This window comes from Dunckerocampus dactyliophorus, chromosome 17 (genome assembly GCF_027744805.1).
Source record: "Dunckerocampus dactyliophorus isolate RoL2022-P2 chromosome 17, RoL_Ddac_1.1, whole genome shotgun sequence".
Classification (NCBI taxonomy): Eukaryota; Metazoa; Chordata; class Actinopteri; order Syngnathiformes; family Syngnathidae; genus Dunckerocampus; species Dunckerocampus dactyliophorus.
This window is the reverse complement of record NC_072835.1, coordinates 12,433,876-12,722,233: the sequence shown is the minus strand read 5'-3', so window position 1 is coordinate 12,722,233 and position 288,358 is coordinate 12,433,876. Positions and strand designations below refer to the sequence as shown.

The 288,358-nt window shown below is 40.8% G+C and overlaps 11 protein-coding genes across 32 annotated transcripts; 6 read left to right on the top strand and 5 right to left on the bottom strand.

Moving 5' to 3' along the window:
* Window positions 1-13,352: 13,352 nt before the first annotated feature.
* On the bottom strand, window positions 13,353-18,376 carry barhl1b (BarH-like homeobox 1b). Its single transcript, XM_054758319.1, has 3 exons — window positions 17,582-18,376; window positions 15,145-15,367; window positions 13,353-14,140 (listed from the first exon to the last, which is right to left on the bottom strand). The coding sequence occupies exons 1-3, from the start codon at window positions 18,027-18,029 to the stop codon at window positions 13,840-13,842; spliced, it is 972 nt and encodes a 323-aa protein (XP_054614294.1). The 5' UTR covers window positions 18,030-18,376; the 3' UTR covers window positions 13,353-13,839.
* Window positions 18,377-63,011: 44,635 nt separating this feature from the next.
* stom (stomatin) lies at window positions 63,012-82,270 on the top strand. 2 transcript variants are annotated; one of them, XM_054756782.1, is made up of 8 exons: window positions 63,012-63,300; window positions 67,188-67,217; window positions 67,450-67,559; window positions 67,841-67,913; window positions 74,604-74,686; window positions 76,901-77,104; window positions 78,920-79,054; window positions 79,932-82,270. In XM_054756782.1, exons 1-8 carry the CDS (start codon window positions 63,246-63,248, stop codon window positions 80,118-80,120), a joined length of 879 nt encoding a protein of 292 aa, XP_054612757.1. In that variant the 5' UTR covers window positions 63,012-63,245; the 3' UTR covers window positions 80,121-82,270. The 2 variants fall into 2 exon arrangements, with proteins under 2 accessions (XP_054612757.1, XP_054612758.1); XM_054756783.1 differs by lacking the exon at window positions 67,188-67,217 and having other exon boundaries at window positions 63,020-63,300.
* Window positions 82,271-82,332: 62 nt separating this feature from the next.
* On the bottom strand, window positions 82,333-102,689 carry gsna (gelsolin a). Of its 2 annotated transcripts, XM_054756779.1 has the most exons (17): window positions 102,504-102,689; window positions 94,307-94,504; window positions 91,875-92,029; window positions 91,319-91,480; window positions 91,041-91,190; window positions 90,790-90,879; window positions 89,338-89,470; window positions 88,893-89,197; window positions 88,182-88,315; window positions 87,976-88,066; window positions 87,752-87,778; window positions 85,366-85,536; window positions 85,048-85,222; window positions 84,810-84,931; window positions 84,140-84,217; window positions 83,998-84,058; window positions 82,333-82,874 (listed from the first exon to the last, which is right to left on the bottom strand). In XM_054756779.1, the coding sequence occupies exons 2-17, from the start codon at window positions 94,497-94,499 to the stop codon at window positions 82,705-82,707; spliced, it is 2,217 nt and encodes a 738-aa protein (XP_054612754.1). In that variant the 5' UTR covers window positions 94,500-94,504; window positions 102,504-102,689; the 3' UTR covers window positions 82,333-82,704. The 2 variants fall into 2 exon arrangements, with proteins under 2 accessions (XP_054612754.1, XP_054612756.1); XM_054756781.1 differs by lacking the exon at window positions 87,752-87,778 and having other exon boundaries at window positions 102,504-102,682.
* Window positions 102,690-105,032: 2,343 nt separating this feature from the next.
* Window positions 105,033-114,313, top strand: ppp2r2ab (protein phosphatase 2, regulatory subunit B, alpha b). Its single transcript, XM_054757303.1, has 10 exons — window positions 105,033-105,330; window positions 106,243-106,311; window positions 109,452-109,549; window positions 110,453-110,618; window positions 111,462-111,574; window positions 112,051-112,228; window positions 112,445-112,609; window positions 112,797-112,966; window positions 113,405-113,496; window positions 113,725-114,313. The coding sequence occupies exons 1-10, from the start codon at window positions 105,312-105,314 to the stop codon at window positions 114,002-114,004; spliced, it is 1,350 nt and encodes a 449-aa protein (XP_054613278.1). The 5' UTR covers window positions 105,033-105,311; the 3' UTR covers window positions 114,005-114,313.
* A 1,678-nt stretch (window positions 114,314-115,991) lies between these two features.
* Window positions 115,992-128,386, top strand: bnip3lb (BCL2 interacting protein 3 like b). 2 transcript variants are annotated; one of them, XM_054757304.1, is made up of 6 exons: window positions 115,992-116,258; window positions 121,180-121,411; window positions 123,426-123,504; window positions 123,804-123,907; window positions 124,556-124,705; window positions 126,032-128,385. In XM_054757304.1, exons 1-6 carry the CDS (start codon window positions 116,204-116,206, stop codon window positions 126,078-126,080), a joined length of 669 nt encoding a protein of 222 aa, XP_054613279.1. In that variant the 5' UTR covers window positions 115,992-116,203; the 3' UTR covers window positions 126,081-128,385. The 2 variants fall into 2 exon arrangements, with proteins under 2 accessions (XP_054613279.1, XP_054613280.1); XM_054757305.1 differs by lacking the exon at window positions 115,992-116,258 and adding an exon at window positions 117,172-117,374 and having other exon boundaries at window positions 126,032-128,386.
* Window positions 128,387-132,941: 4,555 nt separating this feature from the next.
* dpysl2b (dihydropyrimidinase like 2b) lies at window positions 132,942-159,946 on the top strand. Of its 2 annotated transcripts, none has more exons than XM_054756697.1 (14): window positions 132,942-133,435; window positions 146,275-146,363; window positions 147,511-147,695; window positions 148,122-148,286; window positions 148,559-148,620; window positions 148,858-148,938; window positions 149,734-149,802; window positions 151,317-151,437; window positions 151,558-151,714; window positions 151,787-151,928; window positions 152,085-152,255; window positions 154,657-154,836; window positions 154,910-155,075; window positions 156,710-159,946. In XM_054756697.1, the coding sequence occupies exons 1-14, from the start codon at window positions 133,175-133,177 to the stop codon at window positions 156,799-156,801; spliced, it is 1,941 nt and encodes a 646-aa protein (XP_054612672.1). In that variant the 5' UTR covers window positions 132,942-133,174; the 3' UTR covers window positions 156,802-159,946. The 2 variants fall into 2 exon arrangements, with proteins under 2 accessions (XP_054612672.1, XP_054612673.1); XM_054756698.1 differs by lacking the exon at window positions 132,942-133,435 and adding an exon at window positions 135,563-135,822 and having other exon boundaries at window positions 156,710-159,945.
* Window positions 158,929-168,854, bottom strand: LOC129169845 (glutamine synthetase-like). 2 transcript variants are annotated; one of them, XM_054756701.1, is made up of 7 exons: window positions 168,765-168,854; window positions 166,954-167,139; window positions 166,421-166,627; window positions 166,202-166,348; window positions 164,145-164,272; window positions 163,719-163,918; window positions 158,929-162,718 (listed from the first exon to the last, which is right to left on the bottom strand). In XM_054756701.1, exons 2-7 carry the CDS (start codon window positions 167,120-167,122, stop codon window positions 162,409-162,411), a joined length of 1,161 nt encoding a protein of 386 aa, XP_054612676.1. In that variant the 5' UTR covers window positions 167,123-167,139; window positions 168,765-168,854; the 3' UTR covers window positions 158,929-162,408. The 2 variants fall into 2 exon arrangements, with proteins under 2 accessions (XP_054612676.1, XP_054612677.1); XM_054756702.1 differs by having other exon boundaries at window positions 166,421-166,585.
* Window positions 168,855-170,730: 1,876 nt separating this feature from the next.
* LOC129169840 (protein unc-13 homolog B-like) lies at window positions 170,731-239,490 on the bottom strand. Of its 15 annotated transcripts, none has more exons than XM_054756678.1 (47): window positions 239,233-239,490; window positions 227,711-227,740; window positions 218,701-218,800; window positions 216,571-216,688; window positions 215,342-215,465; window positions 213,337-213,410; window positions 213,149-213,206; window positions 212,749-212,778; window positions 211,999-212,209; window positions 201,076-210,696; window positions 199,333-199,608; window positions 199,154-199,244; window positions 193,370-193,416; window positions 193,113-193,191; window positions 191,504-191,578; window positions 191,191-191,410; window positions 190,853-191,080; window positions 190,608-190,749; window positions 190,342-190,511; window positions 187,925-188,040; window positions 185,924-186,087; window positions 185,425-185,575; window positions 185,207-185,275; window positions 184,935-185,024; window positions 184,123-184,260; window positions 183,863-183,993; window positions 183,575-183,660; window positions 181,676-181,802; window positions 181,491-181,587; window positions 181,233-181,376; window positions 180,597-180,674; window positions 180,443-180,520; window positions 180,253-180,273; window positions 179,967-180,011; window positions 179,358-179,393; window positions 177,969-177,983; window positions 177,848-177,868; window positions 177,303-177,391; window positions 177,050-177,196; window positions 176,514-176,637; window positions 176,378-176,431; window positions 176,219-176,296; window positions 174,410-174,557; window positions 174,228-174,284; window positions 173,953-174,045; window positions 173,692-173,851; window positions 170,731-172,485 (listed from the first exon to the last, which is right to left on the bottom strand). In XM_054756678.1, the coding sequence occupies exons 1-47, from the start codon at window positions 239,252-239,254 to the stop codon at window positions 172,200-172,202; spliced, it is 14,559 nt and encodes a 4,852-aa protein (XP_054612653.1). In that variant the 5' UTR covers window positions 239,255-239,490; the 3' UTR covers window positions 170,731-172,199. The 15 variants fall into 15 exon arrangements, 14 of the variants coding, with proteins under 14 accessions (XP_054612653.1, XP_054612654.1, XP_054612658.1 ...); XM_054756679.1 differs by having other exon boundaries at window positions 179,358-179,390; XM_054756683.1 differs by lacking the exon at window positions 174,228-174,284.
* Window positions 193,471-197,740, bottom strand: LOC129169842 (uncharacterized). 2 transcript variants are annotated; one of them, XM_054756695.1, is made up of 3 exons: window positions 197,527-197,740; window positions 194,661-196,892; window positions 193,471-193,885 (listed from the first exon to the last, which is right to left on the bottom strand). In XM_054756695.1, the coding sequence occupies exons 2-3, from the start codon at window positions 196,774-196,776 to the stop codon at window positions 193,791-193,793; spliced, it is 2,211 nt and encodes a 736-aa protein (XP_054612670.1). In that variant the 5' UTR covers window positions 196,777-196,892; window positions 197,527-197,740; the 3' UTR covers window positions 193,471-193,790. The 2 variants fall into 2 exon arrangements, with proteins under 2 accessions (XP_054612670.1, XP_054612671.1); XM_054756696.1 differs by having other exon boundaries at window positions 197,546-197,740.
* Window positions 239,491-240,153: 663 nt separating the features above from the next.
* Window positions 240,154-244,714, top strand: stoml2 (stomatin (EPB72)-like 2). Its single transcript, XM_054756703.1, has 11 exons — window positions 240,154-240,184; window positions 240,279-240,328; window positions 240,681-240,833; window positions 241,389-241,488; window positions 241,554-241,612; window positions 241,704-241,805; window positions 241,887-242,021; window positions 243,352-243,496; window positions 243,642-243,721; window positions 243,816-243,944; window positions 244,018-244,714. The coding sequence occupies exons 2-11, from the start codon at window positions 240,284-240,286 to the stop codon at window positions 244,129-244,131; spliced, it is 1,062 nt and encodes a 353-aa protein (XP_054612678.1). The 5' UTR covers window positions 240,154-240,184; window positions 240,279-240,283; the 3' UTR covers window positions 244,132-244,714.
* Window positions 244,715-245,360: 646 nt separating this feature from the next.
* Window positions 245,361-256,442, top strand: pigo (phosphatidylinositol glycan anchor biosynthesis, class O). 2 transcript variants are annotated; one of them, XM_054756693.1, is made up of 11 exons: window positions 245,361-245,546; window positions 246,372-246,850; window positions 246,974-247,117; window positions 247,237-247,360; window positions 247,709-247,868; window positions 249,237-249,419; window positions 249,525-251,121; window positions 251,227-251,430; window positions 252,471-252,655; window positions 252,910-252,980; window positions 253,251-256,442. In XM_054756693.1, exons 2-11 carry the CDS (start codon window positions 246,373-246,375, stop codon window positions 253,378-253,380), a joined length of 3,276 nt encoding a protein of 1,091 aa, XP_054612668.1. In that variant the 5' UTR covers window positions 245,361-245,546; window position 246,372; the 3' UTR covers window positions 253,381-256,442. The 2 variants fall into 2 exon arrangements, with proteins under 2 accessions (XP_054612668.1, XP_054612669.1); XM_054756694.1 differs by lacking the exons at window positions 252,910-252,980; window positions 253,251-256,442 and adding an exon at window positions 251,522-251,588 and having other exon boundaries at window positions 252,471-252,570.
* Window positions 256,443-288,358: the final 31,916 nt, after the last annotated feature.

Genomic DNA, 288,358 nt, shown 5'->3' with positions numbered 1-288,358 from the left:
GGTGAGTCGTGTAAAGCGGTAAACAAGACTTACGTGCATGCTTTCTTTCTTCTTCGATAGTTTGGTATGTCACGTGGTTCTGTCTGTATGTCTGTATGTTTACAGCGCCACACGTTGGTTGTGTATTACATCATTTTCACCAAGTGATTTACTAATCCGGCACAGTCTGGATGCACATTTTTTTTCAACCCGCCAAAAAAACAAATCCTTCCGTTTCCGTGTGGACAGGACCTGAATCACGAGTCACATGCTTGCTCTCTCTGTTACTTTCTTGTCTGTAGGCTATAAGCAACATCAATCACCTTCTTCTAATTTGAACACGTGCAATAATTCACACTTAAAATCAACTGTCAACTTTTTGATAAAATGATCAATTAAGAAAAAAAAACAATCACAAAGTAGCAGCAACAACTCCGTGGATAATAAGGCGATATTGCCCTTGCTATTTAGTGCCATCACCATGGTAACAGGGTAAGCAAAGTGCATTTGTATTTACACAATGATTAAATATGCATGTGGATCAGTGTGCTTAATGTTTTTAATTTGCTGCATTTAATCCCTTTTAATTTCAAGTTCCTGCGGACAAACAACCACTGGTGAGAACTTGTTGCTTCACCGACATGACGGATTCTTATTCTTTTAGCCAAACTCCCTCAACAATCCCGCCTCAGCAGGGCGGAGGGAGTCCGATTCAAAAATGTGAGGTCCTGCTCCGCTCCCTGCCCTCCACCAGGAGATGAGTATGAGAGAGCTGCCAGACATCACACAAAAGTGCTGTTAAAAATACATGTATACCACCCCTCATCATTTATTGATGGCCTCTCCAGCCTTTATGAGGTGAGAGGCCTCCCCGTGGCCTCACTCAGTGACCCCTGAGGTTGTGCAAGAAACCGCCTCTTCCCTTTTAATTTAGCGCATTTAAAAATAGATTTAGGGCTGACCAGTTGGATGCTTTCAACCTATTCACTGAATGTGCATCAATTAAGATGCAAGAGTGGTTCCCATTGTTTTTTATCATCAGTAAAATCCTCCAGTGATGTCTTCTGTGCCTTCCTCTCTTCTTTTTGGTTTTGGAATTTTCATTCCCCTTTCTGACAGAAGAGCAATCATAGAATCCCACTGATGATGAAGAATCCCTGTTTGGATCACCGCCAAATCATATATAGTCATAAATAACTATACCTTCTGCATATGCCTGAATTAAGATCTGTGCATTATTCAATGACAAGTTCATGAAAATTCCAAATAATCTTTTATAAGGATCATCTGTGTTGGATATTTAATCACAGTCATTGCCATTTGTTCTCATACCTGTCAACCCTCCCGTTTTCCAAAGGAAACTCGCATATTTTGTCCTTCTTTTCCGTCGCCCTCCCACATACAGTGGTGTGAAAAAGTGTTTGCCCCCTTCCTGATTTTTTTTAAATGTCTCAGATCGTCAAACAAATTGAAATATTAGTCAATGACAACACAACTGAACACAAAATGCACTTTTCAAATGAAACTGTTTATTATTAAGGGAGAAAACAATCCAAACCTACATGGCCATGTGTGAAAAAGTGATTGCCCCCCCCCCCCCCCCCGTTAAAACATAAATTAACTGAGATTAATTGAGATCAATCAGGAAAAGTTTACATTGTTAAAGCTTTGGGACTCCAGCAAACCACAGTGAGAGCCATTATCCACAATTGGTGAAAAGACTGAACAGTGGTGAGCCTTCCCAAGAGTGGCTGGCCAACCAAAATAACCCCAAGAGCGAGCACAGCGAAACCCCACAACAACATCCAAAGAACTGCAGGCCTCAGTTAAGGTCAATGTTCATGACTCTACCATAAGAGTTCCAAGACCAAAACCACTGCTGAACAAAAAGAACATTAAGGCTCATCTGAATTTTGCCAGAAAACATCTTGATGATCCCCAAGACTCTGGCGAGACAAAAGTTGAACTTTTTGGAAGATGTGTGTCTCATTACATCTGGTGTAAAAGTAACATCATACCAACAGTAAAATATGGTGGTGGTAGTGTGATGGTCTGGGGCTGTTTTGCTGCTTCAGGAACTGGACGACTCGCTGTGATAAATGGAACCATGAATTCTGCTATCTACCAAAAAATCCTGACGGAGACTGTACGGCCATCTGTTTGTGACTTCAAAATGAAGCCAACTTGGGTTCTGCAGCAGGACAATGATCCAAAACACACCAGCAAGTCCACCTCTGAACGGCTGGAGAAAAACAAAATGAAGACTTTGGAGTGGCCTAGTCAAAGTCCTGACCTGAATCCTATTGAGATGCTGTGGCATGACTTTAAAAGGCACTTCATGCTGGGAAACCCTCCATTGTGGCTGAATTACAACAATTCTGCAAAGATGAGTGGGCCAAAATTCCTCCACAGCGCTGTAAGAGACTCTTTGCAAGTTATTCCAAATGCTTGATTGCAGTTGTTGCTGCCAAGGGTGGCCCAACCAGTTATTAGGTTCAGGGGGCAATCACTTTTCCACACGGGACCATGTAGGTTTGGAATTGTTTTCTCCCTTAATAATACAAAGTTTCATTTAAAAACTGCATTTGTGTTCAGTTGTGTTGTCATTGACTAATATTCAAATGTGTTTGATGATCTGAAAGATGTAAGTGTGACAAACATGCAAAAAAAAAAGAAATCAGGAAGGGGGGCAAACACTTTTTCACACCACCATATACAGTAATAGCTTACCGTAAATTTATTTTGTGTTTTAACTTTTTTTTTTTTTAAGTCCTTTACTGGTACTGCAGTCTGATTAGTGCCCATCCGATCATTGCACAGGCGGTCCTCGGTCGTTTTGTGTTTGTGGTTACCGTATATTTTCTGTTACGGAGTTTTGTGTTATGATGTTCTTGTGTTACGACGTTTTCATGTTTCACCGTTTTGTCTTACAACATTTACGTGTGATGACATGTTTGTGTTACAACATTTCATCTTATGATGTTTCGTGGTTACGATGCACGCCCATAAATGACTTAAAAACATAGTGTTAACCTCAGTGGTTTGGTTCTTAAATCCGAAACTCGCACATAGTATCTACCCCTGAGGAAGGACAACATGCTCCCCCCCACCCCTGCTATACTTCATCAGTCTCCCGCCCGCCCCGGCAGACTCCCCTGGTGGCAGTGCTTTGAAGAAAAGGAAAGCCACCACCATAGAAGTGAAAGCAGACATCACAAAAATGCTCAGAAAGGGGAGAAACAGCGACCAACAATGGCTTCATGCCTGGTCCACGCCACTGCGACCCTCATAAAAAATACAGATGCTTTCCTAGAGCATGTGAAAGGATCTGCTCCTATGAAATCGACAGTGATAACAAGCATCTTTGCTATTACTGTTTCATTCATTTTCTATGTATTATTTTGATTGCTGTATTTTGTATGTCCTTCCTGTGTTCTGTGTACAGTGTGAGTGACTTTGATGTGAATTCTGACTGACACTAAAAATTGATTTACAGCGTTTCCTAGGAACGGAAACCTAGGAACCTCCTGTGTAGTCTATTGGCACAAACCTGCAGAGGGCACAAGTAACTCTGGTGCAATTAGTTTTGTCTAGCAAAAGATGAAGTACGGTAAAATTAGATGTTCTGAAGTGGTTCAAACTAAAGCATGTACAGTAAATTCCCTTCCGGGACCAGCAAAGAATTGCAGAAATTGGTAAGTAATTGAGACACACATAAAAATGTCTATTTTTGTCAGTATTATCACACCTGGGCTACGTCTAAGGCACCACTGTACATAACATCAATTTTCTGGTGCTGTCTATTTGCAGTGAAGTAGCTTGACATGTACACCCGTACTCACACAACCAACAGGAGGTCACCAAACCAAATGCCTTCCTCACTCACAGTGCGACCAAAAATAACACAACTTGTAATACATGTCGACTACACAATGTAACGGTGCCACACGACTGTGCCAGTAATGAAATAAACACTAAATACTAATATACACACAAAACAATACTTTTTTAATACTAATTTGGAACCCGCAAGGCATGCTGGGCAACCTGTTGGGGAAGTGTGCTCATGGGCTTCCCCAAGGGTGTAAATATCAAGCTGATTCACTGTATATAAAGAACACCTCCTCAAGCAATTGGGAACTTGCAACTCAAGCAATTATGAAGTGCAAAATAGCACATTTCCACAAATAATAATAAAAAAAATTGATTTTGATAAAACAAAATATGCTAGTATGCGGGGATACACTGTATAGTATTATTTAGTATACATAATATAGTATTTACTGCCATCTGAAATGTATTCATTCATGCAAATAATGCTATTTTATCTTACATTGAAGGAGAATTCTCTTAAATTAGCTTCTTGGATGGTTTGTTTGGAGGTCACAGACAGATCAGTGCAGATGTATTCGTAGCTGCAGCTTGTCTTCTGGTCCCAGAGGTGTTTCCATGGCTGGTTGCTTGCTGGAGGTCAGGGCCTCAGGGGTGTTTGGTTGTTTTTTTTAATGCCATGTCATCTGGCTCAAGAGGCTGTTCACGCTGCAGTGTGAGCAAGCAGCGAGGCCTGTGGTAACAACAACTTATTGATTGAATAATCTCTGTCATCTGATGCGGTTGTAGCTTACACCGGCCCCCTGCTGCGAGCGACACAGCTTTCATTACCCACCACTGGTAACATCCTGTCAATCAATTTCTTTACAGCTTCCTCTTACTTTCTTTTGTTAGGTCATTTCATAGGAGTTTGCAAATAGTGGTGTGAATATAATGCCAGCTTGGAGGCTCTTTTGACCTGTTGCAATTGCCACTATATTAGTCTTCCAGTGCTTTTCGTGCGGCTGTCACTTATTTATTCTTTAAGGCACAATGACCCATCTCCAAGCGTAGTGGAGCAGGAATCATGCTTCCTCCACTTATTTGTGTGTTATTTGTTCCTGCGCTTCATCATCAACTGTAACAAATGTTTGGCGTTATTGTGTGCTTGCTTGGAATTTAAAATAGGCTTCTATTACATATAAAGTATGCGTCTATGTCGAAAGATATCGATGCACAGATATCCATCCGTCCATCTTCTATGCCGCTTAACCTCACTCGGGTATGGCGCGTGGCTAATGGTTATTAATAAATAAACATTAGCTAGAAGCATTAGCCATACAAATGCTAATAAAGAATTATGGCGCAGCATGTTACATTTAATTCAAGACTCAGTTTATGTGCTCAAATTCTAAAATTTGAGTCACGGGGTATAAATCCTATTCTTTTTATTCCAATTTTGCTCAAATTCACCAATGTTACGGAAAGCTAACGCTATCCACAAACTGATAATGCTAAGTTCAAAGAAAGAAACACTGCAATGATTTGAAATTGCTAACTGGGGTAGGTATGGTCATTTTTTTTAGCATATTTGAACAATTGTAAAAAAAAACATCATTTTCTACTTGTTATGATGCATTTTTTGGATGATACTAAATTGTTGTTGGTGTTGAGGGTCAGAGATCGACATTGACATTGGTCGTCACCACATCGCAGTTTGGATTTCACGGCTTCACGCACGTTGTTTCAGAAATAATCAATAAATCATGCTGTTTCGTTCTATTAGTAAAGAACAATATGCATATTCAAGCTAATTTTATGGGGGTTTGTTGCCTAAATTAAGCATTTTCAAGCATAAAAATAGCTAAATTGACTAAAATACAAATACAAGGCATTCAGATGACGCATTCAAATGGTGAATGTAGTGTTCTACACTCGTCACTAAGTGTCAGTAATATTACTTTAATGTTCAGTGAGACAAGCTCCAGACTTGATCGCCGAAACAACAGGCTTTTATTGCAGGTTTGAATTATCTCACAACAGGCACAATAATGACAACATAACAGTAAGAAAAAGAATCATAATTCTAACATGGGCCGTAACCTATGCAAAGCTAAAACTGAACTCTGAACCCCCAACTTCACTTCCTGTCCTCCACACATCTGAAATACATTTACTGCGACACACACGAGCAGTTTTAGTCATGTCTTAAACGGCTTATTTTCTCGTATTATATCTGTTACGAGTGTAAAGGTGACAACTGGGGTGTTATTTAATGTCTAGAGGCCTCTTTGAAGGTTGTAAACAGGCTTTCTATGCTCTAACTACGAAAATACTCCATTTGTAAAGAAGAATTCGCTTATCACGATTGGGTCTGGAACCAAATAATTGCGATAAAAGAGGGATTATTGTAAATGGCAAACAATTTGTGTTTTGTGGTATTTTTCCTCTGATTCTCTCTTAGTACAACTGGAAGAAGAGTGGTTTCAGCTGTGAAACAGCAGGTCTTTTCGTGTCTCTCTTTCCTCACCCCATCTCCGACCCTCCCTCTGATCCGAGCGGAAAGCTTTCATTATTTGCTGAGATTGGGATGTCAATCCCCGCACCTCTGACCCAAGTTGTAGTTCCACGCCGTCATATTGGGTGAATGATTAGTGGGGTTATCTCGCTTGCAGTCTGAGAGGCTCGCCTTCCTCCTCACGGCCTATGTGTACCTCCAGGCAAAGACGGGCTTCTCTCGCTTCTCCCATCACTTCCACTTGATGCTTCATCGTGTTCTTCCTCTCCTTGAAGGTCTGTTCACTGCTGAGTCACATCCTCACTTTATTTAACCTTCTAAATCCAAAGGAATTTAAATACATTCAGCAAATATATGACTTTATTGATGTGGTGTGGTTCATTTTCCCGCTTTGGAATTTATCGTATTGGGAGCAGCATTGGCTCAGGCTGTATGGATGAAGAAACGCGGTGCTTGGGAATGGTTGCGGGATTCTTCCTTGTCTGTCAAAGTGCCCGTGAGCGACACTAGTGCACCGCCCCATCAGTCTGACACTTCTTGCCTGCATGTGTGTGGTCTCCTTTGTGTGGTGTAAAGCAGTGATTCCCAACCCCTGTTCCACGGCACATTATGACAGATCATCAGCTTTGCCGATCCAACTTCACTTTATTGGTTTTAAAATGATGATTCATTTACTACAAATTATATATCTTTGTTTATCGACCTATGCTAGTGACGGGCAGAACAAAGCATACTCCTCCACTAGATGGCAGAAAAGAAACCTACATGTATCCACTTGTTGCCATTCAACAGATAAGTCATGGATGGCAGTGAGACTGTAAAATACATGACTTGGGGCACTGGTGTAACATCCATCCATCCATCCATCCGTTTTCGATGCCGCTTATTCTCATTAGGGTCGCGGGGGTATGCTGGAGCCTATCCTAGTTGACATCGTGCGATAGGCGGGGTCTGGTGTAACATATGCGACAAAAAATAGTAATAATGAGTTTCCACTCGAGAAAAGTAAGTAAATTGGTAAGGCAAGTATAAACATTGAAGTATGTTAATTTTCTATTTAAAAATGCTCATTTTTCATTTTTTTGGAAATAGAACCATAAGGTTGTCGGCCTATTTTAGATACTCACTGACCACAAAGTTATCTACACCAGCTGTCAGTGAGGTATTAACGTAACAACGTGTTTATTATTATTTTGTGGTGTCAAATTGTACTGCATAGCGAGAGAAAGCTGTTCCTAATATTTTTTAAAGATTAGAATGATGATGTGCAATTTTCCACAAGGAAAGCTACAGCCACAATAATAAACAATGTTATATTAACAGCAGGTGTACCTAATTTCTCGTACCGTGACTTTTTGGTACTATTTCTAACCAAAACAAAATATTACTGGAGGACGCAACAAAAATGGACTACACATTAACGTACAGAGTTTATGTTGGACTGTGCAAGTTCTTATTGTGAGCATAAATGCCTAAATAGGTCAGTTTGTTGTCTTATTATTTAATGTTATTTTTTATCTTCCCTGTGGATTTTTTTTACAACTGCAGTGTCATTAAATAAAAAAAAAATGTGACTTTATCCCATTGGCCCGATGATGTAAAGCTTGATGCACATTTTTTATTTTTTGTATTTTTTTATCATTATGATTAGGAATCCTCGGGATTAAGAAAAGTCACTGATCCTTTGGCTCTTTTCTTCTCTCTTTTTATTTCTCATGTCGGCAGCTCAACGAGACTCCATCCGCACTTCATTAACCCTGAGCCGGGGACAATCCGCGGTAAGAGCCGGGGGATTTAGGACCAGCCTTTTCACATGCAAAAAAAAAAAAAAAAAAAATCACCCAACAAGACACAAGGGGCTTTTTTTCCTTCCATAATCAGTTGTGCACTTTGCGAGAATAACCTTTTTTTTGTTCATTATGTGAATCAGACACGGATCCCTATGATGGGACTATAATGATCTTTGTGCAAGTTGGGAGGTGCTCCATCCCCCTCCTGTTCACTCAATCCACGCCACTCTATTTTTAATGCAATTTTCCGCTTCATAAACGCGCCAGTCTGATATTTCGACCAGTAAGTACAGATCCCCTCCCGCCTCCGCCGCCACCCTCCTGCATAACAGGTGCCATGCGTATCAAAGCCATTATCGACTTTCAATTAAAACCTATTAAAGTCTTTTGTTCTAATCGTTAACAGCCTGAACTGATTTAACCCCAAATAAGTTAGGTGCACACACACACACACACACACACACACACACACACACACAAACTTGGTGTACATGTGCATTGGATGGATGGATGGAGGGAGTGCATGAGGGAGGGGTTGTGATGCCGCTGACCAGCTGTCCCCACGCTGATCCCCGGCCTGCAGGCAGCTCCAAGGCCGGTCACCAGCTGTTGGGGCCCCGCTTGCAACAGGAGCGAGCATCCAGAACCCTCCAGGAAGGCAAGGATGGAAACAATCCATTTCCAAATGGGATCATTTAGGGCACTTAAACAATTGCGCACATGGCATTAATATTTTATCTCTTGCATTGTTTGTGCAAAACCAAGTGGCGCTGCTGCTGTTCATGTAGGAAAGTGGGGATACTGTATTAAAGGAAGGTATTAGTATCTTTTATTGCACTTTTGGGCTCAATATCAAACTGAAAATATGGTTACAATATGATTACTTACGAAGTGCTCTTATTTTGAAAGAATCTGTTAATATGCTCATGTTCACAGAAAAAAAAATAGAAGACGTGAAATCAAACTACAAATAATACACTGCCTCAACGGAAAAAAACAGCGATTTGCATCAATATTTTTAAGTAACGACAACATCTTCCAAAATGTTGTTCACCTAAAACGAGTTGGAAGAATTTGCTTTTTCTGTTCCGTCAAGAGGAATTTTAACTTGCATGGACTTAATATTTGGGCTTTTTAAAAAAGGATATTGCTCTTAAAAATTAAGTTGATCCATTATAGTACTTTTGGATGTTATTGAAAGTTATTTTTTAAAATAAATGTACTTATTTGGCATAGCTATTAGCATTTGCTTTGAAATGGACATGAGTTTAAAAATGAAGTCAATCAAATTTTAATCAAAATTCATCCACAACAAAACAGCAAATCAAGATTTCTAAAGAGTTTTTCTATTTGAATAAACAATATTCAGTATCAGCGTGCAACTATACAGCACAGCTGGCACCATTATCCGTTTGTGAAGTTAAACTTGTGGCAGATGTAAGAAACATCCGCGTCGACCCAAACACAATTTAAGCTTCAAAAATGTACATGAAAATCCGCCATGTCATGCTTAACATTACACTAAAAAAGCCTTTTAAACAATGATATTCTTGAAAGTCATTATTTTTGCACTGATTTTCAGTCCATGAAGTTCAAGCAACAACTTTTCCAAAACTTGGAAGGTATATTTAGGTTCCCTACAGTAGTCCGGATTCGGAGCATCAGCAAAGCACAGCATGTTGGGATATCCTTGCCCAGTAGGACTTTTTTGTCCTCAATTATGATGGTTGCCATCCTGGGGTCTGGTTCTTTGGCGGACCGGTACCGATGATGGCAAGTTTCATCACTTGCCTTTGCACTGCTGCTTCTAGCTCTTCTTTGTCCTTGTGAAGCAACAAAGAGATAACAATGTTTAGAATACGCTGACTTGTAATGTTTTGTCCCTCTTGAATTCGGTTTGGAATGTAATGGGCTTTTTTGCGATTGTTTGCGGGGTGTGTCTTTATCAACTCACTTTTCAATCTAATGATGCAGTACCTCGCAAAAGGCAGTACACCCCTCACATTCCTGCAAATATTTTATCATATCTTTTCATGGGACAACAGTAAAGAAACAACACTTTGATACAACGTAAAGTAGTCAGTCCACAACTTGTATAAGAGTGTAAAATTACGATCTCCTTAAAATATGTCAACCGCAAGGAGGACTGTTCTGAGTGGAAGCTGCCCTGTTAAAGTGCTGTTGCTGGTGGCAATCTTCTTATAGCCTAGATCAGGGGTCACCAACGTGGTGCCCGCGGGCACCAGGTAGCCCCCCACGACCACATGAGGTGCCCGCAAGCCTGCTTTTCATTCAGGTGTTCAGTTAATAATGAAAGAACAGTAGAAAGAAATGCATTCTGAAATACAAAATGTGAGTTGTGGACACCAGCATTTTGTTCATGTTCTGGTAAAACAAGCATATTCGCTTTGTTTGGGTTTAAAATAAGATCTGAAAATAAATGTTACAAAAATGAGTAGCTCTTGGCCAGTTTCATTTTGTAAAAGTAGCTCTCACAAGGAAAAACGTTGGCGACCCCTGGCCTAGAACATCGTTAAGTAGAGCAACAATTCTTTGTTTCACATCTTCAGAGAGTTCTTTGCCATGAGGTGCCATGTTGAACTTTCTGTGACGAGCATGATCAAGTATGACAGCGATGACATTACATTTAACAAACCTGCTCGCCTTCTGAGTGGCTAGCCACACGGAAACGTGTTCAGGTCAAAACGGCAAACTATTTGATTGTTTCAGCCTCTCATCCACACGGGAACGGTGTTCTGGGTGACTGTTGGTAAAACGGTATTTTTTGAAAACGGCTTCCAGAGTGGGAAAATCTGAAAACGCCGGCTTGTCGTTGCCGTGCAGACAGGAAATACGAGAACGATGACATCACCGACCAACCGCCTCGTCGCCGTCACGTGACCAGAAGTGAGCTTTGACGACGAACCAACATAATATCTGAACATTTCGACGGGAATGACTCACATCAGTCGACGCACTCCTGATATTTTGTTGTCTTATACTCCATAATGACTCGCAGAAGTAATTCCACTTCTCATAAGTCTTGATGTAAGTCTTGGAAAGCGGAAGATGACGGACCGACGCGCTTGCCTCCTTTCTTCCTCTATGGTTTGGAGTGTCGCGTAGTTCCGTCTGCGTGGCTGCTCACAGCGCCACACGTACTGTAGGTGCGCCTTGTGTATTACATTGTTTTCACTCAGTGAGGCGTTCCCATCTGGATGATACTGTAGTAATCCGGCACAGTGTGGCCATGACTTTTTGTCAACCCTCCAAAAAAAAAAAAAAAATCCCAAGAACTAACTTGACCCCAGGGAGGAAAAAATGCCTAACTGGGCTCAATTTGTGCCGTTGAACATACAGTACGTGTACAAACTTTTACTTTTACTGCTATTTTGACAATAATGAATGTGTGTTGACTCATTTTGAAGGGACAGCAAATTGACGCTGTCATACTACTTAATATTCTATAAAAGTGTCATTTCAAGTGCAGCATGACTGCTTGAACACCAAACTGTAATGCTCGTGTACAAACAGATACTTTGTATGCACTCATTTCTTGTAGCTATACAGTACTTCCAATGAAGAGCATAAATATGTCCTAAGGTCCCCAAGGCGGACAACCAGACAGCAGATAGCTACTTCTCGGTGGAGAGAAAAAATATCTAACAAAAGTTGCCAAAGGAACGCAACAAGTGCCATAAAGTTAACATAAGTGTTTAAGTTATGACACCTGAAGAAGTGTCCTTAATCTGTGTGATTGTGACTCTCACATTTCCTCTCCTTGGTGATACTAGATTCATCATTTTGGCGGTACAATGATGACTACAACACAATGAAAGCCCTTGATATTAGTTGTGAAAAGAAATGTTGTTTTTGTGTTAGTACTGTGACAAACGAGCTGGACATAATGCTAAACCCTCCAGATTAGCATTAGCTTTCTGGTCTCGTAGAGAATGTACAGTCTCATAGATCTATACGTACCAGTAGTCTATTTGTATGTTCTGACATCAATCCACCAAAAGGTGCTAAGTGCATGCACCCGTACACTGCAAAATGTATTTCTAAATGAAAAAATATCCATTTGCTTTCAGCTTCAAACCTGCCCAGGCGTGTTTGGTGGGTGGGGGCGTGGGGGTGGACCTCAGAAATGGGGTCAAGGTGGAAAATGAAGTTTTTCAAGTCATTTTTTATCAAGTTTCTTCAACTTGTTTTTTTTTCGTGAACTAATAACAGTAGAAAATGTATTTACATGAATTGAAAATATTACATTCGTGCCGTTACTAGCGTTATTATGTGAATACAACTCACAATAATACGGTTCTCGTTATATTAGTTTCATTTAAATCGATATGTTACAATTTCTATTTAGTAAAGATGTATTTAAATTACTACAATAGATACGCTGCCTTAGTTTTTACAGTGCACTTGCCATTCATCAATCTAAAATTGTTATTTTTAGCGTTTATTACAAAGTTTGATTATTATTGACATTTAATATTGTGATTACAAATCCCCTAAATGTGATCTAGAAATTGCATATTTCTATTGAACATTGACATTTTATTTTTTATTCAATCCAAGTATTTAATTTACTGTAACCAATTGTCGACTGTTGACAATTAAATGCTATTATTTTGCATAGTTATTTAATATATTTAATATATTCAAACTTTTGTGTTAATAATCTTAATAATAATAACACAACAATAAACATTATTGATGATATTTTTGGGGTAAAGTGTAGATTGTATAAATCCCTAGTATGTAGTTAAATAAGTATACTCACACGTTAAATCAAAGAGTTTTATTTCCACATTTAGAAAAGTATTTTGTACATCAAATCACCCCCTTTCTGTCCTACTGTATACCGTAAATATTTTTCACCAAAAAAAAAGAAAAATGAACTTGAGGAACGGATAAAGGAACGAGAACCACTCCACAAGTTTGATATCTGCAATATTACATATTTTTTCACCAAAGGAGAGAACAGATAAAAGTCATCACGGCTTCATAATATGAAAGAACTTGTTTTTTTTTTTCAAAAAAAAATGCACAACGTTTGTTTTTAAATACATCCAGAGCAACTCAACGGGCTGTTTATAAAAAAAGATGTAATTTTGATCATTTCGGAAATAAAAAAATAAAAAAATGATGGGCTGAAATAAATTATTTGGCATTTTATGTAAGTCGACAACTAAAAATAGTTTGATTTCATTCCGTAACACCCCCCCCCCCCCCCCATCCCACCCCCACCTTCCATTGAACACTTGCAAAGTATTTTTGAATGGCTAATCTAGCCTAGAATGTTCAAGTGCATCGAGACACTAGGAATTAAAAAGAAATGCTGCAATGTAAAATATTCTTATTTACACGTTTGGACATTTTTAACATGGGTCAAAGTTCACAAGAGAAATCGATTCACCTGAAATTTAAATCATAACTATGGAAGGATGCACTTTTATAACTAATAATATTGATTTAAAAAACAAATAACAGAGGTGGCATTGATGGGCAGACAGCACCAGCATGTGTGATGGGTTTAAATAAATACATAACTTAGACACTTTGATTTATACAGAAATATAAATAAGACATAAATAAGTCCAAAAAAAGGTAAAGCATCTTCCAGGAGTTCAGTTGAAAAAAGTTGCATCCTCAGTGTCTTTCTTCGTAAAGGCTCCTTAAGTTGCTTGTTTGTATTTTTGTCTTTTATTTTGCTTCTATTGCTTCCGGTTTTCTGGCTCACCGCTGCTGGGCCGGCCGGGGGAGCACACCGGACATGGGGGGCAGAGGAGGCGGGGGCGGTGGCTCGCTTCCCCCCTGCAAGCCGTGCAGCAGGATCCGAGGGACGAGGGGCCTCTGTAGGCTGGGTGGGGGTGCTGAAGGCCCCCTGTACAGATAGAGGGCCGCTCCTGGGTCTAGGTTGGACACCAGGCTCTGTGGGTAGAAGTAGGGCGACGGGAACATCCTCTGCAGGGCTGAGTAGTTCCCAGCCTCCGCCAACAGTTCCAGTCCCACTGCGGTCTGCCGCTTCCATTTGGTCCTTCAACACACACCAAGAAACACTTTTAGCATTTGCATTACTTCACAATACTTTGGAACTTTCTTGATCCCTTGGGCGTGTTCCCTCGGGGAAATGAAGGCTCCAATAGCAGCGGCACAGTAAGCAGTGTACAAGATGAAAGTTTTTAAAAAGGATAAATCAAACAGAAGAATAAAAAACAGACACGAAAATACAATTAAAAAGGTAAAAACCAATTAGGCCTACTGCGCATGATCAGGTTTAAAAAATGCACATATGTATATACAAATATTAACTATTATTATTATTTATATTATTGTATTGTAATGTCAAAAAAACAACGACATTTAAAGTGCAGTTGACTCAGCACCCTATAACAACTGAATATGCCATACATTTTTATTTCCATAATTATTATTAGATAGATAAATGTCATATAGTTCATAATTATTGATTTTATTTTTATTAATGCTGCTTTAAAAAAGGAAGCAACGACGAAATTGAAAGTGCAGTTGACCGTATACAAACATTCAAAGTTATATTTCAAAATAAATAGGACACACACGTTCGTGAATGCATCGATATATTTATCCCTCAACGTGCGCTTTTGACTTGGAACACTGAAATCCCCTAACCGTCCAATTAGAAGGCAGTTATTCTTATTTATTGAATTTGAATGCTCCAAACTGCCTCTTGTATTCACACCCAAACATGTCAGCGTGCACTCCACTCAGGTGAATAATTCATATTAAAGATAATTGAGGAGATATAGTGGTTTCTCTGAATTATTAATGCACACACATGCAAGCATGCATTATTCACGCGTCAAAGTGTTGTTTTTTTATATTTATTTATGTTATTTACATGCCCGAGAGTCAGAGCTGCAAACAAAATGAATCACCGAAGCACAAAACCACAAATAATATCCAGCTAAATTATGATATCGTTTACTGTCAATTAATAATTGCTTATTAAGAGTTATGATTAGTAGACACCGATCAGATGATTGTAAAATGGGTCTTTACCTCCGGTTCTGGTACCAGGTTTTGACCTGGGTGTCGGTGAGGTTGAGGGATGCCGCCAGCTCCATGCGGTCCTGGACGCTCAGGTACTTTTGCCGCTCGAAGCTGCGCTCAAGTTGCGCCAGTTGGTGGTCCGTGAAGGCCGTCCGGGCCTTCCGGGGCTTCTTGAGCCGGACCTGAGGACTGTCTCTGCTGCTGGAGATCTCCCGGTCCCCCTCCTCTTTCACTGTGGACAAAGGAAAGGGACACCACGTTGGGGGTGAATGGGCATGCTTCACCTTCACATTGAAACGACGTTTGATCTGCTATTAAAAAATATAATTGATGACTTCTAGCTTTTAATTCATGGGGAAATATGTCAACTTTGATTAAATATATATATATATATGTATATTTAAAAATAGGCCTTATTTATTACACAAGTACTGGTAATACATTCTGTACATACAGGCTTTATTCATTTTGTATTCACATTTTTTTCTTTCTTTACTTATTTTTTTTAATGTCTCATTATTTTATTCTCCGTCGTACTCTACTGTGTGAAAACGTGGCTCGTGTTAATACAGTATTTAATTGTATGTGTGTGTGTGTGTGTTATAAATGAAGTCTAGTGACATAATTCCACTCTCATTCCTAATCTAACAGTACGCCACTGTACTCCCCTGAAGGACACTCATCGATAAATGTAATATTGTTTTAAATAGATATTACATGATGTCCAGTGCACTATTATAATGCGCAGGAAGGTCTGTGACAATCGACAGTCTATGCACCTTTTTGTGCTGCAAAACGTGAGCTTTTATATTCTACAGATTCACCACACACAGCGTGAAATAGTTCCACAATGCATGTTTTCATTTCTTGGTAACTTTGACAATTATATCTTAACAGATCATTAACAAAACAACAATTTCGTATCTCGTAAAATGTGAAAATTTGTCAAAAAGTTCAGTAGTAAAAGCTCCTGATGCACCTGCATAAATAAGTGGAACAAATATCTAAATATACGGTGTGTTTGAAGTATCTCATTGTAATATTCTGCTAAATTGCTCTTAATTGTGCTGGAAAAAAATGCCAAATAAATTGTAGAATATAACGTGATGAAATAATTCGCCATCATGTGCGACAAAATGAGCAATATTTCCTATGTAAAGTTATTTTGCGCTCGTAAACCACTTAAAATTGCTAAATAAATGGAAATGGGAGGACGTATGCGTTAAATCACAACCGCAACTGCCCGCAAACATTTGATTTGAATGTAAACGCAATGGGAATCTTTTCTCCCGCACATGCTCGCCGCAGTGTGGTTATCCCCGCCACCCCCACCCCCACCCTCCCCCCGCATGCGTGGAGCACTCTTGATTTTTAACACGCAAAAAGACAGGAAAAAGAAGAAGGAGAGACTCCAGCAAAGCAGCACAATAATCCAGCCTTAATTGAGCCACCAGGGAAAGAAGAGGAACTTCACAGGCGCGAGCAAATCAAGAGCCGCTCGGCCTTGCGCGGGAACAAATGTGATTAGCGCCGTGGACAAATTGCATCAAATTCCCTGATATATTATATAGCGAGAGGCTTGCTGGGGAATCAAAGCATGTGCGCGTGAGGAGGACACACACCCACTCTCACATTCACACTGAAGACATATCAATAGTGTGCCGGAAATATCAGTAATAGTAGACATAGACGACTGTTCTGATTCACGCTTACTTATTCCTTTCTGATACAATCACTGTGCATGCATTTCTCCCATTACTGCATGCAGGGTTGTCCCGTGTGTATTTTTGTGTCCATGTCCAGCAGTGGACCGAAGGTGAACGTGTCAATGGTGACGTGTGTGTTATGGCTGACATAATTGCAGACATATTTGAAGCCTTCATGGATTTTTTAAATCCTTCTTCCGCCCCCAACCTTGTTCACTTGACTTCAACACATTTTTTAAATACTGCACATTGCTGTAAATAAGAGGGAAATATTATTTGTATTCCATCCATCCATCCATTTTCTATTCTATTTTATTGTTAACATTGAATAGAATGTTATTACTGTTATTTAAAAAGAACAGAGTATTTTTGTTGGTATTTAGGATTACCATAACAGGCGGTTGTCTTGCGATTAAAATGTTACCTTACGGAGATGAATAAAGAAATGTGCAAAATATTTGATACTCAACCACTTATTTCTGTAAATTGTGCAAAATTACAGGGTCAACTAAAATTGTATTTACTCAGCCGTTTTGTGTCTCTTTTTCTGCCTGTTATTAAAAGTACATATATATTTTATTTGCCTCGTTTATCGTATGTGGAGTGTGCAGTTTGGGTACTTCAACGCTAAATATTGTTCAACAAAAATACAATTAAGATGAATAATTATTTAAAAGTGAAATAACAGAGGGATGCAAAAATGTATCGTTGAAAGAAATGACATAACTATGTATTCTTACCTTTATATTCGCTGTCTGAGGAAGAGTTGCTGTGTATTTTCTCCATAAAGTCATCTGCTATCTTGGCGGCCAGCCTGCCGGCCTCCTGCGTAGGTTGTCCATTATTGGAGTAAGGCGCGCAGGCAGCCAGAGGCTTACAGTCCGCCAGAATGTCTCTGATGAGGAAGGACGAGGTCATGGTCCTCTGCTGCGACCCCGCCGAGATAGCCGGGCCGTGCTGGAGGTGAGGCGGCAGGCCGTGGCCGTGCCTCTGGGCCACCTCGTCCGAACACTCCCTCCCGGGCGAGGGCGGCGACGAGCAGCGGCTCTCCGCGTCAGATCTCGGACTGAACTCCAGCGGCGAGCGGCACTCCCCCGCCAGGCTGCCCGCCTTAGAGAGCGGACTGCCGGGTCTGTGGGACAGCAGCGAGTCGATGCCGAAACTGGACCCGTTGGCGGACGCCTCCATTTTCTTCAAACGACCATTTGGTGTTCAGAACGAGTTTCGATGTCTTCAAGCAGGAAATGTCAAATCAACTTCTAAATACTCCCAGGCGTCCATCCACTGAGTCCAAGCGAGGTCAAGTGTCTCACCGCTACCGAAAAAGACGAATCCGCTTCAGCACCATGGACAGGTACCAGAATTCTCACCTGGTCAGCACATGTTGTCATTCTTTGGACTTCCGGCGACAGGTGAGAACATGCGGCTAGGACGCGACGATCGTGGGGACTGAAAGTATCTTCAACGAGTCTCGACTCAGGACGAGATGGGAGGAGATGGTCCAAAAAAAGGAAGTTGAGGAAAAGTCAGGAGCTATAGGTTTTAAGAGCGTCTCGGCCACGTGAGTCCCCTGTGACACGTCTTGATTGGCTAAGAGTGGACTCCCCCCCCCCCGCCGCACCTCCCGGCCCCCGCCTCCTCAACCTACGCTGCCCCTCCTTCTGCCATCCCCATCGTCTCTTTGATAGAAGACAATTCATCACATCACAGTGTTTACTGGCAATTTTCACACTGTTTGCTTCCATTACATCATTGATGAGGCTTCTAATGCTCTTATTTTTATTACGAGGAGATGTTTTTCCTCTACACTTCTTTTTTTCTTGGTGACCGGATTGTTTTTCCCCCCCACTCGTTCTTATCATCATCTTTTTAGTATTATTTATTTATAGACAAATTTCGGGTTTCATAGTGTTTACCACAAATATGAAAAAATATTCATTTTTATATTTTATTCATGCAAAGTGGGAATTGTTTTCGCTGCATTTTTGTCTTGAGTATTTTTCCTCTCCACTGTTTTTTTTTTTTTTTTGGTTTGTGGAGAACTGTTGGATTTAATAGTGTTTACCAAGAACGAAAAAAAAAAACATTTTTATATTTTCATGCTTGGTAGGAAATATTTTTGATCCATTTTTCATCTCCACTGGATTTGTTCACTGCTCCACGCCTCAGCTTCAGCATTTTATCATCCTTTTTTTAATATAATTTATGGATTCAATAGTGTGATTCAATAGCATGACCAAAAATTTAAAAAGGAAAAAAAATTAATCATTTTTATATTGTATTCATACCAAGTAGGAATTGGTTTTGGTGCATTTTTGTCTTAAATTGTTTTGCTCTCTCCACTGTTTGTTTTTTGTTGTTGTTTGTTTGTTTGTTTTTGTCCACTCCTCCTTAACAACGTCGTTATTTTTTTAGAAAGATGTATTTGTTTATTTGAAGAGAAATGTGGGATTTAATAGTGTTTACAGAAAAACGAAAACAAGACAAAAACTTCATTAATTGTTATATCTTATTCATGCTAAGTGGGAATTGTCTTTGATGCATTTTCGTCTTAAATATTTTATTACTGCTGTTGGAATTTTGACAGAAAACTAATATGCAATTTTTTTCATGGTTAAAAAACTAAAAATGAATACTCTTTTTTTGTTCATATAGGCACGACTAAGGTCTGTCACCATTTAAAGCACAATAACAGCCTAATAGTCCTTGGTAATTGTGCTCAATATGCAGCATGGAGCCAAACTTCAAGGCGAGGGACTTGCCATTGTGTGCACTTTTCACCTTAACAAGCACTCAAAAGCCATTGTGCACACTTTTAAATGCACAACAGTTTGCCCCTCGACAGCCCCTAATAATCGAACACACACACACACACACCGCATGTGACCACCAGATTGGAGGCGCGCGCCCGTCCCAGACACCGGCAGGTTAGTGAATCCGCTCCCCGCTCCCATGGGGTCCCATCACGGCTGCAAGCTGTCACAAGTGAGGCGGGGACCATGCAGGCAGATATCAGGCAACACACCCACTCTGACTTGGCTGCTTCTTTCTCCTGAAAAAAAGGAGGGAGTTTTCTTTCTTCCTTCCCTTTTTGTTTTTTGAAGCCCCGTGACCGGTTTAGTTATACATAAATTATAACAAGGTTCAACTATGACTTCCTCAAACAAACTGTTCAAATTTGAATGGCGACTTGTGTGCTACTTATTTATTTCCGTGTTACTGTAATGTTAACCTAACAGCAAATTTAACGTGTGTAATATAAAGTTAAAAATCAATATTTGTCTAGAAATGTGGGACTACACACTATAAAACCATCAACACCTCAGTTTAATCATGAAATCAGCTGAAAGTGGGTGAAATACTCCAACATGGAAGTTGCAGCCAACAAATGTTTGGCCACTTCTTGAATGACTTCAATGTTAAGACGTGTCTTTTTGGAAACAGATCAATGAACAATGAACAATTGCAGCTCTTTGGCAGTGTTTGTCAGCCACTCAGATTGTTTCAATAATGTCTTTGGCACTCCTCCCATTGAGCAGAGTGTTGTTTTTCCAGTGTAACCATCTAGTAAGTATTAACAACCAGGGTTGAAATATCAGCAGCAGTAAAATGAGGCGGGCTTCTGTCAGTTTTGCTAGTATATCCGCATACGTGCTAACCTTCCAATAAGGCCTACTGGGCCTCCTCTGCTTGGTGCTTTTGTGGGAAAACAAGCCGGATGTTGTGCGTTTTTATTCTCTTGTTCTTGTTAAAACTACATCTAGATAGGTTTTGTTATATTGTTTGTCGCCTTTGAATAAACTTTGGCACTTCTCCGGTTTAGGAACATCCAGTAACGCATGTCTTTTGAGGGGGGATGTGTGTAAAAGATGACGCCCCTCGACAAACAAACAAGATTGAGGATGGATACTTGGAGCAGTCAGGGATGCAAATGGTGCACCTTAACGCCATCAGGTAGTGGAGTTGACAGAAAATAATGAGAACCCGCTGAATCTTTTATAAGGTTAACACTCACATTTCCCAGTCAGCTGTCACACAAGAAAGAATTTAGCACATGCATGCGGACCAAATAAACCTTCATCGTCTCATTAATGCTGACGGGGGCCCTGGACCGGCAGCGCCTGCGCCGCCACCACCTTCGTTTTGTGTCGGTAATTTGCGGCAGAGACGACGCCCCCTTCTCCTGGAGAGGGAGACGAAAGGAGGTGGAGAGGAGAGAGTGAGTGGAAGACGAAGAAGGGAGGGGAGGTGGGCCAGCGGGAAGGGGGTAGGGCTGGCGGAAAGATGGCGAGCGCAGCAGGAGTCTGATTCCCCTCTAATTGGAAGCATTGGGCATTGTCAACAGAGGATTTTCAGCTGCTCGCTGACAGGTAGAGCCGTCAGAATGATAGCCCACTTGTCAGCGCAAAAGACCAATAAAAACAAACCACTTTTGATTTAATTGGAGGCCTAACCATGCTGTGAGTGTGTGACTGTGTGTGTGGTAGGCAGTGTGTGTTGCCTGCAGGGGCCAAGGCCATAGGGAGGTGGGAGGAAGCCTTGAGGATGCGTGGGGGTATTTGGGAAGGAAATCATCACTCTTACCATCAATGCAACGTGGACCTGCCTCTGTCTTTGCATTTCTTGTCCTCACCGTCTTCTCGTGCGGGTGTGGTCACAGGGGTTCCAGCCAGGACGATCTGGGTTTTGTTCCAAAAGGGAGGCCATCCAACCTCAGAGTTTCTTTCGTCTCCTTCAACAAACTTGAGGAGAGTCAAATGTAAACATATCTCTCTAAGATACTCATTACGTTTGAATTTGGGTGAAAGAGGAAGGGAGGAGGACCGTGTTTACACCAGGAAGTAGACAAATTACAGCTGTAATAAGTCAGTATTTTGAAAGTTTAAGGAACACGATCAAATCCTACCTGTTTAATAAATGACGGAACATTTTGGAGAAGTCAGTTCTCATACGTACTGTACGTCCCCCATGTGTAGAAACGCATCAAACGGTCGTAATTTAACAGAGATATAGGGTACAGTAGTAGTCTCATAGGTACCTTCTCCGTCCGAAAAGGGGTCTTGTGTAGGCTTTTATTAAATTGCCAGGCTTCCACACATTCTGTTGGCAAATTGATTTTTGATCAATTTTTATTTTCTCACATCTACTATGTTAAAGTCTTAGTTCATGCTAACACCCAGCATGATAGCGCAATGTACTGGGAAGGCTAAATGTCCCGAATGAGTTGACAATTTTGAGTTTGGAACGGTCAAAGGCATTTTGCATTCCGAAAAATGTCACGAAAAGTGGGAATTCTTGGTATGTGGAAAATGGCATGAATGTCCAAAGTTGAATGCTTTGATGTTGGAAAGGTCTGAACCGGTTGAGAAATGTGGAAGTCGCTAGAACTCTTTAGATCAAAGGCATTTTGCGTTCCCGAAGGAAAAAAATGCATGAATGTCCTGACTTTGTTGAATGAGTTGATGTTGGAATGAGGTGAATCAGTTGAGAAATGTGGAAGTAGTATTAGGTAATAGCAGTTTGATGGAAAAGTGTGAGTTTTGGGAACATTTTGAATTATTTTTCAGGATAAATTATAGTTCAACAGTTTGATGTTGGAACGGCTTGAATCGGTTGACAAATGTGGCAGCAGTAGAAGGTAATAAGAATAATTACTTGTAGGGAAAAGGATGACTTTTGGGAACATTTTCTATTTTGGATCATCCCCAATATTTAATCAGTTCTTCCATATCCCATTTCTGATCATTCCCGAACATTTCATCCAAATTCATTCCGAACTTTTCAAGTTAATTTTGAACACAAACAGAGATAAACGCCAGCAAAAACATAACCTCGGCGCTGCGCTTGCACTTTGCGCTGCGCTTGGCGGAGGTAAAAACGTACTATTGTGCCGACATCATTTTAAAAGCCCCTGAAATGAGCGAGACAGGGCCCCTTTAAAAATGTTCTCAGTAGCGCTTCACAGTGCAAAACACAAAAAACGGTCTGAAAACATTTTCAGCAGCAAGTTTGTTGAAAACCGCCTTCAAACACCAACATGCTTTTGTCGGCTGATCAAAAGTTTAAGACCAAAATCTGTGCCGACGTGTGTGTTACACTGAATTTTCGCCATCGCTGCAAGAAAGCCACTTACGATACATCTTGATATCACCTTAATCAGCTTCATTTTACCCACATTGTTACACTTTCTTCTTTATTTCATGCCTTCCATTTGACGAGTGCCAACCAGAGGATAAAAGATCAATATGTAATACTCCGAAACTAGTCTATTGATTATGAATCACAAGCAATAACGATACATTGCGGTATTGATATTATGTCCAACCTTTAGCGTCTACTCCCTTAGAAAAAGAACATCATTGCACCCTTGGGATGCAATGGCTTCATGTATCATCAGCGCCACAATGAAGATGTTCGATAGAATAACAGCTCGCCTGCCTGTTATTATGTCAAACATTACTCTTTTAGTTTCTATGACAACAAAATATTTTAGAATGACTGAAAATACTCTACTTTGACCTATTTTGAGATATTTACACTTTATGAGCAAGAACACTGGGGCATACAGCCCCTCTCAATCAATAATCCATCAATGAATGTTTTGCTATACCCCAATTTACCACCGGTGCCATATGTTGCTTTGTCATAATTGTGTATCATTTTGCATTATTGTTTATCTTTTCCTCTATTTTCACTTCATGTCAGGTGTCCGAATACTTCTGTCCTGACTGTATTTGGTCTTTTTTAATTTACTGTGTTCTTTTACAGTGTTTGTCCCTCTTTATTGTGCCAAGGCATACTGTATATTTTACATGTGCCAAAATGTTACAGAACACCAAAGAAAAACGCCACAAAAAGTGACTTGCTCCGTTGTATGAATGGCAACAGGTGAATACGCAGGTTAATTATGCACCTTCTGCCATCTAGTGGAAGAACATTTAATAGTTCTGCCTCTTATTGAACATCGATGGCACAGAAAGATGAACAAACTTACTTTACTTGATTAACGATATACCGATATTGTCCAGCACATCATTCAACCGATACCGATATTGGCAGCAGCTTCTCCCTCAAACCAGGGTTGTATCATAAACGCCAAAGGTTATTTTCGTCTGCTTAGATCTGAGAGTCTATCCTGAATGTCTCACATCTTGATCTGCTTTTAGGGACACTACAAGGGCTTGTGGAGGTGCCTGGCAAAGCCAAATGTACACTTCCTCTACCTCACTTGTGGGAAATCGGTACGCCGCTGTACCGGACTGAAAGCTCCGTACCAAAATATGTAAATACGAACACATGTATTTATACGCCCCCTTGGAGAAACGTAGTAGGAACAGCCATATTTGAAGAGAAATAGGGGTACAAGAGGAGACAATGTCTGTCCCAAAGGTACCCGCTCCATCGTCTAATGCTTCACGTGATTGCACTTAAATAAGAACGACCAGTACCTCTTCCTTCTCTCCGCAGACGTAGGTGTGTTTACTTCCTAACTGCAGGATGACTGGAGTGTGTGTGCACACCTGACCATTCCGCACGGCTCACATGGCCTTTGTAAGCAGTGTTTTATTATTCTTGACAGAGTTCAGTGAACACATCTGGTCAGGATAAGGTGGGACGAAAGGTCTGTGCCAAGAGGCGCCGAGGTGAGCGAGGAGCCAGTGGAGAAGGGTGTGGCCACGCGGAGGACGAAGACCTGCTACATCCATCATGGTCAGGCCTCATGAGGAATGCCAGCTTCTTCAAACTGGGGCCAACCTTGCTTTCGCGCACCTTTGACCTGAGGACTGAGGAGTCCATCAAGAATGAGGTGTGACCATACAGCAAATGTCTATTATTTCTATCTTGTCATTTACATTGCTTGAAGGAATTATAGCAACTCATACAAGACTTTTAAATTAAAAAAATACGGCAACGTCTCACTGTTTGACTGAAGACAGGCCCAAATTCCAAAAACTACATTTGAGTTTCATCATCAAATCAGAGAGTACACATGCACACAGTTGGCTCTTGAACTAGCAAATGTTTATACACTATAAAGTATAGATTTCACAATCTGTTCCATACTTATGGAAATAGTCAAACTACTGAGGCACCACTACCTTTTTCCTTTTAATGATTTTTTTAACAGCAGTCCTTTTGACATGTGTACCTGGAACTAGTAGGACAGATACCGTTAGCAGGATTACTGCAATAATACAACATTTGCAAGGGGGTGACAAGAACCTGAAAGTACCCTGCTAGATAAGCAAACACAGATACAGTATAGTTCTGCACTCTACTGAATGACATTTCTGGCAGTATATCATAATACCGTAATCTCTTGTTTATGGCAGTTAATTGGTTCCAGACCCGACCGTGATAAGTGAATTTTTGAGAAGTAAGATTCCTTATTTCTAAGTGGAATATTTTCGTAGATCATAGAAAACCTGTTTACGACCTTCTGAAGACGATTCATAACATTCGAGACCTCGAGACATGAACTAACACCCCATAGTCACCTTTACACTCATGCTAACAAAAATACAAACGTGTTCCCTAGGGGAGCTGAGTGTGCGGCGGACGGGAAGTGATGTCGGAGGTTTAGAGTTGAGTTGCATCTTGGCAAGGGTCACGGCCAAAACAGTAGCCTGCGTCTTCAGTATGGCTTTTTATTGTGATTTGTTGTGCCTGTTGTGAGATAATTCAAACCTGCAAGAAAAGCCCGATGTTTAGGCAATCAAGTCTGGTGTGTGTATGTCTCACCAAACATTGCAGTGACATTATTGACACCTAGTGGCCGGTGTAGAATACTACATATCATCAGCGTGTTTAAATGCATCTTCTAAAAGTCTTGTATTTGTATTTTCGTTCATTTAACAATTTTTATGCTTGAAAAACACATTTGCTTAAATATGCATTTTTTTTAATAGTAATAGGTCATATTTAACCATGAAACAGCATGATTTATTCATTTATTTATGAAAAACCGAGTGAAGCCATGATATTAAAACAGTGAAGTGGCGAGGGCAGACGGTATATATTTGTAGGGATGGGATACAAGTTAGCAAATGACGTTTCGGAAGTCAGAATAGTCATATTAGTCATTTAGCAATTTGAAAAATAGTCACTCCCATCAGTAATGTCTGCTATTGACCAACCAGTTATTTCATTGACGCTAAAGTACAATCTTAACATAATTTCCATCATGCTGGATGTCATAGTTCAATGTTAACCTGTCATGAGGACCGCCTCCCTCGCTGAGTAATGGTGTACGAGTGGGCTCACGTTAGCTGAAGGGGCTCCCTTGCAGCTGCCAATGGGAGATGCACACAAGCCGGTAGACACTGTGGACGTTGTTCTTCCTTTGTCGAGGGATGGGGGTGGAGTGGAGGGTCTAGGTTCGCTCTCATACCCTCAGATCGGGGCAGGTCTGGCCCCCGGCCTTGTCTCCCCAGGTGGGGAGGTGAGGGCACACGAATCACATTCCGGGACACCCACACACACACACAAGCAAGACATTGCACTATTTATTATTCTCACATACAGGAATCCCTTTGTATTATATATGATTATCTTGTTGTCTTTTGGGGTCATTCATCTCCACTTTCAAATAATGCGTCTCAATTTTGATTATGTTTTGCTTTTTTTATCAGTTTTATGAGAAACTGTAGAATTTGATCATGTTTCGCATGACAGGTTGGACAGTTTATCTCAGTTTCTGCCATTAGTTGCAGTTCTGTGGTTTTATTTTGTTACATACATTTTCTGTTTGGGGTCGCACGGTGGCCTAGAAGTTAGCATGTTGGCCACACAATCAGGAGATCGGGAAGACCCGGGTTCGAATCTCCGTTGGGCATTTCTGTGTGGAGTTTGCGTGTTCTCCCCGTGTTTGTGTGGGATTTCTCCGGGTACTCTGGTTTCCTCTCACATTCCAAAAACATGCATGTTAGGTTAAAGGAGGGAACAATGTACCTCAGAACTATACAAACACGTACCAATATGAGTTTGAAATGAAAAAAAGCAACTCTTTTAAAGTTTTCCCATAATGCATTGCGTCTGAGCAACGCATTCATTGGAGCGCTGCAATGACGTCAGCCTCGCTCTTTGATTTTTGAGTTGGCCAATGAAGACTTCAGTTTACTTGTTAGCATAGTTAGCTTGTTAGCTCTTTCTTTGGCAGGAGCCAATTTTCTGAATTCCTTTGTGACTTACCTTGCTGATATTGTGGTTCCCGAAACTTTAATACAGACATGGAAGAAGGATGATGAGGATGGGGCTGGAAAAATGTGGCCACGATGGCGGTCCGAATGAACCCGACTGAACCCCGAGCTCTTTAGCACTACGCACGCACGACTCGCTCACAGTGGAAATCAAGTTGCGTTACCCGTCTACGATGTCTTCATGACTCCCAAAAATGTTAACACACAACAGGTTTTCATAGTTTTACAATTCTATGCATAATTAAATGCGTAAAACAATTCTAAATGCATAGAAATGATGAATGAAAGGTATAAATCAACATTTAAGGTTACTTTTACCTTCACTGAAGATGTGACTGTTCCCAAAGACACAATGTAGCAGCGAGATCAGCCTACACTGTAATAATATACAAAGTGGTATGTTGACAGTTCATTAACATGCACTGTCCTGATCAAACAGAAGAAATTCATTCATTTTATACACTCACACACACACACACACACACACACACACACACACACACAAACACACACGCACACACACACACACACGACAGTAGGGGAGTCCCAGCATTGTGGCCTTTAACTCCCTGTGTCCTAATTTGGCCAATATGCAGGTAATATGTGGGGTCGCAACATCTTAATTATCACACCTCCTGTCAGTGGATCCCGCACCTCCGCCCCCCTGCACACACCCCTCCCGCCGTGACTTTTATTGCTTCATTATTATGCTACACATGCTCCGGTGCACACCCACACTCCACAAGCCTTCAAACCTTAACAACTTTTGGCAGATTGTTTCGTTATGAGGGGACGATGAGGGACTACTTAACGCCCGTCTAGGTACAACTGGCGAGTGTGTCACCAAACTCAGCCGCTTTGTGATGATGTAAAACTGATATCCTGCCTGATAGAAAGATACCGACCAGTCGTATCATTGACTTATTTAACAGAAATATTGTATTTTCAGATTTTGGTCTGGCTACTTTTTGTCATCCTCAGGTTCCAGTTATACCTGGAAAGGATCATGTGACACTACCTGTATGCGAGCATCTTAGATTCTCTGTCATAAGCATCCATCATACAGCTGAGCAGGTATGTCCAAAGTGCACCTGTGTGTGTGTGTGTGCGTGCGTGTGTGTGTGCGTGTGTGCGTGTGTGTGTCTAGCACAGAGAATAAGACCCCAGAAAATGCTCATTAGAGTTGACCTTGGCACTTGGAGCGGGCGTTTGATGGATCGGGTACAGGGCCAAACAAGCCCCTGGGGAGCCATGATCTTATCTCTTATTGTACACACATACACACACACCTCCCTCCCCACCGCTGACCCTGCACCCTCCACCACCGCCACCATCATCCAGCCTGCACTTGCTCACACTCCTGTGCTCTACATGCATCACAGGCAGAATAAATCTGTGTCTGGCAGACAAGGAAAAACTGAGGGGAGGTGGCGGTGAAGGGGGCCGGCGGGGAGGCCTAAGGGAGTCAGCATAGAGAAGGTAGTGCTTTAAGGGAGATGGGTGTGTGTGTATGGGGGGTGACAGGAGAAGAGGAAAAACACACAGAGGGCCAAGAAAAACCAACAGCTCACTGAGGTGTTATGATCCACATAAATTGAGATGGGTGGGGTTTACCTCTGCCAATAAAGCACAGGGGAGGTGTTGTTCTGATTGCAATTTGTTGTTTTAGTCAGCAGTGGCATGCAAAAACTACAAAACCCGGCAAGCAAGAACCCAAGTTGCTCCAAATGAGGATAAAAATGGCTAATTTCTGGTTGGTTCTGGTTAGGCGTACAGATGTGTAATATTTGCCTTCTGGAAAAGGGAGACTTAAACTGAAACAATGAGAAATTATGTTACTTTAGCTCCGTAGTGTTACTCAATAACCATAAAGCTTATGTCATTTACATTCAAGCTAGGTTCGGAGAGTTGGATACCCTTGTTCATCCGAACGACTCAAGTTGGAGACGGTTGGAGAAAGTCAGTGTTTTGCAAATCTTGATTCAGTCTCAGGGCCGCACGGTGGTCTAGTGGTTAGCATGTTGGCCACACAGTAACAGCCTGGAGATGGGGAAGACCTGGGTTCCATTCTCCCTTGGGCATTTCTGTGTGGAGTTTGCATGTTCTCCCTGTGCGTGCGTCGGTTTTCTCCGGGTACTCCGGTTTCCTCCCACATTTAGGTTAACTGGTGACTCTAAATTGTCCATAGGTATGAATGTGAGTGTGGTTGTTTGTCTATATGTGCCCTGCGATTGGCTGGCGACCAGTCCAGGGTGTACCCCGCCTGTCGCCCGAGGTCAGCTGTGGTAGGCATGCCCCCTGCGACCCTAATGAGGGGAAGCAGTATCGAACATGGATGGATGGATTAATGAAGTCTCAGGTCTTTAATCTCAAGTCAAGTATCAAGTAAAGACGTGCAAGTCCAAGTCAATCCCAAACAAGACCGGTCGAGTCAATTCTCAAGTCACAGGCTTAAAATTTTCGAGTCCTCTCGTGTCATAAGCACTGTTTCGTGTTTACCAATGTAACACATTATTAGATTGGACAAATACAATGAATGTATTTTGAATGCTTTCATTTTTGATATTAAATAAGACCAGCGTGACAAGAGTTAGTCTGCTGACACAGCATTCTGAATTCAGTCAGTGCACCGAAATGCAGTCCACACCCTTGTTGTTTGTGCTTAATCCTGACTGGATGTTAATAGATGCATTCAACGAGGCAGATTTTCAGGGGAAAATATGCTTTCTTGCTGGAAATTACATAATAATGATAATAAGGAGTACTTTGAATGGGGGACACATTTTACTCAACACACCGGGGCTGTGGCGATACACTAATCTCACGATACGATTACGATATTTAGTTGACAATATGACATAAATGTCTTTCGGCCGACGATGCGATACGATTCTATATGCTTACATCACTTCCTGAAAAATCTGAAAGGGACATTGTGATTTTGTTGGCTTCTTCTGAGAGTTCCATTGACCTAATCCAAGGGGATTTGATGAAACGACAAGTGAAAGCATCAGTTACACAATATTTGGCTCTGACTGGAGTCAACAGCTTCATGTTGGACAAAATGAATCCACGATGTGAGGACATCTTTAGTTACATTTATTGAAACGGTGCAAATAGTGGCTTACAAGCTTTTGAAAAGAGTCAAAATAAAGTGCAAGTGTCGCAAAAATGTATCAAGTGGCCTGTTAAGAACAGATTATTTGAGATCTTCTTTAGCTTGGCATTGAATGTATGAGCTAGCCAGTCTAGCCATCAGGGAAGTCAGTGTGAACAAACACCCTTATTTTGTTACAAGTAAACAAGATGTAGAACACAGTGCTCTTATTTTGAAGACGGGAAGTGTGTTGTGTGCTTGTGGGCAAGTGGGCTTCACTAGAAAGACATTTTTTTTCCACTTGACCTGTGCTTACGAGCTTACAGCCTCTAAGGAGCATAGTGGTTGTTATGTTTTTGTCACGCTAGTAGATGAATATTGATGTGTTCAAAGATTAAGGGTTAATTGTGTGACACACTTTCATAATTATGGTATTCGTCCCCAATACAGTAATCCCTCACCACTTCGCACTTCCAATTTTGCGGCTTTACTCTATCACGTTTTTTAAAATATACCTTAATTACTAAATGATGCTGTTTTTTAGTTTAATGCGGCATATTATTAGTCAAAAAAATATGCATATTTGAGCAAATTGTATGTACCTTTTGCCAAAACTAAGCATTTTCAAGCATAAAAATGGCTAAATGAACTACAGTAATAGATAATACAAATATAAGGCATTCAGAAGAGGTTGTGATAATATGCGGTGTTCAGTAGGTGTCAGTAATGTTATGGTCATGTTCTGTGAGCCACACAAGCACCGGACTGGATCGCTGGAAGAGCAGTTCTTTTATTGCTAAGACCGGAACACATTTACAGCAACACACACGAGCACGAGTCTTATTTCTGTTTTAAATGGCTTATTTACTCTGATTATTTCTACTATATTGGGTATTACATGTGTAAAGGTGACCATAGGGGTATTATGTCATGTATAGAGCTTTAATAATGTTAAAAACCGTATTTCCAAAACTGTTTTCTATGCTCTAAATACAAAAATATTCCATTTATAAATCAGGAATCCGACTATGATTATGTCGCATCTGGAACCAATTACCCACGATAAATGAGGGATTACTGTAATACCTTTATCTGTAATACCACGCCTTGTAATACTACTTTTTATATATCATTGATGGTTTGTATAATTGTGACATGATAGTGCTGGTATTAAGACTTGGATTAAGTCCCCACTGATGGCCAAGATAGCAAATGCAGCGGCCGCCACTGATGTTATCTTTATGTGCGTGTCAGTGAGTGTTAATAGGACACTGACAAAGTAAGGCAGGAAAAAGGAGGAGGATCAGTGGTAGATGAAAACTAAAACTCTCAATTGCGTCTGTAGTGCTTTCACAGCGTCTTTTCTTCTTTTTTTTTATCTGCCCTTCTTGTCAGTGACGCACACATATAAGGAGACTAACACACACTAATGCCACCGGCACCCTCACGTCTCCCCATCACCTCAACCAAAGGGGGCACGCACACACACACAAAGAGACATGAGGCAACAGGGTGGCAAAGTTTCTCCCGCAGCAGCCAGCCTCCTTCCACTCACAGGTGTGCCATCACAGGCTTGTGCGGTCTTTGTGTTCTCTTCTGCTGCAGCACTAAGGGGGAAAAAAGTGACACTCTGAAGTCTTAATTGAGCTTTACCTGCTGTTCCACCGCCACCCTTCTTTGTGTTGTTGTGTGCTAAAGTGAGCTTAAACTTTATAATCAAGCCTACAGGGTCTGGAGTGTGTGGCACACACAGCGACGAGTGTGTGATGTCACTACAAACATGGTTGTTTGCAGATGTAGCAGCAGCTAGCTCGCCAGCGACTGAACAACAAAACTGTGTCACATTCGCACGTCAGTCAACAGAAACAAACAAAACCCCCATGAAAAATAATTTGAGTAGAACGCAAGTAATATTTTGGCATGCTTGAATGGTTTTCTGTATTTTGTTCCTTTGCAATCTTCCCCCCCAAAACACACACGCGCCTAACTTTTCTGACTGTCAGTGTGTCTATATGTACAAACCTTGGGAGGGATTGGGAGACTGATGTCTCAGCTCCTCCACGATCCCACCAGGAACGCCTTTTGACAGTTGCAGGAGCAGCAGGATACGGCGCAAAGATGTTGCTGTAATTGCACCTGGTTGCGTCATGAAAAAGTAATAATTTGCTGTCAAGGACGTCAAGGTGTCAGCGTTCGGCAGGAGTTGATAAGGTATTGACTGCCTCCAGAGTGCTCACTCACTCGCTCTCACTCATGCTCCTTTATAAAGTTGAGTCCCAGAGAAAGAAGAGCAGACATTGGGGTATAAGAAAGAAGAGGGGTGATTAAAAACTGAGCGAAACTGAAAAAATGGGCTTATTCTGCATGCTAGGAGCTCAGTGACATTAATTGCCCTCACTTCGCCACTTGGCAAACCTTGTTCATTCATAATACATGCACACATTGTGTTCAATTATGCATCAGTCATCAACAGGCTGCATTGTCTGCCTTGAATGATACACAATGACTTCTCCTATTCACTTTGATTACTGACGCACAGGTTAGAACTTGCTGCTGATTTCTTGTTGGGGGGGGGCTCAACCTTGCTGATGTCAGCTCTTGAGAGTGAATGCAAAGCCTCGCGGGAGAGGTTGACACACTCAGGTGACGATGCACATGCATGTTTTGGGGCCTTGAAGCCACAGAGTGGAGCATGTGATCATGAATATGCAAAGCAGGTTGAGTCGCTCATTTAGAAATTCTCAATGTATCTGATTTTTTTTCTGTAATTTGACATTTTTTTTAAGTTTTATAATCAAGTAGCCAAACTTGGAAAGTGGTTTAATTTCTATTCTGGAACTATATGACAGGTTTTGCCAGCCAGGCTTTAGTTGAGTTTGGTATCTAAAAATCACATCGAGTCCAATCATTTCCTGTTCGACTGTTATCACAGACAGGAATGTTTTTTGAGTGCAAGGTTTTATTTGCCACAGTTTTTCATGAATTTAAGATTGTACAGTTACTTTTTTACATTTCTATGTGGCGGTGATTGAACACTACAACAAATAAGGCAGTTTTGAGCACACCTCAACTTTAGATTTTAATTCCCTTGTCAGGTTTTAGTCAGCTGATTCAGAGAACTTGTCATATACACACAGTATGGTCGGGGCACCTTGTGTCACCTTGAAAACCCCAAATAAATTCCATTATTCAATGATTATTATTCAGAAATGTAATACAAAAATGATTAAAATTAAAACACATTTAAAAATAGCAAACACTTTTACAAAGTCCAACACTGTAAATTGCAAACTGAAAAAATAAAAAGGTTTACAAAATTGAAAACACCGAGTCCAAGTCCAATCTAACCGAAACAGGATTTTCATGAATCTCAAAGAACCACTAAAACGCTACGCTTAAAACACACACCTGGAGTTTGGTACGGCAATGGCCTTCTGTGTTCGACCACACCGCCATCATTCAGGTTGTACTGAAGACGAGAAGGAAAGTGGAAATGCTTTCCCTGTGCAAAGTGGCAACCCTGGGTTATGACCTTTAATGTTTTGATAAGATGACTTAGATCTGACTTTAGATCCTGATGAAAATTGTAAGATCAGTTGAAAAATTGCAAGAACCGCACAGCTGGATCTCAAGGAGGTTCTAAGCAATGTTCCCTCTAAGCTGCGGACCTGCGCAATCGTGCACTGCTTCAGCAGCACACAAAATAATCCAAAACAATCCAACGTGAACTGTAAATCAAATAAACACGTAGCAATTTATTCTGTACCATTTTGCAATGCAACTCCATGAGCAACGAGACAACAAGCGGTAAGAACCAGGGCTGTCAAAGTTAATGGAAATTTCCTTTAACTATTTTATGACATGCGATTAACGCGCGTGTCCTGTTTGACCATTGGTCCACACCAATGTTTGAGGAAACACAGCGGTGGGTGTGGAGCCACAAGCGGCAAAAAATACTGAGCAGAAATGGACAAAGAAATGGGTATTTTGAATGGTATGTTTAGCTTCAAAGCCCTGGCTCTCGCAACAAGACCAAAGTTATTTGTACCTACTGTCGCTGTGAGTTAAGTTGTCATGGAGTACGTCCACTGCCAGAGAGAAGTGAGAAGGCACTGCCGGTATTTTTTATTGTCATTTATACAGTGGTACCTTGCCATACGAGTGTATCAACGAGTGCTTTTTAGATGCAAGGCGGCTATCGGCTGATTTTTTGCTTGGAACTGCGAGCTTAAATTTGGGTTACGATCTGCTAGTTACCGCCAGGCAACGTCGAGGACACCTATTTGCTAGCATTAGCAGTGCGCTAGCTAGTCACCGGGAAAGATTTTCAACACATCAGCAAAACATACGTGCATTATAGCGATCTAATTTAACTTATTATCATCTATTGTGTTAAACTAACTACTACTAAATGAATACAGATCCACCATCAGTACAAGCCTAGAGTTTTTTTTCCAGAGAGATGCACTGCATAAATATGCACATTAGCACTCAGTATGGTCATCAAATCTAACCTTTATGCATTCCCACATCATTATCTCGGGTGCTTTTTCCTCCAATAGAACAATGGAGCTTCAGGTTGTGCAGGGGCGTCAAAAGGCAGATAGCTATTTGGAGATGTTGCAGGAGGCATCCCGCATGAATAAAAGCCCTCGTCTGTGGCTTTTTGAACAGGACGCTGCGGTTCACAATACCCGCCTGACAAAGGACTTCTTTAAGAGGAACAACCTCACTCTTTTGGACCAAACTTTGTGTTCCCTTAATCTAAATCCAACTGAGAACATTTGGGGATGGATGGCAAGAGAAGTTTGCAAAAATAAACATCAGTTCCAGACAGTGGATGCCCTCCGTGAAGCCATATTCACCACCCGGAGCAACATTTCCACTAGCCTCCTAGAAACACTAGCGTCACTACTCATTCCTGAAGTCTCTTTCTATTTTAGGTTTCTGTTTTTTTGAGCTTTGTTCTTAAACTTCTGATCAGCTGATTAACAGCCTATTTCAGTTGAATGGTAGTTTGCAATGAATTGCTTACTCAAAACATTTTTCATCTCACGCCCATTTCTTCTCTTTGCATTTTGAAGCTGTACTTCGATCCTATTTAAGATCCAACAGTACAAAATGTAAAGTCGTGCATTTTTTCAACTGGTCTCTGCCGGTGTGTTTTCTTTTTTGTAATTTTAATTACAGTTCTTGCCCACGGTACCTTAATGATTATACTTTATACAAACATCTGACCACAACTGTAAAGGATGGAGGAATGTAGGACACACAACAAGACCCAGTGTACAGTTATCGCCGTAGCGTAACATTCACTGTGTAACTACTGGCCAGGGACGTTCGGGAGCTCTCGTTTACAGATGCCAGCACACAGGTCGCCACAGGGTCCAGTCCAGCAGCTTTCATACTGCACAATCTCTCTCGTGGGGGGCCTCTGCTCTGTTTGGGAACACCAAGGGCTCAAGCATCCATGTGGTCCGAGCATTTCTTTGTCATAGAATGATAAAAACGGATAATGGCACCTTCGATAGCTGTTATGTGCAACACAACCACCTGCTTGAATCTGTGTTTCTTGTCCCCCCCAAATAATTGCTTCAAAGCTGAGGCGACGTAAGCTAAGCACTCTTACTTAGCGTAAAGTGAAAACCACCAACACAGCAACGTGGTGGTAATCTGTGCTCATTGTTGCTTAATGAACCGTCAATGGAGCAGCTTGGCCAAGCTTATAGACTTCTCATTGTTGCCCACAGGCTCCCGGGGTTGATAGATTCAGCGTTAAGGGTCAGGATTTGTGCAGCTAGAGGCGCAATCCTTTGGATGTTTCCCAGAGATCTAAAAGCCAGTTAATCAGCTCTCGCTTCATGATCTCCCTGGCTGTTCATCTTCCCATGGATGAGTTCTATCAGTCCTTTTTACCACCAGCCTCCTTGGGCTTTTCTGGGCCTTTCTTCTGCCGTGTTTGTGTTTAGGATTTGCCCAAGTGGCCCCCCAGATCAGTTGACCTGACCCTGGCTTGGCAGAGAAAAGGTTTGTTTCTTAGCTGCAGCCTCTCTTACATTTTAATCACAGATGATGCCACACACGGAATACACATTGTGAACGTTCAGCATGCACACAATTAACAACTTGGTCGACATCAAGATGGACCTGGGGACCAGTGATGCTGGAAATATTCAACTTCAAGCTTACAAGGTCCGGACTTAACCTTAAAATGTTCCAGTTAGGGCGGGCTTTGCTGCAAATTTCGGTATCATTTCGGTACCAAGTATATACAGTAGATCCCCTGCTTTCCTCGGGGGTTACAATCTGGGACCAATGAATGAAAAAAGTCCTCTTGCTAGCTTGACGTTGATGTTCTCCTCCGATTTCAGATCAACATTTGCAATGAGAGATTAAGATTCAGCTCCAGAACTCTCCCCTGTCTCTCTTTAATATGCCTCACACATTTATTAAATGCATTTTAATTATAAAATGCGTAGGTAAATGCACAAGTGAATGATACTGTAAGAGGATGGATGAGCAGATGGAATCGGAGTCACGGTGTTATGTTCTGTGAGTTTGTGATGGTTTGGACTTTGTGTTGTTGCAGTTTTCTGTGCATTCATTGTGCATTTCTGTATGCCTAGACTCGAGACCACCTGAGTGCTGGGTAGGGGTGTGGCAAGGAGACACACCTGTGGCAGATTGGAAATTAGGCCTACTTAAGCCAGCTGTTACAGATGGAGGATGCAGAGTTGTTTTTCCCTCCCTCAGTACATGTTAGTACCTCCTCACTTACTCTCTAGTAGTGTTCCTGTACCTTTTCTGGCAAGAAACCACTGTTTCTATTTTGCTCTGGCGTCCTCCGTGTCTCCTTTGGCCTATTGCCTTTTTTTGTTGTGCTAGCATCCTGCTTTGTCGGACTCTCAAGCCTTTTTTCCTTCGCCCTCAGTTTTGGTAAACCTTTTTACTAGCATTGTGCTATGCTTTGGGGTTTAACCTTTTTCCTTTCAGCACACAGTGTAGAAGTAACATAATTTCACTTCTGCGTCTTACAGCGTTCAAGGATGACCGAACAAAGGGCAAAATCTCAGCGCTTGACAAAAAAACTCTCTGAAGCATGTAAAAATTGTGCTACAGCTGTGTCATAAAAAGTTCCAGCGAAGCAAAACGCACTTTTAAATCAGGGGTGTTCAAAGTGTGGCTCGGTGGCTCATTTTTCAAGATTCAAGAGATTCAAGAGAGTTTTATTGTCATGTGCATAGTACAACAGCAGTTATACCATGCAATGAAAATCTTATTCTGTTCATTCTCCCAAGAAAAGAAAGAAAACAAATGAAAGAATAAGAACATAAGAAACATAAACACATAAACATATATACCAATAAATTAAGCAACAACAACAGAAGAGACATTAATACAAGTAAATAATACAAATAAATAAATAAATAAAGTGCTATGAGTGTGTGCGTGTGTTGCGTGCGGCGTGTGCGAGTGCTTCGTTGAGGAGCCTGATGGCCTGTGGGTAAAAGCTGTTTGCCAGCCTTGTGGTCCTGGACTTCAAACTCCTGTAGCGTCTGCCTGACGGTAGGAGTGTGAATAATGAGTGTTGTGGATGTGTGCTGTCCTTGATGAGGTTGTGTGTTCTGCGTAGGACTCTAGATTTATAAATGTCTTGCAGTGAGGGGAGGGCTGCCCCAACAATGTTCTGTGAGGTCTTGATCACCCGCTGGAGTGCCTTCCTATCACGTGTTGTACAGTTACCGTACCAAACAGTGATGGAGGCGGTAAGGCACACATCTTGTTTTTATTGGCCCTCTGTATAGTCAAAAAATGTAATAAATTCATGATGAATGAGATATACAGTGCGCTAATTTACGCTGACACCTGTCACGTGGATGTTTTGATAGCTTAGCATTACCCTACATTGCATTGCTTTTAGCATCTTTAATGTTCAAAATGTATCAGAGTGGCCCTTCAATTTTTTTCGGTATGAGGCCTTCGAGTGAAACGTTTTGGGCACCACTGCCTTAGATATTCATGGCGGACTGAAGATTTGTGCAAAACGTTGGTCAAATTTCGAATGATTTGACTGTGACCTGTGCCAGCTCCTATTTCAAGTGTGACATTCCCTCGAGCTTTTAGGGGTGAAGCCTTTCCAATTTCCCAGTTTTCCTAAATGTAGCGTCCATCTGCGATCTTTACCTCGCTTATAATTACACCTGCTGTCTTTTATGCGTCTCTGCTTGCATTAGGAACACCTCTCCACTGTATATGATGTTTCCCCCTCTCCTTCCTCTTTCCCGCTCCATCCTTTCGATTGAATTTATCATCTGAAGCCTCCCTCTCCCACCCCCTCAGTGGCATTTAGCTATTCTCATTTGCATGTACATGCGCTTGCTGTGAGGCCCATGGGCTGGCCAGATTGATCAACAATGCTTTATTACATGTCAGTCAAAGGCCTGCCACCACATGCATTGTGTGTATTTGTGCGTAATGTTTGTAATTGATGGCTGACATACATACTGTATGCATGCGTGCACACTTGAGACCTGGTTAAAAAAGGTACTTAAGGCATGTACGTCATACTCCGTACTCAGGACAGTGCACCCCACGGGAGTCCGTGTATGTTCCTGCTCGATGAAGCCTGCGTTTTGCGGCGGTATTTAAGCCTTCATCTTTTCATATTACCTCGTGAGTTGACAGATATTGATATGCAAAGGAGGAGGATGCAGAACAAAATGCAGATAATTAAGTGAAGATGTTGTGGGTGGAATGGCGCTTTAGAGCGTGCACGGGGGACCCAGCACATGGTAAGCCATATGCCTCGTTGCAGTCGCTGCTATCCTTTGGGGTAGAGGAAGTCGGGAGTGCTGGCGGGGGGGGGGGGCCGGCGGGCTCAGTGTGCAAATGGAGCCACTGAGACATGAAGTGTATCCTTATTGCACCTTTTTTTTATAGAGCCATCACAGGTGAGTCACGTGCCTCTCGCTCTCGTTGCCTCGAAACGGCACCTTAGGTGATGTCATGGCAGAGGTCAAAGGTTACAAAGGCGCATCACTCATCACGGGTAGGATTTGATCAACGTCAGGTGCTGCGTTACGTCTCACAAAGGCTCCTCCTTTCCGTCTCCTGATCTCCCCCTCCATCCCCAAGAGGGGCTTGCGGGAAGCGGGGAGGATTTTGCTGCTGCCGGGGGCGACAGGCTCTCTGTGCCATCCACTTACACAAACGGCAGGATCAGCGCTCCACACAAGAATAATTAGAAGATAATGGGTAGTAATGCTGCCCGATCTGTCCCGATTATCTCCTGGCAGCGACCGGCACAGCGCCATCTGGTGCCAGATCTTGGGGCAGCGGCTGCTCTGCCACATGAAAAGGAGGTGGGCTTAGGCTTAATCTCACACCCCATTCTGTTATTGACTGTCTGCATGGTGCTGCATGGAAAAGGGAGCGTGTGTGCGTGGCCCTCTGAGATGGTTGACTTTATATGGCAGGGAAATGGTGAAATTGCGTTTATATTACATGTATAGCTGACAGCTGGCATGCCGAGTGTCTTGGTGAGCGACAATCAAGCAGAGTGTTTTTGAGATTCTCCGAGAGCCGTTATATGGACAAGTGTCTGTCATGCCGAGCTCGAGCGCAGCTTAACTCCCACCCTGCGTCTTCTTAAACAGGCTCTCTCCCGCAGCTCGGGGCCAATTCATGATGACAGTCCATTGTACGGCCGCCGTGGCCTGAGCTTTAGTGCCTTCTAGGGCTCTTTGTGCTTTGTGTTTACAGACGCTTTATGTTCCCAGCAGGATTCAAAAGCCCCTCAAACCGCTCGACACCTTTGCTGAAACGGCGCATCGCATCTCCTAATACCACAGCTTTTTCCCCCTTTGGGGAGAGACTTATCAAATTCTCCCATTCGCGGTTTCAAACAGTTGGTGCCACGAAGGGGAGGGGTTGACATGGCATCACTAGCTGTTTTGCATCAAGTATGAAGTAGAGATTATTACTTTAATTAGGGCAGTTAAGTCATTAGGAAGGTTGGCTCGATCCTGAATCATCTGACCAACAATCAATAAAAACTATTTGATTAAAAAATAGACATATCATACCTCTCTTTTGCTTAAACCTCTTTTACCGTAAAATGTAATATTGCAGTTGTAGACAACTGAATTTGTTCCAATATAAAAGCTGTAGTGAAAACTGCGTATTGGTACTCTAATATGTCACTCGACACTGTCATAAGATATTCATTGACAGCACGTTTGTTATTTTAGTTGTCTGCGGTGAAGCGCCCTGCGTCATACCGATAAGGATTTCTTTTGTCCAAAATCTGTAGAGGTATGTGTCGAAATAGTAGCCCCGGTTTACTACCCGACACGACTCCTTCGAAGCAAAATAGTGAAACTGGTGGTAGGCTACAGGGGCAAATGTAGTAAGAAGTAAATATGGTCCGGTTTCCAGTGAGTCTTGGAGGTCCATGTTCTAGACCACCAAAATATCAAATTTTTTGCTTGTCCTGACAAATCTGTAAATTTAGTTCTTGTGCATGTTTAGTACCCGAAATGTGCGACGATAGGCTGAGAGAAACAATAATAATAATAATAATAATAATAATAATAATAATAATGTATAAATGCATAGGGCCTCCACGTACTTTGTGCTCGGGTCTTAATTAATACGTTTTTTAATTCATTTTAATAGTTTTTTTTATTTTGTGTAATTTTATAAAGCGGTAATTGTAATTTTATTTCTCATTTTAAATTTCATTGTATTTTTATTTAATTTTCCATCCATTTTCTATGCCGCTTCTCCTCTATTTAATTTTAACTATCGTAAATTTTAATTTTTTAAGTGTTAGAGTTGAGTGTATTTTTATTCTATTTATCTTTAAATTTTAGTGTATTTAATTTTAATCTTGATTTGTAAAAAAAAAAATGTAAAAATTTCATTTTTTTAAATTTTATTTTGGTAATTGTAATTAGTAACTGGAATTTGTAATTTTTAGATGTTTAATTCATTTAATAAAAAAAATATTTCAAATAAAACATTTCATTGTATTTCACTATATTTTTTGTTTTTTATATTTTTGCTTATCGTTTTTTTATTTTATTTTAAATGTATTTATTTATTTATTGACATTTGTATTTTAGTAACTATAACTAGTAACACTAATAACGTAATGCTAATGGGCCTGCTACCTGCTAATCTCTGACGCGGCTTTTCAGATCGACTTGGCTTTTGGGCTTTTCCTTTTAGAAACGCAAACGCTAGCAACCTGGCTAGCATAGCGATAACATGGGAACATCTCTTGCTTCAACAGATGGCTGCTAAAGTACTAAATCTCAGTGTAATATACAAAAGAATCTCATGCTAAATCTAGATAGTTACCACTAGATAGTTATGTAAAGTCTTAACTGCCACCTATTTTAATTTTGAGAGAATCCCCCAAAAATATTAGTGCTGATCATGTTAATACTGTAGCTAGCATGCTAACAGTTAGCAAGAAGTATCGGCTGCATTGCTCTGCACGCGAGACCTATAATGACGGTTGTGGTGCTACAACACTAATAAACTTTGATAAACAAAATGATTGCATGAAACAGTGAAGTATTCAAACCGGTTTAGGATGAACCAAAATAGGGAAGAGCTTGGGTCACCTGGCGTGGCCCAGCAGAGCACCCTCTTAAGTTACTGCTTGTATTTCATTGTAATGTAGCACACGACAGTCTATCAATACATTGTGAAGGTTCGACAGACTTTCCACATTTTCGGTTCTATTTTCTTTACATTGTGGAAAACTACCATCACTACCACTACTAATGACTGGAAAAGGCCTTCTTTTAAACCCTAGGCCCCTCTCACCAGAGCACAAAGAACCCAAAACATAAATTAACAAATGTATCTATCCTATTCTGCTGCGTCCATGTTGTTGGCATCAAAAATAAAGGTTATGGCCGGCACAAATGCCATATAGACACTGGGCACCTTATCATCCTTTTATTGCGCTAATCAATATTTCATTTCCTGCATTGTTCCATAATGGCAGCCTAATTTTGCCCTTCTTTCTCAGCATTTTCCCTGTCCCGTATTTTTAACTTACATAAAATAGAAATCCTGGGATGCTTATTATCCTTACTTGAAGAGCAGGGTGGGAAATACCCGTGCTTTTTTTTGTTGTTTTTTTTTGTATAGAGTTGTTTTGTGAGTTGGTGTGTGTTGTTGGCATGTTGCTGACATGCCGCTCTTGCTGCTCTTCCCAGACTCTGCCGTCGCTCTGAAACACTCCGCAGGAAAACGGCAAATCACTAGCGGTAAGTTGTTGAACGTTTGCTCCAAGTCCAGATACGGTTAGCTGACATTAACATTAGCTAGCATGTGTTAAGCGTGTGAAATACATATACAGTCATCCCTCATTTATTGCGCTTGATTGGTTTCAGATTTTTCCGCATATAAATCAGGAAATTACCTTTTTAAGGACGCGGGCTTCCAAATGAGGCATTGTTTTGGGGTCACTTGCTGTCGCCACCAGGAGGCTCTGTTACTAATTGAGGAAGTGCCACAGCCCGCATTCTACAGTGTAGGATCAATTCAATCAATCAATATTTGGCCTCATTTGGTGAAAGTCCCTATGACAACTTTGTCGGAGTACGACCCCTCGTTGGCCGCTTTAAATCCAAATGACCGAGTTGCTGTTGGTTTTCGAATATGGCTTCCTCCAATCCAATCCAATCCACTTTATTTATATCGCACATTTTATAAACACTGTTTCCAAAGTGCTGCACAGACCAGCAAAACCACAAATAATAAGTAAATAAGGGAATGTAAAAGTAAATGTAAATAATAAATCAAAATCACTACAGTAAAAACTAAAAAAATCCAATCAATAAAAACAAAGAAACGTACAACAGTAAAATATTGAAACAGGAAGTAGAAACAATAAAAGCAAAAAATTCCAAGAAGTAGGTTAAAAATAAATAGGTAAATTAAATTTAAAAACTGAAATAAATAAAAGAATTAAAACTAAAAAATAATAAATGAGACCTTTTTGTGAGCCCTGTCATGATTGATGATTGATCTCCATCAAATGTCGTGACGATCCGTGAAACTGGCGGCAGGGGCATTTTTGACTACTGAGTGACTTTGGTGGGGGGGTTGTGTTTGGGACCCCTGAAATGTCAAATTTTTTTGCCAGACCACCAAATTTTGGAGAGGATTTTGTGCATGTTAAGACCCTAAAAAAATGAAAGGAAAGTGTGGCTTCGCCCACAGGCATCTATGGTGAGGTCTCCCGATGGTCTTTTACAGGATTTGTCCTCCATTAGAGGGTGATATTTGTCCCTTGTGGACGTTGCTTAAAGCTGACAGCAGCGCTGGATGGGCCCCTGCACAAAGTGTTACACAACCTTATTGTCAAACCAAATGAACCACTAATGTAATGAAATATATCATAATAATTCAAGTGCACCTTTTTCAAATGCAACAAACTTTCTAGTGAGTATTTTCTTTAACCAGTGTTTGGAATGTCAATCTGTGGATCACGTGACACGATCATTTGGCAGACTGCAACATCGCTGCCACAACGGTGCCATCTTTTGGTGGAAAGTATGAACTGCACATGCTATCAATACAATTTGCAAGTTCCCTTCTGACGCAACGAGGAAGTGTCCCACTCGAGCCTTCGTCACTGCCAACCCCGCCCGAATAGCTTCTTCTTCTATCCCTTCTCCACCCACACTCACAGACTAGCTTATAAACATTACTGCCCTCTGCAGGATGTACCCTGAATAACAACTCTGAACTCTCACATGAGCCATTCAACAAAGGTATCTTTCATTTCCATCCTTCTCTGCCATGCTTCTATGCACTGCTGGAAGGATTCTTCTGGAATGCTCCTTAGCGCCGTCGTTACAGCCCTCTTGGTGGCCTCCATGTCTTCCAAACGGGTCCCCTTGAAGACCCCCTGGAGCTTAGGGAAAATAAAAAAAAGTCACACAGCGCAAGGTCAGGTGAATAGGGAGGTTGTCGCAGCACGGTGATGTTGTTCTCGGCCAGGTGCGTTGTCGTGGTGAAGCAGCCACAAGTTGTCCTGCCACAACTCTCGTCTCTTCTCGCGAACCGAGCGAAGCAAACCGCTGCAGGACCTCATCTGTAGACATGCTGATCTCCCTAGATATCGTGTCAGATGATAACACAATTTGCTCATCGCTCTTTTGCCCATAGCTCATACAGCACACCCCGTCCCGTTACTTTTCACACACACCTCGTACATCAGTACTCTCAAGCAGTGGTTCTCGACCGGTTTGGCTGCGGAACCCACCATCACCCTTCACTGACAAGCGGGGACCTAAATTGCGGGAATTTTTTTAATATAAACTTCTCAAATATTTTATTTATTTAATAACACATTTATTTATTTACATTTGAAATGTAAAAAGACTGTTTCCAATGGCTGCCTAGAGGGCGCAACTTTCTGTTGCGAGAATTATATCTAGCCCTCCTCCTGCTCCGAGCATGGAAGCTCAGCCCCACGTAACACACATGCACAGGAGCCTTAGCTAAGCGCTGGTGGTGTATTTTGGAGCCAGTTGCAAACAGTCCCTTTTGATGAAAAGGCATTAAAGTGCAGTTGGAATTTGAGGTGGTGCAAAATAACACCGTGTACCAGCACAAAACATGTTTAAAGATCAGTTCAGCTACAATACAATTTTATCCACAAATTCAAGAATGTTTTTTTTTAAACGTGTGTGTAAAGGTACCTGTTATAGCTGGGGCGTTGAATCAGAGCGTTTGCACATGGACCTGCATGAGAAGTGAAAGGAGAAGTTGAAAATCAAGCTAGTCCAGTAGGTCTGATTCAACACTAGTTAGGTTTAATAATAAGATGAGCGCCGTTTCTTCTGTAGACCACGCCTCTCCCTGGGTCAGTACATCAAATTGGGCATTAAACGGTACCATCAGTCGTCATTGTGGCCGGAATTTCACCACGCAGCAGAACGTGAGCTTTTGCTTCATGCGGTGCTCGTCTTCTCCCGTGGCTATCTAGCTGTGTGTCAGACGGACGGCATGTTAGGTCCACACCGCAGGTCCTTCCCCTCCCACTCAAGCTTGACCAAGTCACCCATAAACACGCACCTTGTGGAGGCGTAGGAAGCAAACAGCACACACCTAAGATGCGTTCACGGACATAAGAGGTCATTACACATTTTTTCTTGGCAAAGACCCAGGGATCTACTGAAAACGGCTCCCTGAGCCAATTTTGGGTCGCAACTGGAAGTGTCATGAGATCAGGCGTGGTTTTCTTCTTGTTCAGAAGAAGTCTCGCTTGGACTTACAGCGCACATACTATACGTACATGTCAACCCTCCCATTCTCATGGGAAAGTATATCGTCGAAGAGGCATTGCTGGTGGAAATTCTGTTATTTTTCCAGAACATTTCCCTTATTTTATAATGCAAATGTTTACAGTACGCTTTAGCAGTCATAAACACATTATCATACATCGTAAGGAACGCATAAGTCAGAAAACATGACATTAATTGCAATATTGTGACGTGATGGAAAGAAAAGGTGTTTAACCTTGAACAAAACACACTCTACTCCCTCTAAAAAGTTCCGTCACTGTTTTTTTGCCCAGGGAGAGCACAGTTTCCTGCAGTGTTACATTAATATTGTGCTATGTGCACCAGCAGTAACACCCACTGCCAGCTGTGTCACCGACCCTTCCTCCCACCTCAGTCATTACCCCCACCCACTGTCCTTTTAATTTCCATGCACAACCTTTGCTGACTGTGGCGACGCTAACTCTCCTAATCCCGAGGTAGGGAGGATAATTTATGAAGCATTTACATGAAGAAGCCCAACTAATTGGAAGCATGTGTCTTGATAAGCCTCACCAACGCAGACACGCTGCAGATGAGCAGGCTGAGATCCTCGGTGCCTCTAGTTTAACGTCATAATTATCATTTCATCTCACAAAAAACAGATATATATTTTTCTTTTTTCTCCAGTCTGCAAGCTGTCAGGTTGCGAAGGCAAGCAATATCGCGTCGCCATATGTCAAAGAGGCCAAGCCATCGGCACAGAGAGTGTGGAAATCTGTCTTTTGTTTGCCTGGACACGTACAGACGCAGCCTTTTTCCCAGTCTAACTGCCCCATCAGCAGAGAAATGAGATGTCGAAGAGGCACTCTCAAGTCTTGACCCCGCGTCTGCTGTGTCCAGTGGGAGGTCAGGGGTTAGGTAGGCAGGTCTCTGCCAGCCCGATAAGTGGGTACTAGCCTTTTGGATGTCACATGACAATGAAAATCCTTATTTTTCTACTTCACCTCAAGAACCTAACTCTCTCTTTCACCGCGCTCCCATCCTCATTTACATCAGGTCGTTTGTTATGACTTTATGATTATATATGAGCCTTTGTCTGGCTGAGCATGTACCTGCACCACTCCCAGCTGGTCCCCATTAATAACAGGGCCCCGCTGTAGACAGCGCAAAAGATACGGAGGAGCTTGTTAGCGTCATTGGTGAGTACAGGGGCTCAGCGTGTGAGAGTGCAAGGGCCGACAGGACAGGAGGGAGATGTACAGTACACACGCAAACTTCCACACATCTGGACTATCCGCGGAAAACAAATTTGAAGTACATGACATGATGTCCCGCATTTGTCCCGGCAATTGCACAAAGCCATGATGGCACATTTGTAGAAAAAGTACATGTGTAAATGTGTCATTCTTGTGAGAGCATAATGAGGCTGACTGGACGGAGCAGGCCGACATACAGACTGGCTCCATTGTGGGTCCCAAATGGTGGCAGAAGCCTGTAAAATCTGCGTCCCCTGATCTCCGCTCCAGGAGTCGGCTGGGAATAAAGGCGTGGAAATAGGATTTATTTTGCACGCCTCATCAAAAGGGAATTAGCAGGGTTTGGGGAGGGAAATGCGGGCTCTGTTTTGAGCTAGTATGAATGGCAGGATCATCCCTGTAATCCCTGGCCTCCCTCCTCTCTGCCTGCACCCCAGAAAATGAAGACAATTGCCCACATTAGCTCTAAAGATGCCTTTTGTAGCCTCATCTTCACCCTCAAACCAAAGATCCTACAAGGAGAAATACGCTGCGGAGGTAAGGTTCAACCACCTGCTTCCCTTCTTCTTCCCTGCAATTCCATGTCTTATCTTTTAATTCCTCCTCTTCCTTCAAAACATGGCCGCGGAGCTGTCAGACTCGCTGATACGAGGGCTGACAGCAGAGAGCTGGCGCGCCAACACGCCACAAACAACAAGCGAGCATGTAAACTAAAGCAAACAAAGCCCCTCTTCGTTACTCTAAAGGCAGGATCCCTCCCACCTGCCATCCTGACGCTGATGAAACATACAGTAACACAGAGCAGCCATTAAATGGGGGAACAAGTAAAACAGAGTTGTACAATATGAGTGCAAGGGGTGGGGGTGTTGGCGCTTGCGGCATATCCTTCTCTCAGTCACACACATGAAGCGTGTTCATTATCATCCCTGTGCATGTTTGTGGTTTCTGACTTCTCAGCTGAAGATTTGGCAGCTGGGTGCGTTTTGGAGGATTTGTTACCTGAGGGAAGGTGTCATGCCAGTGGGGGCTCCACTGGCAAATCTCTGCCAATGAGGCATTAAGGTCAAGTTGCAGACAAATGGACATCCTGCTCTGTATGCACTCTATCTAATCAAATTTGAAGGGTGGATCAATAATTGACAGGAAGAACAATTTCCTAAACAATCACGTCTGTGAATTTATTCCAGCCAAGCTGAAAATGCATGCAATTTATGAGTCATTTTTCTCAGTACCCTTCCACCAAGGCTTAAATGAGGCTAAAGTCCACATATTTAAACAAATGAAGTTTTAATTGCATTACAATATGCAACAACATGAATAAATACTTTCTCCTCCCATGGGTTCCCCTCTGCTCCTCCCTCCTCGTCTTCCTCTCAGGAGCAGCGCTGATATAATGGCCCAGAATAAGCAATGCTGTGCTAATATATTTAGATTTCTCAGCAGCTGGGTAATTCCTGCTCACTTTATGTGTCCTCCAGGCCGCGTCGGGCCTCAGCAGAGCCATAGCTCCTTTATGTAACACCCAAGAGAATGTGCCCCCCGTGCAGGTACATGTATGGGAGAAACAAACACCATCAGTAACCTGTCTACTGTGCACCAAGCTGCTGGGCCCACTTTCACCCCTCCTCCAATACGTCCCCTCTTTTCTCTTCTCCCTCTCTTGCTGCACCCGTAACCTAATCATCGACGGTCCCCATTCCCGTGATTTATAGCTCCTTGTGCTGCTGAAAACCAATAGATCAGGTTTTGGAGGGGGGTGAGAGAAAAACCCACCTATGATGAAGTACTTCGTGATGCACGGGGAAAGCAATAGCATCATCAGGTGCTCACAGTCGGCATCCCACAATCATCCTGTGCACATCCCTCTTTTTTTCCTTCCTAGGAGCTCTCTGCAAAGTCCTCATCTTATCCTTTATAGCTCCTTCTTGGTTAAAGCAAAGCAAAACACAGAGGAACTGAATTCTAACATACCCCCCTTGACACTGTTTCCGTGTTCAACTACTGCTGAAGTATCATCAGGAGAAACTGGGGTTAGCTTGCTCAAGGATACTTCATCAGGGTCACGGATCAAACCCACAACCCTCACTCTACCATCTGAATCATGCCATGACTTGTTCAACTTCCCTCGGTATCGGCCCATAAACAAGAACATAGTGTACAATCATTCGGATTTCATCCGTAATTCATGTTTTTGGTCTTCTCTGTCCACTTCCTCCTTGTTTCTGTATGTGCATTCTGTCTGTATGTCCGCTGTAGATGGAGGCACATGTGCCAGCTGTGTGCACTCTGTATTGACACTGATATGGGAGGTGGGGGGAAATTGACTTTTCCATTTTCTATGCCGCTTGTCCTCAATAAAATGAGACTCCGCCATTTGAAAATCGACCTCTCAGAAACGGGCCTTTTCCGGACCAGAAAGGTGGTGTTGAAGCCAGTTGAAACAATTGGAAATCATGACAAATCATGAAAAATGTTGTTTTCTGCCATTTTTGATTTGTGCTGGATCCCCCGATGAAGGTGTAGCACGTTTTCCTCACCTCCCGTACCAGAAAAGTGCAATTGAAGTGACCTGTAAAAAAATGAGAATTCACGACAGGTCCGAACCTGAAAAAATCAGAAAATAGACCTCTCAGAAAAGTGGCTTTTTCTCCCATTTTTGGTTCCTGCTGGGACTCGCGATGATAGCATGACTGGTTTCATCCACTTCCCAGACCAGAAAAGTGCCGCTGAAGTGACCTGTAAAAAAAAAAACCTGAAAAAAATCAGAATCAACCTCCTAGAAAAGTATCCTTTTCTGTCATTTTTGGTTCCTGCTGGGACCCTTAATGACAGTGTGGGTGTTTTTCTTCCACCTCCTGGAGCAGAAAAGTGCAGTTGAACCTTCTAAAAAAATAAAAAATAACCAGGAAAAAAAAAAATCTAAATCACATCTTTACAAAAAAGTATGTTCAGTTGGAGGTGTGTTGACAGTTCGCTGCCAGCATTTACGATGTGTTGTGTTTAGTGAATGTGGATGTGTTTTAAGGAAGCTTGGAGAAAAAGGAGTGGGTGACTTTTGCAAATTGTCTTAAAGCACCTGAACAATGCTTAATGTTTGGCCTAATAAGTGTGTGACTTGAAAAATGAGGTCAGGCCATTGAGAATTTGGTTCAGAGAATGAGGTTTGTGGTTTTAGCAATTCAGAAAAAAGTGTAATAATAATAATAACTAGGATTTAGCTACCACCTTTCAAAGTACACGTAACAATACAGTATTTCAGTTATGTGGAACTGATGCTGGTAAACCTCATTCCCGGATGCATTAAGAGTCACGCTGGGCAACAAGTTGAGCAACAGCTCAGGCTTTTAGCTCGTCAGCTAGCTTTGTTATGCATTGGTGGACAGGTGAAATCTTAGCATCACGTAATTCAGTGGGGAGGGAGCCCTGTCCGTGAGAGTCCGTTGTTTTGGTGTGTGGAATTGAGAGCAGGCCAATGTCAGTATCAACATGTAGGAAGAAGGATGGATGATTATGTGGGAGGACGGCTGCATGGGTTAATATGGTAGCAAGACAGACGCAGACAATGATGCTACCACCACCATGGTCCACAGTCACGACAGTGTTCTTAGGTTTGAACGCCTCACCTTAACTCAGCGGTCTCAAACTCGTGGCCCGTGGGCCATTTGCAGCCGCCAAGTCATATTTTCCGGCCCGCGACTCATCTTGTCTCAAATAATTACTGCAATACCGCCTGCGGCAAGCCAATTTTACTCATAGGAAACACGCATAAACCTACACTGAACTAAGAGTGAGTCAAAAATTCCACCCGTTTTCTAAACCGCTTGTCTTCATTAGTGTCACAGGTAAGCTGGAGCCTATCCCAGCTGAATGCAGCAAAATATATACTGTGAAATTATTTATTCATTTGATTCACACTATTACAGTATCAAGATATTGTTATTGTGAGCCATGTATCGCGTGTCGTATCGTGAGGTACCCCAACTCTACTCATACTCCCAGTACTTGATGCGGCCCAGCCTCACTCAGACTCTACCTCCAGCGGCCCCCAGGTAAATTGTGTTTGAGACCCCTGCCTTAACTCCTCCAAACTCATTGTGGCCAAATAACTACAGCATCTTTCTCACGTCTGATCGTAACATTTTTGTTCAGAAGGTATTTGGCATGGTCATGTACAAAGCCGCAAATTTCAGCTTTTTTGATCGGCACCTTCTTCAGACTTCCCCATTGTTCCAAGTATACTAATACTCAATTTATTTTAAAGAGAGCCTGCCAGCTTCATTCAATCATGAAAAGTTTATAGAGCTTGGCCTTGTTAAAATACATTCTGGAACCTTCAGCATCGCTTCTTATGGGATTTAAGTGACCTTATGTATATTTGAGCCATTATCTGTAATTCGGATCCCATGTAAGTTAGAGAAACTCAATAATGAAAACAAATATTGCACACCATTTTTTTAATTTTTTTAATCATTGAAGTACTTTGCACAATAATGGAATGATGCATGGCTAGCTGGATAGATGCATAGCTTGATAAATGGTAAAGATGGATGTATGAACAAGCACAGTATGGAGGTGCAGATCCATGGATGGATGGATGGATCCTGGCAGCCAAAAGCACTTCCCCTCCTGGCCACCTGGCCTTTGCATTTTCCAGCGGACACATGGTGTACATCCTTGGAGAGTAGATTTCATTAAAATCATAGACTGGATTATGTCTTCCAAAACAGACTGACCGTGTCCAATCACTCTGCAGCTGCTTTGAAAGAAAAATATTCACCTTACGTCTGGACGGGTGGGTTTGCAAGGTTTACACACACACACACACACACACACACACGCTGGACCTCCTGGGGACTGGTACATGGGCCTGACAGGGAACTAAGGGGGGAGAAAAAGAAAGAGAAATGTCTTTTAAATGACATCCCCATTGTGAGCAGGAGCAGGACGATGGTACTTTGCAAAACTGCTAACAATGAGCGCAGAAGAAATCCTTTATCCTACAGGGGCCCGGCAGCATGCTCTCGATTACCATAGTCATTTAAATACAGTAATCTCATTTTCTGCCTCAGCCGAGGGGCCATGCTAAATTTTCCAAGTGAAAGGAGCAGGGAGACGTATATGCATGGTGTTCAAGGCATACAAAATTAGTGACCTTTCTGAGCGTATGCATGTGTGCATGTGCGTGTCCAACCTGTATGTGCAGCAAATTGCATGTAACGCCATTAAAACTGATTATTATCTCTAGAAATCACATTCTAAGATGCATCATGTCGCTAACTGTTGCTACATTGTTGTTTGTTAAAGTATAGTATTTTTGACCACAAAGACATTACTAAATTGTGTCAAACTAAATACTGTAGTACAAACTTCCTAAAGTACAAACATTGCTTTATAACAGGGGTGTCCAAAGTCAGGCCGAGGGGCTATTTGTGGCGCAAAGCTAATTTTTATTGGCACACGGCATATTTTTCAAGTAAAATGAACATGGCCTGTGGGAAAAAAGGTAGATTGAAGTTGTAACACTGTGAGGAAAAAGTTGAAATGTTGAATGTTCCAAGGGCATACGCTAAGTTCCTTGGTCATTTTTCGGGGCTGACAGAAGTCCGTGTTCGGGGGGCAGTACTTTCCAAGAACCCTTTTGCTGTGGTTTTAGTTTGCACGTGTACGACTGTACTGCACTGAGAAACAATTGTTCCCAGTATTATGCAGCAATGTATACAATATAGTACAACCGCAAGAAGAAACACATTGTTAAATAAAGGCCTCTTTGACACTGTCAATCAAAAGTGTGCATTATCATCTCTATGATGACTGAATGAATTTTTGAAAGATTTAATGGATCTTATTTGATTGTGTACCCACTGTGGCCATCACTTGTACATAATAGTAACTGCAGCCTGATAGATGGAATGAGTTATGCTATAGCTTATTAGTTATTCGCAGTGTTGGGCAAATTACTTTAAAAAGTAATTCGTTCTAGTTATGGGTTAGCCGACTTCCCCCGAAAAGTAATTAAATTAGCAGTAAAATTACTCCTTCATACATGTAATTAGCTACCAGGCAAAGTCGTGATTGCGTTACTTTTTTGAAAAACGTTCAAATATGGAAAAGAAATCAAATGTAGTTGTGTAGTGTTAGCTTAAGCTCATGAAACATCTCTAAGGGCTGAAACTGTGACTTGCAAATCTCTACCAAAATGCCAGGGCCCTGTGTTTTCCTGAGTGAGCAACCACAATTCTCTTTGACTAGCTATTTAGCTTCCTGTGTTGTAGGAGGGTAGGAGTGAACAATGGCGACTGAAGAGATATATAGGATATATAGATATAAGATATATAGCTACACATCACTGTTGGAACATCACTCCCTCACTCTCACGTTTATTCAAAAATGTATTCATTAATAACTGATCACTCTTTTGTTGTTGACTAAGGCCCATTATTAGTAAAAAGTATCAAAAGGCAAGTGGTATGTAGTATTCTGGTCACGAGGCATCAGTAATATGACTATATTATGATATTATAATATTTCGTTGATGAAACATTACCTTACGTTACATTACCTTAACTTTGTGTGGAAGTGGTAAGTTTTTGGCTTCTTACTTTATCCTGCTAAATAGTTAGCTTGTTAGCTTGCTACGCATCAAGCGGCGTCAGTCTCATATGTCCTTGCAGTGATCCCGTAGCCAGCATGTACTGTAAATGTTGGGCAATGTGGTACAAACAAAGCCAGCTACTGCTACAACAACAAGCTAAAGTGTGAGTTATTATGTCTTATTATTGCTTATCATGTCTATTATACAGTATTAGCTAATACGAGTATAACAATGATTATAGGGGTGTTATTTCATGTCTACGGGGCTCTAATAATTTTAAAAACCATTTCTGGAAGGTCAAACCGGTTTTCTGTGCTGCAACTAAGAAAATATTCCATTTATTAATATTGAATCCTACTGTTAATAAAATACAGTAAAAATGAGCATATTTTACTCAGTTGCAAATTGTGATTAATTAGGGGGGGAAATTAATCTGATTAAACATTTTAATCACTTGACAGCCGTAACTCTTAGATTTCCTTGAATTTTCTTGCTATTACAAAACCATGACTTGAACCATCATCATTATTTTCAATGTAGTTGCCTGTGCTGCAGAAGCGCGTGTGCGCGCGCGTGTGTGTGTGTGTGTGTGTGTGTGTGTGTGTGTGTGTGTGCGTGTGTGTGTGGTGATGGGCTCCGTAACTCCAGCTGCTTTTGGGTATCATATCAGATCACACACAACAAAAGAGGAGCAAGGGAGAAAAAGCTGTTTCCAGCCAAGCTGTTCTCATTCTTCTCCGCTTCCGGTCCAGTGGAAGAGTTGATGAAGTTTAAATGAAGCAGAATTAGGAGATCAAGCGTACACAGGAGCTGGTGTTGATGCTATCCGGCCGGACCCCCACCCTCCTCCCTCCTTGCACCCGAGGGATCGAACCAGGGAGGGACAAGTGACCTGTATGAAATCGAGGGAAAGAAAACCACAGAGGGAAAAAAGGAGCACATAGGCGAGCAGGAGAACAGGGGGGGTGTGCAGAATGAGATGAAGTATCTCCTAAATGTGATAATCTCCAATCACCTCTAACATCAGTTCAGTCAAGGCCCGGGTTAATGAGCTCACAGCCCGATCAAGCGTTATGCGCCGACACCCCCGCTGTTCCTCCCTTTCTTTGGCTCACACTCCGCTCTCATCATCATTGTTGTTCTTTTGATTTAATCCCTCTTACTTCAGCTGATTTGAGCAGGAGGGGAAAGAAGGGACGGATGGGAGGGAAAAGCCTATTACCCAAGCTCCTCTGCTCTGAACTATCTAAATGCTAACGATGTGAGCCGGCGAGCCGAGGGAGGTGGGTGAGGAAAACGATGATGCGGAAGACACAGAAGGGGGAAATGGAATGGATGGGAGGACGTGATGCAGCAGAGTTCGGTTATTTTTGAAAGCTTCTCGCATGCAGCATTCTTAGTGCTGGCCCCCGGTCATCAAGGTCAAAACACCTGGTCTCGGCGCTTTATTTCCACCTGGGCAGCTTGAACTAGCTATTGATTAAAAAAAGAATGGGGCACGTCGGCCTGTTACACAAAATTACATGTTGTCTGGGGTGATTCGCTTTGACTAGTGTACTTGCTCGGAAAAGCTGCGGGTCACCTTGAAAGCTTTTGTTGTGGAGTTGTCACTTCTACCTAGAGGCCCCAACAACAACAACTGACAGCGGAGATGATGAGCTAGGGTTTTAGTGTCATTGTTTTTTGCAGTACCGACCCTCAACCACAACCCCGGTGTTTAATTTCGCTTTTTGTGAACTTAGTCAATTGGGGCGGCAGGTAGCGAGGCACCTGCTCGTCTCAAATTAATTGCCTCGCAAGTTCACGGGGGCGCTGGGCTAATTTACATGACGCGGCGTGGGGCGACGTGCCACTCTTTCAACTGTGACAATCATCTGGATTTGTTTTGGCTGCCTGGTATTGAGCATTTTGCTTCATCTCGGATGCACAAGAACAATGGAGGCATTTGCTCTCTCTCACACACACACACACACACACGTACACACACAATCTGCTTGTTCACATCTGCCTGAGAGGCAAAGTCGCTTATTCTGTGCATAACAAGTCTATCCCCCCCTTTTTTTTGAAGAATCCCATTTGATTTCATATTGGCCAATGAAACAGTGGAGGGTGAGAGGCAAGTGAACAATCAATCTTTGTAATGTGATCCACGGATTGAGCGCGGTGAGTAAATGTTTGCACAGGCAGCCATCCAAGCCTGCAGTCAAACGAATTCTGCAGAAAAGGGAATCTATCCAGGGCAGGTCTCTCTCTTTATCTCCCTCCTGCCCGGCTGCAGCGTGGTATCAAGCACATTATATTCCAGCGCTCTGTGCATTTTTCATATAGGCTTACCTTTTATGTTTTATGTACGCCAGCTCAGGGGAGAACAGCTGTGTGGGCGCCGCATCCACTGTAAGTTTAGAGGGAGAAGGAGAACTCATTTCAGTGGGAGAAGTGGAGCAGAATGCCAAATGCGGCGAGCGCGGTACCTGTGAACAAACAGGCCTGCCTGGGCTATTACATTACCATAATACACGGAAACAACACCTTGCGCGCTGTTACTGCCGTAATTTGAAAACAGATTGACGGGATTTACAAGTTTGCAGCTTATCTTCGCCGTGACCTCTGTGGCCTCCATCTTGGCTGTGAACTTTTGGAGTAAAATGAAAATGTTGGAGGCTTATTCGTTGATGCAGAGTCCTCTTGATGTAATCTGGTGTTGTATATAATCATGCAAATAGATAATGCTCTTAGATGTTTCACTTGATTCTGTGGAACTGTACACCAACTAAAATAGATAAAATCCTCAAGTGTGATTTTATAATTGACCCTACTTGCTCTCCCATCCAAAGCTGATAACTCCCTAAAGCTGTGACTCTTGGAATACGATAGCACTTGTATACTGAAATAAAAAGGATTTAAAATGGTGAGGCGCAACCTTCTTCAGGAATAATCATTCTGAAAAGGACCGTCGCAGAATGAAAAGAAGCGTTTTTCTCTTGTTCAGCTCAGAAAATATGCTTTAAGGCATTTTTTAAAAATAAATTGTAACAAGCAGACTGGTTGTACGTGCAAATACAAAGAATAAATCATTTTACCAAATAATTTATGTTTTACTTGGACACGGTTGAGTCTATAGCGCGTTAAATCCACATACTCTAATATCATTTATAATATATAATTCATTTTAATCAAAATAATAGCAGTGAACAGAAGAAAATGGTTATGTCTATTCATTTAGCCGCATTGATGATTCATAGAAAGGAACTGACTGAAAGAGAATAGTGATTCAAATATGGCAAAGATCCCCTTCAAAGACATTTGAAATGACATTCATGATAAAATTCATAATATGAAAGTGTCTCTGTTGACTGAATCATTTTCAGAGTTTGTGCACTGGAAGTTTCAAATTTCCACACTCTCTGTTTGAGCAGAATTAGAATTTAGCAGAATATTGCTGAACATTTTGTCAAGTGTCTGACTAAAAGTACTGTATTGACCCAAATATAAGACGACCCTGCCTTTTCAAGACCCGTTTTGGAAAAAATATTTTTAAGACAAAATGTTTTCAATATCAGTGGTACAATAAAGGTCAAATATATCATATTTTTTGGATGCCCGACAGTTTTTGGAAATATTCTGAAAAATTATATGCCCTTATTCTCATTTTATTTGCTCATTTTCAAGTGCAGTCGTCGACAGGCATGGTTCTGACGCTTTTAAGCGTAATTTGAAGGTATATGTTTGATGATCAGTGAAGCAAAGTCATGAAACAGGGCCTAGGGGAGGAATTTCCATCATTTTCTGGAAAATTTCCCTTATTTTAGGTCAAGCGTGGATACAGTCACCATTGTCTCCTGCCGAATGAGAGATGATTTTCTTTTCTTTTTTTATAATGAAAGTTAAAATATGGGAAATGTACACTAAAATATATAAACGGAATGGCAAAATAGGAGTTTCCCTGGAAAATGGGAGAGTTGACAAGTATGATCAGAATTCCTTCTCTGCTGTTTGATTTTTTTTTTTGCGCCATAGCTGGGTCAAAAGTGTGTGTGTGTGTGTGTGTCTGTGTTTGTGAATGACAGGAAGAAAAGCTTGCTTTGTTTTGGCGCCACCTGCTGGTTTGCATGCATTTGCATTTCTCGAGTATAAGATCACCTCCTCTTCTCTTTTTTTTCTTGGCAAAATGTCTTCTATTCAGGCCAATGCGCTATAATTCCACACTTGACAACACATAAAAAACATCGGTTGTGTTGCAGCCAGTTATCCAAACCTCAGCCCAAATAATACACAACCACTGATTTCTTTAAAAAATATATTTCTCATTTTCTGGAGAAACAGTAAAATCTTTCGACAACTATGCTGCCATCCCTTGAGTGTGCCCCCCAGTCCGACAAAAGCAGCATCTTAAGGAGAAATAAAGGGCTGAACATGAACATCACTCTGCTAACATAGCACCTCTTTCTCTTTTATTATAAAAAGGTCATCATTGTCAAACCAGAGTTATGGATTTTGGTTTTTCAAATGATGAGCACACAAAAATCAAGAGGTGCTAATGAACCAAACTGTTAGTAAAATAAACAGTGGCGGTGTTTCATTGGGGTGGCCCAGATGAGACCATTACTCACAGAGGGGTTGGCAATAAGTTGATATCTGAAATGTCCAGCAGGTCAGCGGGGTGGCTGGAGTATGATCGAGTATGATCACGTACTGTAGCTCCGCCCCTGGCTATACTGTATAGTACACCATGAAAAAACTGACATCTTTTTTCCTGTTAGTCTTTTGGGAGGAAATTTAAAATGCACAGAATAGACATATGTACTATGCGGACATCACACTGTGCTGCTCAAGGGTATGGAACCAGTCCCAGCCTTGTGGACTGTTGCGGGCCTGGAACCAGTCACTCCTGTGTTGTAAAACAGCCTTTCACTTTCTAATTGACTGAACTCACATCCGGATTCTTATTTATTTACTTATGATACCACAATTGTTTCACGGAACATGTTGCGTGGTAATGTTTCAAATACAATGAACCTCTAATCCGTCGTATTGCTTTTAGATATGCAAAGAAAGGCCAGTCTGACTCTGCAGACTCTACAATGAAACCAACTGTTTATATATATCAAACTGCGTTGTTGTTTTTTTACACAGATGGTGCTACTGCACTTAAATTGCTTTAGATCGCACTGTGATGCCTGTTGATCTGTGCAGTTCTGTATGCAGGGAACTTACTGGCACCACCTCAATGACCTCTAGTGGCCACCACATAGAATTTCTTCTAACCTGTAAAGTCACTGGTACATTTCACATATTATGGTTATTGAGGTATGGTTGTGGTTTTATGGTGTAATGTATTTCGAACATGCATACAGTTTACATTGAATGCTTCATGTTACAATTCACAATTTCACAAATTTCACAAAGCCACCCCCCTCTCAGTATCACATCAATTGCTAATACATTTTTTTAATCAAGAAAAAACTGAACAATTTCTTCCTCTGTTTTTTTCTCCACCCCCACCCATACCCCTACCCCCACCCCTGTGTAGATTTGCACGAGTTCCTAATTTTAGTGCTTTGTTGAGCAGGCCCTTGCAACGATGATATCAAAATGAATGCTATTGAATGCAATCCTTCTAACTGCATGGTTCCTTCTTTGTGGGTTGTATCCTCCATTTTCCTTGTTGTCTTGTTAATGTGATCTTTAATATGTATCCAGATCGTTGATATCTTTGACAACGAGCACTCTTGCGTCTCCTGGACCTCCATTTAGCCTGATGTAGATTTTACCATTGGTGGTCCAAGTGCTTTGTAGCTTTCTCTGCTTCCTCAAGTCTCCTGCTTTCTTGGCGATGTCAGCTTTTGCATTTTGTCAGATGCTCATTCATATAGATGTTTGTGCCTCTTAGCTTCTTTCCCTGTTTCAGCAGTGCAGTTTGGAATTCCTTGTGGGTGAACTTAACGATGACGACGGGTGTGGTGTTGTTTCTGCCGTACAGTGGGATCGATGGTGTTATCAACATTCACCTCTTTTGATTGTAGGAAGCTGGCAATCTTTTGCGTTGTTGAAGGAATATCCATTCCATCTGGTTCTTTTCTGTTTTGGGTTGCCCTATCTTTTCAACTGGGTGTAATTCGGAGCCCTGTGAGGATCACTTCATTCACTGTTAAATGTGCATTTACACGCTCAGCATCAACTCATGAACTCGTAACTCTTCACAATAATTACTTAGTCCTCTTGTGTAAAATACACCAGCCAGGATCGCTCCATTTTTGTGCGGCAGTAGAATAACATGACGACTTTTTTATGTGAACGCTCACTTAGCACAAGGCTGAGAACTGAACTTGACAAAGCAAGCTGATAACCACCATTGCAGTACTCTGTTTGAGGAACTTAGGATTTGTTGAGCTGCATCACGAGAACAAAGCCTGTGGAGGTTGAGCCACTTTTGCAGTATAAACCTTAGGTTATGAGCTAAACCTAAATTACCACGGTGATCTATCTGCTTGAGAGCCACCTTTGTAGTATAGTTAAGTCTGGCTTTAGACTCAACAGACCTCGGCAAACCACTAAACTGCACTTGGGTCCACCACACCTTGCCCCCACATCCCGACTTTGACAAATTCCTGTATCAGCATCAGATCCAGATAGGACTGATTCATCCTTGGCCTGTTTGCCAGCCTTCTACAAAGCATTTGTACCTTACTCTAAACCTAACCCTTAACCCTAACAATTCTTTTTAGGATGTGATGAATCGGAACTTTCAGTTTTCTGGCATTTTTGAATTTGATCTCATGTCATATGAATTGAATTGTGAATTGTTTTCCCATATAAATCACTTATCATTGAAATAATCTGTTCCAACATCAAGCTAGTGACTTTGTACGTTTATTAAATGTGCAGACAATGTTTTAACATTCTTAAAGTTATGGTCAGTCTTGGGCTCAAAACTACACCTTTTTCAACCAAAAATATAAGGACAGCACCACCGAATAGCAGCTGTTACCCATAGTGGTCTAAAACAACAGATTGCATATAGATGAATGTCCATTTCTCACTATTTGAAATTAAATTGCGTATACCGAATAAGGAGAGGCATTCAGTTTTCACTCACCACTGTCTGGTATTTGTGTAAATGTCCGTGGCGGAGGCGCATATACTGTACATGTATGTGCATATACGTATATGTATAGAAGCGACTGGCAATTTGAAGTAATTGTGTGATTATGATACGTTATGCATTCAAAGATAGCTAATGTTCGTTGCCAAATCGCTATTGTTAGCTAACATCAAACATGGCTAATGTGCATGTATGTGTTACATGGGGCATGGCTTGCAGAAAGTGGGCGGAATATACAGTTTTTGAGGGTTTTCGCCCCCATGCAGTACCTAACCATGACAGACAGCACCTTTTAACTGTCATATAAGAGTCAAATGTAGCAACCACTTTTAATAGTAAGATGCTGCAACAATAACACTTGTTGTCACACATATATATCTGATCACAAGCAATAAACAGTGGCGAGCACGCAGGGGGAGGATGCAGAGGTTGCCTTGAGTACGCCATTTATCTTCTATTATTAATTTTGTCAATTTATTCCTCTTTTGCACTGCACAGTAGTCGCTCAGCCATGCTTATCCTGGTCCCGGGCAGCCAAAACTGTACTGCAGGAATGAAGTACAATGTGAATTTACAATTGAGGGCAACAAAAAATGTACTGCAGCAAAGTGGAGACTAAGGAGCTGAGGCACAAGAGGTTCCACAAATGTTTGCATATGTGTTTGTTTTTGTGATTTCTACCCTTGTATCTATAAACAATTATTGTTAATTCTAAATAATATGTTATAAATAAAGAGTTACCTCAAAGATTAATTGCAGCTCACTTTCCATTTGTCTTTCATTAATCGCAATGCTGTACTGAGCAGCCACAGACATGTAGGCTGTAAAAAAAACAGATTTAACTTTGCTAGTTTTTTCAAATTTTTTAGCTATGTCATGGAAATTTGGTGTGCGTGCATTTGCAAATATCTAAAGTGATTTGATTGGTCACATCAGTGGGCCAACAGAATGAGACAGATGAGAGAAAGGGATTGACAAGGGGAGATGATAAGCAGGGCAAAGTACTCTTTAGGATAGAAATGGGATTTATGGCTCTTTGAGGGGAGCCACATCTTGGTGAGTCATTCCTTTCAAAGAACCGTTCAAAACTGGCTCGTTTTTTTATTTAAGTTTTAAGAAGCCAGCCTGGCCTTAACTCGTTTTATCTTAAAAATAATCCCTGGGAGAAATTAATTTAGATATCCCACCAATATGACTTTTAGTTATTGTAAAATATTGACTATAACCTTATGTGTCGATTAAATAAACGTCTGATCTGGATTCGTTGTAAATATTCCACAGGGTGGCGCCATATCACTCTGCTTAGACAGTGACGTACTATTTTTTATTGCCCTTTGTACAAATTCTGTGTAAACCATGACTGGAACACAAAACAAAGCAAGCTACAATTAATTTCCGTGCAAAACAGCTTTTGGTGCAAAGATTTCCACACAAGAATATTGTTAATACTAAGAACAACAAAACTACTCTCTGACTTGACTCTCCTCGTTTAGACAGCTCGCTGCTGCTGCTCTCCGAGGCAGAGGGCATTCATGTGTTTCTGTTGTTGTTTTTTACTGGCGCACTCACGTGAAGGCAGCGTGCACAACGTGATGCTCTTTGCTTATCTAATAAGCACCGCTCAGCTGTGCTGCGCTCCTCCCCATATAACTGGGGGGGGGGGAAAGAACGGTTCCCAGCTGCGACTCGGTGCGCATCGTTCATGTTAACGAGCCGTTCAAAAGAACCGGTTCGTTCGTGAACGTCACAACACTACTTTCGGATTAAAAAAAGACTGCAAATAGACAGCAAGCAAGCGTGGCTGCATATACAGTACTTGAACCTATCATATGATTCACTCGTTAGGACTCAGTCCTGCACACAGATCCCAGTTTAGGGCTTTGTGGGTGTTTAGCAATTAATCTACAAGTCCCCCCACCCCACCCCTCACCCTCATCATCATAATTGAAAGGATTACAATGGGATGGAGGTCTGAACCACCAAACAATGCAGGACTCCGCCAGGAAAACAAACTACATGCCCTTATACCAGGGGTCACCAACGTGGTGTCCGCGGGCACCAGGTAGCCCCCCACAACCACATGAGGTGCCGGCAAGCCTGCTTTTCATTCCGGTTTTCACTTAATAATGTGAGAACACTATAAAGAAAAGTATTCTGAAACATAAAATGTGAGTTGTTGATACCAGCATTTTGTGAATGTTTTGGTAAAACAAGCATATTTGATCTGTTTGGGTTGAAATACAGTATGAAAATCATTTCTACAAAAATGAGTAGCTCGTGGCCATTTTCATTTTCTAAAAGTAGCTCTCGCAAAAAAAAACATTGGTGACCCCTGCCTTATGCAGTGCATGGTCAATCTAACGTTGAACTGGGATTTTTATAAACTTGTGCAGATATGAATGTTACCTTTCTTCATTTATCAAATAATGCATGGGAGATGAACCAGGGGCGATTACAGATCTGTACAAGGGAAACATCTAACTAAAAGGCTGCAAGCAAAAAGGCGTGACTGGTTCTTTGAGAATATTTTATTCTGAACAATGACTTTCAGGCAGATTTTGGACCCCGCCCACCTAAATCAGGCTACAGATGATGATCAATGCTGCATTACATGTGGATTTTATTTACAAGTTTAACACGTTTCAGAACTCTCTTAAGTACGGAATTTGTTTGTCTAGTGAACAAGTGAGTTGGGAGAGAGAACTTCGTTACACGCTTACGTCACAGCACCTGCAAGTCCTCGCGTAGGGTAAAGACGTAATGGTGTGAGGGACGAACCCATAGTTCTTACTGAAATAAACAGGGTTCGTCGTTTTACGTTGAGTTATTCAGCATTGCCTTTAAACGTTTAAACTCTTCACTATGGACAGCGAAGAAGTTGCAATGAAAGCTGCGAAGAGACGAGAACGCCAATCAGGTGACACTCTATACAATATGCACTCAGTATAGACTGCAATTATGTCGCGTGCGCTTAGTGTCGTAAAGTTTAAATCTCCGAGCGCCTAAAAGCCAAATATCCTTAATCATAGATAACATGTTACAGTTGGGTACATATGGAAGTAGTGGGATTATCATAAATGTGTTGAAACGCTAAAGGAAATGGTACCCATAACCTAGCTAAAGCTAAGCTAACGAGTGGTGGCTAGCTAATGCTGTAGTAGTGAAAGTTAACTACGCTGAATTAATTGCGCCAGACAGCTGCTTTAAAAAAATGTTTTTAAAAACACTCTCATACAGTTGTTTTATTTCCAAAAAATCCTTGTGGGACAAATACTTTATACAAACTTATACTTTTTAATTCTATTCATTTAGTATTGTTATTATTCAGTACCGCGGCTCAAATAAATACAGTGGCTTGAAAACCCATGTGATCCTTTTCGTTTTTTGAATAAATATGTCATCTTGATCGAAGTCAAGGGTTTTGACACAGTATTTCTTGGATTTTTCATGTCTTTATTGAAGGCGCTTCCTGTGGATGTAGCTGAACTGCTTTAGCTCTGTCATATTCGTTGGATGTCTCACGTATAAGTGCCTTCTTGAAATCAGTCCATAACAGCTCTTTTGGGTTGAGGTCTGTCCTCTGACTTGGTTACTCCCAAAAGGTGGATTTTTTTTTACGCATTCTCATATTATCCTAAAGAATTGTCTGATACACTTGGGGATTCATCTTCCCTCACTGATTACAAGCAGGCTAGGCCCTGATCAGGCTCAAATCATGATAGTTCTCTCACTATACTTTACGGTTGGGATGATGTTTTCATGATATGCCGTGTCCTGTGGGGTTTTTTCCCCAAATAGTTCAATCTTAGTTTCATCAGTCCAGAAAACAATAGAATTTTTAGTAAGCAGTGGTCTCCTTTGTGGTGTTCTACCGTAGATGGTGTTTGTTCAATGTTTTACGTATTGACTCATGAACAGTGATGACTAGCCAGTTCGAATGATGACTTCAAATCTTTGGCTGTCATAGGGGGTTGTTTCTTTACCACATTGAGGAATTTTTGTCATTTTGACTGGGCTCTCACTTATTGCTAAAGTGGCAACAGTCCCAAAGTGTCTCCTTCTGTACAGTCATGGACAAAAATCTTGTCATAGGTAGACAGCATGAAGTAAAAACCTCATAACTCCCTAACTAATCCTCCTATTGTTGAGAACTATGGTTCATATCAGGGGTCACCAACACAGTGCCCGTGGGCACCAGGTAGCCCCCCACGACCACATGAGGTGCCCGCAAGCCTGCTTTTCATTCAGGTTTGCAGTTAATAATTTTAGAAAGAAAGAAATGCATTCCGAAATACAAAATGTGAGTTGTGGACACCAGCATTTTGTTAATGTTCTGGTAAAACAAGCATATTCACTTTGTTTACAAAAATGAGTAGCTCTTGGCCATTTTCAATTTGTAAAAGTAGCTCTCACAAGGAAAAACGTTGGTGATCCCTGGTTCAGATGAATCATTTTAGTCTTGGCATTCTCTGGTAAAAATGACACGACGTGTCTTCGAACCATCTTGAATCAGTTACGTAATAGTCACAAATAGACAGGTCACCCACACTCTGTAACTGGGTGTTTAACTTTCTAACAGGCAGGCCCCAGTCACACAATCCACACAGTCCACAATCGCACATCCAGCTCAAGAATTGTGAGCACTGGGACCCCACAGGGGTGTGTGCTGAGTCCGCTCCTCTGCACGCTCTTCACCTATGATTGCGTGGCCTCCCAGAACAACACCAGCATCATTAAATTTGCGGATGACACTACAGTCATCGGCCTGATCACTGGTGGTGTTGAAACATCATACAGAAGAGAGGTGGCGAACCTCATAGCTTGGTGTCGTGATAACAATCTCCTTCTCAATACAGATAAGACTAAAGAGATGATCATCGACCCAAAACAAGGGAAAAGGAGCCGCATAGACCCCTGTTTATTGATGAGACTGAGGTGGAGAGGGTGAAAACCTTCAAGCTCCTTGGCACACACATCAGCGAGGACCTCACCTGGGCCACCAAAATGTGGGGAAAAGTTGACTTTTCAGATGAATCTTCAGTAGAATTGCACCCTAAGCATCGCCAGTACTAAACTACAGGAACCCGCCTAAATCCAAGGTACACCCAGAAAACGGTCAAATTCGGAGGCAGGAAGATAATGGTGTGGGGGTTCATCCGACATGGAAGAGAAAGGAAGATCTGCAAAGTAGATGGAAACATCGACAGCATCAAATATAAACAGATTCTTGCTTCCCACTACATTCCAGAACACAAGAGGGGTCAGATCTTCCAGCAGGATGGCGCTCCATGCCATACATCGGTCTCTACCAACAAATTTCTGCAGCTGAAGAAGATCAAAGTTCTCGAAAAGTGGCCCGCACAGTCCCCAGACATGAACATTATTGAGCACGTTTGGGCAAAAATGAAGGAAGACACCTGGAAGCCAAAGCCAAAGAATCTAAATGACCTGTGGAAGGCATGTGAGGCCGTGTTTTATGCCATCCCAGATGCCTTCATCAACCACTTGTACGAGTCCCGGCGCAGCCGAATGTCAACCGTCATCCAAGCAAAGGGAAGCCACAGCCGATACTGAAATGATCAAAGCTCTCATGGTAAAAATGTTCCACATGCTTGTTGCTATGATGCTTTGATGTTGTTCTGAAACAAAGAAATGTTTGTTATGAGGTCTTTACTTCATACTGTTTACCTATGGCAAGACTTTTGTCCATGACTGTAGATACAGTATTTCCCTAAACGCTAGACTGGTGCATTTTAAAAGTCTTTAAGATAACTATGTAACCATTGCCTGTAGGGATACGTACCGAAACTCTGTATCATAATGGCAGAGGTTCCGAAGAACTAAATCGTTGCCTCATTTCTGTGCTAAATGAATGCAGACTCGCCTGCAACAAGTGCTTGAAGGTGACGTCGTGCAAGTAACGTCTTGTAAGTAATGCAGCGTTCCGACAGAGGAAGACACTGAAGTCTGTGTTTAAACTTTATTGCCGACCTTGACACGCCGACAGCAGTGCTCAGTTCCACAACAACAACAACACAACACTCCCTCATTGTCCACCATTAACACTCATGGCAAAAAGTGCACTGACACAAGCATTTTTTGCGCATTCCCTGTTCTGTATATAAGTACTTGTTCGGGCACAGCTTCAAAAGTACCGACTTGGCACCGGTATTGGATAATATGTTAACGATAGCCAAACCTACTTGCCAGCTTTATGTATATCAACAATTCTTAATCATAGAGCCTCTGAAATCTCTCTTTGGCGAGGCATGGCTCACATAAGCCTGTTCTGCTTCTTCTGGTGCAGAGCAAACACTAAAAGTTTTTATCAGTCGTAAGTCGCTGTTACCCACACCTCCAAACTCTTGACTCCAAACTCACTTCTTAATTTAAGAATTCATTCTTTTTCCACAAGAACAATGCTTTTTTTTTTTTTTTTGGTTGTTCTCAATAAAGACATGAAAAAATGCAGGTTTCATTACAAGCATATACTGTATATATATATATATATATATATATATATATACACACTATATTTGCTTAGATGAAGATCAGATCACATTTTATGACATATTTATTCAGAAAACTATGACATTTCAAAAGGTTTACATATATTTTGTTGCCTCTCTACATTGTAGGCCTGTTTAATTTATCGGATTACAGCAATCGTTGATAAAATGATTATAATTTATCCAAAGGATGCTCCTGTTGCCATGGTTTGTGGGATTATTGGTCTTTTTTTAAATATACAGCATATTGCTTGAACAAAACAATGGTGTTTTGACTTTTTAACTTTGTCTGTAGGTCCATGCAGCACTTTACATGATACGGAAGGTACTGCATCCGATCACCTTTGAACTATATTCCTGCATGTCATCAATTTGTTGAAGTGAAGCTCAATCTGCTTGGAAGGGCAGCGGCTCTTACCGCTAGGCTTTAGCTGTGCAATATATGTGATAAATGAACACACCGGAGGTGATATTTAATAAGCTGCCCTGATGCATGACTGCAAAAAACATGAAAACAATATTCACATCATTTAAGTGTGTGTTTTGTTTGTTTCCAGCCTTAGAGAGTGGAGACTCCGATATTGGCTTCTGTGGTTGGCTGTTGGTGGGACTGTCGCTTCTTCTCATGGTGGTCACACTGCCCCTCTCCATTTGGATGTGCATTAAGGTCAGCTGCTCTCACACTTGTTGTTTTTATTGCATGTTGTTTTATTGGAATACATCTCAGTGGTACACTAGTATAAATCATCTATAGCTTGTTTGTGTTTGTGTTTTTTGTTGTTTTTCAGTGTTTGATTTTGTGTGTGTTCAGAGGCTGGTAAGCCTTTGTTCCATTGAACAGATTGTTTTTTTTGAATGGCAGATATATCCAATTACAGGGTGTAGGCTGAATGTCAAATAAGACAAAGCAGGATATAAAAGCTCTTTGTGTGTTGCCTCTGTACACAGATTGTGAAGGAGTATGAGAGAGCCATTATTTTCCGCCTGGGACGCCTTCTGCGAGGAGGAGCCAAAGGACCAGGTTGGACTACTACCAGATTCTTTACAGTAACAACAATAATTTGTTTAATATGTTCAGCCAAGTCCGGACACAAGACCTCAGACAGACTTTGCACTGCATTCTCAAACATCCTCACATAGACTTTGCACTGCATTCTCAAACATCCTCACTTTCTGACAATGAGCAGATACCAAACATAGTCATTGTTGGAAATGTGTTGTGTGTTTCCCTATTATTAAGCAATTTTTAATCATGCTTTATTTCAGATTCAAGCTCAGTTGAAGAACAAAATGTAAAGCTCATTAGGTACAGGTGAGCTGTGTCAAACACTGATGAGTTCTGAAGTACAGTACTCCCTCCTTTATTGCGGTTAATTGGTTCCAGACCCTACCATGATAAGTAAATTTCTGCAAAGTAGGATTTCTTATTTATAAGTGGAATTTTTCTGTAGTTACAACATATCAAACCTGTTTACGACGTTCTAAATATGCATTTGAACATTATTAGGGCCCTCTAGACATGACATAACACCCCTACAGTCACCTTTACACTCATATTGCCCAACATGGTAGTCATAACCGAAAATCAAATCAAACTTTATTTATAAAGCACTTTCCCGTACAGAGTGCAATACAGAGTTGAAAAAAATTCCCCTGAAAACCCCCTCTCCGACACCCCAACCACACACACACACCAATGCATGCACACTTACCGATAGAATGAAAGTATTAAAATATAAAAATATAGCTGAGTACCCAGGTCAGGAAACACTATCAGGGAGGCATTTGCACCAGGAGCCCAATCGGACCACATTCACCAGGACACTGACATATGCGACTTCCCGCAGCCGTAGCCGACATAACCTTGATGCAGAGGGCTACCTCTGAGGAACACTGGAAGTTAAAAAAAAATAAATTAAAATGCATAAATATAAAAAAAAGTCAGCACTAATAATAAAAATAAGAATTAAAATTGGATAAAGATCTTGAATGAACAGGATAAAACAAGATAAAATAAATAAGGAGGATGCCATTAGAATATAAATCAAATAAGGGAAATAAAAAGCTAAAATGAAATTGATAATTAATAAATGCTAAGTAAAAGCCAGATCAAAGAGGTGGGTTTTGAGCCTGGCCTTAAAAACCTGAAGATTCTTTGCAGCCCTGAGGTCCTCCGGCAGACTGTTCCACAAATGGGGGGCCATAATACTGAAAAGACACCTCCCCGTGTGTGTGTGTGTGTGTGTCTTGACTTTTGGGATGATGAGGAGATCACTGCTGGAGGATCTCAGGGTCAGCGAGGGTACATCATTCATTTTAAAAAAAAAAAGGTGTAATGTATGTCCACCCTCTGGTCTATGTCAGCACATGTGCAGCTGAAATTTGGAGTAAATATAATGTGAAAATTAAGCCCTTGTCTCCTGATGACACTGCCAAGGGGGAGCATGTCAAGATTAAAAAGAACAGGACCTAAAATTGATCCTTCGGGGACACCACATGTCATTTCATGGCTCTCCAAGGAGCTTGTATCCATACTTGGCATGAACCTGGCTCTGAGGTGGACTGCAAACTCCTCACAAAGAGAGTTTGTTGGAGTAACATGTATTTTATTAATATCCGGATTAAACAAATAATCAATTGTGGAGAAAAGGACTTGTTTTTGTTTTTTGTGTAATTGTAGAGAAAAAAAAGGTGTCTCTTGCATTTTTGACTGCATTGTTGTATAGTGTTTTATATTTTCTGTTCACAAAATATTTAATAATTGACCACTGTTTTTCCTCTATTTCCTCTCTGCCACCCTGCAATTTCTTAAGTTCTTTTTATTTCCACGTCGTTTTTTCACAAGGGCAAAGGTTTTAGCCGTACCTTTTTTGTTTGTGGTGGAGCAACAGTGTCGAGGCAGGATGTAAGTTTCCTGTTAAAATTTTCAACAGTAAAAGGACAGGGTGTAGATAAAACAATGGGAGGATATTCACTAAAAACTTTAATAAAATTTGCAGTCACTTCAGAGGTTAGATGGCGCTTCCTCACAGTCCACACTGAGGACTCCCGCTGGATAAGACCGGTGATATTAAAAAACAAACAGTAATCGTCAGAGACAACCAAGTCGACAACAGAGGGCGTACGGGTGGACAGGCCATAACTAATGTCCCCAGAGTTTGTCCCCTGTTGTTAGTTGGCTGCGTGACGTGTTGGGTACAATCCATAAAATGTAGCTTATTTAAAATTTTCCCTTTTAAAGAGGGTCTTAAAGATGATCTATGTGTAGGTTAAAATCACCGGTTAAAGCACATCTCTCCGGTGGTCGATAAGACAGTGACACACAGGACTGGAGTACGGCTAAAAACAATCGGACGGGGGGGTGGATCAGCCTGTGCGGGTGTGCTGAATGCTATATTCCAGGTTGGCGGATAATATGTGGCACTGCGGCAGCCTGGTGCATTGAGCTAGAGTCCATCAAGTCAGAAGAAAATAAGCCATTTAAAACATAAATAAGACTCGTGCTCCTGTGTTGCTGTAAATGTGTTCCGGTACTGAGTGGGGGAGGATAAGAAGTGACGTTGGGGGTTCAGAGTTGAGTTTTAGCTTGGCATGGCTAACAGCCACAACTAGGGTCTTTTCTTTGTCTTTTTACTCGTGAGGAGAACGAATGAACGTACCAGAGTTACCTTCCCACACCACTGTGAATATGCTCTCCGAAAACCTTTCTCTTTATTTTCTGTTGGGCGCTCCCTAGTTTCAGGAGAGTCCAGCTTTCTCAAGGAAGAGGCTCTGTGTCTCTGGCTATGTGCATGCGTCAGTGTAGTGATATATCATCCATGTGTGGTTTAATTAATTTTCTAACATCACAGGATGTGAACCGAAGCAGAAGGCCTTGTGCAACCCAACCTCCTCCACGTCTCTGAGTCACACAAGACTGGTCCCTTTGTTCTCCTTCACGGGACCTGCTTGCTCCTTTCTATGCACAATAATATTTGTTCAAAATGGGTGATAACGTATATAGATTTCTCTAACAAGGCTCTTTTTTGAACTGGTGCTGCAAATTGCAGCTGCTCGCGTTCATGGTCACAGCACATTCTCTCACACGGGAAAATGTGTGGGTGTTTAGTACATTTTCATAACAAAACCTTCACAACGATAGCTCTTAATTAAAACAAATTCTTTCACATTGCCGTATAACGTTTGTAACTCTGAGCCACACTCCAACATGGTAGGGGCAGTAATCAGCCTCAAAGCTGGTTGCCACTCGACTCCTGCCACCCGCAAGAAGAAAACGCAACACCACAGTACAGACATGTCCGTGGTGTACCAGGGTGAAGGTAGTTGCACTTTGGACGTTGGATATTCGGCTCTGTTGCTCCTCTGTGACAGAACGTGAATGGAAGCTCCCGGTGTTAGCTTAGTTTAGCAGTGTGTGTGTTTTTGTTTGCGCGACTCAGGCTGGATGACTATATTTTCATCGTGTTGTGTTTTACCGCTTTAATCTAACGACCATTTTATAATGGAAGGACCGTTTTACAATGCCTACTGATGATGTGCAAGTTGGAGTGGAAAAAAGACGAGGCACATTCATTCTTGCACCCAGCTCGTGTCAACGTCTGGCCTTCAAAATAAGAGGTCTCTTTGTCACATTTGTCTAATTGTGTAAACAAAATAAGGGTGTCATAAAAATATCTTAGAATAATAACTCCATTGGAATTAGATCTGCGACTACATTTTCCTTAATCACAAGCACTACAGGCATTACAGTTTGTTGAAGATTTTGTAGCAATATGCGCTGAGGCTGACATCCCATTAGAAAAGTTAGCCAGGCTCCATCCATTTCTCAATTACTGGACAAAATGGGCCAATGATGTATTGCATCAATAAATGTAAGGATTTTTGCATTTTATTCATGGACATTTTATTCACTAACCCAAATAGCACACACACTATGCTGGTAAAATAAGTGGAAAAGGTAAAAAACAGAAAAAATGGAACTTGGGGGGGAAAAAATAAAACTGATTTCATAATGCCCTAAGGGGAGTTTGTTAAAAGTCAATGAAGCTGCTTTTTCATGGGTGATTAAGGAAATAAAAACATTTGAAAGGATGAAATCCGAGGATATTTAAATTTACCAAAATATTTGTAGATTAATTGGATAATTAATTAATCCCAGATTGAGGGGAGAATGTCTACGGTATTTCTAATTCCTCCGATGTTATTTCTGTTCATGGTCTATACAGGGCATATTTGCATTGTATCAAGGGAGTGATATGATATTGTGTGGTGTATTCAATTTATTTGGCATTTCAGCTCAAAGTTGGCATCCCTGAAAAACATCGGCACCAGAACCATTTAATTTCGGACATAAATAGGGTCATGCATCAACGGTTGCCTGGTTACTCGCAGACATTTGCAGACAGTACCATCGTGAAGACCTTGACTTCGGACAGATGGCCCGGAGCCCTTACGTCAAGCACAGAATCCTCTCTGGTCGTGTTTTAGTATCAACATCTTCATTTTGCGCAGTATTACAGTGAAGTTAAATTTATTAGCATTAGAGTGGGGAAAGAGCAAGTATTGTCAAAATAGTAAAATATCAAGTAAGAGCTGCAGTAATATAGCATTAACAAGATGTATGGAGTCTGGTAAGACAAGTCATTGGCATTAATCAGAAATGAAAACAATATGAGGGTCTTAGAACATGATGTCCCCACTCAAAGTGCATCCTGCAATAAAGCACATTCACCAGGGCCTCATTTATGTGACGCCATATGTCTGACAGTGCTATTTGAGTTATAGATGTGTTAATAAATCTGAAAATAGTGATGGCAATGTCTATTTTTTTTTTCTTTTTTGTAACACGGGGTATTTGTTGAGAAAAACACATGCTCCCACGAGGAAGAATTTGCATATATCTCATAGCTCACTGTCTCTTTGTCTTTGATTTGTTGTTTTACTGCATCTAATAAAAACAGGGAGTGTCCTCTTAAAAAATGGTGAAATTGGACTCCCCGGAGCGTCAGGGGACGCCATTTGTGACAGCGTGGGGTAATAATAGCTCTCTGCCAGCAAATCTCACATTCCTGGGGGCCTTGTGGTGCCGATGCCCCAACTAAATTCAGCATTTGGTTTCCTGTAATGTCCCCTTAACCTCAGCCACACAATCTGGCTATGGGACAACATGCATGTTTTTAATTTGAGGCAGTCTATGAATGCAGTAGTTTTCTTTATGGAATAGAGCTGCACAATTTTGTTAAAAAAAATAAAAAAAAAAGTGATCCACGCTCAGAATTGAAATCGCAATTCTGGGGGGGCGAAAGAAATCACACTTAAAAAATATATATATACATATATATATTTTATATAGCTCGTAAGAGTTTAATTTAAGAGCTGATATCTATTATTATATATATATATATCTTCTTATAATAATAATAATAATAATAATAAAGACAACTTCTTAATTAATGTGATTGCTCCTCCCTTGAGCTGGTGAATGATAGCCAGTGGGCCATCACAACCAGGCCAGCAGAGCCAACTCGCCCTGGTCAGCGAGGCTCGCAAATGTCTTTGGAAACGGCCATAATTAACGTTGTTCAACTTGCCTCTTACAATGGCGCCAGTCAGTCTACCATTCTTGGAGCCCCCTTAGGCTGCATTCGAAACTCTGAAACATCGTAAGAAGGAACGCCATAAAACGAGAAACATCTGTATGTGTGTGTGTGTGTGTGTGTGTGTGTGTGGTGCTTTAACGGAAAACTGCACTTTTTGAGAATTTTGCCCATCAACAATCCTTATGTGAGATATGAACACACGTCTTTCCCTTTTCTGTGCGTTTTAAAGATATAAACACGGATAAAAAGACAGCTCATTACTGCATGTAGTGCGACACACTTATGCCCCCTACAAAGGCCGCTATTAAAACACCTCCAACAAGGTTTTATGGGTTTATGTACATGCTGTGACCATGTAATAACGGGTACATTCATGACAACTTGTAATACAATATTTTGCCGTATTTGGTCCTTTTTAAGCATTACTGGAACATCCTTCCTGGGCCCATTGATTTCACATAGCAACAAAGAAACAAACGCCTACACCTAGCATTAACTTTTCCAATCTCAAAAATAAAAACACAGCAGCAGTGGCGGCAGCTCCAATATGTAGCGTTACCGTTTCTGACGCATTGTGACCGCGACGCTGACTGCTATATAGGCAGAATAAGTGTTTCCCATCACATGCAGTAATGAGCTGTCTCTTTTTATCTTTGGAATTTTCCTTAATGTAACAACCTTGGATTGCGTAACAAGGGCCAAGGCCTTTTTTGTCTCAACTGGCAAGAGGAAGACTGCTGTTGCTATTTGCGTGAGGGTGTGATCTTACCAGTCAAACAGACAGTTTACTGACTGGAAAGACGCTTGATGTGGCATGAAATGCTAAATGCTGGCACACCTCGCATTTGCCTTCACTCAGCAGAGCCGTGTATTGTTTCATACACCCGCTGGATGGTTGTGACTTGAAACGGGCTTCTGAAAGCTGCAAACATTCACAGCTTTGCCCGACTGTCAGCACAGCTGCAGTCTTATCAAGCGGGCTTGACTTGGCCCGCTTCCAAGATTTCATTCATCCCACCGGCTTCAAACATTTGTGAAGACGCTCGCTCATTATTGCGTTTACCGTGGATTTAGTCCTCGCTAAGACTATTTGCATTCTTGTGATTCCACAGGTTTGTTCTTCATCTTGCCGTGCACTGACAGCTTTATTAACGTGGACATGCGCACCATCACCTTCGACATCCCACCACAAGAGGTACGACACGCATGGTTCTGTTGACGTTGAACAAATACATGCGCGCACACACAAAAGGCTGTCACAATAAATGTGATAAGTCTAGATTTAGTCCAATTTAGAACGCCTCATTGTACACAACCACAACGTATCCCACTATACTGTACATGGTCCTGGATCCTCTAATGCAGGTGTCTCCAGACTTTTGCGGAAACCTGAAAACATGCAGCAATCACTGTGTTTTTTTTCCCCTTTTGGTTTAGTAAATACACAGCTTTATATTATAAGTGACAAAGACAATAATCAAATAAATGAGTATTGGCATTCCTGGGCTGCGCTTGTAATGCAATACACAAGCGGATGGAAGCACAAATATGATGTATTTGCTCAACCTAGACGGCAGAATTAAATTAGTTTCATTCAGCCTTCAACCATTTGACCAAAATTGAGACACAAATTTCCGGACAATTGAGCGCACCTGAATATAATCTGCACCTACTAAATTTAAAGGGGAGAAGAAAAAAAAAGAGTTACACAGCAAGTTTTTTCAATCTTTAATTAAATACATTTTATAATGATTTTACAAACAGTGCGTGCAATACAGCTGGGTAAACAGTAGTCTACCAGAAAAATCGCCGTTGAGCTTCATCCTCCTCCTTCGCACTAAAACCACGAGTTGTCTTCTTCAGTGTCGGAGCCGAACAGCCTCGTAATTCCCTCGCCACGCAACCCGCCAGTGTCTCTCCCTCTTTCGTTGTCGCTCCCAGTGCCACCCCGGCCTCCGAGCCTGTGCTGTCCTCTCCACCACGCAGCAGTCCAGCCCCCCGAAGCCCGCCGGCGCTGCCAAGATCACCGGCAGGCCCAAGCAAAAGCCGTTCGATCGATCACCGTCAACCTGCAAGCCGCATCACTTGCGCTTCTCCATGTGTTCTCCATGATGAAGGAACGTGCACGAAGAGCAAGATTACTGCTCCAAAGCACACGAGATGTCGCGACGCCAGAACGTGACCACAAATTATGCGCATCACTATATAAATCACAGGGTTCAATGCGTGAGAAAAAGATGCAGCTTATACATCAGAAATTACAGTAAATTTTTCATAAAAGATCAATTATTTCAAATTCATGAATGTTTGAAATTCTAAGTAGACTTATAGACAAAATTTGATGACAAAAAATGTCAGTGCATGTGATAGACACTAATGAATTTCATTAATTTGGGGCTCTTAATGATTTATTTGAACCATTGCTTTGCAGGGTGAAATGATTATTGAGCGTACATCTTCAATGACTTTTAAAAACAATAATTGGCTGCGCAATTATGAATTTATTTTGGGTTTTCAAGAAGTGGTATGGAATGTAAAAAATGATTAGACCACCCTTGTTTCCTCAGTTTCTTTTAAATGCCAGATACAACTAAAGGTACCTTTTTGTTTGGACAAATGTAACAATGACAATAAAAATAACTCAGTACAATGCTATAGCTATTCATGTAAGAACTTAAGTGATTCTGATTATTATCAAGAAAACCATGGAAGTTGCTAGATATCAGCTCGTAAATTAAACTCTTACGAGCTATATTTGTTATCATCATTCTATTTGTCCACACAAATTAAAATTGATCAATAAACAGAGGGTGAGAAACAAGGGTGGTCTAATCATTATTTGGATGACTGTAGCTGTAGGTTTCGCTCAATTGAGTGTTCCAACAATGGCAATGATCTCAAACACAAAACTGTCTTTTGTAATAGATGAAGCAGGAGTTTCCGGAATGATTTTCCCAAATCCCTGATCTCAACCCTGTAGAACTTGTGAACTCTACTTAAAAGTCGGGTCCGTGCCAGGAAACCAACCAATTTAAAGGATCTCTCCCAATTGCGATATCCAGCTTGAAGTATGCCAGAAGCTTGTTTATGACAACAAAAGCATGTTCTCAAAGTGAAACTTGCTAAAGGACATTTACCGGTAACCTAATATTGTATGTGTCTTTTTGACCTTGTGTACATTTTAGAAAAGCCTAAAATTAACTGAAGGTATACACTGTAAGAGCACTTCACCCTGGAAAACTAATGGTCCAAATAAATCTTTAAGAGTCCAAAATTGACATTCTGACTGCATGTCATGTATCCCAGAAGGTTACAATAATTGGAGCACTTTCAGAAGGCATTTTCCTCCACACATGTAACAATCCCATATGTCTGTTTTATCTACCTTGGTGGATTCAAACCCTCTCAGGTTTTGACCAAAGACTCGGTGACAGTGAGCGTGGATGGCGTAGTGTACTACCGAGTCCAGAATGCAACTCTGGCTGTGGCCAACATCACTAACGCAGATGCTGCCACTCGCCTGTTGGCCCAGACCACGTTGAGGAATGTTCTTGGTACCAAGAACCTGGCGGAGATCCTGTCTGACCGTGAAGAAATTGCACACAGCATGCAGGTACGACTCATTTTCCTGCACAGATGCCTTGCATATTGTGTATTCCACAACATAACTGCACTAATTATAGCATGTCTGGACTTGCTGGCTATGGTCAGCTGCTATTTGACTTGCAAGTGGAATTGCCCAGAGCCTTTTCACAGTGTCGACTTAACCGACAATGCCTGGCCAAAAGATTGCCACCACCTGAATTTAGCCAAGCAAATAGGCAAGAGACTTCCCTGTGTTTCCCACAGCAACTGCAATATATCTCTGGTGTTGGGTTGCTGACCAACTCTTTTCTTCCCGTCTTCTTTTTTTGAAACACTGTAAGTCAACCAATTGTTTTAATGGGCGCCCTAACTAAGCAACAGCACTCAATATTGCTTTTGAATTGTGACTGTCAATCACCTTCAATAGTCAATTAATGCAAAAGTGCTTGGATGCCACTGCTTCCAGTGCATATTCTTTTCTATGATTACAGTCATTTCTAAACAACAAAATGTCTTTGATTAAAAGCCATGAAACAGAAAATGTAGACAATTTAGATGTAAAATGTATTTCCTTGCTTCAGAATAGCTTTCTTTTGCAAAGTTAATGATATGGCTTGGGAGCTGAAGTCATGACAGATGCACATTTTAATTTCTGGCAAATCTTTACAGTGAGTGCAATGAGTCTCCTGCAGCGACTGAATAAATAGCCTATTTTATTGCTGCGGTCATATTGATGATCAAAATGCTAGTGTTAGCTGCAGCCATCTCCTTTTAGGGGCCATGCAAGTGGTGTTTTGTTATTTGAATTATGCTAAAAACATGGACTGGAAGGTCATTCATAACAAGAAAGCTTTCAAAGATTGATGATCAGACTTTACATCTGCGGCCCTGTGAGTCTGCGTAAGAGGAGCAGAGAAGTCGGAGAAAAAAAGACAAATGTAAACACGTAATGTTTGGCAGTGGGCCCTCTCCTAATACTGAACTGAACTGAACTACCAGTTGTTATTTTATCCTGTGGGAGGTTGGGGGCCAAGTGGTGAAGGAGTCTGTTAAGCAGGTGTAGAACAGATAGACAAGCAATAGACAGGCAAGCAATAGAAAACAGAGCGGATGATTAAAGTGGCCACTTAGCTGTAGAGCCAGGCTCTGTAGTGGCGTCATTCAGCTGTAAGTATCAATTTTAAAGTAACAAACTGCTGTGAAGTGAATAAACAGCATGTGATACTGCATGTAGAGCACATCTGTTACTTTGCAACCGATTGCTATCATTTATTCATCCATTAATGCTGTAAATAATTGAATGTTTGTTTTCATAGGCAGATGATCAGTCGGTTGAGGATTTATGTGAACCATAAATATATCTTGGAGTTGTGCTGATTGTATTGCTCCAACATTTATTTCTTATTACCTCAACATCTAGGCCTCCTATGGTCTACCAGGGCTTTCAACACATTGCCCTCTGCTGCCATCGCGTGGCAGAAAGTAGAATTGATGCACGATTTAGAAGTATTATCTGCGCCATGTTAATGTTTTTAGTTAAAGCGAATTTTAATTTGTTGAGTGGTTGTCCAGTGTTTTGGGTGTGCATGCTAGACTTGTGGTTGCATTAACTTTAAACCAGGGCTAATTTTAAGAACACACCAACCGAATGATGGCACTTTCACATCACTTAGAACAAGGATGCTACATTTAAACATATACATACAGTATGTATAAAAAGTTGGAAATGGAGGATAAGGCTTGTATTAAGAAGTCTGGATTAAAAGGTCAAAGGACTTGTCCACACAAGGTTATAATATCAAGTGTTTTCTGTGCCTGTGTCTGCGTTGTTGTTTTTTTTCAGTCTACTCTTGACGATGCAACTGATGATTGGGGCATCAAGGTGGAGCGGGTGGAGATCAAGGATGTCAAGCTGCCCCTGCAGCTCCAGAGAGCCATGGCAGCCGAGGCTGAGGCCACACGGGAGGCCAGGGCCAAGGTACTACAATGTAACACTGTCCTAACATATACTGACATATGGGAAATGACATGACTGTCAAGACCTAAAACCTACACTACTCATACATCAAGGAAAACCAACTGAACCCGGCGGCTGTCTGTCTCGACTGGTTGGGTTGGGATAGAGAGACAGATAGAGGGCCAGATGGTAGATACAGTAGCGAAAGGGACCAGGGGAGGGCAATTTTTTTTTGCGTGTTTGTGGCACTTAAATGTTTCAGATCATCAAACAAATGTAAATATTGAATAACAACACAACTGAACACAAAATGCAGTTTCTAAATGAAACTTTTTATTTTGAAAGGGAGGAAAAAAACATACCTTTATGTTTAAAGGTTAAAACATACCTTCACTGAGCTTCATTGAGATCCATCAGTCTGGAAAAGGTTCGAAAGCCATTTCTAAAGCTTTGGGACTCCAGCGACCACGGTGAGAGCCATTATCCACAAATGACAAAAACAAGGAACAGTGGTGAACCTTCCAACCAAATTTACCAAGAGCATAGCGACAACTCATCCAAGAGATCACAAAAAGACTCCACAACAACATCCAAAGAGCCTGCAGGCCTCACTTGCCAAAGTTATTGTCAGTGTTCATGACTCCACCGTAAGAAAGACAAAATGGCCTGCATGGCAGCGTTCCAAGACAAAATCCATTCAACCAGGAAATAGCGATGATTTATTAATATATTTTTGAAAAACCGTGACAGAGTGAAGCCGTCAAATTCCAAAGCGTGAAGTGGTGAGGGATTACCGTTTTTGTGGTTGCATTGGGTTCAATGTGTGAGTGTGCAACCTCCCCATTGATTTTCATTGGAATGGAGGGAAAAAAACTATCCGCTGTGTGCCCGCTTTCAGGTTATTGCCGCAGAGGGAGAGATGAATGCCTCGAGGGCGCTAAAGGAGGCGTCACTGGTGATCGCCGAGTCTCCGTCCGCCTTGCAGCTGCGCTACCTGCAGACCCTCAACACCATTGCGGCCGAGAAGAACTCCACCATCATTTTCCCTCTGCCTCTGGAGATGATGCAGGGTTTCGTCAAACACTGAATAGCAAAGCGTCGTCCGCAAGTAAAACGCACATACACACACTATATTTTCCCCTACTTGTGTTGTTCTCCAAACACATACAAGTGCCTGCTAGACACACACACCCACATTCTCTCGCTGCGTAGTTCATCTATATCGCCTGACGCTGCCGTACCGCTGAAACCACTGCCAGCATATGCTTTATTTTATTCACATTTTAAAAAATAGATTTTTAATATTGTTTTGCTTGCTTGTTCCCCACATTCTCACATTTGACAAAAATCAATTAAGTAGAAAACTATACCAAATTCCTCCTATTACAGCAAATTATTATTCAACGTAGACGAATACTCCATGTAAGTCATATCAAACTTAGCAACACGTTGCTAGGCGGAATTGGTTGAGCACATCAAAACCACTCACATCCCTCCCCTTTGCATATTTGTTACGTACTGTATGTTGTTTAGAGCCATGTCGTGAATCCACATAGTATGTGTGTTCTAACTAGAGGACTTAGAGTATAATTGTACTAACCTGCATGAGGGCTGTACAGCTGCATTAGAAAAGACGTGTAGAGGTTGTGGACTGGAGGAGTGGCATGCAATTAACAGTTCAAATACCCTGAATGGTGCCATATTTTTTGATCTAAGCTCCTATAATACAGCTCTACTGTATTGTGGAATACTATAAAGCTGTGATTTATTTTTTTTAAGAAACAGTTTATTCCCTGTGACTGGCTCAAGCCATGCAGCTTATTTCAGAAAACAAACTGATCTTGTACTAACCTGCATGAGGGCTGTACAGCTGCATTAGAAAAGATGTGTAGAGGTTGTGGACTGGAAGAGTGACTTCCTCAAGCCACGCAGTTTATTGCAGAAATCAAACTAATCTTTGAGCAAAAAGCCTTAACTTACATCCACTTTTCTATGCATTTGCAAACATAGCCTGAGAAGTTTTTATTAATTTAGCCAAGCAAGCAGGCAAAAAACAAACCAAATAGTCCATAGTCTTTTAACTATTGACTTTTTTTTTTTATGAGAGCATACGCTGTTACAGTGAATTTCTAGCTTAGTAGTACTAAACCACATAGAATATATCTCAATATGTGTTTCACTCGATTCTATCAAATGTATTCACATCCATCTAATGGTAGATGGTTCAGCTTTGAGAAGTTAAATATGCATTATAACTGTAATCATTTTCTTACTTAATAGTGATGTTACATTTGTTTTGTAAAGGGTAAGATTGCACCAGATGTTTATCAGTGTTTTAACACTTGATTATTTGTACCAAGGAAATCCAGTAGAAAAAATTTTTAAAAAATATAGTTTATATTGACTCACACCCAAATACTTTAACTGCATAGAAATGTAGTATTGTCTATAAAGTCATGTACACTCCTGATCAAAATCTTAAGACCAGTTGAAAATTTGCTCGAATTTTCATTTTGCGCAGTTGGATCTTAATGAGGTTTTAAGTAGAGCTACAACATGCAAAAACAAGAAGGGGGAGTGAGACAAAAAGCATTTTGAAAAAGTCATTTATTGAAAACAACAATTCAACTGAAACAGGCTGTTTATCAGCTGATCAAAAGTTTAAGACCATCGCTCAAAAAATAACAAAAAACTCTCCAAACCAGAACAAAAAATGTTCTCAGTAGGACTCAGTAATGAGTAGCGCCACCGTTCTTGTTAATCACTTTAAAAATTGCTTTGGGCATCTTGATGCGAGTGTTTCCAGGAGGCTAGTGGGCACATTGCTCCAAGTGGTGAAGATGGCTTCATGAAGGGCATCAACTGACTGGAACTGATGGCCATTTTTATGAACTACCCTTGCCATTCATCCCCAAATGGATGGCAAATCTATGGGATTTAAATGATCAGCTGATAAACAGCCAATTGTTGTTTTCAATAAAATGCTTTTTGTCTCACTCCCCCTTCTTGTTTTTGCATATTGTAGCTCTACTTAAAAAAGATCCAAATGTTCAAAATGCAAATTCTAGCAATTTTTCAACCGGTCTTAAGATTTTGATCAGGAGTGTATTACTAAAATTTCAAATGAAATGTATTTGTTTTTGCTTTGTTTTTCTGTATTTGACAGAAGATTGTTCAGATCCCAAAGCTGTAAGTGCATTTTTGTTCGGACACAATATTAAAGATGCTGTCAAATGACTTTTGTCATTCCAGTGATATAAATATGTTGTAAGTTAATATAGGAACACATGCACACACACTTCATTTTTATTAGGTTTTATTGTTGTGATGGCAATTAATCCAATAATAAATATGCCATGCGTGCATTGCAGATATAAACATGTACTATCCTAAAGAGGCACAGTGCCATTAAAATGACAACTAAAAAGGAGAATATTAAGGCATCTTTCTATTGCTTCTTTGCTGGCTGTGTTTACTAGTGATGGGGCATGTGTCCGAATATAAAATCTATTTAAAAAAAAATAATACGCTGTCGGAGATTGGATCAAAAACCTGTTAAAAGCTTGACTATTATTTGGCGTTAAAAGCAACATGAAGGCAGCACTGTGGGCCAGCGCCTCTTTTCAACAAAACTATGAAATCAACTCAAGGCAAGGGTTCCAGGTGAGAGCTCACAGGGCCAGCTCGGCCATGGCTCGCTCCAGGGGGTCGCTGGTCCAGTAATCGTGGTCCCAGCCCAGGAACCAGCCAGTGAAAGTAGGAGGCTCAAAGCTTTGCTTGATCTTCACGATGGGGGTCCTGCGGTCTCTGTTGGCTGGGTCTGTCTCGATATAACGCACCGCTGAAAGAGAAGAGAATGTGTACAGTTTTTTAAAGTGAATTTAAAAAATTACATTTTTGTTAGCATTACGGCCTAGTGGTGAGCGAGCATGTTGGCCACAGTCAGGAGATCCGGAAGATCTGGGTTTGAATCTCCGTTTGAGCATCTCTGTGTGGCGTTTACATGTTCTCCCCATGCGTGAGTTTTCTCCGGGTACTCCGGTTTCCTCCCACATTCCAAAAATATGCATGCTAGGTTAATTGGAGACTCTAAAATTGTCCATAGGTATGAATGTGAATGGTTGTTTGTCGATATGAGAAAATGAATGGATGGATGTTAGCAGTACAACTAAATGGGAACATCCACCTCATATCTCATACCTTTCTACATAGCGTAAATACAAGTTAACAAATAAGCTACAATACTGTAATGTGCCAATTAGCTCCTTTTCAAGTGATGTCCCAACTGTGCTTACTTACTTAAGGCAAATGAGATGTATTTTCAGCAGGAAAAAAAACAACCTATTTTATAACCTTTTTTTTTTTTTTTTTTTTTACAAAAATCCACAGATATAAGGGTCTTATGAAAGTATTTACAAACAGTCTTTGTTCATCTATCAATGCCAGCTACGCATATTCCTAGGTGGAGAGGGGGTCCATCATTAACAGAGGATGTAGGCAAAAAAGCTAAAATAAAAATGCATTCAACCTGTCCAATAGGGCTGACTCACTGGGGGGGACACAATATCCATTCACGCTACCATGCAATGTCATTTCCAAATGTCATTTCTCAAATTTTACTTCACAAGTTGCGTCACAAACAAATGCTGCCATTGTACTCAAGGATAATGGCGGTTGGCCTGATGGCTGACACCACTTCCTCGCCAGCCAGCGAGATTTGGCCCTGCTGCCCTGGTTTCTACCCACCACCAAGGCTCACTGGCTGCCAATCATCAGTTCACGGGAGGCGTGATCACATTAATTGACTTTTCTTTCGACTTGTCTTCATAACTTGTATGAATGGACTGTGGAGTGAGTGAATGAGTGTGAGGAGGATTGCAATGCCTGGTTTTCTTCAATTTATTATTGTGTGAATGCGCAAATGCTATTTCTTTAAAATCCCGCGGCACAGTAGTTGGGCTTACCTGATGTCATGGCCTCTGTCTTCTCTTCCTCTTGGGCCTCGTTTCCGATCCAGACAAACACCTGCAAAAAGGTAACTGTCTTATTTACGGCACATATGAATGCTTTTCGAACAGCTCAGACGGATTGTTCTGGTTTCTCTACCTGCTCCCAGGTGTCCAGGATCATGACATCATCAGTGGCGAGGTCGTCTTGGGTCATCTCACCAGGTACCTCTTCAATCTGGAAGAAAAAATCTGTACATAGTCGCTCCGCCTGATAACTTGTTGGTGGTCAAAATGAAAACAAACCGCCTTGAGTTGCACTTCAAATTAAAGGCCTCGATTGGGGCGTATAAGTTCTGTCATTTTATCAATTTTCCCTAATCAGATGATGTAATCGTCAAAAAATGTTTTTCTTTGCTGGAAAAAATGCACTTACTAACTCCCAAATCAACAGCAGTCAGTTGCTATCAACGTATGTTCGTCTGTGGCTTTACGGTTGAAGTCATTAACACGAGTTTGCGCTCATTTTTATCCGACTGCCTCCGAATTCGGGCAACTCTTAATAATGTTTGGTGTTGACTGCTTTGTCAAGCGACCGTAGTCATTTCCGAGTTTGTCCGTGTAGTGTACTGTGGCCACAATATTAGGTACGCCTCAACCATAAGAGCTACAATGCATGATTTCCTATGATATCGTCACACGGAGGGGCGTCCATCTGCTACATGGGTTCATCATAATTTAGAAAGTTGTCCGTATGATGCAGTGCACCGTAATGTCATATCATGTTCATCTTTTTTCTCATTTTTATACAGCTTGTTGCATTAACTTACGATGAAGTTTCCAGTCTTGTTGGAGCAGGCGAAGAGCCTAGGTGGGTGAGCGTCCATCTTGTCCTTCAGCCTGGTAGACGTGCGGTACGCGGTCTTTCCTCCCAGAGCGTCCCAGAACTCCCCTGTACACACGACACATAAAATCCGTTATTCTTGTGCTTCATGTGTTGGTGTAGCTAATAATGTAGGCAACCTATTCAGGAGTATTTCCACTTTAAAACCAAAACAGTCCCATTACCGGTCTCCCCTCCCTCAGTCAGCTCAGAGGGCGTCACTCCCAGGATGTCACAGAGCTGCTGAGACCCCGTCTTCTCCGTGTCACTGGCACCCACTCCCACCCACAGGAAGGAAGCTCCAGGGGTCACCAGAATAAAAGCATCATTGGAGTTGAGGTTGGCTGCCACCGCATCAACCTAAACATCCAAAGATAATGCTTCTAGTCCACATAGAATCATGTATGACTGGTGTGTGGCGCACGGTGGCCTCATGGTTAGCATGTGATCCACACATGGGAAAAAAAATCATGGGAGACACCGCGCTGGTTTTGATGGCTTACCTCCACAGCTCTGGTGTGGCCCGCCGAGTTGGAGCGCACCTGGAAGAGGCGAGTCTCTGCAGGAGCGGACTGACCCCCTTCCCTGGATGTGCCACCCTTGTAGACCACCATAGGCTTGTCGCCGAACAGACTCATGAGATGGGCCGGCTCCTTACCCTGCACCACCCTCACCTGGTACGTACACAGCACCAGTACAGAACTCATTAGCATGCGCAAGAAGCCTCATGCTTTCATTTTGTGCAATGACGTCTCGTGTCCTGCTATGCCAAAATGTGGCCGCAAGAGGGAAGCATAGCGCTAACACTTGCTGGGCGACTGGTTGAATTATTTCGGACGCTAAAGTTGTGTCTCAAGTTGGACACTTCCGTACTTAGACCCGGATTTTGCACACAAAGTGGTGCGAGTGCAGTGAATTCACACTTAACCACCCTCAGTAGCCGCCATCTTGGCTACGTAGCAAAAGCGGAGGGAGTAGCTTGTAAATATAAGTACCAACAACAGTAATAGATTTGGGACAGTACTTCAATATCAAAATTTGCGCACTCAAGAACTAAGTACGCGGTTTTGAAGTGTACTGATTTAAGTAATCCATTTGAGACACAGCCTCAAAGTGATACATTGTTGTGATGTGATTAGTGAAACATTTTCAACACAAAGTGAACATTCTCTGCTTAGCAGCCAATCACAGTCCTCCACAGAACCTCAAGTTAGGCATGCAAGGTAGTCCAAAATGACATTCTTTCACATAGAATTCATGAATATGTGCTGTTTATGGACATCAAATAAAGATAACAATGGTACAAGCAGCAAACCTTTCATGCATTTTTCTTACACGTTCCTTTTTTGTGCACCAAAAATAGGTCTCAAATCTCAAGCCTCGGAAACATGTACGATTCATAATTAAGAGCTGACCAACATTAATGCTGAAGCCGTTTGATGAATCCTATTCAAAGAACATTGCACAAACACCAAAACTATACGGCTGTTTCCTTCCTTAAAGTATCCCAATGGTGAGTCATGATTACGAGGAAAAAAGTCCAAATTCTGAGATACAAACTGCGCATGTGCCATGTGACGAAGGCTCCGTTCACAGTTGGCATCTCATAATTAGGACGTTCTTATAATTATGACTTATCTGATAATTTAGACTTTTTATCTCATAATTATGGCTTACAATTGGGATTTTTTTCTTCTTTCAGTGGCGAAAACTGAATGTTGATGTTTTTTAAAGATTGATTTCTACCAAACAATCATGGAGGGTAATAATTAATGCATTATGATTAAAAATAAAATAAAATAAAAAAGAAAAATATTAGTAAAATTTAAAAAAACATACATTTATACTCCTGATCCAAATTTTAAGACCAGTTAATAAATTGCAATCATTTACATTTTGCCCTGTTGGATCTTAAGGATCAATACAAAAAGAAGAAATGGGAGTGAGACAAAAAAAAGTAAGTAATTTATTGCAAACAACAATTAAAGTAAAATAGGCTGATCATCAGCTGATCAAAAGTTTAAGAGCAAATCCTTTAAAAAAACAAAATCTTGGCAAAACGGTCATGATCTCTTGATGGCAAAGGCAAAAAAAAAGGCTTTCTCTGTTTGAATGCGGTCAGATTGTTGAGCTCCACAAGCAATTTTCTGGGCTTAACTTTTTATGAGAGACCTATCAAAGGTTAAACGTGAAAGTGGAGGGGATGGGGGGGGGGATGCATCTTGGAAAAATGTTTTGGAGTTTCACACACACAAAACTGTACATGCAGAGTCACGACACGAGTACACAGTGAGGTGAGAATGCACAACTCGCAGCAAATTCCCAAAGTTGTGTTGTACATTTAAACTACTGATGCCCTATTGACCGATATTGCATATAAAATTTGATATCGGTAAATACAGTTTTTTTCCTACCTATTATGATATCGCTGTGAGTGATGATGTGTTCCACATGGCAATGCGGAATTATTTAGATTTTAATTATGCAGTTTGCAATGAAAGCGCTGATTATGTTTAGGGTACAAGGTAGTAACAGCTACCCTTTAGTGCTTCTAATCTATTGTTTAGGCGTGACGTGCTGTTTATAATTTCACTGATTGTATTCGTCCAGAGTTTCATACGTCGCACTTTACTTTGTTCTTATATGGACGCTTGTATGTGCGGCTTTCCAAATTGTATCATTGCCAGCATTACTGAAGTGGTTTCTTAGTTGTGAATGAAGTGTTGGACAATATCAGATACTGGTAAGAAAGCCAATATCGAGCATCTCTCATTTCAACTTTTTAGAGTTCCTGTTAAAATAAGTATAATATAGGTAGGAGACGGATCTTTTTGTCACTCTTTGGCTGTTGGACAAAAAAGGAGGGAGTTAATTAGAGAGGGAGAATACCTGAGTGGTTATAGGAGCACCAACAACCTGAGGAGAAAGCAGCGGTGTGAAATATAGGAGGAATGACAAGGGATACGGTAGAGAGAAAGGATTCAAAGGTCAGGGAAGAAGACTAGAGTAGTTACATGGAAGCGGAACGAAGCACAGACTCTGGCAACATGAATGATTGAATGGGTTTAAAGATCATGATGAAATAAAAAAGCAGTTCATTAAAAGCTCTCTACCTGCACAGGACCGCCTCCGAGCTCTTCATCCAGCTGGGCGCTGAGGATAGCACAGGCCCCAATTTCATCTTGGCTGGAGTCCACGCCCTGCCTGGGAGGGAAAAAGACTTATCACCACATGAGACCTTCCTCCTGTAGCTACAGGGGTCTCCTCTTTCTTAATAATAATATTATTTTGACATAATTCCCTACATCATCATTCTCACCACATGTAGATGATGTGCCCCCGTCGTCCTCCGTGATGGTAGTTATACAGGATGATGTAACTGTCTCCTCCAAAGAACTCTCCATATGTAGACGGATCCACTGCCACCTTGTCAGACCCCTCAATACGCCAGATCTGTCAGGACAAAGACGAAAACATTCACTCAGCACGCCACTAGGTACGCCTGCACAATCTTATGACATCCAATACGAGAGCTGTATTAATATTCACTTTTTAGAGGTTTATTATTGTCGGTGGAGGCTGCAGTTGTGTTGCATCATCCAAATATGTCATGTATTTAAATATAGCAGCCAAAATAGTCAACATCCCACTTCTATATGACTACAACCATAATAAAGAAATTGTTATAAAACTGTCCAATCATTTTCTAACCTATCTTAAATAACTGTTATAACATATGCAGTAACTAAACACGATGACTAATTTAATATTAGACATTCTTTGCTTGCAATTTGTCCCAAACAGAATTTCTACACTGCAAAAAAAAGGAACCAAACGCCCCCCATAAGCCAGTATTTAACATTTATGTTTAATCTGCTTCTTTCACATTCCGCTTTATCAGTTTTCCTGTGGATTTATTTTTTTCTCAATTAAAATTAAACCTCACACCTGTGGAGGGAGCCCATCCGTTGTTCTTAACTGCTATTTTGGTCACATTTAAATACGAGAATTTTATAAAGGGGGGGCCCACCTGTTTCTCTCCACTGCCGTCGTCCACCATGCCGTGCTGGGCGGCCATGGCTGAGGAATCGTGCAGGGAGGCGGCGTCGAAGGGCACCTTCTCGATCTTGGCGATGCTGTTGGCAATGTAGGCTACGCCCAGGCCGACTGTCTGGTCTTTGTCCCTCCAGTTCTTAAAGAACTGCTTGAAGAGCGGCGTCTCGCCCATCTCGGGCAGGATTTGCACTTGTGTGTGTTTGGGGTAGCCCATCTTCTTTATGAATTCATCAGCGGCCCTGATGGCTGCCTTTCGCTCATCCATGTTGGCGTCTTGACCTTTAAAGTTGAGAGAGAAGACGGTTATGGTTAAAATATGCAAGGTTTTGTGGAATTAGATCAACATCACTTGAGAGGAGTGTAACACTATCCTCATATGCTTTACGACGTTGCAACTGGGAAGTTGCGTGTGTACTAACCTTTCCACACATAAATCTTTCCATCGGAACCATGATCAAGAATGAAACAGTCACCGGACTCCAGGGCAGTTTGGAGGAACGGGTTCTCTTCAGCCACTAGCGCGATGGTCATACCTCCACTGGCGTTGGACACCTGCCGCAGAAGGTGCCATAAAGACAAAAGGCTGTTTGTTACACATCCTTCATAAAGGTTTGCTGTTATGCCTCCTAATTTATATTTATACCCACAAGATCTCCATCAAGGCCAAACAATTCTAACCTAGTTTAGTGCCAGATTGCTCACCTTTGTAAGATACTCTATCTTTTGGGTAAATCTAGCATGTAGTTTTTGCAGAATCTGGCTAACTAACATACAAGGGAGCCGTGCACTGAGGCTATCTATCTGGTGTTACAATGGATCGCCGCATATTCAGCATTCGCATGTTCAAAAGTGAATTGTTTTCTCAGAAGAACGGCCGTTTTTTCCACAGAAAACACATCTCATTCCCCCTGAGTCGGTAATAATTCATGAATACATGATAATACAGGTCAAATGTAAAGCATGCATGTACCACTGTTTAAACAAAGCAAAAGTGAAACTTAGAACTTTAAATAATCCACCAAATAGTAGACAAACTGGAACACACACATCTATATCTTTTTGAAGCGGATCAATCCTAGCACTAGCCTGACAACCGGGCTCAAGGCTACGCCGTGACTCTGATTCCATGTGTTCACCAATCATCTTACACTCTCATTCATTTGTTGCAAGTGCCTATACTGTACATTTGATCTTTTAAAATGTGTTCAATAAGCGTGTGACGCACATTGAAGAGAGATGGGGGAGGGTTCTGGAGCTGAATCTAACATCTAATAATCATAACTGTCACTTTTATTGCAAATTTTGATCTGAAGGAGAAGGAGCATGACAATGTCAAGCTAGCAGGAGGGTTTGGAAGGGAAATACTTTTTTTTTTTTTTTATTACTCGCCATTCACTGGGGGCCTTGAACTGTATTTCTATAACGGCTACATTTCATCATTACTGTACTTTGCTTTGATGTGGACCCAAAAAGCAGTTCACCCCTGCTGTATGGTTTTATTTTGCAAAACAGGGTTTAATTTTGACCCAAAAAGTGTAAAAACCTGAAGGAAGGTGGATCTTCTTTTGCAAAACTGGAGTAGTCCCGATAGTGCATGACATGCACGATGCCACAAAGGGGCAATGTGTCTTTCTATCTCCCTTCCTTTCTCAATGACTATTTACAGAAGATGTTCTCATACTAGGAAAGTAATAATACATTTGATGGTGGATATCACTCTATTACTATGACATATTTGCAGCTACAACCTGGATCACACTGGTCTCACGACTCCCATCTATATGGGTAATTGCCAGTACCGTATATACAAATAAACTATTTGGCACAATGTTAAAAAAGGAACAAAATCAGCCCACTAGAAGCAATGATACCTTATAGAGTTTGGCCCTCTTCCTGTTGGAAGCATCGGCCTTGATGTCATCAGAGGCTCCGACAGGCAGATCTGGTTTTTCTCCTAAAACCTGAGAGCAAAAATGAGTCGATACATGTTTTCTGTTTCTGTGTTACATTTTATGGTTTGTGAGCAATCCCAGGTCACATCATTAAGTACACCTTCGTTATGTCAAGTTCTACATCACTGCACACCAAAGGAGAAAGTGCACGTGAGGTAACCGTGTCTTACCTCAATCATCTTCTCTCGCTCCATCCCCTCATCACAGACATAGACTCGAGCCCTCCCGCTGCGCTCGTTGTCACGGATACCCTTGGCGACCTGTGTAGCCTTCAGCTTCTCAAATCGGTTACTCTGGGAGCCGCACCACTGATAAATCTCCTGTGCGGCAGGAACAAGAGAAAGAATGAAGGTAAGCGCAACCTTTTCTGATAAGCTTCAGCATCTTGTCAGTAATAAAACAATGTTGCTGGGAGGGGGAAAAAAAAAGGGGGCTCAGTGTGACTCACATCTCCCAAGTCCACGATGAAGCAGTCTCCTTGGTTGAAGCTGTCCCAGCTGACCGGCACCTCCGTTGCACGGACAACACGACGACCTTTGACCTGGAGAACTCGCTGCACAACCACCTCATTGGTGACAACATGCTTGAACCCTGATGCCACGCCTCCTTTCTGGTGGGTAAGACATACGTTTCTTTATTGACATCATTTGCAGTTTGCTTCATGCCAGCAGTTTTATTTAACACCTACTGCTAACTACAGCCGTGTGTCAAAAATAGACATTTTTATGGGCGCATTAATGACTCGCGGTGTTGTGCTATTCGCTGGTGGCCCTTGAACGTAACCTCCACAAAAAGCAGGGATCCGGTGTACACCGTTGCAGCATCGGTATCAGACATGAAAAAGTGGTATCGGGGCATCCCTACCATCCCTAGTCACTATGATAGAAATCACACAAAAATGCAAATAAAAACAATACCTCATCCTGTGAACTGAAGTGTTTCCAACTGAAACCACAGCAAACGACAACTAAATATGTTTGACAGAAAAATACACAACATCTCACCATATACTTGATCCCAGACTTGAAGTATCCGAGAAAGGTTTTGGACTCATGCCCCTGGACTTCCCTATACTGGATGGGTTTTCCTCCCAGGAAGTCGTCCATCTGGACGGTAAAGATAGCCGCCGAGCCGCTCTCATCCTGGGTGCAAAAATCACCTGCACCAGCAGAAACAAACACACACTCCATGTTAAACCTGCTCAGTGGCGTCAAGCTGCACTACATCAGACAGATATGACGTCAAATGGTGTGAGGAACACCTTTTTTAACCACATGACAGAGCAAAACGGCAAACAGGGGTTTTTTTTGGGGCTATGGTCTTAAACTTTTGATCAGCTGATGAGCATCTTATTTCACTTTAATGGTTGTTTGCAATAAATTGCTTACTGAAAACATTTTTTTTGTCTCACTCCCATTTCTTCTTTTTGCATTTTGAAACTCTACTTAAAACTTCCTTAAGATCCAACAGTGTAAAATATAAATTCAGGAGAATATATAATCATGTTGTATACTATGTATTATATATAAACAATACACTATACTATTAACTCATTCAATACCAAAAACATATTTATAAGTTTTTATAATCCGGATTTATAGATCTGTTTTTTGCGCGGGAGGCCAAAAGAGGTGATGGCGCAACTCTCCGCTAATGCATTTCACTTCAGAGCAATTTTAAGTCATAAAAACAGCCACAAGATGGCAGAAGTGCACTTGATAAGAGCTCGGCAAAGGTCATGTGGACGGAAAAATCACGCATGACAGGAAGGGGGAAGTGAGAGACTGTGGAGGAGTGTAGTGTGCAGGAGGCTACACATTTTAGGGAAATGTTAACGCATGCACATGCGCACACGCGTGCACACACCTAGTTCAGTTCCAAATGTGAAAATTGTAAATAGTTCATGGTGTTATATTTGTAAATAAATTGTTATTTGGATGTAAAACAACCCCCTTTTTGTGTTGTTTTTTGTTGTTTTAGATATTTGAGCTGTCCCAAAAGCAACCAATATTTGTGTCAACGTGAAACTTACGCTTGAGATGTATCTTTTCACAAAAAAGCTGGTTTTCCCCCTTTTTTAGTCAGGAACTGATATTTTCCTGGAACTTAGCTATGTTCTACTGCTGATTACTAAAGAACGGAAAAAGATAAACAAATTTTTTTTGTTTCTGATGAAAGACGGGACCCTAATCTTTCTTTTAGTAGGTTTCATGTTTACTGTATATAGCCATAGAACACAATATTCTGTGTGCCTTGAAAGATCGGTAGTCTATAGTCTAATAGTCTACAATGGCTGATACTGAAGGGTTTGTGATGAAAGAACCACTCAACAATCTAAAATACTTTTGTTAAATCTGAGCCAATAAACTCCTTGTGATAACCTTAACTTGGAATATTTCATAATTTGATTGAATTTAAAATGATTCAATAAGCTCTGTTCTGTTTTTGTTTTTTTAAATAATGGCAGACACATGTCCATGGAAACAGGAAATGAAATACTTCACCGCTGGACTAAAATTGGTTCATAATCAGTGTGTGTCAGACTTCTTGTCGTATTAGTAGTGGCTGCAGCCAAAAGGAAGACTCATAATGTATGTTGGATGAAACCATTTTGTGGTTATGGCAGCTTTTTTTAAAGTCTTAAGGGGACATAATGTGAAAAAAAGCAGTCATGAAAATGAAATCATTATAAAACATACATAATTGGTCGTTATTTTCAATTCATTATATGATAACTACATTATATTCTAACTGATCACAGGATGGGGCCTCTACAACTGCTCATCCCCTAAAATCAGGGGTGTCCAAATTGCGGCCCGAGGGCCATTTACAGCCCGTGGCTATTATTTTTTTTTTTAGTGGTCCTCGGCACTTTCTAAAAATACAATTAAACAAGAAAACTAAGAAAAACAACATCAAAACTGGAAAAAACTGCAATAATTTTACAAGAGTACTGTATAGGCAATATATTAAGAGAGTAAAGTCATAACATTAAGAGGTAAAGATAGCATGAAACGTAAAAATTACAGGAAAAAAAGTCACAATGTGAGGAACATACTGAGCAAAGAAAAAGTTGCTATATTTAGAAAATTAAATCAATGGAAAAAGTTTCAGTATTATGATAATAAAGTCAAAATGTGATGAGAATAAAGCCATAACATTAGGAGGAAAAATGTAATGTAAGGAGAAGACGTTCATACAAATATAATATGCTTTGTCACTGACAAAAAGCTTTTCTCTTTAAATATAAAAAATGTCCGCATATATACATGGCTTGGTTTAAAAAATGTAAAAGCGGACAACGCATCTTTTGATTTTTCAGTATGCGGCCCTCGGTGGAAAAAGTTTGGACACCCCTGCCTTAAATAGACCAAATGTTTTGTGAGAGTGAACGTCCCCGTATAGACGTTCAGCATATCGGGCTCCATGTACATACCCAACCAAAAATGGAGGTCATACTGCAAGTTTCCTGAGCGTTGTTTGATGGTGTTGAGGATGATGTATGCATCTCCAGTGTAGAATCCTCCGTACAGGTTCTCAGGAACGGGCACCAGGTTGAAGTTCTCCACCCTCCACACCTGGAGGCCTGGCTTCTTTCCTGCCCGCTCAAACTCGGGGTGCTGTGCCATTTTACCTGGAAGTAGATTAGACACCTTTTTAAACTTGAGGTCTGTGCTCCCCTGCAGACTTCACAGCACACGTGTGAATCTGTGGACCAACACGACAGAGATAACACTCGCCACCCTGCTATTCTCCTGCTTTTATATGAGCCACTTGCTCTTGGCCAGCCACTCCCTTTAAGGCTGACCTGTTGTCATGGATAGAAACTACAGTTAGATATTAGTAGTGAGTCACACGTGCCCTGTGCTGAGGGTGTTTCCTATTGTGGAAGGACGTTCTGGATATTATGACTCAGACAGAGAAGCTTCAACACTACAGTACTGCATATGGAGTTGTAACATGCGCACCACATATGTATTTGTCTTTCAGCTTCTGCCATCAAGCAAGTCACTCGCATGATCTGTTTTGGTTTAGTTTTGTTGTTAGGGTGTACTCGCACGAGGTCTTACGAGCGATTCCACGTCCCCCCGGCCCCTACTCACACTGAGCATTCGTGCTTCGGCCCGTTTTGTCATACCATCACTTCTACACCGCTCTATTACTGCAATTTCTCCGATTTTTGTGGATTATTTCCAGTCATGTTCACATATAGCAAGTCTTTATGGTTTTTGTGTAAAGCATAAGTTGTCGTTAATTATTTGCGAGGGGAGCGACCACATTAATTTATCTCACACGCGGATGGCGTCGCGGGTGAGCAGGCGTGCTGTGGGTTGGACTTTTGGATGATTTCAAGTATTTTATCATACCTGTCAACATTTGGGTTTGAAAATAAGGGACATTTTCCAGGTAATTAGATTACCCACATATTCACAGATTTCTTTTTCCTGCTTTAAAGTGTAAATAAGTTGTTTTGGTAACTTAAATAAAAAAATGGTATCTTCTATCTGCAGGGTAAAAGGAGTGCTGCAGCTGTGAATCCAGACCAGGGCACTGTCTCAGTCAACATTTTCCAGCAGGAAGATGCTTTGACAAGACATGATGTGCATGTTTTGTTCAGTACAATGTATGCATGTAATTATTTCTTAATATGTAAAATAGAATGTAATAACTAGAGAGGCATATTATAAGGTTTAGATTACAAATATAGATATATTTTAGGGCTTTTTATGGGTGTGTCCATTAGTCACGTTTATCTACTGTATTTACTAAGCTTATTTTCACACATCAACACACACACTCACACCCACTCCAACCTTACCATATCAGAAATCATATAAAGTCTCATGGCGCCAGTGGAGTGAAGGGTTTCAAGTAGATGGCCTCTCAGTGGCATGTGACGTTATGGGGCATGAGCTTTGTTTAATGATGGTTACGACTGCAACAAATTGTGTAAATGGAAAGAAGAGCGAGGACATTGCCTGCTCTGCAAAGAGCAAGAGGGGATACCTGAGGCAGCATTGCAATGCTTAAAAAAACACATTACAGATGCTCAGCTCCGACAAAAGAAGTACAATGTTTGAATTGTAGAAGGCAAATAAGTACACTACAAAAATCTAAGTAAGATAAACTATCTGGGCCGCACGGTAGCCGAGTGGTTAGCATGTCGGCCACACAGTCCGGAGATCTGGACGATCTGGGTTAGAATCTTCGTTGGACATCTCTGTGTGGAGTTTGCATGCTCTGCCCATGCGTGGGTTCTATCCGGGTGCTCCGGTGTGCTCCCATATTCCAAAAACATGCATGTTAGGTTAACTGGAGACTCTAAATTGTCCATAGGTTGTCCATGAATGGTTGTTTGTCTATATGTGTGCTGGCGACCCGTCCGGGGTGTACCCCGCCTCTCGGCCGAAGTCCAGCATATCCGCGACCCTAATGTGGATAAGCGGCACAGAAAATGGATGGACGGAAGTTCAAAAGTGATCATTTCTGTGACCAGGTGCTTTCTGTTGGACCACAAATACAATTCTACTAGTTCAGTTGGGAGATCATATCGCTTATCTTAAGAAACATATCTTAGATTTGAGTGTACACATTACTTCAAATAAGCAAACTAGTCTAACATGACTTCACATATTTGACTTTTTGTAGTGTAGAGAGGCTTCAGAAAATTAGAACGTTGGAGATAAACAACAAAAGCTATTTCCTTCGTGGCTTGAGCTCCACCCTTCCTCCAGAAACACAAAAAACAGGCTCTTTCATTTTTGTATAAACCAAAAAACAACCTCATTGGGCAAAAAGGCACATTTCTCTTGTTGAATGGTCATCATAAGTGATAAATCATACAGTATGGTCAAAGTCATTGAACCAAATCATGTCTATATTTTCTACCTCAAGGCCTGTCTGTTTTCACTAAAACATGAACAGGAATATTTAACAACCTCTGGCTGGAACAACAATTATTTCTTACATCACAAGATAAAGTATAAACAATAAAGTGGTCACAGCAGACGGTCACAACTTGACTCCCTCACTAGTACAGTAAACACCGCAGAGTGTAAACAAGTCCTCTGAATTGAAGCAGTGTTGGCAAATTAGATTTAGAAAGAGCTTCTACGCCCTCTCCTACCCACTTTCAGAAACATGCTTCACTGAGCTCATTTATTTAGCTAATGCTGTCATTAGAAGAGCTCAGCCGCTCAGTGCTCGTCAACTATTTTGGGGACTTAATGTTCCCAACCTTTCATAAACTGAGGGTCCTAAATGTGGTACTTCACAGGCATGCATGCATGCATGCATACTGGACTGTGTGCATGAGTCACCATTTGCACTAGAGCAAGAATCTGCCGTTCTTCGAGATTGCCGTCTGACCACAAGCATGGCAGGCATCTCTTGCTGACTCTAGAGGCAGAGGGGAGGCAGTCGTGCACCCAGGCCAAAAACATGTCGGGTTCCTTTTTCCACTATTTCGGCTCTCCCCTTACGTAACAGCCGAGACTCACTGCACAGCATTTTGGAATCGTGGAATGTTCAAACATGGAAAAGAAGTTAGCAGCCTAGTCTTTTTACACTCGATTTTAAGTTCCTCACATTGGTGACAAGACGTTTCTATTTGATTTGCCATCATTGTATATTGTGTACGACCTTTGGTGGTCCTTTGACGGAGTTTAAGTGGAAGTAGAAACTTATACCAAAATTAACATCCAAGTCACTCAAACTGTACCATGACACAGGCTTATTGGGAGTCTGAAGTCTCACTAATGAGACCACTACACTGCTTGGTTAACACTGCTGATTTCGTGGGAACAGATCCTTTCACACGTTCAAGCACACCATCTTTATCCTTGATGACGATCGCGACAGTCGAACAGGTTAAACCAAGCATGTGACCAATGCTGGTCGGTATTAGTCCACTTTACGTTCACTTCACTTTCCTTTTCTTTGATGCATGCTTGGGAGGTTAAAGTTTAAAAGTTAATGAAAAATATCAAATGTGACGTTGCCCTTCCTTTGTGTAGCAACACGCACTTACTGTCATTTCCGATGTACAAGCCTGCGGCTTATACGGTGATGTGGCGAAATTTATGGCTAAAACTACATTTCCCATGATGCTCACAATGCAGATTCAGGAAGTAGTGGAGTGAAGTGGATGCTAATATCATAGTTTGAAGTCTAATCAAGTGATTGCTGACACATCTTAAGTAAGTTTTATCAAGTGTAGAATCACCACAGCTTCTGATTGGACTGCTCGGAACGGGTTCCAAAAAGGCTGGACTGCTGCGCGATGAAGAGTTGTGATGAGAGGTGTATTGAAGAGACTGACAAAGTGTGTGACGAAGTAATTATGAGGCTGTTCAATTATGATGCTGAAGAAGACAACTTTAGTGGTTTTAGTTCCCAGGAGGAGGAGGAGGATGGCAATGAATGACTTTCCTGGTGGCTATTGTTACACGCACTGTTCAGCACTGTTTGGAAAATAGCATTATTTAATGAAAAGTTTAAAAAACTTTAAAAAATCATTTAGTGTAACATTTTTCTGTGTACTTTTTATCCCATGTTATGAGGATCTGGTATCCATGCGATCTACCGTAGTAAATACAGAGCCAGTATTGCTGATATCATTACTTTGGACTTGAAATGTTTGAAGATTATTGGGTGATTGCCTTTAACTGAACAATGTATAAATAAGACAAAGTAACAATATCAACAAAATAATATAACTATTCCCTTTTATTGTATACAATTGTTTAAGCAAAATAAAGCCAATAGTGCCAACTAACTAAACAAAAGCAAAAACTACTATTGGCTCTCATTCAAATCCTTTGGATTTTTGCCCCCAAAGCCCTCCTGTGTCTGACTTACTCCCTGGGGTGATTTTTTTCTTTTCAAACAATATAACAATACAGTATATAAATACAACAATATCAAGAATGGAACAATATGAACAACACAGCAACATAACACAAATAAAAATACCAATCTCATCACACGAATGATACCCTTGGTATCGATACCCGCCACCAATTGCCCAAAGTCAGCTGGGTTAGCCTCTAGCTTCCAGGACATGATAAGCAATATAAAAAAAATATGTTGTCCATGGTTGACCAGCAAATTGTAGGAATCTGTGCTTGCCGCACCCTTCAAGCTGCTGCTTCCTGAACATATGAGGAACAACTCTAAACTGCCACAGTCAAAGGATACGCTGACAATACTTTCATGTTCCAAACAAATAGCAAGCTATAAATCAGCAACTTCTCCTGCATGAGAGGCTCTACGTCCACTCACTAAATAGCCGGCACACCCAACAATCTGATAACCGCTTGCATGCAGACATCGAAGCAGAACCAGAGGATGCTTGTCAACAAGGAGTAGAACGTTTGGCAGAGAAGTTTACTCTAACATGAAACCCTCAGGATGACGTCAGGCATAGAAAGACAACAACGATCCAAACAAAACAAAAAGGTTCGGAAAGAACAATGGAAAGACATACAGTAGATAGACACAGGACTGATATGTATTTTTTTTTTTATGACACTAGCAAGACGGAACTGCCTCTTAGTGCTTTTTGTCCAGTCCACACTGGTGTATGTATGTTTGGTGGTGTTCGCAGAGGTCGTAGGTGAGAATTGGCAGCAGCATTTCCGCCAGTCTACACTTTGGTTACCTTGGAAGTCTCTATATATATCTAATCCATTATTATAATGAGAATTCATTCACGTTCATACAGGAGGCAAGGTGGGTGAAATGGCACACAAGCTGACTGGGATGGAGGAAGCAGGGATCAAACCACCAACCTTCAGGTTTCTGGATGACCTGCTCTACCTCCTGAGCCACCCGATTTAGGTGGGGTTTGAGAAGAGTGATACGTGCGTTCACGTCCAATAAGACCAGAAAAGGTCACTCGATTTTTCACTAGTCGCAAAACAGAATCTCGAGAATCTATAGCGACAAAGTTGCTAAGTTGGCAACACTGATCCCTCCTGCTACATTGTCTTACTCTCTGTCTGACCAGGTGCATATGAAGCAGAGTTACGATGCCATCTACTGTACGGAGTTGAACCGACAAGCTACATTCAGACGGTCCCATTATAATGTGTTTATTAGCGAAGGCGAGCAAGTGTTTGGTTTTTTGGGCTTTTTTGGAACATTACACAAATGACTAAGTAGCTGTGACTGCCTTTGACTGCAATCATTGTCCCTGATGGAGGAATGTGCTCTGCCATCGCCGACACCAAAGCTGTTTTTCTGCCAGCGTAAGACACACCAGTACTCTGTGAATCCTAATAAAGCAGGCCTGAGGAACTGAGGAACAAAAGGAACAAAAATGTTTTCAAAATGTGTCAAACTATGAAAACCTGTACAAAAATTCAAGCTGGAAAATTAAAGACTAAAAATGCAATGTTTTGCACCTTTTGCATGTTGGCGCATAGGTATCCCAAAATCACATGATTATTTGTCAAGGCATCAGGGAGACGACTGCCATCCCAAACCTCTGCGGAGCTACAAGTCTCTGCCCCATCCCCCTTTTCTTTGGCTCTAAACTCAATTATCTGATCCCCTCCCCCATCCAGAGCTCACCATGGCCCCTCCTTTTAGGACCACTCCGCTGCAGGCCTCCGAACTGGTAGAGCACAAACATCGCCTCATATGACACAAAGCAGCCAGGGTATTGAAACTCTTGTGATATGTCAGCTGGTGTCCCAGTTGAATCAAACAAGCGCATTACAGTTTCATCTGTGAAATGCACATTCAGGGTTGCCAACTGCAGGCTTGTATTGGGTTTTTCACAAATACAAGGAAGGCCAGATGACTCATGTTCTCCATCCCACACAGGCTATTTCCAAAACATCTGACCAATGGACCTTACTTTGTGCACTGGGACACCTTCATGCTGGAACCTCCGCCCTTTCCCAAACTGTCTAAAATCTCTTACTAAGAAGAAGAATTACATTTTAGGGTCTAGCTCAACCCCTGATTGATTCATTCATTGATTAAGTGTTATGGAGGACAGGACTTTGGTAAGCTGGGTAGATTTGGCTTGGATCATTTGCAGCAGTGCAATGCAGTACACCAGTTGGGACCAAAGTGTGGCCCTTTTTATTGGCTCATGCCTTACTTATAAAATAATAACATTATCAAGGGGGCCACACTGACAAGAAAACGTTACCAGAAAATAGTTGTTTACTATGTTAGAAAAATAATAAAGCATTGAATTGGATGTTCAACAAGGATTAAAAAAAAAAAGAAAAAAATTTGCCAGGATTTTTTTTAATTGTAGAAAAAAAATCATTGCAAAAATATATTGGCCTATAAAATATTTATATCACATTTAAATAATCAGCAGATGTATTCATTATTACTTAACATTTAAGATGAAAAAAATAGTAGAGAAAAATGTATCGGTCTCTATTTCTTTTAATTAATTGAGAGATTCATTCATTCATACTGAATGAATGAATGAAGGATATTCAACAATGATTTCAATAAAATTGCCAGTTAAACAACTTCAAAAAATAGCACTCCGTCATCTACAATTATCATTTGCTTGACTATTAAAAAAATACCGGCAGCCAAGAATTATTTTTGGGGTTTTTTCAGATTGTGGATTACAAAACTTTTTTAAAGTAATCCGTCGTCTGGTATTATGTTATGTTGGATGGTTTGGGTGTGGAGGATACCCCTGTGGCCAAACAGGGCTCCAATTATGTCAAAAACGGGCAAGTGTACATTTTTTTACTTCCTCTTTTATTAGTATTGGCCATTTATTAGCCATTATGTACTGAGCAGCCATGAGAGAGAAGTTTCATGCTTAATTGTTTTGCTTAATTACAACATGCATGACCGTGGTTTGAACGCTGAGTTTTTATACGACTTCAGAGGCACTGGAACTCTGAATTGGGGGGCATTTGACTAAAGACTGTATCAAAAGACAAAATGTATCAAAAAGTGAATAAGAATAATAATGAAGGGACAATCCTTATCTTTTTATGTCTGAAAATGTGGCCCTCGTGACAATTGAGTTGAATAGCACTGGCATACAGCATGCATGCAGTTGTCTGAGGTTTCTGTGTCTCTGCGGGGGGGGGGGGGGGCGGATTAGCATAAATGGGATAGGGATTTGTCGCAACACATTGTGATTGGATGCTAACTGTCTATCTATATCTCCTCCTCACACATGCAGTGGCGACTAAACACTACCATGGTTGATGATACATACTCATACATTTTCCACTAACTTCCTCTGTCTCACTCATTATTTGCTTAGACGTTTCTATGGCAACAGCAGATGTCTCTATTGTGGATGTCATGCCTTTTCTTATTAGTTCAACTGTTGAATTGTTCTGGAATTGCATTTTTAATCATGTCAACGTGTATTGTCGTTTATCTAAAAAAAAAGACACACATAGCATGCATTCTGCATGCAGGGTTTATGTCCTTATATGGCAGCGGCTGTACTACAGTAAGAAAGGCTGCTACTACACCAATTGCCACTAGTTTATAAAGTATAGGCCACCATGCAGAGATAAAGCCCCGTTCATGCTGCACGGATGTGCGTGGAAATACCGGTTCGTGTCGTTAATCAAATTACACTAATCTGGCCCGCACTTTGTGTAGCATAATAAAATTGGGCGTACCTGACAGAGCCCGAAGGTTGTGCTATGAAACAAACGAAGACGTGGGCGAGACGAGGTGAACGCTTCAAGCTGCAACGGGGGGAGGAAGGCGTCGAGTCGGCGTGGCAGCTGAGCTCAGAGCCGCTGTTTTAAAGAGCCTGTCCCGGGACACTCCCCGTTATGACACACCCATGTCTGCTTTTCCCTGCCCGGCCTGCTGCATCGCCCGCAATGGGTGGAGGTCACGTATTTCAAGTGAACATCCCCCTCTTTTTGAAGCCTGGGAGTCATTTAATCGCCTTATCGATACAGTGTTTTTTGGAAATGGACTCAATAGATGCCTAAAAGTCGTATTGTTTTATGTTATTATATCACGCTTTTTTTCCAATTCTACTTCTGGTGTTCAATAAAGCCTTCCGGTTGCACAATACTGCCATCCACTGGTTGGGGTGTGACACTACAACAACCTTTCCAAATACAATACACGCCAGTTTAAACATTTGTAACGAACAGAGGGCATGCATTTTGTGGTATCCGTGAACAATAAACCTTTCCTTCATTTAGAGTTAGAAATTAGTTCATTTATCTTAAAATGCACACAAAAAAACACACGTGCCACTCTAATTGACGTACATTAGAATTAGTACATTAGTACAAAAATGACGTACATTTTTTTGAGTGACACTTTTAAATTGAATTGTGTGAAAACGTAATTATAATATTTTCATATTTGGAAAGATTGTGTAATCATAAGTGCAACCAAAAATAACACATGGCACACATGGCTATGTGGAATGTAATCGCACCACACGGACGATGCTAGTATCAAAATACTGTAGATGCGTACACACTAAAAATACTTGCAAAACGTTTATATTTGATGCAAATGTATAACCCACGAGGCATGTTGCACACTTTACCCAGCATGTCTTGAGGGTTTTAGATGACAAAAATAGAATTGTTTTTGCATCTTTGTTCCACGTGAAGGAACCATTGATCCCTCCTGCTTGTAACCCAATACAAAGTCACGACTTGAACGCATCTGCTCGTCTTCAGTGTTGCTGTGTGAACTGAACAAACAGACTTAGCTTGAGGGCGAGGTGGGCTGGACCAAAATGGCGGAAGAACCTTGTGATACCCCTCAGTCCACAACTGATCGTATGATTCTTTTAGTCCGTAGCTGGCTTTGAACCCGTGTTGTTCCAGTCCAAAAGCAAATAAATGACAAGGTAAGTCACCCAGAGAAGACTTGTCCTCTTCAGGGTGACCGGTGACGGAGCCTATCCCCGCACCCTTGTCTGCTCGCCAGTCTAGCGCAGCACGTATTCATCTACTTTACATCCACCCACCCGTTTTCTATACTGCTCCTGGGAAACTCCCAAATATTGTACTTCTTCCTCCCGTTTTAATAGTTTCCACTATTTTATGGAGAAAAAAAATACAGCGTAGGAGTGGTTGAGAAGGAGGCTGCAGAAGGGCCAAGAGGAGAAGAATGCAGATTTATTGAAGTATTTTCTAAAAATGAAACTAATTATAGTGCTCCACTGGGACCCAATATTACTTTAAAAGTCCCTGAATTAGCAGGGGAGGGCCTGTGAGGTCTTCAGTAAAGCTGGGCCACACTAAAAATGCTGGTACCGATCCGATACCAAGTAGATAGAACCTAAGCATTGCCGATACTGATACTTTTTATACTTTTTACTTGTAATGATTCATTTTTGATCCTGAATAGTATCACACTGAAACGAAGGAAAACGAGTTTAGGCAAACATTTTTAATCTACACTCGTATTGGTGTGGAACGTAACCGTGCAGTATGTGAGCCATTCCACCGAATACAGTTGTGACGCTCTCGAAATAAACATACATTTCTGTCTTATTTCAACTCTAAATCGGTTAATACACATATTGAAGTATCCACAGCCTGTATTGGCCCACCTCAGGCCACTTAATTAATGTTTTGTATAAGTTTCCTAAGCCGAGATGACCTATTTAAATAGACTGGAAGTAACAGGAGTGGGTTTTAGCATAGAATTGGCAAATACCGTACATAAAATATGGACACGTAGCATCAAGTTCGATGTAACAATATGAACAACACGACAAAAAACACAGATTCGTATAATAAACAGAAGACAAATGAAAAAGGTTCGTCACGCTAGTATCGATCCAAAGTTGTATCGACACGGTATCATCCGCGTTCCCGCTCCCGTCGGAGCATCTGCCTTGCGCCGTGCGCGCGCGTGGTAAGAAAGCATTTAGGAGGCTGTGGCGGGTGGAGGACAAGTGTCTTGTGGGATGCCAAGTAGCCGCCGGCTGGACAACTACAGAAGAACGCGGCGAGGAGCGGTGCGCGGAAGAGAAGATTGTTTTCACAATCCGTGTCACGGTTCATTTAACGGTCGACACTGAGGTTTGAGCTGTCGGCGTCCGCGGGGATTCATCACAAGTGAAAGTTCACTTCCCACGAACCGACGCGTGGGAGTGGGAGGTAGGATCGCTTTTGAGCGAGGCGAGCCCCACTCTGTCTCGTCATGGCAGGTAATTGACTTCAGTCACTACACACATAAACACTAGTAATGTGACGGTGGGTGCTTGCACGATTGTGCTTACGCACCATTGGTAGTTTAGCTAACGGTAGCATGCTAACAAAACTTAGCCAGGGCTAATGCTAACGTTAGCTAGTCAGCAAACTCCAGTGTCATCACGCATCTTCGTTTACTAAAGCTAACAAGCTAGCTAGCGTGCTAGCCAGCTGCTGCTAGCAAATGAACGAGGCTGTGTAGCATTAGATTACCCGCCTAGGACCTGTCTTGCAAGCTAACTCCGTATGTTACCGTATGTTCAAGGTAACCTACGCGTGACACTTCTAAACTAATCATTTTAGTGTTTATGCACCAAATTGACTATAAAGGCGATATTCGACGTAGAAGTTCCACATGCCGTAGCTGTCTTGCTCGGTTGTTAAGACAAGCTAATGTTAGCTCAAACTTTGACATTGCCCACATGCTATCAGCGTTGCAGAGCTAGCTGTTAAATGCAGTGGTATTCTTCGCATTTTACCATTTGAGCGGCTGAGGAATAAACCGGAATATATCGTCGTTTATTACTTCCACAGCCGTAAATTAACATTTGCACTGTGCACTCATCAGCTGTTAACATCACTTGTTCAGTGCAGTCTTGGTATTGACGTAAGTGATTTGCGCTGTGACCGCTTTGACGAAATCTGACGAAAATGACCAGTTACTTGTTTGCCACAAATATACCATGAATGCTGCAATGTATGTGTTCATTTTGGGCGGGGAAATGAGACGGCTCCACGAACAGATGCATTGCTTCACCCCTTGTTGAAGAGGACGATGACTTGATCTGATGTCTGAATACCATGCAGATCACATCTATGTAGCCCTTTTTTTTCCTTTTCTGGTCATAATTCACCCTCTGCAGCTTTTCCGGTCACGATTCCTCTTAGAATATGTGAATGTGGCGAGCGATGACTCATAAATGACAGGCTGGTTATTTTATAATTCATTCATTCATTTTATCACCTGAAAAACATACCAGAAAGGAAGACGTTTCAGCAGTTGGAGCTTTGCTTTGATGTGTAATGATGCACTTAGTGCAGTAATTGGAGTTTATAGGGCATGATGGCATAAGTTAAAACGCAGAAGACAATTTAAATACAATGATACGCATGCACGTGCAGCATTACCGCTCTATGATTGCCGCTGTCATTTCAGTGTTTATTTCTGCGTCTGCAGGAGGTGGAGGTGACATGCAGTGGTGCTTCTCCCAGGTGAAAGGAGCCATTGACGACGATGTGGCTGAAGGTACGAGCATTCGGGGAAAATGACTATTTAGACGTGGTGTGAAGCTTTCTGTGTGTTTCCGTTGGTTAGTGATGGCATCATTTAGCCACGCACGCACCCGTCAGTCTTTGGGTCGTCAGCTAGCCAAAGAAAGCAGGAATGGCAGTGTTTCCCACAGGGCTGTAGTAGGATAGGGTCGCTGGATGACGTCATCGTATCATTTGCATAACCGGCCATGATGCATTTGTAAGTAATTGTAATGGACACTGTAGCAGAGGGGAATAACGTGGCGGACAAAATGTGAGTACAAAACATGAGAAGCGCAACAAATCATCAACAAAACTTTCTTCTGTTGCTTCTTGTGGTTTTTTTTAAATGTCGCAAACAAGACGGAGCTGCCTTGTGATTGCTCTGAGGTGGGGGGGCAAAGTCAACAGCAGCACCCACTTCTGGTTGAGAAGAGCGATGCTTGCTTGCATGTCAGCCCCTCCACACGGGAACAAGATTTTTATTTTATTTTATTTCTTCAGGTTAAAAATAAAAGTGGCCTCCGTACTGTGCCGGATTAGTAAATTGTTGCATCCAGACGGAAACGATGCAATGCACAAGCACACCCACGTGTGGCGCTGTGAACAAACACGCAGGCGGAACTACGTGATACACCAAACCATAGAATAAGAAAGAAAGAACGAACGCGCGTACGTCTGTCGTCTTCTGCTTTCCAAGACTTCCAGTATGAGAAGTGGAATTTCTTCTGCGAGTCGTTATGGAGTATGAGACGACAAAATGTGAGGAGGACGTCGACGGGGGTGAGCCACGGCCGTGGAAATATTCAAGATATTATGTCGGCTTGTCATCAAAGCTCTCTTATGGTCATTTGGCGGTGAGCGGGTGACGTCAGCGTTTTCGTATTGCCTGTATACACGGCAACGGAAATCCGGCGTTCTCAGGTTGTGCCACTCTGGAAGCCGTTTTCAAAAAATACCGTTTCAGGTCACCCAGAATGCCGTTCCCGTGTGGATGAGAGGCTGAGATCAAATACTGAAAACGTTTCCGTTTGGAAAGCCCACACCTTTTGTCCTTTTTTTTTTTCCATTCATTTTGTTCGTCAAGCATGAACATTTCGCGCTTTGTGTTGCGCGCCTTGAACGCACCACAGTTATGTGCTGTGAGACGCAAAAGTGAAATCTATACATACGTTTCTCCAGCTTTGCCACAGCTTAATAAATCCAGCAAATAGAAGACAAACTGCCGTGTGCCTTCCACTCTAAACCAGTTCAATCCCAGGAGACGTCTCACCGTTTTGAGAGCCTCTCCGTTTTAGTCTCCAAAAGTATGTTTGCTACATTTGTTGGTCAACCCTTTTAAAAAAAAAAAAAAAAAAAAAAAAAAGAGCATGTAGAAGGGTCTGATTAATCAGATTAACCACTGATCCCTCCTGCTACATCTTCTTATTCTCTGGCATATGAGGAATTCCAAAAACAGTCCCATTAAACAGGGTCAGGCAAAATGATCTGACACATTTGTAGGTTAAATAAAAGGCAAATCAGGTAAAGAAAGTGTTTTTATTTTCGAAAAGTACATATCATGCCATTCTGTTTCATTATGCTTTAAAAATGAAGTCAGTCAAATGGGATCCATTATTGTCCACACACTCAATGCAGATCCAGTGGCTCTGAAGTTGGTAACCCATAACAAGAAGGTGTTTGGAGCTGGTGCGGGATCATGTCTACCAAGATTGAAGTGCAAACGGAACGCTCGTTGTGTTGCAGTTACACATTCGCTTGTTTTGATGAACGTTTCCACAATGAAAGCGCGGTGGTGTAGTGTAGTAGTCGCTCATTTGCTCTTCAGTCCTCCACTCTAACGCTCTAATGCAGGGGTGTCCAAAGTGCGGCCCGGGGGCCATTTGCGGCCCGTTTCTGTGATTTTATCGGCCCGCAGCACACTCTTAAAATGTAATTTAACAAGGAAACTTTAAAAAAAAACAAAAAAAAAACAGCAGCAGCAAAAATGGGAAAATCAATCAAAATCAGTCAAAATATTAAGAGAAGAGTTGTAATCTAGCGAGGGGAGAAAAAAAGCCATTGTTTCACAAGAATAAAGTAATTGTATGAGGAAAAATGTCATTTTAGTAGCATGAAGTTGAAATATTAAAGAAAAAGTTTTTTTTTTTTTTATTGTAATTTTTGGAAACTGGGGGAAAATTTATAACATTGGAATAAAGTGAAAATACTAGGAGAAGAAAATATATACAAGAAAGCTGAAACATTGGGGAAATGATACCAAAAAATCTACAGCGGAAATTTTACCAGAGTAAAGTCAAAATATTACGAGAAAAAAGTTTCAATTTTACGAGAATAAACGTATAATATGAGGAAAAATATCATTTTTAGTAACAATGTTGAAATGAAGAAAAAATACATAATTGGTTCAAAAGATAAAAATATTATTGGAATAAAGTTATGAGAGGACAGCTGAAATGAAATAGTTAGAACATTTAAAAAAACAACAGAAATGGGAAAAAAATAGCTGTAATTTTACGAGAATCAAGTCAAAATATTAAAAGTCAATCAAATAAAGAACAAAAATCGCAATGTACAAGAATAGACTGAAATGTCATTTTTAGTAGCATTTCACATCTATTACAAAGGTGAAATGCATTTTTTTCTTGAGCTACGTACAGTATAGCTTCTTAGCATATCTCTGTGTTGGTTCACTAAATATCAAAGTGGCCCTTTCATTTTCAGTATGTGTTTGGACACCCCTGCTCTCATGCGTTGCCTCCTGCCCAACACCTCAGGCAATCACGCGTTCACAAAGATGTCTTCCTACAATCCTCTGTAGTTCAGCCTTTCTGCTTCATTGGTCAGAAAAGGGTTAAGTAACAATGTGCGTGAAAACTAGGTTACTCTTATTCAGTCCACTCTCCATGTTATGTTTCTTGCTCACAATGATGGCCGCACATGAAGAAAGTGCTTGCATTTCTCTTTTTAATCCACGGTGCTGTGGACAATGTTGCTACATACACTGGCACCCGCTGAGGTTAACTGCTTTGAGTTGGAAGTATTGTGACCTCCACAGCGCAGCCACGACCAAATGTTAAATCACTGCAGGATAGCAGAAACTGATCACATGTCTTTTTGTGCTTTTATTTTCAGCGGACATCATCTCCACAGTTGAGTTTAACCACACAGGCGAGCTGCTGGCTACGGGTGACAAGGGTGGGCGTGTCGTCATTTTCCAACAGGAAATAGAGGTGCGACTGAAGATTATATTTTATTTTAATTTTTTTTACAATGTTTTGCAGTAATGTTGCTTATGCTTCGTTGTCACTAATTACTAGGGGTGTCATGAGACAAGGCGATGCACAAAATCGGGTCCACGAGAACAAGACAAGACGATATTTTAGACATCAATTTTAAGAAAATGGAAAAAAAATGACTGGGCAAACAAGCTTTTAAAAAAAAAAGACTGCATTTGTGTTTTGAAAGGTTTATTGTCCCACAAATTGACGCTTAATGATATTGTAAAAAAAAGTTGAGACCAAATCAACCACAAATGTTATAATATATAATAAAAAAATATATATATCATAATATTGCAATATTTCCTTTAAATATGTCATGTTTTACTCTGCAAAGTTGTGACGTGTATTTTCTCACAGGTTAGTATTTACTTTGCCGACCGAACGTCAGTGAGTGTTGACTGTCGGGATGAAGGCTCTGCATCTTGATGTGTAGTTTTTTTTTGGTTTTTTTTTTAAACCTCCTAACCTCTACTACGTTACCTGGTCACGAAGCTCCACTCTTTTGCTGTGTGTGTATGGTAGCGGCCCTGCCTCCCCCCCATAGAGACAAAGCGACTGTGTGACTGACAAGAGGTGTCACTCTGTTCGCCGTTATGTGAAGCGTTTGAACCAATGCAGTGGAGAGTGAACCCTCTTTTTGCGTGTTTGGAGGGGAGACACAGGGAAAACAGACAGGCATGACACGCCGGCTTTTTTTTTTTTTTTTTAAGAACAAGAAATCTCTTTCACGTTTTAATCTTGTGAGATCTCGTGACACGCCTACTAATTACTCATTACCTACCTTACATTTTTTCCATCACCACACTTCCCGTCTTACCTAAATGTCTTTGTGGTTTCCTGTTGTTGTGACAGAATAAGAGCCTGCCTCAGTTCCGGAGCGAGTACAACGTTTATAGCACTTTCCAGAGTCACGAGCCTGAGTTTGACTACTTGAAGAGTTTGGAGATAGAAGAGAAGATCAATAAGATTCGCTGGCTCCCTCAAAAGAATGCTGCTCAGTTCCTGTTGTCGACCAATGGTAAGTTTCAGGAGCAGTTTCAATCTGGAAAACTATTGGGGCACTTGTCATGGATGATGCAGTTTGACCAAATAAATTTTTTTTTTTTTTCATTTAGCATCCCTAAAAAGTCATAACATTGACAAATGTGTTTGATACTGGATAGCTTATTTTAAAATCTATTGATTGTCGCTACTTTAAAAAAAATGTATTTATTACTTTATGTATATTTTTTTATTTGGCGCTACCTGTTTGGCCTCTTGATTAGAAACACATTGTAATGGGCTGTCTGTGTAGCTTATTGTTACAACTCCATACAGTTAATTGCATTGTAACTCTACTTCTTAACACCAAGCAACTATGGTCTTCTCAGTGAGCAGCGGGTCCTGCTACAAAACAGCTTCCACAAAAGTGACACACACATGTGTCATGGTGAATGATGCAAATTAGACCAAGTTGTTTTGCAATGTATCTGAATACAGTACTCTTCAACCACTGCATAAAACAAATGGTTTTTAGTTAATGGTTAGGTGACCAAATAGTCCAGCTTTGGTACTACTGTATGTATGTCATTGTCCGCCGCAAGAAGACATTTTCCATCTTTTCTCTCAAACGCAACACTGATTGTCCAACTGTGTGTTTTTTTTTTGGTTGTTGTTTTGTTTGCATGTTTGATTGCATTAATTGACAACGTTAGATTGTAGAGTGATAGATATGCAAATGGGCCATTGGTGTTCAAATAGATGTCTGACAATGTTAATGACAAGTCTTCAAATAATACAGATTTTACATCATTTAATATGTGTGCCATTCAGTGGATGTATGCTTTTGGCTCTAAGACCCTTCATGTATTGTCTTTTACAGATAAAACTATAAAACTGTGGAAAATCAGTGAACGAGACAGGAGACCAGAGGGTTATAATCTGAAAGAGGAAGATGGACGCTACAAAGATCCTAATTCTATCACCTCACTACGGGTCAGTCCATGAATCGTACACACCGTGAGACTGCAACGACGACGTAATACAACCGCAGAACAGTTCATACACTGATTGTTAAAGAACAATCTACCTGTATGCACGCATTCATGATCTGCAGAGTCTGATGAAACCCAACTGAATAGCTGTTTAAAATGTGTCATCGATGGCTGCAAATGTAATGACAACTCAACAGGACTGCACTATTACATGCAGAGTATAGGAGCTACAGTGTTTTTGCTGGTACTTCAAAAAAACATGTACCGACAATCAAGCAAAAATGGCATCAGCCTTTATCTGTGTTTTCAGTAAAATGCCAAACCTGCCTGCCATTACCACCCATCTGCACTATGCTTAACAAATAGACCCCCTGGAGGGCAGACATGTTGTGATTGAAAAAGTTTAAACTGTTTCTGACAGATTTACTTCACACAAATGTCAGAGACAGAAATATCTGACTCTCGTTCATATCACAGGTGCCAGTTTTGATACCGATGGACCTCATGGTGGAAGCCAGCCCACGCAGGGTGTTCGCAAACGCTCACACCTACCACATCAACTCAATTTCAGTCAACAGTGACAACGAGACTTACTTGTCTGCAGACGACCTCCGCATTAACCTCTGGCACCTTGAGATCACAGACCGCAGCTTCAGTATCCTTTTCTGCACAACTTGTTGCATTACTTGTAGGGTTTTATTAGATCTTTTTGAAAAAATGACATTTGCTGCTCAAGATTAGGTTTTACAATTGTTTGTTTATACCGTTGGTATTTTGAAGACTTTTCTGTGTATGGTTTACACAATTACTGTTTATTTCAACTAGACAAGCGCATCTGTGGAAAGTATTCCTCTTAATCCAGCGCTATCAGATATTGTTGACATTAAACCAGCCAACATGGAGGAGCTAACAGAGGTGATCACTGCAGCCGAGTTCCATCCTCATCAGTGTAACACCTTTGTCTACAGCAGTAGCAAAGGAACCATCCGTCTGTGTGACATGAGGGTCTCTGCGCTATGTGACAAGCACTCCAAATGTGAGTAACTCCACCCAAATACCTCGCTGTAAAGATGTTTTACAACTGAACAGAGGTCTTGTTTGAAACTAAAATGATCATTGACACATGACCCAATTAAGTTCTTGACGGTTCTGTTCAATTCAGTTAATGATGTGTAGTGTGACATTTTTCTTAATGTAATGTTTCCATCCTTTCTCTTGACCAGTGTTTGAAGAGCCAGAAGATCCAAGTAATCGCTCTTTCTTCTCTGAGATTATATCATCAATCTCAGATGTTAAATTTAGCCACAATGGACGCTACATGATGACCAGGGACTATTTGTCCGTAAAGATTTGGGACTTGAACATGGAGAACAGGCCAGTGGAGACCTATCAGGTGTGTGTTTGCTAGATTGCTTGTCAAGAACTTGTATGTGATGTCCTGGTTAGTATTGGTTTCTTATAGTCCATTATCTATTAATGTGGTGGGCTCTCTTTATTTCTTCACCTCAGATGATGTTTGATCTGTGAATGTTATTTATATCCATTTATATTACAAGTATATGATTTATAGCGAGGCGATGGTTATCCAGCAATGGCAATTAAGGAAAGGCTGGAGAAGCACCCTGATGTCGACAGTCATTGTAGTTTAAAATCATGGCCACTGGGGGGCACCTGAAACGTGGCCCCGTTCTGTTACTTTGAGAAACTACAGTAGTTTTCTTAATTGTGTCAACCCTGCAACTGTTATGAACTATACTTCATTTGAAAATGAACACACTCTGGATTGGTGATACTCTACCAGTCTCGAAACAGCTCTTCCTTTTCCATCCAGGTCCACGAGCACCTGAGGAGCAAACTGTGTTCGCTGTACGAGAACGATTGCATCTTTGACAAGTTTGAATGTTGCTGGAACGGCAATGACAGGTGATAAAATGACACCTCCTCTTTTAATTTGATTTTAAAAACTGATGCAAGCCATAATGACGTTTTAATTATTTTGATTTAAACTATTAATTTAAGACATTGAGTGGCGCTAATTTTGATTAATCTGCTGTATATTAAAATGTTTTCCGACATGCAAATTGGACATTTAGGATGGATGGTTCTATTTATATATTTAATGGTCTCGTCATCTTCTCTACATTCTACTAGCGTGGTGATGACTGGCTCATACAACAATTTCTTCCGGATGTTCGACCGGGGCCAGAGGCGCGATGTAACTTTGGAGGCTTCCCGTGAAAACATCAAGCCCATGCAGGTCCTTAAACCCCGCAAAGTGTGCGTTGGCGGCAAGCGCAAAAAAGATGAGATCAGCGTAGACAGTTTGGACTTCAACAAGAAGATCCTTCACACTGCCTGGCATCCCCAGGACAACATCATCGCGGTGGCGACGACCAACAACCTCTACATATTCCAGGATAAAGTCAATTAACAACTTCAGGGTGAGCTTGTGTGAGATCTGGTGTGGGTGACGTCGTGATGCACCACCTGCCGCCTCGCGGCCTCAGCCAGGGTGAGTCATGGTAACGCTGACAACCAGCCCTGTTTGTCACTACTGGGTGACCGGCCTTTGTTCCACATGGAGACAGAGGAAGCCTCGCTCTTGCCCATCATCAATCTGTCTGTGACAGTGATACCTGCCTTGTTGTGTCAGTGATGTGCCATCTTTTTATTTCTATTTTTTGGTTATGTTTTTTTTTTTTTTTTGTTTGTTGAGTTGTTGTTTTTTTTTTGGCCAGCCTACACACCGCTTCTGGGGAAATGTAGGTATAACTGATTAATATCCTAAATTACAATACAGATTTATTTTTTATAAACTTCCCCAATGGCCCTGTGGAAACTCTTATTAGTATGTCCCTCATTGTCCTGTGCCATAGTAGTTTCATTTTTTTTCTAAGAAAAAAAAAAAGCCAGTTCGTCTTTTTTGTTATTGTATGTGTGTATTTGTCCTTTTTATGAAGTAATCTGTCATGCAGTAATAGTATTATTTGGGTCTCCTCGCATATCGCCATTAAATCCATGCGTGCTCACTCATCACAAAGGTATTCTCACAGATGGCCCCCCCCCCCCCCCCCCTTTTTGCTGTTCTTCGTGGTACAGAGGCAAATCTCTGTTCAAGCCTGATTAGTCTCCGTAACTCAGGTTTGGGGTGGTCATTAATTCCAAAATGGTTTTGTTTTAATCTGCTCTGTGTTTTGTGTTCAACAACTTTCTAGTGAGTCTGTTCAAACATCACAATGGTTTATATTAAAAAGTAAACATGTCTCCAGATTTTTTCCGTCCTATTTTAATTGGTTAACTTGGACCTTAACATCCTTTTCTTTTTGGGTGATCTTAATTTAGTACAGTACTGTTGTCTTCCCATGGTGTATGACAGCTCTGGAGTATCGATACTGGTCTCGCTCCAATTAAAGTACTTGGATATATGTGTTTGTTCAGCAAAGGCTTAAAACAGACATAAACCAAACCTTTATTTGAGACATTAGGTTGCAACAATCGTTTTTTTGAAATGCAAAAAATGCTACTGTATGTGCCAGTGCAATGGGCTGCAAGATGAATTGAATCGTTTTGTCTCCACATTTGACAAACTTGGACCAGTCAGACTATATCTGATGCCTCTATCAATGTGCAACTACAGTACAATTAATCTATGACAGTGACTATAATAAAGGAACTACTTTTTTTTTTTTTTTTTGCATTCTTGTGATTGTTTGTTTGGTTCTATAAGGCACCTCATGAGTAGTCGTGGTGACTCTGCTCATGGTTGCACATTACAATGCTGGGACTCTACAAGTACACATTCACTATCTACAGCATGAACATCAGCAGTTATGTAACAGTGTAAATGAACCTTTACTGCAGGGGTGTCCAAACATTTACCAGCAAGGCCTACATACAGAAAAATTGAAAGGATGTGGGAGGGCCACTTTCATAGATTTTGTTAAATTATAAAGATGCTAAATCCAATCCAATGTAGGTGTAAATTATCAACATTTCAGGCTTTTATCATTGCATTGAGACTTTTTGTGTTATTTTTGCTGGGGGGGGGATTGCGTAATTTTATTTCTACAAAGTGCTGTGGGGCATGAAAAGACTGCAAATGGCCCCTGAGCCACACCTGTGCTTGCTATTTGAAAAAAACCCGGTTTTGTGTTATAGGTTTTTTTGTGTTACATAACGCCCCCCGGGCCGCACTTTGAACACCCTTGTGTTTTTGAAATGATTCTTTGTTGGGTGTACGTGAGGACAAGCACGCTTACTAATATGGGAATCAGCCGAGAGCACATCGACAAGTTACTGTAATTTAATTTTGTCAATGAAACAGTTAATAATTCAGACACAGTTTATGTTTATCTTTTACAACGGTATTAAAAATTATATGTTTATATAACCCCTCCCAGCCCTATGTTTCGTTGAGCTACGTCATCAACCAGTTCCAGGAGGATCTGGGGTGCCTCACAGCTGCTACCTCCTCACAGCTAACGAGTAAAAACAAAGCGCCCCCGTGTTATAAAAGCAGCAGGCAGCGAGGCTATATACTTGTGACGGCCGTTTGTCTGAATGTATGAAGAGAAAGTAGCACACGTTTTGCACTGACGGGCTTTTTGTAAACCCACCCTAGTTACCAACCATGTCCGACGCTAGTGACACTGCTACACACAACAGCCGAGACTCTGGGCTCAACGGTAAGTAGTCAGCTACATTTTGAGATGTTTGACAGTGTGTTCCCTGAGTGCAGTGAGACTGGATATTTACGCGATATGTAGTGTGTTTCATATTATAAAGAATAGTTTTGCATTATTTTTTCGCCGCGAAGCTACATTTTCAAAGGGGTGGAGTCGACGGCGCCATATTCCGTTTGTTTATTGACAGCGTGCTGGCCAATGGTGGGTTAGATCCTCTTGACGGACAGGCTTGTGGACGAATCAGCGAGTGATACTGTGTTATGGAGGTGGGTTTAAGTTATGTCAACAAGACGGCAGAAATTGTTTAAAAAAATGGAGGGTATTAAGATTTTACAATATTTCGACGAAGATTCACCGTAGCCGTTTCTTAAAACCGATTGTTTTTTGCTACTTGACTGTTATAGTTCTTATATTTTCATGAGACTGTCTACATACTATTCATTTCCTTTACGATGGGGTTTTATGTTAGCTAAATGGTACTGTTTTCGAGAGGAAGGCAACACTACAATTTGTTGTATCGATCCAATATTAAGTAAATGCAGGGCCAGCATCTCTGATACTGATACCGATCATTTTTTTGGACATTATTGAAGATCATTGAATTATTTTATGATTTTTGTCTGTCATTTGTTCATCAGATAAATCATAGGACAAAGAAGTTGGATAAACCAAAAATATCAACACTTTGTGAACAGGTATAACTATTTAGGCAATATAGCAATATTATCCAATTATTCCCTTTTATTACATTCAGTTGTTTGGCAAGACCAAAATAAAGTTGGTAGTGCAAAATAGGTAAACAAAAGCAAAACTACTATTGACTTCCTTTCAAATTTAACTTTTTGCCCCAAAAGTCCAAGGACCAGTATCGATAAGGTCGATAGTTGGATCAATCCACCCACCTCTCCTGCCTGCTACCACGACATACACCTCATCTTATGTACGTCGAGGCGAACAAAGACTTTAATATTGTAAAGTTTTACTCTTCACGTTTAATGAATATCTCCACTGTCTGCAAAGGCAACAGCAAAGCACTGTGTGATTTGTTGCTCCGTCACTATGGAGAGGCATGACTATGCATGCTATTTTCAGCTACTGTGGCAGACGGTTTGGATGGTGAGTGGCATCAGGTTCAAATAAATAAATGGGCAAGACTTGATTTTATCTTAGCCTAAAAACGTACAAGAAAGTGTTGACCTGGATCAAATAAGCTGCTTATTTGGTTGTTAGCAGCTTGGCAGCGTTGTTAACTGACTTAATTTAGCTAGTTGGCTAATAAATATTAGCCAAATGGAAAAATGGAACATCAAGTCACACTAACATGTGATCTAATGTCTAAATGACGGCCAAAGACACTATCCTTGGCATGATGGCCGACCCTTCCTCCTCGCAAGTTGAGGCTCTGCTGCCTTAGCTTAATTGTCTTTGTACTTCTGTTTATTAAGTGCGTGAATGTACTGTCGAGTGAGCTAGCGTGCCTTGTTTTTTGAATTGATAGTCTTTCTACTGTATTTTTATATTTTAAGTACCATGTCAACTGTCCTTACGCAACTTGAGAACTATTGGACTGTCTCGGTACTTGTTGAGACACCTCTTCATAGGCATTATGTCCCTCAGGTTATCAGATAGATTGGCCGTCAGTGTGGACGTGGGTGTTATCTGAGACGTCAAGCTATATTTGGACTTTCCTGGAGGGCTCTCACCACCAGGTCATAAACATTCTTATCTAATCCATAAGGGCTTCACATAGGATCCTCCATCCGTCCCCCACTGCTGTCTCCGATCCGCAACATCAGTCAGTCAAAAAAGATTACTTCATGCCCGTTGTCTTTTTATCCACTTCGCAGCTGATAACAGGCCTGAACGCTAGAAAGTTCGCAAGCGTCGGCGCCATGGCAACGTGGTTCCAGACCACAGAGCAGAGACAATGCGCTGCCGACAGCGGCTTTGCTCGTAGTCTGCTCTGTAATCCACAGGATGAGAGTGAGTGCTGAGTCTGGGCCATCCATCTAAGGGGAGGGAGGGACGACATATTGGGTCAGTGGGTGTAACTGCACTTGTGCATGTGCAATTGAGAACCTGAACTTACTGTTTATGTTCTGTTATGGGGTCATGTGACCTCTGTGGGAGGCCCCCCTCTTCTGTCTTACGGCTAGAACGTGTCCTCCAGTGACACGATGATATGAGAGAATGTTTTTTGCCATTCTTGGGATTCATGCCTTCTCCTCTATATTTGTAACACTGCTCTAATATGCGGTCAGTGGCCGCCCATGCAGCGGGGGAGCGTCGTGTATCACATTCAAGGTCCACAAGAACGCACAAGAAGGCATTTTTTGCTTTGTCATCACACAGCAGGAAATAGTGCTTTGCTCATCAGCCTTTGATTTACACTCTCAGGCTGTCCGTCGTCACAGTCCCTTGTTTTTCTACTGGTCTTTAAGTGAACATGCTTAGATTTGTAATTTTGAGACCATGCTAGATTGTGTGTCAATTCCCTATTTTCCTAAGGAGTCCATGTTTACATGTGCTTCCATAAGCTGATATTAACCTTATTAAGCAGTATTTGAAATGACATACTGCCATGTAAACATCATTTTGAGGTTATAGTAAATAAGGTCATACTTGCAGTATAATCCCATGTCATCCTTTCTAATCAGTATTTTTGACAAATAGAGAACTTTTATTTGATTGCAAAACTATTTGTGTATTTATTTCCATAATGTATGTGCCGTATGTCACAAAAGTGTCAACACCTCTCATGTTTTGGCAACTATTTTATTATAAGCTTTGAAGGGACAATATGTAGAAATGAAAGTTAGATAGAACTATGGTTGGGCATCGATGGGGACCGGGACTAACATTCCGATTCTCTCAGGCTTGTTCAAATGTTTTTATTTGGATTCCTAGTTTCGATGCTCACTTGGCCGACCGGAAGAAATAGCCGCAAACATCAAGAAAGAAGGAGCCGGCGAGCAGCAGTGAAGAAGAAGCGGCTAAAAAGTTTGGCTTAACGTCATAATGATTTCATGCAAAGGAGGGTGCACCGCCAACATGATTAATGTTCACACATTCACGATGTCGAAATAACACAGTGCCTCATCCTTTATGCACTACGTTGGACTTCCTCTAAGCAATCAGAATCAGGGAAGTCAGACAATAAAGGACGTCTGTCTCATGCCAGTGTAACCGAGGGTTTCAGGATGCTACCTGGTGTGGAAGTTCGGTGTAAATAAAGAACGGGAGCTACGGCTGGGCAAGTTTGTTCATTTGCGCAGGCAGTCTCTGTTAGCAACACTCAACGGACCTTCTCAACTCACACAGCACACTTCTGGCTTTCAAAATAAGAGCCCTTTGGGCTATATCCTGTTTACTTGCGTTAACAAAATAAAGGTGTCGTAAAAATAGTTTATACATAACACTGAGGCAGCAAGCAGTATGCTCCTTTTCAAAAGCAAACATCTTTTGTGGAAGTGTACTCCTGTAAAAAGAAACTCCATAACATGTACTGTATATTCAAGTTGAGTGGTTTGATATTTAGATTCTGGTTGAAAATAGTCCTGTAGGAAAATTCATAGTAAACTTGATCAAAAATTCATTTTCTATTTGTTCATTTAAACCATGCAAACTTTTATGACCCTGCCTTTTAAAAGCATCGGAATTGAGAATTGGTAGGAACCAAAATCGGACCTGGAATCATTGGAAGTCAAACGATGTTATACTAGTCAGTGTAGAACTTGTATAGAGGTATAGATTTACTGTCCTAATTCAACCTATAGCCATCATTGGAATTAAAATGACTTGACTTCTTTTCACTCCCCTCATGATGACATCACTGAGCTGGCCGTCCACGCCTGCCTCTCAGGTGCTCAGTTGGGTTCAGTTCCGTACTTGGCCACTCCATGACCTTCACTTGTCATCATGGAGGTGTTTTTGGGGTTGTTATCATGTTCGAAAACTGCCACGCGGCCCAGTTTCTAAAGGGAGGGGAGGGTTATTTGTCACAGTACGTGTTGAATTTAATGTTTCCCCTCAATAAACCGCAGCTCCTCAGTGCGGCCAGCACTCATGCAGCCCCAGACCATGATGCTGACACTACTATACTTGACCTTTGGCAAGACACATTGAAATGGTTGCTGAGAGATGAGGGTGCCTTCACTTTGGTAATGGTATGCAGGCGGTCCGTAAACACGAGACTAACTTGCGAAGTAGTTATAGTGGAAGTATACACTGTCTGGCTGTTGCGTAGCTACACTACTCTCAACACTCGACTGTCACGGCCATCATTAAGGATAAATAATGTATTGTTGACGAGGAGGTGGTCAATCAACAATCTCTTTATTTGTAAAACAAAACGGGCTACTGTCGGCTGCAACCATGCCAAAACAACATCAGCAAACTCAGCTGTAATCTCAGCATGCAGCTGTCCTGCTCCTACACACGCACACCGTCACGTCTTCACAGCATACATAATTGCCAGGTCGCGATAGTATCCTTGAGCATGTTAAAGGATCTGCTCCTTTGAAAGCGACAGTAATCACAAAGCAGCTTAGTATGTTTATCTCTTTTTTTATTGCTGTTTAATTGTTGTATTTAGTGTTTTTATTACTGTATTTTATGTCTTTCATGTGTTCTGTGTACAGTGTGAGTGACTTAAGTGTTCCAACTTGCAACGCGTCGTAGGAACGGAACTCATTCGTCACCCGAAGACCACCTGTAGTTTATTTTAAACTTGCTTGACAAAGTGCCATTGAAGTACATCACATGTTTACACTTGCACAGTGACCTTTTTGACAATTGTGTTATCACATGTATAGTACAAGTGAACACAACAAAGTAGCGTCAGTGGTTGTACCAAAACATGAGAATACGCAAGGAGTGTGTTGTGGAGGCACTAGCAGCTTATCAGTGTTTCTACCCACAGGGTCCTGGGTGGAGCTGGAGATGAACAGAGGCACCTCAGGGTCAGCCCAGTCATCGTCCACAGTTAGCCCCTCTCCAGGCCTGCTGCCCCTTCCCCAGGTGGAGGAAGAGGAAGCCATGGTGGGGGCGCTGGAGCATGTGCCATCCTCGTCCTCCATCCACAATGGTGACATGGAGAGGATCCTGTTGGATGCCCAGCACGAGTCAAGCCGTAGCAACTCGTCCTGTGATAGGTGGGCTTTGCAATAATCCCCGTTTCTGCTTTCGGCTTTCGGTTGTTTGTCTGAAGTTGCTGTTATTTCCATTTCCTCTTCATGTTGAATACACAGCAGGTTAAAGCCCAATAATTGTTTTTTGTTGTCATTTCACCATAAACTGGTTCATCTGAGCTGTTTTAAGCCCCAGCAGCCCAGCGACTTCTGTGACTTTTTAGCTGTTTTTTCCAAGCCTCCTGATTGCGAGATCATCTCTCGTGTGTGTGCGCGCGACTCCTGTGTGCACTTTGCCCCGCTCTCACTCGTCCATCTGTAACGACGTTCCATTTTAAATGGCTACAACGCGTGAAAAATAGTTTCTTGTGGCAAGTAAATGGGGCAGCGACAGCCACCTTACAGCAAACTCCTCACAGCCTGAGGATAAAATAGTTGTTGACGAACCTGAAGGTCCTGATGCCTATCTACAGTTGCTATGGTTACCTACGGTTGGATGCCTTGTGCGTAGTTTACACCGTGCAATGTGTTTCACATAACTGACCACCTGGCTGCCCTGGCTGGCAACTGTATCACATAAGTATTTCACTTTTGCTTAGGGTAGTGGTGTCCAAAGTGCGGCCCAGGAACCAGTTTCGGCCTGCAGCTTATTTTTTATTGGCCCCTTTGCATATTTTAAAAATAAAATAAATTCATTGTTAATGAGATATGTTATTAGATATGACACTATTTTGCTTTGTCACCTATAACTCTAAGGTAAGTTGAAGATTTGTTCAGATTAGAATTGTAGATATATTTTATCCTTTTTAATGCACCAAATGTATCAAAGTGGCCTCCACATTTAAAAAAATTTTGTGTGTGGAATTCGATGGAAAAGGTTTGGACAAGAATGTGATTAAACCCGTATTGATGGCATTGCTAGCACCGCCACCGTCCTTCTACTCTCAGTTTTACTGTGGAAAAAATATTAGTGTAACATTGCTACTGACGGCCTTTTGTAGAGGACTGTGTCTCATGACAAACTCAACTACACGGGGATGACGTTCCGGGACTACCTACAAAAACAAAAAAACAACAACAAATAGTAATTGAGGCACACATGATAAATGTCCACACTTTTGATTTCAGATTCTGGATCAACATTTGCATCAAAAGTGTAATTAGATTAGTTCAGCTCCATAACCCTCCCAGTCTCTCTTCAATTGCCATTGTTCGCTCCCAACACAATCCAGGTTTAAGCTTCAAGTATGCCTCACACACTTTATCATTTAAAGCATATAAAGTAAGTTACTCACCACTAATGAATGATGGCGTAAGATGATCGATGACTGTCGAAGCTAGTGCTTCTGTAGCCAAAAAACCTTTTTGCGTCTCAGCATAGCAACTATGGTGCGCTCAAGGGCCTGCCGAACAAGTTGCAAAATCTCATTGCTTGAAGAAAAAACGTTATCAGTGAAGCCTAAAGACGTGAACATGAAAAGTCGTGGGCTTTCTAACAGTGGTCCTTGCATGCTGTACATTTTACTTGTATTATCACATATTTTCGGAGAAAAAAATGTCATTAAAAAATTAATTTTTGACGAAAAATCCACAAATTAGCTGAATGTACGAGGATCCACTATTTGTATTTCGGGAATGAATGAAGTGTACTCATACTTGGAGGTGGCTTCTTTGGTAAAATAAGTCATGATGACCTTTTCCTGCACAAGCTAGCATCAATAAGGAACAGACAAATTGTTCACTGTCCTTATTGATTGTGCATGTAACTCAGCATACGCACCATTAGCGCCTCACGTGATGTCTGTTGACTATCTTGGGACAGTGTATACTTGCATGTTTTGACGGAGCTCTGCATTAAATAAAAAGTAAACTATTACTGAATCATTTTGTGACTGCTCTGTTTCAGATGTATTGTAACTATATTTCATGACATTATATTTGATCAGCCAGCTTATATCTAATTCTAATATCCAGCATGCTTAATGTTCTTCAGGAATCCATCCCCTAATGAGAATGTTTGTTGTTTTTGCCCGTTAAGTCCTCCACGGCCCCACACTCCCCAGGATGAAGGGCAGATCATCTTCGACGTGGACGTGACTGGCAGGAGAGACAGTCAAGTAAGAACTCAAATGGCGCTTTATCGGTGTTGCTATGGCAAGCTGAACCCCTAGGCTGAGGTCTGCATGAGCTTGGTAACTACTGCCCACCTAAGTTTCATCACAGATGGCCTAGAGTGGATTTTTGGTGCATTTCTATGCAGCAATTGAGGTTATTCACTGAAATACACAGATGTAGCACTTAATTGTCTTTTAGGAAATGGCACCCAACTGCACTTCTGTAAACATATGTTTGTACCAGTTAGCGAATGAATATCAGGCTGAGTTTGCTGGATGACGTGCAGTGTTTATGTCTTTAGACAGAAGAGGATGGCTTGGACAAGGAGAGGGACATGGACATCCTGATGAAGGACGCAGATTGGGTTGCTGACTGGTCTAGTCGACCGGAAAACATTCCTCCTAAGTAAGTCTTCACTGTGTAAACATCTCTCTCTCGCTCACACGCACACACCTGCTTGCTTGTACAGAGAAAGTGATTCGTCATTCTGGCTAAAGTCGGTGTGACACACAGAGAGTACATAAAGCCATTGGTCTCACATTATATACGAGACTTACAGACTTGTAGAGTTGTTTATTATTCTTTGTTATATTTAGATGCAAGGGTTGCATTTTAGCTGATGTACCATCGCATCAAAGAAACTTTTCCATGTGATATTTGTAGTATGCCTACTCCTTTTTGTTCAAACCGTGTGACCGTTATTATTATTATTATTATTATTATTGTTGTTGTTGTCAGTTAATACAATGTCCAACCATACAACACTTGTGCACAAATAACTGTAGTATTCGGCCGCCTCATGCATATGTTTATTAGTAAGTAAAATTTGTACAGCACCTTTTACAAGATAGGTGTCAGAAAGTGCTGCACAGTTTAAAACCAGAATAAATATAGTCTGAATTTTATATAGAAAACAATCTAACAAACAAATTTACATTGCACCATGTTTTGTGTTCATATTTCAACATCCAGTGGATAGCGAGGATACAAGACAAGCCCTCGGTCGTCTTTGCGTGTTGTTTATAAACTGTCTTATTCCTTCCCCTCCCCCAGGGAGTTTCATTTCTGTCACCCTCGACGCTCTGTGACGCTCAGCATGAGGAAGACTGGCGCCATGAAAAAAGGAGGCTTCTTCTCTGCCGAGTTCCTCAAAGTCTTCATCCCATCGCTGCTGATTTCACACATCCTCGCCCTGGGACTCGGGTAAGAAACGACCATCTCTGGTTCACTAATGGAGAACATTCATGTTGATCCATCAGATACAGCAGTGATTCTCAACTGGTGGGTCGTGACCCAAAAGTGGGTCACGGAGCCGTTATTCCAATAATATTCAAACTTTTTCCTGCAACCAAATTTTCCAAAACTAACAACGTTTTGTTTCTAAAAAAGAAATATATTTCTTTAATATTTCAACTCTATGCTACTAATATGACATTTTTAACATATTTTTTCCTCATAATATTGCGAGTTTATTCCCATAAAATTACTACTTTTTTTCCTGTTAGAATAGAACTTTTTTCTCTTAATATTTTGACTTTATTCTCATAAAATGACAGCTGTTTTTTCCATTTCTGTTGTTTGGTTTTTTTCCCCCGACTATTTGAACTTCATTTAAATGTTCTTCTCGAAATGATGACTATATTCCTACAGTATAATAGTTTGACTTTATTTGCGTGACATAACTTCCTCCGCAACCTGTTTTTCCAAAAATGACAGCTTTATTCATTGCTATATTTTAAAACACAACTTTTAATATTTAAACTTTATGCTACTAAACTGTCGTTATTTTTCCTCGTAATATTATGACTATTATGATTAGTCTCGTAACATCACGTCTTTTTCTTGCTAGATGACACCCTTTTTCTCTTAATATTTTGACTTTATTCTTGTAAAGTTACTGCTGTCTTTTCCATTTTTGCTTTATATATATATATATATATATATATATATATATATATATATATATATATATATATATATATATATATATATATATATTTATATATTTATATATATTTTTTTTAGAATATACTGCACTGCGATTGGCTAGCGACCAGTCCAGGGTACACTCCGCCTCTTACCTAAAGACAGCTGGGATAGGTTCCAGCATACCCGCGGCCCTAGTGAGGACAAGCGGTATAGAAAATGGATGGTTGGATGAATACGCTGCGGGCCACGGGCTGCAAATAGCACCCAGGCCACACTTTGGACACCACTGATCTACATGCTTTTCAACTGTATTTACAGTTGTTGTTGTTTTTTTTTTATCGGTTTCCTCATTCAAGTTGTTAAAAAATGAGGATTAACAGCAGTAAGGGGTGCTGCTCATCCACATAACAGGCTTGTGTAGCCTTCCATTATTAGTTGAACATCTGCTTTCTTGTCAAGAGCTCCCAACAGGAGCACCTTGAGGTGGCGTAGTCTCCACTCTGGTCTCAAGCAGTCTTCTCATGGGATGTCGGGTGCAAATAATGGCGTTCACGACTGTGTCATTGCACATTACCGTCATTGTGACTTGTGTTTCACCAGAGTGTACATCGGCAAGAGGTTGACCACGCCCCCCACCAGCTCCTTCTGAAGCTGCACCTGAAGAAAAGTGCCTGAAAAGTAGCCTGGAGCCAGAGAAAGTATTGCTGTCATAAGGAGAAGAATTTCTCCTCCCTCTATCCTGCTTGCCTCTGCCTCCTCCTCTTTGCTGAGATATGACATGTTCTCAGTAATGCATTGGCCTCCTTACCCTCACCCTCCTCCCCTTTTTCTTGACGGGCTTTTCTGACAGTAGATACCCCCCTCCACCTATATCACTCACTTGTAAAAGCTTTTCAAAGAGTGCATAAGGCTTTTTCGGTTCTCCCCTTAGGTTATTTTTTTTAAGTGAGGGTCACAGCATTGAAACCAAACTCTTCTGTCCACTTTTAACCCCAGATTGTGACGACCATGAGTTAAAAAGTGAAAATGCCTTTTACGAAAGCAGCTCTTTTGCTCTTTCTTTGCTGTCATTTGCTTCTTATTTAAATGTATTTTACCGCAGGAACTATTAAGTTTACCAGAGTGGCCATCCCTTACAGCGAGGAATCACAAGACGAAACAAAGATGTGAAGAAGTATTTTGCCGAAAGGCGGAGTGTTGACGAGTGTCGTGCAGGCCGTGTGCGCACCAACAGTATTTCAAGGTCGGGTCTTGGGTGACAGTGTTGTGGGGTCGAGAAAGCTTCAGACAGCGTGTTAATGTTCTTTCAGTGCAACTTGACCCTCTTTGTTTGTCTGCAACATATCGAAAAGGTACGCTCACTTGGGCTGATTACCGCGTTACGTTTTGTGGCGATTTTAAGTTATCTTAAATACCGAAATATTTGGAGAAAAAACGAGATCAGAACTAAGTTTTCAATTGGCTTTCCAACTTTTATTTTACGCGAGAAAAGTTGCATAGCACACCACCAAGTGTGCCACAACCTATTCAGGTTCATTTTCTACCTTCTGCCATCTAATGGAAAAGCATTTAGTTCTTCTGCCTCTCACAATAAGCAAATAATCATTTTCGGACCAGTCAAGCGTAATTGGATTCCTTTCTGTGTTCGGGAATGAAAACAATGGAATTGGAAAAACATTTTCTTTTATCGAATGGTGAGGTATCTTTTTTTTGTAGGTATCCCGTCTTGCGTTCTAACTCCACAACGTCGTGTTGTTATTTTTGCCGGACTGCTTGAGTTTGGACAGGAGTTCCATGGCGGTGCTCAATTTTGTGCGTCTAAAGGCTGAATTATGCTTGAGCAGCGGCGTGGCTGAGCACTTGACTTGCAGTACTCTGCGCAAACACTAGGAGCGGTGTTTCGCTGAGTGTAAACAACTACAACTCGGGTTGACTAGCTGTTTAGCTTCCTGTGTAGTAGTAGTGAACAACTGATCGTTGTTGGAGATGGAACTAATCTTTTCACTTTTACTGCTCCTCAATTTTGGTGGACATTTTGGTGCTGTCTCAGGACAGAAAAAACGGACATTACACACTAAAAAAAGGCGACCAATCACAACTTTGCGGCCTGCGTCGCCATTGACACAAGGTAAGACTCATGGGGGCTTATGCCGGCGCCGTGATGCTGTAGCGTAATTCAGCCGCAACCTGTGATGGATTTCACTGACTAAATGTGTGATTGCAGACACAGAAGTGACATGTTCAGCAGTATAGCACACTGAAGAAAAGCGTGGACAGCTCAAGACCCGGGTCTGCCATGCTTCGGTTGTCCCGTCTCACAGCACAGCAGAGCTCGACTGCATGACGTTAATGAGCAAGTTTCGTTGAGCTCAATAAATCATTCCATGCCCGAGAACTGAACATGCACAGCAGGGATTCGGTCAGGTGGATGAACAAAAGGAATCAACACTCTTTACTGCCTCCAAGTGAAGTCTTTCCCCGAAAGAGCTGACACTCGTACTCCACTTGGAGCCAAATGCCAAATCTATCACGTATGAAAATGCAGTGTAGATCAAATGTGATCTTTTGTGAAGTACGGTACTAATGGAAGCAATGACCCAGCAGGTCAGTCCTTACCATTTTGTACAAAACCAAAAGAAAAAAACATCAACTATAAGAGTGGTGATTTTCACCATTTCGCCCCAAATGTGACTTCTCTACTCTTCTATGAGACATTTGTGCTCCTGTTTTAAAATGTGCGGCTTTCAGAAAGCTGATTTTGTTTTGACTTTGCCTCCTTTTGTGTAAAAGTACAGAGCAGGAGTCACGTTGTTCCAAAGTAAAGCCTGTTTTGTTAACTAATGACTGGTCCTAACAGTACTTATTGTCATGCATTTGCTTGATTTTTTTTTTCCTATTGCATTCAAGAAATGAGAAACCTTTTTGTCATTAAAGATAACCTGAATGAATATTTTCTGTTTTTGACTGAATGATTTATCAAGTCGATGCACTGCTCATTAAGGACCACTCCTAAAACTTGTGCTGACGTTTTGTGTTGTTTGGTCCTCGCGCTTGTGTTCAGCACACTGTGTCACACTTCGGCAGCTGTCGCAGTCCACAACTGTTGTTTTGGATGCATGCCCGCTCCAGGATAACTTGTGGGGAGTTCCTGTGAGTTCAGTCGTTGCACTCTGCTGACGGTGCAAGTTGGTACGACTTCCCAAGTAGCCACTAAATTGACATTTTCCTTAGGAATGTGTAGACGTGCCTTTATGAGCACTTATTGGGGGAAGCACTGCTCTCCAGTGGTGACTCGTCTGCAGTGCGGCCATGCTCTCCTCACAAATCTGCACGTGTTGCCAAGTCATGCGCTCACTGTCAAAGCCTATGAGTAGGAACTTTGTTTTCATTCATTATTTCTACAGCTCTCTTTTTTCATCCACGCTCATGCTCTAGCAACGTATTTTTATCAAATAGAACACAGTAAATATGGATGAATACTTGGTCTCCGTCATGATTATTAAAAATTATTTGCAGGCTATAATAGATCTTTTTGATACAATAATCAGTGTGGCAACATTACACTGTGTTTTTAATGAGGTAAGCAGTTATTGATCGATAGGTGTCGCACACTTCTTGGCTCCGCCTCCATCATCAGCACACCTGTTCTTGACCAATCGAGACAGAGTGAGGCTCATAGCTCCACCCACTGCAGCTGATGGCGTTACCATGGGTTACCAAGGGTGGTGGCTTGTCATGTCTCTGCATTGGTGAGGTAGAACCTTCTTTCTTTCCTTTTAGTCCACATGCTGCACCATTGACACTGTCATTTCATCGTCATTATATCGTCCACGTAGTAACTGTACTGGGTTTACTGTGTATAGTACTGTGTTTGCACTGTAGGCCACATTTTGTCCAATTTTCTTGCAGGTTCAGTGTTGCTATACAGTACTGTATTTTGGAAGTAAAATTCACTCACGTGTCTATTGTTTACATCAGGGGTGTCCAAAATGCGGCCCAGGAGCCCCTTGTATTCCACGGCTGTTTTTTTTATTGGTCCACCCACATTCTAAAAATATAATTTAACAAAACAACTAAAACAACAACAGTAGAAATGGAAAATCTATAATTTTATGCCGCTGTAAAGGAAAAAAAAGTTAATCTAACAAGAAAAAGTCATAATTTTACGAGAATAACACAATATTATGAGGAGAAATAACGCCATTTTAGGAGCATGTTACGGAAATAAAGTAAAAATATTATGGGAATAAAGTCATAAATACAAGAAGAAAATTTACAAGAATAAATTTGAAATAGTTGGATTAAAAAAAAAAAAACAGCAGAAATGGGGAGAAAAACAGCTGTAATCTTACCAGAATAAAGTAAAATTATTGAGAGAAAAAGACACAACACAATATGATTAAACACGTAATAGGAGGAAAAATAATGTCATTTTAGTAGCATAAAGATGAAATATTAAACTAAAAAGAAGGAATGTTAGTAATGTAATATTATGAACAACAAAACAACTAATAAAGTTGTAATTTGCAAAATTAGGTTGCAGGAAAAACTAACATCATGACAATGAAGTAAAAATATGGGAATGAAGTCCTAAGTTACAATTTGCAAGAAGAAAATTGAAATTGATGGAAAATAAAAAAAAAAACAACAGCAGAAATGGGAAACAAGCTGTAATTAAGTAAAAATATTAAGAGAAAAAAGTTGTTTTTAACAAGGAAAAAGTCACAATTTTACAAAAATAAACGCCTTATATTATCAGGAAAAATAAGATTTTAATTGCACAAAGTTGAAATATTAAAGAAAAATACATTTTTTAAGTTATAACATCAGAAACAAAACAAAATAAAGTTGTCATTTTTGGAAAATCGGGTAGGGGAAAATGTTATGTTTCATAAAGTGTAAATATTATGGGAATAAAGTCATGATATTATAAAAGGCAAATTTACAAAGATTATTTAAGGAGAAAGTTGAGTGGCTGTCTGAAGGTTGCGGATTCCATCCTCCATCCTCCCGTGATCGTGTCGAAGTGTCCTTGGGTGCAACATACTGAACCTCCAGTTGCTCCTGATGCTGCGTCATTAGTAGGTAAATGTGCTAGCGCTGTCAAAGCGCTTTTGAGTGCCTTGGAGGTGGAAAAGCGCTATACGAGTGAAACACCATTTACCAAATATTTGGGAAATAATAAGAATATTTGGGAAATAAAAAAAAAACAACAGCAAAAATGTGGAAAAAACAGCAATGACCTAAATTCATAACAATAATACACTTTTTCACAGACATCACAAAGCTAAGATGCAGTTTTTTCTTGAAATATGCTGTATATAACTTCTTAACATATGTACATGTGTTGGTTTACAAAATATCCAACTGGCCCTTGCATCCTTTGTTTTTTTCAGTATGTGGCCCTCGGTGTAAAAAGTTTCAACACCCCTGGTATAAATGACACAATAGGATAACGATAGGGTGCTCCCTGTCCAGGCTGCAATATTGTACACCCACTTTTTCCATTAAAGGCAGTCGCTGACTGAGCACGCTCGTTTTCTCTGGATGACAAACTTTTAAGTGCAAAGTGTAAACAGGACTGAACAGACGTCACATAAAAAAGCCATGGGTTTTCACGAGGAGCTATAGCAGCCACCGCTTTCGCTGCTTGTTGCACATCCGTTCATGGATGCCAGGAAGGCTCCCGCTCTCCCTCCACCCCGGCCAACTGTTTATCAGGCTCGCTGCCAACTTTCTCACTAATTATCCAACGCTCCCCTCTGTCAGTATTATCTCTGCACTTTCCACCAATAATTTCAGTGCTGACCTTCAAACATTATGGGCCTTTCCCGTTGTCTACTGACCACCCACGCACACCCAAAAAGCTATCCACCCATCCCTCAGAGAGCAAGTACATCGGCAACAACACCGTTCGATGGCTGACACGTTGTTATGGAAACTGTGCTGACATGCTAAAATGTATTCCACAGTCACCACTGCAGTGGAGGGTTTGTCTGTTTTAATCTGAGTCAGGAAGGGTTTATTTAGTTGGACTTGATGACCCTGCACTACAGGGTGCACCACTTTATTAGGTGCACTTGTACTGTACACTAGCTTTGACTGACACTGTGAAACAGGTGCGGTATGAATATAACCCTCATTGTTTACCTCATTACATTAACAATGATTTTACACTACAACACTACACTATGCATATTCGGCTTTCGGGGGAATGCCAGGATGAACCTAAAATGCACTATAATCTTTACAGGTGAACCTAATTTTATCGTCTCTAAACTTTTGAATGCACATGTTCAACTGTTCAGTGTTTTAGTGTTTTTTGCAAGTGTGTGATCCACGAATGGACCGATACAAATCCTGGTTCAATTAGAATTGGTGTTTAAACAGCCATCTTCATGATGCTGTTCACATTTTGGCATCATGAGACCAAGACGACACCTTACAATTGATGAACAGTACCTCACTATTGCCAGGCTTCAAACAGGATGTTCTCAGAGGGAAGTGGCCACTGAGCTTAGAGTGTCACAGAGAAACTGGAAGACAACATTTTTAAAAATGCTACATAATAATAATAATCCACACTGCTTGCCTGTTGCAATTCCAATAACAACTTCTGATCATTAACTTGTGCTCACGTCGCTGCAAGTTTTGAGGCTGGATTGACTGTGGAAGCTCGTGCTTCCATAGCCAAACAAACATCACAGCACACAAGGATGGTGCGTTCAAGGACCGCAAAATCTCAACGATTGCTGAAAAAACTGTCAGTGAAACTGTCAGACAATGAACGTGTAAAAAACGCTGTACATTTTACCATGTAAGTTATTACCACCGTGAATGAGACGTGTTTTCTGCAGAAAACAACAATTTCGAGGGGGGTACTTGAGATCTGTATGTGTACACACAGGCACATCTCAATAAATTAGAATATCTTATAAAGTTCAGCAGTTCAGTTCAAAAAGTGAAACTTTTATATCCGATGAATTCACTGCACGCAGAGCGAAGTATGTCAAGAATGTATTTCTTCATTTGTTAATCATTTTGATGATCACAACAGCAAATAAACCCCAATTCGGTATCTCAAAAAGGGTGAAAAAAACGCAATATTGTATACCACTGGTGTCACACTCTAATTAGCAAATGAACTGCAAAAACGTCCCGAGCCTTTAATTGATAACCCCTGAAATCAATATTCAGATGGACTTGTACATCGAGGTGTCATTTGGTGGATGAGGGTGCGTGTGTGTCAGAATCTGTGGTGCTGAAAGAACAGCGCCCTTCCTTGTAAAATTAGGTGTGACTTCCGGGAACTCTTCTGCACCTGAAACTTCTACCGGAAACACGCTGTCATATAAGACTTTATTCATTGGATTGCCTGCTTGTTAAACCTTCTCTGGATATTTCAGGAAACACCGGATGTCCCCCTGGTAATTTCTTCTATTACACCGGCTGTGCAGCTTTTATTTTGACAGGATAGCCCCTCGCCGTGTCTCTCACATAGGCGGACTTGTCACATTGCTCGCATGCTGGACTCTTAGAAATAAAAGTGCTCTAATATACCTACATCTTTTTTTCCCACATTTCCTCAAGGGTGGGGCTGTTCCACGCATGCACTGTCCTTTGATTTCCCGGCTTTAGTCACGCTGCCCCCACCTGCAAGTGGATTCCTCTCAAGGCGGTGGCCGTGCAGGAGAGAAGAAGCTTTTTTTCGTGTGTAACAGCAACACCGCCTGCAATTAAGACATGTCGACCACGGGCGGAATTTTCACCAATATGGGCTCCGACAGCCCAGCCAGGCCCAGGCAGCAGTTCTGTGGCATGTTCTGCCCGGTGGAGGGCTCCTTGCTGGACGGCAAGACTTTGGACTTGGATGCGCTCTCGGCGTGCAGAGGCAAGCGAGACAGTCGAGTCATTGACCGGCAGAGCGACATCTCCCAGCCCAAGAAGGTGGAGATCAGGGAGAGCACAGGGAAGGAGGCTCTGCAGAACCTGGATGACAAAAAGGTAATTTTAACATCTGTGAAATCACAACATCTGCACAATATTCAAAGCCAACTTACCCAGACTCCATTACCCAGAAAGCCGTGCGTTGCATGCAGAGCTGGGAGGGAGTGGTTACTTGCATCATTGTTCATTTATCCAACATTACAGAGCATCTGTATGACGTCACAACACTGGTGCGAGCATATTTGTTGCATCCTCAATGCATTCTTTCGGAGCAGCACAGGACAAACCCAATCAACCTCATTTGCAGATACTTCAGTGTGCAACACCAAGCAAGTCAATGCATCCTTTGGGGGTCCAGTCCTTTTCCACTGAGGTTCTGATCTTTTGAATTATAACCAGGCTAAAACCCAGTAAATATGCTAAGAAGTTATGTAAAAACAGCTTGCGGGTATGTGTTATAGGCGACAAAGAATATTATTATTAGGGTTTTTGGGCTTAACGTTTTGCTTTTTTTCAACTTTTCTTTTTAAAGAAATCAAAAATAATACAAACGTCGCGATCCGCAAATGGCCCCGAGCCGCACATTGCACCCCCCTGCTTTATTTGTTGGTTTTTAAGCACTCAGGAAGCTGCTGAAAGCTTTTACGGGTGGCTTTTGCTCGGGTTTCATGTTGCATATTGATTGGAGGCCTCACACAAGACACTGTTCACTGACTTAATCACTGACGTTTACATCTCAGTGGACACTTCATTAGGTACACCCACACAGTCAAACATGGGGCCAATGCAAGACCTATATCATGAATTCTTTAACCCTTTGGCGTCCACTGTAGGACTTATGATAATCCATTAACCCCTCTCCACTTTGTGCTTCGAATTTTCTGGCTTCACTCTATCACGGTTTTTCAAAAATATTAGTAAAAAAAGCCCAATATGCATATTGAAGCAAATTTGATGTATTTGTTGCCTAAATTAAGCATATTCAACAATAAAAATGGCTAAATGAACTAAAATACAAATATAAGACATTCAGTAGACACATTCAAAGACATTGTAATTATATGTAGTATTCTGCACTGGCCACTAGGTGTCAGTAATGTTACTGTAATGTTCAGTGAGACACACAAGCACCAGACTTCACCGGAACAAGCTTTTATTACAGGTTGGAATTATCTGACAACAGGCATAATAATCCCTAACACGGTCTACTGTTGCGGCCGGAACCTTTGCCAAGCTAAAACTCAACTCTGAGCCCCCGACGTCACCTTTTGTCCACCCGCCAATCAACTACCCAACCACTGGAACACATTTACAGCAACACACATGAGCACGGGTCTTACTTGTGTTTTAAGTGGCTTATTATCTGTTATTATGTCTACTATATTGGGCAGTGTAAAGGTAGCAGCAGTGTTATTTCATGTCTAGAGGGTTCCAATTATGTTAAAAAACTTATTTAGAAGGTCATAAACAGGTTTTTGATCCTGTCACTCCGAAAATATTCCATTTTTATAAAGAATCGTACTTTGCGGAAAGTCACTTATCACGGTTTGGTCTGGAACCAATTAACCGCCATGAACGAGGCTCATGTACGCATGCAACCCAAGGGCTTCCGATGCTTGCAAGTTTTTTTCCACCCCACGTTTCATTACGACTTTACTTTCAAACCAGGCACTTTTCGTTTTGTCCTGTACCAAAAACGCACACAAATTGGTGATAAACGTGATGACACAATGGCAAAAATCATGGTGAATATTATTGATCATAAGTCTGGTTTTGCTTTACTAATGTGCGCCATTCCAAGACTCATATGTAGTTTGAAGTCTGCACTTTTGCAGACTGCGCAGGCATATACTGTACCATGGATATGAGTTAATAACTTGAAGTTATACACAGTAGAGGGAATGTATAAAGATATGTTTTGTGAGCCATTGTTGCCTTAAAGCTATGCATTTTCATCCATTTTGATCCCATCAGGTAATGAAATCGTAATGGAAAGGCTCTTGGGTGTATATGTATTTATTTTCCAGTACAAACTGGGCAACAATGGCCGCAGACTCTTGTATTTGTTCATCAGATATGTCCTGTTTAATCTAATTGAAGCCATTGCTGTCAATGGAGCAGGGCGAGGCTTTGCGCGTGCGCAGTGGTGTTCTTTTTCTTCGGTGTGGGAGAGAGGCTCGGCTCGGCCCCTCCCCTTTCTTGTCTGTTTCGGAAAGACTCGGTGCATCGGCGGACACCAGGAGGCTGCCAAGGACTCCATCCTGACTTCCAGCGACGTCCTTTCCTGCTATTTCTCTCAGTTTTTGTGTGTTGTTGGTGGAGGCGCTTCGCCAGCGTGAGAAACAACCATCCTGCTCCTTTTTTTCCCGCCCTTAATCCGTTTGCGTACATAACGGTCCAAGATGTCCGGCTATCAGGGCAAGAAGAACATCCCTCGCATCACAGTGAGTGCAAATGCAGCGTGAAAGCGGTCTGGTGGCCGGTGTGTGTGTGTGTACAGGATGTCATGGTGTTCCCTCTGCGATAAAATCCCCAATCTGAGCTCCTTCTATGTGTTTAGTCGCTTTAAGAACGTTTTCACACTAGCTACACTAGCTTGCAGGATGAAACAATGCACTTAACATTGCATGGAATGCAGGTTTAATGTCAGCCGGTGGTCTTTGTTATATGTCCTTTACCGGCTTGTATGTAAGGTTAAGTTTACACACCGTTTGTTTTCATTTTAAAAAAGCAAAGGGGAATTTAAGGACATGATGATTGTGTCACACTGGGGAATTATTTCCTTAAATCACAAGAATGGAAGTATAGTGAATATGGAGGGGGGAGTGAAAGGGGGGAAGGGAGGGGACTCCTATTTCCTTTCATGATTGTCGTTCTCTCAGTTTTAGAAAGGATGTACAGGAAGCGCTGATTGCACTCATTTGTGGGAAGCCAATAGGTCGTAGTTTAAGTTGTATGACAATATCAGAAAAATGTGTAGTATGATTATTGAAGTGTACTACATTATGCTGAGAGATTTCTTATATTTTGCACCTCCATTTGTCCACCCAGACAAGTGGGAGGGTTACGTCAGGAAGGGCATCAGGTGTAAAAACTAAGACAAATTATGTAGCTAACAGGAAAAGACAAAAGAATTAAAAAAATAAATAATTCTATACAGCGGAACCTCGGTTAGTACGACAGAGTATTAGGGCCACATTGAAAAAAAATCTTACAAGAATTAAAGTCATACATTTCCAAGAAAAAAATCGAAAATTTATGAGAATAAGGTCGTAATATTTCTTTTGCTCAAGGCCAAAGGTCACATACGTCCCCCCTTTTCATAGCTCTCTCAAGGCAATGCCTGTTACGACGGCGTATTTTAATAATCTGAGATTTCGAGACTAAAGTCGTAAATTTCCGAGAAAAAACTCGTAATATTACAAGAATAAATTTGTACATTGACGCGAAACTTTATGTTACAGACATTGCCTGAGACAGCTACTGTATGAAAAGGGGGGACTTATGTGACCTTCGGCATGTGGAGGCGTAAGGAAGGCGAAAGTGTGAATAGCTAGACATGCTAATCTGTTTGTGCTGCTCTGTTTTGCTGCCACGTCATACAGAAAAGCTAGCCTGAAGCAAGAGGAAAGCTTCCTTCCTTCCTGAAGAGCTATGCTCAATTTTCCCCCGGATGCGTATGACACGTAACATTACGACTTTACTCTCGTAAATTTATGACTTTATTCTCATAAATGTATGACTTTATTCTCATAAATTTACGACTTTTTTCTCGGAAATTTACAACTTTATTCTCGAAATCTCAGATAATTTATTTTTTCAATGTGGCCCTAATACCCTGTTGTACGGTTAGCGTATTTTTCGGTTTATATGAAATATACGCAAAAATGTTCGCCTTGGTTTGTGTACTTTCCCCGGGTAGTGTGCAATATGGCGTGTGTCTTATTGTGTTATTAAAACACTGCGTGAGTCCAATTGTGTTTATAACGTATTTGTACCACAAAACGTCCCTGTTAGCCGCGTGTTAGCATGGAAACAGAACCATGGGAGGTCCCGGAAGGCCAGCTGATGGGGGACTATCTTGATAGAACTGAATAGAAAAACAGAAATGGCAAACGGCATGCAATAAAGACAAGTCAAAAGAAAAGCCAGTTATTTAATGTGATCGCTGTGATTAATGCAAACCGGGGCAGTGGAGCCAACTCCCCTTGGCCGTCATGCTGTCGACAGTGCAGTGTGAGTCCTTGAGTAAAAGGCAGTGTTTGTTTGTGATGCAGCTCGTTAAATAAAATAAAAAAAATGTAAAAATGATATTCCACGTTAGTATGAATTCATGCACCAGTGTGGCTAATGTTATGGGCAGTGAAAGTGTGTAATTTCCATGTTCACGTACAATATAGCATATAATGTTTGATGTATAGCGTTTTACGTTAATGAATTGATCAGGAATTGTCCGCAGTACTGCTCTTGAGTCATTTAAGTCATTTGGCCAGACTTTGCATGGCAAACGTACCAGTTGGTGTAGCAGAGATCAGAGGATTAGTTGCCGTTGTTGTCCTTACAGTAATTAGGTTGAACGTAAATGGATAGAGGGGCTATTCCTGAATTGCACATGGAAGAAAAACAGGTCAGGGGCTTTTTTTGTGTGTTAAAAATGTGCACATTTTCTTGAAAATGCGTGTGGAAATCATGCTTTCATCACACCATTTGTGACTGTAAGTGGAGAGAACAGGAACGACCTAACAGTGCTTTTACTGTAACTCCATAAAGCTGCATTTTTGTGAAAAGTAGGTATAATCAAACCAAACAGAAGCTGGACATGAATTAAATGAAGATTAAACCGTCACTAATTCACCCTGTGATACATGTACCCTTAGTAAATTGATATTTAATAGAACTAAATGTTGATTGTTAGTTCATGTTGTTAGTTTCACAGGAAAAATGAAGATTACTGGGGCAGCTGCGGAGGCAGTAACATACTTACAGCATTTCTCATGTAATATACATGAACCACAGCAGGTTGACCACCTGGGATTGGAGCTGCTTCAACACTAATAGCTCTTAGTCATTTGGCCCTCGAATAGGAAGTACAGTACACTGGAGGCTGTTAAGATGCACAACTCAGTGAATATTCCATTAGAAAAGACATGCACCTCAATGCATTTGGACAGCCACAGAAAGATTTGGCGCCATCTGCTCACCCTTGCTCACAATCACATTATAATACCACTGCTTGTGTGGCTTGTACTTAAAAATCTGTACAGTAGATGGCATCATAACTCTCCGCATAGTCAGAGGCACCTCAGCTTGCTGAAGGAAGGTGCTCTTCAATTTGAACAACTAAGCGCTAACAACAAACACAACTTTAACTGGTATTTGCAAAGTGCCTGCAAGGCATGCTGGGCACTCCTGCAGCAACTCCTCTTGACGCTACAATATAGCGAGATATTAGATGTACAGTCATTTTAACGGCCTTATAACACACACTTCATGTTCTGTTGTTAAATAAGGTTTAAAAACATGAGATAATGTCGCACATTTCTTCAACAATTAAACGTAAAATGGTTTGGGGGGAAAAAAACGGAAAAATGTCAAGGAGCAGATGGAAAGACAGTCAAGCCTGAGGCCAAGCCAAACCACTTAAACATATGAACGTGACTAGAAACGCTATATAGAGACAGCCAGTCCAGCACATGAAGCACAGTTGAGGTAATACAGAGATCCTGAGTGTACCAACTTGGCTAAACTCTCTCTATTCACTTTCCATCAGCGTGTAGACATGGCAGAATCACTCTGTAGATGTCCTGAACTCCTGTTTCCACGACAATGTGGTATTGAGCGGGTCAATGCTGCCTTGTGGTGGTCTGCATGCAGGATGTAGGCCGGGGGTACTCAACTACATTTTCAAAAATGGGAGGGCCCAAGAGCTGGACATGCGCTGTTCCATTATGCACACTGGACATGAGTGACCACATTTCCAGTGCTTTTCTTAATGTGACTTTCAAACACAATGTTCCGCAAACATTGAAATAAAGCAGTAACGGCAAAAGTGAAGTTGAAAAAATAAAAGTGCATCAAATAAATGACCAAATTTTTAATTTGGTCTTCAGCTCTCTCGTTTATCATGTCTGTGTTGGTGAATGGTCTGGCTTCGCTTGTAGTTGTCTTTCCAAGTTTTTAGCTTCTGTGTGCGCGTATCCAAACGGAGCAGATGGACTGCGTCGAAGTTGTGACAAAAGTGCACCCACAGGTTTCATTCCTTGGATGCAGTGTTTACGTTGTTCCAAAAGTGAACACGGCTTCCCCACTGCATTTTTGGTAAATGCATATTTTGTAGCCCAGTCGCTGTTTAAAGTCCAATTTTTAGTGTCTTTCTTTTTTTTTGTGTTGCAAGGGATTTACTTGTCTTCTTATACTGCTGCTTCATTGACGTCTAGGCCTTGCTGTTGCCCCCTGTACAGTGGAGGAAGTACTGCATGAACTTCTAGTTAAACTGAATGGCTTATATTATTTAGGTTACAGGTGTCAAACTCGAGGCCCGGGGGCCAGATGTGGCCCGTCACATAATTTTATATGGCCCACAAAAGCCCGGGAATAATGTGTGTCAATGATGCACTTCACTTTCCATTTGTCCATTATCTACGTTGCTTGTCCTCACTAGGGTCGCGGGGGTATGCTGGAGCCTATCCCGGCTGACCCTGGGCGAGAGGCGGGGTACACCCTGGACTGGTCGCCAGCCAATCGCAGGGCACATATAGACAAACAACCATTCATGGAAGGGCGTTATTAGTCACATAAGCTCCACACGATGAATGGATGCCATTCCTTTGTTTTCATGATCAATATTAAAATAATCACAAGAATATGTTTATCTCTTCAAACTGAATTCCTTACGAGTTCATTAACTATTTATCAAGTGGAAAGCGCTTTTTCTTCATCCTCTAAATGCTGCCATCTTGTGGTTCAGACTTTCTACTTGCACCCAAAAAAAGTAATTTAATGGTGATTTGTACATCAAACTTCACACGACTTTTATATTTTATTTAAAAAAAAAAGTAATTGCCGTAAAGCGTAAAGCATAACTGCAACTCATATTTCTTCAGCGAACTTCTCTGCAGCCCAGCAAATAGCAGCAAAGCTAAATGAAGGCTCTAAATCTAATTTTAAAGGAAGATAAAAATAGAAACAAGCTATAATAAGAGTGACCTGGATGAAAGTCTCAGTAGGTGCAATCCTTAACAGCGTGCACAGTGAGTGTGCACAGTGAGTGTGCACTTACTCCTGTAAGGATGCTTCACCCTGTACTCTCTAGTCACACATCACTCATCGTGCCTCTCTCCAAAAGCACCCACCCGCCCACACACACACTACACACACACTCAGCATCCACCACCCCTAACCCAAATTTCCCCAAAGTGAAACGCCAGACAAATGTGTACCAAAAGGGATCATTTTTCATTACTGAGCACTAGAACAAAGCAGACCATTGTGTAGTACGGTCAGTAACAAGAGTGCAGTGGCTCTGGTTGTGCTCGGTCCTCAGCTGAGGGGGGTCAGTGAGGCAAAAAGATGATTTTATTCAGCTTCAAACAATCCAACAGCACAAATACTTCATGGTATTTTAATTTCCTTTTACAATGGATTAAAAAATATGAAAGAAAATTCATACTTAAATCAATTTTTTTTTTTTTTTAGATTTGTTTGAAATAACAGATTTAACAGTATTTAAAAATATATATTATTTCCTTTTTTCCCCAGTCAAGTCAAGTTTGAGTGCACAGGTTAATATTAGTCAAGATCACGCTACTGTCACACATTATAGTTTTTGTATCAGCTTTGCTTATCATACAAGTGTGAGTTGCTACTGTTTACAACTGCCCCAGAAGTGTAATAGAAATGTAAATGTACCATCATTAGTTTATACTGATCTGCTACAATTTATTATTAGCGAATGGGCAATGCAGTCACTCCTATCTAATCACATGCAGCACATACATATAAGTTGTTATATAGTGTTAACTAATTAATAACCAATCCATAAACCCTTTCTAAAACGGTATCTAGGGTCATGTAATGCTATCCCTGTTTTGACATTTCATTTCAAAAGCACAACGTAAATGAAATATAGCGAGCATGTGTTTTCGCAGCTCGTGTGTGGACGGACATGGTACAGTGTGATTTAGTTTGTCAAAATAGCATGCATTAAATCGTAGTGTCGGATGTCGTAACTGGCAGCGTTCCCCATCTGACATCATGCTATGTTACCAGGATATTTTCCATTTGGACAAAAACACAAAGTGTTGCCTGGTAATGGCGAATGCCAGCAGACGTTTTCATAGCAACCAAGATGCTTTTGGCCTGCATTATGAATAATGAATCATTAAACTGAAGTAGCTCTCAGACAGCCCGTCTGTTACTAGCTTGGCTTTACTACTGTATACATTATTGTATTTTTGATTATTTGTCTATATTAAATCTATATTTTTTAAAATATGGTCTTTTAGTGAATTGTAGTATCTTTTACTGCATCATTCAATGTATAGTGAACGTTATGATTTGTAGCATGCAGGTACAAACATTAGGTTTTGTAGTTGAACTCCTACAATTAATACCAATTAATTAATAATTCATCCCCCCAAAAACACATATCTCTTTTTACTGTACTTGACAATTGACAATTCTTGACAATTCTATCATAAAAAGCCAAATTTGCTGTTATTTTGTTCAAGTGATATTTTTGTATTCATTGTTTCCTGTAGGACTGTAATCTGCTTACGGATGTGCATATAATTTTTATGGATGCTGTGAGAGACAAAAAATTTTTGTGATTTTTTTAAACGTCACAAGCAAGAAGCAGCGCCCGTGAGTGTTTTTATATGGAGGAGAGACCCGCAACAGCAACAGCTGCTGGTTAAGAAGCAATGCAGTCGTCCCTCGCCACATAGTGGTTCGAATTTCGCTACTTCACTCTGTCACAGTTTTTCACACATTTATTAATTAATAAACCTAAATTAAGCATTTCCATGCATAAATGATGTCCAATACAAATATAAGCCATTAAGAAGACTCATTCAAATTGTGCTGTAGTATTGTACATTGTTGTCCATAATTGTGCGGTGAGACAAGCACCAGACTTGATCGGTGAAACAAAAGGCTTTTATTGCAGGTTTAAATTATCTCACAACATAATAATAATAATCATAATAATAACACGGGCTACTGGGCTACTGCATAACCCGTGACCTCACTTCCTGTCTTCCATTTGGAACACATTTACTGCCCATGAGCACGAGTTTTATGGCTTATTTGCTCTTATTGTATCTGCTATATTGGGTAATACTAATATAAACGTAACTATAGAGTTGTTATTTCACGTCTAGAGGGCTCTATTCAAGTTAAAAACTGTATGTAAAAGATTGTAAACAGGTTTTCTATGCCTTAACTATGAAAATATTCTATTTATAAAGAAGAAATCCTACTTTGCAGAAATTCGCTAATCACGGTCAGGTCTGGAATCAATTAACAGGGATAAATGAGGGATTACTGTGTGTGGTTTCATGTTTGAGTATCCAAAAGTGTCGAATAAGGCCAGAAAAAGTTGGCAGAATTGTCTGTAGTCACTTTTTGTAAAACAGAATCTAGAGGGGTCTGAATACTCGCCACATATAACCGCTGAGTTGGCAACACTTGTTCCTCCTGGAACCTCTTCTTATTCCGCGGCAGACCAGGTGTGTATAAGGTGTGTTAAGAGGCAGAGTTACGATGCCATTTACTGTACGAAGTTGTAACGACAAGCTGCATTCACAGACAGTGCCATTATAATGTGTTTGTGAGTGAGGGCCAACAGGTAGTGCCATATCTATTTGTGGCGGTCCAAATTTATTTGTGGTGGGCCGCCACATATAAGTCAATACATGGGAAACACTGGCTAGAGATGTGCAAAACTGCATTTTGTTGTTGAACTTCACATCCTGTTAGAGGTTCCCATGATAAAAATGTCACTGTCAAGTTTGGCACCGATCCAGCACAATCACACACAAACACTCTGCAGCCCCAGTGAGCCAACAACAATCAAATGATTATCCAAGTTTGGATTCTTGGCAGTAGTGTTACACTTGTCACTTGAACCTTTCTGCAGCTGCAGCTACAGACGTTTAAGAGAAGACATAAATGTTCACTACTAATTTGGTCATAATTATTTGCCTCTCCCTTGCTAAGTGGCTCTCAGTTTGGAGACTGTGGGAAAATGTATTAACCTGACAAGTGAATTGATGTCCGGTCATGTTGTGAGTAATGTAATGATCATAGGGACACAAGCAGGCCAACAGTGGGTTGGAAGCATCTGGCTCCCTTATATTCATTAGAGCATGATCCAGTTGTAGAGGATCTCAAAAGACCTGCTGAAGTCAAAAATACTGTATTGATATTGTAGTGTGCAGCCTACAGTATGTGTAAAAACTCCACCTAAAAAGACTCCACCAACATGCAAAGCGGTTATGACACATTTGCTGTCATTTTTTAGCTATAGTTCATTGCACCTGTCTAAGGTCTATGTGCTGAAACTGCAGTTTTCAGGCTGTGCACAGGCGCAGCGACTGAAGAAAACATAAAATCGTACAATACAGCGCTTTACATTGTGTTACAGTTTCATACAGTGGCAACTGTCTAAGTCAAGAGTGTCCAAAGCACGGCTTCGCCAGAGCCAAAATATTATGAAGAAATATATGGAGGAAAATTTACAAAAAGAAAGTGAAATAGTTGGAAAAAAAAAAACAACCCAGCAGAAATGGAAAAAAAAGCAGTAATTTAATGAGAATAAACTCAACACCACCCTGGGGAGGTGTACAGGGCAAGTCCGACCGGTAGAAGGTCTCAGGGAAGACCCAGGATACGTTGGAGAGACTATGTCTCCCAACTGGCCTGGGAACGCCTCGGGATCTGTACGAAATGGCTGGGGAGAGGGAAGTCTGGGCCTCCCTGTTTAGGCTGCTGCCAAAGAGATGTCAGCAAACTTCTGTAGGTTAAAAAATCCTTTATTATCTTCCATTCTCCTAATATCATTGGCCAAAGTCACTTTGAAGGATCCACAGCTTTGAAGGATTTGTCATACTTGTGTGCCTGATGAATTTGGCATTTTACCACTTTAGTGAGAGGTTGTGTGGCGTCGTTGTATTAGGGGATATATGTATGTATGTATGTATGTATGTACTGTATGTATGTATGTACGTACGCATGTATGTATGTATGTACTGTATGTATGTATGTATGTATGTACGTATGCATGTATGTATGTATGTACTGTATGTATGTATGTATGTATGTACTGTATGTATGTATGTATGTATGTACTGTATGTATGTATGTGTGTATGTATGTATGTATGTACGTATGCATGTATGTACTGTATGTATGTATGTATGTATGTACTGTATGTATGTATGTATGTATGTATGTATGTACGTACGCATGTATGTATGTATGTACTGTATGTATGTATGTATGTATATACTGTATGTATGTATGTATGTATGTATGTATGTATGTATGTACAGTATGTATGTACAGTATGTATGTATGTATATATGTATGTATGTATGTATTTATGTATGTATGTATGTATGTATGTAGCATTTATAAATTGTAGCACAAGTGACACCAGGCTGTCTCTTCTGCTCAAATTAAATGTTTGATTTTCAAAACAGTATTTACTTTACATTACATTATTTTCACATTTTAATTTATGTAAAAATGAACACATTCTAATTCCAGAGAGGACTTAAACAAATCATCTCATTTTCAAAGAGTTGAATTATCACATATTTGACCAAAAGTGGTTTTGCTCCTGATGTTTTTGATGCAGTATTGACAAGTGAATGCTTCAGAGAACTGCAGTGTATTGATGGGGGGGCGTGGTTCGAACAGGCTGCTTGGCTGAGGTGCAGCTAGCAGCAGTTGTGCATGCTCAAATAGAGTGTTCTTTGTTAGTAGAGGATGCTGGAGTCCTTGTGAGCAGAGCTGCCACTCCCTTTTTGCATAGTAAGCCAGAACAGCAGGGACGACAAGGGGAGGAGGTATATGGCCCAGGGTGGGTGGCTGTGGAAGCGGTAGCACTCCCTCCGCCTCACTGCACCCACTCTTTCTCTCGAGCACAGAGACAAGTGACCCAGCAGTGGGCGTAGATGATTGATTTCACACTGTGCCCTGTGATTGGTCCTCTCCCATGTCTGCTTTTGCAAAGGTCTGAATCCTTAAAAAGGACGGAGGGGTGTGTCAGGCGGGGGACTGCTGTCCTCATTGTTTCACCAGTAAATTCTCACCCTAATTTTAGCGCCGCAACAAACTGAACCAGAGCATCGACTCTTCTGTCTGATTTCATTTGATTGAATCATCATTGGATGAAACAACGATGCTTGAATATGTTCAAAGAAAACATTGTTTGCACACCCAAACAGAGGAAAGTTACTTTAACAGCTGTACGGTTTTAATGTGCTTGGATTTAAATACTCTTTTCAGCACATTATCTCATTGCCGCCATGCTGCTTTTTGCAGCTTTCTGTAATTCCCCTGTCCTCCATCCATGCTTCCATGTGTGTACATTTTTTGTTGTGAGGATGAAATCAGTTTTTCTGGAGGAATAAAGCCAGCCAATAGTGTTTCTTATCAAAAAAGCAGCCAGAGACAGGCAATTTGTTCACTTTATGTGCTTTAAATGACATTTTCCACACACACAGTCTTTTTTTTAAACAGAGCCAAAACCAATACTCATCATTTACCTTGATAGCCTGCTTTAAAATTCCAGACTGATGAGCGTACGTTCACATCTGCACCAACTGGTTGTTGTTTCATTCCAATAAGAGAATATTAGTTATAAGCTGACTGATTGTATTATCTTCCAGAGCGACCGTCTCCTTATCAAAGGAGCAAAGATCGTTAATGATGACCAGTCTTTCTGCGCTGACATTTACATGGAGGATGGAGTCATCAAGTGAGTTCATGTTCATGTTTGTTCATTGTTGAAAGAGTGTTTCAGTGTTGATGTCTGTTATGCCCAATGTTCCCAAAGTGGGGTACGCCAATTGTAATAGGAAGTACGTGAATGAAAATTAACAATCGTTGCCTATAATGAAGTTTTTCATTACTGTGTGCGTTATATGAACAAATTGAGAGTGTTGAAGCTTGAAGATTTCGTTTATATTGGTGTTACAATCCCCGCACGGCGTAACGAGGCGGTGAAAACTTGTTCACCAAAATTAGGCTTTATCGTGTATGTGTTTTTGTACTTTGGCTACTGCTTTATCAGAATTGTTCATCTTTCCCCTTCAATTTGGTATTAAATTAATATGCAGGTCAGACAAAAAAGTGACGTTCAAATTCAACCCATTCAAATGGAAGGATGGCAACATTAGGAATAAAAGATATGTAGGATAATTAGCCTGGAAATAATAAATAGATAAAGATAAAAATGACCAATTTTCTGATTAAAATGAGTGTTTTTTTATTTATACTTGGTGTACTGTATGTCATATGTATGAGACAATAAAATCTTGATGTATAAAGTATAGCATACCTGTTGCCATACCGGCAGCTTTCATCAGAAGATTAATGCACCACTGGTGTACAGTCTTAAAGGTAGATGCGTTTTTTTTTAAAAATAGTGCAATATTAGCGCCGTCTCCCTTTATTCTTATAAATAAATAGTCAATTACACATTTTCTGTGCTTTATCTCAGTTGATGAATTTACTTTATGGCGATTATATTACAGTACTATTGCCAATTATTAAAAACATACTGTAAGTCATTATGATTAAAGTTAATGTAATTCATTACTATTGAATTTTTTTTTTTCAAAACTTTAAAACAGTCAAAAATGTAAAAAAAAAAAAAGAAAAGACAAACACGTTTATCATGGAACACAATGAAAGAAAAGTATATTACACTGGAATCATTCATCTAAATATAATGTTAATTAATTCTATTAATTAATTAATTGTGTTATAATATTACTGTTTTTATTATTATTATTATTACAATATTTTACTTTTGAATTTCCTATTATATAAATGAGTGTCTAATAAAGAGTTAAAAACTTGCTTTAAAAAATGTTGACTTTGTAATGAAATGTTGAATTCAGACAAATTGGAGAAAACCTTATTGTGCCCGGCGGGGTCAAAACCATCGACGCCCACGGCCGCATGTTGATGCCAGGCGGGATCGATGTGCACACACGCTTCCAGATGCCAGATCGAGGCATGACGTCTGCTGATGACTTCTACCAGGGAACCAAAGCAGCGCTGGCAGGAGGCACCACCATGATCAGTGAGTCATCTTCCATCATCCGTTGAAGCACTTATGTGTGGCTCTTGATTGGCCACCTTCAGCCAAACAGCTCCTATCTATCATAAATATACAAAGTATGAATGTAGTTTCAAGTCGTTAGAACTCTGGATGCACTGTAGATAAGAACACACAGCCAGAACAGCCCACTGAAGATATCATGAAGGATGTCATCAATCCAATCCAATCTGGGCTGCAGGATTGTATTTGTTTCCGAAACATCTTGAGCCCATATGAAGTTGTGAATAGAATTTATTTGTCATTTCATGTCTGTTTTCTCTCATGCATGATGATGATCCCTCACGCTTGCGGACCAAACTGTGACGTCAAACTGAATACACTCAATAACGAGCAGCACATCTCAAATAGAAATGACTGAGTTGGTTTGCCTCATCTGTGTGAATCCAGTCGACCACGTGGTGCCCGAGCCAGGCGTTAGTCTCATCTCGGCCTTTGAGCAGTGGCGTGACTGGGCTGACAGCAAGTCCTGCTGCGACTACTCTCTGCATGTGGACATCACTGAGTGGCACAGAGGCATGCAGGAGGAGATGGAGGCGCTTGTCAAGGATCATGGTATGAAGACTTCATTGGGATGACGTGTGCAGCAACAAGCTGCACACACATCAAAGTGTAATATTACTTTTTTGCTTTCAAATAATCCTTGAAAACACTGACTGAAGCTCACTCTAGTGGCTGTTAGAGGCTGGTGTATGTGTCAAACAATAGTTTAACTCATAGTAACTTTTGGATTTGATATTTTTAGTGTATTATTAGTCGTACTATATCAACTGTTTTAGTTTTCAGTTACAATAATTTCCCATTTCCCACATTTTTTCATATATTAGGTGTCAACTCCTTCCTGGTCTATCTGGCTTATAAGGATCTTTTCCAGCTAACTGACACCCAGGTGGGCCTTTTTACCCTTCTTATTTCATAGTCCAAACAATTATTTTCAGAATTCTGACTCAAGAAATACTGTACTATAAAATACAATAAAAGGACGGGATTAATTGACCAGTGTGTGTGTTTTAGTTGTTGTAGTTGTGCTTTGTGCTGTGCAGTATAATCCAATACTCGGAGGTGTTCCTAAAATTTTAGATAGATAGATATTGCAACAATACAAAAGTATTCGCCTTTCCTGCAGGTGTACGAGGTGTTTAGTGTGATCCGTGATCTTGGAGCCATTGCTCAGGTGCATGCTGAAAATGGGGACATTGTTGCTGAGGTAAGTCGCTAATAACTTTAATAACTTTCTTCATGCTCGCCAGTGTTTCCCACAGGGCTGCAGTGTTGTGTTTGTGGTGGTGGGTTTGCGAGGGGAGGGGTACAAAAAGTGAGCAAAAAATGAAAAGCAAAACAAAGAGCATAAAAAAAAATTTAACTTCTTTCTGTGGCTTCTTTTTGTGTTTTTTTTAATATCACAAGCAAGGCGGAACCGCCTGTGAGTGCTTGGAGAGGGCCCCACAGTAACACCGGCTGCTTGCTGAAGAAGAGCGATATGTGCTTTCATGTCCGAGTCTCCAAAAGTGTCCAATAAGACCAGAAAGAGTCGCTAGATTTGTCACTAGTTCCCTTTTTTTTTTTTTTTTTTGAAAAACAGAGTTTAGAGGGGTCTGAAAAGTCTCTAAGTATAAGTTGACAAGACTGATTCCTCCTGCTACGTCTTCTTATTCTCTGCTAGACCAGGTGTGTATGGGGTATGTTATGAAGCAGAGTTACGGTGCCATCTACTGTACGGAGTTGGAACAACAAGATACATTTACAGGCAGTTCCATTATAATGTGTTGATGCAAGGGCTCAACAAGGGTCATGCCAAATCTAGTCGTGGTGTATTTGTGGCGGGCCGCCATAAATAATTCATTTATTTATGGCGGCCCGGGAAGCACTGCTCTCTCTCTATACTAAATGTGTAAAACATCCTTAATATTAATCACAAACAAATTAGGATGTACATCCATAGTGATAGTTTGTATGCTCAAAACTACCTCAGCATCCCAATGTGTGTGTGTGTGTGTTTTAGGAACAGCGTAGGATCCTGGAGCAAGGCATCACTGGTCCTGAGGGACATGTGTTGAGCCGTCCTGAGGAGGTAAGACACATTCACTTGCTCTGGACACAGTTTGTCATGCACTCATGGAAAACAACGCTTGCTTGCAAGCCTGGGATGTGTCACTATTTCTGAAACATCGTTTTCACGCTTAGTTCAACAGGGTGTTGCTGTGAGGCTGAGCAGATCAAACACAATACATCCATCACGGTGGAAACAAAAGAAACATTGAAAGAGACTTGGCTTTGGCACAACTACCGAACATTGTTAAAACATTCTCTTTACCTCCTGCACATATTCCTTCTTCGTGTCATCTTATTCCTAATATCACTCATCACACTTTCCATCTAGGAAAGAACAGTTAGGAGAGGTGGGATATCATCTCATCACCAACGGGCATGGAGATTTCATAGTTCAATCAAACTCAAGCATCCGAAGAGGAAGTAAATAAGGGAACTGTAACCCCAAATAAAGTACAGACAAATGTTTTACCATGTGACAGAAAACCTCAAGCACAGACATGCTTAAGGTTATAGAAGGTTTGCTTCCTTTCAAGTGATATCATTCCAGATGGATAGTGGAAAAATATTAACGATAATACCACAATCTCTGTAATATTTTCCAAAGTAACTTATGTGCAGACTGCAGACTGTACTGAATGAGGTATCCTCAAACTGGATACCTCATTTCGTACAGCACACCTATATTGGTTTATTTGACAGGGACAGTGTAAATTATAGATGAAAAAAATGTCCCCCTAAAAACAACAATAAAATAATTAGAAAGTGAACAATGGAAATATAAACTGTTAGTAATAAACAGATATAACTATACAATTCCCAATAAAAGAAACAATTCTTCAAAACACTTAAAACAGCTAAACATGCAGCGCATCAAGACAACACAGGGCAGCACAGTTGGGTTGGGGGAAGGAAGGGTTAGGAGCTTGAATGAACTCAGTTCTCTGATGCTCTGCAGCAGTGGTTCTCAACTGCTTTGGCTGCGGGACCCACCGTCACCCCCAATGACAAGCGGCAACCCAAATCACTGACATTTCTCAACTAAAACTTCTTAAGTATCTAGTAGTAGAGCTAGTTTGCCAACCGACATTAACTCCCAAAGAAGAAGACAGGAGACGAACACCAAAGAAGAAGAACGTGGGCCGATGTGTGTGAAAAGAGGGCGGTATTGGAGTTAATGGTGTTTCTCTGTAATACAGTGAAAAGGAGAGGAAATGTGAATATTTACTTTGATTTAGTTGTGCACCCCTAAACTTTCTGCTTGCGCTCCTAAAATGTTAAGTTAGGGGCAACTGTGCTCCTAGTAAAAAAAGCCCTGAACAATACAACGATAAGAACAACAAAACATATTTGTGAAAATAAACACAGAAAAAAACGGAAACACGCTTGGTATCGATATTATCGATAGTTGGATCAATTCACAGTCTAAAACTGACTAAGCTGAGCAGCTCGGCATTATTTATGCTTGGTGGAGGTCTGTGGTCTATCCAATTCCATTCTAGTTTGATCACGAGTGGTTTTATTTGTCTTTTCCAGGTGGAGGCCGAGGCTGTAAACCGCTCTGTGACTGTGGCCAATCAGACCAACTGCCCTCTGTACATCACCAAGGTGATGAGCAAGACTGCTGCTGATGTCATCGCTCAAGCCAGGAAGAAGGGTGGGACTGTGCTTTAGCATAATAGTTTCATTTGTATCACTACAGTCTTTGTAAATCTAAAGCTATCATTGCTGCAATGACTGAAATGAATAACAAGTAAGGCACTGTGGGTCCTTTTAGGCACTGTGGTCTATGGAGAACCAATCACTGCAAGCCTGGGAACAGACGGCTCCCACTACTGGAGCAAGAACTGGGCCAAGGCAGCAGCTTACATCACCTCCCCTCCACTGAGCCCTGACCCAACCACACCGGACTATCTCAACTCCCTGCTCTCCTGGTAACACTATAATCAAAACATTCCAAGTCCAGACATGTTTTTCCCCTCACTATTTGCTTCCTTTTCTTTCAGTGGTGACCTGCAGGTGACAGGAAGTGCACATTGTCCCTTCGACACCGCTCAACGTGCAGTGGGCAAAGATGACTTCAGCTTGATTCCCGAAGGTGTCAATGGGACAGAGGAGAGGATGTCCATTATCTGGGACAAATGTGTGGTATGTCTTTAGATATTATGTATCTCACATGCAGGGATATTTCTAGTCACCTCAGTGGAGCCAGATACATGTAATACATCTGATCAGAACAGCCACGTGAAAAATTGTCATCATACAATTGTAAATATCTTCATTCCGGTTGTAATTTCATTTCAGGTAACCGGAAAAATGGACGAAAACCAATTTGTGGCGGTGACCAGCACCAACGCGGCCAAGATCTTCAACCTGTATCCCCGCAAGGGTCGTATTGCTGTAGGTTCTGATGCTGATCTGGTGCTGTGGGACCCTGATGTCACAAAGATCATCTCCGCCAAGAACCACAACTCGGTACAAATTTCATGACAATGTTAAAATTTCATAACAAGTTGCATCAATCAAAAAATGCACCGTGAGGAGGAAAAAAAACACTATGTCGCATTTATCTGTATTTATGGATTGAGCTATCATCAGAGCGAGCAGGGCAACCTGTCATGGTGCCACTCCTAACAACATTACATTCTCAAGTGAAGAAGACAAAGCCTAAGGGTGGGGCCAATGTTGACACCAACAAGGAGACAAACCAAAGCAACAGAAGTTGAAAAAAATCAAATTTGTTTCAAGTATATGGATACAATAAAACGTACCTGTTTATTAAACGTCAGAATGTTCTTGAAGAAGACACTTTTAATACATGACATGACGTCTGTACGTATTCCATTGTGTAGAAATGTGTCAAACAATCATATTTTAACACCAAAACGTCATTTTTGTATTCACAAATGAATTAAAATAGATTGAATATCATACGTGACCGGACGGTGGCCGAGTGGTTAGCGAGTTGGCCACACAGTCAGGAGATCGGGAAGATCTGGGTTCCAATCTCTGTTGGGCATCTCTGTGTGGAGTTTGCATGTTCTGCCTGTGCGTGCGTGGGTTTCCTCCGGGTACTCCGTTTTTCTCCCACATTCCAAAAACATGCATGTTAGGTTAATTGGCGACTCTAAATTGTCCATAGGTATGAATGTGAGTGTGAATGGTTGTTTGTCTATATGTGCCCAGCGATCAACTGGTGACCAGGCCAGGTGTACCCTGCCTCTTGCCTGAAGTCAGCTGGGATAGTGAGGATAAGCACCATAAAAAATGGATGGATGGATGAAAATCATATGTGTGTATTTAGTTAGTCAGAGGCTGACACAGCAGCTACAATCTCTAAGCTAGACATAATTAGTGTTCTGATTACAACAACGCTGCTGTCTAAAATACCACATTTCTCAGTCCATACAGGTGTCATGTAATTATAGTTGCATATTACTTCCAGACACAGTCGCCAAGGCAGAAGCTTATTAGTATATATCAGTATTCTGGAACACAAAAGGTCTGGTACGCTGTGTATCATTCAATTTGTGTGCCCTTGTGGGCCACAACAAGCTCACTCAATGATTTATTGTGGCCACTAGGTGTTGCAAAAAAACAACCACCACCCCACTTTAACTTAAATAAATACGGGAACGTATACATTCGAACTCATACTCATACATTGTAGACTAAATGCAGAGTTTCCTGCTGAGTACACATACAGTACGTATTTGAGTTCTTTGGCAGAGCACCACATTTGTTCTGTTTGTTCTCGCTGTTATCATACATACATAGTGCAGATTGCAGGCCTTGAAGGGGAAAAATATCAACAGCCCATTCTAAGACGTGACAGATGAATTCAATCATGCATTCAGCAGAGGCTTAAAATTGTCATTTTAAAAAATATTGTCAGTGGTAGGATAAAAACACTCCATATACAATGGACGCCATAAATCATTCCAAAGATGCATTTAATCTTAATTTAGTTTATGTGATGAATAGTTATCGTACAAGCAACAGGGTGTGGGGCCTCAAGCAGCAGCAAGAGCCATGATGTCATCCTTAAAATCTGCCAGAAAACTGGAATAGAATACATTTGATTGTTAGCAGGCAGATCAGTGTGTGTGTGTGTGTGTGTGTGTGTGTGCGTGTGTCTAGGATTAGTTCTTTGGTTTCTGCCTGCTCAGGAAAAAATGAAGGTATGTTCATGGTGGGAATTGCTCATTGGCAATTTGTGCATGTGTGTCATACACACACGAGTGTAGTGATCTCAGTTCTTCAAAGCCCACCTCATGAATGACCTCAGCCTTAGTTAGCTGCAGTAGCTGTTAGCAGGCAGCTTCCACTCACTCACTCACTCACACACGCACACAACCCACAAATGTCCTTGATTGACCCCGTTTCATCTTCCTCTGCCCTTCTTCCTCTGGCTTACAGTATGTGCCTCATCGGTTGTTTTCTAGTTGCCATGACATTTTAGCAGAACACTTTTGGGTCAGTGCGGGTTAAATCATTTCTGCTCCGTTATTACCATAAATGTAATTTTGCTTGGCTGCAACAACAGCTGTCGGGATAAGATTGCCATTTATCTGTAAGCTCGGCACGCTCTAGGCAGCAGAAAAAAGTACCATGTCGAGAGGATGAAATGGTTGTGTTTTTGCTTTGAAGTTATTTGGGTGTTGTGATATATGGGCATTTGTGTCATGACTCACTTGTAATAGAACATCAGTCACTCAAGGATCATCTTGCTCAACGGACTGTGTGAGAGTCACCGTGTAGTGTAGTGGTCCACTTGGCTGACTTCATTCGTTCATTTATTAGTTTTTTACCTGATCTCAGCCTATGATTTTTTGAAAGTTTATTTATTTTTCTGTTTAACTGTTCGCTGCTACAGACGGTGGAGTATAACATCTTTGAAGGGACAGAAGTGCGTGGCGGGCCTCTGGTGGTGATCAGCCAGGGCAAGATCGTCTTGGAGGAAGGAAACCTCCACACCACGGAAGGTTCTGGACGTTTTGTGGGCCGCAAACCTTTCCCTGACTACGTCTACAAGAGGATAAAAGCTCGCAGCAGGGTACAATGCACAGACACTTCTCTGTACATCCTCTTTTTCAAGTGGCTTCACTCTTATGTTTACCACAATGCAGCTGGCGGAGCTGAGGGGCGTACCGAGAGGGCTGTATGATGGTCCGGTGTGTGAGGTATCAGTCACCCCTAAAGCTATGACCCCTGCCTCCTCTGCCAAGACGTCACCGGCGAAGCAGCCAAACCAGCCGGTCCGGAACCTGCATCAGTCAGGCTTCAGCCTGTCTGGTCAGTGCACACAGAACAATCACTAAGTTTGAACTTAGTCAAAGTAAAGAGCTCATCCTCGGGATGCATCGATCCACATTTTACCACTTCCCGACCTGATCCTGATACCTGATTTTGGACAGCTGCTGATACGAATACTATTCCGATACTAGACCTTCGCTTTAATGTTGTTATTATTATTATTGTAGCATCTGCAGGCGCTTTAAAAATGACAAGGAGGTGGTCAATCAACAAGAGCTTTATTGAACAAAACAAGTTACCATACTTTCTGGAGTCACACTTTTTTTATAGTCATATAGTTTTTTTTATAGTCAGGTGTGACTTCTACATAAAAATATGTATTCCAGATCATCAAACAACTTTAAATATTAGTCAATGACAACACAGCTGAACACAAAATGCTGTTTTTAAATGAAACTTTTTTATTATTAAGGGGCAAAAAAAATCCAAACCGTAACGGTACATGGACCTGTGTGAAAAAGTGAAGCTTTGGGACACCAACAAACCACAGTGAGAGCCATTATCCACCAATGGCGAAAACATGGAACAGCAGTGAACATTCCCAGGAGAGGCCGGCCAACGAAAATTACCCCAAGAGTGCAGCAACGACTCATCCAAGAGGTCACAAAAGAACTGCAACAACATCCAAAGAACTGCAGGCCTCACTTGCCTCAGTTCAGGTCAGTGTTCATGACTCCACCATAATAAAGACACTGGGCAAAAACGGCCTTCATGGCAGAGTTCCAAGACGAAAACCACTGCTGAACAAAAAGAACATTAAGACCTGTCTCAGTTTTGACATCTTGAAAATACTTGGGAAAATACTCCGTGGTCTGATGAGACAAAAGTTAACTTTTTGGAAGGTGTGTGTTCCATTACATCTGGCGTAAAAGTAACGCCACATTTCAGAAAAGAAACATCATACCAACAGTAAAATATGGTGGTGGTAGTGTGATAACTGGAGCCTTGAATTTTGCAGTCTACCAAAAAATCACGAAGCCATCTGTTTGTGGGTTCTTGGGTTCTGCAGCAGGACAACGATCCAAAACACACCAGCAAGTCCACCTCTGAATGGCTGAAGAAAAACAAATAAAGACTTTGGAGTGGCTTGGTCAAAGTCCTGACCTGAATCCTATTGAGATGCTGTTGTTGCTGCTAATGGTGGCCCAACCAGTTATTAGGTTTAGGGGACAATCACTTTTTCACACAGGTTTGGTTTGGATTTTTTTTTCTCCTTTAATAATAAAAGATTTCATTTAAAAACTGCATTTAGTGTTTAGTTCTGTTGTCAATGACTAATATTTAAAACATATTTGAAACATTTAAGTGTGACAAAAAATAAGAAATCAGGAAGGGGCAAACACTTTTTCACACCACTGTATGCTTCACTGCTCTCCATTTTGTTGCTTTTCGCTCAGTTCAGTCTGCAGAGTGCAGATAAATAAATAGATAACAGTTCCTCAATAGCATCTCAAATCGGGGGGAGCATGAAAATATTTCTGACACCCCAGTGGGGGTCTGACAGAAAATAAATGAGAACCGCTCCTTTAATGTGTTGGGCAGGTCATTTAAAACTGCAAAAAATGTTAATGTAGACTTGAAAAGAATCACCAAATTTCTATTTGACCACACAGGCGCTCAGATCGATGACAACATTCCTCGCCGGAACACCCAGCGCATTGTGGCGCCCCCGGGTGGCAAGGCTAACATCACCAGCCTGGGTTAGAGCGTTGCCCTCCGATTGCTGTGAGGGGGAGGAGGAAGTGCTGGTTCTGAGGAGGGACACTCGACAGGTTCCATGCCGCGAGCCCTTCCCAACACCTGACCGGGCCTTTCTTCAGCCGTGATATTTAACTCCTCCACCTCTTGTTTTCTTCGCATTCCCACTCTCCTTTTCCCCTCCAAACAAAAAAGGTCTGCCTCACATGATGGAAAAAAAAACAACACTCATTTGTGCACTTTTGATTTTGTTTTTGTATTTCCGTTTCATTCTTCCAGCCTGCCATTGGATAGACTGATTTAATAGCAGAGATGATTGGGTTACGCTAGTGCAAAAGCTCAAATGTATTCTTTTATTTTGCTTCATCACCACCCAACACTCCAATCCATAATCCAACAAGAGGGCGGCCTTAAGGTTCTTCACTCTCGCTCTCCTAAAACCATATTTGGAAACTTCCTGAAAAGCTTTATGCCTCATGTCTGCATGTTTTTGGCCATGACCAAGCAGGAAGAAGGTTAATTAAGGGAAATAAAATGCCTTACTGTCGCTCCATATCGTCCATTTCACACAGCAGCTATAGAATTTCCAAACTTAACCTGCAGTTGAAGCCGTCCGTCACCGAGCAGTGCATTTACACACAGAATGTTTCCTGTATAAGCCCTCTTTCTTTTCTTGCTCTTTATGTGCCTGAAGCCACAGAAGGTGTATACATAGTGGAGATGTTGTTCTTTAAGCGAAGGATGTAAGATAAAACGATGTAAAATAGCCAGGATAAACCGATTCAAAGGTGCCAGATTTTGTGTTTTCTTTTTTGGGCCTACAGTGCCAGTAGAGCCCCTGTAAAGATGAAAAAAAAGCTCACTTTTTTTGTTGTCAGATTAGTGTCAACTTGTAACTACTTGCTGAACGGCTGAGCAGATGTTGTTTTGCGCTTGAAAAGAGGCAGCGAGCTGATGTTTCGTACTGTACGTGTTACTCGTGTGCAGTGTTGATGTTGGAGGGATGGACCCACGCAGCACTCCTTACATACCATTTCCTTTTTATGCATGATCTGCTTTTCATTACCACAAGCAATTGATGCTTCTCTGACTCCGACCGCCACTTTTCTTTTTTTTTACCTTAGCAAAAGACCAGCTCCCTGTTTGATAAAACATAACCAGATTTAATATTCTTCAACAAGCCCATATTGGATTGTGTAATTATTTGCAGCACCAGAATGTCCCATTTGTAACAATGATAATTCAGTTTGTATTCCATGTAGCAACAAGGCGATGTGACAAATGTGTTGAAAGTTGTGACTGGAGGATGATGGGAAATGGAAACTTGTGGATCATCTTCAGTATCATTATTATCTTTGTCTCACATTTCACAATATGCTGCACTTGGTGACTAATGAACAATGTTTCCCTTTCAGTTTTGTGCAAATGTGCATGTTTTTCCATTGTCTAACCAAAATAGCTGATCCCCACCACGCTCCAACCGCAGTGGGCGGAGCGAGACGGTCTGTTGATTGAGGTATCCTAGCTTGTCGTGCTGCTGTGATGTCTATTTAAACAGCTGACATGAGGGGTTTACCATTACAAACAGTACCGTGCTCAAGAGATGCCCCGTTATTCCCTTCCTTTCAATGTTTGAAGCTGTTGCTATGGCGACAGCTCTTCACTCTCATGAGCTGCTGCTTGTGTTTGTCATGGCCATACACACACAAAAAAAATCTCGTCCCTCCTTGCACTCACACCCACAAAACTGTACTTTTTGAAAAGGCCCCGTCAGCCCCTAGTGCTTATACTATGCTAATTATGCTAATGAAACGCGAGTGATATGTATGGTCGCTGTGTGCTGCAGACTGAGAGGAGATGCTGTTCTTGTTCTACACTGCCTTGCTCCTAAACCCACTATAGTACCCCTTTCCCCTTTGTGAAAGTTATACTGTGTGATGGTTTTTGTCCCGGTGGCTGTGAGGATTTTGGGATGCTTGCTCGATATGGGAACAAAAAAAGTGTCAAATTCAGTGGTTGGTGAAGTTTAAAAAATACCAAGGACTTCAAAGAATTAAAAAAACATGTAAAAATGATTGAATGGCTGTTTCTTTAATGTGCGAGCACTATATGTATGTTATGTTGTGTTCCATCCATCCATCTAGACCCTGATTCACTGAAAAGACAACGACACTTGCCAGAGGCTTTTACTCCTTATTTTACTGTGAGGCATGACAAACAGTGAATAATATGTATAATCACTGAAATACATGTGTTTACTACAACTACAGGTCAGGGTTCTGTCCACACTCATCCAATCATGCTTTCATGGAACTTTGTGCACTTGTGTAGAATCCTTATGGAACCGTTAAGGATACTCACAAAACTGGAGGCATAGAATTACGGCAAATGAAGAAATTAAAATCTTTCCCACGCGGTGATGTGTGAATGGTTGTCTATAGTCTTATTCAAGTGTTGTGATTGACGACCAGTCTTAAGGTACACAGGAAATGTGACACTAACCGCATCCTGACTGATCGCATGCGTGATGCGGAGAGAACGCATCAACAGCTCATCGCTGACGTCAGATGGAAAGCTCTCGCGCAGTCCACTCGGTCATCAGCTGCGCCAGCTTCTGCGCCACTTCGTAAAAACGTATCTGAACAAACATCAGGCTGTAGGCTAGACCAGGGGTGTCCAAACTTTTTCCAGCGAGGGCCACATACTGAAAAATGAAAGGATGCAAGGGCCACTTTGATATTTAGGAAACCAACACGTAGAGATATGCTAAGAAGCTATACTACTATAGCTATATTACAAAGGTGAAATGCTACTAAACATGACGTGTAATACGAGTTTATTCTTGTAAAATTGTGACGTTTTAGGACTTTTTTCTTAATATTTTGACTTTATTGTCATAAAATTACAGCTGTTTTTTTTATTTCTTTGTTTCAACAGTGTTACCAAAATGATATTTTTTCTCATTTTACAAGTTGATTCTCATAAAATTGCAACTTTTTTCTCATTAGAAATGTGTTTTTTTTTCTCTTAACATTTTGACTTTACTCTGGTCACATTTCTGCTGTGGATTTTTTCTGTATAATTTTCCAAATATTTCAACTTTCTTTCAAACATTTTGACTTTATTCCCATGTTATAAGTTTTCCCCCAACCTAAGTTTCCAAAAATTACAACTTTAGTCATTGTTTTTGGCTAAAAAAAAAAAAATCAAACTTTTTTCTTTAATATTTCAACTCCATGCTACTAAAATGACATTTTTCCTCATACTATTACTTTATTCTTGTGAAATTATGGCTTTTTGACCTTGCTAGATTACAACTCTTCTCTTAAAATTTTGACTTTTGATTGATTTTCCCATTTTTGCTGCTGCTGTTGTTTTTTTTTTTTTTTTTTTAGTTTCCTTGTTAAATTACATTTTTAGACTGTCGCCCCCAGGCCACACTGTGGACACTGTCGCCCCCAGGCCACACTGTGGACACTTATTTTCTATTTTATTTTATTTTATTTTATTTTTTATTTATTTAATTAAATTTTATTTGTTATTTATTTATTTATTTTTAATAATTTTCTTTGTTCTTATTTATTTATTTATTTATTTAGTATTGTCATCATATTATCATTATTATGAATGTTCTCTCTTTTTTTGGGGGGACGGTTATCTCACCGTTATCTATTATGTGTTATCCTGACTATCACTGAAAACATGACATGGAATCCAGGAAGTGAACTACATGTACTGTACTAGATGTAGAATGGATGGGGGGTAGGATTAAATAAGCTTTGCTTCTTCCTACTCCTTTTGGACATGTGGAACTGTCAAAAAATGATTCACGAGATGTATTCCATTGTAACCTTCATGTTCAAATAAACTAAACCAAACCAAACCAAACCCCTGGGCTAGACTTTGGCTGACTTAGATTTCATCTGTTACAATCATTGATCATCTAACTATCGTTCATTAGTGGTGAGTACCTTTACAATTTACTACTTAAAATGAGTTTAATAACTGTGAGGCATATTTAAGGCTGTGTTGCTAAATGCTAATATACAGTACGACATTACCCAGAAGGCTTAGCGCTGTAGACCCTAGCTTGAAGGAGGACACAGTGATCCCTCGCTCCGTCGCGGTTCACCTTTCAATTTTAGTGTTTTTTTTGTTTTTGTTTTTTTTTTACAGCGTATGCGAGTTTTTACAGGCTTGTGCAGGTTCAGTGGCGAGACCAGGGAGCTTCGTCTCAAAAAGGTTGGTTGTTCAGCTCACTTGGGACAAGTGTGCTACCAATTCAGACCCATTTCATCTTTTCTGTGAACATTTTCCCATTGAAAATGAATGGGTATTTAAATGGTGCCCTCTGCTGGTGAAAATCATTTTACATTTTCTATAAATGAATGATTCAGCTGTGCCCTTAACAGTGACACGCCTTGGGCGGTTTGAGCATGTGGTTTGCAACACAAAGGAAGCTGGCTCTAGCCCCCTGTGTGCATTGATCATGTTCTATGCAATTATATTACAGATTGAAGTCCTCCAATCACTGCCACCTCTTGAGCAACTCTTTGAAATAAAGTCAGTATTGTTTTTCCAGTGACCACTAGATGAGCGTTTTGACGTAGATGCCAGTGTTGACATGTTGTGGTGAACTCTTTAATTTTTCTCTTGTTATTACAAAGTGTTTTCCTCCAGTTGATTGATGACTACGGTGTTGATTCTTGCGGCAAGTATTGTAATATAAGAAGACTAACGGGCTGAGTACTCATGTGACTTCTGCTAATGTTGGCTTAATTATTAATATTTCAATATATAGTCCTTTTTAAGCATTCATCATGTTTTACAAAATGTTATTACAAATGGATGTCACTTCCCTCCAGTCACCACCAATTGCCACCAATTTGGAGCAATGGTTAAACTGAGCAGTTTGACTGAGGAGACAGTAAATCACACCTTTTGCCCAAAGCCTGCTGGAGTAGTTGCTATTATAGCAAGTTCATACAATCAGTGTACAAAGTGGCTGGAGTATTATTCATATTTTGTGGTAAAATATGGAACAAACAAAGCTCAATTGGCGCTCGTCTCCCACCCTGCAGGTCAGGCGTTCAAGCCCCGCGTAAGTCTTCATCATGTTTAATAGAATTATGTGACATTTAACAGTGTTTCAGACCAATTCATACTTTTCTAAATATTCCCACATTTTGTGTAATTTCATATTTTCTATGACAATTTTCCCATTGAAAATGAATGGGCAGCCCTACTACGACCCTCATTCTATAGTACTGATACTACTGAAGTTGTATAGTTCAGCTGGTAGAGTGCTTGGTGGCTGATTGGATTGTCGGTTCAATTTCACAGTCTAGCTCAAACTGCCAAACTACTCTTACTTTCATTTTGCATTTTAGCATATTTCCGCTGCATTTCAGTCGAGCTTCAGCTTCCGAACGGCTCCAATGTTCATTCAAAATTTCGATTGACTTACCTTTTCAAAGCATTTCAGTTTCGCTTCAGCTTTTCAGCATTCACACGCAACGTCTAATGGAGGTATTATTAATGTTAATGTGTCTGTCAACAATGTTCAATGTAACCTCGTTTACATGTTTGACTAAACCAATATAATGAACATTCATTAACAGCCTCTGACTTGCTCCACATCATCCAGCAGGCAGGTGCTTGCTATGGCTTTGGTCACAAGGTATGGATCACAGTTTGCTGCAGGGCGGCGGTCCTCGAAGTAGCCTTTGTTGTCATGGCTCACCTGGAGAGGAATGCGGATGCTGGCAAATCGGTCGGCAACTCCAGCAGTGAATTTGTTGATGTTAGCGGTCTCATGATGACCCGTGAGACGTCGCACGTTGTCCTGACCGCCGTGTGGGTCATACACTTTAATGTGCTCCTTGTGTCTTTTGCTCAGCTTCTCAATGGCCTGCTCGATGTATCTGTCATCAGAAGGGACACAAGTCATGGAACATTGCTTGCTGACTGATTCTAAACGGAAATATTCCAAACCATTTTGCTGTCTGCTGGTTGAATATGTCATTTTTATATCTGATACCACACAGAGCTTCTAAAATATGCTTTAAAAAGTGCTGTTGCCAAGACCTGCACACTCTCACCCACAAAACAACCATTTTGTGTACCCCTTGGCCTCATCAGGGTCACAAGAAAGCTATATGAACTTTCAGTGGTATGAATATGTGTTTGCCCCCTTCCTGATTTCTTATTTGTTTGCATGTTTGTCACACTTAAATGTTTCAGATCATCAAACTAATTTAAATATTAGTTCAGCCACATTGGATGGTTTTTCAAGCATGAAGCGCCTTTTTAAGGTCATGCCACAGCAGCTCAATAGGATTCAGGTCAGGACTTTGACTAGGCCAATCCAAAGTCTTCATTTTGGTTTTCTTCAGACATTCAGAGGTGGACTTGCTGGTGTGTTTTGGATCATTGTCCTGCTGCGGAACCCAAGTTGGTCTCAGCTTGAGGTCACGAACGAATGGCTGGACATTCTCCTTCAGGAATTTTTGGTAGATAGCAAAATTCATGGTTGCGATCACAGAAAGTCTTCCAGGTCCTGAAGCAGCAAAAACGCCCCAGACCATCACACTACCACCACCAGATTACACTTTTGGTATGATGTTCGGCGTTACTTTTACGCCAGATGTATTGGGACACACACCTTACAAAAAGTTTGTCTCGTCAGACCAGTTTTTTCTCCCTTGCTAATAAGAAGCTTCATTTAAAAACTGCATTTCTTGTTCAGTTGTGTTGCCACTGACTAATATTTAGATTACTTGGAAACATTTAAGTGTGACGAACAAGAAAACAAGGAATCATGAAGGAGGCAAACACTTTTTCACACCACTGTACATTACAGTGTGTACAAGTAAAGGCCATAATACACAAAGACTGCAACTTTATGGAGACTCGTTTACTCACTGCAGTCCTCCTTCTTCCCTCATCTGCTTGGTGCTGACATTCATGTGTCCGCCAGCACCGTTCCAGTTTCCCTCCACTGGTTTGGGGTCCAGTGTTGCAAGAACCCCAAAATCTTCGCACACACGATGCAGCAAGAAGCGTGCAACCCACAGTTGATCTCCCATCTCAATACCCTCGCAGGGACCCACCTGGAACTCCCACTGAATGGAATAGAACAAACTTTATTATCATTGCAGTAACGACAAAAAGCAGTACAGTAGACACCGGCCTGTTTGGTGATGACTTTTCTCAGCTTGAAATTGTGAGCGATTTGTTTTTTGTGGTAACTTAAATGGAAAGTACTGCTGTATTAGCAGAGGTTCTGTGTTGATGGATGACAGGAAGCCATTACAAGAACATGTCATGAATGAATAACGCCATCCTTACTTGGGATTGCATCGCTTCAGCGTTGGCTCCACAGATTCTGATCCCCGCGTAGAGACACGCCTTGTAGTGGCAATCCACAATGTCTCGTCCGACAGCTTTGTCTGCCCCCACCCCGCAGTGGTAGGGACCTTAAAGAAGTCGGGAAGAAGGTTTTAATGAATGAAAGTCGGTTATAACAGAGTTTATTTTGAAATAAATGGGCATGATACATAATAATGATACATTTGTTTTTCTGTGTTTAATGTTAATGAGAGCGAATTATGCTAATTATTACACCTCCTGCTAAAAATTTAAAAAAAAAACAACAAAAAAACCCCATTGAAGTCAGGAGGGCCGTTGGTACTCACTGGCTCGTAGGTGCTGTAGTAGCTTTTTTAAAACATCTTCCGCCATATCATTAGTGCGCTGAGAAACAGCGTTGTTTGACGAAGGCATGGTCGGCAGTGTTGCCAATTTGCCGATTTTGTTCCCAAAGTTCTCAATAGCCGACGTGTGATGGGAGAACCTTGAGAGGCGCTCGCCGAGATGAAATATTAATTCTTTCATTTTGCCGAAATCATGGCAAATTTGAAATGAACAAGTCGAGAATCAAGTTCTAAACGTAATTAAGGTGTTTTTAGTCACTTTTTGTGTCTCTCCTACGAGGTTATGCTTTTTTCCTACAGCATTTTGCAACATCATATGCAAATGATATGCAAATTAGGCTTCATGTGGCGACTTCTAGGACAGCCAATAGCTACTTTTCTTATTGGAAAGTTGGCAAAAGTGATGGTCAGTCCAGTCAGTGCATCTCGTCAAGAAACAAATTACAGGCTCATCCATCTCAGAAAATGCACTAATTAGTCACAACACCACATAAAAACAGCTCTCATTTGGCACGCAGTGTAAATGACATATTTAAGATGAATCAGTCTTAATGCACAGCATAATCATTAAACCTATTTGTTCATTAAATGAACGCAAAACAACGAACAGCTTCATTCTGTATTATTTCTTCTGCGCTGTGCTCCCTGTGACGTGCAGGCGCTGTTCACATGACAAGGCGTTCAAGCACTCTGCGCTTTAGGCAGTGTTAATGTAGTCACGCTGTTTTTATTCATTTTTATTCATTTTTGTCAGTGTGACCATAGAGGTGTTATTTCATGTCCACGGGGCTCGAATAATGTTAAAAAAGGTTTTCTATGCTCTAACCAGGAAAGTTTGTTAATATTGAATCCTACTTCTCGGAAATCCACTAATCGTGGTTGGGTCTGGAACCAATGAATCACGATACACGAGGGACGACTGTCGTCTCAATCAACAATGTCATCTTGTACAGTGACCTTGAACAGAAATGGTTGCATGACCAAAAGCATAGATGAATGGTTATTTGTCAAAAGTCTCCAAAAAGTCAACACTACCTGCAGTTAAGCGTGTTTTTCTTCATCTGGAGCAGGGGCATACAAACTGCGGTCCCGGGACCATTTTCCGGCCTGCGGCTGTTTTTATATTGGCCCGCGACACATTCTAAAAATATAATGAGAAAACTAAAAAAAACAAAAACAAAAAAAACCCCAGCAAAAATGGAAAAATCTGCAGTAATTTTAAAAATAGTCAAGAAGAAGTTATATTTTTTGGAAAATTAGATGACAGAAAAATTAGGAATGTATCACATAGAATAAAGTGAAAATATTAAGGGAAAAATGTAATGAGAAAATTTACAAGAAAAACTTTAAATTGAATGAAAATGTAGAAAGAAACAACAGCAGAAATGGAAAAAAACAGCTGTCATTTTATGAGCATAAAGTAAAAATATGAACAGAAAAAAGTCGTATTTTAACGTGAAAAAAAATGAGAACAAGCTGGTAATATTAGGACGAAATTCATTCATAAAGTCATTTTAGTAGCATAGAATTGTTTATCGTATTAGGAAAAGTAAGGTTTTTTTTTCCCAAAACAATATAAAGTGGCATTTTTTGGAAAAATAGGTTGGGGAAAAAGTTATAATATTATGGCAATTAAGTCTAAATATTATGGGAATACTAGCAAGCCAGGTGGGTGTGTTGTCATATAATGACCTTGGGGTGCTGGGAATCCCCACTGAGGCCAACCAAACGGGTGTCCGTCCATTCCCAAGAGTGTGTATTCCTGCTCCATGCCAAACCAGATCTGGTGCTCTTTGACCTGGTCCATCACTTTCTTGCAGCCCATTCGATGGTTTGTTTCTGTACAGAACAAACGCTGGCAGATTGCATTTTGGGGACTCACACAAGCGAACGAGAAAGCGGAGAAAGTACCTGAAGGAAGGCGGTCGTTCTTGAGAACTTCACAGAGAACCAGCTTGTTGGGGTCAAGGGTGAAAGGATCTCGGAACATGCACGCTGGTATGAGGAACATTTCTCTGTAGAACTTTTGGTCCTGCTGGAATCTGCATATCTCACAAAAGCTCCATTCAGGAATTTCTATTTGGATAATTATAAATGAGAGCTTTAACCTCAATGGAGCTATTATGACGAAAACAAAAATGAAGATGATTTCTAGGTCATGCTCAGCTGTCTTCTGAATGGTAAGCTGACATCTATTTTTGGACTGTATCCCACACACAGAGAGGTCTGATCCGAGTTTCGAGTAACCTAGTGGCTTTGAGGCAGGCTAGCGAACCTCGTGCACCAACCTGATGGGCTATTTGAAACATATTTCACCAAACTTGCACCACAGGACATCTGAACATCAGTGTATGAAATAATTACTTGTTTGATTATGAATAACGTATCTCTCTTTATATTCTGGTGTCCCTGACATATAATCCATTATAAAAACAGGACCGTACCTTCAATACTTTTTGGTTCAGTTTCCAGGGTCCGGGTTTTGCTGTGCAGGTCCTGTCCATTGTTGTCGATCCAGATGTAAGTCACCTGACATTTGCCTCCCTGCGGAAGGCTCATGTATTGCTGGCGTACAGTCTTGTTCAAGTGGGAGCTGGCTGACGCTGTTGTCATGTTTCAGGAAGAGTGTCCTAAGGCAATGTTTTACATCATATGTTACACATGTATCACATACTGTATATATGCCAGTATCTCAACAAATAGATGTATTCATCTTGTTACTAAGTATATTTTTAGTATTTTAAGTTTGCCTTACAAATATTACCAAAACAAACACACACATGTTCAAAATGAACATTTCTTAATGTACAGTTTCTTATGGGTTTTATGAATTTTGTGTATTTTTTAGGGCTGTCAAATGATTTAAAGGTTTAATCAGATTAATCACGGTCTTAAAAATAATTAATGATTCTCATACGGTGTCTGAAATATGCCTATTTTTACTGTATTTTATTGAAAGAAAGATAAATGACAGGGCAGGATTATAAATATATATTTGTATGTATTAACAACGCCAAATTAACTCAACATTTTTATCAAGTTAATAGATGGCACAGATTTCTGAAAATCTATTTACCTAACACTGGTTTCTGTAATAGCAGAATATTTGAATCAGACTTAACTACGTTATTATGAGCAATGAGGGGTCGCGTTCAAAGACACCACGTCATTTACGTTGACGTCACATGTTTTGAGAGAATTTTCTTGGATTTCCGCATTAAGAGTTACAAAGTGAGTGATAAGAATTTCCACGTATTGTTTTTCTCTGCTTTTCTGTTTATGTAGACCACACATACACGCATAATAAGCTCATTGTCGTGTTGTCCGGAGTGTCCATGAATGCATCTCGCGGTCTGTCTAGTGACAATGAGGACGTGTGGATGCAATGAGGAATGGAGTGGAAGGGTTTGTTTGGAGTTGGATTTACAGTATATGGTGTTGGAATTGCACTGCTGCTGATGTGTTCAGGTAAGAATAAAGTTATAAAAGAGCGTCAGACTCCCTGGGGAGCTACACTGTACTGCCGTTTGTCGTCGAGAGCCGTGACTTGCCATGTGTATGCATTTATTCCGCTAGAAAAGGTTACGTAATTAATTAGTTACCGCCGTTAAGGCGCTATTTGTCACAGCCCTAGTAGTTTTATGTTTGTCGTTGCGTTGCATTTTTCTGAGTGAGGACACTTTCTTTGATGTCTTTTGCTTTGCCGTCTTGGACTATTCTTGCCCTCAAGCTGCATAGTTTGTGTTTCATGCGCTTTCCCTGGCAAGTAATTCATTTATCCCCCACATCTCCCTTTGAAGTCTTCAAGGATCCTTACATCACCCAAACTTATTTGTCCTGTTTTTTTCCTGGCCCTGTGCTAAGCCTTTTGTACTTACATTTTTACCATTCATGGTTGGACTCCTTTTTAGTTGTTTTTTTTTTTTTTATTCCGAAGATACCAGGCGATGCCCAAAGTTAATCTTTTTTTTTTTTTTTTTTAGTTATTACTAACAAAGACTTCATACTTGACATCACCCCAGCCTGGCATCTTGGGTTCCATCCAAATATTTGCACTACAGTTCTCTGTGGTCCAACAGTTGAAAACCGTCACTGTCGATTGTGACATACAGCCATCACAGTGACATTCCCACCATAACATAGAACCTAGAATACATGTTTTTAGGATGTGGAAGGATACCAGAGTAGGGGGGAGTAATAAAGTCCGAGTAAGTATCACTATCATATGTATTAAACAGAAAAAAACACATCTTACTTTGTTGGAAATGATGCCGCGTGTCGTCGGATGTCTGCAGTCAGCTGTTTTCTCTGACAGGTCAAAACCTATTTGTGGGACTGGATGTGGTGGCCACTGTGTGCAGCCAAGTTTGCTTTGCTGCTCCCCACCCTCTCCCTCTCTCTCCCTCTCTCTCCCTCTCTCCAGCTTACAGCAGTACAGTATCTGGAGTGGAGGGATCATCAGGTGAACTCCCTCAGTTAGAGTTAAAAGCCTGATGCAGACACAGACTTGGGGCTGCTGGCCTGCTTTTGCAGCTTGAGTGTTTTAAAAAAAAAGTTTTTGTGTAACTTGCTGGTGGCTAATAAATGTGTGGCATCGTACGGGTAGGCCAGTCTCCTTTGTTTTGGTGGTTCAGAGCTGGGTTGTGACATCAGCTCGATTTTTGGTTTGTTGGCCGTGTGCTACGCCGTTTGGGAATGTTGCCTTTTTGGATGAAATTGGAATTGAGTAAAAGTAAATATTCCTTGCATTGTGTATTGTAAGTCACTGTTGTTTTGTCCCTGTTAGGAAATAAGGTGATTTCCCTTGGGCTCTCATCTGGGAGGGTTTGTGATAGTGTGGCGTGAACGTGGCTGGAGCAGTTGTCTCAGGAGCACATCCGATGCTGCAGGTGAGTTGCCAGCTTGTTTGGTTATGGTAGGGGTGTCAAACTTGCAGCCTGCGGGCCATTTGTGGCCTGCCGAATCGTATCTTGCGGCCTGTGACTTGACATCAAAGAGTGGTGTAATTGCATACTTGGCCAATAAAGCTGATTCTGATTCAGCCAACTTCAGACACTTTTTACAAACCACAACCCATGCTGGGAGACGGCATCACTCCCAATTAGGGGTGTGGCAAAACATCTTTACCTCAAACTATCGCGATTTTAAACCCTACTATGGATTATCGATACGCTTTCGCCTTGAATCGTTTTAAAATTTGTATCATTATTAAAACATAGCCGGTACAAAGTTCTAACGCCGTCCCTTCTCAGTGAACCGAGTCACCAGTTTAAATGTCATCTAAGAGCCAGAACGGCAGAAAATTGGGAAGAAGTCACAGAAGAAGAAGAAGAAATGAAAGAAGAAAAAACAAATAATCCACACGTAATAGCAGACTCAGCCGGTGAAGTTCACATTTTACTACGGCGGTACTACTGGCCAAACAATGGACCCTCGGCATTGATGTCTCGTGTAGTTTTTCATTGAGCGCGATGAACACTAAAATAGCCTCAATGAGTCCAAGGAAGGTTGCGAGTGATGGCAACATTCCAAAGAGGGTGAAGACCACTACTGAAACCTCTCTTCATTTTTTGTGCCACGAGTGCAGTAACAGCTAAAAAAAAGGGATTGCCCTCCAAGCATAGTCTCCTTTCCTTCCCCTCCCGCTCTGCAAAACCCCACTCCAACCCTCCTTGCTCTGGTTGTTGTTTACAGAGTTCAATGAAGGTAGTGATGTTAAATGTTCAGTTGTCCATTTGTCATTTATAATTATTTTCGCATCATTTTCTGCATGTAAAACTGTAATTATTGTCGATAAAATGTATTTTGTGTTTTCTATGGGAAAGCTTGCCTTGGTTAGAGTCCGTTTTGGTTTGAGTCGGACCTTCTGGAACGGATTAATTACACTAACCAAGACGCCACTGTAGTCGAAGCTGACAAAATTACTGTACTTTATTGCGCAAATTGTTGTAATCATGTTGTTTGATGAGGGGCGAAATACGGTCCCATTTTAAGGCTGTTTTCCGAACACTTCCGCGGGCCACATCAAATATAAAATAAAAAAACATTTTATAATTCCTCCTTTAAAAAAATCATGCCATTTGGCCTAACAACCAAAGTTCTGGGCAACAAACAACCAAAAATGTAACTTAAAAGAAAGAAAAAAACTCCTAAACATTTCTCATCTTATACTGTAAACATGAATAAATGAGCTGATTTATTGAATGAGGCAATTTGCACTTTTTTTTTTTAATACTCAGGTACTTTATAGAAAATGAAGTGGAATGTTGGCATGTACATGTACAGCGTGACAAAATACCACAAAAATGCAATTATTGACATGGTGTACTTGTTAACTCTTGAAGTGACGACAGAAGGGTTTGTAAGACCTAACAAATGCAGAAGACATTTCAATAAAAAAATGGCACAAGGAGCATGTACAGTATATTAAATAATCTACGCTATCTGGTTTCTATAGGGCGTTTAAAAAGACAACTCCACCAACAGTGAGGTTCTCAGATTGCAAACACATCCTTCACTACCATTTTCCAATGCTTGATGGCACACAAGTGGATTAGTCTTATTTATCACTTTTTAAATACATCTCACAATGACATTGTTTGCAAATCAGTAAAAACATCTCCAGAATTTGAGGGAACATCGGATTTTTAAGAGACATTTGTGCTACAAGCAAAGATAAAACTATAAAATGAAAGCGTAATATCACTTGGGAAAAATAAGGAATACAAGAATGGGCAGTGAGGTAGCGGCCCTCACCGCAGACAGGCAAAAGTAGGATTTTGATAAGGTTTAAAAGTTTTCCGTCACAATAAGGCCACTGAGAGAATAAAGACAGAAGACGAGTGACAAATTCACGCTGGACCCTTCATAAAGATTCTGGTTTCTTGTTGTTTTCCACCTTCATTTCATGTGTTGACAGTGAAATAAAAAATACCGCATGGATGCATCCTTTTTTCATTCACTTTTATTGCAGACTATTTGAATTTGCCACCCGTCTTTACGTAAACCATAAGTCAACACGAGTCCAAAATGTTTAGAGTTTGTTTTTTTTTTTGGAAGAAAAACTGTTTTTAATATAAATAAATAGTTATGCATCCATTGAATAGCAAACATTAAGCTGTCAGGTAATTGTGAGGGTGGACGTTCAATCCTTAAGGACATTTACCACTTCTAACACTGCAGCAGCAACAACTGTGCAAATTCTCTCACGTGTCTTCAGGTCCTAGACACGACCAAAATAAATACTTGTATAAAAAATAAATAATGGATGGGCTATACTGTAACATACTTAACATCATTCAACATTCTTAATGGGAATGGAGGGCGTCCACATGGCAACAAGGCACGCATTTAACTCATCCGTTATTTAAAGTAAGTGGTATACATATCACTACCATCTCTTGTAATAGTAGCTGTATTAGCTCCGCTTGCGTTCCATATAGGTTACCAGCGAGCCCATCAGTGACTATATACCAGATGAACTAGATTGTATTTTCACCACATTTACACGACTTCATTGGAGACATTCACAGTTTAAGGACAGTGGAAGGCATCAAACACAATGGCCACAGGCGGAGGGGGGCTGGGTGGGGTATGATTAAGGGCAACTTGAAACTGATGGAGTTGTGGAATGCAAAGTGTGTACGTGACCTTGGTAAGGTGCCACCAAACAGTTAAGTAAACAGTCCCCTCATCTGCCCTCCTCAGACGATCGCGTTTCCGACTTAAGCCGCACAAATTCCTTGGCCACGTCGTCATTGGAGCGCTGTGACAAGATCCGCATGGCGGTGAGGCCGGTGTCGTCCATGTGGATGCACTGAGCTAGTGCGCACCAGCAGGCGCAGTTGCCCTTCTCCATGATGTCTCTTAACTGGATCACAGTCAAGCCCACCACGCTGTCCGCTCGGCCAAAGCAGTAGTCCTTGACGCACACTTGCAGCTCGTAGCACTCAAAGCCGTCTTGGTTGCCCAGGACGCTGTGGACAGAGACGCAAGATGTGGGATTATGCAAACATTCAAAAAGCATTGATTTAACCGCAGAAGCCCAGAGTCCATTTAAAAGCTCTTGAAATTCCAATTACAATGTTAGATACTCTTGAGAAATTTTATTATATTAATGAAAAAAAATTCTCTAAACAATATCGTTTATTGGGAATAATTTGTAGGAAATTATCATCCAGCAAAATGTGTTATCATGACAGGCCTACTTATAATGAAAATCTAAGCTGTATAATTAACCGTATAACAACACAATTAAACATACAATGTGAAATACTGATTGTTAAAATAACGATTTACCTTCAAAGCTAGGCGAGGCCTCATGCAGTTACAATTAAATAACTACTGTATGTACACAACAAATGTCTCACTCAAAAAGCAGTGCTTTTGTCCACCTCTAGAAAGCTGAATATTATATACAGTATCATGGAAAAGTCAGGCCTGTGTAGGAATTTCATAGCCATGACGCGCGTCTCATCAGTTGGCCACTTGATGGCAGTGTTGGCTTACCCACCGCTCCCATTCCCTCCGCAACCGAACAGCCTCCAATGCTTTCATTGATTGACGATCAACTTTTCTTCTAAATCAGGTGCCTCGGTGCACCAAAAGCGCATGCATGCAAATCACCAATAAACGTGACGACACAATTGATGAACATTATTGGTTATAAATCTGGTTTTACTTGATGGATTTACACTACGCTGTGTGGTAATCATCATGCTACGCCACCTATCGTGCTGCGCCTGCGTGGACCGCAGTCGTGGACCCGTGAGAGTTAAGTAAGACAGATAAAAACAAAGAACAAGCCCCATGCATTAAAAAAAAAGATGCTGGGACACAAAACTAATGTATTCATCTTACTTACATTTTACAGGAGCTCCTCAGTTTATCCCGTGTTACAATGTTTCGTGGTTACAGTTAGTTAAAGACGTAATTGTGGTCCGTAACACAAGACTCGCTCATGACCTAGTTTACAGCGCGTGCCGGTGGACGAATACGCTGCACGCGCAGCACAAGAATGCAGTGTGTGCCTGCTAAGCCACACTGATGAAGAATAACATCACTTGTTAGTCATCTTTGGAAGCTTCATTATGTCTCCCACACGGCAGTGTGCCAGTGAAGGAAAGGAAAGCCATCACCATCCCTTCTTATTCAAAAAGTGCTAACAATATTGCTATACTCACAAGTGGAAGGTCTCGTTGAACTTGGGGGACCAGCTGTTGTTCTTGGATTTGGTCTGAAATCTACGCTTCTTGTCGCTGAGGTGAGGTCCGATCACGGTGACCTCCACAAAGGGTCGGAACATGCCAGATGTCTGCCATTTCAAATCAGTGGCTGCCACAACTGCACGTGGAAACAGACAGCAGCATATGAACACAGAGAGGACGGCGAGAAAGCAGAGAGATGCGCGTTTTTAAGACTACATGTTTGGTGACTTGTCTGACCTCTGGCAGAAACTTTGCGCTCGCCACTTTTCGGATGAGTGTGGAGCTCAACCTGGACAGACACCTCGCCAATCGGGTTGGACACATTTAAGCCTATTTGAATGCAAAGCCACAATCAGTATATTCATGATTTCAAACTGCTGTGTAAGAATGGGAAGAGGATGGATGCATGTTGAGGTTGTGTTAGTTGTTGCTTATCCACTTTAGCAGCATGCAAACAAGTACATAGACACGGGGGTTGGAGGTATTACATGAGCTACAATGATGAAACCTACCCCGGCTGGGCTGTATTTTGTCATTGGGAGTTAATCTAAAACCCTTTCCATTGTGCACTGGCACAAACGCAGCACAGGAGATAAAGAGAAGACAGCAATATCTCGTCAACACATTCCAAGTTCACAGCGCACTCTGCTGGTGTATCGGGGTAAAAGCTGCCCTCTCATGCCTTGTTGCTTACCTTGTGCGTGTTGAGTGGTCACAAAAGTCTTGATGAGTGTGTCAGTGGTCTGAGTGTAGAGGGACAGGGCGTGGCGAAGCGAGGACAGCTCAGCACTTTTCTCCAGGAAAGCCTTCTTCAGACCATTCCCACCTGCGTGGAAATATTGCTGCAAAACAATAAAATCACAACGCAAGTTGGAGCTCATGCCACACTTCAAGAAATAATACATTAAAGTAAAAAAAAAAAAAAAAAAAACTTTAAAATTAAAAAGAGGTGTGAGGCCTCATGCCGAAAAATAGTTGTCTCTTGAGTCACACAAAGTACAACAAAGCCAACAAAGGAGGGAGAAGCAGGCACCGGCTGAGCTTTGTCTTGAGCTGGCAATAAACTTACTGTTCTAAAATAAAGCAAAGCAGGGGGCCAGGCTGGATGGCAGGGAAACCATTGGGCACACTACTAAAAGACGTGACAGCTATTAAATGTCCACAAAAGTAGAAGAAGTCAAAGCAAACGTGTCCTCTGAGCAAGGGAGAAAGAACCGGCGTCTCCCAGCTACAAATAATCAATTTTAATTCACCAGACAGCCGATCAGCAGCAGGGGCGCCCAGTTGTCCCGCCTCCAGCTGGTGAACAAACCTCGAAAAAATGCGAAGAACACAAACAGGCGAAGACGGCAAGAATGGGCAAACGTAACACATAACACCTATTCTGGTCATTTTGTTGACAATGACAATAAAGCTTTCGTACATGAACAAAACAAAAACAAACAAAAAATTGATGCATTTTGTCAGCTGTTGTGCTAGAATCCAGATTAGTACTGCACTGCTTTTATTCTCATGCTTACTTTGCATTGAACAGGAAGTCACTGTGCGCACATTTTAATGCTGTGTAACGAAACAGTAGTTGTCGTTTCAAGCTGCTTGGATGACAAAGGAAGTTTACACCTGTCGACATAAACGATTTCAGAGAAATTACTCTTTTGGGTCTCAGATTTTAGGTCGACAAAAGCTGTGGACTATGTATGTCAATGCCGACTAAAGCGGGAACTTTTTAGGGGTAAGAAAAAGCACGGTGGCCCAGGAATTTTACGGCATACAGGAAACGGCACCGACTTATAGGAAAACAGCACCTTTTTTGGAATTTTACCCGCCATCCACAATCTTTATGTGAGACATGAACACACGTCTTTTTTCTGTGCACTCTAGAGATATAAAGAGACAAGAGAGAGCTAAGAATACATGTAATGGGACACAACTTTTCAGCCTAAAAAGCCTTCTGGAAAAAACTCAAAAAAATCGCCAACAACGCTCCATTTAAATAATGTGACCTGCAAATTAACCAAGCTACAGTGACACTTATTAACTTGTGTTAACATTATTAACTTATTAACATTGTTACGCTGTAGAACTACTTTACTGGCGTAGTGACAAAATACTGTAAGTATTGCATGTTATCATGAATATACCCGTTACTACATTGTCACAACATGTATATAAAACCATAAAACCTTGTTGGAGGTTTTTAGAGGTGTTTTAATAGCGGGCTTTGTAGACAGTATGGGTGTGTCCCATTACATGCATCAATTAAAAATGAATTTTTAGCTGTTTTTATATCTTTAGAGCGCACAGAAAAGAGGAAGACGTGTTCATGTCTCACACAAGGTTTGTGGATGATGGGCAAAATTTTAAAAAACAAAAAAAAAGTGCAGTTTTCCTTTAAGCGTGTTCCACTTTATCAGTTCACAACCCTTTCAATGACGTATTCCATGCAGGCTATTGGTGGATGGACAGTTCATAGCATGACTTGAACCACATGAAATCACCTGACCTTGATCGTGTCCAATGCCACATCCATAACAGCACACTGTCTGGGAGACAAGCTCTTTGCCTCCCCTGCCATGTGATCCTAGACAAACAGAAGCATTAGAGGCATTAATATAGAAAAAGTCCCTCACAGCAAGTTGCTTTATCATGCCTTTAATAATACCTTAAGTTTGGAGAGCTGACCTAGTTCTTTTGCAGCAGAGAGTATATGTGCTCCCTGAACGGAAAACAGTTTGATCAAAATTGCCCTTTTCATGCCATCTGGAAAGAGATAACAAACCAGCAAACTTTGGACTTACAAAGGTATCATTGCCCTGGGGCAGGACTATGGTCTTCTCCAAGCTGGTCATCACAATCCTCCACAGCTCCTTCAGTACACGCTTCAGAACGGTTTTCTCACATATGGTGGCGAACAGGGTCAACCTGCAGAATCACGGACATGCTGGAAAAACAGGCTGGAGGTGTGCCGGCAGTAGTACTTGTCCGTTTGCCCGCGTGTCATGATACAGTTCAACTGTTAGACTGTAATACCTAAGGTGACCAGCAGATGTACTCATAACCTCAGTGAGGACTGGCTGGTGGCTAGATACCGTAGATAGTGGTTCTTCTAGAGTTGGAACAGATTGCATGATTTTTTTGTAAATATTTTTGGGTGTCTGGAACTCTGGATTAACATCACTTTTAATGGGAAAAGCTGCTTTGATTTTCGCAGGTTTCGATTTTCGTCTGACCTTTCGGAACAGATTAATGACAATAACCAATGTTCCACCTTATTGTACAAGGATGCTTCATCACATCTTTCATTCTTGGCTAACAGAGCAATTAATGCACTTACTTTCCATCCAGGAAATCCATGAGCGGCCTTAGCATGTTATCAGAGTCGGCCTCCACTTGGTTTTTGGTGTTAGCGTTGAGCGGTCCTTTTATCTGGTATAGCAGAGACGCCATTTGTCGCATGCAGTCATTGATGCGGCTCTGGAAGCTGACAGTTTGCACGGAAGTCAGCACAAATGCACGTGGAATGGACCGTGTAGCCTATGGACGTGGGTGCTTTTAAAATGTGGGTTGGGCTGAGCTGGTAAGTGTACCTGTTGCCAAATGTACTGCTGAGCTCATCCAACACGCTGTTCAGTTTCACCTGCAGGTTGTTCAGCAGGTCACTGGCTTCAGTGTCCATCTTTAAAAAGGCAAGAAGAATACATAGGAAAAGGACAGTGTATTTTTAAATGAATTCAAGGAGACACCGTAAAGACATTCAACGCCATTTTAAAGTTTCCACAACACAAACAAGACAGTATACCAGCAACTCTGTTCGAAGAGTTTATACTAATTTTGCTGTAAAATATACAGAATGTTGTGTTGGAAAAAGGAGGAAAAAAGGAGGGCTAACATTGACATATAGGCATCATTTAAATAAATATGGTGACACGTGGCTTATTAATTCAATGATTTGATGATTCAATGACTCATTGAGAATGAGAAATGAGAAAATACCAAATGAATTGACTGTTTTTAATAAGACGTAGGGCCATTAGAACCCCTTATGGTGCCTTGTTGAAGGGGAATTGGAATGTTTGGCACTGAAGGAAGGTTTCAGGGACAGAAAGGCTGTGGTTTATATTGAGCTTCTTACCTTCTCTATCGGAATATCCATCTTAACGTGGTGGGAATTTTTAAATAGAAATACAATAAGCAAGTAAATAAACAATAATCATGTTAGAATATATGTATTCAGAGATAATATGGACACCCACCTTCTCCCTGTCAGTCTATTGCAAGAATAGTTGAGAAAAAACACAAATTTAAAAAAGACAAAACTAGCATTTAAGAGGAAACGAGAGAAAAGGTTTGAGGAAAGGTCAGGGAAATGACTGATGACTGATACCACCTTAGATGGTTGTACTGAGTGCCTTGTGGAATAGTTGTTGATGCATTGATAATGGCTGTGGTGTTGCAGGAAGGATACAGAACACAGTTGCACTATTCAACCCTCATTGTAAACCATTTATTTTCAAAATATAAAACAAATAAACGGCCAATTAAAAAAAAAGAATTGTTACCTTTTTAAATACCACTTGAACAACTTGAAAAGTGTTTGTTTAGTTGGTTCACGAGTTTATAAACTTTGCAAATAAATAGAATTCACAAAGCGGGTTGAATCATTTCGAGCGCAACTGCAGGCGGGGAGCAATTCAGTGGAGAAATGCGGCTCCGTTTCAAACTGCAACAAACCTCAACCTGAATTATGTCCCCGTCCTCCCTGATTTCCTCTTCCTCTTCCTCACTCTCCTCAAACTAACAGAGGCGGTGGAAAGATTGTATAAATCACGTTTCAGTCTCTTCGCCAAAACCAGAATCTGACAATACCGTCATGAGCTTAAAGAGATACTAATACGCGTTGTTGTGTGAGTACATGCACAAACGTATCACAAACGTATTTGCATATGCAGTACATAAACTTGCCTGACATGCTAGCATTGTACTGTTGCACTATGGGGAGGAAAAACAAATCAAAACATGATGTCATGTCTAAAAATAATAAATGATATGAAATATTTAAATGGTGAAAGCCTGAATAATGATGAAAATAAATAACATAAACGAGTCAATCATCAAATAGTCGCTTTCATTTAGAGACAACTCCTCAGAAATGACACAACAAAAACCTAAACAAAATAACTAAAAGTACTAAAAGTATTAAAAGTGTCACTTTTTTTTTAAAGGGGCAAAATATTATCTCAATTCGATACCACTCTAAAGAACCACCACAACAACGACCATATTGTCGATACCTGACATTGTCAACCAAAACTAAACTTATCTTTGTAAAGGTGGAACTTTTTGTATATGATCTCATTAAAACGATGCAGGTGAATCTAATAGTAATCTAATAGTGTGTGAGTTCATCTTGACACAAACTAAAAAAAAAACAAACTTTTCTCTCAAACCATTTCGTGCGATAGACTGCCACCACAACACAAAAAAGGATTACATTAAAGGTCTTGTGACTTGTACTGCACACAGGTTCAGTATGGCAATAAGCTAAATGGGAGTTGGCTTTATTAGTGACAAACTCATCTAAACTGGCTACTGTTTAGTCTAATCACCACTAAAAGGATGCTTCTACAACCCACAGTACCCACCAGACTCTCTGCTTCCTCATTCCCAGTTGCCACCTGCTGTCCAAGCCAGACAATGGATACAGAGCTAATGAAACCTCTATGAGACACCGTATGTGATTTTTATACAGTAGATCCCCGCTCAAATAATTGAAATGCCTCTAAAAATGTCTTTATTTTATACTAATTTATACCCCACAAGACATGCTGGGCAATTTTCTGTTGGGGAAGTGTGCGCCTAGGCTTCCCAGCATGCCTTCTGGGTTAATAATCTGTATAAAATAGTATTATTTTGCATGTATATTAGTATGTAAGCATCTATTTGGCATAGTATGTGTGGTAAAGTTATGCCGTGCGTTCCACATGTGTTACTTGTTATTTTTGGTTGCGCCGTGAGTGACGTAGGCATTTGGATTGAGAAGCTCCTGTTGGGTTTGTGATGTTCGAGTCAGTGTGTAAATATCAAGCTGATTCACTGCATATGAAGAACACCTCGTCACAAACAAAAAAATATTTTGATGGAAAATCTGCACATTTGCGGGGTCGTGAAAGCTGAGTCTCAAATGCGCGGGGATCCACTGCATATTAAATCAGCTTGTTTCAGGCTCTGGTCAGATGGTGATGAAAACCTACCTCCTCTTCTGCTTCCTCCTCTTCCTCCTCCACCAACTCATCTTGCTTTAAATGTGAACACACTTGTTGAAATTTAAGCTAAGATCAACCAACACAACAACGGTGGCTAGTTTTTACTAGAAGATCTAAAGGGGGTACAGGGGAGGTGCGAGAATACGGAGAATATGAGGTCACTAAGTCTCAATATCTTCTAGTCCGTTAAGCACGGGGTCACATCGCAGTATAAGCGGCAATGCTATCAATGACAGCATCACATTGATCGCTACCTCACCACTACTATACATACCGATGCTTCCACTGTGGCAATCTGATACATGCAAAAAAACACATTTTAATATCTACCTTTGATATCCAGGCTGCTCAAATATATGCTGGATATTAGTAACTAGCCGCTGAGTTATGAACTACATAGCACGTACAATATATCCGCTGTGACGTATCAGCAAATTCAAATTGTCTTTTGTGCTTGAGATTACCTGTTGGGCGCCCATGCACTCAAACATCTTCTCCAGCAGAATCCGCAACTGCTGCACATTATTCATGAGGACGCAGGGCTGTATGCAAGAATAAAGTACACTAAGTTAGTACATGTCTCTGAAGATGGCAAAGTTCACTAATATGGCCACTTACAATCTTCTCCTTGTCAACGTAAGAAGGAAAACTCTTGGTAAGAATGGCACTGTACTTTAAAAGTACTTTGGCAATAGTCTGGAAAGATAGGGAAGAAAAAGTAAACTTTTAGGAGCATAAAAAGGACATAACACAATTCAGAACGGTTCAATTCTAACTGCTTATCTGGTAATATAATCGCTCACCATAGTTACACAGGGGTATATTCAACTGCATCATTACAGCTTTTGTTTGAGGGAATGAAATAATCCCCACGTGTTCACTACATATTCTCCTTCATGCAAGAAAGGGATCCCAAAACACAAACTACTGCTGTTTGTTCTTTCCCCAACGGGGACATTAGCCAACTGGATATTTGTCCTTAATGGGCAAATGACATTATTTTTCATGAGCTTTTTCTATGTAGCTGAAATGCAAATGTTCAGTAATCTGTCTAAATCTTTGTCAGTGAGCATTCGTAATTCATAATACATCTACCTCACAGGTGCGCAACATCAAGATGCTGATTAGACAGCATTATTATTGCACAGGTGTGCCTTAGGTTGGCCACAATAAGAGGCCCCACCAAAATGTGCAGGTTAACCGAAAACATGTCATTACCCTCAATATACTGTGGTCTAGTTACACAGGGGCTACCTTGGAGAAGCGGCGACTGTACTGTGCCATGACATCTGGGTCAGGGCATTCCAGTTTCTTGATGATCTCAAAGCTCTGGTTGAGCTGGGTAAAGATGTCCACCACAGAGCATGAAAAGAGTGCATGTTCGGATGTTTGCTGGAACTAAAACACAAATATTTGGGAGCGACTGCAATAGGTGCATCCTTAAATTTTGTATATGTAATGTAATATGATATGTAACGTTTGTGTGTGTTCTCAAAACGTCCACACTCTTACCCCATCTTTTTTGTCTCTCTCGAGGGCTCCATGCATGAATTCCATGGATACGTCCTCATTTTCATCCAACCACTGCAGCACAAACTGTAGGAACCAGCTGCAACAAGTAAAAAAATATAGGTTTGACCCCAACTCTTACCAAAACCTTGCATGGATATGAATTCATCAGCTTTTTGGTTACTTACGATGGGTAGTCTGGAACAACATCCTTAAAGTTCGGTAACTCCTTGACATATTCGTTATAGAGCCACTTCACTTTGAAGTGCAAGTTCATGTAGTCAGTGCTCTTACACAGTCGGTGTTTCTCATGTTCTGGAGGGAGAACACACACAAAGTGGTTTTATATGGTGGTACTGGGGGCGGGGACACAACTTTAGAGCTGAAAGTGTATAAATGAAAACACGCAGGTTGTCCTCGGTCTACGTACGGGTTCTGTTCCTGCAACGGCGCTGTAAGTCAAGTGTAAGTACAAGTCGGAACTTATACCTAAAGTAGCGCCTAACTTACTCACACTGTACACAGAACACATGAAGGCCATATAAAATACAGTAATAAAAACATCAAATACAAGACTTAAATGAAACAGTAATAATAAAAAAAAAAACAAAACAACTATTTACTTTTATCCCTTTAGTTGTCTTGCACACTGGAAGGGGCGTTGCAAGGGAGGGAGACAGGCTGGTTGGGGGGAGGAAGTCTCAATAACGACACCACGGCACTGCTTAGTTATCACTGTTCACTGTCCAAAAACAAAAGTGACGCCCTTCCACAGTGTAGTACAGTCGTCCCTCGCTACACTCTATCGTGGTTTTTCAAAAATGTATTAATTAACAAATAATCGCTGTTTCGTGGCTGAATATGGCCTATTATTAGTAAAAAAAAAAAAAAAGCATGTTTAAGCAAATCATATGTATTTTTGGCCAAAATTAAGCACTTTCAAACATAAAAATGACTAAATGAACAAAAATACCAATCTACGGCATTCAGAAGCTGTGATATCTGTGACTTGTGTGTGCGCCTTTAAGGAGCGAGGCCTGGGAAATTACGTGTGTGATGTCAGTTAGCTGGAGTTGACTGTGTTTAGCTGTGTGTTAGCAGCAGTGGAGCAAAGACGCTGGTGTGGACAGTGTAGTGACTGGCGTGAGTTGTGGCCGACAGCAGCACCTGTGTGAAAGTTCACTGCATAAGTGTTCTCTGCTTGTTAATAAAGCGATTGAAGTGCATTATAAGTCACACATTAGATGAGATGAGACAATAGCCACCACAGAAAGTACGCCTGTGTGTATGTTATGTGTTATTTATGTCTAAGATGTCTTATTTTCTGTTATTGTGTCTATTATATTGAGTAATGCGAACCATGTCAAGAGACATCTAATAATGCTAAAATGCTCTAACTATGCTCGATACTCTATTCCATTTATAAATAAAGAATCCTACTTACTACTTCACCGTCAGGTCTAGAACCAATTAATTGAGGGTTACCGTAACGTGCAACAATGTAAGTACAGTAGTTTTCCTTTTCTTTTTGGACAGAATGAATAATTTATGTAAGTGTGTCGTACCCACAACACGTCATAACATGGAATGTTGTAAAATTGCCTGTAACTGAAATATATTATTTATATGTATAAAGATAATCAATTGTGAATTTTTTTGTTTTAATTTGAAACAGATATATTTTCCAGGAATGGTTCAAATGGGAATTTGTCTTAGGAACATGAGCAGATATTGGCTGGCAGCCTTTGGGGAGAGGTGCTGCTTTGCTGTGTAACAGAAAAGCACAAAGACACTCCTGGGAAACATAATAAGCCTTTAAATGCCTGTAGAATTAATACTTTCCTCCATTCTTTATTGTTGTTAGATCTTTTCTAGCAGTGAACCTTTCTCTTCTCCTTGCATCCTTTCTGTCCTCATGTTAGTCATAATATCGATCACCAATCATTGTGACCATTCCTAACATGGGGAGATTTGTAGCACTTCAGATGAGGTGATGCAAAATCACATTTATCGGGAAGCAAAGCAAAAGTGTGTCCTGATATAGAAAAGACAGATTAATTTTGCAGATAAACTCCAGCATCATTTACCTTCCATAGCATACTTTGTCTCTTGTGCAAACAATGTCCACATGACCTCTGCCGACACCTTCCCTACGTTCAATTCTTGAGGAAACCTGCAAACAAAGTAACAAGAACATATATATCTAGAAATAAATACACTCAAATAGAGCAGTTCCCAATTTCAAGACAAATACTGTATCATGAGACAACTTGGATGTCCCATAAGTCAGTGAAAGTCTTAGAAGATAGATAGATAGATGCGAGCTTTTCATCAATTTTCTCCATTTTATAATATGTAAAGGCAAGCAAACGAACTGGTTCAACACAGGTGTGTAGGAGTTCCTGTCCTCTTCAATGATGGAGACAATGAGCATAATGAGTTTGGGCCAGAAGTCCAAGTTCTTGATGCTCGGACCCTGGTCCTCCGGAGAGAGTTCTTCCTTGTTCTGTATTAGAAAAAATGGCTTATCATTGCTTGTTTCAATTGAGTCAGTCTGTGTCTTCACATGCCATCTGATCATCAGTACAGCTGCAGGTGTGTATCGTATTCAGTAGAAGTACTGTATGCAACTCACTGTGTCCACAGGCTGGTACTGTCGGCTGTAGAGTTCATGACAGTTGTTGAAGATGTAGTCGTACGTGGAGTTGAGACAGGCCTTGACACAGTCCCTCACAACCTGACCGGCTCTGGGCGGAGACTGTAACTCCTGGACCTGAACACCAGTTGGCGTTATCAGCATTATTTGCACATGACAATGTTCATGTCGGATGAAGTACAGTCGTCCCTCGCAATATCGCGGTTCGATTATCGCGCTCTTGCTATATTGCGTTTTTTTCAGAAATTAATTAACTAATAAATGATTTCGTGGTAGACTATGGTCTATTATTAGTCCAAAAATATTGAAATACAAGTGATATGTAGTGTCCTGGTCACTAGGCGCCAGTAATGACACAGAACATTGACAAGAAATTACATTAACAATGCATGAAGTCAGCCATGGTAGGTCCGACATGAGAGAGTGGAAAAAAGTTCTCCTCCCATTCCGTATGGAAGTGATACGTTTTTGGCTTCTTAAGTTTAAAAGAAATACATTTGAGGCTAACTGGTTAGCTTGCTAGCAAGCCGCTGTCTCGAGTCCCTGCAGCATAAGAGTTGCGCAATGTGGTGTAAACATTGAATAATAGGAGTGTAATGTAAACTATAGGGGTGTTATTTCATTTCTACAGGGCTCTAATAATGTTGAAAATCATATTTAGAAAGTCATGCACAGGTTTTCTATGCTCTAACTACGAAAATATTCCATTTATTAACATTGAAACCTATATTGAGGTAATTGATGGAACCAATCAACCACTATAAACGAGGGACGACTGTACTATTCACTACCTTCATCCTGAAGAATGTAATGCTGGTTAGAAGATCCACAGTGGATTTTAAATCCTGCAGGCGGTCCTTGTTGCTGGCAGGAAAGTGGTTCTATAGAACAAAAATGATGGTCGAGACACAATATGTCAGTTTGGACTGTATGGCATGATTTCAAACCAATGTCTTTGAATGCAAAATGCATCACTTTGACAGGTAAGTATACTGCTTTTAGAGTGGGAATGTAGAAGTACATGACCCTTGAGGGTTAATACAGATAACATGAATGGTCTTACCCTGTAGGTGGAGAGGTCAATGCGCAGAGAGTTGTGCAGCTGGTCTAAAAGCTTGACAAATCGCTCTTTCTGTAGAGGAGAGGTCATACAGGACAGCAGACAGAGACAGGGTTTGTAAAAAGATATGTACTGTACATGCAGTAAAACCAGTTGTACAGTATGTGCATACACAATGGAAAAAGGGGAGCGAGTTAGGGCTTCTGTGAGAGTGTACAAACCCCAAAATTGGAGGCAGCAAAGCGGTCGGAGGCGGACACATTGGTGGAGGCGGTTGTGTGGGCGTAGAAGGCATTGATGTTGGCGAGCAATGTGCTCATCACAGCAGGAACCCCAGGATACATGTACTTAGACGACAGACAGGCAAAGTGCCTGCAAAAAGCACATGTAGGAAACGTATAACGGATGTGTTTGACGAATAATATACATAATAGATAAAATGGTTCCCAGGCTAGCCTCTCAAGCAGCATGTTGTAACCTAAATATCTCCATAAGATATACTGCATAGCCATCAGCAACCTGGTGGTTTTAGCCTGAGGCCTTTCTATGTATGAGCCATGATAAAGTATGTGATGCGGACAAACCAATGTCAGCCTGAAAATAATTGGCTTTATGTCAAATGTGCAAAAAATAATACAAAAAAAAGGGCCAGAAAAGGAAGGAATGCATAATATGAGAATCAGTAAGGTGCAACAAAGCACAGTGATAACTCAAACATACGTCATGGCCTGGTAGATGGATTCAATTCCATAGCGCATGGCAAACTCATCCACTATGTCTTGCGGCACGTCGTCAAAGTAAACTTTCCACGCGTCGTCCCCACGAGCCTCTGGGATTTTGATCACACCACGTCCTTGGATATCTGTGGAGTGGTGGAACAGGTTCTGGAATGGAATGACAAGGTTAATATCAGTTCAAAAGTCACCAAGGTTACTGAACAGTGTATACTTGTGATGCATCATTCTAGGGATGGGCATTCCAACATATGTTCTTATTAATGATGAGGATGATGATAATTGACTAATTAAAACATAAAATGCCGTGTTAGTAAAATGGCATCATTAGTAATTAGAGGGGAGTCCAACGTCATGATTGAAGTATAATGTAATCAACTGCAATTAATGCTTAAATGTGAGGACTCTGAGCGCAACACTGGTACATATAACTGGTAGGTCATTTCACTTCAGTATCCTTGAGCATATTGAAGGATCTGCTCCTATGAAAGAAACAGTAATATTAGGTAGCATAGTGTTTTTGTATCTTTTTTTTAATTTTTTATTTTTTTTACAATTTTTCATTCCTGTTTCATTGAATTCTTGTATTTAGTGATGTCTTTCATGTGTTCTGTGTGTGAGTGACTTAAATGTTAATTTAAGAGTTCTGACGTAGACTAAAATCCGACATAACCCGAGGAACACATTACTGGAACACATTACTGTTTCATCATGTGTATGGATGTGTTTGTGTATGTGTGTGTATAAAATTTCAGCTTTTTCCTGTTAGGGGTCACTATAGCATATCAGTCACATGAATGGTTTTGACTTTGTTTTTATGCCAGATGCCATTATGTACATGAATGTGTTAACATTAACATAAATCAAGAAACAATTTATTGAAAATCTGCGTGCCAATAAGTTTGTGGAAGGGCTTGTCTAAAGTAATTCTACACTGAATGAGGGAAAGGCTTCTTGAGACGTCATCTGTACTTCTGTGAAGAAGGTGTCGGACATTTCGCTCCTCATCCGAAGAGCTTCGTCAGCGAACTAACAAGTGCTGGTAGCCTAGGCCTTAAATACAGTAAGAGTGGGCGGAATTGGTGTGCCAACGCCCTCCTCCTATTGGTTCCTTACACTAAGACTGGGAGGAGTTGTGGTCTAATCCTCTCCTTACATTAGCACCTCCGATCAAAGGGAAGTGTAGCTCCCTGTAGTTGGGTATGAACGACTCTGATACTGGCTCGTTAGCATCTATTGTTCTGGCTCGGCCCTGGCTCCACCTCATTTGCAAGACTAAGAGCTGTGGGTTTTGGTCTCAGTAACCTGCTGAACACAGGGTCCAAATTAAACCTCAAACCACCATTCTGATTCAAAGATGGGTTCTGTTGTTTGACAAAAATAGCTTCCTTTACTCCTCTTTCAAACCATCTGTTTTCTTTGGCCAAAAATTTACCTCGCTGTCCTCAAAAGAGTGATTGGTAGCTTTCAGGTGTAGATGTACTGCTGATTGAGGCCCACTAGAATTGTCCGTGCGATGTTGATTAAGCCTTTTTTGGAGCATTTGCTTAGTTTCCCCAATGTAGTGCTCTTTGCATTCCTCATCTTTACAGTGGATGGAATAGACCACATTGCTCTGTTTTTGGTTTGGAGCCGTGTCTTTAGGATGCACTCATTTTTGTCCCAGGGTAGTGTATTGTCTACACTGAATGGTTGCGGTGTGGAGAAAACCGAATCAAACTCAACTTGTCTTCTTTAAGAAAGAATACGATAGAAGATAACCTTGTTGATACCAACATTGACAAACATTTGCACCATCAGTGACAAATTGGATGATTAGCAATAATCCTATCCATTCATATTTTATATACTATATGGTCAACTACGGCGAACAACAATGTTTATTTTGATTACATGTGAAATAAAATGAATTCCTATAATCTCCATAAATTATAGCTCGAGGAAATGTTGTTTGTCATAACTAATGGTGCCTGGAAGGGGAAATTACCTCATGCAAACAGGTATACTGCACATGGTACGGAGCCACTTTCTCCTCTCCCTTGATCTCCACGTTGATTTGGAGGCGGATGGCGCCTGACACTGCCGACTTGTCTGTCCTCTTCTCTGTAATTCAACACAAACGCAGTGACACATTTTTTGTGATAGACGAAAGTCAGTGTTGAGTCCAGGCTCAAGCACATATCTTGAGGCAAGGCAAGAAAACCTGGTTATCACTCTGATGTTCAATGTCTGTCAGCATTGCACCCACTCTGATGGAGGGGTTGAGTCTAATAGAAGCCCTCAAACTCAAGTGAGCGAGCCTGTGTCACTGGGCTGTATGGATCTGTGTCTGTTCGTTGAAGACACTTGAGGAGAAGCTTTTCAGGAGGCGGAGCGCCTGGCGATTCACCCCTGCTATTTGGTCTGACAGGCTCACCATTAAGGATAATTCATACATGTCGGTGGAACAGTCGATTTCTAACTGGAGCTGCTTGATAATCACACATGAGGAGAGGGGAGAAGGAGGAATGGGGAAAGGGGAACGTTGGAGCAGATGATGGAGAAAGAGAAGGCCCAGTCTTTAAAATGTACCAGTGTATTAACCACTCAGCTTCTTCCTATTTTTAAATTCACAGTGGAGAAATAGCACTCAATAATCCACGTCCTACAGGTTCTGGGTCCTGCTATTGCATTTTATTAGGCATTTCATTCCCATTTGGAGACCGAGGATTTGCTTGAAATGTTCAATTAACCACGATTTCATACATAAACTATGTTAAACAATTAACAGCACTCAAATTCTTATTGGCCAAATAAAGTAAAATTAAAGAAGCACAAGAGACAGTTGAAGAGGTAGGTCAAAAGACAGGGAGGCAATCACTTTTCCAAAGACATCATGTTTCTTACAAAACAGCACAAGGGACAGATCGAGAATGCCTCGTCTTCGTAATAACAACAAATTTGAGCCTCGTCCTAATGGAAACATTTCAACTCCCCGAGGGATCGCACTGCAGATTAGAAGTGAGGTCTTCTGAAATGAGCAAAACTGTCCGCAAGCGCAACAGGAATGATTTGAAATTTTATAAAATAAGATCGCCAAAGAAAGGCAGCATTTTTAATGCAGATGAATGTGGACCTCGAGGGACACTCCTACCCTGGGTGAATAAAAAGGTCCCTCAGGCAACTGAGACATGTGCAATGAGGTTCAAACAACTGACTTATGGAAAGTAGAAACCTGGCAGAGTGGAGGACCATACTGATGTAATAAAATTGAGGCAAAATTCTAAAAAAAAAATGGCACAATTGACGTATTGCATATTCTGGGGAACTATGTAGTGTTTCCCACAAGACTGCAATGTATCTGTGAAACAAAGTTGCGGGGTCAGGAGGAGGTTGTCGATCACATCATCGTCTAATTTGCATAACTGGCCAGGATGCAAATGTCAGTGTTTGTGTGTGGATTGGTAAAATGTAGCTTTTTGGTTTGTATCATAAGAAATGTGAAAAATTATCTCTTGTTTTTAAAACGTTATTTAACAACAGAACATTACGTTATTGACTTGCGGGTGTTGGTGTCATTTTGTGCTGCAGTAGACGCGTGTGCGTGCACCTTATGAGTCGCATCAGATTACTGCGCTCCATGTAAGTGTGCTCTGATTTTAAAGCTAATGAACATGTCATTGTATGTCTGAGATATCACTTTACTGATGAAAAAATGCTTTACAATGCACAACCAAGTCAGCTGCGTACGGATGCCTGCTAGTGGCCGGGTGATAGTACTGGAATGCCAGTACTCCATGTGGTCAAGGAGCGACACGATGCTGATGCACATTCAATCGTTTTACGAACACGCGGTAACGCAACACACAGTGAGCAAATTCATCCATGATCGTCTATCAGCCACAAGTCACGCCCAGTCACTCACACGCACAACACAGACCCGAGCTAACATAGCTAACTTTTGTCTCGCTCGCCGATGTCCCACATCACTCACCTGGCACCGCCTTTTAAAAGGCACAAACTCATACTGTAGTAATGGATATTACAGTACGTTGTGTAAATCCCGGGACTTTTCGCTCCGTGGCTAGCGATGCTTGATTATAAACACATTATAATATGTCTATATGTTTATCTTAGAATGTGTGCCAAATCTTAAAAAAAAGGCCAAATAATTCCTGTGGCAGTCAAAATGTCGCCTGCTACGGTATCTTGTTGACAATTTTTTTTTGCTACTAGTACCATACTGCAAAGGTATGACTCCAGCATACTGTACGCCTATATCATTAACATTTTTTGCTGGTATTGTGGAAACACAATTAATTGCAGCTTTCCATATGTGGTACAACCACTTCGAAGCTAAAATACACAAGTACTTAAGACAATATAACATCTCTCTTCTAATGCTTCTAATGAAAACATACTGACCCAGGTTGTACCAGACATCCATCTCTCCACTCAGGGTTCGGACTTCAATAATACTTTGGCCAAGAAAATCATCAGATTCCCTCTTAAGGCGCTGCTTTACCCTTGACTTGATGTCATCATCTTCATCCCACACACGCACTTTGATTCTGTCTGACGAATTGTGGCATTCACTGACAAAAAGCACAAAATAAACGTACGTTATATGACAACAAAAGGCTTAGGGAATTCCAATTTCACCTGAATAACAATCCATAATGGTGACTTACAAGTGATACTTCTCCTCCCACACTGGATTGAGGTTGCCATAAATAGTTTTGGTTCTCTTCTTTGTCTTGCCCACCTGCACAGTGACATATGGATCACTCGAACCGGTCTTGTCCTTTGCCTGAAGTCCTTGGGCACAAACAACTACAATATTGGAGGAAAAAGTACACAAGGAGTGAACACGATAACTAAGTTCCTGTAAATGCTTTTGTCTGAATTTTAACCTTAAATTAAACAAAGAGGATACCTGTGATGGTGATCTTGGCAGACCACTTTGAGGTGCCATCCAGCACACTTTGTTTGATGGCCTTCATCTGCTGCGAATGGACAGTTTTGCTAATGATGAAGACTTCCCTGATAAGGTCAAAGATTTCTGGTTTGTTCCTTTCCCTGATCTTCATCCTGTCCTTCATTGCCATGATGATATTCTGCGTTCGGTCTTCAGCTCCATGTTTGGAACTCTTCTCCGCAGCACCTAATCAAGAAACAATTAAAGACTCCTTGAAGTTCTTGCCGTTTTAGTATGTATATGTCCACTCTGTTCATATTTACATCGAAAGATCAAATGGCAAACTGTGTACTCACGTTGCAGACAGTCAGCATTCAGTAATTCTTGACACTTCTCGTGACACTTAACACCACACTCGGAACACCGGACGCCTTGTCGTGCAATGCCCCACAGCAACCCCTCACACTCGTAACAATATGTGGGCGTTGTGGCCGTCCACACCTCAAAGTTATGTGGCGTGGTGCACGAGATAGGGTAGATCAGAGCTTGAAGGGTCTTCTTGTACACATGGTTTTTCTGTTTTGACCAAGTTAGTGTGTGAAAGTATTAACTGCAACGTTTTGTAAAAATGATGTCATTATTATGATTCTATAATACAAAGCAACTCACCAGCTCCTCATCCCTGATAGAAGATCGTGCAGCCATGGCAGATGTGATACCTGCCTTCCTGGCTTGCACAAGGGACTGAAGAACAGGCAACAGGCAAAAGGTTATGATACTTAAGACTTTAATAAATAATTATAAATATATGAACAGCCCACAACCAAGCAAAACTCTGTGATCTTACTAAAATGGAAGCCAGTGTGGTGAGTTAGGAGGAAGGTTAACAGGGTTGTCAGTGGGGTTATTTGTCATTTTCCCAAGGGCATAGTTAGAAAACCAATGTGAGGATTATTAGTTTGAAGCAACTAATTAAGGAAGGATTATGATAATGGGTTCAGTTGGATATATAAAACAAAAAGCCACACAAGTGTTAGTTCATTCAATTTCAATTTTCTTCCATTTTGAGAAAAAATATGCCAAAATTGATTATATGTTTAAATAATAACACTCAAGAAGGAGGGATACTTATAACCTAAAGGATGCATGCAAACATTTTAATTTCTACTCCAATTAAAGAGAAAAATCATGCTGCAGATATTATAGCTTGAGGCAAGTCGTGTTTTGTTTATCCAACTTGATATTTCACTGGATTCTAATAACTTACCATAGCCTGACCAGGCAGAGAGAATGCATTCAAGAGAGTTGTGGAGAATAGTTTCGGGTTTAAGAAAGGAGGGAGAGAACAATTAGCAGCTTAATTTCATATATGTCTCCAATTGTTGATAACAATCTAATAAATAACCAAAAGGCAAAGTCGATGAATAGAGCTGACTTACGTGACAGTCTCCCAAACACAAACACATGAACAACAAAAAAAGAAACAAAGATATGACACGTTCTCCAAACCTGCTGACTTATTTTAACTTATTTTTTGCTGTGTTCAATTACCGACACATCGTAAAAAAAACATGTAAAAAAATAACTATACAATGTTAAATGCATGAAAAATATTGGCAAATAAAACATTGCACTCACAAAACATTCATGTCACTGTTAACAGTCATGATGATTGGACACCAATTGATTTTGAGATATCAATACACAACTAACTTAGCACTTTATTTACATGGTGTAATTTTTAACTATATCCTAGCTTCTTGCTTTGCAGCTGGTGTGTTAGAAGCAAAACAGAAGGCGTTCAAGGTACTTTTCACACGAATTAAGAAGCATGATGGCAGCGGACGTGAAAGGTAACGCTTGTTACTGGATCTCCCAAGTTCCTTTATTTCGTCAATATTATCTGTGTAGCAAAAATTGTGTGCGTACAACTTATCATAACTTCTACCGCAAATCATTTTACAGGATGCAATTACAGTTAATATCAGAGCAACTCGATGCAACCATGATAGTCGTGTCATGTTTGTGTGTCCTTTCCCCCCCCAATAACCAGGATTAAATCATACATCAAGAAAAGACCAAACATCCAAGATTCATTTTATCATCACGATACCTCAATAACGTAACAATTACAAACATTGGAATTTCCATGTCACCTACGACTAACAATTTCAAAATATATTTAGAATAGAAGATCCTTGTAGTAGATCTCTGTAGGTTTGGAGAATGTGTCATATACAAAATACACATACATCAGAAATATAAATCTGGTACTGACCACATCGCTAACCAAAGCAATAGGCTTCTTTTTCCGAAGGTCTGGCATGCTGTCGATTCCATAAAGGCTTGATCCATCGCTGTTTTCAGACAAAAAGATCACAATTTATTATTAGTCATAACTTTCACATAACAAGCCTTGAATAACTATTGTCATACTGCATTAAACAATGCAGACGTTTACTTTTGTAGTCTCACATAAATTCAATTTAAAATGATGGAAAATAACCGGAATGTCACCGAGTAAGCATGACTTACCCTGGTTTAACCCAGGCCTGTCTTGCATTGGGCTCATCATGTCCAACCTTCAAGATTTAAAATGTGAGCAATTAGCAATTTACAACAGTTAAGTCTGATCATCAGTTATGAGAGAAGAGGAGTCAAGGAATGTGGTTTTGGTTGAGTTTCACCTCTCTGATGTTACATCTAATAGAAAACAAAAACAAAACACAAACTATGTATATGTTTGGTAATACCTCTGGAGCACAGGCCCGCGCGTGCTGTTTTTGATGTGAAACACAATGGCAGAAAAACAGTGCAAGGCTACAAAACCAAGTATCTTCTCTTGTCTTGTTGATGACATAAACACACTTACTTGCACACTTTACACAACACAATGAATTTAAAGTTTAGTGTTTTTGCATAAATCTGTCAATGATGGCAAAAGTTAAAGTACAAATTAAAAATTAAAACAACACACAAAAACAAGATAGAACTTTAATATAATACAGTCTATTAGAATATGATCAACCTGATGTTCTTCTTGCACCGTCTCTGTAAAGCAAGTAAAGAAAATACAGTAAGGTTAATTACTTATGTAGATTAAGCACGTTTGTAAAATGTAGGATGGCTATACGGTGGAACCTTGGTTTTCATATACCGTCTTAGTTATTGTACGGCCCAACAGTGCTCCTAACAAACTAGTCTGCGGAGTTGAGTACCCAAACAAAGCAACCACATGCTGGCATCTCAGTCTCTGTGAAGAATGGATAGTGGTTCTTTTAGAGTTGGGACACTACAGACATATTCCGGGCAGGGAATCCTTTAATCATCTTTATTATGTGTGTGTGCGTAGTTTATTTGTTCATAGAACACACCCAGAATGATGAACAACTCTGTATCTGTCTCCTTCCTTCATCTTAAATCAAGCACAGTGCACCATGCTCTGGTGAGGTGTTCAGGCGCACTGTGTATTTCTGAATGTTTGAGGAACCTGCACTTTTTTTAAATTCAATACAACAACAAAAAATTTTGCAAGTTCCAGAAATATGATAAAGAAAGTGCCTTATACATACATGAACGTATATTTTCTGCACGCAAAACTATAATTATTCTCTGTAAAATGTGTTTTGTGTTAATACTTTTGGGTTTCTGGAACAGGTTTATTGGAGTTACATGGGATTGGATTGGACTGCATTGGATTTACATTTACATCTTGTGGGATCTTTTAGAACCTTGTGGAATGGAATTAATGATGAAAACAGAGATTCCACTGTATACATCTTTTCTGTAATTTCTGGATTCTCCAGTGATAAAATATGCAAATTACCTTGAATATACTTTTCCTGAGATCGAGATCCTTGAGACCCTTGAGAGCCATGAGACCCCAGAGAACCTTGAGCAGACTGGGACACTCTATAATGAGTTTGTCTCTTTTCCTTCAGAATGCGCTGGAAATTAGCTATGCGTGCTTTGTGATTTGCATCAATGGGCTTTCCTGTCTCCTCAGCAACGTTGTTTTCATTCGTAGAATTTAAACACACTTCATCTGAACTGGGTAATGGATCCGAAGGACTCTCACCCTGCATGGATGGGCAATGATGTGATTGTACTTCAAGGCCATACATTTCTAAATCTGTCTCGCATTCTTTGCTTTGTAAAATATCTACATTGTGACCTTCAGTTGGGGTAGATGGAGAGGGATCAGGCTCTTGGGGAAATGCTTCAGATGAACATGACAGTTTCTCATTTGTCTCTCCATAATCCACATAGGTCGAGGTCTCCTTTGTTGGGACAAATTGAGTGCGATTGTCAATCAGACTAACTTCTCCCTCTGTATAACCCATAGGCCTCGGCACCTCTGTGGCTTCATCTGTGTGTCTAATGAGGGATAAAGATGCTTCAGAGGTACTATCATCTTCCAGATCTTCAGGGTTGAACCCTTCAAACTTTTTCAAAGCCCCCTTTAAAGCCGACCTGAAACTGAGTACAGCTTTGCTAAAAGTTGTAACATCAAAACCTACTCTGGGGGACTTGTCTGTGCTCTCAGAATCTATTTCTGAAGAATTTAGTGATTCTCCTGCTTCATCTCTTGAGATACTGTGATCAGTCCAATCCCTGTCCAAACTTGCAGCAGATCCCAGTTCGAGAGTGTCACCAGAGGATGGACAGTCCTCACACAATGACTGAGTCTCTAAGTAACCATCATCACAGTCTGTCAACAGTACAGTGGAGCAACTACCACTCATGGAGGAACCCTGGTCCTCTGCATTTGCACAGGTCTCCACAGTGTGGTAACCTGAACTCCGCGAGTATGGGTAGTTAACAGAACAGACACATGCCAAATGTTTGCCATCATTTCGCAATCCTTTGTTCCTGCTGTCCACCAAAGTAGGAGAACACGAAGGAGAGTTGTAATGAATTCCAAAAAGTAATGAGAGGTGTTCAGAACTGGTGTGTGAAGAATGACCTGGTGTGCTGCTTTGTGTTTCCTCTGTGGCACAACAGTCCCACATATGCAGTTCTTCCCCACTGTTTGCACAGGAGGAGATTTCCTCCTCACTACAATCTCCCGCTTCACACATAATATACTGATGATCTTCAGAAGGCCATTTGTCATTCGCTGGGTCAACAAATCCTGTATCCGGGCAGTGATGGGATGACAAAAAACTGTTATTTATGTTGTCCCGACTTTGATGAAGTCCTTGTTCTTGTTTTGCAGAACAAAGAATTTGCATAATTGAGCTCTGCAATGCATTCTCTTGGTTTGTTTGATGATCTGATTGGAAGCTGATGTGACTAGGAGTGAGATGTTTGGGTGTTCTGTGGGACAGTATACCACCAGAGATATTTCCACATTCCTTCCAATCCGACAGCGTAGTACTGTCTCTCTTCAGAGGAGACGTTATAGCATTCTGCCTTCCCAGGCTTCCTCTCCTGATACTGCGAGTTTGAGAAACTGGACTAGGATTAGGTGGCGCTGAAGCCCCAGAGTATAGCTCTTCAATTTCACTTAGCACTGCATCAACACAACAGGACACTTCATCCACTGACCCTCGCACAGACGTTAGATACTGCCTCAGGTCTGATATTTCCTCTTGGATCTTGTTTATGCCTTTCAGCTCTTTCAGTATATGATCAACTATATTACTGGAGCACTCATCTTCATCATCTTTACTGTCTTCACTATTGATCCTTTTAATTAACCGGGGTATAGTATCCTTCACAGCTTCAATCCCAGACTGACAATCAGAGACGCTGTTTTTCCTTGATTGTATCAGGACAGCCTTCATACAGACAGTGTCACTGTCAAGATGGGACTCGAGTCTGTCGTTTCCTTCTGCATTGTCCTGGTTTAGCCCCCCTTTGGGACTCATGGACAGGTGTGGAGGTACTTCTTTGGTGTGGGTCCCATCTTGTCCACCAAGGTGTCCTTTGGGGAACATCTCAATGAAGAAACACTCTTGATTAGCTTGTTCCACTTGTGGAAACAATGTTGTAGTACCTCCTGCAACATATCCTCAGTTTGGTGTAAGCAGTCATCTTAAACCAATAACTGTACCTGGCAACAACGAACAAAAGAGAGTTGTATACACATTACTTTAATGACCAACTAGTGAAATTACAAAGCACAAGCTTATATTTGATATAATGTAGGTAAACCACCAATTTCTGACCACCAATCATTTTTTGTCCATGTGCTATCTCACTAATCGTACACTGACTTGCCTTCAATGTACAGTAACTCTGCATCATGGCTGCAACTGGAATGCAGCTGGTTTGATCTCTGTAATTACAATGCTTTTGGAACACAGCAATTAGATCACAGGCAGGTCAAATCTCTGTTGTTGTCATGTCATTCTTTTTCAACTATACCAGCTGCTCTGCCTGACTGCAATGATCCAACCCTGTGTAGATACCACAGGAAAATGAATACTAAAAGACAGAATTTATTTGCTGATATTACATCATTCAGGAGAGTAAACTGGGAACTTGAATGATAATTTGTTGAATTACTATTTTCTGCATGTCTAAACTGACTAAGCGTTTCACATTTTGTGTCTCTGATCACCAAAAAGTTACAATTTGTATTACACAATGTAATTAATTAAAGATGATAAATAAAGCATGTTTAATCAGTAATAAATGTTACTGTAAAAACTATTCACATAAAAGAATTGACCCAGATGGCTTACCTTTAGTAAAAAGAACAACCTGTAGATATCAGGGAAGATGAGTTTAATCCATGTAAATGCCTCCGCAGGTGTCTGTTGACTTCGGTGTTCTTCCTGAGTTAATGCATATTTTGAAACTTGCCGAGGAGGATGGAATTTTGTCATTTGGAGTCAGTGGTACACCAAACACAGCAGTTTACACGATAATGTCGCTATCCCTACTTCTCTCCCGCCCTTTTTGCATGCTCGCTGCTTTCTCACTCCCCTCTGGCAACGTAATTTACCACAAAGCTGATCTGAGGCTATTACAGATTCCCAGCTTTTCCCTCTGTATCTGGTTATGCCACATTTTTATTGTCAGTGCTTCTACATAGCTTTTACAGCCAATATTGTATTGATCATCTATAATGTATTTACAAGTTGTACAAAAGTGAGCACACTCCTCACTTTTCAGCAATCTCTTTATTTTCAAGTCTGAATATAGATATGAAACCTTATATTGTAGTCAGTGTACAGCTTGTAGACAAGTATATATTTACTATCCTGCCTGTTGGCCATGCAATTCACCAGAGCATTGTGGCTGGAATCCTCTATCACTCCTCCATGATAACAGAGTTGGATGTTAGACACCTTGTGCTCCTTCATTTTCACTGGAGACATACTTGTCCATTCCATCACCATCACCTTCAGCTTCTTCAGCAAGGCACTTGCCATTTTGGAGGTGTACTTGGGATCATTATCATGTTAGATTAGTGTCCAATGGCCCAGTTTCCAAAGGGGGCGGAGTTGATGCTCTTCTTCAGAATGTCATAGCACAGAGAGCATTGACACTTTCATATTACGTTATTATTCACAGTAGCGATGAAGTTCACAATCTGACTTTTGGACGACTTGTTCCCGTGGGACAACTTTTCTCTAAATGAGAAATATTGTCATGTTTTGATCTTGCAATATCTTGTGACACAAGATCATGTGACACCCCTACTGACCACTCTAAAGTATATCCGAGTTTCATTTCTCATAATGTCTCTTGAGCAAATATAATGAAACAGTTGCTGAAATGTGAGTGGTGTACTTATTTGTGTGAGATACTGCATCATCATCATGTCAAACATGAAACAACTCAGAAGAAGAGGGGAAGCAAGTAATAGTCATTCCGACCAAAGTAGAGGAACTCTCAATTTAGCTGTAAACTCAGACTGGAGCCGGATACGATGAGACTCTGAAAAGCTCAGAGTAAAAGATAATGTAAAACCGCAAGTGACAGTTTCCTGGTACAGACTATTTAAATTAGCATTTTTTTTATTAAGGCAATATCAAAGAAATGAAGGCAGCTGTCCACATCATTTAAGTGCATTTGTTTGCAAGAGCAAGAGCGGCATGTCCATACCGAGGTACCACACCGCCCGCTTCCCGGTGGCATGGCCTAGGCTCGTCACTCAGACATGGCAGAGAGACAACGCCCCAAGATCAAGTCTGTCAGTCAGTCAAATGAACATCAGAATGGGTAAACTCAACCAGTGTGTAAGACTCCAAATGCTGTCTCTGTGTGTGTATGCATGTGTGTAATCTATATTCAGTGTATATGATGGGGAAAGGAAGAAGAGGTTCCGATAAGATTAGAAGCGAAAGAAAAAACACTGCATACCTCCCGTAGCTGAACTCTGACTTTATTGATGGCCTTCAGCCAACGGACTCTGGAGGGAGAAAAGGGTAAAGGTGGCCCCTCATCGTGGAACCTGGGTCACAAAAATGTATGGGCACAAATCAGAGAAATTGCAATAAAATGTATAAAAAAATAAGCTCAATGATTAAAAAAAACTGTACCTTTGGAGTTTAGAAAACCCTTTCTCCGTTGGAGTGTCATTTTTCAAGCCTCGTCGTGCTTCCAAGGATAGCCTGGGTGTATCCTTCCCCCCAATAACAGACTGTACATTTGTAGTATGAGGTTCATTTTTGGAGGGATAAAAGCCAGTGCTGTGGTAGGAGTGGACAGACTCCTCCAGTTCTGACCCGCCAGTGCTCTCGTGACCAGTCTCACTCAGCTGGGAGCTGGTCTGACTCAGGTTTCCTGATGACCCAAAGCGACTACTTTCTGCTGGACTACATTGGTAAGAGAGAAAATATTCAATGTCAGATTTTTGTTTTTAGTTTCAGATCAGCTATGTCAATAACTATTGCTATATGTTTTTTGTAATATCATATATCTTTTTTAGCTTAGTTACATAAGTGGGGATTGTTGTGCTAAATATGATTTATTACACATATTTCACATTTCTTATTTTCAATTGAAAAGGCTGAAACAAAAGTTGTGAGCCCCACTGATCTACTATTATTTCAAATCTTATTTTATAAACCTCCAGTTTGCTTAATCAATAACCTTTCTAAATGAAGAACAAATGAGTATACACAGCACATAATGACCTAAAAAGATACCAAACCTTGAAGGGAGATTGTGGCATGTTGAAAAATATTGACATATGACAATTTCAAATCTGTTAGCATGTGCATAATTTACTGCAAATGCATCTACTTTTGAAGTATAGTAACAGGCTAGACAGTATTGTAATTCTATGAATAATTGTCTTAAACTGCAACCTCTAACAATAAAAGGTATGTTTCTGACCATAGTTACCTCTGCATATTTCATTGTTTTTATTTGACTTGCCCCCCAGATGTCTGCCACTGTTGTTTGTTTATAATGTGGCCTAAATATGATAAAGTTATGACATTTGGTTCTGCACCAAATCTTCATCCTCAATAATAAATGTTTTTAGATACCAAAGTCAATCAATGAGGAAATATCAATGGAAACTAAACAAGTATTTCTGTGACTTCATTGTGGAGCTGTAATATGCTATTGATTAGAGCAGAATTTAAATCCAGACAATGAAATACGCAAAGGTGCTATTAATGCATTACACATACACATACATGAACTTCCATTTCAGAACCAGAATTCCATGCTTTACCACATACTGTATTAGATCAACTACTTGTATTTATACTACCACTTGAAAAGTTCAGATTATTAATTTTGAGCCTGACTGACACTTAAGGTTAATCTAAGTAGCATTGTTAAGCAGTATACTGTATACTATTGATAAAACATGTACAGTATATACTGTGGGCAACACTTCTGTCTCAAAGCAAGGATGTTCTAGGTTGGGATCTCTGTTTTGACCTCTGTGTGGAGTTTGCGTTTGTCATCTTTGTGTGGGTTGGCTCCGGGTTCTGCACGTAGATGCACGCACTGTAAATTGGTGTGAACGTGTGAGTGTTGAATGGCTGTTGCCTGGTGATGCTTAACAGCGCCATGTATAGTGGTGTATTTACTGAACATGTGTATACTGCTTAAGAATACTAAATAGAGTAAAATGTGTGTGTGCCCTCGGAATCCTGTTTTGAAATGGTATGAATGGATGCTACAATTTAATTTAAATTAAACCGATGTCAGTTTAATTTAAATTATAAATGGAGAGGGTTGAAAAGCTGAGACAGTTTTTTTTTTTTTTAAATGTAACTGCATCATAAATGGTAACAAATGCCATTTATAATGCTTTTACTAGCCTTTTTGTATTCAACAGATTCCTCTTAGACTGGTTGTCCAGCGGCAATCCATTGGTAGTACCTGCAGAAGGGTTTGTTTCTACAAGTGTTTCGGTATCTTTTATGGTCAAGGATGTTGAGGAATCTACTTCAGGGGTGGAAATGCATATCTGGAGGTTGGCTACATCATCTGTGGAACCTACCAATTGAGCTTTGGGGGCATCAGTTGTGGAAACATTTTGTACTTCATGTGTTTCACCACTTGATGGCTTGATATTATTTTTTGGCTGAGATGTTACAACTGGGGCAGCATCTTGCTTTGGTGGCTCTGTTTGCCAAGGAAATCCTATCTTTGTCCCAAATAATGAAGTAGCCGTTTTTTCCTCTTGAAATAGTCCTCCAGATAGTGTTTTTAATCCTGAAAAAAGAGAACTGCCTGCTTCTGTTTGAGGAACTGATGAAATACCAGATGGAGTTGCTGGTGAAAAAAGAGATCCAAGAGATTTTCCTGCATCACTCTGTGTTGATATGAAACCAAACAAAGACTTCGCTTGAGATGGCTCTTTTGGCAACTGATCAGCTGGATGGGATTTATTTGAATCAGTTTGGACATTAGGTTGGAAAGATTTGTCATCACTTCTAGACCCTTCTTCAATGACAACGGGTTTCTCGACAATCACTTCTTCCTCAACAGTTGTCATTTCTTTTTTGGTGCCATCTATTTGATATGTGGGGTCAGATGTACTTGTGATAGCAGTGGTGTCTGCACAAGCAGAACTGGGCGCCAACAGTTTATTTGAATCTTTCTGAATACCAGATGGTGTCACACTTTCGTGCGTAACCTGCAGATGTGAAGTAGTACTAGTTTTTGGTTTTGGTTCACATGGTATTTGTTCAGATGGCTTAGGTGGCTGCCCTGTTCCCCTAAATATAGCGCCCCCAATATCACCGAGTACAGATGTTCCAGTTTGTGATCCTGCAGTCTGAGCAGTAACTCCTCCAAACATTCCTCCAAGTAAAGAACTGCCAGGTTGTGGTGCTGCAGCAGATCCCCCAAATAGCCCACCCAGTAATGGCCCACTAGTTTTGGGAACATCTGGCTTTACAGTAGTTCGTCCTCCAAACATCCCACCTAAAATTGACACTCCAGCAGCAGGCGCAGCACTATGAGTCTCAGGCTGGGAATCACCTGAATGGGCAGGTGTTGTCTGAGTGTTAGAACCTCCAAAAATACTGCCTAGTAGTGAGATTCCTGGTTGGCTAGTAGCAGCTTGGGGCGCCGATCCTCCCAGTCCAAAAAGTGAACTTCGCTGTTGAGGACCTTGATCCAAAGATGCCGTTGGCTTAAAAAGGGAGGACATAAAGCCTGTAACTGTATCTGTTGATTCATTACCAAAAGATTTCTTTGCCTCTTGTGTCTTACGCTGTGCCTCAACCACAGGTGTGGGTTGTGTTTCCTTTTCATTGTTAGGTGGTGTTTTATCTTGAGTAGTCTGATCTCCTACAAGCTTTGCCCCTGCTAAAGTACATATTTCAGATTCAGTGTCATTATCTGCTCTAACTGAGTTGTCGGTCTTATTATAATCATCATCTTTATTACCATGTGTTTGAAGTAAGCTTTCTCCAGGACACTGAGTTGTACTATTGGGTTGCTGTAATGTTTCTGGCTCTTCTCTGTTTTGAGGGCCAATGTCAATCGCAGATGATTCTTGACCAATAGAAGCTGCAACTGTGATACTGTCATTAAGTGGTTCACGTGTAGTAGTTACACTTGAAGTAGGTTCCGAAAGAGAAGGAGTTTTCTCACTATCATTTAATTTTGATGAAGTTGTTGAAGTGGATGTTGCAGGTGAAGCTGATTCTTTGAACGCTGAAAGCAAATTTGTACCAGACAATTCAACTGGGACTGAGGCTTTGGGCAAATTGTCACCCTTCTGTGTAGTAGCTGATCTCCCCAAAATACCTTCCAATATAGAGTTACTATTTTGAGGTACTGACGTTGGAGTGTTAGCCCCACCAAATAGTCCACCCAATGTGCCACTAGCCTGTGGTGCTGAGGAAGCTGCAGGTGCGCCAAAAATGCCACCTAAAATAGACCCTCCAGTATGAGACCCTGCTGCTTGAGGAGCAGATCCACTAAATAAGCCTCCAAGTAAGGATGTTCCTGTTTGAGTTGCTGTTGGAGGAACAGAGCCTCTGCCAGTTTGTGGAGTAGACTGCGGACTTGGAGATCCAAATAAACCACCTAGTAGTGATCCTCCAGTTTGAGACGTAGCTGTTTGTTGTGAAGAACCTCCAAACATGGCCCCTAATATGGAACTTCCAGACTGAGAACTGGGCTGAGGGGAAGAGGTTCCAAACACAGAAAATATACTTTTAGCTTGTGTATCCTTGAGCCCCGACAAACCAGATGTATTCTCTGTTGGTGATGAGTCTTTTTGGCTTACATTAGGCTCAGTACTAGGCCCAGAAAATAATGAAAATAAGCCTTTTGCTGGACTGTCTGAAATGAATTCCGTTTTTGAAGATGTCAGGCCTGGTCCACTGCCCATAGACAATAGGCCGGTAGCTGATGGTTCTTTAATAGAAGGGGGATCTACAGATGCACTATTAGAGCTTGTTTTCATGGGCACAGCTGCACAGTGAGAATGAGGTTCTGTGGATGAAATGTCAGTACATTTAACTACAGAACCCACATCAGTGGCAGTATTCAGAGTCATGGTAGTAAATGTGCTCACATGGGTTTCTTTTGAGTTAGTATTATTGTTGCCCCCTAAATGTTCATTTGATATTTCACTAATATGTTCTGGTACCAAGCTGCTAGAAAATGATTGATTTTTGGAAGACTTTGGTGGCTCTTTGCTAGCGACATTAACGGTAGGTGGCAATTCAGAAGTTGACCGCGTAGGTGCTCCAACATCTGGTCCAATGGATGGTATAGTTTTAATGGGTTCTTTAGATTGTGTAACTGTATTCCCTCCAGATCCTGGTGTTTGAGCGACACTGGGGCTGCTAAACATGGAGAACAATGTTCTTTTTGGACCATCAGTAGAGGTAGACAAGCCACCCAAAATCCCTCCTAGAACAGAGGTGGGTTGCTGACCTTGCGATTGAGTCTGGTGTTTTGATTGTGGATGAGTCCCTCCTAGTTGTTCAGCTTGTGGTTGTACTCCTCTTTGTTGTGGAGATGATGTTGGTGGCTGAGTTTGTGGGGGACTAGGATCACTAAACATTGATAATAGACCTTTGACTGGGCTTTCGGTTGATGACCCCGAAAGTATCCCTCCAAGAAGAGATCCTGTTTGGGATTGAGACTGTTGAGTGTTTGTACCACCAAACATTGAGAAAAACCCTGGTGTCTGCTGGTCTTTTGGAGGACCATTTTCCAGTTGCGGTACCTCAACTTTAGCCTTGGTTTCAGGAGGATGGGGTTGAGGATGTGATCCTCCAAACATTGATAATACATTTTTACCAGGCAATTCCTGATGTGGCATGGCATTTGGGGGAATTGCTTTGGAGGGTCCAGTTTTTGATGCTGATTGTGAAAGACTTGTCCCACTTAAGACCGATAATATATTTCTACTGAGTGACTCGTCTTGTGGAGTTGTAGCTGATGTGCTTGTTTGAGCTGTAGGTCCAGATTGTGGAGCTCCTGTTGATCCTGTCAGTATTTCTCCAAATGAAAACCCAAATAGGCCACTAGAAGGTTTAGTCGTGTTTTCTTGTTTTAGCTGTTCGGCATGTGATGCAGTTTGTGATTTGGTTACATCACTACCCCTGGCAGAAGTGGAATAGAATTCTTCAGATCTTGGGGCGGGGTGGCCCTGTCCTGGCCCAGGTGTACCACTCTGGTTCATTGTTTGTTGTCTCTGTATACCCTTAGGTCGAGCTGCTGCAGACCTGAGTGTGTCCTGTCTCTGTGGCGTAGATGGCTCGACATTAAATAAGCTGCTAATGGACCCAAATATATTTGATACTCCTGTAGCCTCTTTATCTGTAGAAGAACTTGCTGGCATAGTAGCGCTATTTCCAGTCTTGATGTGTTGATTGTGAGATGTCTGTGAACATTTTTGTGACTCTTGCTTTGTTTCCTCAATTCCTACTGCAGATTTCAGAAAGTTCATTAACCCAGGATGTGATTGCTCAGATTTTTTCTCAACAGTTATATCCACTGGCTTATCAGCTGCAAATTGGCAAGGGGGACTATCTCTAATTAGGGATTCTTTTCCCAATGGCACTGTGACATTGATCTCTGTTGTGGTCTGTCGCGACAATCTAGGTTTCTGTGAAATGGTATTAGATTGTGTTGAAGGGTGGTTCACTTGTGTTATTGCTGGTAATGTTGGCAAACTTCTTCCCTGTGTGGTGACTGGTCTTTGGATTTTATTTTTTGAATTTTCTTTTGGCTTTTCAGAGGTACTTTCTTCTTTGATGATCTTTGACTTTACATTTTGTAAACTACACGAAAACACATTTTGAGACTTTTTATCTAAAGCATTATCAGGTTCTCTTTGATTACACGGAGATATGCTAGTTTTAATGGATTCCACTGTTGTACTTCTTCCCACAAAAGATGAGATCAGGGAAGAAATCTTTTTGACCTGACGATTTGGTTGTTCTTCTCCTGGAGTCACTCTCTTTCTCCAATCCTCTTCTGATACATCATCCACATGTTTCACAGTAACACCAGTGGATGAACGACGTTGCTGTCTTGGCTGGTAACAGTTGTTTAGTACCTGCTGATTTGAGCTCTTCGTATCAGTAGAATTCAAGGAAACAGCAACCTTTTGAGCAAAAAATATCCTATTTTCCTGGCTGTTCCACTGAGGACCGAGATGGTTTTTATTTCGAGAGGAAAGGTCAATTACATACATGCAGGGGTCTTCGGGTATGCAGCTCGGTTGTCTTGGGTCCATACGAACTTTGTTTAATGTATAGGCTGTGAAATCTACACCTTGTTGCCCCGGTGAAATGAAAGAATTTTCAAACATTTGAGCAAACTGCTCAAGATTTAGGTTCATGATTTGATTTCCCTTTCTATAGGCAGCAGACAAATCTAGTGGGGCATTAAGAAGTTGAGAGTCATTGAGATCTTCACCAGGCAACCATAAAAGCTCATCCTCATTATACAGTGGAATCTTAAAGCCACACACTAGAACCATTTCACTGAATAGCAGAGCACTGGGATAACCATCAAATATCTGTGCATTTCCCAAGGAATTATCCTCAGGGGCACATACATAGACATATTCACCTGCTGAATCAGTGAGCAAGGCATAAATGTACTCATGATCAGTATAAACAAAGTAGCCACAGTCACCATCTTCAGCTGGCCACCACATTCCTTGCTCCAACAACGAAAGCCACTGCTGATACCATTCTGTGTCTTCAAGGTACATAGAGTCTTCCATGTCAAAATTGACACTTGAGGGAAAATTCAAATAGTTATTGAAATTACACTGAATTTGCTGGATCGTGCCATTATCTTTTCCATGCTGCCAGTTCGCAGAATAAGACAAACTTGGTGCGGTCTCCTCGTAATAGCCTTCATGATATGTAATTCCATTCAAGCTGTAAGTGCTGCTGTCATTACATAAATTCCATGTTTCCTGTGTTACCATGCATGGTTTAGTTTTAGTTGTCAAGTTCAAAATTCCCTGTTCACTGGATGGATACTGTACGTTTCCTTGGTCTTCATGGCTATTCCAAAATGTTTTTCTCGGGTAAGAATCACCAGTCCCATTTGGATCAGACATATATGACTTAATTTGCTCATCAAGACAGGATGTTTTTTCATAACTTTGTACATATCCTGAATCTTGTCTTTGGAATTGAGAATTCAGGGATTCATTCTGAAACTGCTGCCATATGGTACTTCCACGGATCCACTGGTTTTCATCATAGGAGGGACTTGAATGATAAGGGGAAAGCTGACAAATATAAGGGGTTTGGCTTGTTGAGCCATACAATGATGGCATGCTTCCACATATATATGGCTCATTGGTCATTACTGAAGAGTTGGTATGACTTTGGAAATTGTAATTAATATTTCCTGTACTACAAGCCATTGGGCGTATTGGTGGAAAAGAGCTAGAGCAATATAATTGAGGCAAATTACCAGCACTGAATGATGAATAAGTTGCATGACTCTGAAGAGATCTGGCAAAAGTAGACGATGTTCTTAAGTCTAGACTCTCAGTATCAATTGACACAGGTGCACTTTTGAAATCATGCCTGCTTGGCCTTGGATTTAAGTAATTTGGTGTATTGGTTTGGTTGACATCATTTGCAGCACATTTTGTCAATCTCGGTGAGTTCATTTCCTCAGTACTTTGGCCTGGTTTTTCCAGCTGTCTGGAGGCAACAGATTCCAGAGGAACATTTTTATTTACGAATGTAGAAAAAAACCCTTGTCGGGCAGGTGGCTGTGTCCCCTTCTCTTTCTCTGTGTGGTTTTGTGAAGATTTCTGTGTACTATTAAAATGAGACTGTGTTTGTAATGTCTTATTTGGGTGTGCATATTTATCAACCCTTTGAGACAGTGGCTCTGTTGATGTCTGACAGTTTGGGCCTTGGTTTTCAGATCTTGTTAACTTGTTGAACAAACCAGAGAGCACCCCAGACTGATTTGATGTCTCTTTCTCTTTTGGATTAAATTGACTATTTTGTACTTTTATCTGTTGCTGTGTCTCATAGATTAATTTGGATTGTTGTGGAGCAACTGGTTTAGAAGAATCATTTGCTTGAGTATTTTCTTTTGAGTTCATTTGTGGTTGATTTTGTTCAGAACTTTTGTTTCTTTCTAAAGATGGTTCATTCCTTGATGGGCTTGGGACAATTCTGTCATGTTGGGTTGAGCAGGACTGTTGTGTGTTTATACTGTCTGCAGAAGCAAATTTAAAAAGACCAGAAAGGAGACCACCTTGCTTGGATGGCGGTTGCTTGACTGGAACAGTTTGTTGTCGGGAAAACCCTACTTTATTTATTTCCGGTTTGTCAAACTGCAGTTTTGATGTTTGATTCCTGATGTCTGGTCCTTGTAGCTCAGGACAAGACAAAACCGTCTGTTGTTGTAGGACACTGCCTTGTTGCTGACTCTGCTGAACTTTGCAGCTTGACGTACTCTCCGCTGATGCAAATTTAAGCAACCCCGATAATAATTGTCTTTGCTGCGGTTGCTGATTTTGCTCAGTTTCATCAGAAATCTGGTGCTGAGAATGGTACTTGTCAGGAATGTCCCTGTGATCCTCTGAATTTTGTGCTAGATTTTCTGTTGATGAAAACCTCAGTATACTAGAGAGAAGGCCTCCCCTTGGTGAAGCTGTCGATTTGGGTTGTGGTGGAACGTGAACGGTCATCTCGGGGGATGTATTTCTTGTGGTTGGTTGATTGTTTAGAGGACTCTGTTGTGGCATATTGTCAGACAGCTCACCACTTGAACCCAATTTAAGAAATCCAGATAGCATCCCCACTTGCTTGGACTCGGTAGAGCCCACAGCCGCATCGTCAGTGGAGCTCCCTTTAAAAAATCCTGACAAAAACGTTTGAGGGTCCGTTTGACTTGTTGTTGGATTTTGATTTAATGCATGTTGTGTATGTGAGCTGGACAGCACTTTGCTATTCTGAGATTGAGGATTACTGATAGAATTTTGATTTGAGCTGGAGGGAGCAGAATTTGTGTTGAATAGGCTGGAGAACCATCCCTTTTCCGTGGTTTTCTGTGGTGTGGATGTGTTTTGTTTAAAGACACTGGTGGTTACTGAAGTTGATCCATGTTGCGATTGCTGTGGATTTTTTGTGTTTCCAGGGGAATTAACATCTTCAATGGATGCGAACTTCAAAAATCCAGAAAGTATCCCTCCTTCTGCTTTTGGTTGTTGTTGAGTTGAGACATTTTCAGAGGATACTGGAGGCGGTTTAGGCTTAGTATTTACTAATGGTTTCTGAAGTCCTGGATCCTCAGGTGATCTAAATACCGGATATAGTGCCACAGGTGGAGTTCCATGACATGGTATGTGTGAAGAGGGTGTGATCAGTGAGCTAATAGACTTCTTTAAAGGACTAAAAAAATAAGTGCTTTCAGATTCCGTTGAACCATTAAGCTGAGAAGTTAAGGACACGCTCTCTCTTGTTGGCTTGCCTACCATCATTGGTTTACCTTGATGTAATGTGCTATGATCTAATTGTGAATAACTTGGCTTTGTTTCCTCATTGTGTTCATCTGATATTATATCTCCTGAGGAAAACAGCTTTAAAGGATTGAATTTCCCCAATCCAGAGTTTCCTGGAGCCTGAGGTTTGGCTTGAAACTCCAGTGTGTGTGCCTTTGTACTTGAAGGATTCGTTGTGCAAGCTTTTGCTTCATTTTGCCTTTTTATGTTGGCCTTGCAGGATGGTTGTGAAGGCGAAGTGAACACATTTTCAGGGTAGGTTTCCACCGGGGACACAATAGCTACAGGGGCAGAGCTATTGGATTTAGGAATAAATGACAAAAGTTTTGTTATCCCAAACTGTGGTGGCTGTGCAGATGATGACTTTGTATCTGTGGCAGGCTGTTTGGGGCTTCCTCCAACTCTGTCAGTGAAATTACTGAATAAGGAGCTCATGGCATTTTTTACTCCTGAAATTCCAGCAGGAGGGTGTGATTGACCTTCTCCTCTAGGATCCCTTGAGCTACTTGTATTCTGATCATCTCCAGCAGAATCTGTTCTGTTGCTTCCTTGAGATGATAGCCTTGATTTGCTTGATTTCGGAAGAGACCCATATTTGCTAATTTCCTCCTCTTTTTCAGCGAGGTATTCTGAAACCGTTTCAACTAAACACTGTAGTTCATCCATGGGGTCTACATATTCATCACTTGGTTCCTCTACAGGTGAAAGCATTGCTTCCGGTACCCAACCCCCAGTTTTAGGTCGTCTGCACTTTTCCTGAAATCCCTGAGAATTGTCTATACGGCTCTCATAGGACAAAGAACTTTGATCTCTGATGCGTCTTGTTATTTCTCGGGGTATGTCTTCCGCTGCAAAACCAGCGTCATCAATAGCCTCATCTGCTCTAAAAGAATAGTGATGGTCTCTAGAATACACTAAATCAAAATCATACTGTGATTGCATTCTTGCATCTTGCTCCTTTTTGTAAGCCACGTAATTTTCTAAGGTGGTATCTAGTTCATTTTTGGCCCACATTCTTGTCTTGTAGAGAAGACCATTTTTGTATGACCTCGAACATGATGCTATTCGCTCCTCCTCTTCCTGCATCTCTGCTACCTGCAGCATAAACATGTCCCCTCTTTTCTCACGGCACAGCCCAAGGTCTGAGGAAAAAGCCTCTTCTCTTATATTCTGTGTCTCTCTATTGAGTAACCCTCCTGGGTCCCTGATTTTTTTCTTTCTCCGGCGGTCAATCGTGTCATAGCCCTCAGGATAGACTGCGGGGATATAGCCACTTTGTTGAGTGTTTTGAAGGACTGAGATAGGCGATTGTTCAGGGTAAGGCTTTGCCATTTGATTGGTATTTTCTTCATCATCTAAAAAGTCACTCAGCTGAGGCTTTCCCCGCCTTCTATATTTGCTTTCCCAATCTTCACAACCCATGCCAGAATCTACAGGTATAATTCTGACTCTTCCTTTGCCATTTAGTGATCTAAGATAGTTTGAAGTGATTATTTAAGGATGAATGTATAAGGGAGGATGGGAAAGGAGACAAGAACAGAAAAGAAGCAAAACAAGAAACAAAGCAAGCAAACATAACCTGTTTAACAGCTTGAAACATGGAAAGTTAAGACATTTCATGCAAAAGTGAAGACAGTATTGTGCTCCTCAGGTGCACATTTGCTATATTTCATCCAATATATCAGTGGCCTTTTCAGTAGGGATTAATTACATTGTGTCCACTGATGTAGCAGATTTAAAAATAATAATAACAATTCACTGTATTCACTGTAACGGTAATTTACACTCCTAACCCAAAAAGATTTTTAAAATAAGCACCACATTTTCCAGAGTTTCACTTTTTAATAGTTTGCCTGGTCCTGCAATTTATATAGCAAAGAATATATATAATTTAATGGGAGGCTTTTAAATTCAAGTGGACTGGTGGCTGTTGTTTTCTTTGGCGACAACTAGTGGCCGCAGTAATTCATTGAGTTGAGCTTGTTGTGACCCAGTTAGGAACACAAATTGAATGATACAGGGCATACGAGCATCATGTTTTGTTACAGAATACTTTCGAATACGCTTCTACTTTGGAAACTACGTGTCTGTAAGTCATGTGCAACTGTAATTATCAGGTACCTGTGTGGATTGAGAAATGCGGTATCTTAGACAGCAGTGTTGTTTAATTAGGACACTAATTGTGTCTAGCTTGGAAATTGTAGCTGCTGTTTCAGCAACCTACTAACTAAATACAGACGTATGATGTTTCATGTCATGTAACTTTAATCCGTTTTAACTAGGGCTGTCAGTCGAGTGAAATATTTAATCGTGATTAATCATAGTTTGTTTATGGTTAACTCGGAATTAATCGAAGTTAGAAAGTTTTTTTTATCGATAAGTGCACCTTTGAAAGATAATTTCAAAAAGTTTTTAATACACATTTTTTAAACAGCTCAAAACAAAATTGACCTCAATGTATAGAAAAATTGGTAAGGTATATTGTCCATCAATCAAATATCATTCTCTTCAAGCAAATAATCTCCCGAAATATAACTGACTAACATTACAAATAAAATTTTGCAAAAACACCACCATCTAATTGAAATGAAAACAGGGTGCTTGAAAAATTAAAAAAAGATATGGTGATATACATTATATATTTTTATATATTTTTCTCATTCCAGATGCCTTTCAAATTAATCTATATAAAATTAAGTGGAAATAGATAAAAGTCTACACTTATAACATAGTAACAGATGAATGTGTACACTTTTGAATAAGGTAAATGTACCTGCTTCTCTGGTCTCGGTACTCAAGGCCAAAGCTGAGGACAGACTCCGTGCAGGAGTCTGGGTGACGATTTGGCCGAGGCCCAATGGGATACTGGTGTACAGATGAGTTGGGCTGGGCCGTGGTATGGTAACGTGGCGGCAAACTACTACTCGTCTCACTGCGGTAGTCACTGTCTCGGTCATCTACAGCACTGTCGTGGTCATCCAAAGCTGCCGAAGGAGGAAAAACTTTTTTTCACCAAACAGGAATAAAACATGTTTCTTAAAATTGTATTTAGGTACTGTAGCTGACAACTACATTTATCTCAAAGCTAAGAATGCACTCTTGAGGTGGTTATGGTTAAAGTGCAAGTGCAGAGCAATGAGCCTATGAAGTACAGTACATAGTATGTTAATGTGAATGTGTAGAGTAGCACCTGTCAATGTAATGTTGCAATAGTTTAGCTGACGTCAACATTAATTTTAAAGAAGTGTTCCCAAGCAGCAATTGCATATGAGTACAAGAACTGTCAAAGTCTATTCAGCACAAGGCAGGGGAAAAATTGAAATAGCAAGGATGGGACATGTGGTATAAGGTAATGAAGAAAGTAAAAGGGAAAGCAGTTGTAAAAGGAAAATACTGACAATTAAAAAAACATAATTCATGTTCATGGACAACATTTTCTTGGTAAATATGGACACTAATGCATGCGGAGGGCACTGAGGATTGGCAAGGGGAATAATTTCAATTCATTGTTGTTTTTACATACTGAGTGAGTCAGCCCATCCAAAATAGTTGCCTGGTGAAATGCAAATATAACATGTAAGAGGAAAAGTCAAGGAGGTAAGTAAAAACAAATTAGTGTCTCAGTATTTAAAAAAAAAAATAAAAGAAATGGAACAATCTCATCAGTACCTCTCAAGAGTGAAAACATGCAGCCATAGTGGCATGCAAAGTAAAGCTTTAACATTGACTTGATATGAAGTGGCACGGTTAATGAATGTACATTAACATTTGTACTTTGACAAGCAATACAATTAGGTAAAATCATTACACAGGTCAGTAAAACAAGCCCAAGGAAGTGAAGGAAAAGAAGACTGGTGGAAGACTGGTAAATAGAAAGTGAGAGAAGTGGTGCCATCTAGAGGCTGAAGGGAAGAAGCACTCACAGCACTGGGATGCTGTGGGAGCCAACGGACGACTGTCAATGTCGTCTTGAAGGGGGTACTACAAATCAGAAACAAAAAAAGGAAGCACATGTGTAAGAAACGAAAGTATCTAAAACTGCATTGAACTGTTTTCCAATAGTGAATTTGGAATGTTCCGGCAAAAGGACCTTTATTAAAATTCCCCTTACCTCATCATGGATTCCCATGGAATTGATTCGTTCCAGTTTGTCTGTCCAGTACTGTGCCTCATTTTCTGGGATGTCTGGTGGAAACAGACACAAAGAGGTAAGCCTGCATCATCATGGACTTTTTATTCCAGCATCATATTCCAGGACACCATCATAATACATTGATGTTGCCACAAGCTGCGCAGAGACCACCGATGTCAGGACCGGCAGCGAAAGAAGGCAATAGCGCACAAAACAATTTATTATGACTTAGAACATACAGTACACAGAGACGACCGATTTATTCTGATGGGCATCATAATATAGACAGAAATATGGAGGAAATGGAAAATACTGACAGCAATGTGAATTTTTCTCATCTCTTTTTAAAAGGAAGTGGCCTGCTCAGCAAACAGGTGCACTTAAAAAGCCACACAGACAAAGGCCAGGCATTCAAAGACACACCAGTGCACATCTTTAATGAGTCTCTGTTGGCACACAGAGCCTGTGGAGCCTCCTGCAAACTTAAAAGGTCTCCTACCTGTCACTACAAAGACACGCTGTTACAACTTTGATGCTTTCTGAGTTTGAGCCCAACAAGTGGGGTCGGCCAACAAGGTCTGAAAGATCAAGTGATGGACTGAGGAACTTTCTTACCTTGAAATTATATTGTCGTCAAATGGACACAGAAGTTGAGATAGATCTTACACCTAAATTAACTACTAAGTCACTAACACATGAAGGACATAACATACAGTAATAAAACACCTACTACAAGAATTAATGAAACAGTAATAAAATAATAAAATATTAGAAAAGTAAAAAGTCATCTCCAGCATACCCCGGCGACCCTAATGAGGAGAAGCTGCATAGAAAATGGATGGATGGAAAAAATAAAAACCAAAGCACTAGAAACCTTTCCAACTCCATAATGAGACCACTACGCTGCTTAGTTAAGACTGTTGCTTTCATAGGAGCCGATCCTTTAACATTATGTTATGTGTAGAGCTGAAGTGTTTTGTAATTTCCGAATATTTATGAACGTGAGTCCTGGCTGTGTCTTTGTGTGGGAGCCAAGGGCGACGGCTGCGTGCAGAGAGAACAGTTGAATTTGCTGATGTTGTTTTGCCGTGGTTGTGGCCAACTGTCGCCTGTTTTGTTTTTGCAATAAAGAGATTGTTGATGGACCACCCCCAGCCATCCTTAAAACGTGCGAGTAAACGTTACAATAAGTGCTTTATCCTTAATAACGGTTGTGACAGTCCAATGTTGAGATTAATGTGGCTGCGCATGAGCCGCACATTGTGTATTCTTCCACTGTAACTAGTTCTCGAGGCAGTCTCGTGTTTACGGACCAAAATAAAGTTTTTAATTAATTTAAGGGAACGCATACACGTATGTAACCACAAAATGCAGAAACTCGGAACACTATAAAATCGAGGACCCCATGTTAACCCCAAGTTAAAAATGGGAATCATACATGTGCAGTCTATCCATAATATTACACTGGACTAAAAATAACAAATTAAAACCAAAAAATAAATACAATAAAACTGGTTCAAATGAGATAATTGAGCATAAAAAACAGACAAAACATAATCCAGTTTTTCCGTTCCTTACAAAAACGGTAAAATCTACTCGCTGCAGTTTTCCAAAAACTCTAGTTTTGAATGACCTAAAACAAAATGTGCATATTCATGTTCTAAATTAAGAAAATCTTATTACTAGTTATTCAAAAGACTACAAGACAACAGGTGGCACGATGACGGTCTCAACCTGTGAGTCATACGCCAGGCAGCCTCAGAACAAAGAGCTGACATTTCAGTCCACTGTGATTCTGTGGGTCAGGGCTGAATAGCCTCCAGGTTGACGAGAACAGCAAAGGTTCAACCTATTTTACCAATATACTCATTCATTATCTTACTGAAGCACGAGACGAGGAAGACAAAAATAAACCTTAAAAAGGTATTGATAAAGGTTTGCAATTTGTTTGTTTGTAATTTGACTTTCAAACTGATGTTCTCACCAAAGGGCAGCTCAAAGCGAGTATCCAACAAGAGTCGATGAGGCGTCGGGTTCTTGGTGCCGTATATCTCATTTGCCTTCATCAGGACCTCTGCATCCAGGAGAAGCCATTCACCTGAGCCTTCCTGCAATTTGGGGAATTTGGGGATTTAGATGGACGTTTACCTAAGGTTGGCATACAATTCGGTTGTATTGTTAATCATTAAATAGCTAAATATATGGGGTTTGAAAACTTTCGCAATTTCAGGGATTTTAAGAAAAGGTAACAATAATCTCCTCACATTGGACACGTCATTAGGACTACTTTACAGTCTTCCCTCGCCACTTCAAATTTCGCAGCTTCACTTGATCACGGTTTTTCAAAATTATACTAATGAGTAAATCATGCTGTTTTGTGGATGAATATAATGTATAGTATGTTATATGCATATTCAAGTAAATGTACATTTTTTTTTGCTTAAACAATTTGAAGAATAAAAGTGACTAAATTAACTAAAATATAAATACACTAAGACACTTCACGCTGGGATGATATGTAGTATTCTACACTGGTCACTAGGTGTCAGTAATGTTATTGTGATGTTCGGTGAGACACACAAGCGCCAGACTTGATCGCCAGAAGATCAGGCTTTTCTTGCAGGTTTGAATTATCTCACAACAGACATAATACGCCAAGATAAAACTCAACTCTGAACCCCTAACGTCATTTCCTGTCCGCCATTCACTCAGCTCCCCCAGCACTGGAACACATTTACAAAAATGATGTTTACTATATTGGGTAATACGAGTGTAAAAGGGCTACAGGGGTGTTATTTCATGTCTACAGGCCTCTAATAATGTTAAAAAACAAATTCAGGAGGACGCACACAGGTTTTCTACAGTACAAAAATATTTGATTTATAAATAAAGAATCCTACTTTGCGGAAATTCACTTAACACGGCCGGGTCTGGAACCAATTAACCGCAATAAACGAGTGATTACGGCGGTATATTAAAAGTTATGTCATTACAAATAAAAATGCTGAGTGTTGACACCGTCATCGAGGTATTATATAACAATATGTTAATTAAGGTCTGCAATAAAGTATTCCTGCATTATGTCCTGACTGAGAAAGGTACAAAAGCAGAAACACTTCCTAGTGTGGTTCACTGAATCTCATTAGATCATCAATGCATATGTAACATTGTGAATAACTTCTGAATAATTGACATAGATCATCACATATTAACCTCCTCTGATTGTCGAATATTCTTCAGAGGGATCCAGGCTGTCCCCACCATGGTGTCCCAGATGAGGCCCTTGTTCCACACCTCAACAATGAGCCCGAGGTCCAATCGGTTGATCTCACTGTGAGAAAAGAACATTTTATAGTCAAGCACGTCAGGCTTAAAAAAAAAAAACCCTCACTATAAATATGGAGTTTAATGTCATGACAACCATTAGAGTGGCCAAACTACTCCCTCGAAACAAAAGAGCGCACCTGTTTTTGTTCAGTATAAGCGACCATAATCCATTCCAGCCTCGTTTTGCCGTTCAACACGCTATTCAAAAGGACTCAAAAATAGCTTGTTGGAGGTAATAAAATTGGACATTAATTTTGAAAGGAGCCGCACGACGAGGGCATTTGCATACTGTCATTTGTGGCAGTTCAGCACTATCGCCAGGACAATGAAAAGGAGGATGATAGAAAGGATAATCAAAGTGAACAGCTAATTGACAAAAAGCAAGGGGAGGGAGCAGTGTAACCATGGTGTACAGGTGCACAGATAAAGGCTTTCTGTATCATGTGCTCAAACAAGATAGCAGAATAAATCAGTCATGCAAGGAGGCTAATTTGTACTGGCAGATTTGGGTCTTTTAGGGCATCATTTGGATTTTTTAAGCCAATCTTAAGCCATCTGTACTTTGTGGCCCTTTAAACTAATATACTAATAAAACCGCCCCTTAATCCACTTGTGTAATACAGTGTTCCCTTGTTTACTGTGGGGGATAGGTTCCCAAAACAGCCCGCAATAAGTGAAATCCGCAAAGTAGCCAACTTCATGTTTTTACAATTATTATATATATATGTTTATGGCTGTAAAAACCCTCATTATACACTTCACACACTTTTCTCAGACAGGAAATATAATTTTCTCACATTTCTCTCTTGTTTAAAGACTCTCAAAAAACTTCAAACCTTTGTTTAAATTTGAATGATCAACCTACAGGTTGGACAGAAATGATTAAGTCACTCACACGTATTTCACTCATGTGACTGTGCCTTTTCGTCCTGGCACCTTTCCGCTGTACTGTATCGTTTTTGTATCCTTGTTAAAACATATTTCTGCAGCACTCCTCCTGTTGCAGTCCTCCTCCTTTGGACCGAAGATTAATTTACAAGCTAGCAAGCAAGCAAGCTAGCAACAGGAGATGCGAAAACAATGGGCGGTGCAGACAGACGAGAGAGGAGAGAGAGATACTCAACTTCTCACAATGAGATTCTTCTTAAAGGGACAGGCTCGGTCTGTAATAGCGTTCATACACTGTAGTAAAAAAAAAAAAAAGAAGCACTAAAAAAAATCCGCAAAACAGCGAATCTGCGAAAGGTGAAGCGCGATAGAGCGAAGGAACACTGTACATCGCTTTAAAGCCGTTTAACTGAAACAAATTGAGTAAAATTGTGATGCCACACAATCCAATGCAAAAGGAACTACTTCATTTAAGATGATAAAAACATTTGGAAACCGAAATATTCGAAACAAAACTTGTTCTGATGTGGTGTAGTTCAACATGACTAATATATTTTTGCAATAATCAATATATTGATATAGTGATATATCTCTGAAGCAGTAATATCCAAAAGTTTAGAAATTGTAACGGTGCATCTAACATTTGTGGTCTGTTAGTAAAACGTAGCCTCCAGTTTCGTTATCCGGTATTTGATTTTACATTGAGCGAGGTAATCACTTGTTGGCAGTTAATGAACGCATATTCCTGTACAAGGTCTTGCGGGGCATTTTGCAAGAAAAAAAAAAAAGTAACTGAATGATTTTTGTTCAATGAAGCTAAGCGGACATATCTTTAATGGACGGTGGAGGGATGAATGTCTGGAAAAACAAACACAGCCGCAATGAAGGTGTTCACAAAAGACAAACACTCTGATCACCATGGGTACCTTTCATGATGTATGATGAGGAAATTAAACTACTGAATAACAAGCAGGAAACAACCCGCTCCATTTCAGTTACATATTCAAATTTTTCAAGCCCCAAGCAATACTATTACAATACTACTACAAGGACATTATTGGAAATAAACAAACACATAAAATGTGTGCATCTCCAGTATGAAAACATTTTCCATGTTCAATTACTTACAACATGAAATCCTGTTCCCAGGAAGGCTGATCCCCTCGCACGGTGATAGTTGTACTTTTGACATTCTGTACCTTCAGTGTCACGTAAGCGTTGAATTTGTCTGAAACAAGAACAAGAAAGGCATCTAGTTCAAAGTTTGGAACGCCAATCACAACACACAGGGTGATAAATTAGGGGGAGAAATGGTGGGCTTTGCTGTGAAAGCTTGTCAGTGTCAGCAGTGAATGAAATGGGTCAATTGGTGCTGTTCCAACATTTTCCATTTTTACTGTGTTATTACTGACTTAGGGTCAATGATGTGTTTTCTGCAGAAAAACAGTCTATTTTCAGAGGGGAAAAAAAAAACATACAAAAATGTTTTTCTGAAAAATCCGCAAATTTGCAGCTAATGCTGAATTCCAGGTTTGCGGGCATGTAACGGCGGGATGTAACGGTAGCTCTTTCTTTGGCAGGAGCCAATCACGAGCTAGCAGTGTACTCACAACAAGCTTGTCAACCCATTGTAAATCACAGGAGGTCATTGTATATAACAGTATAACAACATAGGTCACAATGTCATCTTATAAACCACAAAACTCCTCACACAGCAACTTAACACTCAAAAGGTATATGTGACGAATATACAAACATGTACCAATACAAGTTTCAAATGGAAAAAACCCAACTCTTTTAAAGTCTTTAAAGTCTGAGCAACGCATTCATTGGGGTGCTGCAATGACATCAGCCTCCCCCTGGCCTCCTGGCTCCCTCTGGTGGACACAGGCAGCATTGCCGCACCATCCATCCATTTTCTATGCTGCTTGTCCTCCAATTAAATGGTTTGCTCAAACAAAATTTTTCTCATTTTAAACTTGTATTGGTACATGTTTTTATATTATATTTCTGAGGTATACCTTTTGAGTGTTAAGTTCCTGTGTGATGAGTTTGTGTTGTTTGTAAGATGACACCGTGAGTCAGACTGTTATATTGAGTAATGACCTCCTGCAATTTCCGATGGGTTGACAAGCTTGTCGTGAGTTTTTTTGATAGCTCATGATTGGCTGCTGTAAAATAAAGAGCTGCCTGGTCCTCATGGACTCGTGCGTGCCACAATATGCCATTTTATGACGTGGACACTTATACACTTATGCTGTATGCTTATGCACTGGTACTGCTTATACTGTATGTACAAATCTGTTTTTTCCTCTAAATTTAGTCGGTGCGGCTTATACACCGGTGCGGTTTATACACCTGGATTTATGGTACATTATGACAGGTGCTGTACAACAATGTTCAACACTAAAACTGTCATGTCATAGATAATAAAACTTGGTTCAGTAATTATATAACATTCTTTGTAGATTCAATAAGGTCCTTGGTCCATGGTCGTTTTTCAATTTCCAGCAAATTTATGGCAAAATTTTGTCTATGTTTGACTAACTTTTCTGGTTAGCATACATAATTTCTGATGGAAAACGTTTATTCGGTTAGTGTTTCGATTAGAATCAGACCATCTGAAATGGATTAATGATGCTAATCAAGGTTCCACTGTATAGCTTTGAAGTTGATGATAATACACCACTAAAGTTGCACAAAAATCCAGAGTTCTAATGCAGGATCACCACATATGTTGCAAATTCTCAAAAAATCTTGAGCAAATCTCATGCAACTCGGGTCTTTTTACCCTCCGAGCAACGTGTCTGTTTTTTATTTATTTTTTTTTTAAATCTACATCAAGTAGTTAATTTTTTTTTCCACTGATGGCAGTGGACAAGCAGTTGAGTGGAACATTAGGTTAGCCCTTCTGCCTCACAGCCAGGTGGTTCTGGGTCAGAATCTGAGTGCAGGTGTAGATGTGAGCATGAATGGTTGTTTGGCTATATGAGCCCTGTGACTGACTCCGGGTGTACCTCGCCTCTCGCCTAAATTAGTTTCAGTTCAACCCCAAGCAACCCTGAATTAATTAATGTGTGATATTTAACACATGCTGTGCTGTAAAAACAAATCTGGAGACAGGTTAAACCTGGAACAGGTTCATTCAAGTTCCAAAGGAAAACATGCATAACAAATGCTTCGCATCTAGATCAACAATACTATCTGCCCCAATGGCTGGACAGGACAAAAAAAAAATGCTTGGCACTCCTGACTTGTTATTTCTCCACAAAAGGTCCCTGTCAGCCCTCGTATCATCAAGACCAAAAAATAAAATGTAGTTAGGTCAGAGGTGACCATGTGACGCAAATTTCATTTCTTTGTTCAAGGCAGCCACAGCAAACAGGGTGCATCCACAGACAAAGCCTCAACACTGTGTGACAGCTGGCCCTTTTCCAGTAAATCAACATTGCTGGGACTCTTCTGGATACTGAGGGAGGAAACTGACTGTCAAGAGTGGACAGACAATTTTCACACCCAGCGATTGCAGTCAGACTCAGGCACTAATACAGAAAAGCAACAAAAGTCTTCACCAGCTGTCAGTGCTGGGTGGGTGGGATTAAATAGCCAGTAAGAGCACCTTCCAGAACCATACACTTTAAATAACAGAATAACATAAAGAATAAACACTAAAATTGCTCTCAGTAAAGTGCAGTCTTCTGTCAAGGCCTAATTTTGATCAGTGCCAAATTTACCATCATTAATAATTTATACATAATAAATGACACTTTGAATGCCTCTTTATCAAAAGGATGAAATATTTTTTTGTCACCATGTTAACTAAAAATGCTAAACACATGCACTCACACACACACACACACACACACACACACATTCACCAATCAAAACTATGGGAAAAATAAGCAAAGCTTCAGCTGCCCTTTTGTAGCCTGGTCACACCAACAAGGATAGTTTTCCAGGTTACCGCAGAAACATTTAAAACACTTGTCTGCCTTCAACAAATCAGCCACCTCAGTTGTCAGAATAGATACCAAAGACACACAGCAGAGACGCTTTTATAACTTCAAACAAAAACACACCAAAAAAATAGCACCTCCTAAAATCTGATGACAGAGTCTAAAAGCACTGTCCAGTCTACAGGCACTATAAGTGACAGAGCACAGACCCAATCATTGTCTCAAGGGACAGAAGCCAAAAAACAAAAAGGAGCCAGAGGGATGCTCAAGCCTTTCTCTAATTAGATCGTCTATGCCTTGTGCCACACTTGCGCTAGCTCCCATGAATAGCGGAGATGAGATAAGGAGAGAGAATGTATGGATTAGATAAGCACCACTTAGTCAGTGGCTGGGGGGGCCTTTGCAGCAGGTGCTGCTCCTCGTTGGAAGCAGCAGAGAGTGACCCAGCACAATGGGCTTGTTAACTCAATTGGCCAGTTTTGGTTTACATGACCAGAAAGTTTATTTTATTGTCATTTAAGGCTAGGCACAATAAAGTGATTAATTCAAGATTCAAGATTCAATTGATCATAAAGAATTGTGTCAAGTGTGTGGAATTGATTTATTATTGGATGACATGAATGCAGTCTCACAGATATTCGATGCTGTGTCTTCCGGTGATGTAATATCATAAAATACTAAACTGGCCTAGTAGAAAATGTTTTTAATTTTTTTAGAGTTAGTAGTTACTTTCCCGAAAAAAATGATTGAATTAGCAACGGAATTACATAAATGTAAGTGGTAGTTACCAGGGAAAGTAATTATTGTGTTACTTTTTTGAACAACCTTGAAATATAGGAGAACCTCGGTTAGCCTACAGTAATGCCCCGGTAAGCGTGTTTTTCGGTTAATGTCGGAAATTTATGCCAAATTTTGCCAAGGTCTGCATACATTTTCCGGTTAGCATACAATATGGAATTTGTCTTGTTGTGTTATTAATACACTGCGTTAGTCCAACTGTGTTTTTAAGGTATTCTTTTATCACAGAACGTCCTTGTTAGCAACCTATTAGCTTGCTAATACATGGAAGCAGGAACCGGAAGTCAGCGCCCGTCGCCCGTCTATGGTGTCATCAGCAGGTGACTGTGTAGTTCTTTGCTAGCTAACACAGTTACGCCACAAGCCTCTGCTTTTCTTTTGATCACGGCTGCAAAATAACCCACAAAGGAACCAAAGAAAGTTGGCATCCAGCATTTTTATAAAGACTGTGAGAAACATGGTTGAAACCAAGAAATAACTCAGAGCAAAACACAAAGGTGGTTTCTGAGTGGATCTCGCTGCCACATTGCAGTCTTTGTCAATAATCACATCTTCAATGAAGGTAAAAGTGAAATGAAATGTTCATTTATCCCTTTAATTCATTATTTATATGAATTTATATGCATTTCAAAGTGTTTTCTGCATGTAAAACTCTAAAAACATGTGTTTGTGTTAACATTTTTGGCTTTGTGGGACGGATTAATTGGACTTAACTAATTTCTAATGGAAAAAATTGATTCGGTTATGGTCATGTTTTGGATCCTTCTGGAACAGATTAATGACGCTCACCAAGGTTCCAGTAGTGTGTGTCAAAGAATTTTTTGTGCCCGTTGAGAGTTGTTTCATGAGATTAGAGTTACTCACAGAGGATGTGGACAATCATTTTGTCCAGGGACATAAAGTACAATTCACTTGAAGGTTCACCTGCCTTTTAGACCAATGACGTTGTAGTACTTACATCCTGAAGACGACAGTTTTAACTCGGCAGACCACTTCGGACTCGCCGTAGTTGCATCAAGTTCTTTTGTGTGGCTGTGGTGCATTGAGGTTTGTAACACTCACCTACATCCACTCTGGCACTGATTGGCTTCCCATGAAATTGTACTCTGCCTTTAGCCAATCATCATTACTAGTCACCCCGCGCCCCTCTCAAAAAAAAAAAAAAGGACAATCAGGGAAAAAAAAAACGTTTGCAGCTCCTGTCCTCTTGTGCACCGGCTGAGCTCCAGCAAGCAATGACGTTTGTTAGCTATCGGTGGCTACAGTTAGTAACGTTACTGTTACTTCCAACACTGGTCAAGACCATCCATTCACTTTTTTTCCTATCAGTCATCCTGTTCAGTGTCACAAGTAAACTGAAGGCGGGGCACACACCCTTGACTGGTCACCAGTCAGTCATAGGGCTCATAATAAAACATCCAAATATGCATAACAATAGCATTCAATTTAGACTTTTGCCATTCACTGCTTTATATTACCATTTTAATGAGTAATTGGTCACTACCCCATGATACCACACACACAGTCATGCATCTTCATCCATTGTTGATCAAGAAAATGTTTTTTTGATGAATTAGTGGAATTCACGCAGTCAAAAGATGGATATTTAAATTCTGACATACTATTAAAGATGCGTGCAAAAGAAGACAAACTACTGCATTGCTTGTGAGTCTGAGTCTGCTTGTGGATTAAACAGAAGTACAACCGCAGCGACTCACATCTTATCGAGCGAGAGTAGAAAGTCCCGCAGCCTGCCGGCCAGTATGACATCTGTGGTCACTTTAATTTTGACACATACTCCAGAAACGTGTGAAGTGTGCGTGTGAAGTCAAAACTGTCAGGTATGGAAAAACTAACCAATTCTGGTCTGTAAAAAAAAATGTAGGAAATGTTTTTTGTGGAATTCACCCACTCTGGAAAGCATTTTTTTTGTTGTCTTTTTTAAATACCCTCCAAATCACCCTTCACCCTGCCCTGTGGACACAAGGCTGAAATGGTGAAAGAAAAATTGGGGGATTTACTGAAAACGTTTCCGTGTGGACAATGTCTTAATGTTAATACGAGGCTTAACTGAAGGTGTGGTGAAAGCACAATGCAAATATAAGTCACAGATAAGCTCTGTGTACAGTGTGAAGGGAAAAGGTCACAAGTTAGCTTAGCTTATGCAGAAATGATCATGAACAGAGAAATAATAACAATTCATTGACAGAACCGAACAGAACTTATAAACCTGTAGACGAAATTTCAAGTTGTGCATATATGCCCAATATAGGGATTTCTTAAAGTGGTTCCTTTGAAGAATAAAAAACATGCTCCTGTTTCATATAATGCTGTACAACAGGGGTCTCCAACCACCGGGTTGCGGTCCAGTACCGGTCCGTGGGCAGGGGCGAACCGGGCCGTGGACAACTTTCAGAAGCAATAGACACATTTTTTCAAAATGAGTGTTGTAAATAAATACATTGAATGTTATGCAGCATATCAATTTTCAAAATTAAAAAAAATACATGCTGTTAGAAAGCCCATAGAGTTTACATGTTTGTCATTTTCTTTATGTTTCGCAGTGTGTTTATTCCCAGCATTCTTTGAACGCACCATAGTTGTGTGCTGACACGAAGTGAAAGTGAAAGTTACGAGTTTCTCCGATGCTGCCACAAAAGACCTAAGATTCTTCCCATTCGTCATTGTTCTCAAATGCTGATGCTGTGTGTGAACACATAACAGGTGGCTTTGATGACGTTATTATGTGTGTGTTGACTAGTGTTCATATTTTGTTCTGTGTCACACTGTGTCACCCACACATCAAACAACAAGATAATATCCTCTGTGGAAAACAAACTCCAGGCTCGTACCAATGGTGAGCCATTTTGTGTTTTTAATTTGATGTTGTTGGAGACTACTTTTCTTGGATCCTTATTTTGTTCAGTGCCCTCAGACAGGTCGTAATACGCATCGCTTTTATTGTGAAGGCTGGAAATGTGTTGTTGGTCTTTGAGTTCTTGACGGCTTCAGTTTTGTTCTGTTTGCGATCACGAAAAGCTAAATTGCCAAATATTGCTACTCACAGCGAAGTCACTCACGTTTACATTTTGTCTATGAAAGACAACCTCATGAAGTGAATTATCTATGTTTGCTTTGGGCCAGGTGTTCCACGTGGTGTGGTCCTAAGACAGACAAGGCCGACAGAGGCTGATTATGACAACCGAGCAGGCAGTTATGAAACATCATAACAAGCATCACAACAAAACAAAGCAGAAAACTTCAGCATAATTAACTTGTCCTTAAACACAGAGGTAAAATGTCACAGTCACATCTAAAGCCGCTGTGGCAGCTCTGGCCAGACACGTCACAATGCTTAAAGATAGGTATGAGGTTAAACTGTAGGGATTTGCATAGGTGGAGAGCATGAGGATTTGCACTGATCAGCCAGCAATCTTAAGTCAACTGCACATTCTGGCATGGAAGGACACAAAGTTACCACCTTGTACAACAGATACTGACAGCTGGATAAAATATATTTACATTAATTAGCACTCAAAACCACTGAAGTGAACTGTAAAGATTAAGACACAGGCATAGAAAAATATGCTTTGAACAATGAAGTAAAATGCAATTATAATGGCCAGTGTGACTCACTTTACAAGAACAAATGAATGCCTATGGGTATTTATAAATCCAAAAACATGCCAGCCCAGTTGCGTAAGGTTCTAAGTTAGGCATTTACTGTAGAAGAATAAATATAAACACATGGAGTGGGATGTTTCATTAAACATGTTAAAAATAGCTTCATGTGATCTCTCTGTGCATGGGAAGGGTATTTCATGTAAGTTCATATTGTCCACACGGAGACACTAAAACATACATGCATACGTACACGTTAGCCTACATGTAGTTGTACTTTGTGTAACCCTACCACAGAAGAAGACACAGAGCATACGCTGTATGCAATAGTGATGGGAAACTTTACTGACTCGCGTTCTTAACTCACTGGAGCAAATCAGGTACTGGAGTCATTCATCGCACAGCGCATGAGCAGAAGGTTGCACATGTGCAACAAGTCTCCATCAGTGACTTTGGTGCTCGTTTCATGAGTCACCCATTACAGAGCGCATGCGCAGGACAGAACTCGTACATCAATGAAACCTGAGTCTTCGTCGAGTATCCGTGAGTTAGTGACACTGAAGTCTTCATCAAGTACCTGAATCGCCATCGAGTGCCTGTGAGTCAGTAAACCTGGAGTCTCAATCGAGCACCAGTGAGTCAGTGAAACTCAAGGTCGAATGTAGCACTAAAAAATGAGACTATTTTGGTTTCATTCCGAGCATGTCGGGGGGCTGGGTGAACTTCAAACAACCTATAAAATAAATAAAACAAACAGTAATATCTCAAAAACAAAACAACACAAACGTTCGTTTTAACTGCACAATACAGCACAAACGTAGCACTAAAATATGAGACTATTTGACTAGAGTTTTGAGTGGGGTCGGGGGCCAACTCCACTCAGGTGTGAATCATTCATTTCGACGAGTGTGTGATGCAGTTCAGCGTAGAAAGAGGAAAGGAAAGTTGATTTGAAGCAAGGACCAGTGGTTTTTCCACGTAGTTAACACATTTATACAAATGCAGTAAGAGTAATAGTTGCACAATTAATGACATTTCACCCGGTTTCTTTTTTAATTTAGTAAGTGAACGAGTTAGCACACGCAAGTACCCGTGAGTCTCAACACAGTAAAAAAAAAAAACATGAGGTTTGAATGAGTCGTTCATGACTCGCACCGGAGTTACTTTATAAGCAAAAAACTCCTACAAAATGAAATATATGACGTAATGGATAATGTGCGTGTTTTGGGCATATCCGAAACAATTTAAGTACTGCTAAATGAATTTTCTAATCAAGAGAAGTCGAAGCGCTACAACATTTGTTCATTTGTACAGAACACAGCCACCATAAAGTCATGAGCGAGGACTGTATATAAAAGACTGTGTTTGGGAGCCAGGTGTATGGCAATGGCGGTAAAGAAGCAGAAGTAGTGTTGTCAACAGTGGAGGGAGACAGGGATTTGCATCTGTTGGTGCTGTGGAGATGCAAGGTTGAAACTGTTAAAAACTTGTGTGGACAGGGACTGTACTGGACTGTGAGGCCGCTCTGCTCGATACACATGGAACGCTGGCACAGGTGAAATTATCTGTACATATTACAGCTCTATGTGAAACAGTCAGTGTGATAAAAGCTTCCCAGCGAGTGTTAATCCAGCTAGGAATAATTCACCCAATGTGAGGCACATTTAATCTCAACCAGTAAACAGCATACGAAGCTTTCAGCCTAATGTAAACATGGAAAAGGGTGTGCTTAGGCAGAAGACGAAAGTTAAAACAGTGCTCACCTGCAGGTCCCTGGAGCTTGGCTTTTTTTACTGCAAAGAAACAACATAGAACAGTTTGGTTAGAAACATATTGTACTTTCTAACGCAACATGGGTGGAAATATTACAGCTGAAGCCAGACAACGGTAAAAACAGGAAGTCTTGGCCTAAAAAAATGTAATAGCGTTAGGCGCTTGTTTTTGAGGCCTTGCCATTTAATTGACGCAAACAAATGGAGGCATGACTCATGACATATGAATATTACACACAAACAAATGGCACACACGCACACAAAGCAGGCTCATGACGTCAACTTCAGTAGCAGGACCACTCAGGTGTAGCTACACTAAAATACATACCAAATTATGATCAACTAATGTATATATTGTGTACATTAATATTACGTTATGTATATATACATATGTTTATTTATTTTTTTAATGATTATTATCAGATTGACTTGAGCAGTTGTGTCACAAAACCAGCAGCTGGTAAACAAAGAGACAAGTAAAAACTACACATTAAACAATTAAACAAGCAATGAGGCAGAACAAGTATTCCGAAAAGAAACAAGAGCAAAACACCTTGCTTTAAAAAAACATGCCCAAAGGGGTAAAGTGGGGTTTTTTATGTTTAGACATTACGTCTTTATACACTGGATGCAGCCATACAACAATGTTTGTGGGATTGTGATGTGCTTTAGAGGGGATTAATAGTGATTGCTATGACAGTGTTCAACCTACTAAACCTCTGGAGCCTTAGATGGCAGATGGGCCAAAATGGGATGATGGGGCCACAAACGTCACTTACATATTTCCATCCAACATCTCCAACTGTCTCAGAGCACACCAACTGTGACGACTTCTATTTTTTATGCTTCTTTTCCACAAAGTGGTACAATGCGGTTTACTTTAGTACTCCTTTTATTGTAAAGGCTTTCAAAATATCCAACCCAAACTGCCCCACTTTCCTCTACAATTAAAATATAGATTACTGTACCAGCAGCTCTCATACAAGACTAATGCTTGCAGACTTCAGTGTATTATTCATAACCAAAATAACTCGGCTGCCCTTATTCACAAATACTGTAATACAAAAAATCAATAGGCCAAAAGATGTCAACATGCCTCTGCAACATTATTGAACAGCTCAGCCATATTCGCACCCATACGGCTCTCATTCATTCTTCTTGTTTGTAGCACATGAGACGCCTGCTCGATGGTTGTCTGGTCGGCAGCAACCTCAGATGGTTGTTTTTAATCCTCATTCGGGTGGAAATGTGCTATGTGGTTTTTCATATTCGTTGTGTTCCCCAAATATTTTAAGCTTTTATGACAAAGCTCACATAATGTCTGGCACTCGTTCAGCTCATTTTTACCTTCAACTACGTGAAAGCCAATTTGCTTCCATACGCTCGTTTTACAGTAAATCAAGCGGGTGCGGGTCAGAGTTTACGTTCAGACGTTCTGGTAACGTCTTAGGTGCACCACCGTAAACTGTTGGGGCGGTATTTCCGCTGACTTTGTCTTTTTGTTCCGTCAGCATCAATTATTGACATTTATGAATCGATTAATAATCGTCAATGTCTGCATCGCGATGCATCTAAGAATCGATTATTTGCTCCACCCCTAACAATTACAGTACAGTGGTGCTTCCGTGTTAAAATGAATGAATTTAATGGGAAGAAAACAAAACGTGCCATTTAAAAAAAGTACAGGTGAGCCTGACTAAGGGAGGATTCAAAGCCAAATTTCTTGGTTATAGGTACTGTTAGGACACTGCAGCTTGTTGCGTTGATCATGTTTGTTTAGCTAATTGGCTAATTACACGCTGTTGCACTGGTATGCCATGATGTCACACGACCTCTATGTACAGAATTGACACAGCTGTCATTATCCCACTTAAACACCCTGATGAGGAAATGCAAGTCTGTTTAGGGTGCCAACTAGGCATGGGCCAGTTACCGGTTTCCAGGTATACCACGGTATCAAAAAGTCCCGATTTGAAAACCACTATTTTTTTCTGTCATAACATCTCTGCGGTATCAGAGAAATTGGAGGTCCAGCGCAGCCACTACGTGGAAATACTTTGTCATGTCCTGTGTTATTCCTCGCAGTCGGAACTGGGCTTCGTGTTGAAACCACAGGCGTGTGCTGTGTTGCCAGAAGTCGGCCATAGATAACACTAACATTTGTTAGCGTTAGCATTGAGCGGCGCTGTTATGGCCGCGCTGTTGTCTGTTGACATATTACTCAGATGGAGGGACACCAAAAGTGTAGCTGTGATTCAAAATGAGGCAGGAGTCGAGGATAAGTGGTATAAGCTGTTTACTCGCCACTGAACAACAAGCAACAATCACTTAACGGGGGTATACGGCGAAAGCGGCTGAAAACCCAGGTTTTATGCTCAAAATGCAACTCGACAAAACCTAACATCCGCAATCAGACTTAATTGGTCCCGCGATGGTGGTTATGAGCTTGCTTTGTCAAGTCCTGTTTTCGGCTTTGTGCTAAGTGCGCGTTCACATGAAAGGGGGCGTTTGACGTCATATTTTTCTACTTCCGCTGAAAAGTGAAGCGATCCCAGCCAGATTATTTTATAAAAAATTAGTACGTAATTATTATGGAGCGTTATGAGGAGTTCCCAAAAGATTATGTCTGCTAAAAGCAACACTGTCGTCGCCGATACAGCGAGGAAGGACTGCTGGCATGCCAGCCTGCAGCGTGTTAACACTCATTATTATAAAACTATACCCTACTAGTCATTTCATTTACCAAAGCTCAACAGTGCACAACGTTGACATATTATTAATTTAAAAAAGAAATACATTGGAGCAACAACTTTCGTTTTTGATGACATACTGTAAGTTCATGAAATATTTTATGACGAACAGCACCAAAGTCCTTTAGACAACTGAAAAAAGGGGAGGAGGGTTCGATTTTTGTTTTATGTCCAAATCTGTGATCTCTACCTCCAAAGCATTTCCTGTTTTATCAGTTCCTCTGAGTGAAGAGGAAAAGGAAGCAGTGGAAAGGTGGAGAGAGAAAATTGTTTTTTGGGGGGGGAATTCCAAGTTCTTCCTCTAAGTCACACATGAGCTGGCACAATGGTCCTCATTTGCATGACGTTAGACGTCAGTTGAACACAGGCCTGAAGGCAATAAACCGTTGGACTTTAATGATGGAAACTGATAATTATCAAGGTCTGTGCAGCACCTCCATGAATCCAGCTCAGCTCCCTGTCAACCTTTTCAATTTTTTTAAACACATTATTTTAGGAATGCTCCTGCCAGAGTTTTTTGTTGCCAATTCCGTGACTCATCATTCATGAGCAAGATCGGCCGATACCGGTACATGGATTAACTTTAGTTTATTAGTCTACTCTATGCAAGTCCATCCTGATAATACATTTAATCGGAACTGCCATATAAACAGCATTTTGTGTCTTAGCCTACATTGGGTTATGGCAGATGAATATCAAAATATATTCCGTTTATTTAATCATGTTTGAGTCACATAGTACACGCATTTGATCAAATTCTGCCTTCCTATTAGCAGAAATTAGTGACACATATGGCAACGGATATTAAGTCGGTCCTACTTAAATTTCAATGTAATTTTTCTTGATATTGTTTGTTTTCTATGCTTGATGTGTTCACAGAAGACCAGAAGACACAAAATGAAGAAATTATGTTAAGTTTAAAATTGATGTAGGTAGGGGTATCAAGAGATGAGATGATACATTGGGTATACGGGATGAGCTTTTAACATTACTTTTAAGAAAAGTACAATGAAAACATATTTCTAAAAATACTAATATAACAATATATTGCAATCTACTAATTGAATTTCTACAAATGTTGATTTCTACTACGTTTCACTCTTCTGCACTCTGTCTCCACCTACCGAGACAAAGAGACTGTATGACTGACAAAAGGACTCACTCCATTCATGCCTTTGTTCTATGGAACTAACGCCCCAAGGTGCTGAAAGCAATAGACAGAGTGAACCTTCTTCCTGCCTGTTTGGAGAGTAAAACAGATACGCATCCACATGGCAATATATCAAGGCCGGCAAAATTGTCAAACTCATTTTCATTTATTGTGTGATTAATTAATTTGTTTATTATTGTCCCAGGCCGAGTGCCCACGAGGAATTGTTTTCTGAGCAAGAAATCTTGTCATGTTTTAATCTTGTGCCACGAGATCTTGTGACACCCCTAATAATAGGCCATTATGTGTACCATATGTTGGGGAGTATAAGTCACATTATTCACCAAAAGTATTGAAAGACAAGACAGATGTATTCTGATAACTAGGTGTCAGTAATGTTGCATTGATGAGACATGACATTAGATTAGATTACCTTCACACTGCATGGAGTCAGCCATGGCATGTCTGACATGACATAGTTCTCCTCCCATTCCGTGCGGAAGTGGTAGGTTTTTGGCTTCTTACTTTGTCCTTCTGCCCCACTCCATTTGAAACATTCTCTTAAGTTTAGAATAAGCAAATGGGAGAGGCTAACTAGTTAGCTCATAGCTCGGTATGCTAGCGGCGGCCGTCTCTTATGTCCCTGCAGTGATCCTGTAGCCTGCACATTACAACTGAGCAATGTGTTGTAAACACAGAATAATAGGAGTGTAATGGTGACTATAGGGGTGTTATTTCATGTTTACAGGGCTCTAATAATGGTAAAAATCTTATTTTTAGTCATAAACAAGTTTTCTATGCTCTAACTACGAAAATAATATAAAATTGTTTAATATTGAGTCCCACTTCACAGAAATGCACTTATCATGATCAGGAACCAATTAACCAGTAATAAAAAGAAACTGTAATTTAACATGTGCTGCCTCAAGTGGGGCGTTTTTTTGATGACACCTAGTGGCCGCAATAATTCATTGAGTTCGCTTGTGACGCATATAGGTACACAAATTGAATGATCCAGAGCATACCGGATGCTTTTTGTGATGAAAGACTTTCTAATACGCTTCTGCCTTGGAGACGTGTCTGTAAGTAATGTGCAACTATATATATATGATACTTGCGTAAATGTGACTTATACATTATATATATTTTTTTCCTCTTCTTGACACATTTTTTGGCTGATGTGACTTATACGCCAGCACGACTTATATTACGGAAAATACGGTAATAGCAAATAATATACGCAGTGTGTACTGTATATGTAAAATACAGATTCCTGAGGGTCTGGAAATGCAAATATGGATGTATATGACTCTATGGTTGCATGTGCCGGTTTGAATCTTTTTTTTTCTTTCTCATTTTGTGTCATGTAGCTTTAATATGTATGAACATAAAGGCCAGAAAATACCACATACTGTATGGTAGGATGTACGCCCATATAGTACTAGAAAGTCTCTTTGTCTTGTGAATCTAATGTTGTTAGTAGCTTTGTCATGACACTATGCATGACACACATTGATAGCTTGATCATAAACACCGGTAAATGCGTCAAAAATCAGTGTTTTTTTTCCCCCATTTATCCAGAGGTCAGAGGTCACATATGTTGGAATCTCTGTTCTAGTTCATCTGGGATCGAGGTCAAGGATCTTCAAATGGAAATTGTTTCAGGAAGCTCTTTCCAATGAAAGCTACAGTATATTCGAAATACGAGGTAAGCCACATTAGATTTGGCTGTTTTTGCAGGATAAGTACAACAGGAAGTGACACCAGACTCCCCTAATGCTGCCGGCAGCAGTGCACTTCCGCTTTGTTCTGCTTGCTGGACGATATCAGGTGGGGGCGGAGAAGGGAGAAGGGAGAGAGAGAAAAAGAGAGAGAGAGAGAGAGAAAGAGAGAGAGAGAGATCAACAGATGGCAAAGGGATTACACCCTCAATCTCTAAGCGCCCTCCCTGTCTCACTGCCTCGTTCTCACATAATTCCACTACTCTGCTGCCCACACACTAAACCACTGTACATACCACTCTACAGGCACAACAATTTTCATCCTTATCCGAAACGTTTTTGTACATTTTCTGACTTGCCAGCATATGCACACCTAGATGTGAAAACAAAAGTATGGAGATGCTCGGCAATGGCTTTCTGATATACCGATATTGTCCATCACTTCATTACCGATATCGATACTGGCAGCAGTTCTTCTCTAAAACTAACATAACAACTGCTGACAGATAATTCTCCAATACAGGTAAAGGAAATTCTCCAATAAATGATATTATGTGCATTTGGAAAATAAGTGTAATTTTCAATGGGGTTGAATACTTTGAATGGCACCTGTATCTAAACATTAGCTGCTAGTGCTAACCCCTAGTGATCCAGCCATTGAAAAGTTAACTAGTTTAATTTTATATTCTATAGTGCTTAACTTTGTACACTTGTGTGACAGTTAAGAATGTAAAACATGAGATGCATGAGGCAAAATAATTAGAGGCGCACAATATTTTATTTTCAAGCAGATACCGATAACTTCCTGCTTCTCAAGACCAATACCAATCACTTTTTAAGTATTTTTTTTCGTTAGACTTAACTGTAGTTTGTGCACACTTGGAGGTAAGAGTGACTCAAACAAAGTTGGCTTTGACAAACGTTAACTGTAGATTTTTTCTAACCAAACATCATTTCACCGCCATTATCAAAACATTAAAATAATACAGCCACCTCAGAAGCACAAAGCATGCCTCCAAGGGGTTTACTAGACGGTAAAAGCCGGTATCTTCAACGATGGTAAAGGACTGGTCATCCAGTGCAGAAATCACAGATCCCTTTCGCCCTTGGTTTATCTCTCTAACTATCTTATCTCTGTATCTTTTTGCACTTCTCAATTGTTGCTGCAATAGGAACAAGCCCTGGGCGTCGTAGCAATGCTGGTGTTTCAGGTGGCTGATAAGGATTGATGTGTTTCTCGATTTTTTTTTTCCCCCACATCGCGGAATGTTTGTAGAGCATTTGGCGAAATGTCTTCCTCTGAAACAGTGAGAAGTCCCACACGATTGATGCCATGTTTGTACAAATGAGCTCAGGGGAAGTTATGACAGGCTGATTGCAGCACATCACAGAAAAGGAGCGCTTCATTTGCTCATGCTAACCCACCTACAGCAGAGTACAGGTAATCTCGCCTCATTGGAGTTTTTTTTTTTTTTTATCGGTTATCTGAGCTTCTTTTGTTATCGGTATGACATCATAATTCCTCATATCAGATGGATGATTATCGTGCACCCCTAGAAATAATATTATATTGTTTTAACATACTGTATTCGTCTTACAGATTTTAACTTACATTCATATGGCAGCTATGAATGCCAAAATTGTAAATTCAATGAAGATTTCATGTTGCTGACAGTCTGACCCTTGAACGGACGCATTTTTCATAATTTCCTAAGGGAAGACCATCTGGGAGGTCAATCAGCAACCCATAATGGATTGTGATTGATACTTAAGGTTGCACGATAATACAGTCAAAATTTGTGCTGGCTGCTGGTCATCATTCATGGAAATGGAGAAAGCATCCGGACCCAACCTACAACAATGTGTCTCCACTCAGCTCTGCCCTGATAGATGGTAGGAGTCTCACTCACACGTCCACTTGTTGGGGGAAACCACTTGTCTGTTAAGTAAAGACATCATCGCCATGGAGATGAAGCATCTCGAAGAGCAATAAATAAGCAACATTGTCAAGCTGTGTTATCAGGGGATGAGTCACAACATCAGTTAATCACACTGCCCCGGCTCAAGCAACCCCTTTGCTGTAATCTTGGGCTGCATGACACCTTCTGCTGAGACAATACATTTCTAATAAATACATTTCTGGATAATACTTGAATACAAAAAAATGTCACACCTAAAACACTGATACTCAATTACAAACTCCAAGCTGAGCAAGCAAAAGCTCAGTGAGTAAGGACCTCCCTTATATTTTCAAAAAGTAGGCCCTGAAACGCCAACAGACTATTAATTTTACAGGGAAAAACAGTTTAGCTGACTCCTATCAGGAACGGATTTTCATCCCTACATGTTGCTGTGTTTCACAACATAACACGTAAATGTCACAAATAATGATATGAAGAACTTGAAAAACATAACTAATTTAAAAGTTCAATTCATTCCAAGCTCCTGAAATTATTTACTTTTTTGACAAAATGTTATTTTGCTTGCCATTCTGGCAGAAGTGGATGAAATCACAGAGCAGTGGGCTTGCTGTCACAAAACTGAGTATTGCATAATGTGCTTTGCAACGGCAAAAGAGCCTAGATCGGGAATGTGTGTGTGTGTGTGTGTGTGTGTGTGTGTGTGCGTGCGTGCGTGAGAGACACGAACCTGCATAGATCTTTCCAAGGATTTTCTACTCTTTGTATATGTTTTAATTGTTAGTCGTAAGTGAAATGGAAATTCCATGGCTGTAATTGTTACATTATTGAGGTATAGTGATAACAAAATGAATAATAAATCCATCCATCCATCCATTTTCTATACCGCTTCATCCTCATTAGGGTCGCGGGGGCATGCCGGAGCCTATCCCAGCTGACTTCAGGCGAGAGGCGGGGTACACCCTGGACTGGTCGCCAGCCAATGGCAGGGCACATATAGACAAACAACCATTCACACTCACATTCATACCTATGGACAATTTAGAGTCGCCAATTAGCCTCAACTGCATGTTTTTTGGGAATGTGGGAGGAAGCCGGAGTACCCGGAGAAAACCCACGCGCACACGGGGAGAACATGCAAACTCCACACAGAAATGCCCAGGAGAGAATCGAACCCGACCCGGTCTTCCTGATCTCCAGGCTGTTCCTGTGTTGGCCAACATGCTAACCACTAGACCACCGTATATATATATATGCTGTATATTGGGGGGAAAAAGACAAAAGCCTGGCACGAATATCATGGGTTTATGGAGTGGCTCTGACATTAACTGGAAATGCATCCTGTAAAATGATTTGCAGTGGAAGCCATTATCGATGTGCTGTTTGCAAAATGTGCACACAAGTTCTGCTACACAGATAATACTGACAAAGAAAAGGAACTGTGGGAATCCAATAGCAGTCATTACGATCGGCCTCTGCCATCACATGCATTACTTAGCGTGGGAAACACCTTGAACGCCTTCTGTTTTGTTTCGAACACACCAGCCACAAAACAAGAAGCTAGGCTATTGTTATGGGACTAAGTTACTCCACGTGAATTAAATGTTATTAAGTTACATTAATTATGTATTGATATGTAAAAATCATGGGGCCGCACGGTGGTTTAGTGGTCCGGAGATCGGGAAGACCTGGGTTCGAATCTCCGTTGGGCATTTCTGTGTGGAGTTTCCCTGTGTGTGTGTGTGTGCGTGCGTGCGTTTCTACGGGTACTTTGGTTTCCTCCCACATTCCAAAAACATGCATGTTAGGTTAATTGGTGACTCTAAATTGTCCATAGATATAAATGTGAGTGTGAATGATTGTTTGTCTGTATGTGCCCTGCGATTGGCTGGCGACCTGTCCAAGGTGTACCCTGCCTGTCGCCCGAAGTCAGCTGGGATAGGCTCCAGCATGCCCCCGCGACCCTAATGAGGAAAAGCGACATAGAAAATGGATGGATGTAAAAATCATGTGGTGTCCAATCATCGTGACTGTTATCAATGCCATGAATGTTTTGTGGAGGGCAAAGTTTTATTTGCCACTATTTTTCATGATCTGAACGTGATCTTTTCACATGTTTTGATTGAGCAATGCAAAAAAATAAGCAAGACTACCTTCACCAGATTGTAGTCATATATGTATGAGCATGTGTTGGTTTTGGTCTATTTCATTAATGTATTTTATATGCGGTTTTCAATACATTGACACATGTTAGAATTTAATAGACCTGTATATTGCGGGAAAAAAACCCACAAAAGCCTGACACGAATATCATGGGTTTATGGAGTGGCGCTGATATTAATGTATTAAATATGCCGTCTTCAATACAGTCACACATTAGAAATATATTACATATGTACGGAGTGGCCGACAGTGGCGAATACACAGCATTGTCCGAACGCACCAAACACAGCAATGATCCAAAAACAAACACTCATAATGGAATGGGAAAATGCTGCACAAGTAAAAATGCTGCAATCACATAGACACTGAAAGATCTCAAACAAATGCAATAGAATAATGCTGCAAATACCACACAACCCCAAAAACAACTACATGAGAAAAACACCGCAGGTTCACAGAACAAAATGGAAGTTAGACAGTCTACCAAGGCAGCCAGACCTGAGGGATGTCCGTCTTTAAAGACATTAGCTGAATGCTCAGAAGAAAGTTGACTGAATTTTGACGAGGCAGAATGAAAAGGTACATTTTTCTATATGTCTTTGTTGGTGGTAATATTTTATAATAGAAGAGGTGGGAGTCGGTGTTTTGCAACTCTCAAGTGATTCTGAAGTATTTAATCTCAAGTCCGAAGTCATAGGCTTAAAATGTGCACGTCCTTACAAGTCATAAGCACTGTTTAGTGTCTCCCAAATAAAATACCATTTTAACAATGTAACAATCTATTAAATCTGACAAATAAATAGTTTCTTTTTTAAAAATATAAAATAAGACCAGTGTGACAACACTTAGTCACAGAAGAAGAGTGATGACATAGCATTCAGTGCACAGAAATGTAATCCACCCGTTTGTTGTTTGTTGTTAAACTGACTGGACGTTAATAGATGCATTCAATGAGGCAAACTGAAAGGGAAAATATGTTGTCATCACATGACGATCACGTTAGTTGAATACTTTCAAGTATGTCAGGTATTTTCAAGTCATCAACGCCGTGTCAAGTCCTGAGTCATCGATGTCAAAGTCCAAGTCGAGTTGCAAGTCTGTGATGGTATTGTCAAGTCGAGTCCAAAGTAATCAAAATTGTGTCTTGGGTCCAAGTTGCCTGACTAGAGTCTCACCACTGTTTTACGTAGAAAAACAAATTTACATACTGTAGCTATTAATTTACATAGGTTTGTTTTTGCGTTGGCCACCATATGGATTACAGAGACCATACAGTATACCTCTAAAACCTGTGAACGACTGTTACGTTTCATTTACATAGAGACAAAATATAGTTTGAACTGGATTGAGTCTTAAAAATAATGAGCCATCTATAAAAAGGAGTACTTCGTAGAATATTGGGATTATACTATATGTCATACATATTTAATGAGAAACTAACCACATTCAAAATTAATGCATCTCCCCTACCCTTTGACAAGGCTGACAAGGACTTTTTGAGAAAATATTTGAGATGCTGCCCTATAAAATCTGATTTGATGAGCCCAGAATGTAAAGTACACATACAATTTCTCTAAGTCAATACAGGCTCTTTTTGAATCAACAGGTGTTATGGGAACGCTTGCACGTAATAATAATAATAATGACGGTAAGTTTGAGCAAATAAAACACAACAATGTGGAGCAAATATTTCTACAAAACGTGTTTAGCATTAATACTAAATTCAACCGACAAGTGTTTATACATTGCCAAACTGTGATATAAAGTGGCATTTAAACCACTTGAAGAAATAAAATGAACCCAATCTTACCTCTGACACACAGCAAAGACATTGCAAGTCGCTTCCAGCAACAACCCAGTAGTTTCACTCACTTTGGCAAGCGTCTTGACCTGAATTGAACAAGTGTGGTAGCATGGTTATCTCTATATAATCACTATAATAGTCGATGACGCATTCCTATTTGGGGAATTAAAGTTAGTTTCCTGGTGCGGGATTGGGATAGAGAACCTAAGGACACAGACACGCCATGATTGAAACTACCATGGAAGCTTTTCAGCCTGCTGTCAACCTGAGTGCACGGAGGGAGGGGACAAAGGGAATCAGCCCTTGTGATTGACGTATGAGTTAGTCAATAACAATATAGCATTTACAAAAAGGCGTGGTCGGACAAATAAATCTGACCAATCATTGGAAAGAATGGCTTGTGGGGAAGAAACAGGTGGAATCAGAATAAATCTGCGTTTATGTCGACACACCGTATTCAACCCGCACTTTTGATATCGCTTTCAATATTACACAGGAAAATAAAAAAATCGAAAACTAATTTTCTGTGAAGTGTGGCGAGTCAGAAGAGAAGAAACAAACCCAACGGCGCCACTCAGTGTATCTAATGAGATACTACATTGAGCCTAAATAATCTAACATACCGTCAAATAACAATTGCGTTTTTTACTGTCTTTACATATGTTAAAATTTGATGAATGTTCACCTCCGGTAATTTTGTTTTACATTTTTATTTGACAAATACTCTTTAATGTGTAAAACCAGTGTACTTTAATGTAACGTTATAATGCCCGATATAAATTTAGCCATTACCATTTTTAGTTAGGATTCGTTTCGAATCATACGTTTTCGTAAATTTAGTTTTACTATTTTCGTTGTCAGTGGCGTAACGGAACAAAATGAGTCACCTCCCTTGTTGCCTGTAGTGGCGGACCTTTTTCGCCGGTGCACAAATGATGTAACTTTCATTTCCTGATAGGTAAGGGTCACGGTTCAGTAGGGAGTTTGTATAGATGGAGTGTGGTTTAATTTAAGGAAACTGATTTTTTTTCATTCCAATCATTCCTCTCTAGTTTTCATGATGTTACGAACACTCTGTCGCACCGGTGGGGCGCTTCTTCAGGTAAATTTGAATCATAATTCTTTGCTCGGTATAAACGTGCTCCATGTGGGCTCGTTGATTGATATCCAGGAGACAGACGGCTTTATAGACCAGTAACTTTACATAATTATTTGTTCTCTTACTCACTGCCAAATTGTGAAGTACAGTTTCAATATTTATGTTTTAAAATGCACGTATTTAATGGGCACTTGTGTCACGTGATATTAGTCAGTTGGAGCGTGTTGCCATGGACGAAATGTCCCTCATTCCACCTTTTCTGTCAAGACACTATAGCGACTCTCCCTGATGTACTGTGAGTGTGGTATTGATTGTAATTAAATAATAATAATGCAACGCAGTGTATGTTTTCTAGCAAACGCAACGAACAGCGCCGAGGTTGTGGGTGACCCCAGTCCAGCAGCGATGGGCGTCCAGTCTGCCCATGAACACTGTGGTCCTGTTTGTACCCCAGCAGGAAGCATGGGTGGTGGAGAGGATGGGTCGCTTTCATCGCATCTTAGAACCGGTACTATTCACATCATTTGTGTTCATTCTTTTGGCGCAAAATAAAACTAAGGAAGAAACCTTGGACAGAACTTAGATTTAGTTTGGTGTGGTGGCCTTCTACCTCAACCGCTTGGTGCTTGGATTGATCAATTGACATAACAATGCCAATACTGTAAGCGTGCAGAGTATAATTTTAATTAAGCAATACAGTTGAACCAGTTTAAGTCAGTCCGGCTTATGTTGACAACCAGTCTGTCCCCCACCTCTTCTTATAATTACAACGTGCCTGTTGACCGCTTTTCGAGACCCAAAGGGGTGATTTCTATGAAGATCTGTCTTTTTATGTTGACATGAGTTGTCATATTGACATCATTATCATCATTATGTCTACTGTGATATGTTTACTCTTATGACAATAATGACATTGCAGTAGAATTGTGAACTACAGTAAACTCTAATTCTACTGCCACTTGTGTAACATCATCAGCTCAGCCATATCCAGCATTACTGGTACATGAAGTCAAAAGATATGACAAACTGTATGTATTTAATACTCTTGATTTACTTCTTCTAGGGGTTAAATTTCCTCATACCCTTGCTTGACCGAATCCGCTATGTGCAAAGTCTCAAAGAGATTGTCATCGATGTCCCTGAGCAGTCTGCAGTATCTTTAGGTAAGCTACTTTTATCTTGCATTTTATTCCGCTGAAATAGAATGTATTTTAATGTGTTTTTGCAGATAATGTAACTCTACAGATTGATGGAGTGCTGTATTTACGGATCTTGGACCCTTTCAAAGTAAGATGTCGTCATATTTAATTTTCCTGTTCCGTTATGTTGAATGTGAGTTTTATATACATTTCTCACACCCTGCTATGATTGTTACCAGGCCAGTTATGGTGTGGAGGATCCTGAATATGCTGTCACACAGCTGGCACAGACTACCATGCGTTCTGAATTGGGCAAACTCACACTAGACAAAGTGTTCAGGGTGAGGACATACTGTTATCTAAAATTATTCCTCAAATAAACAACACTATATGAACCATGTTTTGTTGTGTTCCCTTTGAAGGAAAGAGAGTCCCTTAACGCCAACATTGTGCATTCCATTAACCAAGCTTCAGATGAGTGGGGGATCCGGTGCTTGCGATATGAAATTAAAGATATACACGTTCCACCTCGGGTGAAGGAATCTATGCAAATGCAGGTGAAGTTACCCAAAATAGGTTTTTCACCTACTGTATTTTCCAGACTGTAAGTCGCTCCAGGGTATAAGTTGCATCAGTAAATGTACAGGAAAAAAAACATATAGAAGTCACACTGGACTATAAGACGCATTTACCAGTATTTACAGTATGATTGCACTTTCAGAACAAGTGATAACGCCGCTCCTTAGAACGTTAAGCCAGAGGGAGGGGGCAATCCTTACACCAACATGGTGACAAACTAAAGCTACAGAAGCTGAAATAAGTCATTTTTTTAACATATATGGATACAATTAAAAGGTACCTGTTTAATAATGTTCTTGAAGAAGACACTATTAATACGTGACATGACTCCTGGATGCATCCTAGTATGTAGAAACATATCAAACAGCCGTATTTTACTTCATTTTTGTATTTACAAATGAATTAAAATAGAAAATACAAAGTCATGTGTGTGTTTAGTTACTCAGTGGCTGACACAGCAGCTACAACCTCTAAGCTAGTCATAATTAGTGTCCTAATTAAACAACTCTGCTGTCTAAAATACCACATTTCTCAACCCACACCCATATCATATAATTATTATTTATTGCACATTACTTACAGACACAAGTGTATTGGAAAGTGTGTGGTATGCTCTGAATCATTCAATTTGTGTGCCTAACTGCATAAAAAAGTGCAATTTATACACTGGAAAATATAGTATTCTGCATTGTGTCTGCAGAAATACTGTAGTATATAAAGTATTAAAACAATTTATAACAGCCTCTGTTATGACAGACTATATGTCATTGTGTCCCACAAACTGAACCCACGCAGATTAGTTTTATTCGGATCACATTCAAATTTTGTGTTTGTAACATTCAGTGTTGGCCAAATTACTGTAAAGAGTCATTAGTTATAGTTACTACTTACTTTCCAAAAAAAGTAGCTTCATTAGTAATCCATCCATCCATTTTCTATGATGTTTATCCGCTGTAGCCTATACCAACTGACTGGTCGCCAGCCCAGACTTTTAGTAATATTATATATATATTTATAAATGTGATTAGTTACCAGGGAAAGTAATTATTGTGTTACTTTTTTTTGAAAAACCTTGAACTATGCAAAAGAATTTGGATTTAGCTCTGTGGTGGCGTGAGCTGCTGTTTCGTGAGATGAGTTAGTCAGAGCTCTTGACTTGCAATTCTCTACCAAAACGCTAGGGGGCAGTGTTTTCCTGAGCGTGAGCAACCACAACTTGTTGACTAGCTATTACAGGAATGTAAAATATATCCTTCCTTCACATACCAATATTCTACAGGCAACACTGAAACAGTCTGCTCTGTATAGGTGGAGGCTGAACGGAAGAAAAGGGCCACGGTGCTGGAGTCTGAAGGGACGAGGGAAGCAGCCATTAATGTCGCAGAGGGCCGTAAACAAGCTCAAATTCTTGCCTCTGAGGGTGAAAAGGCAGAACAGATCAATAAAGCGGCTGGTAGGTACATTACATCCAATTTAATTGTGGTGCTTGTTATCTTCCACTCTGATCTTTGTCGTGCTACAGGTAGAAATGGCACATTGCAACATCACCTATATGAACACTAGCCACTGCCAGTTACTGACCACTGTCACATCTCCAGGTGAAGCCCAAGCAGTCTTGGCCAAAGCTGAAGCCAAATCCAAGGCAATCCGGCTACTGTCTGATGCTCTGACTGAGCAGGTTAAGAATATATCTATTTACATGTATTTATGTCATTAAAACACCACAGCTGATTTTGAATAGGATCAATCCAATTTGAAAATTCACTGTGCAGAATGGAAATGCTGCTGCATCACTAAGCGTGGCTGAGCAGTACGTGTCTGCATTTTCCAACCTTGCCAAAGAATCCAACACTGTTCTTCTGCCTTCTAATACTGGGGACATTAGCAGCATGGTCACACAGGTATGTGCATGTGCATAGAAGAGCCTGTTTATGCAAGTTGCAACTCAAAGTAACAATATGTTCCTTCCTATAGGCCATGACCATTTATAGTACATTGGCAAAGACAAGTCCCAAGGTCCAACCAGAAGAGGTAGAAGAGAAAAGTGAAGATGACAATCATCTCAGTAGCAGAGGACACAATGAATAAAGTGAAAACACAACATGAAGCAGCACCAGAGGAGTAAATCAGAAACTCTTTGTCTTGTTTCGAGCTTCTGGAGTGGGATTTCTCTGACTCTTGTTTGCCAGTTGATAACTATCAGTTAAACATCAACAATTGTACTGAGTACAGTGAGTAATGCAGGCCGATTTATATTTTATAACTGACCGTGTGGGTCAGATTTTCTTACGTTCATCAGTGTAAAAAGGTAATTTAATTAAATGAGACAAGATGTTTACCTTTTATTTAACTTGTTTGTAGACATAAAATTACAGTACAGTAAAAGCGGATATTCTTCAACTGTAGCAGCTTTGTGTTGCCACATTTCTCGATGAGTTTGGGAGAATTCAAAGTGTAGTAAATGTTGCATAAAAAAAAAATACTGCCTAAAAAAGTGTGTAAGAGCTGAACACTTATTCAGAAATATTTTCCTTCATTTGTAGTTGGAACATACAATCTCTGCACCTCTCCCTCAAATTTGTATTCAGTGCTTATTATCATGAGTTGTATTTATTACATTTGAAATAAATCTGGACTTTAGTGGTCAAATTCTGTTTCCTCTGAGCACACTGTGGAGTAAATCATTTAACATGCGTTATGATAGACTGTAAATCTAGAAAACCAATAAGCCTAGGTGGCCTTTTTTTGTGAAGCTCTTAAAAAGAGATAAAAGTGAAGAAAGAAGAAATTTAAGCCAATAGATGAAATAAATATTAACACTGTTCTCTTCCTGTGTTTTTATAATGCTGACATTGCCATTTTAGAATTGGGAAATAATAAAAATGTGTAGTAATGGTTATTACGTAAAATCAAGAAAAAATTGTTAATAGATAAAAATAGCAAGTACGACTGACATTTTTTTGTAGGTCCTATTTCTAATAATAATATTTCTAATAATAATGAGGGTGGGGCAAACATGGTGACAAAAATGAACAAAACGATGCATATCACTGATCTGTACATGCATATAAATAAATTAACTTGATCCCTTTACTTTACCTTACAGGTACACAATACGTGCTCTTCAATTCAGCCATTCTAATAGTTATAATTTCATTAAAATAAAATATAAATATCATTATATTTGGTTTCAGAATTTTAACAATTAACACATTTACGAGAAAATTGTGACCTGCAAGATTAAACGAAGGGCGAATTTGTAGGGATTAGAGTGCCACAAGTAAAAATGTCCGTAGAGAACTTCCGCCACTGGATCTATTCGCATTAAAGTTCCTACATGCTGTCAAATGTAGTCCAGTCCGTCTTGGCCGTTGTCTCAATGAAGCTGAAGGTGTCCTTTCGTCGTAGTGCGCTTACCTGAGACACCTGGACCCCCCTGTGTTAACACAACCACACTTAAGTCTGCCCCGGCCGAGCGAGGAGGGCAGAAGGACTCCTACAAGGTCAGTGTGGAAAGACCAATGTTAGCTAGCCGTGGCTAACATGCATTTAAGCCAGTTTACTTGTATTATTTTAAGTAGAACCTGACCTGCGTGGTTAAGGGTAGTATTATGACTTCTAATGGGGGTGTCAAAATGCGGGCTTCTGCTTATTTTTTCATTGGCCCTGGGCACATAGTAAAAATTAAAGAAAAAAAACAACAGTAAATAGGTATAAAATAACGAGACAATTTGACATGTTGTTACTAACTAGTAGGGGTGCAACGATACACAAAATTTACTTTCTGTTACGGTTACATATTTTTTTCGATACAAAAAGTCAATAACGTTGCCTTTTTTAATTTGAATTTTGTTGATATTGCCAACTTTTTTTTTTTTTTTTTTTTTTTTTTTTTTTACAATTGTTTCATTTTTTAACATTTTCAGCATGGTATTAATGTGAGAGGCGGAGTTCAGTGTCTCTGTGGTTGACAATGCAACTTAAGCCAGAGTAGTGAGCGCCGTCAGATGTTGATAAAATAAATATAAAACTGCGTATTGTATAATACAGGTTTCACGGTTTGGTACACATGTGTATTGAACGGTTCAATACAGATACTTGCATTGTTACACCCCAACTAACTAATCATAACACAAAACTTTGTCTTTAAATATATATATATATATATATATATATATATATATATATTTTAACTAAAAAAATATCAATATAAGTGGCTTCTAGCATCCATTGATTTTCTTTTATTTAAAAAATTCCAGAGTCTTATGAGAATCATTTCATTTCTACTTATTTTTTACTGCTTAATTAATTCTCTGTTAATTTTTTAGGATGAATGGGCTCCCACTCCTGTCCCTGCTCCTCTGGGTGTGTGCAGTGTATTTTGTGGGGCTTTACCTGTTTGTCGGCGGCTTCCTGTTGGTTCGCCTGGAGGTGAACCGAACCAGCACCTGCGGAGATGTACTGGAGCCCCGGGGAGAGTCGAGAGACTTTTGTGGGATACAACCACGGTTTCGCAAGGTTGTCCTCATCATCGTGGACGCTCTGAAGATAGACTTCGCCCGGTTTGACCACAACAACACTCAGCCCCGGCCCTTTGAGAACAAACTGCCTGTGTTTGAGGAGGCAGCCTCATCCAGGCCGTCCCAGTGCCGCCTGTACCCCTTTCGTGCTGACCCACCCACCACCACCATGCAGAGGATCAAGGGCTTCACCACTGGATCGTTACCCACCTTTGTGGATATTGGTAATAACTTTGCTTCCAGTGCCATCTTGGAGGACAACCTCATTCACCAGCTTGGTCAACTTGGTGAGTACTCACATGATGTGGAACAAGCTAAAATGTACATCCTGCATTAAATGTATGAGGTATATTTGGAGTATACCTGGGAAAAACTATGCTAAAAGATGTTTTGTGCATCTTCTTCCACAGGCAAACGAGTGGTGTTCATGGGCGATGACACTTGGGAGAGTCTTTTCCCCAAAAAATTCTACCGTTCTTTGCCTTTCCCTTCTTTTAACGTCAAGGACCTACACACTGTGGATAATGGGATCCTCCAGCACCTCTACACAACCAGTATGTATATTTTTTACTGGAAATGGCTGCCCTGTAAAAGAGCCCAAGTAAAAAAATAGTAATCCGGTTGTTTTGTATATACGTGTTGCTTGTATTTGCCACTTTGTCGGCTTTAACAGTGGTGGGTGACGACTGGGATGTCCTAATTGCTCATTTTCTTGGGGTGGACCACTGTGGTCACAGGTTTGGCCCTGACCACCCAGCCATGGCTGACAAACTCACCCAAATGGATGGAGTAATCAGGTATGCTACAGTGCACTACGACAATTAGTATGCACGTTTGTATTTGAAAGAAAATGCTGCACGTACACTTTCATTCAGCAGACACACTAAGTATCGTATACTCTACACGTCCTAGTGAGGGGCCCCTTTTTACATTAGAGCAACAAAACTACATTCAAAGGCTTGCATTAAAACTTAGCCAACCTGTAGGTGTTCCTGGTTGAGCAAGCAGTTCCGTGCGTGCACTTAAAAAAGTGGCTGCTCGGGGTTTTTATAATGTTTTTCAATCCCCCATAAAAACCTGTAAAAGCAAGATGGTGTGTATTTGGCACTACTATACTTAATCTGCTGGTCATCTTTGTCTTTGAGGTCTGTGATCGACCGTCTACAGAATGATACACTCTTGGTGGTGATGGGAGATCATGGGATGACAGACACTGGCGATCATGGAGGAGAAAGTCAGAAGGAGACTGATGCCGCTATCTTCCTATATAGTCCTTTTCCTGTCTTTCCTGGACCCCCATCACAGGTCTGTAGAAATGCTTGGTGTAGTCATACATATATTCACTCGCTGGCCACATAATTAGGTACACTTGCACAATCCAATGCAGTACAAGATCTTTATCAAAGATTATGCGGCCCTCAAAAATAGAGACCAGTTTCCCAGATGTCTGCAGTTTATTTTTGGTGGTGGGTGTGTGCGCCTTATAACACACATGGATGATTAAAAAAACATCCATGTGGTTTCCTGTGTGCTGATTTTAAAAATAATGTTCATGTCATTGTACATCTAATATCTTACTGTATTGTAGCATCCAGATGTCCAGCATGCCTTACAGGCACTTTGTATATAACACTTACTTACATGTTTGTTGTGTTGTTACTTACCTGTTACGTGTTGTGCTGTTTATTTTTCTGGTTTGCACCATGAGTAAGACTGTGGTTCTGTTTGACGACTGCTTGCAATGTTGTCAAGCTAGTTGTTGGCAATCGCGTGCAGATTGAAGGGCAACCTTCTTTAAGCAAGCTGACATGCCTTTGAATATGCAGAGCGATGCCATCAACCGGATGGAGTACAGTACAGCGACAAGCCATTCATTCAGCGCCAAATCTAAAAAGTAAAAAAATAAACAATAATGCTAATTTCTTTTGTGACAATCCAAAATTTACTATGGAGGGCCGCCACAAATAAATGAATGTACGCTCCCCCCAAAAAGGTGTTCCCAAACTTTTGTAGGGGAGTGTATTGGAAACCCTGGTGTTGTGACAGCGCAGTTTGCAGTTGTATATCGCTGCAAATCATAACCACATGAATAAACATACTGTTAAATTACTCTATTCCATATATTGTGCAGTAGATATTTTTTAGATGTACACAATGTGCAAATTGACTTCGAGAGTTTCTTGAAATTGTTGTTTCGGAAATTCAAAAACTTTCAAAAGAAGTATTCCAAATGAATCGATAATAATCTAATAAAGGAAACAGCGAAAGTGTGTCAGGGTAGCTATTTTTTGTTTGTTCAGATCAAAAACAGGGCCCCATTGTTATATGTATGGTCATGTACAAGGTGCAGTGTGAGTGCACGTTTCTGTTTATGCTCTATAAAAGGATGTTGGCAGGTCATCCTCCCATTTTCAGAAATTAAAAAAAGGACCTCCCACCGAAGTCGTCAAATCCAGCACTAATTTTCATAATGAATTGCTTTTTAAATGGAGCATCACTGGATACACTGTGCAAAGCTGCTTGCTTCATTAGTATACAGTGCATGCCCTCAAGACAAGCACGGGGGAAAAATATCAGGCATCTGCTGAGTTTAACACAAAAACAAACTGAAATTTTTCATTTTTTTAGAAATATTTACATCAAGAGTATTCAAATTTATGTCCCTACCTGTAGAGCGAACTGGATGTGGTGCCCCAGACGGACTTGGTTCCCACCCTGGCCCTGTTACTGGGAGTGCCTATCCCATACAGCAGTGTGGGCCAGGTTCTCCTACCCTTGTTTCCCCTGCATGGTCATGTACAAGGTGCAGTTGGAGGTCTCAGCCAGCTGGAGGCGCTGTGGATCAATGCAAAACAGGTTTGGTGCACTGCAAGGTTTTAAAAAAAAGTGTATTCATTCATGTTTTTTCTTTTTATGTATTTAATGTTGTATGTGTTAGTGATGTAATTTTTCCGTCTAAAGGTGAACCGCTTCCTGGAGACCTACTCTGTTATGGCCAAAGACATCCCACCAGAGAGTCTAAGTCGCCTTAAGGATCAGTTTGCAAGCCTCTCTTCAAAGTACCTCACACTCGTCAGAGAGGGTCACTCATCCTCGCCTGAGCTGGCGGTCGCCCTGCAGGCCTACCTCACCTCTGTCCGAGACACGTGCCGGGCCACCTGGGCCCGCTTCAACCCGCTTAAAATGGTGGCCGGTTTAATCATCTTGGCACTTGCCTGCCTGATGTGTTTCACGGTGTCTGAACAATCACTTGTGCTCATCAGGGAGAATAATTTTAGACAAAAGGCTGCGGTTGTCACGGCGCTGGCTGTCGGGGTTTGTGTGGCTGCTGGTCAGCTGCTCTCATCGGGCTACATAGAGTTAACGTGGTGCCTGGCTGCTACCGCCTTCACCTCTGAGCTCCTCTTCCTGTGGAGGGCTCATCAGTCTAAGACAGCTGTCGTAGTTAAGAATGGAACTAAATACGCAAAAAGTGCGAGCTGGTGTAACGCACGTTACCTCCTCACACCCCCTCTTTTGATCACACTCCTTCGCTGTGCCTCCCTGCTTTCTGATAGCTACATTATTGCCGAGGGCCGAGTAGTCACTTTCCTGGTCTTCTCCCTGACTCTATATGTTCCCCTCCATCTTAACTGGGATGGCCTCCTTCTGCCCCCCAACCATGAACCTTTGAAGACTGCAGGGCTGCTGCCGTCACCTGCTTCTTCCCCATCCATTGTGAGGAAAGAAAGCATCACACTCTTAGCCTCCTTAGCTCTCCTAATTGGCAGCCTCTACCTCTCCCTCTTCTTCCATGGCTGTCGGGAGGAGCAGGGCTCTTGTCAGCCGTCACCATTCCTTTCTTCTCTCTCCCGGGTGCAGGACAATCAACTGAAGAACATTTATTACGTCCTGTCAGTCCTCTCCCTCGTCGTGTGGACGTACCTACTGAGACGGTGCCTCCGCCACTACGGAAACCTTAACTCTTCAGGTGGAACAGTATTCACAGCTCACTGGATCCTACCCCTGCTGTCTGTGTGTCTGGGGCTCCACTGGGCAGTCAGTGCCTCCCCAGAGGACAGCTTCAGGAATCTGGCAGAGCTGATCAGACTGGCCCAGGTAGCTCTCCCCAGAGCTGCCTTCTGTCTCCTTGGACTGGGGCTGGCTTTAATTTGGCTGGATCCACTCACTGTGTTTGTAAAAACCAGGGCTGCAAGTTTGGCTAAGAGTTTGTCCTTGCCACCTCCACGCTACCGTGCCAGCACTGGTATCAGTCCTCAAGCTGAGCTGCACCACCTCATCCCACAAATATATCAGCGCATGCGCCGCTCCCTTGACGACGGAGAGGTGAGCGGTAGCAGTGAGGAGGACAGCAGACCTGCTGTGGAGGCCTACGGCCTAGGAACGGTCTACTCTGCCCCACTGCTTCTGTTCTGCGGGCTGCTGGGATTGGGTCTGCTGCAGCTACACCCAGAGGGCATGGCTCTGTCTTTCCTCCTGCTGCTGTTCGAAATGGGGGCTCTGCTGAATATTCACGCCTCCTCCACAACCCTCTGTGGCCTGCAGGGAGTTTATTCTGGTGAGATCCTCAGAATAATTTAGTTTGCTTGCTTGCCAGCCACCTCTTTAGGTCTCACTGGTGGAGATAAAAAAAAATGACACTTCCTTTCAATGTTTCCCTCAGGTGGTTTCAATGTGGCCTGGACTCCTATTGTGTTGTGGTCCCTGGCAGCCACCCAGTTCTTCCATGCAACAGGGCATCTGCCCACCTTCTCTTCCATCCAGTGGGGGGCAGCCTTTGTGGGATTTCCTGACGGACACAAAGGCACCATACTGCCTGCCTCACTGGTTACACTCAACACTTTTGCCTCTCACATTCTTTTTGCAGGTACATTCTGATGCTTGCTTTTGCAGACTATTTTAGATTTGTCATGCTGAAAACTGATTGAAAAGTGGCATTGTTTTTCTGTACACAATAGATCCCCACTTTTCGCAGGGATTACCTTCGGGGACCACCAGCAAGTGGCAAATAAAGCAATGAAAAAAGTAATTAATACGCCCATAAAAATATCTATATTTGACCATGCCCTGAAACCCTCCTGCTAGCTTGATGTTCTCCTCTGATTTTGGATCAGCGTTTACAGTAAAAGTTAATTATTAGACTAGAGTCAGCTCTGGAACCCTCCCCATCTCTCTTCATTTGCCATTGTTTACTCGTGACACAATTCATGCTTAAGCCCGAAAACATGACTCACACACTTATTAAATGCATTTAATGTATAAAATGTATAGGCGATAACTACGAATAATAATGTAAGATGAGCGATGAGCAGATGGAACCGGAGTCATGTTGTAACCAGTCACGGCACACAACTATGGTGCATTCACGGACCACTGAACAAAGCGCGAAATCACAAGGCTTGACAAAAAACACGAGTGAAGAATAAAAGGCCTAAACATGTAAAAATTGTGGGCCTTCTTACAGTGGTACATGTATGCGTTACATTTTACCTGTATTATCACATATTTGTAAATTATTACAGACCTGTGATGTTTCAGATGAAAATTTTGACCAAAAATATGTGGATTTGCATGGCCGTGAATGTTGAATTGTGAATGTGTGGGTATGCACTGTACACTCACCCCATATTTTTTAGGTACAGCCATCTAAGTGAGACACAAACAAAGGTTTGCCATTACAAGGGTGATCATTTTTTTCATTGCCCCCAAGAGTATGTGCTGTATTATAGCGATTATAGCTTTCAATGGTGTAGAAAAGGATTATTGATACATCTAATTTGGTACAAAATTCTAAACACGAGCATACAAAACATGAACATTACAGCTAATTTTGCTGTCATTACAGCTAATTAAACCCCAGCACTGTAAAAATTGTACAGACTGTTGACACCTCACTTTGTGCCTTAGTGGGGTGTCCTTTGCTGCTGTTCTGGCCGTTGGTGTGTGAGGTCCGTGGCGGTAAGGGAAGAAAAGCAAGTCAGGATGGAGGAGAGGACGCTGTGATGGAGATGAAACTGAGGGAGAGCCCCCAGCTCTTCACCTCAGCTCTTCTGCAACTCTCGGTGCGCTACATCTTTATTCAAGGAGCACAGGTACACTATATTATGATCAACCTACGTAGATAGAAAGATTAAGAAATAATTAAACATGGATCTTAATGACTGGATTCCCCTACACCCCTGTCAAGATTGAGAATTAAGGAATATGTTGGAAAAATGGGCTGATTTTTTAATAAATCAAAGAATTGTTATTACGTGTTTTGTATTCTAATTAGGATTGTTTGGTGGTGTTCTAGTTTCTGTTTTTGTCATTTGCATGACTGTCAGTAAATGTGTTTTCTTTCCAGGTCTTCGCTTCAGTGTGTGGAGCTGCTATCCTCAGGAGACACCTAATGGTGTGGAAGGTTTTTGCACCCAAGTAAGTGGCCGACTACAATTTCCCGCTCACATAGACTCACTAGTTGTAAAGGCTTTTCAGGATATGGACTTGGTGGAAAATGCCTGGCACTTACACAGGTTTCCACTGTGCACACATTAGGGAGTGTGGACCTCGGCCTTGCACTAATGGCCTCCTGCAGTAGATATGTTGGTACTTACATGTATCTGAAATGAGAAAATTACCACTAAATACACTTTCCCATGAGTGACATCGCTAATGTGCTTTTATGTTGGTTTTCTCTTCTTCCAGGTTGATGTTTGAGGCCTCAGGGTTCCTGATGAGCTGCATGTTTTTGCTTCTCGGAATCTTATTAGTGCTGAGAGTCGACCTGGCTGTCGGACGTTGGTTCAAAAGACTCATCTCTGATACATCCAGGTAGCGAAAACCACGTATTTGCTCTACCAGTGCAACCCACTAGAGCACACTGTGCCACAGGGGATGGACACGTTCTGGTTAGGCATCCTTCAAGGATGCCTCATAAAAAAAAATTCATATCGAGCATAGACACTGAAGCCTCAATAGTGGGCTAAGCCTGCTCTGTTTTCCACCAGACATGTCACATCTTGAACTTTTTGTTATATTTTTTGGGCAATTGTCTTGTAAACCAGTTATCACATGTTTCTTTTGAATGTTTCTTTTAGGGTGGCTGACAGGGGCAAACATCCAAATGCTCAAAACCCAAATATCCAAAACTAAAAAAACAAAACCAAATGCTGCAATAACATAAATGTTCCAGGATAAAAAAAAATGCAAAAGAAAAATTCTGCAAATGCCAAAAACACATACAAACTGTTAAACAAAACCCACCTGCACAACAGAAATGCTGCAAGTTGACTGCACAAAACGGAAGTTAGCCACGCTACCAGGAAGTTAGGCTACAAGGCATGCCAGGCTAGAGGGATATCACTCAGGTTTGGTGCCTCTGGTAGCCTGGCTAACTTCCTGGTAGCGTGGCTAACTTTCGTTTTCATTTTATACATGTCTTTTGGGGGGTTTGTGTGTGTTTGTGGCATTTTCAGCATTTTTCTTTTGCATTTGATTTTGATCCTGCAACATTCATATGAGTGCGGTATTTTCCCGTTGCATTTGTTTTATGTTTGTTTTATTTTTAGTGTTTGGAGCATTTCAATGTTGCTGCAGGTTGACCCCTGTCGGCCACCGTAAAGTGGATCCCCATCTATTTGCAATTCAACATTCCTGAACACGCAAATTTGTGGATTTTTTCAAAAATACTAAATTCGTTTTTGCAGAAAACTCATTTAATTCACCCTAAGTTGAGAATAATTTAATTTAAAGCATCGTCTCTGTGCCACACGTCTTTATCATCATTTTCACCATCATCATCGTTCGTTATCATTCATTAGTGGTGAGTGGTAACAATTTAAAGTGTGTGAGGCATATTGTAGGGCTTAAGCTTACTGTAGATCGTGCTCCTGTGCATTTATCTTGTTTTCTTCTTTCATCACAAGTGAACAATGGCAATTAATGGGACGCGTCAGTGGATCTGAATCTAGTAATAGTCACTTTTATTGCAAATGCTGATCCGAAATCAGAGAAGTCGACCTCAAGCTAGCAGAAGGGTTTTGAGGGGGAGGAGCGAGCTGGCGTATCATACGGCGGTGCACTGATGCAGCAGAATGACCCAGGCATTTTTAGAGTGTCAAAAATACATTTGTATGGGTGTCTAAATTCTTTGTGTTTATTTGGTATTGGCGGGTGGTGTCGTAACGTAACCGCAAGTAGCGGGGATAATTTCTTTCTTCTTAAAACCCTTTTTTTTTTTCTTTGCAAGCAAGGTTGTTGATATGCAGCCATTATACAAATCACAGAGTACACTATTGAACTTATCCCAGCTACCTCATAGGCAAACATGTGAACACTTCATAGCTGAGACAGATTTACAAAAATATGCAGCAGAAATGCCGTTACCATACATACATAATACATATATAATTTGTTCAAAAGCTCTGATGAAAACTGAATAGTGAATAATGTGAATCCAGTTAACCTGTTCCAGACACCCAAGAAAATGAACAGAAAAAATACATTTTATGGAGAACAATTATTGTTTTACACACAGAAAACATTGAGAAACAATTATACATGACAATTGGATGGAACCTATTGTTGATGCAGACTTCCAGTACGTCCTGGTGAGATCAAATTCAAGTGTTTCCTGCCTTTATCAAAGTGCTGGCACTCGCAACTTTTATTTGGCCCCATGGCAGGTTATTTAGCCGTCGCACTCAATTAAAAAAATGCAGTCCACAACGCAGAGGGTGCTTTGTTTGGGCACTTGATTTCATGGAACAATGCAGCACAGGGCAGACCTGCAATACTGTACGAAAACCGAGACAAAATTTGACTGAAACAGAATCATACGAAAACTAGTCCAAAAAACAAGGTTTGACTGTAAATGTAAAGTGGTTTTCAATTATTGAGCCGTTACTACATATACTGTATGGGATGTGTCATTTTACAAGCCACAAGTGTCTGGAGCTTCAATAGAAAAAAACCAAGCCATCTTTCTTTGTGGTCATCTTGGCGAAAGCTCACATTTTTGTATTTTCAAGATGAAGATAATAAGTGTCTGATCATCCGATCACTGCCAGTTGATACTTCTTAACAAGTATTATTGTGTTTTTGTTAGTGTGTGTACAATTAATCTGTCGTGGTTTTTTAATAGGGGTATTTGATTGCCTATTTATGATTTAATTTATCACTAATTTTGTAATTTCCAATTAAACATGTCTTAATTAGGTCGTAGAGTTGCTGTGTGTCAATGAAGGCCCTTTTTTGTAATGATGTCATTATGGGTCATTGAATCCACTTAATGTATTTTCTACAGGATGTGAGTCGGTGTCTGGGGTCCCATGCGTTGTTAGTGTGCTGCTGAAGTTCATTAAGCTAATGCACAATATTGAAGGGATGTGAAGCTCAGGTTGGAAAAACACTGCAATCGCACTGCACTCCTCAGGCTGGCGTGTAGGGGACTTGATTTTTATTTTGAACTGATAATTCAACTAATTTTGCTTCTCGTTGGCTTGTTTTGGGGGGAAATAATGCATAATATATAAAGAACTAAAATGGTTTCATGAAACTTTTTTACACTATGTCTTCTTCATGCAAATAAAAGCAGTTTAAGGACTTTACTGCATTCCGTGTTTCAAATTCTACTTTATTTATTGCAAACTATATTTAAAGGTGTTTAAAAAAAATACATCATGTTTATTGACCAGAGGAGATGATGGAGGAGGAGATGGGTGTTTTACAGCCCATCAGTCAATGTGCTTCATTCATTATTCACAGGTGATTTCCACATTTTCTATTCCCATAACACTAAGCTTCGTAACGTTGCACTTATACACATTAGCAACATAACATTTGTTAGAAATCTTCGGTGACTACTCGTGTTAATTTACTGCACCATCGAGTAAGCCAAAACCTTAATAATGGAATCAAGCAAAAATATTCTTGGAAGACTTCCTTCGAGTGCAACATTGAAGACAATTTTCATCTCAAGGACTTGGGCTTTTGAAGACTAGTTTTTTTGATTGTTTTTAATATTCTTTCTGCCACAAATTAAATACTTCATGACCACAGAATTTCCTACAAATGTGAAAATGTACTTCTTACCAATTAGACCCATTGTCACTGCCTTGTGCTTCACTATGGGCTAATCCCAATTAGACCCCCTAGCTCAAAGGTGTCCAAAGTGCTGCCCGGGGGCCTTTTGCAGCCCATTCTAAAAATTTTATTTAACAAGAAAACATAAAAAAAAACAACAAAAAGGAAAAATCTGCAGTAATTTAACAAGAATAAATTCAAAATATTAAGGGGGGGGGGGGGGAAGCTTATCAAACAGTGTCAATGTGGAAAAAAAACTTTAGTAGCATAAAGTTTAAAGAAAAATATTAAAGAAAACAAACATTTTTTATAGTCGTAGTATTATGATAAATCAAAGTTGTAATTGCTTTGAAAATTTGGTTGCAGAAAAGTTGTTAGAACAAAGTCAAAATATGGGATTGAGGTCATAATTAAAAGAAAATTTCCAAGTAGAAAGTTGAAGTGGTTCCACAATTTACAGCAGAAATGGAACCTGCTGTAATTTTACAACAACGTTAAAATATTAAGAGGGGGAAAAAAGCAGTACTCAGACAAAGTTGCAGTTTTACTGTGACGTTTGCGTTTTGCTCAATTGGATCCCAAGATGCGGAGGCGACAAGAGGTAAGTTTTAACAGTCTTTAATCGTCCACAGGAACAAAAATCTACGGTCCCAGGCAAACAAAAAGGCTAAGCAAGAAAAATACACACCACTCTGGCGGAGCTACTTTACCTGCTGCTGGATGACACGAGACATAACCAACAGCTGACTAGCAAGTAGGGAGGAATGATGGCAGCGCGTGACATGGAGATTCGACCCGTGGTCGCCACAGGTGAGCCTAAAATGATGATAATGATGATGATGATGATGATGATGAGGACCAGCTGCGCACGTCCAGTAGCTCCGCCCACCTCAAGGAACACTGAAGTCCAAACAAGAAACACAAAGGCAGTAAATATAACAAACAAAACCAAACCATAACATAACAATAAGAAACTAGTGTGTCACAGTAAAGCGTGCCATTTACGAGAATAAATACCTCTTAGCAGATATACAGTACATGTGTTGGTTTACACAAATCTCAAAGTGGCTCTTACATCCTTTCATTTTTGGTGGAAAAGATTCGGACACCCCTGCCCTAGAAGCTTCCCCTTCATCTTACCTTAAACAACTGACTGTTTGCAGTTCAGAGATGCGCAATATCCGAAATGACAGAGGACAGCTAGCTTTAATGGGCCTGAAGCTCACTGGACAGAAATGCTGAAATGAACTTTTTCCTTCAGTAAAAGCAAGCAAAGAAAATCCAAAAGGCATGTTTTAAAACCGAAACATCACAGATAGTGATAGATGTGAAAAGTATCTTCCAAACAAAATGAAATGAATATCAGAAAGAACATGAAGAGAAGCATGGGGACTCACGTGAAAGGAGGGAGATGATTGGCTGGAACACAGGTGGATGAGGGCAGTGCTAACAAGACATGCAGGATGTGACTAATGAGACAAGAAAGAACAGAAAGTGACTAAAAATAGAGCAATATAACACAGCAATGTCATATAATAACTGCTTTTGATAGTTCTCTTGCTTTGCATTCCTTATAGAATTGTTGCTTGTACAGTGTTAGTACATTTATGACAGCAATGTGGTGCAACTGCATAGACCATTTCTACAAAAGGCATAAAAACAATAGTTACAATTTACTGGACCCGTAAGCATGCCATTATGTTAGAATGGCATGCTAGGCTTCAGTGTGTCACTGTGCATGTTGGCTTTCGTGTTTCCCTCCAATGAACTGTAGCTCCCCAGTGCTGGAAGCACTCATGCAGCTCCATACCGTGACACTCTCACCACCATTCTTCACTGTAGACAAGACACACTTGTCTTTGTCCTCCTTGCCGGATCGCCACCTCACACGTTTTGACACCATCTGAACTAAATATTGGTCTCATCAGCCCACAGGACACAGTAATCCGTGTCCTTAGTCTGCTTGGCTTTAGCAAAATGTTTGCAGGCTTTCTTGTGCGTCATCTTTAGAAGAGGTTTTCTTCTGGGATGACAGCCATGCAGACCATTTTGGTGCCAAGTGCGGCGTGTGGTCTGAGCACTGACAGGCTGTTCCTTACATAACCAGCTAGTGTGCTGTGCGCGCACTGCAAGCCTCCAATTGTCCTTCATGTCTTTTGCACTTTTTTGCCAGTAAGGATGTGAAATGGGTCTTAAATTGTATTCACGTGGTCTTAAAAAGTTTGAAATCAGGCTAGTTGAAACCTGCAGAGACCCTGTTGTAGCCTAGCACATCTTCATGTAGAGCAACAATTATTTTATCACATCTTCAGAGTTCTTTGCAACGAGGTGCCATGTTGAACTTCCAGTGGCCAACATGAGGGAGTGTGATAGAGATAACACCAAATTTAACACCACTATTCCCCATTCACACTTGAGACATTGTAACACTGAAGAGCCCAATTTAATTGAGCCCAATTTGGACATTCGGACCAAGGCATGTACTCGCTTTTGTTGCCAGCCGTTTAAACATGAATGGCCGTGTGTTGAGCTGTTTTGAGGGGACGGTAAATTTGCATTGTTATCCAAGCTGTGCGCTGACTACTTTACAAAGTGTCGTTTCTTCAGTGTCGTCTCATGAAATATATAATAACATATGTATTTGCAGAAATGTGCAGGTGTGTACTCACTTTTGCGAGGGTCTGTATGTCAACTCCAACTACAAACCGCATTTAAACTGTTTGTTGTATTTTTAAAATGTAATACATGTTGACCGTTACACCGTTAGTGGTAAGATGATCTACTCATTATAGGACAACCGACAACGTTCACTTTATGATATCTTTTTCCCCAAGCGTTGGACAATAAATAAATCAGCCAACAGCCAAACTCAAAGGGCTTCACTAAAATAAACTGTCTGGCCAATGTTAACAGCAAGCGCATAAAGCGAGTTAAAAGCCAAAGTGGCCATTTCTAGACAGCAACACGACCCCAAAAGAATGCTAATGCAAGGTTAACTGCCATATTATTCCAGGGAAATAATACTGAATTGTTTCCGACTCGCACGCGTCACCGTTCTGCTGAGGCTGTGCAGACACATTTGCAGTCCTAAACAAATCACACAATTGATCTGTGGATGTGGCGCATAAATATTTATCTCAGTCTACTTTCCACGATTGCATTAGAGGAGCACACTTGACTGATGTCACTAGTCTGGTCTGAAGTTATGATAGCACAAATGGTCACAGACGGTTTTACTCAGATAGTTTGCATATATTGATAGTTTAGGGTATGTTCTAAGATCCTTTTTTTGAATCCAATAGAACACACTGCAGTTAAAATATGCACAATATTCATACATTTAAAAAATGATACATGATTTTTCATTAGACGAGTTACGGGTGGGGTAATTGTCTAAAGGGGGTGGGTATTGATCTGTGAATATGTACAATTTGGTGGTAATCCGAATCAGGATTGTTGGGCCTTGGCAGAAGTCTGGGGTCTACAGAGTCGCTCTGGTTGTTTTTCGTTGTGCTGCTTTCACAGAGATACCGTGAGATTGGCGCAACAGAAGATCTGACATTTACTTGGCTGTGCCTTTCACCCAGTTAAGCGGGATATTTCCGTAAATCGTGTGCACTATCACCCAATTTTGATTATTGTCAAGATTGTTGTCCAGTTTCCCAATTAAAACATTTACTGAAAAAAACATCTACTTTTCCAATCTGTGTTGGATCATCAAAATTGGTATCAGAAGCCCACAACCCAATAAAATCCAAATAACAAATTCAAACCAACGCTTTCAACCCCTACCGGGCATTGGAAACTTTTTCTGATTGTAAGTTGCTGCGAGTCACATGACCATCCTGCTGCACGTTGGGCCTCTCGCCTCAGACGGTTTCGGTCAAGGTAGAGGTGGAAACTGTTTCCAGAACGTCCTCCCGTCTCCACGGGGTAGCCATGGACCCACGAGCGATCCCACTTCTGACACCGTATTGTTGTGGAAATTTTTCTCTAGCGCCTTTGGGAAGAAGACAATAACTGCTCAGTGACAAATTTGTCTTTTCCTATATTTATTCTGCACAGAAGAAGACAGTTGAAACACCCCCCCGAAGCAGCCAGCCGCAAGTATGCCCCTGAAGGACTGAACAAAGACATAGTTATACAGACTTTATCAGGTGCAAGGACATCTTTTAGGTTACTCCAAACCCGTTGACATGGAAACGGCCTTGGAAAAACGTGTTTTGGAGACAGGGGGTCTCTAACCTCGAGCAGATCATCATAGTAAGGCATAGTTTGTTCTTCGAGCAAGGTAGTGGATGTGAGCATAAGTACATCTATTTGTTCAAATCGATTGTCCTGGTTTTGGGTAATCAAAATAAGGTCACCCTAGCTTGGCAGGTTTGAAAAAAATGGTTTTCTTTAGTTTTGTTCAAGCTGCTACACTTCTGGCGTATCCCAGGGAGACCCACCTCACATTTTGAAGACCGCTGGAGTTCACAATGCGTGTGTTGGATAGCGACATTGACACACTGATGCTATCTCCAAAGCCACAATATTGCTGGGTGGACTTTGTCACACCGCTGCATTTCGGCGCCATTCACACAGAACAGCAACACGGGAAAAAGAATGAGGGCTTTTAGTGTGGAATGGGCGAACACCTCGTGGATAATCTGAGGATGATCTAAGGGAGAAAAACACCGCATTTTGAAGTGGATCTGAATCATCAATAGGCCCACAGGCGCTCAATAGGCGCTCAGGGCAAGGGTGCAGCTTTCAGGCACTTGGCCGTCAATGGAGTGCAGACCTCCGCCTGCACACTATTGATAGGCATTCAAGTTGGGAAGGATGCTTCTGTTCAAAGAGTTTGAACTTGTGCTCACGTGCGACAGCAAATCATAAAGCATCACATACAGTTGTGGTCAGACGTCACAAGCGTCATATTAATCTTAATGATTTATTTGAATTGTTCGTGAAATTGTTGAGGTATTTTTATGCTGAAGCATGACAGCAATTTGGGTTTTGGATTTTTTTTTTTGTGACCTTCATAACTTGTTTTCCAAAATTGGACTTTCGAGGTTCCACTGTATTTCGTCCTTCGAAGTAAACAAAGCTGATGCCTGATTTCAAAATTTCAACGCTAACCCTGTGCCAAGACCAAAGCTGGATGCTTGGCTGTGTGATGACGATGTTGCGGAGGGTAAACACAGACGGACTGTAACACCCGCGCTGTGCGTGCACATTTACCACCAATCTCACACTCTTGTGGTCACGGCGAGCTCCTTGAAGATGAGCATAGCGGGTTGTCTTGCTGAGACCTGTTCAACGCATTCGCAGGCAAGAATGGGCTATTTTTGGCTCACCTTTTTCTCTTTTTTTTTTATTATTGTGACGATAGCAAGTATCCAGTAAACATCACCTTGTTATAAACAGACTCTTATGATCTTGCAGTGAACACAAACAGGCACACAACAGACAATAGGTTGAAGTCCTCCAAGTGAAGATTGTTTGTGAGCTTTTAGAGCGTGAAGGACAATTATTAACTCTGACACGTCGGTGTGAATCGAAGAGGATTTCAGTGTTGCTTTTCATAGTTGTTTGAGCTTTGCAAACGTGTGGGAGACCTCAGCTTGTCTCAAGTGTGTACTGTATCGTATGAGGCAAGTGGATGGTCAAAAGAAGAAGAAGTCACAGCTAGAATGGACGCAACACTTTAATACAGATATTTTAAAACACATTTTTTTGTATTTTTGTATTTTGTATTTTGTATTTTTATATGTTTTGTCCTTAAAAACAGATGTTTTCAAAAACTCTGGCTTTAGCATTTGTATGTAGATAGGTAAAACTGAGCTTATTGTTGTGTGTTCTAAGAAACGTGGCCCATGAGCCTGTGTTTTTAAACCTTATTTCACGACGGTTTACTGGTGCTTGTTTCATCCCATGCAGTGGCAGATGAGGAAAAACATTCAATGTAAACGAGTGCTGAGTTTAAAGATAACGTACGGCGTTCCCTCACTATCGTGTTTCACCTATCGCGGATTCGCTGTTATTTTTGTATTTATTATTATGGACGCTCTTACAGGCCGAGGCTGGCCCTTTTAAGAAGAATTGCATTGCGGGAAGTTGAGTGTATATGTGCCCTGTGATTGGCTGGCGACCAGTCCAGGGTGTACCCCTGGGACTGGGATAGACTCCAGCATACCCGCATCCCAAGTGAGGCTAAGCGGCATAGAAGATGAATAGATGGACGGAAGTTGAGTGTCTCTCTCTCTTCCCTCTCTCATCTGTCTGCACCAGCCATTGTTTCCTGCGTCCTGATTGGCTGTAGACCATTGTCGATCAATCTCCTTCGTGCCGCCCTGCTGTGTCTCCTGTGTCATGCTAGATTGCTAGCTTGTAAATGAATCTTCAATATGTTTCAACAAGGATACAAAAACGCGACAGCACAGCGGAACGGCGCCAGGACGAAAAGGCACGGTCACAGGAGTGAAATACGCGTGAGTGCCTTAATCATTTCTTGTGTCTGACCTGTAGGTTGATCATTCAAATTCAAATGAAGGTTTGACCTTTTTTGAGAGCGTGTAAACAAGAGAGAAGTGTGATAAAATGTTATTGCCGGTCTGAGAGTGTATAAAGTGTTTGGTGACGGGTTTTACAGTCTTAAAACATATATAATCATTGCAAAACAACAACAAAAAATTGCGGGCTATTTTGGGAACCTATCCCCCGCGATAAACGAGGGAACACTGGACACGCTTTTTTTTTGTTCGTGTGGACATGGCTTTAGATGACCTGTCTTCTTGACACTTTTATTTTAAAGGGGAAACAAATACAGTCTTACATTCGAGCCAATATGGTACAATAGGCATAATTTCAGGCTGTCAAATAACATGAGAAGATTGAAAACAAGAAGAAAACAAGCCTTTTAGACTCACTAGCAACCACATTGCACATCATACTGAGAGGTGTTTCTAGTATTTTACCTGTCCCACATAGCTCACCAAGTTAATCAAGGTATTGCAAACACCTTAGTACCAATGTAACGCATGGTGTTGACATCGTCTTTTTCAACTAGTGACAGATCATTGTTACATGAAAGATATGTTGGCAAAAATTTACCCTGAAATAATAAAAAAAAAAAAAATCTGGCTTATTTGGCAGGTAATCCTCTAAATCGGCCCCAGCTGTTCCTGCTTCTTCTCGCAGGGAACACTTTTCTGCTTGGAATCCTCTATGACGCCAAGGAGCACTCATGCGCACACACACACACACACACACACACTCACACACACACTCCAGATGCGTCTTAAATGAGGATAATGCGGAAACAAACAAGTGATTTCCATGGCATTGGTATTGGTATTCCGTGCCAAAACATGTCAACATGTTCATGTCATGAAATGGGTTCAGGAAAAGGGACAGTCGTCATCTGCACACGTCTAGAAATGTAATTGTTGGAATGGGTGTATACAAACACAGAAGACACTATGTTAGGTACACGTGGAGTCTTGTTTTTTGTCCACAGTATCTCCTAGCAAGACAATTGGCAGTATTTTGTCTTGGCCAAGTTCGTGGTCTGCTCTCAACTCAATAAAGCATGTTTTCGCTAACTCAAGACCCACAAAAACAAGCTGAAAGGTTAAGGTGGCTACAGTGAAAGTCTGGCAAAGTATTTCTGGGGGGGGGGGGGGGGGGGGGGGGGACCTCTGAATCTCATCAAACAAAAGTGCAAAATACAGTTTGATTTAGAATATGTTCATATTTGGCGGGTGTAACGGATGCCAACCATTGTGGCTGCGAGGTTTTACGTTGGTAAACGTCATTCCATGAACCTTCAGAGCCGCGCTGGTTTGTCAAGTTAACAGTCCGGGCTTTTAGCTTGATGGTTAGTGCTCTCTACTCTCCCGAAGGACCTTGGTTTGAGCCCGCAACGCAAACCGTGTGGCTGGCAGAACCAGGCTGAGAATGAGCTTTAAGAGGGTGCGTGTACGTTGGTGAGCCTCACTCCCTGAACCTTCAGAGCCGCACTGAGGGTCGGGTTGACAGTTTGGGTTTTAGCTCTTAAGCCTTGTGCTTTCGAGTTTCATTCTGAAGGACCTTGGCCGAGCCCACAGCAGTGCAAGGGGCTGGCGGAACCAGGCAGGTTAGATGTGTACCATAAATAAGTGCTGTTTTTGTAGACGGGGCTTTTATTTACGTAAACCACAAAGACGGTATGGCCAGTCCACAAATGGAAGCACACTATAATCTGTTGTAAGTAATAGGGTTGGGTATTATTTACATATGATCCGATACCGGTGACAAATCAGTACTTTTAAACAGTGCCAATGCTTAAACAGTGCCCGAACCACTACTTAGAAAAATAAAAAAAAATATACAAATTTTGTTAAAAAACGATGCCTTTTTATTTTAATGGAATTTTGTGGCATGTAAGTTGAACACACTAGTAATTCATCCATCCATCCATTTTCTATACCGCTTCTGCTTATTAGGGTCGCGGGGGGCATGCTGGAGCCTATCCCAGCTGACTTCGGGCGACAGATGGGGTACACCCTGGACTTGTTGCCAGCCAATCATAGGGCACATATAGACAAACAAGCACTCACATTCATACCTATGGACAATTTAGAGTCTCCAATTAACCTAACATGCATGTTTTTGGAATGTGGGAGGAAACCGGAGTACCCGGAGAAAACCCACGCACGGGGAGAACACATCGTACCCCGGTCTTCCAATCTCCAGACTGTGACTGTGTGGCCAACATGCTAACCACTAGACCACCGTGCGGCCCACAACAGTAATTGAAATACTTTGATAATATTAAAAGAATGATAACTAAGTAAAAATAAAATATCACCATTATGAAGTAAAATCAAGAACAAATCATAAGATTTGAAAGTACTTTAACTGCACACAATCTGCACAATTGGAGCAGAAATTGATCATTGATACACAATTGCGCCGATGTTAGACTACACTCACAACGATGTTTGCCAAGTCAAGTTGAGTAATTTGAGTAAATGAAGTCAGTGTAGTGACCAGCTTGTGTTGTAATGTTGATGTTCAGAATGCTGGTTTTCGTAAATCCATCTCGCTATTAGTGGTGGATAATGAGGAAGTTGCTAGTGTGGACAGCGACGGAGAAACGTGTGTGTGTGCGAGTTACCTTACCTCTTTTTTGTTTTTGGCCTCATTTTAGTGCCACTAAATTAATATCACCGAAATGAGGCACCCTTACCCACTTAGTTTTTTTGTCCGGTTACTCCCGTTTACGTTACGTGCCATTACGATACTAAGTTTTGGTATGCATCCCTCGTAAGAACAGTGAAAACTGCTTAATACCAGCGATGAGTTCATTTGTATGGCAACAGTATGGCAAGTCTAACGCACACAACGACAACCGACATTTTAAAGCGCATACAGAGGTAGATAAAACTGCGATATGTTGATGACTCATAATACCGCGAATGCAGCTATTGCCATCAAAACTACATCAGGAGGTTTCCCACAGCCACAGCTCATAATGCTTTAGTTTATTCAGCAGAGACATCACTTATGGTATGTCATTTTTTTTTGTTCAGCTTCCCTAAAAAGTAAAGTCTCATCAACTTCAGAAGATAAGATGGGATTCAGTGTGGTCGTCTACAACCGTGCATTTTTCACTTACTGAGAATGCTGAGAGATGAGAGATTTTAATGCCTATTTTCCAGCAGAACTGGAAACAGGATATCATCAGTCATGTTTAGAAATGCGTGATTTCTATGTGCCGCGTCCCATGTTGACACATTTACAGTGAAAAGCAGTGAGCTCTGGACCTCTTGGCACCCCTGGCAGCTGTGAGGCATATGCTGCTTGATGCTGCAGCAGCTGCGCTTCTCTGTGCCGTCAACAACTGTTGGTGAGAATGAGAGCGTATGAGGATACACTTCAACCCCATGTCCACTTTGTCATTACGGCCAGACAGTTGCAGCATCTCGGGCTGATGTTGAATCTTTTATGAACTGTGAGTATCGTGAGGCACAGGGAATGTGATAATGAAATACACGAACCACAGTAAGTGAGGCTGAGCTGCGGAATTACTGTGTGATCTTTTCTGTTTTATCTGCTGAAACGCAAGCGAGAGGCAAAAGTAGACACGCATGAGACAAAGCAGGCATCAGGGCATTGGGTGGATTGGCCACGGCATTGGAGAAGAACACATTAAACTAATGGATCAATGTGCAATCTGGCGGGCTCTTCAACAATCCACTTCCCCCACACCCCTCCAGGTCTCGCTATCTTCAACCTCCACTCGCTAATGTATCATCCAAGGCTTCCTGGACGATTATATTGCTTTTTATGGCTGTATTTTGGAGCTCGTACTTGAGAGTTGTTCACATCAGCCTTGAGCATTAGCGAGAAACTTTATTAGAAGTGATCGTGCTTCGCTCACTTTGTAAGCCTTGATTTGTTCTGAATGGTCAATATGAACGATCAATTCCTCAAACTTACAATTGATTCCTTAGTATACACTAACCTTGTTTCGCTTGTTTTTCCATAGCCAAGGCACTGTAAGTTATGAGGTAAGGCAGTCAGACATAATGCCAATAAATTCTTTATAAGACAGCTGTATGAGACATCTGATGTAATAAAAGCAGGGGCAGTAAATAAATATGAGACCTTGTGAATGCAAACCAGTAAAATCAACATGGAAAGGCAGTGGATGCAGAGAGGGTACAACTGACATTGACATACTGAAGCAACCCCAGAACCTCAAAATACGTAAGGATTTTGCACTCATTGCATTGTAGATAGTAGAATGAATTTTTAATTGATGGAAATAATCTGACCTACCCCTAAGCATAATCCATTTGAATCTAGACAGACAATCTACCCCATGAAATATACGTACATCTGTTGTTTGATACAGTAGGCACTATGGGTTACCATTAGCATTACCAGCATTACCTCTGATGGTACCGCATTGATACAGCAACATCATACAATATATTGGTGCAGTCGCCATCTGAAATTAATGGGTTTTCACTGGTATAGCACTTTTTTACCTTCAAGGTACTCAAAATGCTTTGATACTGCATACTGATGAAGCATCAGGAGCACCTGGGGGTTTAGTACCTTACCCAAGGATACTTGAACATGGTCATGGGGGGACTAGGGTTGGGTATTGTTTTAAATATTTTCTGAGAACGGTGCCAAATTGGTACTTTTGAAACGGTTCACAACACCTCTTGGATCTTCCTTGTGAACTCTTGTTAATAAGTCATCATAATGCCCAAAGTGATTTCTTCTAGTCAGCAATTCCCGCTCCTGCACTGTCCGTGCCTCCTTTTTTTTATTTTATGCCTCCTTCCTACTCTTTCCGCATTCTCTTTCTGCAGCTGCGAGATAATATAGCCTTTCCTTTATTTTCTGCAATGAAAGCTTCTTCTCTGGAGGTCAAAATCTTGTAGGTCGCTTGCAAATAGAGGAAAGTATGGGCGATGCCTGTTTTTGCGTGCCGTCCCGCGGAACACAGCGGGACCAAATAACGCCACGACTGCTTCACGGATGCGGGAAGTGGTAGTGACGATGCGTAACGCAATGCATGACGCGCGTCGCATGTACTATTTTCGTGCACTAGATGTAAACAGTACTTGATGTGGTGTAAATAAGTTGTAGGGGAGCGTGGTCATTTCGTGCCAATGCGCACCTGTTTTGGTCACAAATTGCATGCCATGTGCCAACATTGCGCAAAATAGTCTTAAATAAATGACACGCGTTGCCAATGCTGAGGCAAAATGCGTGCAAGTGTAAACACCGCTTTAGGATTTCGTACAACATATGGATTGGAGTGAAGGCTGCTTCTGCTTTCCCCTGTGGTGAGGGCAACCCCCCGCCCCAGTACACCTTTGTCATCCATCTTGTTAGGAGTCGGGTTGGTTTTACAGCGACAGAGGCTTGAGAAGACCACGTGTGCGTCCACATTCCTACTTTCTTTCAGTGTCCTTGAGGAGTCACGGCATTGTGTATTGGTAGAGTTGGTGTGTTGCTCTCAAATGTACTCAAGAGACACGTAACCATGCATACAGTGCGGGGAAGGAGCCGACACGGCCAAGAGCAGTCCATCACATTTATGTTGTTGTTGCTGCAGCTGTTTGCTGCCAAGAGACAACACGGGAGGATGAGAGAGCAAAACAACACGCTGGCGGGCTCTCTCACCTCAGCCACTCACGTCAGATGGAAGGACGATCAATACGGTTAGTGAGCTTTCAAAGAACTGAAAGAGGAAGACACCAGTAGAGGAGGGGAGTGGTTTACTTTTGTGTTTACAAAAGAGATATGACTTTAAATGTATTTTTGTGCAATGTATCTTACTGGATTTATAACTTTCGACTGATAATATTCTTATAGTTTCCTTTTTTATGTTAATATGTGAAGAAATGGCACACTCGGACCTACAGCCATTCCAAGAGCACCATAGGCACGATACATACTGTGTTTTTCTGTCCGGAAATTTTAAAAATGTGGTCAAAGTGGATGAAAGCGTGATAAGCGTGCAGTGACTCTGACTAATGGCATTGCAGGATGTCAGCAGGTGCACCTAATGCAGGAAGGCAGCCAGGGGTACTAGCATCACCCAAAATGCATTACCAAAAACTGAACAGGCACACAAACTAAATGGACCATAAGCAACACTGTGACGTGTCTCACACTGCATCAAAAGCACTTACAAGATCAGGCACAGCTGGATGGCAACATAAGGCCAGGGAGACGTTCTTAATAATCTTGTAAAGGTGAACAAGAGTTGTGACATTTCCAAACAGTGAAGGCTTGTAGAGAATTGAATTCTTGTAGAGTTACATTTTTGCAGGACACAGATGGCAGCAGTCAAGCTATTGCTGCCATTTGGACTTTACCAGGGGTCCTCGATTACATTTCTCCAAGGCCAGAATTTTTCTTGGCAGACACTGAGAGGGTCAGATGGCATCATTGAAACACATATACTGTGTGTGTGTGTGTGTACACACATACATGTATATACAGTGGTGTGAAAAAGTATTTGTGCCCTTCCTGATTTCTTTTTTTTTTTTTTTGCCACACTTAAATGTTTCAGATCATCAAACAAATTTAAATATTAGTCAGTGACAACACAACTCAACACAAAATGCAGTTTTTAAATAAACCTTTTTGTTATTAAGGGAGAAAAAACATCAAACCTACGTGGTCCTGTGTGGAAAAGTGATTGCCCCCTGAACCTAATAATGGTTGGGCCACCCTTGGCAGCAACAACTGCAATCAAGCATTTGTGATAACTTGCAATGAGTCTCTTAAAGCGCTGTGGAGGAATTTTGGTCCTGTCATCTTTGCAGAATTGTTGTAATTCAGCCACAATGGAGGGTTTCCCAGCATGAAGCACCTTTTTTAGGTCATGCCACAGCATCTCAATAGGATTCAGGTCAGGACTTTGACTAGGCCACCCCAAAGTCTACATTTTGTTTTTGTTTTCGAATGTTTTTCCATTCAGAGGTGGACTTGCTAGTGTCTTTTGGCTCATTGTCCTGCTACAGAACCCAAGTTCGTTTCAGTTTGAGGTCACAAACAAAATGGCCGTACATTCTCCTTCAGGATTTTTTGGTAGCAGAATTCATGGTTCATTTATCACAGCAAGTCTTCAGCCTCAGACCATCACACTACCACCACCATATTTTACTGATGCTATGATGTTTTTTTGCGGCGTTACTTTTACGGCAGATGTCTTTTTTTTTAGGCTCGATAGCGCCATAATTGTAATATCTTATTATAGCTATCTATTGATCAGTACTGTGCAGACTGAACTTGAAACTGAAACCAGCAAAATGCCACAAAATAGAAAGCAAGCGTATTCAAGAGTCAAATTGCATGCTGAATACGACCAATTTATACATGTTGGCAGGTCTGCATTAATATCGAAAGTCCTCCCTGCCTCTCATGCCACCCCCCCCCACCCCCCGACAGCTCACCACGCTCTCCCCGGGGGGGGGGGCCGCCTTACTATTTGAGAAGTACCACGTTGACACTGACTTTTACATTTACATTGAATGTACAGTTGACATTATTCGGGGAGGTTTGGCGAACCTACATGCAGCGCGATTGGGATTTTAAAACAACACCACTTGAATCGTGCAGCGTATGCTCAGAAGAGCAGGAATGAGCAGCATAAGCACAAGCATAAGCATAAGCACAAGATACACACCTTGTATCTTTCTATCACCCACATGAGAGGGAGCATGTTTGGCTGGAGGCTTACTGCACACACATATTTCTCAGATCTGCTCAACATCCAGAGTGACAGATTGCACAAGAAAATGCATTCATTTGCGTTGCTGTATGGACTGCAACCTCAGTAGGAGGAAAGCCCCGTCCGCTGCATGCCTGCAACCAGTTTAAAGCAAAAACAGACATTTACTGTATTACAAATCCATATGCCTAACCATTCATCATTGGGTATAATGTAATAGTCCAGGGATGCAAGTGACATAAATGTCTCTGGAAACAATTCAGCCATAAGCAGATTGTCATCTGCTGTCTTACATGGCATAAAGCGAGACCCTACAATAGCTGAGAAAAATGAAAAAAATGAAAAATAACGAGCTTTAAAGACATAGGCACCACCGTGATGTCAGATGTTTGGGTGACTTTACTGGTAATCTTAAAAATAGTCCGCAAATGCTGCCCTTTTATGGGACAAGCATTTAGGATTAGAATTACAAATATGTGTGTGTTATGCTTAAAATTGCTCTTGTTTCAATGATGGGGCGATTTCAGTCAAGATATTCAACATATATGGACAATATGGACAAATCAGACCCTCCTCGTGTGACTTTATCTTTATAAACACTCCCTCTGATCTGTTTGACCATCACATGTGAGCGTCTTTTGCCCAGCAAAACAAGACATCCATAACGTGCATTGGCGATAAGTGGCAGTCCATTTCCTTTCACATTAAGGCCTGGTCGTAGGGAAATATTTTCGTTTCCCGCCTCTCGTTGTGCGCAACAGTATATCCATCTTTCATTTCCACTGGTGACTTGATGAATTATGCATGCAAGCGAAGCATGGCTTTCTTGCTCACATCATGTTTTGATATAGAGCGGCGCCTGGCTGCTTGATTAAAATGAAACGGTGTCAACTTTAAGCTCATTTTCGCTAGTCTGTGTGAGAACCCTGGCAACTCTACTGGTTGAAAATGCGGAATGTGACACTAAAGAGCAACTTGATCGCTGAACATCATGGCACATGCTTCATGATGATGTCATGGCCTTCAAAGCCCATTTTCTTGATCGGTGGCTAACCTGAAGTCAGTTTCGACACAGAGCAGACATACAAAACAAATACAGTGGTGCCTCGCTTTTTGGTATTCATCTGTTCCAAAAGATTCAACAAAATTTGAAACGTATGAAAAATAATTTTTCCTTCTACAAAATAATGTAAATCCAATTAATCCGTTCCAGACACTCAAAAAATATTAATGAAAATACATTTTTATAGAGAATAATTATAATTTCACATGCAGAAAACAGGAGGAATGGATAAGCGAACATTTAACATGAATTTGACTGTTTTTGGCAACGAGGAAGGGAGGAGAGAAGTGGAGGGGATGCCATCTTCGTACTTTGCAGCGAGCTCTTTCTTGAATTCAATAGTGTTTCTCACCTTCTTTATCAAAATTGCTGGCACTCGCAACTTTCTTTGGCCCCATGGCGGGTTATTTAGCAGTCGCATTCAATAAAACTGCACAGACAGTCAGCAACATGTAGAGTGTTTTGTTTAGGCACTCGTTTCCAGGGAATGATACAGTACAGGGCAAACGGACTAGTTTGTTACGTGCAATATTGTACAATAACCGAGACAGCGTAGGGGCGTACAAAAACCGGGGCGTCTGAAAACCAAGGTTTCACTATACGAGCGTTATTCAACCAGTCAAAACTTACTTGCATGTGTTGTTTATGAACGTAAAATACAATTTAATGGAAAAATATGCCTGAAAGGCATGCAAAAACCCGAATGTCGGTAAGTTCAGCAAGCATGGACCGCTGTCAGGCATGATGACAAATTCTACAAGACCTCGATGTACTGTACAGTGGAACCTCGGTTAGCATACACGCCTTTTAGCGTATTTTTTGTTTACCTTGAAAATGCTGCATCCTTTCGTGTACATTTCCCGCTTAGCGTACAATACGGCACGCGTCTTGTTGTGTTGTTAATACACTGCGTGAGTCCAACTGTGTTCATTTTATCACAAAACGTCCCTGTTAGCATGAAAACCCGAACCGGAAGTCATTGTCCCCCAGCTCCGTCAGGTGACTCTGTAGTTCTTTGCTAACTAACACAGTTACGCCACAAGTCTCTGCTTTTCGTATTGATCATGGCAGCGAAATAAGAAGACTTTGATCAAGAAGGTGAGAAACACTGTTGAATTCAAGAAATGACTCATAGCAAAAAGGTGGCGTCTATGATTTTTACATGTAAAACCATAAAAACGTGTTTTGTGGGGTGTCTGGAATGGATTCCACTAGTACCTCGCCACTTCTCGATTCGAACATTGTGTTTTTTCAAACATTAAACAATAAATGGTCGCTGTTTCGTGGTTGACTACGGCCTATTATTGGTAAAAAAAATGCAGATTTTACATATCAGGCATTTTCAAGCATAAAAATGGTTGAATGAACTAAAATGCAAACATAGTAATAAGGCATTATAAGACGTTGATGAAATGTAGTATTCTACGCTGGTCGCTCGGTGTCAGTAGTAACACAAGCATCAAACTTGATCGCCTGAACAACAGGCACAATAATCCCAAATAAAAAAAAACCCTAATAAAAACACGGGCAACTGTGGCAGCCATAACCCACGGCAAGCTGAAACTTAACTCTGAACCCCCAACGTCACTTCCTGTCCACAATTCCGGATGACATTTATTGTAACTCACACGAGCGTGAGTCTTATCGATATCATAAATGGCTTATTTACTCTTACTATGTCTACTATATTGGGTAATACAAGTGTAAAGGTGACTATATGGGTGTTATTTCATGTCGGGAGGGCTGTAATAATGTTAAAAACCGCATTTAGAATGCCGTCAACAGGTTTTATATGCTCTAAATATGAAAATATTTGATTTATAAATAAATTCACTGATGACGATCGGATGTGGAACAAATTAACCGGGAAAAACAAGCATTGCTGTAATTGATTGGGGTCGCGTACCTTTTGGTTTGAATCTGACCATCTGAAACGGGTTAATGACGCTAACAGAGGTTCCACTGGGCTTCATTGGAGCGCCGCATCAAATGGCGTGCATGTGTTTTGTTATTTATTTGGCAACATTTCTTATTATTATTATTGACTGTGTTTTCATTTCAGTATTATGACTCTAGTTAACTTACAAAATATTGCCGTTCAAGGTTTTAAAAATGAATAATAAACATGATTATGAATATTATGGCATTTCTCTTAGAATGACGTCAAATACACTGAAATTAAAACATTCATGTTCTGGTCATGAATCCCCCCCCAGGGATGCAGAGTTGTTGCATGCAATATTTGACTTATTAACATCTCCTATCATGTGGAGAGGCACATCCTCTACAATTACAGCGAGTGGAGGATGTGCAGAAGAAATTAATTTGATCATTGCCAAGCTGTGTTCAGCTGCCAGCTGTCTGTTTTTAATCAGTTTTTAAAAATTGTTTGTCAGGGCTCTCTATGTTTGTCCAAACCGGAATCCAATCTAATTTGTAATTGTGCGCGATCATTCACAGAGATGACCCATTCTTCGGAGGGATGGATGCCCACAGACCCATCCTGGGATGAGGCTAAGAAAAATATGACATCATCACGACTTGTTTGCATGATCTGAGCATGGCTATCGAGGTTCATTTCCCCTCAGTGGGGTTCAAAAAGGATCATCATTGTTGCTGTTCTTGTTCATCTGCTTCATTACAGAGTTTATTATCATTCCAAAATATGTTCACCAAATACATTTTGGATACACAAAAGGCTCATTGTTCGAAACCAGCCTTTTCCAATAAGCAGCGTGCCTTATTATGTTTGCGTTGAAGACAACATCATGCTTGGATTTGGATGCTACCAACTAAATAAATAAACCAACTTGACAAAATATTGCTTTTAATGAAATCATTTAGTTGCCACGCCCCAACACAACCAAAATAATGAACTCTAATGAAACCACAAAATTTGAAGGCATGAATGTATTGTTATACCGAATACTTGATAAAGACGGTTTATTGGATTTCATGTATCTGCACTGCCGTGTTTGTGGGCAAACCTTTTTACTCGCGGGCTGCATTGACTTAACAAAATTGTCCAGGGGGCCAGACTATATAATTGATACAGGCACTCTATTTTATGCCTATAATTCAAACTTGTGTCCCTTTTTTCAGGAGCACTTTAAATATCAGACCTTATCAAATGAGAAAATTGAATTTTACTGGTTTTTTTTACTGAATAAGACACCCGGAATGTACATGAATAAAGGATGTGATATAGAATATGAACTATGAACGCTAAAACATTGACTATTAAAGAGCCCTCCCTTTTTACTTCCCAGGTTCAGTTGTGTGACATGTATTTTTTTACTTGTGTTTGTTTGGCACTGTAAGCGACGTACTTGTCTGGATCGCTGCATGTGAAACTCTGACTCTGACTGCTAGCAAGTCATGTTGCCAGCTTGTATGGTAAAGGTTCAATTACTTTGGAAGCCACTGGTGGGCCGGATTCGAACGCTTGGTGGGCCGCGTGCGGCCCCCGGGCCTTGGTTTGCCCACCCTTGGCTTACATGATACTAGTGAGGATGTGTATTGTAAAATGTTTTTGCGAGGATTTATCGCGGGGACGCATTTTACGATGCATCATGCGGAATTCACTGGGCAAGAATGTGCAAGTTTGTCCATTTTCAGCAAATTTCCAGGCTGCTGACCACATCCTGTTAGCTGAGATGCTCTCCCATCATGGTCATGTCAAACGCAGGGTTTCCATTACAGGAAGGGGTCCTATCAAATATTAAATTGCTCTAATATGCCGTGTTGGGCTACTGCCATGGAAATATGGACCAGCGTTTCTACTCTAAACATTACGTCAAATTACTTCTACTATCTCTGCGTGACTGCTGGTAATGACGCTGGGAGGTGGTTATGATATTCACAGCTAATGGCTTTTCCTTTCATTAGCGTCTTCCTGAGTGCACTGAAATTAACTTTTACTTTACAATACATACAGGATGTGCATGTCAGGTGTGGAGGTAAGTCGTTTCTCCAAATAAACAAGAGAAAGAGAACGCTGGAAAGTTTTGTGGCTGGAAATTAAGAGGCTTAGCCTGTCACCTCTGCTGGGCTCAGGTGGTTTCTCTTTCTGTCACCTCGTGTCTGATTAATTAACCCTGCCAGGTCTTCAGTCGTCAGTGGCAATTCCCTCATAGATAGATAGTACCAGAATGAAGTCAAAATGGCGAAAAAATGCCCTAAAAGATGTCTATTTTTGACACACGGCTCCCCCTTTCCAATCCATCCTGCTAGCTTGATGCGACGTTCTCCTCCAATTTGGAACTTTTGCAATAAAAATGTCTATTTGATTCAGCTCCAGAACCCTTCCCTTCTCTCTTCAATTGCCATTGTTCACTCGCAACACAATTCCAGTTTAAGCCCTAAATATGCTTCACACACTTGATAGAGTATAATTTGTATGGGTACTCACAGCTAATGAGTGGTAAAGTAAGTATTCTTGAATTACCACAGACTGTGTGTTTTCCCACTGCGATTCAATAGAAAAACATAGAAAGAGTTTGCAGTTCAAATTTACATTTTGCTAAAATATATGAATAAATCATGCTATTTCACGGTTCAATATGGTCTGCTATTGGTAAAAAAAAAAAAAAGCATACTTAATTTTTTACATATGTTTGCACAAATTGAGCTTTTGCTTTTTCAAGCATAAAATGGCTAAATGAACTCAAATAGAAGTGCTAATGCATATTTGTATATTGGCTCATTTAAGGCGGTGGTCACCGACCTTTTTGAGACCAAGATCCCTGGTCTCGGCCGTGAACCTGAGAAAGATCTCCCCCCCAACCAGGATATACAGTATATACCATATATAGTATAGTATAGTATAGTATAGTATAGGACGACAGACAGACAGACCGACAGACCGACCGACCGACCGACCGAGACAAAAAACACTGCTGAACAAAAAGAACATTAAGGCTCGTCTGAATTTTGCCAGAAAACAACTTGATGATCCCCAAGACCTTTGGGAAAACACTCTGAGGAGACAAAAGTTGAACTTTTTGGAAGGCGTGTGTCCCATTACATCTGGCGTAAAAGTAACACAGCATTTCAGAAAAAGAACATCATACCAACAGTAAAATATGGTGGTGGTAGTGTGATGGTCTGGGGCGGTTTTGCTGCTTCAGAACCTGGAAGACTCGCTGTGATAAATGGAACCATGAATTCTGCTGTCTACCAAAAAATCCTGAAGGAGAATGTCCGGCCATCTGTTCGTGACCTCAAGCTGAAACCAACTTGGGTTCTGCAGCAGGACAATGATCCAAAACACACCAGCAAGTCCACCTCTGAATGGCTGAAGAAAAACAAAATGAAGACTTTGGAGTGGCTTGGTCAAAGTCCTGACCTGAATCCTATTGAGATGCTGTGACATTACCTTAAAAAGACGCTTCATGCTGGGAAACCCTCCATCGTGGCTGAATTACAACAATTCTGCAAAGATGAGTGGACCAAAATTCCTCCACAGCGCTGTAAGAGACTCACTGTAAGTTATCACAAACACTTGATTGCAGTTGATGCTGCTAAGGGTGGCCCAACCAGTTATTAGGTTTAGGGGACAAACACTTTTTCACACTACTGTATTTGAATGAAAGAGAAGAGAAAAAACAGCTACTGGTCTTTGACTGTTGCATTTACGAATTGAAGATAGGTTCTTTTTTATTCCACCCCACGACTTTTGTGGGACTTCATGATGTACTTTTTTAATAAGCTGTATCTGACCTGTCTGTAATAATGGTTTTAATTTGTCAAAAGGACCTAAACGGCATGTTGATCATTAAACAACATTTAAGCGCTGCACTGCACAACAGAACATCTTGTCATCTCTCAAGTCATTTGAATGACTTACTTACTCTTTCCACTTACAGCAGCCGCCTCTGCTCACATATCTGATTATTATCGTAATTGCGTTGGCAAGGCTTTGCCTTTTTTTGGCAAATTGAGACATATTTCAACCCATTTCAACATGTCGCTATCTGTAGAAATTAAGTCGGGCCAGAATTAGAGCGTAAAAGGATTGTGATTAGGCATAAATCTCAATCTTTGCAGTCTAAAATATAGGAAAAAAGTCGGGAATGTTCAATGTATGCTTTTGATATCACTGAACACCAACAGTCTTCCTTCTCGGAGATTGAGATGTTGAGTGCAAGGGTTCCCAAAACCCGGGTAGAGGGTTAGTATGGGGTCGTGGACAGGGTCAAAGTGGGTCATGAAAACCCTTGGGAATGAAGGGGAAAATGAATACAGGCCAAATTTAGAACGTTGTATTGAATAAAGTCAGCATGATCGCATAGTGTTTAGCATGTCTGCCTCACAGTCAGGAGATACGGGGATCGAATCTCTGTTGGAACATCTCTGTGTGGCGTTCTACTCGTTAGCTTTATTTGTTTTGGTCTAAAAATCAATATGGAGCAAAAGGTTCATTTGGTCAAAGGTTAAAACAGAGCACGCTCCTTTTCAGCCATCTAACACTCAGGGGTTATTGTTCTATACCTATTTAATATCTGACCCAAGAGAATTGAGGAAGCTGGGGTCAAAGGTCCCATACCCATACATGATTTTTACCTAGATGTAAGCTGGGAATGATGAATTGATTATTGGTTGCTTAGCGGTGCGGATAAAAGAATATATGCACTTACCAATGACTGGCCAATGACTGGATGCACAAACAAACACATACAACATTTGTGTCATCAGTTTGAGGTCCACACGCTACTGAGTACTTATTCTACTGATGGCATCAACCCCCCAAAATGAATTTGTTTCTCTACAGCTCTATCCAGATCCTCACCAAAATATAATCTGTACATCCGCCATGCCTCCACAATGTTTTTGAGAAAATTAGTTGTGTAGATTTATCATCTTCCCGTCAACTAACCACAAAACAACACCACTCATATTGTTGTGCTTGATGGGGGTAATCATTAATAAATACTCGTAACACATACAAATCACAAACTGCCGTAATTTACACTCAATTATTTTATGTACGACTCACTCCTGTCAAAGCAACTGAGGCGCGTTGATGCAGAGCTGAGAGGTTTTTTCGTCAATTTAATGCAAAGGCTGCATCGGCATCACCGGGCGGACGGCATCTGGAAAACATGGAGCCGTCCGTGCTTTGTCAGGTCACATGTCGCTGACAGATCGCCACACCGTGACAAAGCGCATCTGTGTTTAGAATGCAAGAATGATTACCGAGTACACTGCTTCTTTGCTGTGCCAGTTTGCTCAGCAGCGATGGACAGGTAGATAGGAGGTTAGTGTTTGGCGGCCGTCTACCGGATTTCGAGGAGAGAAATCCAATTTCACCTCATATTGCACAGGGACTTGAGAAAGTGTCGGCTTAGCTTTTTAACACTCCGTGGCATTCAGGTGTCATGAAGGGGACAAATGTACTTTATGAAGCTAAAACAAGCACTTGTAGATAAACACTGTTTGGAGGGAATGACTTGAATTGTGGTAATCACCAACTCTTGAGGAGCAACGACACTCTTGCTATATTAATAATAAATTATAATTATCATCACTATACCCGTGCTACATTACGGATGCCAGCGAAAAGCTCAGCAAAACCAATTTTAGGAAAATTCAGACCACAAGCACTTCAATGAGCAAATGTCAAAACCAAGCAAGCACATCACGTCATTAATAAGTTCATAAAATGTAACTAACTTGTACATTCTGTTACGCTATTTTATTGGTAAATTTGACAATATTTTGAACATTTGAAAATGTGGTTAATAAATATGTTGTAAGCCTTCCTCTGTGGTCACCAGGGAAAAACTTGAGCCTGACTATCCATCCTGTTACTGTCCACCCTTTTGTTATTTTGCACAGTAACAGCGTGAACTCATCATGACAGGGTGGACTCATGGAGGAGATGATGAACTATTTCCAGCATGTATTGGTAGCTCATTTTTCTTTATACATTAGGTTATCATACTTCCTCTAAAATGACTTATTAAAACAAAAAGGTGTGGAAGTTATTTGAAAAACAAATGGGTTGACTATAAAAAATAATGTGTATGTTGGGTATGCATTATTTTTTAATAGTCAAATTAAATTATAAATATGTTACAGGGTGAGGGTGTGATAAAGTAAATGAATCGCCTTTTGTTTTCTTTTCTCTTAATGACATACATGTGTTAAGAAGCGGCGTAGCCGCTAATTGGACCCCACTGCAGAGACGACACAAACAAGGCGTACTCCAGTGGAGTGGAGGAATAAATAAATGCAAAAACACCAAACACCACACTAACAAGCTAACAAAAAGCGCTGCTGGAGAAAGTCGAGCAGGAGCAGGCGCTAACAAAAATGGCAACAGAGGGAAAAATACAAAAGGCTAACCAAAAATACAAGCTAACAAAAGGAGATGCTGGAGTAAGCAAAGCGGAACCAGTACTCGACACAAAATGCTAGAAAAAAGTAGCTACACACAGAAGCACAACACCAAGCAGTGGTTGGGCAGAGAATGAATGAGGATAGGGTAACAATCTGGCCACAGGTGAGCCTCCCAGCATGTTTTATGTAGGCCTGACTCTGATTGCCTTCAGGTGTGCTCAGGTGGCTCCGCCCCGGCAGGACAAGCAGTGCACTGCAACAGAAAGCAGCTCCAGCAGAACATAACATGGTTATACAATGTAACACGTCCAACCCTCTTACATGTTGTCAATAATTAGGTCAAAATGATCAGAATTCAATATCCTCAGCTTGACCAATGTGCTTTAAAGCTCCCATTCAGATAATATAAAATTGCAAAGTCAAACATTTTTTTCAACGTCGCAATACTGAAATGGCACCGAATTGTAGGAACGACCCAAAATCAGTTAAAATATTGGAACATTTAAATAATGACCTTCCAGATTTAGACAAAAAAAAACACGTTCAGTCAATGAACACTTCATTCGAAAGTGTGGAGGCCACAGTCACCCAAAAAAGTATGTTGTCATTGCATTTGGAAATGAGACCCTGGCACAAATAAATGATGATTAAAACAAAGTGAAGAGGAGGAGAAAGAATGCAGCCTTGGAAAAATCATTGCTTCTCACAGTTGCTATGCCTACAAGCTTTTTTTCCCCCTGTGTCATGTGCAAATACGTGCTCCTAATAAAAAAATGTTCATAACAAAGCAGAAAAATGCTCCTAACAAAGCACTGCAGGTGTGACCGCAGCATTTTTCAGACTGGTATTTTCTTGGCCGGTGCAAGGCACACCTGTGCAATAATCATGCTTTCTAATCATCACCTTGGAGTGTTTTTACCTTCCAGGTGGATGGATTAGTCCAGCAAAGGGAACGCTAATTAAGAGAGATTAAGACTGTTTGCATTAAGGCCCAAATTAGAAATGTGCTTCTTCCTCAGCACCTAATATATAGTGCCATAACATCAGCAACGGTATTCAAGCACTCGTGACACCAAAAGAGGTTAATCTTGATATGTTTGCTGTGCAAAATAACGTTGAGAGACATATTTCCTGTGTGCTCACATGTCGACATGTTTATACATCCATCCATCCAGCCATTTGTCCACTTTCTATGCCGCTTATCCTCACTAGGGTTGCGGGTATGCTGGAGCCCATCCCAGCTGACTTCGGGCGAGAGGCAAGACACACCCTTGACTGGTCGCCAGTCAGTCGCAGGGCACACATAGCCAAACAACCATTCACACTCACTCATTTGGACTGTGTTTTTCATCCCTTTGCTGTAATTTGTGTGAACATTTGAATATGCACTGATTAATGCAAACTTCTTCAGTGTTTGGCCAAGATCAATGCGATCTATCTTTTTTTTATGAGTGGGGACAATGTGTCTGGGTCGCACATGAAAAGGTGCATTATTCTCTTTAAGTGGCCAACTCAAAGGCATAAAAATAATCTTCTTCTCTTTGGTCCTTTCCCAGTAGCTTATTCAGATACCTTTCATGTCAAAGAACAGGCTCCGAAGGTGCGTTTGAGCACCAAGCAACCCGATGTTTGATCCGTCTCATTTGCTGCAATGGCGGATGTCCTTGGGTCAAGGCTAAGCGTTATTGTAGTGCGGTGATTTGAAACGAGACAGTCATATTCCGGATGTTGTACTATTGTAGTGTGCTGAAAGAGCTGAGAAGAAATATGTTTATACTACAGCAAGCATCTCTGCATATTAGCCCGCTACATGTCATGTGAAAGCTGAGGAGAGGGAGGGAAGGAGCAGGCATGTTGCATGACATCCATCCATCCATCCATCTTTTATGCCGCTTATCCTCACTGTTGCATGACATATTATACAAATATGCATGCATATGACACTTTGTCTGAACCTGCAGAGATCTTTACAAAGATTTTCTGTTGGATGTATATTTTGAAATTGTCTTTACATAGGTCGCGTGATGTGTCACTCATCATCCCTACATTTTCAAGCAGCTCAAGCCACTCGGGCCCATGCTGCCTTCACAGAAATCAGGAGAATAAACTACTAGGCTATCAGTGGAATATGTGTCCCTCAATATAAACTCATGTACAACATTATTTATGACAAGGTACGTAGTAGTAGTGATTGGGTCTATAAGAATGAGACGAGACAAGATTTGACCATTATTTTTAAGAAATGTACAATGAAAAAATACATGACTGGACAAACAGGTGCATTTTCAAATGTGTATTGTCCCCCAAATTTGTATATCAAAAGGTATTATGTCAACATTATATATATATATATATATATATATATATATATATATATATATATAAATATATATATATATATATATATATATATATATATATATATATATATATATATATATATATAAGTCAAACCTGTCTAAGCGGCCACCTTTATAGAACAGCCACCTGCCTATAGCAGCCACTGAAAAATCCCCCCCAGCAAATTTACGTGTTATAGACCCTGTGTATAGCAGTCACCTGTCCAACGTGGCCAGCGGCCACCCATTTTGTCTCCCTTGGTCAATATCTGACTGCATATAGCGGACAAATTACCAACTCAAGTAGAAGCTTCATGCACGAAAAAGTTTTGTTTTTCAATCGATGAAGCCGTCGTGTGTAGACTTTAATTACTGAGTCCTAGCTCAGTCACAATCATTCACAAGATCCACACAAACTGTCAGTTGTTCCACATAAAAAAGCCGTCTTCTTTTGAGCTTGCTATTTCCTGGTCAAACATGTAACTTTAAGAGCATTTGCACCAAAACATTACCGCAAATTAGGCTGGGAACAGGACGTGCTCCCAGCGACGCTACAATAAAAAAAAAACATACACTAGCATGCATGCGGCAGTGGGAGCAAAACTGAGTTCGGTTGTACTTAATTGAAGTATTTTAGAATGTACTCACGTTATTTTTCATCAATCCTCATCCACAAATTCATCAAAGTCCTCATCTTCTGTATTCGACACAAAAAAATCCGTCTTCTTTTCCGTTCGCTACTAGTCTGTTAACTTGTCAGTGTTATTCAGCTCCAAAGCAAAGAAGGAAACTTCTCCTGTTGCTTCTGGCAACTTTATTTCTTGAACGCGGCCACCAGACAGCAGCTCAGAACACACACACATCTCTCAGCATCGTCTCTCCTTCCTGCTTGCCCACAAGGCAAAGTTTAAACAAGCCCCACTACATAGCTGTCCAGCCAATGCCTGTAAGAAATGACACCGTTTATTTCCTGGTGTGCACTGGTCAATACTGTAATGCCGCTTGTTGTGGGGAAGGAGAGACTCACGTCGCCGATGCACTTTAATGGCTTTATTAACAGCGGAGAACACTGCAGGACTTTACATCCACGCCAACATAAACACAATTCCCAACTCTCTCGAAACTCACAGCTAGCACTGAGCCTAGCTCTCCTGCTCGGGATGCCCACCGTCACTTCCCGTCACTTCCTGATGAACTAAAGCTGTAATGACACTCTGCCGTATAAAAAGTAAAATATAAAAAACAAGCGTAAGACATTACTAACACAGCTTTGTTCTGTGGGTCGTGGATATATTCTATCAGTTATTATTAAGCCTCTAGCTTCCTTTTAGTAAGTAAAAACCTTGGCTATGATTGCACTACATTGTCATGTAGACCTACAAAGTACACTTAGAAGAACAAGAGGTGAATAAATGTATTGCAACTGATGTGAAACTGATGAGGGGTAGGATTAAATAAGATTTGCTTCTTCCTACTCCTTTTTGGACATGCAAAATTGTGAATTGTACTATGTGATGTGCTACTGTTTGACTCATGCATGTTCAGGATTAAAACCATGACCCATGATAATAACAAGCCTAGTAGTGCTGTACAACTTTTATCCGCAGTCCGCAGTGCCCTCTACTGGTCAACATTATTATTAAATTTTTTTCCCCCCTTTTTTTTCTTTTATTTCCTCTACTGGTCAACATTCAAACTGGACGCCAACCTGTCTATAGAGGCCACCTGTCTATAGCGGCCACTTTTGCAGACTCCCTCTAGTGGCCGTTTGACTGTATTTAATTCAGACTACAGAGCAATTATGTATTTATCAAAAGAAGAAAAAAGATCACTGCCTAGCTCCGTGTCCTTGACTGCGTGTCACTCATTCAGCTTGTTGAGGTGGCAGTAGGGATGTGAGGGTAATGTAGTAGAAACTACCAAAAAACGTAATATTTTGAATATTGTGAAACGGCATCGTCTCTCTTGTCCATGTGTGGTGGTCAAATGTAATGGGACGTTGTCATATTTTAATCACCGAGCACTGGCGCTGCTGATTATAGGTTTGTTTTTTTTCTCCTTTCAATTTCCAGCCTATTTTCTCATTTTATTTTGCTTCTTCTTTCATGCACTGGTGGCCTTTTCTAACTCCATGCCATTTGTCTGAATGTGTGTTTTATTAGCCTGAAGAGGTTCGTTCATGTTTATTTGTCCTTGAAAGTCAACAATTATAACTAATCTGAAGGCCTCGTGATGCAGACCAGTCGACATCTTGCTCAACCCCCTTTTAAACACTCTTATTTCAGTACATTGAAGCGCGGTGTGATCGATGCGGAAATGAGGGAGACTTAGTTAAGATTCCCCACAAAAGCCGAGCAAGAGAGAATACAAAGTGAAAAGTACAATTGCTGCCTAATTGGACATAACAACTAGGCGCCATTAGCCCATTGTCAGCTAAAAGGGCAATGATTGCAGTGCTCCAAAATCCGCCTCCGACCCCATGGGAATGCTATTAAGCGTGCAGCTAGACTGTGGACAGCCTGTTAATAGTGACGGACTGCTCAACCGAGGTTGTTAAAACCTCTGAAAGGAGACAAACGTATCCCGGCCAGCTGTGCATTTCTCATTCATCTTAAGCAGGGGTCTCAGACCATATTTTGACATCAAAGTTTAGCGTGCCACAAGAAACGGTCAGAGGCACTTCAAATTGCTTCAGTGAAGCGGCTCTTTTCATTTGGAAAGCAATAGCCAATCACTGAACGTGCAGCAAGCTTGTCACGCAGCGAAATGAAGAGGGAGGTCACTCGAAAGAACACTCGTCACAGTTAGTCACAGGTTAGTAAACACAGGTAAGAAAGCACACAGAGGGCGACAACCACTGCAGTGGGAAATAATATATAATAAACACGGTTAGTGTCCTGAACGGAGCAACACATAACAAGCAAAAGTTATTTTCGAATCCAATTTGCATACTGGATAGGTAGAAATTACACCATATTTCTTGTTTTTGAATCCGTGCCACTTTTGTTATTGTCTGAAATTTTAATGAAAAACCAGACGCATACTCTGAAGTTCATACTGTAGGTCAAGGCAGAGCTCAGCTCATTTGCACGTAGTCTTCCTTGATTCAGTTTTAGTTCCATTGTGTGTGGCCTATGCTGGTTACGTTTGCGACGCGCACATGTTTTGTCGGAGTTTGGTCAAAGCACATGTTTCGGATGCAGCATGATGAGTTTGAGGTGTTAAACTTCGGAAATCGGAGCAGCTGAAATGTAAGTCCCGCTGTTTTCTACTATTCCTTTCATCGGCATTGTGACACACTTTTGCATATCGTAAAATGACATCAGATAGTGTTTTATCCATCCATCCATTTTCTATACCGCGTCTCCTCTTTAGGGTCGCGGGGGCATGCTGGAGCTGACTTCGGGCGACAGGCGGGGTACACCCTGGACTGGTCGCCAGCCAATCGCAGGGCACATGTAGACAAACAACCATTCACACCTATGGACAATTTAGAGTCTCCAATTAACCTAACATGCATGTTTTTGGAATGTGGGAGGAAACATGCAAACTCCACACAGAAATGCCCAAGGGAGAATCGAACCCAGGTCTTCCCGATCTCCAGACTGTTACTGTGTTGGCCAACATGCTAACCACTAGACCACCGTGCGGCCGATAGTGTTTTATCCCCAAGAAAATATTCAACACTCTTTCTCCTGGTGCAATGCAACATGCGGTATATTTTTATTTGGTTAGCGCTGCACATCACTGAAGTCATGTGTCACATGAAGTCATGTGTCATCTGAAAGTGATGGCACACTCACCGGTACCCCTTTCAGGAGACTAACCCAACAAGAAATACATGAAATCAAAAGTTGGAACATTTTAGTAAACGAGGGGACATGGGAACAACCTGGGAAGTCGGAAGTGCTCCCAGCCTCATCCAGATTTGACCTCCAGCAGCCCCCACGCAAGTTCAGTTTGAGATCCTTCATTTAGAGCCAACAGGTTCAAAATATTAAATCACGAATCAAGAAAAGACCAAACATCATCCAATATGAATTTTTATCGTCGTTTCATGTTACAAACATAAAATTTCCATTTCACCTACGACTAAAAATTTCCAACTATACATAGAAGACCCTCGTAAAGATCTCTGCAGGCACAGAGAACGTGTCCTATATGTCCTAAATGTACTTTTAACAAAAATATGAATGCAATACTTTCATTTTTCTCCCCATATTTCATGAGAAAAAATGTTCCATGAACACAAAATGCCTATTTCTTTCACATATCGTTCATAAATCTGTCGAAATCTGAGTTAGTGAGCACTTCTTCTTTGCCAAGATAATCCAGCCACCTGGTGTGATGGTGATGGTGATTAAACAGCATCATTTTTGCACAGGCGTACCTTAGGCTGGCCACAATAAAAGGCCACTCCGAAATGTGCAGTTTTATCACACAGCACAATGCCACAGATACCTCAAGTGTTGAGGGAGCGTGCAATAGGCATGTTGACTGGAGGAATTTCCACCACAGCTGCTGTTGTTGAAATGAACGTTCATTTCTCTACCATAAGTCGTCCCCAGAGAGTGACAAATTGTGTATTTTTAACATACTTGGCCAGTAAAGATGATTCTGATTCCGTTTTGGATACGACTGTAGTTCACATGTCACATTTCTTGTGTAACATAACATTACATGGCGTTACTTCCTTTTTCTCATCCCACAGTGAAAGGAGGACAAAAACCTCAAGACCGGTGGGTCAGCGTGCACTTACGTCGCTATTAATAATGCATGGCCCCTCCATTTGAACCAGCAAGCTTAGGAATGACACGGTAGGGCGCATGCATGCAGCTGTTCATACATAATCTATGGAGCCAGCAGTGGGTGGGTCGGCGATGGAGAAGCTGACGTCTGAACCGCTGTGTTGACACAAACGTAGCATTTACCATTGTGAGGTGCCGTATGAAGCATGCATAGGAACAGCATACAGCTCATCAAAATCATCGATATAACGACAGATTTTCATCATATAAAAGAGAAATATGACAGATTAAATGTGAATAAAACAACAATTCTACTTGTAATTGCATCCCATATATGTTCAGTTAGAGCAATCGAGTTGTGAATTCCAGCATCCCATCTACCGTAATAGCGGCCGCATGAAATGATGGTTAAGCTAAATACTGTATATAGTAGCCACCATTAACATTAATATTGATTACAAGTGCTGAGCCAAAAGGCACTTCATTGGTATATTTTATTCAGATAATTCAATAGACTAGACTTTTTCTGGTGCTTGAGGAAGGAATTGGCCATATTGAAGCCATATTGAAGAATCCAGAATGGGGAAAGATGTGATGCAAAGGTAAGTGACATATTGATATGTTATACTGGGGGTGCCGTACTTGTTCCACCACAATAAGAACTAATACTGAATATTCTAATTACCTCAGAAATTGCATGTGAATGCTGAGATGTGGGATTATATTGCTGATGCATGCATTAACGGGATTCGAACCTTTGACTGTGAGGTAATTGGCTACTGATGTGAAGGTGGGCGACACTGCAAACTTTTTGATCTAATACCAAGTAGATACGTGTTGAAAGTTATTACATGATTATAATCATAATTTAAAAATACAAAGATTTTAGACAAATCAAAATATATGTTTTTGAAAATGTGCAATATATAAATACAACAATATAACTTTTTTATCCTTTGGCTTGCCCCATCCGGGGTTGCCAGAGCGGGTGCATCACACGT

Bases quoted from the DNA above. Each gene is read 5' to 3' on its own strand.
- LOC129169845 (XM_054756701.1), bottom strand. From the start codon at position 167,122: ATGACAACAGCGTCAGCCAGCTCCCACTTGAACAAGACTGTACGCCAG. The intron at 166,349-166,420 runs GTACTTTCTCCG...TGTTCTGTACAG, and splicing joins GAACGACCGCCTTCCTTCAG to AAACAAACCATCGAATGGGC. The intron at 162,719-163,718 runs GTGAGTAAACGA...TTCTGATGACAG, and splicing joins AGGGAAGAAGGAGGACTGCA to ATACATCGAGCAGGCCATTG.
- LOC129169840 (XM_054756678.1), bottom strand. From the start codon at position 239,254: ATGTCTTTGCTGTGTGTCAGAG. The intron at 191,579-193,112 runs GTCAGTACCAGA...CCTGTTCTTCAG, and splicing joins TTGCTTTGGTTAGCGATGTG to TCCCTTGTGCAAGCCAGGAA. The intron at 186,088-187,924 runs GTAATTTCCCCT...ATTCCATTCCAG, and splicing joins AGTATACCTGTTTGCATGAG to AACCTGTTCCACCACTCCAC.
- ppp2r2ab (XM_054757303.1), top strand. The intron at 110,619-111,461 runs GTAAGTTTCAGG...TGTCTTTTACAG, and splicing joins GTTCCTGTTGTCGACCAATG to ATAAAACTATAAAACTGTGG. The intron at 112,610-112,796 runs GTGAGTAACTCC...TCTCTTGACCAG, and splicing joins ATGTGACAAGCACTCCAAAT to TGTTTGAAGAGCCAGAAGAT.
- stom (XM_054756782.1), top strand. From the start codon at position 63,246: ATGGACAGCGAAGAAGTTGCAATGAAAGCTGCGAAGAGACGAGAACGC. The intron at 63,301-67,187 runs GTGACACTCTAT...CTTTGTCTGTAG, and splicing joins GAGACGAGAACGCCAATCAG to GTCCATGCAGCACTTTACAT. The intron at 74,687-76,900 runs GTACGACACGCA...AAACCCTCTCAG, and splicing joins TCGACATCCCACCACAAGAG to GTTTTGACCAAAGACTCGGT.
- pigo (XM_054756693.1), top strand. From the start codon at position 246,373: ATGAATGGGCTCCCACTCCTGTCCCTGCTCCTCTGGGTGTGTGCAGTG. The intron at 246,851-246,973 runs GTGAGTACTCAC...CTTCTTCCACAG, and splicing joins TCACCAGCTTGGTCAACTTG to GCAAACGAGTGGTGTTCATG. The intron at 251,431-252,470 runs GTACATTCTGAT...TTTGTGCCTTAG, and splicing joins CTCTCACATTCTTTTTGCAG to TGGGGTGTCCTTTGCTGCTG.
- bnip3lb (XM_054757304.1), top strand. From the start codon at position 116,204: ATGTCCGACGCTAGTGACACTGCTACACACAACAGCCGAGACTCTGGG. The intron at 116,259-121,179 runs GTAAGTAGTCAG...TTCTACCCACAG, and splicing joins CCGAGACTCTGGGCTCAACG to GGTCCTGGGTGGAGCTGGAG. The intron at 123,505-123,803 runs GTAAGAACTCAA...TTATGTCTTTAG, and splicing joins CTGGCAGGAGAGACAGTCAA to ACAGAAGAGGATGGCTTGGA.
- LOC129169842 (XM_054756695.1), bottom strand. From the start codon at position 196,776: ATGTTCCCCAAAGGACACCTTGGTGGACAAGATGGGACCCACACCAAA. The intron at 193,886-194,660 runs GTAATTTGCATA...CTTGCTTTACAG, and splicing joins TCAGGAAAAGTATATTCAAG to AGACGGTGCAAGAAGAACAT.
- barhl1b (XM_054758319.1), bottom strand. From the start codon at position 18,029: ATGGAGGCGTCCGCCAACGGGTCCAGTTTCGGCATCGACTCGCTGCTG. The intron at 15,368-17,581 runs GTAAGAATACAT...CTTTGTCCACAG, and splicing joins CTCAGACAGCGAATATAAAG to TGAAAGAGGAGGGGGACCGG. The intron at 14,141-15,144 runs GTAAAGACCCAT...TGTGTGTTGAAG, and splicing joins ACCTGGTACCAGAACCGGAG to GACCAAATGGAAGCGGCAGA.
- dpysl2b (XM_054756697.1), top strand. From the start codon at position 133,175: ATGTCGACCACGGGCGGAATTTTCACCAATATGGGCTCCGACAGCCCA. The intron at 133,436-146,274 runs GTAATTTTAACA...ATTATCTTCCAG, and splicing joins AGAACCTGGATGACAAAAAG to AGCGACCGTCTCCTTATCAA. The intron at 155,076-156,709 runs GTCAGTGCACAC...TTGACCACACAG, and splicing joins GTCAGGCTTCAGCCTGTCTG to GCGCTCAGATCGATGACAAC.
- gsna (XM_054756779.1), bottom strand. From the start codon at position 94,499: ATGGCACAGCACCCCGAGTTTGAGCGGGCAGGAAAGAAGCCAGGCCTC. The intron at 90,880-91,040 runs GTAAGACACGGT...TTTTGCTCTCAG, and splicing joins AGCGAGAGAAGATGATTGAG to GTTTTAGGAGAAAAACCAGA. The intron at 85,537-87,751 runs GTATTCTCCCTC...TGTACGTACCAG, and splicing joins GTGCTCCTATAACCACTCAG to GTGAGGGTGGTGCAGGGTAA.
- stoml2 (XM_054756703.1), top strand. From the start codon at position 240,284: ATGATGTTACGAACACTCTGTCGCACCGGTGGGGCGCTTCTTCAG. The intron at 240,329-240,680 runs GTAAATTTGAAT...TATGTTTTCTAG, and splicing joins CCGGTGGGGCGCTTCTTCAG to CAAACGCAACGAACAGCGCC. The intron at 242,022-243,351 runs GTGAAGTTACCC...TGCTCTGTATAG, and splicing joins AGGAATCTATGCAAATGCAG to GTGGAGGCTGAACGGAAGAA.